The 212,105-nt window shown below is 42.7% G+C and overlaps 10 protein-coding genes and 1 long non-coding RNA gene across 29 annotated transcripts; 6 read left to right on the forward strand and 5 right to left on the reverse strand.

Annotated features, from left to right (window-relative positions):
• The first annotated feature begins 431 nt into the window (after nucleotides 1–431).
• Nucleotides 432–5,589, forward strand: tmem37 (transmembrane protein 37). The gene is made up of 2 exons (XM_090230176.1): nucleotides 432–1,937; nucleotides 2,109–5,589. The coding sequence occupies exon 2, from the start codon at nucleotides 2,176–2,178 to the stop codon at nucleotides 2,467–2,469; it is 294 nt and encodes a 97-aa protein (XP_090086302.1). The 5' UTR covers nucleotides 432–1,937; nucleotides 2,109–2,175; the 3' UTR covers nucleotides 2,470–5,589.
• On the reverse strand, nucleotides 3,112–11,382 carry sctr (secretin receptor). The gene is made up of 13 exons (XM_090230177.1): nucleotides 11,256–11,382; nucleotides 10,846–10,960; nucleotides 9,438–9,533; nucleotides 7,556–7,659; nucleotides 6,126–6,235; nucleotides 5,747–5,879; nucleotides 5,270–5,423; nucleotides 5,024–5,084; nucleotides 4,858–4,927; nucleotides 4,678–4,769; nucleotides 4,443–4,569; nucleotides 4,052–4,093; nucleotides 3,112–3,949 (listed from the first exon to the last, which is right to left on the reverse strand). The coding sequence occupies exons 1-13, from the start codon at nucleotides 11,319–11,321 to the stop codon at nucleotides 3,785–3,787; spliced, it is 1,335 nt and encodes a 444-aa protein (XP_090086303.1). The 5' UTR covers nucleotides 11,322–11,382; the 3' UTR covers nucleotides 3,112–3,784.
• Nucleotides 11,383–20,674: 9,292 nt separating this feature from the next.
• On the forward strand, nucleotides 20,675–41,501 carry LOC110520399 (M-phase phosphoprotein 8). Of its 3 annotated transcripts, XR_016494811.1 has the most exons (15): nucleotides 20,680–21,034; nucleotides 25,433–25,594; nucleotides 25,753–26,784; nucleotides 26,919–27,006; nucleotides 27,315–27,551; nucleotides 27,804–27,926; nucleotides 28,050–28,138; nucleotides 30,404–32,729; nucleotides 32,966–38,991; nucleotides 39,134–39,220; nucleotides 39,413–39,567; nucleotides 39,750–39,907; nucleotides 39,993–40,117; nucleotides 40,243–40,326; nucleotides 40,478–41,501. XR_016494811.1 is itself a non-coding variant. In XM_036974927.2 (14 exons), exons 1-14 carry the CDS (start codon nucleotides 20,945–20,947, stop codon nucleotides 40,517–40,519), a joined length of 2,613 nt encoding a protein of 870 aa, XP_036830822.1. In that variant the 5' UTR covers nucleotides 20,675–20,944; the 3' UTR covers nucleotides 40,520–41,501. The 3 variants fall into 3 exon arrangements, 1 of the variants encoding a protein (XP_036830822.1); XM_036974927.2 differs by lacking the exon at nucleotides 30,404–32,729 and having other exon boundaries at nucleotides 20,675–21,034; nucleotides 38,851–38,991; XR_016494812.1 differs by lacking the exons at nucleotides 39,134–39,220; nucleotides 39,413–39,567; nucleotides 39,750–39,907; ... (1 more) ...; nucleotides 40,243–40,326; nucleotides 40,478–41,501 and adding an exon at nucleotides 29,110–29,175 and having other exon boundaries at nucleotides 28,050–28,794; nucleotides 32,966–37,552.
• Nucleotides 41,502–45,721: 4,220 nt separating this feature from the next.
• On the forward strand, nucleotides 45,722–59,504 carry LOC118964311 (uncharacterized). Of its 2 annotated transcripts, none has more exons than XM_036974928.2 (3): nucleotides 45,722–45,851; nucleotides 55,931–58,034; nucleotides 58,274–59,504. In XM_036974928.2, exons 2-3 carry the CDS (start codon nucleotides 55,952–55,954, stop codon nucleotides 59,407–59,409), a joined length of 3,219 nt encoding a protein of 1,072 aa, XP_036830823.2. In that variant the 5' UTR covers nucleotides 45,722–45,851; nucleotides 55,931–55,951; the 3' UTR covers nucleotides 59,410–59,504. The 2 variants fall into 2 exon arrangements, with proteins under 2 accessions (XP_036830823.2, XP_036830824.2); XM_036974929.2 differs by having other exon boundaries at nucleotides 45,831–46,152.
• Nucleotides 59,505–64,986: 5,482 nt separating this feature from the next.
• Nucleotides 64,987–66,285, forward strand: LOC110520400 (uncharacterized). Its single transcript, XR_002472974.3, has 2 exons — nucleotides 64,987–65,390; nucleotides 65,523–66,285. It is a non-coding gene; the product is annotated as an uncharacterized LOC110520400 (long non-coding RNA).
• A 22,343-nt stretch (nucleotides 66,286–88,628) lies between these two features.
• LOC110520401 (zinc finger MYM-type protein 2) lies at nucleotides 88,629–133,111 on the forward strand. 2 transcript variants are annotated; one of them, XM_036974930.2, is made up of 23 exons: nucleotides 88,629–89,199; nucleotides 107,756–108,643; nucleotides 108,788–109,076; nucleotides 109,162–109,324; nucleotides 112,297–112,548; nucleotides 115,653–115,809; nucleotides 116,358–116,473; nucleotides 117,104–117,229; nucleotides 117,477–117,627; nucleotides 120,963–121,135; nucleotides 121,236–121,401; nucleotides 121,485–121,519; nucleotides 121,649–121,781; nucleotides 121,899–122,020; nucleotides 122,262–122,409; nucleotides 122,862–122,999; nucleotides 124,684–124,784; nucleotides 125,084–125,246; nucleotides 125,364–125,518; nucleotides 129,924–130,038; nucleotides 130,408–130,653; nucleotides 130,803–130,941; nucleotides 131,417–133,111. In XM_036974930.2, the coding sequence occupies exons 2-23, from the start codon at nucleotides 107,782–107,784 to the stop codon at nucleotides 131,622–131,624; spliced, it is 4,158 nt and encodes a 1,385-aa protein (XP_036830825.2). In that variant the 5' UTR covers nucleotides 88,629–89,199; nucleotides 107,756–107,781; the 3' UTR covers nucleotides 131,625–133,111. The 2 variants fall into 2 exon arrangements, with proteins under 2 accessions (XP_036830825.2, XP_090086304.1); XM_090230178.1 differs by having other exon boundaries at nucleotides 112,297–112,509.
• Nucleotides 133,112–143,001: 9,890 nt separating this feature from the next.
• On the reverse strand, nucleotides 143,002–148,301 carry gja3 (gap junction protein, alpha 3). The gene is made up of 3 exons (XM_021597696.3): nucleotides 147,635–148,301; nucleotides 146,444–146,505; nucleotides 143,002–145,042 (listed from the first exon to the last, which is right to left on the reverse strand). Exon 3 carries the CDS (start codon nucleotides 145,005–145,007, stop codon nucleotides 143,697–143,699), a length of 1,311 nt encoding a protein of 436 aa, XP_021453371.1. The 5' UTR covers nucleotides 145,008–145,042; nucleotides 146,444–146,505; nucleotides 147,635–148,301; the 3' UTR covers nucleotides 143,002–143,696.
• A 132-nt stretch (nucleotides 148,302–148,433) lies between these two features.
• Nucleotides 148,434–152,055, reverse strand: gjb8 (gap junction protein beta 8). The gene is made up of 2 exons (XM_021597699.3): nucleotides 151,905–152,055; nucleotides 148,434–150,935 (listed from the first exon to the last, which is right to left on the reverse strand). The coding sequence occupies exon 2, from the start codon at nucleotides 150,906–150,908 to the stop codon at nucleotides 150,090–150,092; it is 819 nt and encodes a 272-aa protein (XP_021453374.1). The 5' UTR covers nucleotides 150,909–150,935; nucleotides 151,905–152,055; the 3' UTR covers nucleotides 148,434–150,089.
• Nucleotides 148,434–184,117, reverse strand: cryl1 (crystallin, lambda 1). Of its 2 annotated transcripts, XM_021597697.3 has the most exons (9): nucleotides 183,751–184,117; nucleotides 182,344–182,451; nucleotides 178,278–178,404; nucleotides 170,774–170,935; nucleotides 169,694–169,888; nucleotides 165,686–165,794; nucleotides 157,961–158,067; nucleotides 151,905–153,619; nucleotides 148,434–150,935 (listed from the first exon to the last, which is right to left on the reverse strand). In XM_021597697.3, the coding sequence occupies exons 1-8, from the start codon at nucleotides 183,789–183,791 to the stop codon at nucleotides 153,521–153,523; spliced, it is 948 nt and encodes a 315-aa protein (XP_021453372.1). In that variant the 5' UTR covers nucleotides 183,792–184,117; the 3' UTR covers nucleotides 148,434–150,935; nucleotides 151,905–153,520. The 2 variants fall into 2 exon arrangements, with proteins under 2 accessions (XP_021453372.1, XP_036830842.1); XM_036974947.2 differs by lacking the exons at nucleotides 148,434–150,935; nucleotides 182,344–182,451; nucleotides 183,751–184,117 and adding an exon at nucleotides 178,708–181,853 and having other exon boundaries at nucleotides 153,120–153,619.
• Nucleotides 184,118–184,137: 20 nt separating this feature from the next.
• ift88 (intraflagellar transport 88 homolog) lies at nucleotides 184,138–208,078 on the forward strand. Of its 14 annotated transcripts, none has more exons than XM_036974931.2 (28): nucleotides 184,138–184,336; nucleotides 184,647–184,740; nucleotides 184,862–184,924; nucleotides 185,034–185,093; nucleotides 185,561–185,614; nucleotides 185,752–185,815; nucleotides 189,493–189,562; nucleotides 189,672–189,762; nucleotides 189,874–189,978; nucleotides 190,118–190,220; nucleotides 190,297–190,643; nucleotides 190,812–190,882; nucleotides 190,981–191,067; nucleotides 191,170–191,275; nucleotides 191,628–191,714; nucleotides 191,851–192,037; nucleotides 192,165–192,273; nucleotides 192,378–192,528; nucleotides 198,181–198,296; nucleotides 198,488–198,540; nucleotides 200,266–200,331; nucleotides 200,443–200,549; nucleotides 200,975–201,038; nucleotides 201,384–201,428; nucleotides 202,640–202,657; nucleotides 202,872–202,919; nucleotides 203,988–204,101; nucleotides 207,577–208,078. In XM_036974931.2, exons 2-28 carry the CDS (start codon nucleotides 184,660–184,662, stop codon nucleotides 207,696–207,698), a joined length of 2,589 nt encoding a protein of 862 aa, XP_036830826.2. In that variant the 5' UTR covers nucleotides 184,138–184,336; nucleotides 184,647–184,659; the 3' UTR covers nucleotides 207,699–208,078. The 14 variants fall into 14 exon arrangements, with proteins under 14 accessions (XP_036830826.2, XP_036830832.2, XP_036830834.2 ...); XM_036974937.2 differs by having other exon boundaries at nucleotides 191,170–191,269; XM_036974935.2 differs by having other exon boundaries at nucleotides 184,216–184,343.
• A 282-nt stretch (nucleotides 208,079–208,360) lies between these two features.
• eef1akmt1 (EEF1A lysine methyltransferase 1) lies at nucleotides 208,361–211,234 on the reverse strand. The gene is made up of 4 exons (XM_021597701.3): nucleotides 211,073–211,234; nucleotides 210,885–210,967; nucleotides 210,490–210,779; nucleotides 208,361–210,331 (listed from the first exon to the last, which is right to left on the reverse strand). Exons 1-4 carry the CDS (start codon nucleotides 211,217–211,219, stop codon nucleotides 210,201–210,203), a joined length of 651 nt encoding a protein of 216 aa, XP_021453376.2. The 5' UTR covers nucleotides 211,220–211,234; the 3' UTR covers nucleotides 208,361–210,200.
• Nucleotides 211,235–212,105: the final 871 nt, after the last annotated feature.

Here is a 212,105-nt window from a genome sequence, read left to right on the forward strand (position 1 = left end):
GCCCGACATCCACAGGTGGGGGTTGCACACTGAGCACATGTGACAGACGTGACGGTCCAGAGACGTCGTGGAGAACGTTCTGCTGCCTGCAACATCCTCCAGCATGACCGGTTTGGCGGTGGGTCAGTCATGGTGTGGGGTGACATTTTTTGGGGGGGCCGCACAGCCCTCCATGTGCTCGCCAGAGGTAGCCTGACTGCCATTAGGTACCGAGATGAGATCCTCTCACCCCTTGTGAGACCATATGCTGGTGCGGTTGGCCCTGGGTTAATCCTAATGCAAGACAATGCTAGACCTCTGGAGTGGCTGGAGTGTGTCAGCATTTCCTGCAAGAGGAAGGCATTGATGCTATGGACTGGCCCGCCCGTTCCCCAGACCTGAATCCAATTGAGCACATCTGGGACATCATATCTCGCTCCATCCACCAACGCCACGTTGCACCACAGACTGTCCAGGAGTTGGCGGATGCTTTAGTCCAGGTCTGGGAGGAGATCCCTCAGGAGACCATCCGCCACCTCATCAGGAGCATGCCCAGGCGTTGTAGGGAGGTCATACAGGCACGTGGAGGCGACACACACTACTGAGCCTCATTTTGACTTGTTTTAAGGACATTACATCAAAGTTGGATCAGCCTGTAGTGTGGTTTTCCACTTTAATTTTGAGTGTGACTCCAAATCCAGACCTCCATGGGTTGATACATTTGATTTCCATTGATCATTTTTGTGTGATTTTGTTGTCAGCACATTCAACTATGTAAAGAAAAAAGTATTTAATAAGAATATTTCATTCATTCAGATCTAGGATGTGTTATTTTAGTGTTCCCTTATATTTTAGTGTTCCCTTATTTTAGTGTTCCCTTATTTTTTTGAGCAGTGTATTAGTAATAGTGTGGGATTAGTAATCTCAACAATGGGTAGGCCTACATGTATATATTCGTAATAGTGTGGGATTGGGAATCTCAGCAATGGCCATACTTGCAGCGTTTAAATCTCTGTGCTGTCATGGAAGAAACATTCTTCCTTCCTGTCTGCTTCTCCTGGCGATAGCAGAGTATCCCGTAACCAGACTTCTAATAACTACGGGGGGGAGAGTCAATCAATTCTGTCTGAATAGCTAGAGGGTGGGGACGGTTGAGATTATTCTTAAAGGAGACTTGCATTGTTTTACGATTGATGGTTGTTAATCATACACAGGTATAAACTCTGAACACTGAACCTTTGATATTTGAAGTGAACACATCTTTTCCGCTGCCAGTTTTGCCTCTCGGTCAAGTGGAGTACAACACCATGACCGCTATTCAGATAAAGGTAAATAGTCATGTTTTTTTTAATTATAATGACTGTTGTTAGATTTGCTTGTAAATCATATAGTATACATGCTTCTAAATAAGTAGGATACATCTGTTTTTGCCAGATTGTCTATGGTATCATGTCCATTATGTTTATTTCTTCATTGATATTCAGTGTTCTGTCATTACCCATGTGGTTGCTTGTGTTAGTGCAGAAACAACAGACTCATTGAAACAACAGACTCAAAGACTTTCTCTCGTACATTAATTTTATGATCCCCTTTTATGATCACCTCATTCCAACTCTCACATAGCCCACATAATCCTCTCAGGACCTCCCTGCTCTGTTTTGATGTTCCCAAACCTTTACTCTTTGTGCGATGTGTGACAGACTTATTTGAGTGAATAATCAATTAAGGAAAACTCAGTAGACAAATATGTCAATGAAATATAGGCAAATAGGCTATCAAGGAGCTGACGCAAGTCACACTAATCCAATAGCCTGTTATTTGTTCCCTTTTATGCTTACAGTCTTAATTCACATGAATGAATGCACCCATTGTATTCTACACAGCTGGATCTGCTACTCAAGCCCAAGTTTCTCCTTAATCTACTGATTCAAACTCTGCTGGAGAGCAGCTTTACCAAGGTAACTGGGTTCGGGACTCCAGATAGATTTACTTACAGTGGAGTTTAAGGCATGTCCCTGTGGTCGCATATTGCCCTGTGTCTTTGTCTCTGTCCAAGTCACACAGGTCGGTACTGTACTCTGTACCTGCATTGTTCTAAACCCCAAATTCACTCAATCCCCTTTCTGTAGGTCTCAGTAGGAGCACCCCGACAGAGGTGTATCTGGGGTGGCGGTTGGCCTGGTCCTGTGTCGCTCTATGGTCTCCCTGGCTGTGGTGGGAGCCATCTTTGACCTGGAGTTGCTGGTCATATCGCAAGTGATTGAGGACCGGGACTCGGGCCGGCGGTGTGGCCTGGGGTCAGCTCTGGTGCTTGTGGCGGCGGCGCTGTCGGCAGGGGGAGTGGTGGTGTTGGTGTCTCTGCTCCAGCAGCAGGCCTCTCCTTTGGGCTTCACCCTTACCTTCTGGTGCAAGTTTACCGCAGTCTTCCTGCTCTTCCTCAACGGCATGGCAGCGCCACATCCATCACATGGCCCTGCAGGCACCACCTAGAAGCCACCTGGGGAAATGCTAGAGGTGAAAGAGCACAAGGAGTCCAGCAGTGTCCAGCTACAGCAGTACGGCAGAAGGCATTTTCATGTTCCAAACACGCAGACGTCACAGGAACAGTGATTTCCTGTTGGGATTAGGTTTAGGGTTACGCCCAGGGTTGAGGACTGTGGAGTATAGTGGACATCAGGACATCTCTTCCTCCATGGGTGTTACAGTGCCTGAGATGTAACAGGGTCTTTTGGAATGGATCGGCTGTGTGTATGATTCCTCAAGGCCTTGTGCATGTGCAGCTTGTTAATAGCACATACTGGGAACAGTAAACAACAACTGCTGCCTGTCTATATGCAGTCAAATCATCTTCATTGTTTTGTGGAAATACAGTTCTGGATTGTGTAGAATATATTTATTTTTTTACAACATATGTTATTCTTAGTTAGTAGTAACTAATGTGTAACTTCCTTTTAACCCCTTGGCCTCATAGCTACATGATGTACAGTGGGGCAAAAAAGTATTTAGTCAGCCACCAATTGTGCAAGTTTTCCCACTTAAAAAGAAGAGAGAGGCCTGTAATTTTCCTCATAGGTACACTTCAATTATGACAGACAAAATGAGAGAAAAAAAATCCAGAAAATCACATTGTAGGATTTTTTATGAATTTATTTGCAAATGATGGTGGAAAATAAGTATCTCACCCCGTGGTGATAATGACTTTTAAAATACATTTATTGTGAGAGTTGATGTCATCAAGTCGTACCATCATTGATCATGTGTGAAGCACATGCAATATAACTAACATAGCATGGTTAAATTAATTCTAGGAACTGTCACCAATACATTCACACAAATTCCTTTAAACTTTACAACAGCTCTTGTTTTCATGGTTAAACATACACATATCATATGTAACACTTGGAATATACATGTTAGAAAGCCAATAAATAAAATTAAGCATGTCCACATGGTCCTTTAGAATACCTGGTCATATTGACAATTGTACAGGTGCATTCCTGATAGTCATGCAGTGTGTGTGCCATGCGTGACTGCAGGTGAAGATGAGGAAAGGTCAGAATAGCAAACCCATGCACAGAAATGTTTCAGCGTTTTGACCCCACAACCAAAGGTCCAGTCCTGTCACTAAATGCCATGCCGGTCAAAGATCATATACACTCAACAGAAAAAAAATAAAAAGGAGGCCTCATCCTTCAAGAGTCAAACAGGAATGTCAGAATGTCACAGACAGACTGTGGAACACACATGGCACCTATCCATTGACAAAGCCTCGTAGGTACAGTATAGTGAGGAGTGACTGGATGTGCTACACCAGACTAGAATGGCGTGTGGAGGGTCCCCGGGTCAGGAAGGAGACCTGGGTATGGGCCCCTACACTCTGACTCATGGAGCCATGTTGGCACCTGGCCTCCCCAGGTAGATGCTGCTTCAGCCTCCATCGCCTCCACCTCCTCTGAACCTCATACTGAACCTGGGGATAGGGTGTCAAAGGTCAACAGCCAGGGTCAGCCAATCCCCTCTCTCTATCCTCAATAATCTACTACTGGACACTGAGCTGTGGTTGTCAACTTACCTCTCCATTCAGAAAACAATATAGAACTGCTACTACAAACCCCTAGAATAGGACAGAGCACAGACAAAGGGTTAGGTAAACTAAACTAAATTGGCGGAAAATAGCATAGCGGTTAAAGTGTTGAGCCAGTAACCGAAAGGTCACTGGTTCGCACACCCTAGCTGACAAGGTGAAAAATCTGTTGACGTAACCCTAATCTTCTCCAGGGGTGCCATACTACTATGACTGACCCTATCAAACAACACATTTCACTACACCTATCCGGTGTGTGACAATAAAACATGTTTTTTTACTCACTGTATACCAAAGAGTAGATACACTGAAAGTTTGTAGCAGGGATGTACTGTATGTACAGTACACCCACAGAGGTGGGATAAAGGTACTACAGTACCTGAGTGGAAGCAAAAGCCAGCTCGATAAAGTTCCATATTTCACTGACTTTATGTGGGAGGAATGCAAAGAGGACGTAGTGCAAACCAAAGAGAGATACCAGGAGAACGGTGGACTTAGCAAGCCTCCTGAAAATAAAAATGTACAAGTACATAAGATATCATCAACATGACAAAAGTGTTTTGTTCTGTAGGTATTAAATAGCTTTTGGTCAAAAATAATAATATGTAACTCACCTATACTGGTTCAACTCATTTCTATGCATTTCCTGTGTCCTCAACTTGGCCACCAGGATTCTTATGATACTCAGAAAAAACAGCAAGTTAACCTGCGTAAGAGACAGATTTTGAGTGAGGTGCTGACTCACAGAAAATCACAAATTAGTTTATGGGGTCAAAGGTTATGGCAGAACTCACAACGATGAAGAGGAGAACAGGAACTCTGAGAATCCACCAGATCCCCTCGTGTCCCCTCCTCTCCCAGCACCTTTAAAACCAGGGGGAGAGAGAATACACACACAATCTATATGTGAGGAGCATGTAAGCATTATCACATAGATACTTGAATACAGACATAACCTACCCTTCATTCTCCTGGGTATATTTTGCCAAACTCCAGGCTACTATAATGACCATTGGGGAACCTGTAGAGGCAAACAGTCAGACAATGGAATAGGAAAAGACAGAAAATAGATGATGTTAGAGCTCCCAGACAGTCCAATTGAGTGGACAGAAGTACATAGCCAAAATCAATGGTATAATATTTTACTTTAGCAAATTTGTCCTTCAGTCTTGTTAATTTAAGTTTGCTAAAGATAAACAGGCTTACCCCAGCCCAGGACGATGTACCACCTGAGGTGCCTCTTCTGGGAGAAGAGGGAGACACTGACCAGGCTGTACAGGTAGTGTCCCTCGGCCAGCAGCCAGCTGTAGTTGGCCATGATGCAGTAGTTGGAGAACGATGTTGCAATCTTACAGCTGACCTGTGGAGGGCGACAGAGGACCGAGACAGGCAGGAGGATAGGTCAACTCAACCGGAAGGAAGGGAAGGATGTGAGCCTTGTCTTCTTCTTCTAAGGGGTTTCTATATATAGATGAATGTTATATGATTAATGCATGTACGTAATAAAATTGAGTTTGCAAGCTTGATTTGAATTTTTTGTATTGATTGACTGGCTGATTGAACATAATTATGGTCTGATTGTCTGGTTTAGTAATTGGGTGATTGACTGGCTGGCAGTCAGTGATTAGGAGTCACTGGGTAATAAATGTTATGAAGGGATTAATAGTGATTGGTAGTAGGCACCGGATAGGAGTCACAGTGGAAGTGGTCATCAGAGGAGAAGAGCACAGCATCTCTGATGAAGATGAAGGTGGCTCGGAGGATGAAGGAGAGGAACAGTTGGATGTGGACATAGTTACGGGTGCAGTGGAGCCTCCTTGGGGGAACACCAAGGACACAGAGAGATAGAATAAAATACATATATTCATAATTTCCTCCATTGACCCTTGTACATGCAGTGGACACAGTGAAGACAGGAGATTAAGATAAACAGTTGACAAAGACAAGCATTTTAGACAAATGGAGAAGTGGTAAAAGTCATTCCTAATGTTAAGGGATGAGCAGAACAATTTATGATCTACTACAAGTATAAATCACTTGGACGGCCCCCAACTGTACCCACCTGAACAGACAGAGTGTGGCAGTGGCGATGGTAAGAGACGCAGTAGAGATAGCATAGCCCACCGAGTACATGACTTGCACATAGAGGAAGTAGCCATGGGACCTGGGTGCCTGGGGAAGCAGAAACAACACTGTTCATCCAAAAGGGCATATTATAAGCACTCTGAGTTTATGAATGTATGAGTTGGGACTTTTTCATTCAGAGAGAAAGATTGAAATAGAGAAAGAGAGTCACAGAGAGAGAGAAAGAGAGGGAAAGGGAAAGGGGGATACCTAGACAGAGTGTGTGTGAGAGAGAGAGAGAGAGAGAGAGAGAGAGAGAGAGAGAGAGAGAGAGAGAGAGAGAGAGAGAAAGAAAGAAAGAAAGATGTGTAAGGGTGGACTGTGTGTCCTGGCCTAACAGAAAAATAGAGAGCAGAGAGCGGGGGTTTGGACCATGTCGTTGCTATCTGTCTCTTAAATCACTGTAGTTAAGCACTGCTGTCCTCCCAGCAGGAAGACCACTCGGAACAGACTGGGAAGAGGAGTTTTGAGCAGAACCAGAACATTTCACACTGTGATTTACTCTTTTATTCCACCTGCAACCAGTCCAAATACAACACTGGGTCATAATCTGTTCCTAAATGACATCAAATAATAATAATAGGTTTACTTTACCCCAGGACACTGAAATGTTGTAAATCAAATCAAATCATAGGTTTTATTGTGCACCCATATCCACTGACTCTCGCCCAAAAAGACATGCACCACTGTAGAAGAACTGAGTGCCAACCTATCAAAATGCCAAGGGAGGAAAAACACGATATGAGGTCATTAAAGAGTATTGGAACTTAAGACACCTATGGATTCACATCATTCCTGAGGAGCATATCCCACAGAATTCTGCCTATATCACGCTATACCACAATAAACATAAAGTTCAAATGCAGAGACTCCGAGATCATTGAGCGCTTTTGAAGTGACAGGTTGGCGCGAAATCCGTAGCCCATCTCCTCTGTGCTGTATCAGCATAATATAATGGCCTTCTAGCAGTCATTAGGACAAAGATTCAGCAGGAAGCAGGCAGGTAGAGGTGCAAATGAGTGTTAGATTTATTTACACAGTGCTGGTATTTCAAAGATGACGGTGAAATGTACAAATAGGCTAGGCTATACAGAGTTCTGACTTCAAAATGGCAGCATTCTAAAGAAAAAGCCTCTCAACAGGCAAAACCTGTCTTATTAACCAATAAAGCACAGGTGGGGTCTACCAGGCTCAGATACAGCCTCCCCTTGAGTTACCCAACATTTAACTAACTAGAACATGCCCAACCTGTCACTCAATCATTTGAACTGCTATTTTTTATATAGAGACATAAAACTAAAACTGAACTGAGAGGCTAAGCTGCCTTTAGCCGCCTCGTGGAACCAGGTACGAATCACATCATCCTACCTCAAAAGGGAAGGTGAGGGTCTCAAAGGCATACTCGCAGGCTATCTCATGTGGAGGAAATGGCTCAGTCCAGCCGTGCTCTGTGCAGTTCCTGTATACTCTGCCTGTGAGAGGAGAGAAATTAATGAATGAATATAATTCATGGGTAATTATTTATTTTCTGTGAGTGTTTGTGTGCATCACGGTTGCGTCACGTTCGGTTTCTGTTTACCTGTTTTTTTGTGAAGGTTTCACTTCGATTAAAGATGTGGAATTACATGCACGCTGCGCCTTGGCTCATTTATGATAGGGAGTTTGAAGACAGTGAACGTGACAGAATTACCCACCACAAAAAGACCAAGCAGCGTGCGCCAACTTGGAAGACGAGCTGGACTGGGGAGGAGATTATGGCAGGGGACGAGATCCTGTCATGGAAGCAGGCGGAGGCAGCGAAGTTAGGTCAACAACGGAAGCCCGAGAGGCAACTCCAAACACTTTTTTGGAGGGGGCACACGGGGAGATTGGCGGAGTCAGGGTTTAGACCTGAGCCAACTCCCCGTGCTTACCGTGGGGAGCATGTGACCGGTCAGGCACCGTGTTATGTGGTGATGCGCACTGTGTCTCCAGTGCGCATTCACAGGCCGGTGCGCTCTGTGCCAGCGCCCCGCATTTTCCGGGCGAAAGTAAGCATCCAGCCAGGACGGGTAGTGCCAGCTCTACGCTCGAGACCTCCAGTGCCCCTCCACGGCCCAGTGTATCTGGTGCTTGCTCCACTCACCAGGCTTCCAGTGCATCTCCCCAGTCCGGTGAGACCTGTTCCGGTTCCACGTACCAGGCCTCCAGTATGTCTCCCCAGCCTGGTAAGCCCTGTGGCAGCTCCACGCACCAGGCTTCCAGTACGTCTCCTCAGTTCGGTGAGACCTGTTCCGGCTCCACGTACGAAGCCTCCAGTGATGATCCATGGCACGAAGCCTCCAGTGATGATCCATGACCCGGAGCCTGTAGTGATGATCCATGGCACGAAGCCTCCAGTGATGATCCATGGCCCGGAGCCTGCTGGGAAAATCCAGGGCACGGAGCCTCCAGCGACGGTGCCCAGTCAGGAGCCTCCAGCTACGGTCCGCAGTCCAGAATCTCCAGCGACGGTCTGCAGTCCGGAGTCTCCAGCGACGGTATGCAGTCCAGAGCCTCCAGCTACGGTCCGCAGTCCAGAATCTCCAGCTACGGTCTGCAGTCCGGAGTCTCCAGCGACGGTATGCAGTCCAGAGCCTCCAGCGGCGGTCTGCAGTCCAGAGCCTCCGGCGAAGATCCACGGTCCGGTTCCTCCGGCGACTATCCACGGTCCGGAGTCTCCGGCGACGATCCACGGAAGCGGAGGGATCAGCGTGCGGAGCGGGGGCTTCGTCCCGAACCGGAGCCGCCAACGAGGATAGATTCCCACCCGAACCCTCCCCTATAGAGTCAGGTTTTGCTGTCGGAGTCCGCACCTTTGGGGGGGGGGTACTGTCATGCCCTGACCTTAGAGAGCCTTTTTATGTCTCTATTTGGGTAGGTCAGGGTGTGATTTGGGTGGGCATTCTAGTTTGTCTGTTTCTTTGTTGGCCGGGTATGGTTCCCAATCAGAGGCAGCTGTCTATCGTTGTCTCTGATTGGGAATCATACTTAGGCAGCCTTTTTATCACCTGTGTTTGTGGGTAATTATTTATTTTCTGTGAGTGTTTGTGTGCATCACGGTTGCGTCACGTTCGGTTTCTGTTTACCTGTTTTTTTGTGAAGGTTTCACTTTGATTAAAGATGTGGAATTACATGCACGCTGCGCCTTTTGGCTCATTTATGACAGGGAGTTTGAAGACAGTGAACGTGACAGTGTCCTTGGAATGCTTAGTCATGTATGTGGGCATACCTGTGGTTCGGAGGAATCTGGGACATGGCTGTGACACAGTCTCTCCCACATCAGTATGAGGCCAGCAGTTCAGGTGGTCCCACAAACCTCTGCACTCTACAGGAGACATAATGGGTGTCATCCACAGGTATTCTAAAGGTTCTCTTCATTCATTCCACAAGGGAGGCTGAACAATTCCATTGCTCTCATAGTATACCACAAATCCTGACAAATTTGGCTGCCAACACAATATGTGTCTTGTTACTGTTATAGGAAGTCCCTTTCTAAAATCACCATCCATTTGCCAAATCACCTTGGCTTGTCTGGCAGCCCTTAGGCCCAGGTATCATATGTGCTGTGGAACAGTGGAAGAGATAGAAAAGGACAGGTGCTCGATCTGTCTCTCTCGGGACGGCAGGTAGCCTGGCGGGTGGGAGCGTTGGAACAGTAAACCGAAAGTTGCTGGATCGAATCTCCGAGCTGACAAGGTCGTTCTGCCCTGAGCAAGGAAGTTAACCCACTGTTCCCCGGATGCCGGCTGTCGATTAAGGCAGCCCTCTGCACCTCTCTGACTCAAAGGGGTTGGATTAAACACAGAAGACACATTTCAATTGAATGCATTCAGTTGTACAACTGACTAGGTATCGCTCTCTTAGTCTGTCTGTCCAATGTTTTATCCAATTGTTTTCTTCCTAAAGCCAATCTGAGGGCAAATCATACTCTTTCGCCAAATGGAATATCAGAAATGTCAATTGTGTGATAGTGCTAACCACTTCAATCAACCACTTGCATTGTATTTCTTACAGCCTTCTCTCCTTCTCACCAGCAGGAAACCATGGTAACATGAGGTATTCAGCATCCTAAATCCAATAACCCAATGTATTATGCTACTAGCCTTAAAATAAAGGGTAAAAGAACATTGCTTCGCCTCCCATATTAATGACCCCGGGGCTCCCAGCACAGATGTGTGTTTATCAGGGTGTAACAGTATAACTTTATACCGTCCCCTCGCCCATACCCGGGCGCGAACCAGGGACCCTCTGCACACATCAACAACAGTCACCCACGAAGCATCGTTACCCATCGCTCCACAAAAGGGGAACCACTACTTCAAAGTCTCAGAGCAAGTGACGTCACACCGTCACTAGCCGTTTCACATCCGTTACAAGGGCACTAAGACCACCAGATTCCACATATAGCAGAGGAGAGAAGTGTTTGGCTGATCTGGTCACCAGAGTGACCACTCTCCATCACTCTCCATCACTGCTCCCTCTTCATTGGATGTGATTTGTGGTGTACGGATGTGCTGTTATCTAAGCTGTTTTCCTGGCCCCTCTTTTAACTTTTCTTCCTCTGTGTAGATTACATTAATGGCAATGGCCCATAGCATGACTGATTACATTAATGGCCCATAGCATGACTGACTTGCCTGGTTGTTGAGAGTCAGCCTGGCTGATGTTGATCTTGAACAGATCCTTGAAGCAGCTCTCCTCATCTTGGAGTAAGATGTAGTCCGGGTCACATTCTGGAGGAATGGCCTTCACCTTCAAACATGATTTTAAACTGCATCGCATTCTGTGTTGCAGTATATTTCTTTAGATTTAGAAAGGGTATAGCCATATGCCTTTATCAAAATGTGCTGCATGTCATTCTCTCGCCCTAAACTAAACTTTAAAAAAATACAATTAATAATATTTTGCAGTTTCAGAGGAATTTATGTTGAGACAGCGACAATTATAGTTTAGGCTACTATAATTTTCAATTTCATGATCATGATATATACACGCATCCATTATCAAATAATTAGGAGGAATTGGAGCACATTTGAATATCACTCACATTGGAAGAGAAGTCGAGAAGAGCTGCTATAAGCACAATCCTACGCAATTGTCTGTTTATCCTCATTGCAGCTATGGTATTGCCAAGACAAATTGAGAAATAAAATAAACAAATATATTTATACGGTATCCGCTAGGAGAGACAATTCAGGTGCGCAATGTTAACCTGGACAAAAAATATCAATAGAAAATTCCAGGAATATTACTTGACCGAAGCAGAGAGTTATTCGGTGCCTAAATCCTGAAAACAGGTGACAGTGTCTTGTCCTGGTTATCTCAACCCTGATTTACACAAAACTGTAAACTTCAGATGCAGCGTAAAATAGATATTCCCTTTTCTGTAGACCCCGCCCACTGCTCAATGCGCGACGCTGTCACTGTCTGGTCACATCCATTTATGTTACAGGTTTTATCATACCTGGAAATTGCTTAGTTCTAAATATTTGAATTTCCAAATTGTATTATTCGTTTTATTCTACCAGAGTTGTAGTTTATATACATTCTAAAGAACTGTTTCTGTCTCTGGCATATTAATTTCATCTCATGTGAACATTCAAATAAATCCTGAAAGTAAATTCTCAGTTGACTCTCGCCTGTCCACCGCACTCGAACTCGCTCAAACACACCTTATAGTACCCATACGACACCTCTGAGTGGTGTTTACAAAACACAACAGTGAAGTGTACGGGTAGTAAAAGTGTCACCTGGTATCACATCTCTGCAGTGTTTGCTGTTTTACATGAATGATAAGCAGCACAAGGCTTGCCAGGGGGATAAACAAGCAGGTCAGTGTTATCTAGACTCACTGGGTCAATTAAGATCAAATCGATTTTTTTCTGGCCGAATACTGGGGATGGACAGAAGGAACATGGTGCTGGGTGTTTGGTAAAGCTGTGGACCGGTATCAATCAGATCCTTTCAGGGTCTGCCTCCACTCTTAAAGACAGGTTTAGGGTTGTTATATCTCTGGAGACAATTAACTGAAGGGCTTTGGTTTGATTTACAGATGTATGATCTTAATTTGAGCCAGTCTGCTTCAGCAAGAAAATAATCCTGCAGCAACAGGAAAAGTAAATTATTGTGTGGATTATAATTAATGGACATTTTTGTAGCAGTTGATACAGTTTTTGATAGGGCAAATCAAGTCTGACATTTGAAAGTGGAAAGCCTTTTAAAAACTAGGATACACTACAAGTTTACATTTCCTGTTATGCAAGAACATTCCCAGCAGCAAGAGTGATTAAACTAAGATTCTACATCTGTAAAAGCTGTTTGGTATGTGTGAGGTGCTGAACCCTGGATCTAAATATCAGAATACTGAAACTTTGTGTGGTTTAGATTTAGAGGAAGAAGAAACATGGGAATATGTGTTTTAAAAAACACAAAGTCACTTGCCCCTTTCTTCTACAGCCATATTGTGGACTTTTCCATTGTACAATATATAGATCATTTGCAGATCAGCTTTAAATCCATCTAGAGGGAGAGTACTGCTGGTATGAGGAAGTGGCAGCCTGGGTCTTCTGCACCTCCAAGTGGAGTATAGCCTGAGAGTTTGGCATTTGCTCGAAACCACTGATATTATATAGGGTCAGGTATTTTTCCCAACATTTAATGTTTAATTAACCTGATCCTATACCTGTGGTTAGGGTCAACAACTTTTAGCATAGTGTATGAGGAAGAATCAAAGCCTAATGACCAGTGTAAACAGAAGACAATTGCACTGTAACCATACCTGCCCAACCAAATGATAAATTACCTGTTGTTTAAAAAAAACATTTAAAATAAAATGTATTACAAAGAAACACAAGGAAGAGGTAACATTAACGTATTAGAACATGAAGGACAAACAATACACCATCAAGACACTATCAAACATGTATCAGTCTTTCCGCAACAGAGCCATCCTTATGTGTGAGGGTGCGTGTGCATGATAGTGATATAAAATATATGTCATAGTTTCCTTTTTCATGATCACAATCGCGTGAATCCCGAACCCTCCAAGATTCCCCCACAGTTCCCCAATAGCTATCCCTCAACCATTCGAGACCCCTCCCACAGCCCCCCCCCCCCCCCCCCCCCCCGAATTAAAAAAATATAAATACAATTAATTCCATTCCCCACCTCAAAGAACCCCTCAATGCACCAACAACCAAGATAATGAACTAAAGAGAAAAAAGGAAAAGGCAGAAGAAAGCAGCAACGAACCATGATAAAAAACATAAATATTAAACAAAGGACATCAAGGACAGCTGAAATCATAACGTCAATGCCAACTGTATATGTTTGTGTGCATGTCTGACACTATTACATGTATGTGTATGTTCTTGTATGTGTTTATTTGAATGAGAGTGTGTGTATATGCATGTGTACAAACACCTGCACGGCAACAGCCTCAGGCGAACTGGCATTAGTTGTAAAAACACTGCCACTTAGTGTCATTCAAATGTACTTTTATTATGTTTTATTTAGACTTTTTTTCCCTTTATCTTTTGACCATGATTCTCTCTCTCACACAGCAACTCCACTCCCACTTGTCTCCAATTCCCCATACCAACCCTCAGCTTCCCTCAGACCATCCCATCTATCTCTGCTGGCCACCCACTTCGTGTTTAAACGCAACACATATCTTTCAACTGTGCTATGATGTTTAACGTACAATTTCAATCTATCTAATCGAATAGAATCTACAGATTGCGTGTTGAAGATAAATACTTTTACTAAGAGTATATTATTATTAGTATATTAGTAATTGACTGACCCAGTCACTCCAGATCTCCTAACAGTACTATTTCTAGGGTCGATTTTAGATCAATGCTATGCATTTTCACCCATTCCTGAGCCTGAGACCAGAAACAGGCTACCTGAGGGCAATACCAAAATAAATGGTCTATTGATTCGGTATCCTCACAACAAAATCTGCAGAGCTTCGATGATTTTATGCCCCAAATATTTAACATTTTGTTGGTGGCAAGAATTCTATATAATAATTTTAACTGAAAAGCACAAAGTCTTGAATCTTGCGTTGTTTTATATATCAGCTCATACCATGGAATCGGTACATAAAAAATCTCTTCCCAACTATTTTGCAATCCGTATGGCACAGTTGTCAACATCCTGGTCCTCAAATGAAACTGGTATACTTTCTTATTTATGTTATTTTTATTCCTCCACCAGTTTTGATCCTTTATATTGGGCAGACAGACCAGTTCCCTACCTCCTCCCGCTGCCACCCACCTCCTCCAGTTTTGATCCTTTATATTGGGCAGACAGACCAGTTCCCTACCTCCTCCCGCTGCCACCCACCTCCTCCAGTTTTGATCCTTTATATTGGGCAGACAGACCAGTTCCCTACCTCCTCCCGCTGCCACCCACCTCCTCCAGTTTTGATCCTTTAAATTGGGCAGACAGACCAGTTCCCTACCTCCTCCCGCTGCCACCCACCTCCTCCAGTTTTGATCCTTTATATTGGGCAGACAGACCAGTTCCCTACCTCCTCCCGCTGCCACCCACCTCCTCCATTTTTGGGGCAATGCTGTAATCAATTGGTTGTACTCTTTGATTGAGCAGACCTTCCCGTACAATTCTGATAACTCCATGAAGGACATAACTCTACCATTACAATATCATTTAAGAACAAAATACCCTTTTTAAACATCTTTCCCATAAATACAGGTATTTTATCAACCAGCACATTTGAGTTCAGCCATAATATTTGTTCTCTCTTTTCAGGGGGATGAAATTGAAATTACATGTTGTTACTCACAATGCTCAGAGTCCATAGCCCACTGGCCATCCGATCATAACATCCTTTGATTGTGATCTGTGTGTTGGTTCAGTGTCCTGATGATAATCTTGAATGTTTGAGAACACGTAACAAACTTCCTGAGTGATTTCCTACAATTGGTATAATTCACTTTATTAAACAGGTTGTTGTTTTGCTTCTGACATTTCAGTCCAGCTGAGACCAGTTATGGGGTGACTTATAGGTGACCTGTGGATGACCTGCACCAGCCTGACTGGTGAGATGAATGATAGAGGGTGAGGAAGTTGTGTAAACCTGCTACTGACTGCTGGTACCATTGGTACTGGCAAATAATCTGCCATTAAAAAGGCCTATGGCTTTTAAAAAGTATGACCGTATATTCATAAAGAATAGAAATGTAAAGGGCAAATTTAGGTCTGGTAGGCCTAGTCTGTTGGCCAGTATAATTAGGTGCAGGTGTTATTGTCAGTGGCTCGTGAAGGCAGTGTGGACCCATAAACACATCATGGGATGTGTAATGCTGCGCTCACGTGCAATCGGAGTTATCGGAAGTTCAGTGGGAAATTTCACTTGAAAGACCCTCCAAGTTGGAATTACAAGTGGGAAACTCTGAGAAAATGTTGTTGCCCGAGTTGTCAAGTTGTGACGTTTCACCACTGACCTTTTACATTTTCAACCAAAAGATGACAACAAATCCGTTTTGGACAACTACAATATTGTTTGGCTAATGTAGCTTGTTTGAACATATATTGTACATTTTAAGCAAGTTAGCTAACTTTAGCTTATTTAGCTAGCTAAAATCTTATTGGTTGAAGAATTGGTCTGACCAAAAAGCACTTGAACAAAATTAAGTTGTATTTCCGACATCACTAGGAAATAGGAAGCTCAGATGAGCATGTGAATGCAGCATAAAAAAAGACCAAAGGAAAATCTCAATTGCATACTCTTTGCGTCCTCTCCTCGCACTTCATCTCCTTCTCAAAACTCATTGGATGAGAAAGCCAGAGGTCCCGCCCCTCTGACCTTCTCCTCCAATGAGTTTTGAGAACGGAAGGGGAATAGAGGATGTGAGGAGCATGCAATTGAGATCTTCCCCGTGTTGAAGTTGCAGGTTAGGAGAGCATTTTAGCTAACCCGAACCCTTTTTGGGACATCAAATCAAATCAAAGTTTATTTGTCACGTGCGCCAAATACAACAGGTAGGCCTTACAATGAAATGCTGGTGTGTTTGGACCATGATAGTTTGTTGGTGATGTGGACACCAAGGAACTTGAAGCTCTCAACCTGCTCCACTACAACCCTTCGATGAGAATGGGGGTGTGCTCGGTCCTCCTTTTCCTGTAGTCCACAATCATCTCCTTAGTCTTGGTTACGTTGAGGGATAGGTTGTTATTCTGGCACCACCCGGCCAGGTCTCTGACCTCCTCCCTATAGGCTGTCTCGTCGTTGTCGTTGTCTGCAAACTTAATGATGGTGTTGGAGTCGTGCCTGGCCATGCAGTCGTGGTTGAACACGGAGTACAGGAGGGAACTGAGCACGCACCCCTGGGGGGCTCCAGGGTTAAGGATCAGCGTGGCAGATGTGTTGCTCCCTACCCTCACCATAACCATAATTATCCTAACCTGCTACCTTAATTATCCAAACCTGCTGTGTAAGTTCTACTAAGCTGCAAGGAAAAGTTGTCTTAACCTTCCAGTTGTAGCTATATACCTAGGGGTTTTCTCATTTGGGAAAGATATTATTATGAGCCATCCTCCCCTCAGCAGCCTCCACTGCACAAAACCCATTGGAGGAAGAGAAGGTCAGAGGGGAGTGACCTCTGGCTTTCTCATCCAATGGGTTTTGGGAAGGAAGCGAGGTGTGAAGTATGCAATTGAGATTCTCCCCCAGTTCCAGGCAATGTGCACACATCCTACAAATGTTTAGGTGCAGGGTACATGAAACAAAAGATTGGTTATGCCACCTAGTGGATTCAATAGTGAATAACATTACTGTAATATCAAATCCAACTTTATTTGTCACATGCGCTGAATACAACAAGTGTAGACCTTACCGTGAAACGCATACTTACAAGCCCTTAACCAACAGTGCAGTTCAAGAAGAAGAAAATATTTACCAAGTAGACTAAAATAAAAAGTAATAATAAAAAGTGTAACACCATAAGAATAACATGACGGGGCTATATACAGCGGGCAACGGTACCGAGTCAGTGTGCGGGTGTAAAGGCTAGTTGAGGTAATCTGTACATGTAGGTGGGGGTGAAGTGACTATGCAGAGGTAACAAACAAACAGTGAGTAGCAGCAGTGTACAAAAGGGGGGTCAATGTAAATTGTCCGGTGACGATTTAATGAATTGTTCAGCATCCTTATGGCTTGGGGGTAGAAGATGTTGAGGAGCCTTTTGGTCCTAGACTTGGCGCTCCGGTACCGCTTGCCGTGTGGTAGCACGGGAGTCTCTGACAATTTTATGGGCTTTCCTCTGACACCGCCTATTATATACAGTGCCTTGCGAAAGTATTCGGCCCCCTTGAACTTTGCGACCTTTTGCCACATTTCAGGCTTCAAACATAAAGATATAAAACTGTATTTTTTTGTGAAGAATCAACAACAAGCGGGACACAATCATGAAGTGGAACGACATTTATTGGATATTTCAAACTTTTTTAACAAATCAAAAACTGAAAAATTGGCCGTGCAAAATTATTCAGCCCTCTTAAGTTAATACTTTGTAGCGCCACCTTTTGCTGCGATTACAGTTGTAAGTCGCTTGGGGTATGTCTCTCAGTTTTGCACATCGAGAGACTGACATTTTTTCCCATTCCTCCTTGCAAAACAGCTCGAGCTCAGTGAGGTTGGATGGAGAGCATTTGTGAACAGCAGTTTTCAGTTCTTTCCACAGATTCTCGATTGGATTCAGGTCTGGACTTTGACTTGGCCATTCTAACACCTGGATATGTTTATTTTTGAACCATTCCATTGTAGATTTTGCTTTATGTTTTGGATCATTGTCTTGTTGGAAGACAAATCTCCGTCCCAGTCTCAGGTCTTTTGCAGACTCCATCAGGATTTCTTCCAGAATGGTCCTGTATTTGGCTCCATCCATCTTCCCATCAATTTTAACCATCTTCCCTGTCCCTGCTGAAGAAAAGCAGGCCCAAACCATGATGCTGCCACCACCATGTTTGACAGTGGGGATGGTGTGTTCAGCTGTGTTGCTTTTACACCAAACATAACGTTTTGCATTGTTGCCAAAAAGTTCAATTTTGGTTTCATCTGACCAGAGCACCTTCTTCCACATGTTTGGTGTGTCTCCCAGGTGGCTTGTGGCAAACTTTAACCAACACTTTTTATGGATATCTTTAAGAAATGGCTTTCTTCTTGCCACTCTTCCATAAAGGCCAGATTTGTGCAATATACGACTGATTGTTGTCCTATGGACAGAGTCTCCCACCTCAGCTGTAGATCTCTGCAGTTCATCCAGTGTGATCATGGGCCTCTTGGCTGCATCTCTGATCAGTCTTCTCCTTGTATGAGCTGAAAGTTTAGAGGGACGGCCAGGTCTTGGTAGATTTGCAGTGGTCTGATACTCCTTCCATTTCAATATTATCGCTTGCACAGTGCTCCTTGGGATGTTTAAAGCTTGGGAAATCTTTTTGTATTCAAATCCGGCTTTAAACTTCTTCACAACAGTATCTCGGACCTGCCTGGTGTGTTCCTTGTTCTTCATGATGCTCTCTGCGCTTTTAACGGACCTCTGAGACTATCACAGTGCAGGTGCATTTATACGGAGACTTGATTACACACAGGTGGATTGTATTTATCATCATTAGTCATTTAGGTCAACATTGGCTCATTCAGAGATCCTCACTGAACATCTGGAGAGAGTTTGCTGCACTGAAAGTAAAGGGGCTGAATAATTTTGCACGCCCAATTTTTCAGTTTTTGATTTGTTAAAAAAGTTTGAAATATCCAATAAATGTCGTTCCACTTCATGATTGTGTCCCACTTGTTGTTGATTCTTCACAAAAAAATACAGTTTTATATCTTTATGTTTGAAGCCTGAAATGTGGCAAAAGGTCGCAAAGTTCAAGGGGCCGAATACTTTCGCAAGGCACTGTAGGTCCTGGATGGCAGGAAGCTTGGCTCCAGTGATGTACTGGGCCGTTTGCACTACCCTCTGTAGCGCCTTAAGGTCAGATGCCAAGCGGTTGCCATACCAGGCAGTGATGTAACAGGTCAGGATGCTATCGATGGTGCAGCTGTAGAACCTTTTGAGGATCTGGGGACCCATGCCAAATCTTTTCAGTCTCCTGAGGGGGAAAAGGTGTTGTTGTGCCCTCTTCACAACTATCTTGGTGTGTTTGGACCATGATAGTTCGTTGGTGATGTGGATACCAAGGAACTTGAACCTCTCGACCCGCTCCACTACAGCCCTGTCTATGTCAATGGGGCCCTGTTCGGCTAGCCTTTTCCTATAGTCCACGATAAGCTCCTTTGTCTTGCTCACATTGAGGGAGAGGTTGTTGTCCTGGCACCACACTGTCAGGTCTCTGACCCTTACCAGTTATCTTTTATTTATTTATTTATTTTATTTCACCTTTATTTAACCAGGTAGGCAAGTTGAGAACAAGTTCTCATTTACAATTTCGACCTGGCCAAGATAAAGCAAAGCAGTTCGACACATACAACGACACAGAGTTACACATGGAGTAAAACAAACATACAGTCAATAATACAGTATAAACAAGTCTATATACGATGTGAGCAAATTAAGTGAGATAAGGGAGGTAAAGGCAAAAAAAGGCCATGGTGGCAAAGTAAATACAATATAGCAAGTAAAACACTGGAATGGTAGATTTGCAGTGGAAGAATGTGCAAAGTAGAAATAAAAATAATGGGGTGCAAAGGAGCAAAATAAATCAAATAAATACAGTAGGGAAAGAGGTAGTTGTTTGAGCTAAATTATAGGTGGGCTATGTACAGGTGCAGTAATCCGTGAGCTGCTCTGACAGTTGGTGCTTAAAGCTAGTGAGGGAGATAAGTGTTTCCAGTTTCAGAGATTTTTGTAGTTCGTTCCAGTCATTGGCAGCAGTGAACTGGAAGGAGAGGCGACCAAAGAAATAATTGGTTTTGGGGGTGACCAGAGAGATATACCTGCAGTAAGCATTGCAAATCGCATGCTCCCTCAAAACTTGAGACATCTGTGGCATTGTGTTGTGACTAAACGGCACATTTTAGTGGCCTTTCATTGTCCCCAGCACAAGGTGCCCCTGTGTAATGATCATGCTGTTTAATAAGCTTCTTGAAATGCCACACCTGTCAGGTGGATGGATTATTTAGCAAAGGACAAATGCTCACTAACAGGAATGTAAACAATTCTGTGCAGAACATTTTAGAGAAGTAAGCTTTATTGTGTGTATGGGACATTTCTGGGATCTTTTATTTCAGCTCATGAAACATGGGACCAACACTTTACACATTGCGTTTATTTTTGTTTTTTGTTCAGTGTAAATACCACGTTAATGAGAAAATATACCTGGCCATTACAACACATCAAAGATGTTTCACCAAACTTAGTTACTGTTCAACTTTTTCTCCCGCTCTGCTAGCAGGGTTCTCGCCGCTCATTTCCCACAATACCCTGTACATTTCTCCTTATGCCATCAAGAATGAATGGGGGCGGGCCTTCTCCTGCTGACGCCACGTCTGGTGAAAATGCACTGTTAGTTTTCCCCGCCTACTCACCTAGTCTATCAGCTCCCCCTCTGTAATGTTAACCAGCTAGCTAGTAGCAGAAAGTCACTGTGGCTAGCGAAGTAAATGAAAAAATAGACATCTTGTACTGTAGCTAGCTCCGGTCTTGGCTGTAATACCGGCTAAGGCATAATAAGAAAAGTAACGAATAATTGTTTATAACTAACGATAAAATGGCGGAAAAGCCAGAGGCTGGAGACAGCGAAGACGAGGTTGAAGATGTGTACGAAGTGGAGAGGATTATTGACATGCGAACGGAGGAGGTAACGAAACTAGCTAGCTAATGTTACTGCTAGGCAGTTTTGGTTGTTAGCCATCTAGCTGAACGGTAGCTTTATCTAGCTACACAATGTGACAACAATGAGACGGTTTAAACACTGGGAACCGTGAAGAATTTATTTAAACTGTAACTAGACAACATAGCTAGCTAGAAATGCTAAAATGTCCATGCACAGTTAGCCAACCGAAAGGAAATTGAAATGGCTGCACAACTTTGCCCATACGACGCCCTCTCCTTGCGCTAGGCCAAGGTCGGACAGACTGATGTTATTCTTTCGCGTTTCTGGACTTCAGCCATCCCCACTTGCGCAGACTTGCCAAATACAACAAACCCTCTGTACTAAGCCTTGAACAACCAAGTCATAATTGTCTTTAATGAGCTAGCTACATGTGCTAGTGAATTTGCTATGCTAGTTGGTTAGGAAAGTGCTAACGTTAGCAAACTAGCTAATAGTCTAGACATGTTTTGTGTAAGTTAGCTAGCTAAATAACTGGACGTATTAGCTATTAAGCAAATCTTCCACAGTACCTAATATGATGGTACAGACCAGAGCTATTAAGATATTACTAGCTGTTACAGTTTGGCGGATAAACGTTGATACTTAGGTAACGTTAACAGTTAGTGTTAAGGGCATGCAGGACATTTTCGACCAGTCTCTAATTGGCAATACTTAAACAATTCCCGACTTGGAAACCACCGCTGTCTTCTACACTTCCATGGCTAGTTGCAGGTTTGAACGTTGGAATTTAGAAAATGCACCATGAAGTAATCCAACAATGTGTATACCGCCATCTTGTCTATTTCAAATCTTCTCTCATTGATGGAGAGAAGATTTGAAATGGACAAGATGGCAGTTTACATACACATTAGTTTGTTGACATGGAACAACTGACTTACCTGGTATGCTAATTAGAGAAAACAGTCAACCATTTTTCTTACACCAATCCCAATGCTTTTTTAATTTTTATGTACCAGGGTAAGTTCTCACTTTGGTGGGGGGGCAGAGTTTGGCAAAGGTCCCTGGCTACCACATTTCAGTCTGGTGACATCACTGTACTACACTATAGAGGAGAGCTGCTGAGTTGCCACACAACATGGGTCATGTGTCACAGGGATTAAGCAGTAGGCTCTTCTATTAAAGTGCAAGCAAGAATCTGTGTGTGTATAAGTAAAGGGAGAGAATGTGTTTGTGTAGGTCTGATCTGTGTGAGATGGAGCGAGTGTTAGGTGAAAGGGAGAAAAATAGGATTTTCTGAGGCATGTGATTGTGGCTCAACAGTGATTCAGAGTGAAACACCCAGCCCCACCAAACCTCCAGAGTTCCGGAAGAAGAGGGGAGGGAAATATTGGATGAGGAGGAGGGGTGTGTGTGGAGAAGTCACTTGCACAGCCAGTTCCTCTTATCTAAATTGCTTTTGAGCTGAGAGTATGAGGGCGGGAAAAAGGAAAACAAAGCCTCTGAGGGAGGCGGGTGGAGAGAAACCTGACTCGTTGTGCTTTGTTTACAATCACGACCCAGCCATTCACTGTGCTGCAGTCACACGCGTACCTCATTTGAACCAGAACACATTAGTCACATGTAGAGGTCGACCGATTATGATTTTTCAACGCCGATACCGATAATTGGAGGACAAAAAAAACATACCGATTAATCGGACGATTTTTAACATTTATTTGTAATACTGATAATTACAACAGTACTGAATGAACACTTATTTTAACTTAATATAATACATAAATAAAATCAATTTAGCCTCAAATAAATAATTAAGCATGTTCAATTTGGTTTAAATAATGCAAAAACAAAGTGTTGGAGAAGAAAGTAAAAGTGCAATATGTGCCATGTAAGAAAGCTAACGTTTCAGAACATGAGAACATATGAAAGCTGGTGGTTCCTTTTAACATGAGTCTTCAATATTACCAGGTAAGAAGTTTTAGGTTGTAGTTATTATAGGAATTATAGGACTATTTCTCTCTATACCATTTGTATTTCATATACCTTTGACTATTGGATGTTCTTATAGGCATTTTAGTATTGCCAGTGTAACAGTATAGCTTCCGTCCCTCTCCTCGCTCCTACCTGGACTCGAACCAGGAACACATTGACAACAGCCACCCTCAAAGCAGCATTACCCATGCAGAGCAAGGGGAACAACTACTCCAAGTCTCAGAGCGAGTGACGTTTGAAACGCTATTAGTGCGCGCTCAGCTAACTACCTAGCCATTTCACATCACATCGTTACACCAGCCTAATCTCGGGAGTTGATAGGCTTGAATTCATAAACAGCAGAGCTGTTGGCAAAATGCAAAAATGTGCTGTTTGAATGAATGCTTATGAACCTGCTGGTGCCCACCATCGCTCAGTCAGCCTGCTCTATCAAATCATAGACTTAATTATAACATAGTAACACAGAAATACGAGCCTTAGGTAATTAATATGGTCGAAACCGGGAAACTATCATCTCGAAAACAAAACATTTATTCTTTCAGTGAAATACGGAACCGTTCTGCATCTATCAGTCCATATATTCCTGTTACATTGCACAACTTTCAATGTTATGTTATAATTACGTAAAATTCAGGCAAATTAGTTCGCAATGAGGCGGCCCAAACTGTTGCATATACCCCGACTCTGCTTGCAATGAATGCAAGAGAAGTGACACAATTTCACTTGGTTAATATTGCCTGCTAACCTGGATTTCTTTTAGCTAAATATGCAGGTTTAAAAATATATACTTCTGTGTATTGATTTTAAGAAAGGCATTGATGTTTATGGTTAGGTACATGTTGGAGCAACGACAGTCCTTTTTTGCGAATGGGCACTGCATCGATTATATGCAACGCAGGACACGCTGGATAAACTAATATCATCAACCATGTGTAGTTATAACTAGTGATTATGATTAATTAAGTTTAGTGCTAGCTAGCAACGTACCGTGGCTTCATTCACTTAACAGGCGGGCTTCTCGTGAGGCAGGTGGTTAGAGCGTTGGACTAGTTAACCGTAAGGTTGCAAGATTGAATCCCTGAGCTGACAAGGTAAAAATCTGTCATTCTGCCCCTGAACAAGGCAGTTAACCCACCGTTCCTAGTCCGTCATTGAAAATAAGAATGTGTTCTTAACTGACTTGCCTAGTTAAATAAAGATTAAATAAAGGTGTAAAAAAAAATTGGCGTCCAAAATGACCAATTTCATATTTTTAGTAAACCTTGAAATCGGCCCTAATTAATCGGCCATTCCGATTAATCGGTCAACCTCTAGTCACATGATACAAACAAGCAAAATCTACTGTCAAAGTAACCAGGTTTTCAGCCAACCTTTTTATGTGAGTAAAGGACATGTTGGATAAAGAATCTCACGACAGGAGTGATGGAAATTTGTCAAACTTTCCAGATGTCGACAAAACAAAATACGCTAGACAAGTTGGGATCTTTTTGTGAGAAATGGCAGTGGAAGCACCTTTATGCACTAATATTAATATAATAACCATCATATTAAAATACATTTGGCATCACGTGATCTGTTGTGGTCCTCCCACTACGACTCAGGAAAGCATGCAGTTTATTAGGCTACAGATTAAATAAGTTACGATAAACTTCACAGGGTGGTGAAAGTGCACGATGATGAGCTTGATTCTTTCCAATAAATATCTAGGCTCTTATTCTGGTGACATGATGATCATGCTTGGCTGTCATTTGACAAATAGAAATTATCTCTTTTGTCCAAAATAATCTCATCACGTGGGTAGCCTACAAACACTGTATCTGGGAACTATCGGCTAGAGCCACATGCCAATAGAAGAGTGGGCACATTTGCTTTAAAACGCAACATGTTTGTGACAAAACAATCAGTAGAGTTGAAAATGAGATGGAAACCCATTTAACTTGGGAATTTAACCTCAAAAGTTGTTTATGTGCAATATGATATCACACACAGCCTTTTATCCGCAACAAGTACATTTGATGGAGATATCTCTGGTGGGAAAATGCGTATATTGTTTTCATGCAGATTTTAGAATATTCGCATGAAAATCTGTCGCTAATTGAATGGAAACCTAGCTAGTGTCAGAACGGTTATCCCCTGTGACTGGTTGTCTTTGGTGTCTCAGTGCCCTGGGTGGGAAGTGTGGTACTGGCTGTGTGCCACATTACCAGACACAGCCGCTTAACGGAATGTGTGTTTGTCTCAGATGGAGAGGTCTGATTAGGCATGTGTCAGACTTAATACAAACTCTGTCAGTTTTTTTTATACACCCAGGAGGTCTATGAGTAGGTGTAGGCCCAATACAGTCACTCAGTCAGTCTTCATATTCTGCAATGATGTGAAAGAACTGGACTGGTAATATTGCTCTCACCCACTTGTATTTGCCCTTGTCTTTAGGGGGAGGTCCTGTACCGCGTTCGCTGGAAGAACTACTCCTCTGACGATGACACGTGGGAGCCTGAGGCCCACCTGGAGGATTGCAGGGAGGTGCTCCTGGGCTACAAGAGGGCTCTGGCAGAGGCTAAGGTCACGAAAGACCAAGATGCTAAGAAATGCATGGTAAGTCCCATCCAGAATGATCATAGCCATTGTAAGAAAGGCGAGTCTAATTGCTGGAATGGAAAGTGCTTTATAGGACTGACTGTTACATTTAACTACCTTTCGAGTAACCAATATCACTTTCAATGGCTGATGTGAATGTCCCCTCTCCTTTGTAGAAGTTGCCCATGAAGAGTGATGTATTCGATGCTGACTCTGACAGCGACAGTGATATTGACAAGCCCACAGACCTGCATGTTAAGAAGAAGAAAAAGAAGAAGCCCAGAGAAGAGGATGAGGAGGAGGCACCTCCCCTGAAGGAGAAGAGGAAAAAGAAGAAAGACAAGCGCAAGGAGGACTTCAGGCCTCGTCCGGCACCGGAGTCTGATGAAGAGGAGCTTTCCCCTCCCCCAACCCCTGGCCGCGGAACCAAGATGTCCGACTCCAAAAAGAGATTTGTTGACTCCGATGAAGAGGAAGAAGCCCCTGTGCCCTCCAAGAAGCACAGAAAGGACAAGACCAAGGATGGAGGGAAGCACTGGAAAAAAGAGAATGGGGAGGAAGGGAAGAAGAAAAAGAAGAAAAAGAAGGATCGAAGGGGTGATCTGGAGTCCACTGAAGATGAGGCCACCGCCCCCCTGGAAGAGGAGCTTAGCGAGGGGCCATCTGAGTCCCAGACGGATGATACCACCACAACGGAAAAGTCTCGCGCTGATGACAAGCCCAAGAATAAGAAGGGTAAGTCAGAACTGAAGCTGCAGGGCATCAAGGACTTCCTTCAGGACAAGAAAGGCAAGAAACTGGAAACTTCGTCGCCAATGCTCTCCGCAAGCGGCCTCGCAAAACTGAAGAGCCTCACTTCCTCCAAGAGCCAGGGCCGGGATGAGCCCACACCAACCTCTGACTCCAGCGACACTCCTGCCCCTGCCCAAGTCCACAAGAAGGCCAAGGGCAAGAGCCACGAGACCACTCCTGCACCGCCTAAAATTCCCTCTTCCTCATCCTCGTCTTCCTCTTCCTCCTCTGGTGCAGGGGCAAGCACTAGCAAGACTGTGGAGGAGTCTAAAGTTGTAGTGGGTGGGGATAAGGAGCCAACCGCCTCCACTAACCTGTTTGAGAAGTTCCTGCTGAACTGCGAGGCCAAGGACCGTGTTCCCCGCAAACAGATGGTCCACCAGCCCACCACCACAGAGAACACTAAACCACCAAAGGTATGCCAAGAAGTTCTGCACTAAATGTACGGGGTTAGTAAATAAATGCTGGTGATATAGCCAGCGGCAGGGCCCTCAAAGTCTATCTTAAGCTGCCTCAAGTAAAATCTTAAATGTTTATGTTCAAATTTCAGCTCATAGGGAAAATTGAGAAAAGGACCAAGCCGACAAAGGAGTCACCTGCTCGGAAGCCAGAACCAGATAAGTCCAAACATACAGATGGTGAGAAGAATTGAAAGGGTCTGTTGTTAAGCTTTTTTTTTTTATTTTTTTTTTTTTATTGCGTATGAATGTACTGGACGCAGCCACTACATATTGACTCAACCAAGACATAAACAAAAATGTAACTGACATTTTAGTAATTTAGCAGACACTCTTATTTAGAGTAACTTACAGTAGTGAGTGCATACATTTTCATACTTTATCGTACTAGTCCCCCGTGGGAATCAAACTCAAACTACAAACTCAGCCACACAGGAACCTCTTTTATGCCACCTCTTTATTTTTATTTATTTTCCCTTATCTAACAGCATTTCGGCCCAGTCAGAGCCCCGGTGCTATGGAGACTGGTGACAGGGCGGAGGCAGAGGAGGAACCCGCCCAGAAGTCAAAGTTCGGTGGAGAGGACCGGAGGGAGGAGGCTCAACGTTGGGAGAGGAGGACCCAAGAGGATGACAGGAGGAGGAGGAGGAGAGAGGACAGCGAGCCACGGCTCTTCATCGCCTGTGACGACAATCAAGACCCTTTGGAGAGTGCTGACAAGTCTGGTACGCAGTTTGGTACACCACAGAACCAACAAACACACACACATACATGCAGACATACACACAAAAACACACACAGAAAAGTCAACACACACACACATCTGTTACAAAACCTACCATTATTGTTAACACCTATCCAATCCTTTCAGATCTACACAAGTGTTAAGGGGCAAATGGTTGTTTCTGGATAGACTCTCATAATGGCCATGTGAAATAATACTAAATGTACTATTGGATGTGGTTTGTGACTGACAGACAAAGGGCAAGCCTCTCTTAACCTTGGAATGGACCTCAACTTGGACTGGATGACACTGGAGGACTTTCAGAAACATTTGAACGGAGAGGATGAGATTCTCTCTGCTCCACCTCTATCTCCCAGTAAGTGCATACCCTCTTTCTCTCATGTTTTCCAGCAGTCTCTCAACATCGGCTGTACATGGACCTCTCTCTTCCACACATGGATGTAGACAACTACTGATGTGAAATCTGTGTGTCCCTCAGGTGAGCTGCGGGATGCAGTGAAAAGTGGGGATTACATGTCTGTGAAACTTGCACTCAATTCCAAAGAGGACTACAATCTGGACCAGGAGGTATGTTCTGTGTTCCAAAGAGAGTACCTCTCACCTGCATTCTTCCCCCTGCTTTGCTCCTGTCTTTGGGGATCCCCAGTTGTTCCACATATTTATTCAGTCCCAGTACAAGCACTAACTTGTTAGAGTAGCCTGTGTGTGTGGTTATACTTGTGAGTTCATTCAAATGAGGACCATGTTGCGACATACATCACAGTTCTCTCCTCATAAGCTTTAGCTTTGTTCTCTGGTTTTCCAACAAAAAACTTACGTTAACCAACTTGGGGCGGCAACAGATTAGCTTTTGATACATATGTTTAGCTAATGCATATAGGTCAGCACCAAGTACCATAATTCATTACACAATTAAAGCCACAATATGTTACTTTCATTCCAGAAATGACAGCAAGCGCAGTACAAAGGACTGGAAATTTAAGTTACAGATTGCTGCTTTAATTAAATGTATTGTGTAGAATGAATTTAGCCAGTCTGGTTCAAACATAGATACAACTGGATCAACTTAGCCACTCTGATCGAGTTATAAAACAGTTTAAATATTGGATATAACGTGAGAGCCAGTGATGGCATGCAGAGGTTGAATACCAGGACATTGAAAGAGAGAATCCGACTACAGTACCTGCTGACTGTATCCATTGAGGACCGCTAAGCAATCAAAGGTAAGCAGATTATGCCCTTTAACTACTGTTGTTTAATTTAGCCTAATGGAGCTACAGATTGTTTTGTAAAGATGTGTTAAGCTTGAATAGGAAAATGCAGTTTGTAAAATGTAATGTTTATTGCATTGCTTTAAAAACAAGTTTTGCCCATTATCATACCTAATAAACTGTTGTGCCAACTTTGTCTGGCAATGAATAAATCCAAGCATTATATTGTATTGAATGTTTGTTGTGCACAGTTGTCAGATATTTTTCATACGTTACCATGGAGACAGCTAGAATGGTCTCAGACAGGTATTATCTTTTCATTAACAGACACAGAACATGATGAGCAAGAGGTCAAAGTTCACAAGAAGCTATAAGATACAACATTTACCTCAGGTACAGTAATGCCTTCAGAATAGTATTCTTGCACCACCGCAGAGCATGTAAAACTGCTGCGGACATAGCAGTACTGACATTTCACTCATCTTCATTATCAACAATGAATAGCCGAAAAGCTAAAATAAAAAACCTTCCTTAGTCACTCATTACAATACCAGTAACACATTTCAGCTTTTGCCATACAGTTGTCTTTGTGTACAATAATAATTTTAAATATGAATTGAACAAAACCTTCATAGTTCAACAAACTACTGCCATAACAATATGTATTTACATAGGAAAATATTACTTGCCCAGTGACATTATTTTTGTTTCGGTTGTCCAATTTAGCGTTGTTTATTATTACAATTTATAAGGACTCAATAGTATTAGTGTGGACCAATCAGTGTTTAAGGGCCTGCTGAATATATATTATATTTCTCAAACGTTCTGCTGCAACTGTAACTGTTGGGCAAGTACCAGAATTCATTTGGACCAGAGTTTGTTTTGCATCTTTATAGACTGCCAAACACTCCAGGATCTTATTTGGGTCTATTTGTGAAAACACTTTTAAATCACCCACCAAACGCTCATCATTGCATGTAGGTCACAAAATACTGAATATAGTGAGGATTCAAAACAGTAATTGGCAAAATGAGGTTAGAAGCCTAGTTGCATGGCATTTTCTTTTCTGTACTTTCCTCGTCTCCATGCAGCATCTCATCCAACATCACATTATTTAATTCATCAGACATATTTACAATGTCAAAACGTTGTAGTTCGCTGATTTAATACAATAAAGCCATAAACTATTCCTTGAATGGGTCAAATGTGGTTTTTTTTTATTATTGAAGAATTCAGTCCACACGCAGTTTGGTGCTGTGTAACCATTGCATTGATTCTTGCTTGACTGTGATTGAAGTTGAGAGCATTGTTGAGGTGCTCTTAGGCGATCATTTGAATGACTCACAATGTGTACTGTACATGTTTTCAAGTAGCAGTACTATGAGGTTTTCACAATTTATAGATTTCTCTGCGTATGAAACAGGGCAGGGGACACCAGCTTTGTCTAGCATGATGGTATAGTTGACCTAATTTCTCTTTGCCACAAAAGTTAAACACTAACTCCCAACAGCTATGAAGCTGCTTGATTTACGTCCCACTTTTCATACATTTGAAACTAAATGCATCATGAGATTAACCTTTTATAAGTTAATGAATCTTACATTTACTTGTTCTTTTACAGGCATACACTGTTGAACAGAAGAGTTTAAGTGGCAAAGAGAAGAGTTTAAATGAGGAAGAGGATATTTTAAATGAGGAAAAGAAGACTTTATGTGATGAAGAGAAGAGATTAAGTGATGAAGAGAAGCCTTTATGTGCAGCAGGGAATCCTCGCAGCCTGGGGAATCCTCACCGCAAAAGGAATCCTCACCGCGAAAGGAATTCTCTTTGCAAAGATGAGATTCCTCTATGCGAAGAGAATCATTTACACAAGGAAGAGAAACATTCTCTACACAATAAAGAGAAGACTTCATGTGGTGGAGATAATACTTCATGCGATGTGGAGAAGACTTTATGTGACATGGAAAGAGCTTTATGTGACATAAAGAAGGGTGCTGAGGAAAGCAGTTTGAGTGGTGACGAGATTCACGAAAACAGTTCAGGTGATGAGGTAGAACGGCAAAGACTTGATTCAAATGTTCCAAGTGGGTCAGATCCTCTTCCATCTAATGCAGAAAGCTCATGCGAGGATGAATATGAGCAGTACCCTCCAAAAACGGCACAAGCTAAAAAAACTTGCCGCAAAATATTTGCGCCACGGAAAGGTACACGGTCAAGCTTACGTTCCAGCACAAAAATGACAGTCAGCGCATGTAGTACGATAGATGGTGATGATAAGGGAAAATTGGACAAAAAGTACTTCTGCCTTTATTGCAATGAACCGCACCATAACATTGCAAGACATTTAGAAAGGATGCACGCAGAAGAAGCAGCTGTTGGTCATGCTATCAGCTTCCCAAAACTCTCCAAAATCAGGTCTCTGTTGCTTGACCAACTCCGTAACAAAGGCAACGATCAACACAACTTAGAAATTCTTCAATGTGGAGATGAAGTTGTGACAAAGAAAATACCCTCTTACAGTGGTGCTTCTGTGCGTGACTACCTACCCTGCCAACACTGTGTAGCTTTTTTTAACAAAATAGATTTATGGAAGCATGAGAGCTCATGTAATGCCAGAAAAGGACAAGATGAAACGAGGGGTGGAAAAAGAGTGAGGATCCAGGCTGCGTCCTCTCAACTTGCTCCATTGCCTGTCTATTCTACTGGAGGATGTGAAGAAATAATACACAATATGAATCAAGATGACATCTCATGCCACATCAAAAATGATCCCCTCATATGTAAATATGGCAATGCACTATCTGCAAAGCATGGTCATGCCAAGTCACAGTTTACTTACATTGGTTCAAAAATGAGGGAATTGGCTAGATTTGTACTTAATGTAAATGAGATGGACTGTGATGTCCAATACTTGCATGAAGTATGTGTACCATCCAAATTCAAATTGGCCGTTCATGCTGCCAGGAAAATGAGTGGTCATGACCCTGCCTCCGACAGGTACAAGACCCCATCTCTTGCTTTAAAGATTGGCTATTCCTTGAAAAGAGCTACCGAAATAGCTTTTGGGGAGAGTCGTATGACAGAGAACCGTGAGGCAGAGGAACAAGCCAAAAGGTTCATTGAACTTCTTGAAAACGATTGGAATAACTGTTTTTCCGGTCTATCCCTCAGCGCTGTCCCTCAGTGTGATGAAGTTGATGTGTCTTCACTAACTGAGGATTTGATCAAACTTCAGAAGTTTCTCAAGGTTGCAGAGGACACAGCGAAGAAAGAATTGCTGGAGAACCCCACCAACACTGTCTGGAAAAAGCTCAATGAAACTCTTCTTGCAGAAATAGCTCTCTTCAACAGAAAAAGGACAGGCGAAGTTGCGAAAATGCTGTTGGAAACGTACACAAACAGGAAGAAATCTCCAGCTAGTGCAGACATTTTCAATAACCTCTCAAGGCTGGAGCAGGAGCTTGGAGACGACAAATTAACCAGGTTGGAAATAGAAGGCAAAAATGGTAGGAAAATGCCAGTCCTACTAACGGAGAGGATGATCTCATCTCTTGAGATCCTTATTGCAAACAGAGACAAAGTTGGTGTGTCAAAGGACAACCCTTATGTCTTTGCACGTAGCCTGGATGCAGCAAGCTACATCCGAGGGTTTGACTGTCTGAGGAAGTGTGCACATGAGTGTGATGCAAAGAATCCTGAAAGTCTGATCCATGCGACAGTGAGGAAAGAGGTTGCTATCCATTGCCAAATACTAAACTTGAATGAAAGTGAATTGGATCAGGTGGCAAAGTTATTGGGACATGACACCCAGGTCCATAAAGAGTACTACAGGCTCTCTGAAAATGCTGCACATCTAGCAGAAATCAGCAAACTGCTGCTTGCAATGGATCAGGTTCCAGTGGTAATTCCAGGGCCATCTGAGGAAAGGGTTGTTTCTCCTACATATGGTGAGTATTAGTTGCTTTACAGGGTATTTGGAGAAAATGTCCATTGTGTTTTAAGGGGTTAAATGATACATTCAGTGGAAAAATCTGTTTTTGTGTCATTTACATGTTCACGAGACCTACATTTTTGAGAAGCTGGCAACTTATTACTCTATAGTGTTTGCTCTGTTCCTCTTCACAATATATGATAATGGCACATGTTCATGAATCCTTTTCTTCTGTTTCTATTCATTTCATAGGGACATCTTCTGCAGGGACATATCCAGCTGGGACAGATACTGGTAGGATATATCCTACCGAGACATGTCCTACTGGGTCATCATATCCTACAGAGACATATTCAGCGAAGTCATATACTGTGGAGGCACAGCCTTCAAGGTCATATCATGCTGGGACATATCCTGAGAAGTCATATCCTTCAGGATTACAATCTGTGATGTCATATTCTGCGGGGACAGATTCTGCGAGAGCATATCCTACCGTGACACATCCTGCAGGGACCTATCCAGCAGGTTCATATGTTGCAGGGACATATACTGCAGAGACACATGATGCAAGATCATATCCTGCAAGTGCGTATACTTCGGGGACGAATCCTGTCAGGTCATATCCTGAAGGGACATATGCTGCAGGGAACCATTTTGTGGGTACACAACTTGCTAGGTCATATCCTGACGGAACATATCCTGCACAGACACTTCCTGCACAAACACTACCAGCGCATACAGTTATTACGCCAACACTTCATGCCCAGACACTTCCAACGCAGACGCTTCCTGTTGGGGCAGTTCCTGAGGGGACAGGTAAGGTGGGCACAGTGTGGAAACGGAGACCGTGGAGTGATGCTGCTAAGGCTGCGGTGAAGCGTCAGTTAGGACACTTTATCTCAATGATGGAGGTTCCAGGTAAACGGGACTGTGAAGTATGCCTCCACAATGAACCAGCTGTACGAGACAGGACATGGAGAGATATCAAAAACTATGTGCACAACACAGTAAAATCTATCAAAAGGAAGAAGGGTCTTACAAGAGTGGACCCCACTCAACAGACAAAGAAAGGAGCGGCAAAGAAAGAAAAAGAAACGGAGGCAAAGAGTGCTAAGGAAAGAGTTGGTGGAACAATGACCGTATCTGCACAGGAGAGACTAGAGGCAGGTCCTGTTGCAATACCAAGGAAACAGAGAATTTGGGGTGATGAGGCTCAGGCTGCGGTCAGGCGGCAGCTAGGAGACTTCACTAAACTGATGAAGATTCCAGGTAAAAAGGAATGTGATGCATGTATTGCAGCTGAACCAGTTCTACAAGGCAGGACATGGAAAGATGTAAAAAACTATGTGCATAACACATTAATGACAATGTGCAGGAGGCATATTTCAGGCAAACAAAACATGGATAGTGAAAAACCAATTCCTGTGACACAGAAACCAGGGATGCAACAGAGTCCAGTTGTGCATCAGAAACCAGGTGTGCCGTTGGGACATCCAGAAGATTGTCCTGTTTATCTGTCCTTATGATTGCCTTGAACTAGTTTGAACAGTTGAAGGTATGCAAGGATGGAGAAAGAGAGAAGATAGCTTTTGATTTAATCTGACTCTGATCTCACTTCGTGAAGTAAAGCAAGAATTAAGTATCTACTTCATTCTACGAACGTATCCGTAGCAACTACATAGTGATATATTATGCATGCAAACTTGTTTCTCAGATGTTGAAATTCTCAACTACAAAATTCCATTGTGACAATGCATTATGTGGTGCCAAAACTCAGTATTTTGCTATGGGCTACACATTTGCAACCTTGGGGAAAGGGGGCAAGGAAGGATGGAATCATACATTTTTGTTATTAAAAAAATTCCAATGGCCCTTTACAAAGGCTGTCAAACTGAATCTTCTGGGTCAGCAATGGCAACAAGGCCTCATGGACGTACATTTGGAATCCAAACGCACCACACGTTTCGATTGAACCATGTTGCATAAAAATGGCCACAATAACTGACTGAAATGCAGTATATGCTCCACATGGATAGATAACATGGACCAAGTACAGTGCATAGTGTTTAGTTTTTTTTAACAACTTCGTAGATTGTTGTGCAAATCTATACAGTTAAACTGTTGACTTTAGCTTTTTGATCACAATACTGGTATACTTTACTTTCACCAAATGGTTCTGGATCCAGATGTACAAAATGTTTTGTGTATATGTCTAGGTTAGGTTTTGAGTAAAAACAACTGACCAGCAAACCTGGGAATTTAGCAGGTTATTCCTGGTTGAAGTGCGGTGTGAATGGGTTTCAGGGGTCCATCTGTGCTAGCTGCACATTCTACATTGTCACCTCACTCAAACCTTCCTATTTTTTGGGGCGGCTAATATCATGATATGGTCAAACAGTAAAGTTCATTATCCTCATTCCTGTAATATTAGTGTCTGCCCACCTGCCCCTGTTTCGCTGGGGCCTGCTGATGTGATAAGTGTGAGCCATTCTCTCTGGTAGAAAAACACATGTTCTGGTTGTGCAACAATAAGGAAGTCTCAGCTTTCTGTAGGTATACTTTTCTAAACTCAATATTGAGCTCAGTAGCAACTATTTTACAAACAATATTTTATATGGCTTTCAGATACAGAGTGGGGAGTGAAATACGCATTGAATATTGTGAGGGCATATAGGTCTCATTGGAGTTTTCGGGACGTTACATTTACTGATCAATACATGGCTACTAGTAGTGGGTATCATGTTTAGAGTTAGCAATCTAGTGTGTTTTGAATTTCCACTTCCACAGATGTTGAATTAGCCCCAAATGTATGTTGTAGATGAAGGCAAATTCATCTTTATTGAAAAAGAAAAACATTCATATAACAATTTCCATATTGTCACCCCAAAATCCATGCCATTCGTGGGATTATGTTGCACATCAAAATATCTTGAATCATGCATTCCTGATTGGACATGTTAGATTAAACGACGTATTTCTTGAATAGCATCTCGGTGTAGTCTATTACAAAAAATAACTATGACTGACTTTATAAGATGAGTACAAACATTTTGTATTGCATGACGCTGCAATTTTTGTGGGTTGTGACTAAATCATGGGCTGGTGCAACCAACTGAAAAAGTTTGGCACAGTTCAGATGCCAAATGTATGGCGAGTCGAACTGAATAGAAATGAAAAGCAGGCTGTCATGGTTGAGAGCTTTTCTTGACTTACCAACAGTGCAGACTTTCTTGTTGGTTTTGGGTTGAATTCAGGCATAACAGTGACCTTATGTGTTGAAGAAACCACAAGGTTTATTGCACTAAAAGGGCCATGTCCGACGAGGCGCACTGCGTGGTTTCACACGGCACTCTATCCCTGCTCCTCCAAAGAGAAAGTTACATATTGTTTTGTTCGGTGCGGCGATGCGGAGTGGTGTTTGAACTAGGGCCTAGTGCCACCAGGGGAAAATGCTAGTCTGGAGCCACGGGTTTATGTACGAAATATGTGCCCAGCTAAGAGAGTATGGCTTGATGTTTGAGCCGCTTAAAATCCAATCATGTCAAGAAGAATGTTTAGATGAAGACTGCTCCATTGTAAATTGTTACTTATTATAAATACAAGGTATACTTACACAATTCATACTCGATTGCTTTTGAAGCATGGTTGAGTTTATTATCATGGATATTGTATTTATGTTATTAACGTTAGCGAACTAGCTATCTAGGAGTCCTAGCTACCGGTATGTATCAGTAGTTTGTTTTATATTCGTTTTTATGTGTGTGTGTGTGTGTGTATATATATATATAGATATATTTTTTTTCTCCCCAATTTCGATCTCATCAGTGACACGTTCAGATCCTATCAAAGGGCCCATTTATGGATGCATCCCGATTTTCCACCCTTCACCCAAAGTGACTGGGAGTGTAAACTCTTTGAAAGAAGTGTGGAATCCGCACTCAGCGTGAGTGATAGCTGATGGGGTTGGCAAGAACGGGTGCACTTTTATTAGCAATCCCTTTACATCGCAAGTTTGTGAAGGCTAGTTTATGGTTCCTAAACCAAAGCCTTGTTTATGGTCACTAGTAACTTTACAGTAATGGTCACTAAAGTTGGATGACTTCCCATCCAATTTGAGTCAGTTTTTGGTTCTCCTATCCACTCCTTTGGCCAAAGTTGACTATTGATAAGAAACTGAAATCTGCCTTAACAATTGGAAACAGATCCTTTGTTCTGCATGTGGAATTAGTTTCAGATTCACACACACAACCTAGGCTATTTCTCTTATACATGTGTTTTCTACTAAATATTATGGGAATTATTAGGCATTATCTGAACATGTACTTGTTTTATTGCTTCTTGTCAAACGATAAACATTTCAACTTTTTAAATTAATGTTGCTATTATTCACTACGGTCTTAACCATATTGATTCACAGTAGCTGTTTAAGTTCCTCAACACTAATTTAGGCTGACTAACTTGTATAGGGTTTGACGGCTGTTGCTTCTTTGTATTATTTGATCCGCTTGCCTACTAGATAATGTTACTATTGCAAGTAAACCTTTGTTGCTTCTAATTGGATCAAGGAGGAATAATGTAAATAAATTAGTTCATAGTTGTCAGTTCATGTTGTAACTGCATAAGGTCTGCCAGTGTTGGGTGTTAACTGAGAACAATTGTCGGGGGTTTAAACCACACCCCACTATTTACTGTCCAAAGACATGGACATTATTGCTTAAATAGTTTTTTTTCACCAACATGTATTTGTTATCAAGCTGCCTTTTGTTACCACCTGGTGCTTATTGTGTTTATTGTAAGATACTATATTTGCGCCATTAATAAATTGTTACTTGACGTAAACTTTCTAAGCCGCAAGACATGCTCTTTCAGTTCTGAGAATATTCATACAGCTTACTTGATGTCCATTAGTGTTCCAACAGGGATTTGGAATTGTAACGGTTATGGAAAACCGCTTTGAGATTTCATGATGTTGTAATACTAGGAATCTACACTACATGACAAAAGTATGTGGACACCTGCTTGTTAAACATCTCATTCTAAAATCATAGGCATTCATGTGGAGTACCCCCCCCCCCCCCCCCCCCCCCCCCCCCCCGCTGCTACAGCAGCCCTTTCCACTACATGTTGGAATATTGCTGCAGGGACTTGCTTCCATTCAGCCACAAGAGCATTAGTGAGGCCGGGCACTGATATTGGGCGATTATTCCAGACCATTATTACTCCAACAAACTTTATAATTGGCACTATGCATTTGGGCAGGTAGCATTCTCCTGGCATGCTCCAAACCCAGTCCGTTGGACTGCCAGATGGTGAAGCATGATTCATCACAGAGAACACATCTCCACTGCTCCAGAGTCCAATGGCGGCGAGCTTTACACAACAAGCCCACGCTTGGCATTGCACATGGTGTAGCTGTTCGACCATGGAAACCCATTTCATTAAGCTCTCGACAAACCGTTATTGCGCTGATGTTGCCTCTAGAAGCAGTTTGGAACTCTGTAGTGAGTGTTGCAACAGAGGACAGAATTTTTACGCACGTCAGCACTCGGCGGTCCAGTTCTGTGAGCTTATGTGGCCTATCACTTTGCAGCTGAGCCGTTGTTGCTCCTAGACGTTTCCAGTTCACAATAAAAAACACTTACAGTTGACTGGGTCAGCTCTAGCAGGGCAGAAATTCGACAAACTGACTTGTTTGAGGCATTATATGACTGCGATGTTGAAAGTCACTGAGCTCTTCAGGAAGGCCATTCTACTGTCAATGTTTGTGTATGGAGATTGCATGGCGGTGTGCTCGATTTTATACACGTCAGCAACGGATGTGGCAGAAATGGATGAATCCACTAATTTGAAGTGGTGTCCACATACTTTTGTAAATATAGTATATCGCCATTGCTCAGTGCTTTATGCTTTTACATACTTAAAAACCTTTTGGATGAAAAGACAACACCCTAGGTAAGTCGATAATAGTTCACTTTTTTGAAAGCTTAACTTTTTTTTTTTTTTTTTTTTTTTTTCTATAAACAATTAGCTGTACAGATACATTTGGATTCCTTCCCCTCTCCCCATAGTGTTTGCTACCAGAGGCTATGGAAAGCTCTGGTCCTCAGTAATGAAGGAGTTTGTGTTGCCTCCTGCAGGACTCCAGCGGTATGTCCCTGAGTATGTTGGCAGCAGCAGGGGGACAGGATGACATCCTGAGGCTCCTGATAAAGAAGGGGGTGAAGGTGAACGGACGGCAGAAGAACGGAACCACTGCCCTAATGCACGCTGCAGAGAAGGTAACACATGATGGACTGGTTTAAACCGCCTCATTACAAACAGTCTAGTCTACACACATGTATACACTACTCTTGTTTGTATGTAAATGTCTTTTGCAAGGTTTACTTACTTAACCCTCTCCTTTCTTTTTTTTCATTTCAGAACTTCCTGACCACAGTTGCTATCCTCCTGGAGGCAGGGTCATATGTCAATGCTCCGACACTGGGAGGAGAGACGGCCCTGATGAAGGTACGGCGGAGGAAGTAAAAAAACGGGGGCGATGAAGACAAATACTGTGTTTAATTAGAAATCAACATATCACCCCTGAAGCACAGAGATTAAGTTAATCAATGACTCCTATTTGTAAATATCCTAATTTCTGCTAAAGTCCTGTGTTAGACTTATCGCAATAGTTCCTTACCAGTAGCCTCTGTTCTTCAGGCTTGTAAGAGGGGGAATGCTGACGTGGTGCGCCTCCTACTGGAGTACGGGGCCGACTGTAACATCCTGTCCAAACACAAGAATACGGCCATGTACTTTGCCAAGGTTAGCAACAACCTGCTTGTGTACGACCTCATCAAGGACCACATCAACATGTGAGTGTTGCTGCCATGTCTCTCTCACTCTTGCTCTGTCAACTTATGAGTTAGTATGTATAAATAAAGGTACATATATATGTAAGAGTTAAGATGGTATACTGTAACCCCACATACTGTTAGCAGCAAAGTGATATCTTATTCTCCCTCACACACACACACACACACACACACACACACAGGTTATCAAGTGTGGCAGAGGACACTATCCGGGCATTCTTTGAGACTCGGCTGGCCCTGCTGGAGCCGGTGTTCCCTCTGGCCTGTCACAGACTGTGTGAGGGACCAGACTTCTCTCTGGAGTTCGGCTACAAACAATCGCCTCACACACCTGGAGAGGGTAGGATTCACCTACAAACAGTGCTAATCACCTGCACACACTGTTTTGGGGGGTTAGGTAAAACATTTAATCTCTCTCCTTCCAGGCTCCGGTATCCTGCTCTTCATCTTCCATGCTAACTTCCTGAGTGAGATCACAGCCAGGCTGTGTGGGCCCTGCAGTGTCCACGCCGTGGTGCTCAACGACAAGTTCCAGCTGCCCATCTTCCTGGTGAGTCTCATTCTAGATCACGAGTACTCCTGATCTGGAGAACGGTAGATTTTTTTGGTTCTACCTCATAGTTAGTTGATTGATTCATGTCACTAATCTTTTCCTCTTTCAATTACACCCCACAGGACAGTCACTTCATCTACTCATTCAGCCCAGTGCCAGGCATCAACAAACTGTTCATTCGCCTGGCAGAGTCACCTACAGCCAAGGTACACATACATATATACACACACACAGCAGAGTAACTCATGGCCACGGTGAGAGGGAGTCTAGGCCCAGTTACTGTAAAAGACTGACAAGTTGTTGATCAATTACATTTGACCAATACATTTGATTGATGGAATCTTTCTTTCTCCCCAGGTGAAGCTTCTCATCTGTGCATACCGTGTTCAGCTACAGTGATGCGTAGCACCTGCCAAGTTCAGAGTTTCCAAGCTGCCTGGACCCCAAGCACAGCATGGGAGATTCACACACATACCAAGATTCACCCACGTGCAATCACACAACATGAAGAACACTGACACACACACCAGTCTACCTTCATATAAAGTTGTTGGACATTAAGCATCCACCCAGAGTTTGAGAGACTGTTTCTCTGGCAGAGGATTAAAGGACAAGAACAGCATATCAACCCTGTCCATTGACCAATCATGTATATTTCTGTGTACGATTAATACTCTAACTGAAGTCTTTGAGTTCTGCTTTTGTGTATGCGTAGGGGGACAAAAACCTGATGTTTTGTTTGTGCTCTTGATGACATCATAGGCAAGGAGTTAATGTCAGATTATTTTGACCAAGTTAATGCTTTTCCTAATTATACCATTTTAGCAATGAAAATATGTTGCCTTTCTGGAGTTGTCTATATTTTATTGTCTGTACATACAGGTGTGGAATGTCAAGTTTGAAGGATGTTTGTTGATTTAGGCACATTTGCCACTGTTGGAGTGGGTTAAAGTATAGCATGATGCTTCAGATGTAATTTTACTAAAGGGCTAATGTGTCACTCCTTACGAGTGAAGAATCATGCTTCTTGGGATTGGAGGAAAACAGAAAAGATGAATAGTCTAGGACTACATGAGCATGATTTTAACTACTTTATCAAAATAGACATCCAGATCGCTTGTAAAGGTAGTTTTTGCGATGATGATAATGTAGAGCACATCCTGGCAATGATCTGCCTTGCTGACATACAACAGATATGGGATAAACATTTATTAATGATAATCTACCGTAATATGAACAGGAATTGCCATCCTTGTTTTATAAGATGTAGGAATTCATTTGATATGATTGATTCCTTCCGCCTTAATAGCCACATCGTTAAAATAATTTCCCCATTTGTGAACTGCTGTGAACTGGCAACTTAGTAAAACAGTGAAATTCACTGAAGGATACCCATGTCTAGTTTATTCTGAAGATCTGTCAAATGTAGGCACAGAGGCACAAGCGTATCCTATCAGTCCTTCCCGGAAGAGTTTTGAAATCTGCCACACAACCTTTGAATCAGGCATTGTTTTCTCAAAGGAGAAAAGAATGCAAACATTAAAAAAATTGCATCTACACAAAGTCTTGCACAACTAGCTAAGTTTATACATTTATTTTGGAATTCCACCTTTTGTGTTTGGAGGAGAGTCATTTCATATGCTTTGTGTTATCTGGGATCCTTTGGATGCCCCTACCCAATTTGAAGTTGAAATGTAAAATGGTAAGGGTTATGTTAAGTGGCGATTTTTAGCATGTAGTTTGGTGGGGAAAACAAAAAACATAGATGCAAAGCCACAAGACTAATCAATACATGAATTGCACTATAACGGTGACAAACGGTGCCCACAAACTGTTAAGCCCTACATAAAGCTGTTCCAACAGCAGAGCTTTCATTTCAGCACCATGGAGTGAATCCTTACCACCTCTACACCTGGCTATCAGTGGGGCCTTGTCTGGCAACAAAACGGTTCACTCAGACTCATTTACTGCCTTTTAAAAAACCATAGCTGATATGACTGACTTGTTTAAACAAATCTGGTTTCTTCTAACAATTGAGATGTACAAACTATAGCATAAGGGAATGACGAGGCACTAAATTTGATTAAGACATGTTAAATTTATGCAGCAGCATACGATACATTTTTGGACCCACCTTGGTGTGCTGTGCCCAGATCCTTCTTGTGGGCAAATTTTGTCATCCAAGTCTCGCATTCTCTGGCTTTATGGTGCTTTTCAAGACAACTGGGAACTCTGAAAAAAAACTAGGTTGAATCATGACGTCAGTGATCTTCAGGTCGGAGCTCTAGAAAGAGGCCAGAGTTTCCGACTTGGAATTCTGAGTTGGATGACTGTTCAATACGTATTTTCCCAGATGGAGCTTGTTTTCCAAGTTCCCAACTGTCTGGAACTCACTGAAGTCTGAGATTCCCAGTTCTGTGTTTCCAGTTGTTTTGAATGTGGCAGAAATCATGCTGGATTGACAACATGGCCAATGTATTCAACATTTTCTGACCTATGGTGTTGGATGTGAATGTTTAGCGTTTTAAGCTTGGAAAAGAGACCCTTAAACCCAGACTTGGACCCCACACCCACTCCACTGAATAGCAGGCTAGTGATAGCTTTGCAACGCTTGCAGTTAGCCACTGACTTCTTCCAAACCACTCATTGTTGAATTTGCGATTTACAACTTGTGTAATGTTTATGTCCAATGGCCGATGAGCACCAATACGTTTTTATCTATAATTGCTCTTCATATGACAAGGATTTGCCAGTAGATTGTTGTATTGATTCATGATGACTGCTTGTCTAGCTTGCTAGCTAAGATTTTGAAAGTATGATGTTGACATGATCAGCCCAATCAAAGCTACAGTAGATATAACGTGATTTGTCATTTTATCTGTGGCCAATAACCTTGAGCCTTCTTGGATTGGCACTTCTAATGTAAATCTATGGCAGCACCCAAGGGGCTTGATTTTCGAGCTCTCGTAGATTTTGCGGTGAGGTAATGTCCCCATGAGTGACAGAACACTGAGCCAATCACGTCGCAACTAGCGAACATTACCAACCCCTACGCTTCTTATTTTCTGCTGGCTGCCCTACCACGACAGAAAGCACTGAGCTTGGCTGAATAACCTGCATTTTGGAGCTGCCTTACTCAAGAAATTAGAAAAGAGACCATGTTGTATGCGGCTTTATTAACTCAATTATTTTAAAAATTACATTTGCAAACTGATATGTGACGCGTATTAATGCCAAAATAACATGCAAAGCAGGGAACTAGAATGTTAAGATATGTTTATTTTTGCTAAATAGGTGGGGCCCACATGACGGGTCGCCACTGATGATTTTTTACATTTATTTAACGAGACAAGTTAGTTAAGAACAAACTCTTATTTTCAATAACAGCCTAGGAACAGTGGGTTAACTACCTTGTTCAAGGGGCCGAACGGCAGATTTTTACCTTGTCAGCTCGGAGATTCGATCTTGCAACCTTGCGGTTACTAGTCCAACGCTCTAACCACTAGGCTACCTGCCTAGTTTAACCTTTCTTACAATCGCATTTTCGTCCACATTCCCTCTCGACAAACGTAGACATTTTCGAAAAAAGGTCTGAGGAAGGACGCAGGAGTTGAACAAATCTAATTGAGAAAACACCACGGTCTCTGGCCCACACTCCAGCACAGTAGGAGGCAGTAATGCACCATTGACGTTGGATGCCAACCCCTGGTAAATCCCATCTAAGACAACGTCTCTACTTTGGGGCGCATGCAGCGTTGCCAAGTTCGTGGTTTTCCTGCATTTGGGCTACTTTGACAACGATGTTGCTGTTGAAAAAGTATTGGCCGCGGGTGTTGGGCCTATTTATAAATTGTACCGCGGCTGCCATGGCATTTCTCTTTACAAATATACATGTCACAGACCGCTAACTGAGGCAGGCTGTTGCTGAGGGAGTGAGAGCGGTGGGGAAGGCCGGAGGGGGGTGGGGGTGTGTTGAGAGAACACAACAGTTCTTGGCTGAGTCACGTGAGCAAGAGGAGAGCTGCACGTATTCACGTTGTGACAACTTCTTACCAGTTGTTGGTAGGCTATTTAGATTGTCATTATGGAGACACCTATTTCCAACTATTTTTCCATAAAACATAGCAATACGCTAGAACTGAGACACATCAAGAAGTAATGGAAACAAAACACTGGAAAACGACTTTGGGCACATTATATAAATTCGGTGGTGGTTTAAAGTGCATTCTCTATGACTGCTTAAAGAAAACGGTATCAAGCAAAGTGCTTTATGCATGCTCAGTTCTTGGTTCTTGGGGGTTTCCCGAGTGAATTTGAAATGGAAGTTATGGAACTCCCTCGCGTGGTTCATTTTATGAGGAAAAGTCATTTGAAAAAAATATACATTTGCCTCTGTTAGCCATCAAGTAGACTATTAATGAATATGCCATTGTAGGCAACCATTAGATACAATAAATATGTTGAAATTAAGATATCACTGGAGTCATTACGAATCAAATTGTGCCACTTGTGTAGCCTACCTGGAGCTGGTGAACTTGTTGCCTTGTGTTATTATGAACAAATTAAATTGACGGTAACAGTAGTCAGATTAGGCTACGGGTAGACTACAACAAAACATTTTTTTTAAATAACCACTGACTGTTGATGACAAGCATTTTCAGTTCATATACATATTATTAATATTCAGTGATTTAAATTATGACCCCTGTTGCAGCAGGCTATTTGGGAAACAAGCATTTCTTATTGCAAAATTCATTAATAAACGTGTCTGTTAATTTGAACTAAGCAAGCTGCTAAATCGTTCACTTTATATCTTGCCTACATCTTGTCTAGGCTACTGTAAACTATCTGAATTTACATGTAGGCCTATCAGGGGCTATAGGCTACCTGTAGCTACCAGTCAATCTCGAAAATGGGCCATTTATAACGGTTTGTAGGCTTAACATCTGAGACATGGCAGCACAATTGCCAGAAAATAGACTAACATTCGTTTTTTATGTTCATCCAGGTGTTTCTTGCTCAGAGATTGAGATCCTCAGTCCAACTTTCATCATTCAAACTTTACATTTATAAACCTGGTTTGAGCCCTGAATGCTGATTGGCTCAAAGCCTTGGTATACCTATTACTGTTTTAATTACAGTGGTAACCAGTTTATAATAGCAATAAGGCCCCCCGGGGATATGTGGTATATGGCCAATATACCATGACTAACGGCTGAATCCAGGCACTCCACATTGCACCGTGAGTAAAAAACAGCCCTTAGCCGTGGTATATTGGCCATATACCATACCCCTTGTGCCTTATGCCATAATAAAGGAATTTGAATATGTGGCAAGAGAAAATATAATTGCCCCCTTTATAAACTCACCAGATAATTTTCTATTTATGGATGTCGATTTAACTCGTTTGACTGCTATTATTATAATTAAGCAATGTCATATAGCTTGCAATAATTATTATTTTGAAACCCGAATTTTGTTTCCAACGTCGTTACTATAATATTCCTTCTTAATTGTCTCGATAACGTTATGGGTAAAGTGTTTATTGTATAGATATGGCAACTCCCCTCTTGCTGTTTTGGAGCTAGTTTTATGCCTTTTATGTGGGTTTTGAGTGGTCATTGGCTTGAAAATGTATCTTGATCTGGCAACCCTGGGCGCATGCTATCCTCGATTTATCTCAGGGCACAACAGTGGCGCTAGCTATATCGTTTCAAGTTCTACTCCTCCGGTAAGAACGTCAGACGTTTATTCCAATTTTACGGTTAATTAGTCAACGTTACAACATGTGCTTAGGTGTTAGCTCCCTCGAGTCGCTGTATTATGAAGTCAACATTTGTTTATCTCCTTTTCTGGCCTGCGGTGGGAGGGTACTATATTACCAAATATTTGTACAACTAACCCTTATTGTTCTATCTGTGACATTCCCCTGCTCTCGCATTGTTTCGCTCGCTCTCTAATGTCGGACGTGAGGCAGTGCTGCTTGCTGACGGAATGGAGTGGTGGTGGGGGTGTTATTTTAGCCCCCTCAGGTTTGTATTAGTGTTGTAAAAAATACTTATACTGAGAATAAATATTCGTTTTTTTGGTCTGTCAGCTATTTTATTGACACAAACCACTGACTCAAACAGGTCAGGTGGTAGATATGTAGCTAACAGTATAGCCGAAGTGGGAACGCCAAGCAGATGCGTCACATTTATACATCCAGTAAAGATCTGTCTCATTGTTCTATCTGTGGTATAGCACCCCCCACTTCTCTTCAGAAAATGGGCGTGACTTCACATCGTTTTCAGATTTTAAGAAAATGGCGGAAAATGCAATGCTTAAACAAATTAACAAATTAATTATTTAAACTAATTATGACAAATGTCAAGAACATGTTGTGCAATGTAATGACTTTTCATATAGGTTACGTTACACGTTATGTTGGCTGGCAATTTGTTAGCTACACTATCCATCAGTATGTACCGGTGTTTAGCTCGTTACCTAACGTTAGTTGACTACTAATACATCGAATTTGCCAGGCAGTATATTAACAATAATCTAACTGCCCAACGTTTATTGACTTGATTATTCACGTCATTCTTAGCTAAGTGGTGTAGTCGAGGTGCGTTCTCAAAGGACATAGTTAATTCTAGCTATCTACTCCGATTTCAGAGCACTCTCGTCTGAGTGTGCCAGAGCGCAGAATGACTGATGCATTTACGAGGGCGAGTAAAATGGTCAGAGTGAGGTGTTCTCTCAATTGTGTCTGGAAATAGCTAGCAAGCTAGCCAACATTAGCTAGTTAGCATGGGTGCTTTTATTTTATTTCACCTTTATTTAACCAGGTCGGCCAGTTGAGAACAAGTTCTAATTTACAACTGCGACCTGGCCAAGTTAAAGCAAAGCAGTGCGACAAAATGACAACACAGAGTTACACATGGAATAAACAAACAGTAAATAACACAATAGAAAATCTGTATAGAGTGCGTGCAAATGATGTAAGGAGGTAAGGCAATAAATAGGCCATAGTGGCAAAATAATTACAATTTAGCAATTGGAGTGATAATGTGCGGATGAGGATATGCAAGTAGAAATACTGGTGTGCAAAAGAGCAGAAAAAAACAACAAATATGGGGATGAGGTAGGCAGTTGGTTTGGCTATTTACAGCTGCAGCGATCGGTAAACTGCTCTGACAGCTGATGCTTGAAGTTTAGTGAGGGAGATATAAGTCTCCAACTTCAGTGATTTTTGCAATTCGTTCCAGTCATTGGCAGCAGAGAACTGGAAGGAAAGGCGGCCAAAGTAGGTGTTGGCTTTGGGGATTACCAGTGAAATATATCTGCTGGAGCGCGTGCTACGAGTGGGTGCTGCTATGGTGACCAGTGAGCTGAGATAAGGCGGGGCTTTACCTAGCAGAGACTTGTAGATAACCTGTAGCCAGTGGGTTTGGCGACGAGTATGAAGCGAGGGCCAGCCAACGAGAGCGTAGAGGTCGCAATGGTGTGTAGTGTATGGGGCTTTGGTGACAAAACGGATGGCACTGTGATAGACTGCATCCAGTTTGTTGAGTAGAGTGTTGGAGGCTATTTTATAGATGACCATCACCGAAGTCGAGGATCGGTAGGATGGTCAGTTTTACGAGGGTATGTTTGGCAGGATGCTCTGTTGCGATACAGGAAGCCGATTCTAGAATAAATTTAGGATTGGAGATGCTTAATGTGAGTCTGGAAGGAGAGTTTACAGTCTAACCAGACACCCAGGTATTTGTAGTTGTCCACGTATTCTAAGTCAGAGCCGTCCAGAGTAGTGATGCTGGACGGGCGAGCAGGTGCGGGCAGTGATTGATTGAATAGCATGCATTTAGTTTTACTTGCAGTTGGACTCCACGGAAGGAGAGTTGTATGGCACTGAAGCTCGTCTGGAGGTTAGTTAACATTAACACAGTGTCCAAAGAGGTGCCAGAAGTAGACAGAATGGTGTCGCCTGCGTAGAGGTGGATCAGAGAATCACCAGCAGCTAGAGCAACATCAATTATATGTATACAGAAAAGAGAGTCGGCCTGAGAATTGAACCTTGTGGCACACCCATAGAGACTGCCAGAGGTCCGGACAACAGGCCCTCCGATTTGACACACTGAACTCTATCAGAGAAGTAGTTGGTAAACCAGGTTAGGCAATCATTTGAGAAACCAAGGCTGTCGAGTCTGCCAATAAGAATGTTGTGATTGACAGAGTCAAAAGCCTTGGCCAGGTCGATGAATACGGCTGCACAGTAATGTCTCTTATCGATGGCGGTTATGATGTCGTTTAGGACCTTGAGCGTGGCTGAGGTGCACCCGTGGCCAGCTCTGAAACCAGATTGCATAGCAGAGAAGGTACGGTGGGATTCGAAATGGTCGGTAATCTGTTTGTTAACTTGGCTTTCGAAGACCTTAGAAAGACAGGGTAGGATAGATATAGGTCTGTAGCAGTTTGGATCTAGAGTGTCACCCCCTTTGAAGAGGGGGATGACCGCAGCAGCTTTCCAATCTTTGGGAATCTCAGACGATACCAAAGAGAGGTTGGAAAGGCTAGTAATAGGGGTTGCAACAATTTCGGCAGATAATTTTAGAAAGAGAGAGTCCAGATTGTCTAGCCCGGCTGATTTGTAAGGGTCCAGATTATGCAGCTCTTTCAGAACATCAGCTATCTGGATTTGGGTGAAGGAGAACTGGTGAAGGCTTTGGCGGGTTACTGTGGAGGGTGCCGGGGTAGGGGTAGCCAGGTGGAAAGCATGGCCAGCCGTAGAGAAATGCTTATTGAAATTCTCAATTATAGTGGATTTATCAGTGGTAACAGTTTCCTAGCCTCAGTGCAGTGGGCAGCTGGGAGGAGGTGCTCTTATTCTCCATGGACTTTACAGTGTCCCAGAACTTTTTTGAGTTAGTACTACAGGATGCAAATTTCTGTTTGATAAAGCTAGCCTTAGCTTTTCTAACTGCCTGTGTATATTTGTTCCTAACTTCCCTGAAAAATTGCATATCACGGGGGCTATTCGATGCTAATGCAGAACGCCACAGGATGTTTTTGTACTGGTCAACGGCAGACAGGTCGGGAGTGAACCAAGGACTATATCTATTCCTAGTTCTAAAATTTTTGAGTGGGGCATGCTTATGGTGGTGAGGAAGGCACTTTTAAAGAATAGCCAGGCATCACCTACTGATCGGATGAGGTCAATGTCATTCCAGGATACCCCGGCCAGGTCGATTTGAAAGGCCTGCTCACAGAAGGGTTTTAGGGAGCGTTTGACAGTGATGAGGGGTGGTCGTTTGGTCGCAGACTCATTACGGATGCAGGCAATGAGGCAGTGATCGCTGAGATCTTGATTGAAAACAGCAGAGGTGTATTTGGAGGGCAAGTTAGTTAGGATGACATCTATGAGGGTGCCTGTGTTTACTGATTTGGGGTTGTACCTGCTAGGTTCATTGATCATTTGTGTGAGATTGAAGGCATCAAGCTTGGATTGTAGGATGGCCGGGGTGTTAAGCATGTCCCAGTTTAGGTCACCTAGTAGCACGAGCCCAGAAGATAGATGGGTGGCAATCAATTCACATATGGTATCGAGGGCACAGCTGGGGGCAGAGGGAGGTCTATAGCAAGAGGCAACAGTGAGAGACATGGCCTGGTTCCTCTCTAGGTTTCTTCCTAGGTTTTGGCCTTTCTAGGGAGTTTTTCCTAGCCACCGTGCTTCTACACCTGCATTGCTTGCTCTTTGGGGTTTTAGGCTGGGTTTCTGTACAGCACTTTGAGATATCAGCTGATGTACATACAAAGGGCTATATAAATACATTTGATTTGATTTGAGAGACTTGTTTCTGGAAAGGTGCATTTTTAGAAGTAGAAGCTCGAATTGTTTGGGTACAGACTTGGATAGTAATACAGAACTCTGCAGGCTATCTTTGCAGTAGATTGCAACACTGCCCCCTTTGGCAGGTCTATCTTGGCGGAAAATGTTATAGTTAGCGATGGAGATTTCAGGGTTTTTGGTGGTTTTCCTAAGCCAGGATTCAGACACTGCTAAGACATCTGGGTTGGCAGAGTTTGCTTAAGCAGTGAGTAAAACAAACTTAGGGAGTAGGCTTCTAATGTTAACGTGCATGAAACCAAGGCTTTTAACATTACAGAAGTCAACAAATGAGAGCACCTGGGGAGTGGGAGTGGAGCTAGGCACTGCAGGACCTGGATTAATCCCCACACCACCAGAGGAGAAGTAGGATAAGGGTACGGCTAAAGGCTATATGAACTGGCCGTCTAGCATGTTCGGAACAGAGAGTAAAAGGACCAGGTTTCTGGGCACGATAGCATAGATTCAAGGCATAGTGTACAGACAAAGGTAAGGTAGGATGTGAGCACATTGGAGGTAAACCTAGGCATTGAGTAATGTTGAGAGAGATATAGTCTCTAGAGATGTTTAAACCAGGTGATGTCATCGTATATGTAGGAGGTGGAACAACATGGTTGGTTAAGGCATATTGAGCAGGGCTAGAGGCTCTACAGTGAAATAAGACAGTAAACACTAACCAGGACAGTAATGGACGAGGCATATTGACATTAGAGAGAGGCATTCGTAGCCAAGTGAACATATGGGTCCAGTGAGTGGTTGGGCTGACTGGGGGACACAGCGATTCAGACAGTTAGCAGGCCGATGCTAACAGTTAGTTAGCCAGGGCTAAACAAGCTAGCAGTTAGCAGACCGGGCAGGCAAGCTAGCAGTTAGCAAACCGTGGCAGGCAAGCTAGCAGTTAGTAGACTGGGCAGGCAAGCTAGCAGTTAGCAGACCGGGTTAGCAAGCAAGCAGTTAGCAGGGGCTAGCAAGTTAGCCTTTGGGGGATTTCGCAATGGGGGTAAGGTTTTGCCTCTTCGTGCGGTGACGTCGATAGACCAGTCGTGGAATTAGTAGGGTTCCAAGTAGCTCTAGGTAGCTAGCAGGCCTAGCTGGTTAGCAGAATGGGCCTTCAGCGGGCGTCGCGCCTGAGGGGCCTGTTGGAGTCCTCGGGCAGATTATGTCGATATTCCAGTCGTAGAGGATCGGCGGGGTTCCAGGAGTAGGCTTCGGTGGTAGCACAGGAGCCCTGGCCGGGCTAGCTTCAGGTTAATTGGTGCTTGCCCCGGGATGGAAACGCTAGCCAGGAGTAGTCACCCGGGATTGCGGTTAGCTAGTAGCGAAGATGCAGATGAAAATGTTCAGTTTGCGGTAGGAATCCTGGGATATGGGGGGGATAAAATAAATAAATAAATAATAGGTCCGTTATGCTCTGGTTAGAGTCACGTTGTTCGAACTGGCGAGAGCTTTCTGAGCTAAAGGTTAGCTGATGACCGCTAGCAATGGTTTGCTGACTGATAGCTGGTAGTTAGCTGGCTAGCTTCAGTTGAGGGATTCCAGATCTGAAGAAAATATAAATACTTTTGGGAGAAAAAAAACAACAACAAAAAACAGGTGAGGCGGTTGCAGGAGAGTATTTAGAAGTTGAGGTTTAGTAAAATATTTTTTAAAGATATGCGAAGAAAAATATGTAAACGATATATACAAGGGACACGACAGGACAAAGACGTCTGACTGCTACGCCATCTTGGATCAAAGTAACGGAATTACATTTGCTTCCCTACAGGCCTGAGGGCACACACTTTCTAGTAGGCTTAGATGGAACATAGGGCAAATAGGAGTGGCAATATCATCTGCTATTATCGTCCAAGTCGGAGGATTTTCCATCCAAGTTGTCAGACCCCGTGGCTTGACATTGTTGATTGACAACAATCATTTTTTTCAATTATTTCACTCACTTTATGAAATTCAAAATTACAATGCTTGTCTTTCATTGTATGGTCAGTTATACTTGGGATGTGTAGTAGAGGTCGACCGAGGACAAAAAAAGCCGATAGCGATTAATTGGCCGATTTAAAAAAAAATATATATATATATATATATATATATATATATGAAAGAAAGCTAACGTTTAAGTTCCTTGCTCAGAACATGAGAACATATGAAAGCTGGTGGTTCCTTTTAACATGAGTCTTCAATATTCCCAGGTAAGACGTTTTAGGTTGTAGTTATTATAGAAATTATAGGACTATTTCTCTCTATACCATTTGTATTTCATGTACCTTTGGCTATTGGATGTTCTTATAGGCACTTTAGTATTGCCAGTGTAACAGTATAGCTTCCGTTCCTCTCCTCGCTCCTCCCTAGGTTCGAACCAGGAACACAACGGCAACAGCCACACTCGAAGCAGCTTTACCCATGCAGAGCAAGGGGAACAACCACTCCAAGTCTCAGAGCGAGTGACGTTTGAAACGCTATTAGCGCGCACCCTGCTAACTAGCTAGCCATTTCACATCGGTTACACAACCCTAATCTCGGGAGTTGATAGGCTTGAAGTCATAAACAGCGCAATGCTTGACGCACAACGAAGAGCTGCTGGCAAAACGCACAAAGGTGCTGTTTGAATGCTTATGAGCCTGCTGGTGCCTACCACCGCTAAGTCAGACTGCTCTATCAAATCATAGACTTAATTATAACATAATAACACACAGAAACGAGCCTTAGGTTATTAATATGGTAGAATCCGGAAACTATCATCTAGAAAACAAGACGTTTATTCTTTCAGTGAAATACGGAAATGTTCCGTATTTTATCTAAGGGGTGGCACCCATTAGTCTAAATATTCATGTTACATTGCACAACCTTCAATGTTATGTCATAATTAAAATTCTGGCAAATTAGGCGGCCCAAGCTGTTGCATATACCCTGAAGGGACACAATTTCACCTGGTTAATATTGCCAGCCTTGGCATTCTCTCAACCAGCTTCATGAGGTAGTCACCTGGAATGCATATTAAGGTGTGCCTTATTAGAAGTTAATTAATGGAATTTCTTTCCTTCTTAATGCATTTGAGACAATCAGTTGTGTTGTGACAAGGTAGGGGTGGTTTACAGAAGATGGCCCTATTTGATAAAAGACCAAGTCCATATGGCAAGAACAGCTCAAAAAAGCAAAGAGAAACGACATGAAGGTCAGTCAATCCGGAAAATTTCAAGAACTTTGAAAGTGTCTTAGAAATGTCTGAAAAACCATCAAGAGTTTTGGTTCCATCCTCCGTGTCTTTGTGAGACACCGAGTAGGTGAACGGATGATCTCTGCATGTGTGGTTCCCACTGTGAAGTATGGAGGAGGAGGTATGATGGTGCTTTGCTGTTTTGATGTCATCACTATTATTCTACAATGTAGAAAATAGTAAAAATAAAGAAAAACCCTTGAATAAGTAGGTGTGTCCAAACTTTTGACAACTTGTTTGGAGTCCACCTGTGGTAAATTCAATTAATTGGAAAAGATTTGCAAAGGCACACACCTGTATATAAAAGGTCCAACAGTTGACTGTGCATGTCAGAGCAGAAACCAAGCCATGAGGTCGAAGGAATTGTCCGTAGAGCGCCGAGACAGGATTGTGTCGAGGCACAGATCTGAGGAAGGGTACCAAAACATTTCTGCAGCATCGAAGTACCGCAAGAACACAGTGGCCTCCATCATCCTTAAATGGAAGACGTTTGGAACCACCAAGACTTCCTAGAGCAATCGGGGGAGACGGGCCTTGGTCAGGGAGGTGACCAAGAACCCGATGGTCACTCTGACATAGCTCCAGAGTTCCTCTTCCAGAAGGACACCCATCTCTGCAGCACTCCACCAATTAGGCCTTTATGGTAGAGTGGCCAGATGGAAGCCACTCCTCAGTAAAAAGCACATGACAGCCCACTTGGTGGCACCTAAAGGACTCTCAGACCTTGAGAAACAAGGTTTTCTGATCTGATGAAACTAAGATTGAACTCTGGCTTGAATAGGAAACCTGGCACCATCCCTATATTGAAGCATGGTGGTGGCAGCATCATGCTGTGGGGATGTTTTTCAGTGGCAGGGACTGGGTGACTAGACAGGATCGAGGGGAATTGGAACAGAGCAAAATACAGAGAGATCTTTGATGAAAACCTGCTCCAGAGCGCTCAGGACCTCATTGGGGCGAAGGTTCACCCTCCAACAGGATAACGACCCTAAGCACACAGCCAAGACAACACAGAAGTGGCTTTGGGTCAAGTCTCTGAATGTCCTTGAGTGGCCAGCCAGAGCCTGGACTTGAACCCGATCGAACATCTCTGGAGAGACCTGAAAATAGCTGTGCAGTGACGCTCCCCATTCAACCTGACAGAGCTTGAGAGGATCTGCAGAGAAGAATGGGGGAAACTCCCCAAATACAGGTGTGTCAAGCTTGTAGCGTCATACCCAAGGGTCTAAAAGGGTCTGAATACTTATGTAAATGTAATTTTGAAGTTTTTATTTTTAATATATTTGCAAAAACCTGTTTTTGCTTTGTCATTATGGGGTATTGTGTATAGATTGATGAGTGGAGAAAACAATTTAATCCGTTTTAGAGTAAGGCTGTAACGTAACAGTATGTGGAAAAAGTCAAGGTTTCTGAATACTTTCCGATGCACTGTATATGTAATCGTATACAAATGTAAGCAAGGTGTAAAATGATTGTTCTAGTCAAATATTATATCTGTTTGGGCTTATTGCAGTCAATTTGCAGTCTACAAATGATTTGTAATTATGATCTGGCACCCTGACTATCCGCCAGAAATTACATTATGGTAACATTTTCTGGCAACAGCTCTGATGGGCATTCCTGCAGTCTACATGCCAATTGCACACTCCCTCAAAACTTGAGACATCTGTGGCATTGTGTTGTGTGATGATAAAACTGCACATTTTAAAGTGGCCTTTTATTGTCCTCCAACACAAGATGCACCTGTGTAATGATCATGCTGTTTAATCAGCTTCTTGATCTGCTACACCTGTCTGGTGGATGGATTAGTTTGGCATAGGAGAAATGCTCACTAACAGGGATGTAAACAAATTTGTGTACAGAATTTGAGAGATATAAGATTTTTGTGCGTATGGAAAATTTCAGGGATTTTTTTATTTCAGCTCATGAAACATGGGACATGCATGTTGTGTACATATTTTGTTCAGTACATGACTAGGATTGTGCCTTTTGGCTTTTGGACAGTGAAAGAAAGTTGATATGAAAACCAATAGAACAGGAGAGAAATGCATGATTTCAAATGGCATATGAGGAAGTTTTTATGAAATCATTGCCTCCATGTTTCTATGGTCAGATTTTGCCTAGGCTACATTGAAGCAATGCCTCATAAGTAAAACGTTCAGGTTTCATCAGTTAAGTATATGTTTCCAAAATGCATACTGTCTCCAGCTCACATTGCAAAGTGGTTGGTGACATGCTGGTAGCCTACCGTTGCCTCTGCATGGCAAATGGGAATAATAAAAATAGTAGCTCTTTTTAATCGTGGCCATCAAAACTGTTTTTAAAATACTACCGTATTGTTGCGCTATTATAAAAGCACATATTTCACTCCAGCAACAATGAGCTGGTGAGCTGCAGCTCAAGCGCTGTCTGACAAGTGATATTCTGCAAAAAATAGATACACATGCCCCAATTTAATTCCACAATATTCAGCAAATTGACCAATAAGCATGACTGTCAAATGTATTTACGATTGTCATATTTGTCCATCAATTAATAAAAAGCATTATTTTGCAAAGGGATTTTTTTTTTCGGTCGGAAACCCATCAACCTGCTCGCCTAAACAGTGGTTGGCTATATTCCTATTTCTTCACATACGCACAGCTTGTACCTGAGATACTTCCATTCAACATTTTTACCATGTACTAGGCTTATGATGGGTTTCTCCTGACCTATGCTGTGTTTTGTGTAGGTGCAGATGGTAGCAGCCTAAATGATGGATGGGGAACACCAGGAAGAGAATCCTTTACACGAGAAAGGAAATCCTCTACACAATGAAGAGAAGACTTCAAGTGATGTGGAGAAGACTTTATATGACATGGAGAGAGCTTTATGTGACATAAAAAATAGTGCTGAAGAGAACAGTTCAAGTGATGATAACAGTTCAGGTGATGAGGTAGAAGAACAAAGACTGGATTCAAACCTCCCAAGTGGTTCAGATCCTCTTCCATCTAATGCAGAAAGCCCCTGCGATAATAGTGAATCTGAGCCGTCCCCCCAAAAAGCAGCACAAGCTAAAAAAACTTGCCTCAAGAAGTTTGCGCCACGGAAAGGCACAAGGTCAAGCCTACGTTCCAGCACAAAATTGACAGTCAGTGCATGTGATACGACAGATGATGGTAAAAGAAAATTGGACAAAAAGCACTTCTGCCTGTATTGCAGTGAACCACACCACAACATTGCAAGACATTTAGAAAGGATGCACGCAGAAGAAGCAGCTGTTGGTCATGCTATCAGCTTCCCAAAACTCTCCAAAATCAGGTCTCTGTTGCTTGACCAACTCCGTAACAAAGGCAACTATCAACACAACTTTGAAGTTCTTCAAAGTGGAGCTGGGGAAATTGTGAGAAAGTGTAGACCATCTAACGATGGCGTTTCTGTGCGTGACTGCCTGCCCTGCCAACACTGCTTAGCTTTTTTCTCCAAAATTGATTTATGGAAGCATGAGAGCTCATGTAATGCCAGAAAAGGACAAGATGAAACGAGGGGAGGAAAAAGAGTGAGGATCCAGGCTGCGTCCTCTCAACTTGTTCCATTGCCTGTCTATTCTACTGGAGGATATGAAGAAATAATACACAATATGAATCAAGATGACATCTCATGCCACATCAAAAATGATCCCCTCATATGTAAATATGGCAATGCACTATCTGCAAAGCATGGTCATGCCAAGTCACAGTTTACTTACATTGGTTCAAAAATGAGGGAATTGGCTAGATTTGTACTTGCTGTAAATGAGATGGACTGTGGTGTTCAATATCTGCATGAAGTATGTGTACCATCCAAATTCAAATTGGCCGTTCATGCTGCCAGGAAAATGAGTGGTCATGACCCTGCCTCCGACAGGTACAAGACCCCATCTCTTGCTTTAAAGATTGGCTATTCCTTGAAAAGAGCTACCGAAATAGCTTTTGGGGAGAGTCGTATGACAGAGAACCGTGAGGCAGAGGAACAAGCCAAAAGGTTCATTGAACTTCTTGAAAACGATTGGAATAACTGTTTTTCCGGTCTATCCCTCAGCGCTGTCCCTCAGTGTGATGAAGTTGATGTGTCTTCACTAACTGAGGATTTGATCAAACTTCAGAAGTTTCTCAAGGTTGCAGAGGACACAGCGAAGAAAGAATTGCTGGAGAACCCCACCAACACTGTCTGGAAAAAGCTCAATGAAACTCTTCTTGCAGAAATAGCTCTCTTCAACAGAAAAAGGACAGGCGAAGTTGCGAAAATGCTGTTGGAAACGTACACAAACAGGAAGAAATCTCCAGCTAGTGCAGACATTTTCAATAACCTCTCAAGGCTGGAGCAGGAGCTTGGAGACGACAAATTAACCAGGTTGGAAATAGAAGGCAAAAATGGTAGGAAAATGCCAGTCCTACTAACGGAGAGGATGATCTCATCTCTTGAGATCCTTATTGCAAACAGAGACAAAGTTGGTGTGTCAAAGGACAACCCTTATGTCTTTGCACGTAGCCTGGATGCAGCAAGCTACATCAGAGGGTTTGACTGTCTGAGGAAGTGTGCACATGAGTGTGATGCAAAGAATCCTGAAAGTCTGATCCATGCGACAGTGAGGAAAGAGGTTGCTATCCATTGCCAACTACTAAACTTGAATGAAAGTGAATTGGATCAGGTGGCAAAGTTATTGGGACATGACACCCAGGTCCATAAAGAGTACTACAGGCTCTCTGAAAATGCTGCACATCTAGCAGAAATCAGCAAACTGCTGCTTGCAATGGATCAGGTTTCAGTGGTAATTCCAGGGCCATCTGAGGAAAGGGTTGTTTCTCCTACATATGGTGAGTATTAGTTGCTTTACAGGGTATTTGGAGAAAATGTCCATTGTGTTTTAAGGGGTTAAATGATAAATTCAGTGGAAAAATCTGTTGTTTTTGTGCCATTTACATGTTCACGAGACCTACATTTTTGAGAAGCTGGCAACTTATTACTCTATAGTGTTTGCTCTGTTCCTCTTCACAATATATGATAATGGCACATGTTCATGAATCCTTTTCTTCTGTTTCTATTCATTTCATAGGGACATCTTCTGCAGGGACATACCCAGCTGGGACAGATACTGGAAGGACATATCCTACCGAGACATGTCCTACTGGGTCATCATATCCTACAGAGACGTATTCAGCGAAGTCATATACTGTGGAGGCACAGCCTTCAAGGTCATATCATGCTGGGACATATCCTGAGAAGTCATATCCTTCAGGATCACATTCTGCGAGGTCATATTCTGCAGGGAAAGATTCTGCGAGAGCATATCCTACCGTGACACATCCTGCAGGGACCGATCCAGCAGGTTCATATGTTGCAGGGACATATACTGCAGGCACTCACCATGCAAGATCATATCCTGCAAGTCCTTATGGCCTTTCATCTCCTGCAACATCATATGCTTCGGGGACTAATCCTGCAAGTTCATATCCTGCACAAACACTTCCAGCGCGTACAGTTATTACGCCAACACTTCATGCACAGACACTTCCTGTCAGGACAGTTCCTGCGAGGACAAGTCCTGTGAGGCCGTGGAGTGATGCGGCTAAGGCTGCGGTAAAGCGTCAGTTGGGACACTTTATCTCAATGATGAAGGTTCCAGGTAAACGGGACTGTGAAGTATGCCTCCACAATGAACCAGCTGTACGAGACAGGACATGGAGAGACATCAAAAACTATGTGCACAACACAGTAAAATCAATTAAAAGGAAGAAGGGCCTTACAGGAGTGGACCCCAGAAAATGGACAAAGAAAGAATCGGCAAAGATAGCTAAGGAAGAGGTTGGTGGAACAAGGACTGTACCTGCACAGGGTGAAGACGAGAGACTAGAGGCAGGTCCTGTTGCTGTGACAACACAAAGGAAGCAGAAGATATGGAGTGATGAGGCTCAGGCTGCGGTCAGGCGGCAGCTAGGAGACTTCACTAAACTGATGAAGATTCCAGGTAAAACGGAATGTGATGCATGTATTGCAGCTGAACCAGTTCTACAAGGCAGGACATGGAAAGATGTAAAAAACTATGTGCATAACACATTAATGACAATGTGCAGGAGGCATATTTCAGGCAAGCAAAACATGGACCATGAAAAACAAAGTCCAGGGATGCAACAGAAACCAAAGGTGCCGTTGGGACTTCCAGAAGATCTTCCTGTTTATCTGTACTTATGATTTCTTTGAACTAGTTTCAACACTTTTGATTTAATCTGACCATCTTTGCTCTCTCTGATCTGACATTGTAAAGCAATAATTATAATTATGTAGCATTTTTATAATGTCACAACCTACTTTTTTCTACCTACGTATCCGTTAGGCCTGGGAATTGCTAGGGACCTAACAATACGATTTTATCACAATACTTTGGTGCCAATACTATATATATATATATATATATATATATATATATGTGTATATATATTGCGATTCTCACGATTCTATAAGGACTACGATTCGATACTTTGATTTTATTGCGATTTGATGTTTCAAACATATTGCTCACCATGTCTGCTGCAGAGGGACAGGAGAGAGACATGAGAAAACGAGTTTTGTTCAGTCATGGAAGTAAGTGCTGAGAACATGTTGGCCCCCCATCTAAAAATAAGTTGGAGAACAAGGTAGAGAATAAAAAATACTGGACCTTTTGGCGCAGGTACAGCCAACTAGCGCTAGCTACAGTGCCTTGCGAAAGTATTCGGCCCCCTTGAACTTTGCGACCTTTTGCCACATTTCAGGCTTCAAACATAAAGATATAAAACTGTATTTTTTTGTGAAGAATCAACAACAAGTGGGACACAATCATGAAGTGGAACGACATTTATTGGATATTTCAAACTTTTTTAACAAATCAAAAACTGAAAAATTGGGCGTGCAAAATTATTCAGCCCCTTTACTTTCAGTGCAGCAAACTCTCTCCAGAAGTTCAGTGAGGATCTCTGAATGATCCAATGTTGACCTAAATGACTAATGATGATAAATACAACCCACCTGTGTGTAATCAAGTCTCCGTATAAATGCACCTGCACTGTGATAGTCTCAGAGGTCCGTTAAAAGCGTAGAGAGCATCATGAAGAACATGGAACACACCAGGCAGGTCCGAGATACTGTTGTGAAGAAGTTTAAAGCCGGATTTGGATACAAAAAGATTTCCCAAGCTTTAAACATCCCAAGGAGCACTGTGCAAGCGATAATATTGAAATGGAAGGAGTATCAGACCACTGCAAATCTACCAAGACCTGGCCGTCCCTCTAAACTTTCAGCTCATACAAGGAGAAGACTGATCAGAGATGCAGCCAAGAGGCCCATGATCACTCTGGATGAACCGCAGAGATCTACAGCTGAGGTGGGAGACTCTGTCCATAGGACAACAATCAGTCGTATATTGCACAAATCTGGCCTTTATGGAAGAGTGGCAAGAAGAAAGCCATTTCTTAAAGATATCCACAAAAAGTGTTGTTTAAAGTTTGCCACAAGCCACCTGGGAGACACACCAAACATGTGGAAGAAGGTGCTCTGGTCAGATGAAACCAAAATTGAACTTTTTGGCAACAATGCAAAACGTTATGTTTGGCGTAAAAGCAACACAGCTGAACACACCATCCCCACTGTCAAACATGGTGGTGGCAGCATCATGGTTTGGGCCTGCTTTTCTTCAGCAGGGACAGGGAAGATGGTTAAAATTGATGGGAAGATGGATGGAGCCAAATACAGGACCATTCTGGAAGAAAACCTGATGGAGTCTGCAAAAGAACTGAGACGGGGACGGAGATTTGTCTTCCAACAAGACAATGATCCAAAACATAAAGCAAAATCTACAATGGAATGGTTCAAAAATAAACATATCCAGGTGTTAGAATGGCCAAGTCAAAGTCCAGACCTGAATCCAATCGAGAATCTGTGGAAAGAACTGAAAACTGCTGTTCACAAATGCTCTCCATCCAACCTCATTGAGCTCGAGCTGTTTTGCAAGGAGGAATGGGAAAAAATGTCAAATGTGCAAAACTGATAGAGACATACCCCAAGCGACTTACAGCTGTAATCGCAGCAAAAGGTGGCGCTACAAAGTATTAACTTAAGGGGGCTGAATAATTTTGCACGCCCAATTTTTCAGTTTTTGATTTGTTAAAAAAGTTTGAAATATCCAATAAATGTTGTTCCACTTCATGATTGTGTCCCACTTGTTGTGGATTCTTCACAAAAAAAATAAAGTTTTATATCTTTATGTTTGAAGCCTGAAATGTGGCAAAAGGTCGCAAAGTTCAAGGGGGCCGAATACTTTCGCAAGGCACTGTAACTTTAACTTCCTAGCAAAATAAATTGAGAATCAATACTTGGAGTCATAGAAATGATCAAATATAATTGAAAATAATATTGCGTTACTCTAATCTATTGAGAGAAACAAATCTACTAGTGGGCCTATCTGTAGCATCTAGGCTACATAGTGAAATATTATGCATGAGCACTAAATATATGTTCAACATTAATAGATTACATGTACCAATTACAGTGAATAGTTTTTTGAACTTTGTAGATGAAAGTTGTGCAAACCTAGACCGTTAAACTGATAACTTTACCTTTTAGATCACACTAATGGTATACTTCACCAAATGGATCTGGATCCAGATGTACAAAATGTTTTGTGTATTCTTGCCTGTACCATTGTATGTGTAGCTAATGTATATGTGTAGGTTAGGTTTTGAGTTTAACAACTGACCAGCAAACTTGTGAATTTAGCGGGTTATTCCATTTGAAATTTGTGTGACTTTTAATGGATTATAAATACATGGCATCACAGGAAGTTGGTGGCACCTTAATTGGGGAGGTCGGGCTCGTCGTAATGGCTGAAGCGGAATCAGTGAAATGGTATCAAATACATCAAACATATGGTTTCCATGTGTTGGCCATTCCATTCACTCCGTCCGACTATTATTATGAGCCGTCTTCCCCTCAGCAGCCTCCACTGCATGGCCTACATGCATACACTATCTACATCCATGCATTTTGAAGCATGGTTGAATTTATTATCATGGATATTTTACTTATGTTATTAACGATAGCTAGTATTCCTAGCTACTGGTGTATCAGTAGTTGTTTTTATATATTTTTTAAAAACACTGTTTTTATCATTCCTTTCAATCATGCTAGTTTTTGTGTATATATGCATCTAGAGCTGACATTCATTTTCATTACTAAGCCAGATTCCCACAGCTCCATAACCCAGTGAGCCATCTCAGTCCTGGTGAGTTGCTTTAGTCAAAAGGTGATGTAGATTAGGCTTGCCAAGTGGGCAGAGTGCGCGCTTTAGGACCATTGGAAGGTTCTGAAAGGGACCTATTGCACCGGGCAAAGTCAGTGACACTTTCAGATCATAGCAAAGGGCCCACTTATGGCTGCATTTCCGATTTTCCACCCTTCTCCCAAAGTGACTGGGAGAATTTTTTTTTTAAAGAAGAAGATATATTTCACCTTTATTTAAGGCCAGTTGAGAACAATTTCTAATTTACAACTGCGACCTGGCCAAGATAAAGCGAGGCAGTGCGACAAAAACAACAACAGAGTTACACATGGGATAAACAAATGTACAGTCAATAACACAATAGAAAAACTATATACAGTGTGTGCAAATGTAGTAAGATTAGGGAGGTAAGGCAATAAATAGGCCATAGTGGCGAAATCATTTCAATTTAGCATTAACACTGGAGTGATTGATGTGCAGATGATGATGTGCAAGTAGAGATACTGGGGTGCAAAAGAGCAAACAAATAACAATATGGGGATGAGGTAGTTGGGTGGGCTATTTACAGATGGGCTGTGTACAGGTGCAGTGATCAGTAAGCTGCCCTGACAGCTGATGCTTATAGTTAGTGAGGGAGATATAAGTCTCCAGCTTCAGTGACTTTTGCAGTTCATTCCAGTCATTGGCAGTATTCAAGTAAACTCTTTGAAAGAAGTGTGGGTGAGTTATGGCTGATGGGTTTGGCTTCAAACCAATGTCTACTTCTCACTTACACGAAGTTTAAAAACATTAGGAACACCTTCCTAATATTGAGTTGCACCCACTTTTGCCCTCAGAACAGCCTCAATTCGTCAGGGCATGGACTCTACAAGGTGTCAATTGTTTCACAGGGATGCTAGCCCATGTTGACTCCAATGCTTCCCACAGTTGTGTCAAGTTGGCTGGATGTCCTTTGGGTGGTGGACAATTTGTGAAAAACCCAGCAGCCTTGCAGTTCTTGAAACACTTAAAACGGTGCGCCTGGCACCTACTACCATACTCTGTTCAAAGGCACAAATCCTTTGTCTTGCCCATTCACCCTCTGAATGGCACACATGCATAATCCATGTCTCCAATTGTCTCCAGGCTTAAAAATAATTTTAACTGGTCTCCCCTTCCTCTACACTGATTGAAGTGGATTTAACAAGTGACTTTGCATTTATTGATTAACAGCTTGAATACCAACATATAGCTTATCTATCTACAGTAGCCTAGATTTGTTTGCATACATTTCTTATGACAACCGATCTGGTGTTAGAATTTGTACAGATGCTACAAAAACGGTAGCACATCGTTTGCTGGTAGTTATTGTAAAGAAATGAGCACGTGAGAGCTGTCTCACAACGGCAGTTGGTTAGCTTGCTAAAGTTGGTTAGCTTGCTAGCTACTTCCAGACACAAATGAGCGAACTCACTGACCATTTAACTCGCCCTAGCAGAGCTAGTTATCTAGAGCGTTAGTGACTAACTGTGTTGCTAGCAACAATTTAATTCCGTTTTTTGCCCACCTTTACTGACAACTGTCAAATTCGACGGGTGTTGCGTGTTCGTAAGTTCATCAGTTATTCAACAGTTGTAACAAGTAACAATGAAAAAATCGTGGGTTATTGTGCGCTCTGGCACACTCAAGGGAGAGTGCTCTGAAATCGTAAATTACGAACACACCCTCAATCGATGCATACTATATTGTGGAGGCTATCGCCCCACAATCATTTATGGTCAATAGTAACTTTTACTATAATGTTGGTTGACTTCCCATACAATTTCAGGACGCTTTTGGTTCTCCAATCCACGTCCTTGACCAAAAGTTGCTATTGTAAATGTGATTTTGCCAATTGGAATTGGTTCCTTTGTTCTACGTGTGGAATTAGTTTCAGAGAATCACACAAAACCTATTCCTATTGTACCTGTCTTTCCTGCTAAATATGTAGATCATAAGGCTCTAGCGTTCCATGTAATTGTTTTATTGCTTGTCTAATATTAACATTTACACTTTTTATATTAATATTTATTCACTACTGTCTTAACCATATTGATTTCACAACAGCTGTTTAAGTTCAACATTAAGGCTGACTTGTATAGGGTCTGTTGTTACACACCCCACTATTTACTGTCTAAAGACATGGACATCATTAATAGTGTTTTCTTCTTCAATATGTATTTCTTATAAAGCTGCCTTTTGTTGCCCCCTGGTGCTCATTGTGTACTGTATATGTAAGATACTATATTTGCTTGGTTAATAAATTGTTACTTGATCTAAACTTTCAAATGTTATTTCAGTTCTGAGAATATTCATACAGCTTACTTGATGTTCCAACAGGGATTTAGAATTGTACCAATAACAATTATGGAAAACAACAGTTTTGAAATTTAAAGGGATACTTCAGGATTTTGGCAATTAGGCCCTTTATCTACTTCCCCAGAGTCAGATGAACTCGTGGATACGATTTTTATGTATCTGTGTCCAGTATGAAGGAAGTTAAGAGGTAGTTTTGTGAGCCAATGCTAACTAGCATTAGCACTATGACTGGAAGTCTATGGGTATCTAGTAGGATGCTAAGCAGATACCCATAGACTTCCAGACTTCCACAACACCCTAGGTAAGTTGAAAATAAGCTAAACCTTCAAAAAAGTGATCTGTCCCTTTAATACTTTGAACAATTATACAGATGCAGTACATTTGGATTGCTGCACTTGTTTGGGGGAAAGCTTTTCATCATAATCTCGGTCTCCCTCTCCTTCCTTTCTCTTTCCAGGCTCTGGTATCTTGCTCTTACTTTTCCTTGCTAACTTCCTGAGGTGAGATCACAGCCAGGCTGTGCAGGCACTACAGTGTTCATGCCATGGTGCTTAACGACATGTTCCAGCTGCCCATCTTCCTGGTGAGTGTCACTATCAGGAGTACTCCTGGCCTGGAGGTCTGGAGAACAGTTTATTTTTTTGTTTGTTCTACCTCATAGTTAGTTGATTGATTCATGTCACTGATCTTTTCCTCTTTCAATAACACCCCACAGGACAGTCACTTCATCTACTCATTCAGCCCAGTGCCAGGCATCAACAAACTGTTCATTTGCCTGGCAGAGTCACCTACACACACAGCCTAACTCATAGCCATGGGGAGAGGGGCTCTAGTCCAAGTTATTGTAAAAGACTGACAAGTTGTTAAAAGGGCTAAATAAATAACATTTTATTGATGGACTCCTCTCTCCCCAGGTGAAGCTTCTCGTCTGTGCATACCATGTTCAGCTACAGTGAGTTCAGAGTTCACAAGTTGTGTGGATCCCAAGCACAGAATGGGAGATAAAACACACAAACACTGAGTTTACATAACGTAAACTGACTAGGTGAATCCACGTGAAAGCTATGATCCCTCGAGACAATTGAGACATGGATTGTGTATGTGTGGCATTCAGAGGGTGAATGGGTAAGACACAAACATATAAGTGCTTTGAGCAGGGTCAATAACTGCAACGCTGCTGGGTTGTTCACACTCAACCGTTTCCAGTGTGTATCAAAAATGACCAGTAGCCTGGTGCATAACTGTGGGAAGCATTGGAGTCACCATGGGCCAGTATCCCTGTGAAACACTTTCGACACCTTGTGAAGTCCATGCCCTCGATGAATTGATTCTGTTCTGAAGGTAAAAGGGGTTGCAACTCAATATTAGGAAGGTGTTCCTAATGTTTTGTGCACTGTGTAGATGCATGCATAATCACAAAACATGAAGAACAGTTTGAGCCACACTCCAGGCTACCTTCAGATAAAGTTGTTGGACATTCAGCATCCACACAGAGTTTGAGACACTGTTTCTGTGGCAGAGGATTAAAGGACAAGGACAGAAACAACACATCTCAACCCTATCCAATCATGTCTATGTCTGTGTGTATGATTCATATGTGTGTGTGTAATGGGACAATAGCCTGATGTTTTGTTTGTGGAAGCTGGGTGCTCTTGATAGCATCACAGGCAGGGAGATGCCCTCAACTATTACAGATTACAAAGGGAAACCCAGCTGTGAGCTGCCTAGTAATGCAAGCCTACCAGATGAACTAAATGCCGTCTACGCTCGCTTCGAGGCAAGCAACACTGAACCATGTGTGAAAACACCAGCTATTCCGTACGACTGTGTGATCACTCTGTAGCCGATGTGAGTAAGACCTTGAAACAGGTTGCAGGGCCAGACCGATTACCAGGACGTGTACTCTGAGCATGCGCTGACCAACTGGCAAGTCACTGACATTTTCAACCTCTCCCTGACCCAGTCTGTAATACCTACATGTTTCAAGGAGACCACCATACTACCTGTGCCCTAGACCGACTAGGTAACTACTCTAAATTACTATCGCCCCGTAGTACTAACAACTGTAGCCATGAAATGCTTTGAAAGGCTGGTCATGGCTCACATCAACACCATCATCCCAGACACCCAGGACCCACTCCAATTCACACACTGCACCAACAGATCCACAGATGACACAGTCTATATCGCACTCCACACTGCCCATTCCCACTTGGACAAAAGGAACACCTACAGTTGAAGTCGGAAGTTTACATACACCTTAGCCAAATACATTTAAACTCCGTTTTTCACCATTTCTGACATTCAATCCTAGTAAAAATTCCCTGTCTTAGGTCAGTTAGGATCACCACTTTATTTTAAGAATGTGAAATGTCAGAATAAGAGTGGAGTGATTTATTTCAGCTTTTATTTCTTTCATTACATTCCCAGTGGGTCAGAAGTTTACATACACTCAATTAGTATTTGGTTTAACTTGGATCAAACGTTTCAGTTAGCCTTCCACAAGGTTCCCACAATAAGTTGGGTGAATTTTGGCCCATTCCTCCTGACAGAGCTGGTGTAACTGAGTCAGGTTTGTAGGCCTCCTTGCTCACACACACTTTTTCAGTTCTGCACACAAATTGTCTATAGGATTGAGTTCAGGGCTTTGTGATGGCCACTCCAATACCTTGACTTTGTTGTCCTTCAGCCATTTTGCCACAACTTTGGAAGTATGCTTGGGGTCATTGTCCATTTGGAAGACCCATTTGTGACCAAGCTTTAACTTCCTGACTGATGTCTTGAGATGTTGTTTCAATATATCCACATAATTTTCCTCATGATGCCATCTATTTCGTGAAGTGCACCAGTCCCTCCTGCAGCAAAGCACCCCTACAACATGATGCTGCCAACCCCGTGCTTCACTGTTGGGATGGTGTTCTTCGGCTTGTAAGCCTCCCCCTTTTTCCTCCTAACATAACGATGGTCATTATGGCCAAACAGTTCTATTTTTGTTTCATCAGACCAGGGGACATTTCTCCAAAATGTACGATCTTTGTCCCCATGTGCAGTTGCAAACTGTAGTCTGGCTTTTTTATGGTGGTTTTGGAGCAGTGGATTCTTCCTTGCTGAGCGGCCTTTCAGGTTATGTCAATATAGGACTCGTTTTACTGTGGCTATAGATACTTTTGTACCTGTGTACTCCAGCATCTTCACAAGGTCCTTTGCTGTTGTTCTGGGATTGATTTGCACTTTTTGCACCAAAGTACGTTCATCTCTAGGAGACAGAACGCGTCTCCTTCCTGAGCGGTGTTATGCGGAGCGACACAGGGGAACCCAAGAGCAGACTCAGATGAGGAAACAGGGATGAATGAACCAAAATATTTATTGTTACACAGAGAGATAAGGAGTGCAGATCCGGGGAGGGTCAGATGAGTTGCAGAAAAAACAGATGTGGAGACTGAAGTTGGAGTTAGCTGAGTAGAACAGGGTGAACAGGTCCTGAGGGGAATCCAAGGTAGTGGTGGTGAGTAATATCCAGCTCAAGGTAGTTGGGTGGTGAGATGTGGAACAGGAGACAGGAGCCAGAGACAGAGCGGTAACTGCAATGAGAGGATAAGTGGTAACCACTTTCAGGGGCAAGTCCTTAGATGAAAGCCATACCTTTTGGCCTGGAGTGTAGACTAGGGCTGAAGCAACCGACGGAGGGCACCGCTACTTCGACCTCTTGGGCAGGGAACAAGTGTTAGTGTTCAAATACTGGAGAGTTGAGACCAAATCACGGACGCTGGACAGAGTGGATTTCAGTTGTAACAAAAGACAGTTTTAATGAGTCAGAGATATCTTGTCCCGCAGTTTTACGTGCACGGACCTAGTTCACATAACTCGGCAAGGAGCCAGGTGAAAAAGAGGCCTATACAATGGTTACATACATTTTTATACATAGAATAAAGTAGGTGGAGTCTTGTCGTTTCGGTCTTCTTGACTGGTCGGAGGGTTGGAGGCGGGCCTTGCTCTAGCCAGAGTGGGCCCCATTGGTGCACAGCAAAAGTTCTTTGCTCTTGGGACCGGCCAGTTAGAGGGAGATGAGATGTGTGTTTATATAAGGAAGAGGGGGTCAGTCTTATGGCTGGGTGTATGTGTTCTTACGACGGAATGTCTTTGTTTATATGAGCTATGTGTATGAATATTTATATAACAAATCCCCCTCTTCACGTCTATTAGACGTGAAAACTATAGCAGAAAGGTGGCGGTTGCAATCGTGGGTATACATTAGGTGGTGCTCCTAACCTTGTCTGGTTTGCATGGTGGGTCTGTAGGTGTAGTGCTACGTTTGGGACGGGAGTGATTGGAGGGAGTGATATCAGGAAAGGAGTTAGGGACATGTGTAGGGGTTGGTGTATGTGATGTGGCAGGGTGAAATAGTTGTTCAATTAACCATGTGAAAGGGTTACTCCAAATATCAGTAGGAATATCACAAATAAGGGACCAGATATCCCCAGCCTCACCCAGAGAGGGAGAAATTTTCCTCTAACTGGGCGAGGTTCCTTTCTCAGGGGAGGCGGAGTTTGATGCCGCATCACCTGAGGAAGGAGTGTCTTCATTTGGAATCGAATTTAGGCCGCTCAAATCAGCTCTGACTTCAGTCAGTGTTCTAGAAGGAATTGGGGCTGGGGTGCAATGTGTAAGGCGGTGCCAAGGTGTGCCTGATTTACCTTTGACCAGGACTGAGTGTGAAGTAACCTCCTTCACTTCGTACGGTCCAGTCCACCTGGGTTCCAGCCACTTTCTCTTGTGGACTGTAACCCTCACCCCGTCACCAACCTTTACCTTCAGTAGTGGCGTGTCCCCCGGCAGCTCCCCCTCCTGGACCTTGTGAACCTGGGTAGAGAGTGCTGCAGAGAGAACCGTCAGTTTTTTCACATAATTAGACATTACAATTTGTTGTACATCAAGGGCGGGCATATGACCTCCCTCCCTTGGTGGACCATGCATGACTCTACCAGTCATTATCCCATGAGGCACATACTTTAGCTATCTTAGCTTTTGCTTTTGGTTTGACGTTCCACCAGATTTTGGGATTGGGGCCTGTACACAGATCCAAATCTGTGGGTTATGCCAAATCTTTCTTCCACCTGTCTCAGGTGTTTGTTAAATGTAAGCCATTTGTCAAATTTGATTTGTCTTGGGATGCCATACCTGGGTATTAGTTTGGTTTGTAGCCACTCAAAGACTGACCTAGCATCCTCCCCTTTTGTTAGTATTGCCTCTACCCATTTGGAGAACCTATCTACTATGACTAGGAGATAGAGTTTGCCTTTAGATAAATTTTCGGGGCCCATGTCGGTGTAGTCTATACTAATATCCTGAAAACATGCATTAGGTATTACGTATGAGCCCATTGGTGTTTGATATGGTTTCTTTGGGTTGTGTCTGTCACAACCATTGCATTCGTCACAAAATAAATCATCGTCATAAAATAAGTCAGTCATATTTTTTATGTGAGGGTGCCACCAGATGTGCGAGGCCTTTTTGGAGGGTCTTTAGTTTGCCTTCGTGTGTGGGGCCATGTGTTTCTCATAAAAGTTCTGGGTCCATCAGTGTGGACTGCTTCATGGACATGGGCTGAGTCTGTATAGATATTCAGTCTTTCCTTTTCCTCTGATGAGGACCTGCGTCAATCCGATGATTTCAGCTAATTTGGCCGATGCTGGTTGAGGGATGATGGCTGATTGAAGGGTGACATCACGAGGTGAGCTGTTTTTTCAATAGCTTTTGCTACTGCAGCAACGTATCTGGAGCATGTTGACTGTCCTACCTCAATGTGGTCAAGTTTGAAGAGTAGTACATCAAGACCCTTCTCTCCCCCTCTTGTTTCTGGAATAGGACGGATGAGGTGAATCCTTCCCTTTCAGAAACATCCAAATGGAACTTGTTCTTGTAGTCAGGTGCAGTCAGAGCTGCTGCCGCTGATAGATCTGTTTTCAGGAGTGCTATGGCCGTTGATGCTTCAGCCGTCCAGGCCAGGGGTGCATGGAGGTTCCTTGATCGTAGGATGACCGGTGCTGCCACCCCCTCTGGGCCACACCCAATGGTACAACACCTGATAGGTGGGGTCAGGTGCATCATGTCTTCGTCCCAGTCTGCAGTGTAGAGGCAGTCATCAGTTTCTGTTGCATTGAGTGTGCAATGGATCTCAGCTTGGGGAGTCTTACATGGGTGCAGAGTGTAGATTTGAGCTTTCAGTTGGTTGAACTTAAACTGGATGTGAGGGGTGGCAGGCCCTGTGGGTAGGCATTTTAGCCAGTACACTTCTTGGGCTTCAGACAGTGTGGTCATCGGCAGGAGTGGCATCCTCATCATTCTTACTGGGTGTTCAGGTGTTGAAGTGGGAGGGTTGGTTGTAATCTTGCTGCTCCTGCTGCATGTGTCTAGGAGAGGGTCCTCTTCCTCTTCCTGGTGCCCCTCCACATCCTCTTCCTCTTTCTCTCCATTGCTGTTGCTGCGGGGAGAGTGGTTTCGTGCAATATCTGGCATAGTGACTGGGAATTCCGCAGTTATACCACTGGTAGTTTCCCCCTCTGTATGGTCCAGTGTAGGGGCCTCGTTGAGCCCGTTGCCGTTGCAGGATATACCGCTGTGGGGGAGGGTAATGGGGTGGTGGGGCTGCCTGCTGTTGGATCATCTGAGAGACAGTCTGTGCCACGATCTGAGTGTTATCTGGCTGCTCCCCTTGGTCTTGAGTTTCTACTGCAATCATTTGTTTGGGCGTGATGGCTGCAGACATTTTATCTAAGTCGTCTGATAATGTGTATAATGCGTTATTTAGGTATATTCAATCCTTACTATGTGGTGTTTATTTCTATCGTTGTATGCTTAGCCTGTCCCTGGTCGAGACAAAGGGGGTTATCAGTATGTGACGCCCGCCACGTGTCTGTTTCTCCGGTATTTATTTGAATTTGTTCAGCGATTCGTTTAGGTATTTTCTAAAAATGATTCGGCGATTTCCTTTTGGAACAATATATCAGTGAATATATGCGGTTCTATAACAATTTTCAGAGTAATTCTAGCTCTTTAGGAAATATAGATAGAATTTCTAGACAACTAAGAGTTGTTCAGTGAATTATTTAAATACTTTCTGTAAACAATTCAGTAAATTCCTTTATGAACTTATATCAGTAAATTCGAGCGATTCTATAGCAATTGTGAGAATAATTCTATATCTTTAGGAAATATGGATAGAATAGAAAAACCCAAAAATCAGTGTGTAGCTTTTAGCGTCTGTCAAACAAAGTCTGTACTGAGCTCGGCGGCTTATTTAAATACTTTCTAGAAACAATTCAGTAAGTTCCTTTATGAACTTATATCAGTAAATTCCAGCGATTCTATAGCAATTGTCAGAATAATTTTAAACTTTAGGCAATATCAACAGGAATGAAAAAAAACGAAAATCAGTATTCCAGCCCGGCTGCTGTCAATCAAAATTGCACGGCCATTCATACTAAGGTGGCTTTGTCTACCAGCACGTGTGCCTAATAGCCCAGTTACGTATCCCAACCTACTTCGCGACAAACGTTTCTTTCAATTTAATTTCCCCCATCTCCAAATCATGGAATGTCAACTCTGGTTCATATTATGTTTATTGTTTGATGTGCAATAGCCACATCATTCCCGATCTCTGTCTTGTGGAAGGCCAAACTTACATATCCTATATCTATTCGACTACACCTCTAACATAACCAATTAAACAGTTTACAACTCATTCAATAGGATCTTTTACATGCAGATTCAGTCGATCTATTAATTAACTAAATCTCTAAACACAACCAATTAAACAGTTTAGAACTTATTCAATAGGAACTTTTACGTGCATACTACACTTCTAAACACAACCAATTAAACAGTAAGCACTTATTTAATAGGATCTTTTACATGCATACTACACTTCTAAACACAACCAATTAAACAGTAAGCACTTATTTAATAGGATATTTTACGTGCATACTTATTCGATCTCATAATAGGCCAATTGATAAAAAATAAAATACAAATAAAAAATAAAAACGAGCAAAACAAGATCTCCCCGATCAATGTCTTAGGTTCTTATGTAAAAATTTGGGCACCGATTCATACTCACGCCCAGTACTTTCTGATCAAAATTTGGTTTAGGCTATAATACAATATGCAGATTTCGATATAACGGGCTCTGCTCACCTGATATAGAGCGCTCCGATCAGATTTCCTGAGGCAAGATGAATGGCTGGGGAAGTCACTCTTCTGTCTGATTTTTTAGCCGTGATCAGTCTCGTCCTCTCACACTAACTTATAATAGATCGAATTCAAGAATAACCAAACTCTGCTACCAATTCTGTTAGTGTTCAAATACTGGAGAGTTGAGACCAAATCACGGACGCTGGACAGAGTGGATTTCAGTTGTAACAAAAGACAGTTTTAATGAGTCAGAGATATCTTGTCCCGCAGTTTTACGTGCACGGACCTAGTTCACATAACTCGGCAAGGAGCCAGGTGAAAAAGAGGCCTATACAATGGTTACATACATTTTTATACATAGAATAAAGTAGGTGGAGTCTTGTCGTTTCGGTCTTCTTGACTGGTCGTAGGGTTGGAGGCGGGCCGTGCTCTAGCCAGAGCGGGCCCCATTGGTGCACAGCAAAAGTTCTTTGCTCTTGGGACCGGCCAGTTAGAGGGAGATGAGATGTGTGTTTATATAAGGAAGAGGGGGTCAGTCTTATGGCTGGGTGTATGTGTTCTTACGACGGAATGTCTTTGTTTATATGAGCTATGTGTATGAATATTTATATAACACAAGCGAGGTTGGTAACCGAGAGCACACTCAAAGGGAGACATTCCTGATGAGGGTGTTGTGGGTATATTCCGCCCAGGGTAGCTGGGCACTCCAGGAGGAAGGAATAGCAGAAGTCACACAGTGTATTGCAGTTTCCAATTCCTGGTTGGCCCACTCGGTCTGGCCGTTGGTCTGGGGGTGATATCCAAACGAAAGGCTGACATTAATGCCCAGAGCTGTGAAGAAGGCTCTCCATACCTGGGATGTAAACTGGGGTCCTCTGTCAGAAACAATGTCACTAGGGATGCCATGCAGCCACCAAACATGGGATTCCAGCAGGTCTGCAGTCTCCCGGGAGGAAGGAAGCTTGGAGGGGAATGAAGTGAGCTTTGGAAAATCGGTCAATAATAATGGTGAGGATGACTGAGTTACCATTCGATGGGGGAAGCCCAGGGACGAAGTCCAAAGCTATGTGTGACCAGGGGCGACTGGGTATGGGAAGAAGACGAAGCAGACCAGATGTAGGTTTTGTTCTGAGCACAGACCGAGCAGGCTGAGATGAATTCCCGAGCGTCTTTCTACATGGTGGGCCACAAAATCGCTGACGCAGAAACGCGACAGTCCGGTTCATGCCAGGGTGACAGGTGAGGTGAGTAGAATGGCCCCATTGAAGAACATCAGAACGAACTGAATCTGGCACAAACAGAGCCTTACAAGGACCGTGTCGGAAGCATCCACCTCGAGGACAAACTGGAGTTCTGGGTCTGGCTGGGTATGGGTGGAGCAGAAGTGAAGTGAAGAAGAACATCAGAACGAACTGAATCTGGCACAAACAGAGCCTTACAAGGACCGTTTCTAGGATCAGGCTGGTTCAGAAGAGCCTGACAAACACGGGGCTCAATTTCCCAGGAAAGAGCAGCAACGATGCAGGAGGATGGCATAATGGTTTCTAGCTTGGAACTTGTGTTGTCTGCGGTGAACTGACGGGAGAGGGCATCAGGCTTGGTATTCTTAGATCCAGGGAGATAAGGGAGTGTAAAGTTGAATCTTCCAAAAAACAATGCTCACCTGGCCTGCCGAGAGTTCAGACGTTTGGGGGTCTGGATGTAGGCTAGATTTTTGTGATCTGTCCACGCAATGAAGGGAAGGACCGAATCCTGTAACCAGTGACGCCACTCCTCAAGAGCCAGCTTAACAGCCAAGAGTTCCCGGTTACCTATGTCAAAATTTCTCTCTGCAGGCGAGAACTTGCGGGACAAGAATGCACAAGGATGGAGCTTCTGATCCGAGGGAGAACGTTGAGACAGGACCGCACCTACCCCGGTGTCGGAAGCATCCACCTCGAGGACAAACTGGAGTTCTGGGTCTGGCTGGGTAAGGGTGGAGCAGAAGTGAAGTGAAGATTGAGTTCCCAGAACGCTGCCTCTGCCTCAGGGGACCAGTGGAATGGAGTGGAGGTGAGTGGTGAGAGGAGCTGCCAAACGACTGTAGTCACGGATGAATCTTCTTTTTTTTTTAACTGTCAAACCCCGGGAAACGCTGTAACTGCTTCATATATGCGGGCACAGGCCACTCTGTGACTGCCCTAACCTTGGCAGGGTCCGTTCGTAGCTGTCCTTGAGGAATAATGTAACCCAAGAAGGACACAGAGGAAACATGAAACTCACATTTCTCAGCCTTAACAAATAGGTTATTCTCCAATAGTCTTTGGAGAACGTGTTGCTTGTGAGCCTCAAGGTCCTTCGAAAAAATAAGAATGTCATCCACATAGACAAAACGCCCAATGACATCCCTCAGGACATCATTAACCAGACTCTGAAAAACAGCAGGGGCGTTAGTGAGACCAAAAGGCATAACCAAATACTTAATGTCCAAGTGGTGTGTTAAACGCTGTTTTCCACTCGTCCCCTTCTCTGATGCCGACAAGGTGGTAGTCATTCCGGAGGTCGAGTTTAGTAAACACTGTGGAACCATGGAGGGGGGCAAAAGCAGCACTGATACGTGGCAAGGGATGCTTGTTCCTGACAGTGATACTAATCAACCCACGGAAGTCTATGCATGGCCTCAGTGACCCATCCTTCTTCTTGACAAAGAAAAACCCAGCTGCCACCAGAGAGAAAGAATGCCTGATATGTCCGACAGCCAGGTAGTCCTGGGCGTATTCTTCCATGGCTTCTTGCTCGGGGCGAGAGAGGTTATACAACAAGCTACTAGGGAGAGGAGCTCCAGGCTGAAGCTCGATAGCACAGTCATACGGCCAATGAGGCGGCAGAGATGGGGTGTGGTGCTTACTGAATGCAGGAGCTAGAAAGTGATATGCTGGAGGAACAGAAGACAGGGTTTGAGACTGGGTTTGGAGTTAGCTGAGTAGAACAGGGTAAACAAGTCCTGAGGGGAATCCAAGGTAGTGGTGGAGACAGGAGCCAGAGACAGCGCAGTAACTGCAATGAGAGGATAAACGGTGTCAGGCAGAGAAACAGGCACAGCAGAGTAACAGGATCTTGTATAATCATAAATGGCTAGAATCATAAACTGCCTGAGCAGAAATTACGATCTGGCAGAGTGAGTATTTGTAGAGTTCTTGATTATGGAACGAATTGCAGCTGGTAGGGATCTGCTCTGACTCCAGCACACCTGTCTCCAACTACACAATCACACAGAGAGGGAGAGAGAGAGAGTGTACAGGGGAAGTAACTGCAGGTGAAGAAGACACCGGATGAACACCAGAGGGCGTAGCAGGAGCAGATGTGACAGGCGGTATTTTTAAAAAAAATTTTACCTTTATTTAACTAGGCAAGTCAGTTAAGAACAAATTCTTATTTTCAATGACGGCATAGGAACAGTGGGTTAACTGCCTATTCAGGGGCAGAACGACAGATTTGTACCTTGTCAGCTCGGGGGTTTGAACTTGCAACCTTCCAACGCTCTAACCACTAGGCTACGCTGCCGCCCTGGTATGCCGGCTACGTGGTTCTATATGGTGTTTATACTTGCGTACTATTGTTTGTACAGATGAACGTGGTACCTTCAGGCGTTTGGAAATTGTTCCCAAGGATGAACCAGACTTGTGAAGGTCTACAAATTTTTTTCTGAAGTCTTGGCTGATTTCTTTCGATTTTCCCATGATGTCAAGCAATGAGTCACTGAGTTTGAAGGTAGGCCTAAATCCACAGGTACACCTCCAATTGACTCAAATGATGTCAATTAGCCTTTCAGAAGCCTCTAAAGCCATGACATAATTTTCTGGAATTATCCAAGCTGTTTAAAGGCACAGTCAACTTAGTGTATGTAAACTTCTGACCCACTGGAGTTGTGATACAGTGAATTAATCTGTCTGTAAACAATTGTTGGGAAAATTACTTGTCATGCAAACTATAGTTTGTTAACAAGAAATTTGTGGAGTGGTTGAAAAACAAGTTTTAATGACTCCAACCTAAGTGTATGTAAACTTCCGTCTTCAACTGTACGTGAGAATGCTGTTCATTGATGACAGCTCAGCGTTCAACATCATAGTGCCCTCAAAGTTCATCACTAAGCTAATGACCCTGGGACTGAACAGCTCCCTCTACAACTGGATCCTGGACTTCCTGATGGGACGCCTCCAGGTGGGAGGCAACAAAACATCTGCCACGCTCATCCTCAACACGGGGTGCCCCTCAAGGGTACGTGCTTAGGCCCCTACTTTACTCTCTGTTCACCCACAACTGTGTGACCGTGCACTACTCCAACACCTTCATTAAGTTTGCCAATGACACGACAGTGGTAGGGCTGATCACCGACGACGATGAGAGCGCCTATAGGGAGGTCAGAGTGCCAGGACAACAACCTTTCCTTCAACATCAGCAAGACAAAGGAGCTGATCGTGAACTACAGGAAACAGAGGGCCGAGCACGCCTCCATTCACATTGACGGGGCTGTAGTGGAGCGGGTTGCGAGTTTCAAGTTCTTCTGTTTCCACATCACTAAGGCTCTATCGTTGTCCAAAAACACCAACACAGTTGTGAAGAGGGCACGACAATGGCTCTTCCTCCTCAGGAGGCTGAAAATATTTGGCATGGCTCTCAGATCCTCCAGAAGGTTCTACAGCTGCACCAGTGAGAGCATCTTGACTGGCTGCATCATCGCTTGGTATGGCAACTGCTTGACATTCTTCCGCAAAGCCAGGACCTCTATACCAGGCGGTGTCTGAGGAAGGCCCTAAAAATTGCCAAAGACTCCAGCCACCAAAGTCATAGACTGTTCTCTCTGCTACTGCATGGAAAGTAATACCAATGCATCAAGTCTGGAAGCAACAGGACCCTGAACAGCTCATACCCTAAAGCCATAATACTGCTAAATAGTTAGTCCGGGTAGCTATTTGGTTAACTATTTAACTATCTGCATTGACCTTTTTGCACTCAGTTTTTTGACTCATCACAGAACTGCTACTATTTACTATCTTTCTCTTTATTCCTAGTTATATATACAGTACCAGTCAAAAGTTTGGACACACCTACTCATTCAAGTGTTTGTCTTTATTTTGCCTATTTTCTACATTGTAGAATAATAGTGAAGACATCAAAAATATGACATAACGCATATGGAATCATGTAGTAACCAAAAAAGTGTTTAAAAAATCTAAATATATTTTATATTTGAGGTTCTTCGAAGTAGCCACCCTTTACGTTGATGACAGCTTTGCTCACTGTTGGCATTCTCTCAACCAACTTCATGTGGAATGCTTGAAAGAGTCTTGAAAGAGTTCCCACATAAGGAGTTCCCACTCGGGGGCTTCCGAGTGGCGCAGCGGTCTAAGGCACTGCATCTCAGTGCTTGAGGCATCACTGCAGACACCCTGGTTTGATTACAGACTGTATCACACCTGACCGTGATTGGGAGTCCCACAGGGCGGTGCACAATTGGCCCAGCATCGTCCGGGTTTGGCCTGTGTGTCACGATCGTCGTAAGAAGTGGACCAAAGCACAGCGTGGTGTGAATGCATGATTTAATGAAGACGGGAAAAAACACAAAATACACTAAAACAAACAAACAAACTAACCAGACGAACGTGACCGCTATAGAAACAGAGTGCTAACATGCAACATCACATAGACAATAACCCACGAACCACAATACAAAACAGGCTACCTAAATATGGTTCCCAATCAGAGACAAAGACAAACACCTGCCATTGATTGAGAACCGTATCAGGCCAAAACACAAAGAAATAGACAAACTAGACATACAACATAGAATTCCCACTCATATCACACCCTGACCAAACAAAACATAGAAACAAACAACGCAAATAATGGTCAGAGTGTGACACTGTGTAGGCCCTCATTGTAAATAAGATTTGTTCTTAATTGACTTGCCTAGATGAATAAAAAAATACAAAATACAAAAAATACAAAATATGTGGGGCACTTGTTTGCTGCTTTTTTTTCTTTTTTTTCTAAGGTCCAACTCATCCCAAACCATCTCAATTGGGTTGAGGTCAAATGATTGTGGAGGCCAGTTCATCTGATGGAGCACTCCATCACTCTCCTTCTTGGTCAAATAGCCCTTACACAGCCTGGTAGTCATTGTCCATTGGGTCATTTTCCTGTTAAAAACAAATGATGGTGCCATTAAGCACAAATCAGATGGGAATGGCATTTCGCTGCAGAATGCTGTGGTAGGCATGCTGGTTAAGTGTGCCTTATTCTAAATAAATCACTGACAGTGTCACCAGCAAAGCACCCCCACACCATCACACCTCCTCCATGCTTCATGATGGGAACCACACATGCAGAGATAATCTGTTCACCTACTCTGTGTCTCACAAGGACAATGCGGTTGAAACCAAAAATCTCAAATTTGGACTCATCAGACCAAAGGACAGATTTCCACCGGTCTAATGTCCATTGCTCGTGTTTCTTGGTCCAAGCAAGTCTCTCTTCTTCTTTTTGTTGTCCTTTAGTAGTGGTTTCTTTGCAGCAATTCGACCATGAAGGCCTGATTCATGTAGTCTCTTCTGAACAGTTGATGTTGAGATTGATGTTGAGATGTGTCTGTTACTTGAACGCTGTGAAGCATTTATTTGAGCTGCAATTTCTGAGGATGGTTACTCCAATGAACACAAGAAAGAAAGAAATTCCACAAATTAACAAGGCACACATGTTAATTGAAATGCATTCCAGGTGACTACCTCATGAAGCTGGTTGAGAGAATGCCAAGAGTGTGCAAAGTTGTCATCAAAACATAAGGGTGGCTACTTTGAAGAATCTCAAATATAAAATATATTTTGATTTCTTTAACACTTTTTTGGTTACTACATGATTCCATGTGTTATTTCATAGTGTTGATGTCTTCACTATTATTCTATAATGTAGAAAATAGTAAAAATATAGAAAAACACTGAAATTGACTGGTACTGTACATACAGTGCATTTGGAAAGTACCCCTTTACTTTTTCCACATTTTGTTACATTACAGCCTTATTCAAAATGGATTAAATACAGTGCCTTGCGAAAGTATTCGGCCCCCTTGAACATTGCGACCTTTTGCCACATTTCAGGCTTCAAACATAAAGATATAAAACTGTATTTTTTTGTGAAGAATCAACAACAAGTGGGACACAATCATGAAGTGGAACGACATTTATTGGATATTTCAAACTTTTTTAACAAATCAAAAACTGAAAAATTGGGCGTGCAAAATTATTCAGCCCCCTTAAGTTAATACTTTGTAGCGCCACCTTTTGCTGCGATTACAGCTGTAAGTCGCTTGGGGTATGTCTCTATCAGTTTTGCACATCGAGAGACTGACATTTTTTTCCCATTCCTCCTTGCAAAACAGCTCGAGCTCAGTGAGGTTTGAATGGAGAGCATTTGTGAACGGTAGTTTTCAGTTCTTTCCACAGATTCTCGATTGGATTCAGGTCTGAACTTTGACTTGGCCATTCTAACACCTGGATATGTTTATTTTTGAACCATTCCATTGTAGATTTTGCTTTATGTTTTGGATCATTGTCTTGTTGGAAGACAAATCTCCGTCCCAGTCTCAGGTCTTTTGCAGACTCCATCATTCTTCCAGAATGGTCCTGTATTTGGCTCCATCCATCTTTCCATCAATTTTAACCATCTTCCCTGTCCCTGCTGAAGAAAAGCAGGCCCAAACCATGATGCTGCCACCACCATGTTTGACAGTGGGATGGTGTGTTCAGCTGTGTTGCTTTTACACCAAACATAACGTTTTGCATTGTTGCCAAAAAGTTCAATTTTGGTTTCATCTGACCAGAGCACCTTCTTCCACATGTTTGGTGTGTCTCCCAGGTGGCTTGTGGCAAACTTTAAACAACACTTTTTATGGATATCTTTAAGAAATGGCTTTCTTCTTGCCACTCTTCCATAAAGGCCAGATTTGTGCAATATACGACTGATTGTTGTCCTATGGACAGAGTCTCCCACCTCAGCTGTAGATCTCTGCAGTTCATCCAGAGTGATCATGGGCCTCTTGGCTGCATCTCTGATCAGTCTTCTCCTTGTATGTAAACTGGGGATGATTAGATAACCGTGATGGTATGATGGATTGGAAATTTAGCCAGGACACCGGGGTTAATACCCCTACTGTTACGATAAGTGCCATGGGATCTTTAGTGACCACATAGAGTCAGGACACCCGTTTAACGTCCCATCCGAAAGACAGCACCCTACACAGGGCAATGTCCCCAATCACTGCCCTGGGGCATTGGGATATTTTTTTGAGACCAAAGGAAAGGGTGCCTCCTACTGGCCCTCCAACACCACTTACAGCCGTATTGGTCTCCCAACCAGGACCATCTTGGCTAGTCTCACAGTCCCTGCCGCTGAAAAACATCCCCACAGCGTGATGCTGCCACCACCATGCTTCACCGTAGGGGCGGTATTGACCAGGTAATGAGCGGTGCCTGGTTTCCTCCAGACGTGACACTTGGCATTCAGGCCAAAGAGTTCAATCTTGGTTTCAATAAACCAGAGATTCTTGTTTCTTGGTCTGAGAGTCCTTTTGGTACCTTTTGGCAAACTCCAAGTGGGCTGTCATGTGTCTTCCATCTCTACCATAAATGCCTGAGTGCTGCAGAGACAGTTGTCCTCCTGGAAGGTTCTCCCATTTCCACAGAGGAACTCTGGAACTCTGTCAAGAGTTACCATCGGGTTCTTGGTCTGACCAAGGCCCTTCTCCCCCGATTGCTCAGTTTGGCCAGGCAGCCAGCTCTAGAAAGAGTCTTGGTGATTCCAAATGTCTTCTATTTAAGAATGATGGAGGCCACTGTGTTCTTGGGGACCTTCAAAGCTGCAGAAATGTTTTGGTACCCTTCCCCAGATCTGTACCTCGACACAATCCTGTCTCGGAGCTCTACGGACAATTCCTTCGACCTCATGACTTTGTTTTTGCACGGTCAACCCTGGGACCTTATATAGGCAGGTATGTGCCTTTTGCAAATCATGTCCAATCAATTGAATTTACCACAGGTGGACTCCAATCAAGTTGTATATCAAATCAATTCAAAATTATTTATAGAACCCTTCTTACATCAGCTGATATCTCAAAGTGCTGTACAGAAACCCAGCCTAAAACCCCAAACAACAAGCAATGCAGGTGTAGAAGCACGGCGGCTAGGAAAAACTCCCTAGAAAGGCCAAAACCTAGGAAGAAACCTAGAGAGGAACCAGGCTATGAGGGGTGGCCAGTCCTCTTCTGGCTGTGCCGGGTGGAGATTATAACAGAACATGGCCAAGATGTTCATAAATGACCAGCATGATCAAATAATAATTATCACAGTAGTTGTCGAGGGTGCAGCAAGTCAGCACCTCAGGAGTAAATGTCAGTTGGCTTTTCATAGCCGATCATCAGATGTATAAACATCTCAAGGTTGATCAATGGAAACAGGATGCACCTGAGCTCAATTTCGAGTCTCATAACAAAGGGTCTGAATACTTATGTAAATATGGTATTTCTGTTTTCATTTTTGATAAATTTGCACAAATTTTGAAAAACCTGTTTTCACTTTGTCATTAAGGTGTATTGTGTGTGGATTCAGGAGGACTTTTCATTTTTCAAATCCCTTTCAGAATAAGCCTGTAACATAACAAAATGTGGAAAAGGTGAAGGGGTTTGAATACTACCCAAATGTTCTTTATCTACCTCAATTACCTCGTACCCCTGCACATCGACTCGGTACTGGTAGCCCTTGTGTGTATATATAGCCAAGTTATCGTTACTTATTTGTGTATTGTATTACTTTTGTTATTACATGTTTTACTTTTCTATTATTTCTCTATTTTCCACACCTGTTGTTTACGAAGCATGTGAAGAACAACATTAGATTGAGTTAGTGTCGGATTCTTTGGACCAAGCTAATGCTTTGCCCAATTATACAATTACAAAACATATATACCATTTAGAGTTTTTGCATTTTGCCTTTCTGGAGTTGTCTATATTTTATGTTCTGTACTCTGTACGTAGACATGTGAGGTGTCATACGTTTGAATAATGGTTGTTGTTTTAGACACATTTGCCACACCAGATTCTATAACCTAAACTACTTTAATTACATGAGAGCTTTCAAGAATGCATGACTTAACTACCTGGTCAAAATAGACATCCAGATCACTTGTTACGATGATGATAATGCAGAACACATCCTGGCAACAACATGCCATTGTTGACATACAACAGAAATGGGATAAACATTTATTAATGATAATATACTGTAATATGAAGGAATTGCCATCCTTGTTTTATAAGATGTGGGAATTAATTTGTGAGGATTCCTTCTGCCTTAGCCACATTATTGAATTCATTTCCCCATTTTTGTCAACTTCTGTTGAAATTGTGGCATTGAATTGAAACAGGGGGAAATTCACCAATGATACCTACCCATGTCTGTAGTTTATTCTGCAGATACAGTGCCTTGCGAAAGTATTCGGCCCCCTTGAACTTTGCGACCTTTTGCCACATTTCAGGCTTCAAACATAAAGATATAAAACTGTATTTTTTTGTGAAGAATCAACAACAAGTGGGACACAATCATGAAGTGGAACGACATTTATTGGATATTTCAAACTTTTTTAACAAATCAAAAACTGAAAAATTGGGCGTGCAAAATTATTCAGCCCCCTTAAGTTAATACTTTGTAGCGCCACCTTTTGCTGCGATTACAGCTGTAAGTCGCTTGGGGTATGTCTCTATCAGTTTTGCACATCGAGAGACTGACATTTTTTCCCATTCCTCCTTGCAAAACAGCTCGAGCTCAGTGAGGTTGGATGGAGAGCATTTGTGAACAGCAGTTTTCAGTTCTTTCTACAGATTCTCGATTGGATTCAGGTCTGGACTTTGACTTGGCCATTCTAACACCTGGATATGTTTATTTTTGAACCATTCCATTGTAGATTTTGCTTTATGTTTTGGATCATTGTCTTGTTGGAAGACAAATCTCCGTCCCAGTCTCAGGTCTTTTGCAGACTCCATCAGGTTTTCTTCCAGAATGGTCCTGTATTTGGCTCCATCCATCTTCCCATCAATTTTAACCATCTTCCCTGTCCCTGCTGAAGAAAAGCAGGCCCAAACCATGATGCTGCCACCACCATGTTTGACAGTGGGGATGGTGTGTTCAGCTGTGTTGCTTTTACGCCAAACATAACGTTTTGCATTGTCATCAATTTTGGTTTCATCTGACCAGAACACCTTCTTCCACATGTTTGGTGTGTCTCCCAGGTGGGAGAAAACAACACTTAAACAACACTTTTTATGGATATCTTTAAGAAATGGCTTTCTTCTTGCCACTCTTCCATAAAGGCCAGATTTGTGCAATATACGACTGATTGTTGTCCTATGGACAGAGTCTCCCACCTCAGCTGTAGATCTCTGCAGTTCATCTAGAGTGATCATGGGCCTCTTAGCTGCATCTCTGATCAGTCTTTCTCCTTGTATGAGCTGAAAGTTTAGAGGGACGGCCAGGTCTTGGTAGATTTGCAGTGGTCTGATACTCCTTCCATTTCAATATTATCGCTTGCACAGTGCTCCTTGGGATGTTTAAAGCTTGGGAAATATTTTTGTATCCAAATCCGGCTTTAAACATCTTCACAACAGTATCTCGGACCTGCCTGGTGTGTTCCTTGTTCTTCATGATGCTCTCTGCGCTTTTAACGGACCTCTGAGACTATCACAGTGCAGGTGCATTTATACGGAGACTTGATTACACACAGGTGGATTGTATTTATCATCATTAGTCATTTAGGTCAACATTGGATCATTCAGTGATCCTCACTGAACTTCTGGAGAGAGTTTGCTGCACTGAAAGTAAAAGGGCTGAATAATTTTGCACGCCCAATTTTTCAGTTTTTGATTTGTTAAAAAAGTTTGAAATATCCAATAGATGTCGTTCCACTTCATGATTGTGTGCCACTTGTTGTTGATTCTTCACAAAAAAATACAGTTTTATATCTTTATGTTTGAAGCCTGAAATGTGGCAAAAGGTCGCAAAGTTCAAGGGGGCCGAATACTTTCGCAAGGCACTGTATGTCCTTATGTAAGTTGATTACATTACTGGCCTGTCAACATTTTCCAGACATCGTCTGTCGATACATTCAGTTAAATTTAATTTCAAACAGTGCCTTTTTACAAGCATGTGCATATGACATTTATAACCCATGCATAATACTGAACACTGTAGGCCTAGTTCAAGAAAATACTCAGGTTTTATTTCTGTCTATGATATCTGCCGGTTCATTGAAAATTAGTTTCACTCTTCTGTGTGTGTGTGTGTGTGTGTGTGTGTGTGTGTGTGTGTGTGTGTGTGTGTGTTCCTCTCCTGACCCTGCTGCAGTCTGATACACCGGACACCTTGAGGCTATGTCTGTGCCTATGATAAATAAAGTGTACATATGTTTCCATATAAAATCATTTCATTTTTGTATTATTGTTAAATGATTAAATGCAATGGGGATTGAAGGTGTTTTGAAGAGATAAAAGGTATAGTCAAACTGTCAGACAAACAGGATAAGAATGTTTTCCTTTATATCCTGAATGTCAAGTCACCAATAGAAAGTCCCTAAACATGAGAAGACTAGTTTCGGTTTCCCTCACACAAAGGAAAGCTTATACCATTATTCACACAGTTGGTATATCTGGATGAAATCTCACCCAACGCCATACTGTATGGTAGGCATGAAAGCAGATAAGAGTAGTGCCATAGGAAGCCATGCACTTGTTGTATATTGGTGACTAGTTTATCAATGTACCCCTTAATAATGTTAAATCCATCCTGTCTAATCAAGTGTCATCTGAATGCTGAGCAGGGTACTATTCACTAAGGTGACACGTTCAATCAGATTGTTGCTGATAGAAACGTAATGTATAGAGTTGACACAGGATTCTATATCCTATTCTAATGACACAAAATCATCTTTCCTACACAATATATTTCTATCTGAATGTCTTGTACCGGTTCAATGTCCTGTACAGGCCCCTGGACGATCCTTTATATTAAAATCACTTCTTCGGGATAGGTGTCCCTTCCACGGGACGGTTGAGCTAACGTAGGCTAATGCGATATGCATGAGGTTGTAAGTAACAAGAGAATTTCCCAGGACATAGACATATCTGATACTGGCAGAAAGCTTCAATTCTTGTTAATCTAATTGCACTATCCAATTTACAGGTGCTATTACGGTGAAAGAATACCATGCTATTGTTTTCGAGAGTGCCCAATTTTGAACATGAAAAGTTATTAATAAACAAATTAGGCACATTTGGACAGTCTTGATACAACATTTTGAACAGAAATGCAATGTTTCATTAGATCAGTCTAAAAAACGTTGCACATACACTGCTGCCATCTAGTGGCCAAAATCTAAATTGCACCTGGGCTGGAATAATACATTATGGTCTTTCTCTTGCATTTCAAAGATGATGGTACAAAAAATACACAAGAACGGTTGTATTTTTTCTTTGTATTATATTTTACCAGATCTATTGTGTTATATCCTCCTTCATTCCTTTCACATTTCCACAAACTTCAAAATGTTTCATTTCAAATTGTACCAAGAATATGCATATCCTTGCTTCAGGCCCTGAGCTACAGCAGTTAGATTTGGGTATGTCATTTTTGGCTAAAATTGATAAGGAGGAGCGGATCCTTAAGTTAACATCATGTGCGGAGAGTCCCAATGGACATTGGGGAAGAACAAAATGGCTGGAGTGAATTGAGTGACAATTGTAAGACCCAGAGTGCACTGGTCCAATCTCTCCCCTTCTTGTGCACTTGTTCACTCCCCCTCATGGATAAAAAAGAAATGGACTAAGAATTATGGTGGAAACTCCCTCTGGCTCATTCTTACACCAATCCAATGCTTTTAAATCCATGAAGAGTAAAGAGAAGAGTAAAGAACTGAAATGCATTCGATATACACCATACACCCATGTAGAGTGTAACAGCCGTTGTCGGTGGAATAAAGTTAGGACCAAGGTGCAGCGTGGTAAGTGTTCATGATTTTTAATATAATCAAAACTGAACACAAAACAAAATAACAATTAGGAAGAACGAACAACCGAAACAGTCCTGTCTAGTGATGAACCACAAAACAGAAAATAAACACCCACGAAACACAGGTGGAAAAAGGCTACCTAAGTATGATTCTCAATCAGAGACAACTAACGACACCTGCCTCTGATTGAGAACCATACCAGGCCAAACTCAAAAACCAACATAGAAAAACAAACATAGACTGCCCTCCCCAACTCACGCCCTGACCATACTAAAACAAAGACAAAACAAGGACCTAAGGTCAGAACGTGACATAGCGAGTATTTTTTAATAGGTCTATCAAATCTCTATTGATAATGTATGTCTATTAATGGCATATTGACTATAGAGTGTCATAATTGTATAATAAGCACTCATTTAGGATGCGTTTGTGTGACCAACTGGGGTCAAATCAGGTCAGCGCTAAAAGGTTGGGTTTCCCTGCTGAGCTAAAGGCTAGGCATTACCAATGCTTATACAAGTTGTCAGGTCACAGGAAGGTTACCCATGCACATGTGATTCACAAACACACACACACACACACACACACACACATATATACTAGAAGCATCAACATTCCTGACTTCAAGAATAATGTATAGCCTAATATGTCAGTGCACACACACACGCACACACAATCACTGTAATAGCCTAAATTCACCGATAGGCGGAGTTAGACCAATAAAGGGATGTGGATCAAATATCACACAGTACAAGTCTAGGGACAGTTTTTTTTGTTCACGTTATTAATAAGGTTTATTCAGCACATGAGCAGATATCACCGTTATAGCATAATCAACATGAATGCAGTGTCCTTGAGTTGTCTTAATTCGGTAAGTTTGCAGATGTAGGTTAGTATTTTTTATTAGCCCATACTTGACTCAGGACCACATTTTAACTAAAGTAAACGCACCTGATTCAACATTTTTAGACGCCCTCTAGTCCTGTGTACTTTTTATGAAAGGTGCCCGTGCTCTCTCTCTCTCAGCATGTGAGGATGGTCCAACTGCGTTGCAAGACGGTTTTTATTTTAATTTTATTTAACCTTTATTCAACTAGGCAAGTCAGTTAAGACCAAATTCTTATTTACAATGATGGCCTAACAAAAGCCGTTCTGAATTTGTTGTAGAGAACATTGTTTTGTCTACCGTACAGCTCAGTGAGCACAGACACACTGACCAATGTGTTTTGAACAAATTCATAGGATTTTTTTTAGCAACCAGATGTTCAAGAGCATATGACTCGATTTTTCATATCTCCCCTTATGCTACAACATTTCAAGGGTGGTGTTTCACGTTATTTTCGACCGTTTAAACATGTATTTTATTAATAGGCCGTCATTGTAAATGAGAATTTGTTCTAAACTGACTTGCCTAATTAAATAAAGGTTAAATAAATGAAAAATGTTTTACATCGTATTCTCCTATTGGAAAAGTATGATGTAATGCATTGAACCACCGGTAGGTAGACGTGTGTTAGACCTGAACGCAACCGTGACCGGACTGAATGCTGATTGGATCTCACTAATGCGGTCAACGCGACCTCGATTGCCGTCCAAACGTAAACAAGCCAGGTGGCAAAGTAAAAATCGTAATCATTGCCACATTCATTATCCGGATGGTTTATGGTAACGTGCAGGTATTTGTATATGAGTTTCAGGTAGATTAATTATTCTAGACCAATTTAATTGTCAACCGCACCACTTCTGATTGAACATTGTGCGCTTGCGCGACGATGAGAAGCGAGAAGGATCCCGTTGGCAGTATCCTCCCACGCGCTGAAAAGAACGTCTTTACCAGAGACGGAAGAGAAATCGAGACATTTCATAGGTTCCTTTTTTCTGGTTCATATACAGTCAATTACCTAAGTAGACCAGACCCAGCTGCTATTGCATTGGTGCCTATAGGAGAGCCACCCCTTAAGTAGACCGGAACTGTGGCAATTTTTCTCAATTGTAAACGGCCTTTATGGGATATCTTCATTTATCCACCATCTTTGGTCTTTACATTGAGGCGCATGCGTTCCCCGATTTATGTCAAGGCACAAAAGTGGCGCTTTATCGTTTCAAGCTCTACTGGGGTAAGAATTTCAGATACTTTTTATTCAAATGTTACGGTTAGTTAGTCAAAGTTTCAGCAACTAGCTATATGTCCACGGGCTCCCTTGGGTCTCCTGCTATGCTATAAAGTCGGCATTTGTGACGATTTAGCGGTACATTTGTTACCCCGCTTGAGATTTCCTCCCCCTCTCTGCCGTGGCAGGGTACTAGTTATATTGCCTCCGCTCTCTCGTATTGTTTCGCTCGCTCTCTAATGGCGGACGTGAGGCAGTGCTGCTTACTGACGAAAGGGGGGCACATTTTTGCCCTTGCCTTGTTGAAAATGTTTAGTTACCCCCTCAGGTTTGTATCAGTGTTATAAAAAGGTCCATAAAGAGAGTACATATGTTTTTAGGTCTGTCAACTATTATATTGACACAAACAGGGCAGTTTCTAGATATGTAACAGTATAGCGCCCCCTTTCGGGTGGCAACTGAACGTGTATTTTCTGTGATTGCCCCGGATAGTCTCTGGGGCAACTTTCCAATTAAACCTTTACGTTACACAGGTATCACAAAAACAATACATTTGTTTTGGTTTTCAGACTGTGTTGTGAAAACAAGTCATGTCCACTGAATAGTAAGTAATATGTGTTAGCGTCTGAGCACGGTGGGTTTTTTCTTCTTCTAGCTAGCTATGTAACGTTAGCCTATCATCACATTGACATTTGAAGCAGGGTTGAGTGGTACTGTAGAAACGTGAATAATACTTTGCTTATGCGACTAAACATCACATGGATCGCGAATAACTTGTGATATTTTTTCTGTAATAATAATGGCGCAGTCTATTTGGCTCGACACCAAGTTCGGCGCTAATCCATTCCGTGGAAGGCCGGGGCAGCAGGGGTGGGAACGGAACTGAACCACGTTTTGTGGTCCTCAAGTTAGCCCACAGACCCCATCTCCCCCGCTCCTCTGTTCGTCAGAGCAGCTTATCGGGTATCAATTCATTATTTGTCATCGGTCTATTGTCCACCTAAAGTTTTGGAACATTTGCTCTAAGTTATCTGAATAAAAATGATAGCATGGCGGGTTGACATCGTTATCCGGTTGTCATGAGTGGAGCCGGAGGAGCTGTGGTCCTCGCGATTGAACAGAGGTTTTACTCGGCTTGTGTAGTCAAGGGCACGGCCTGATGGGGAGAGAGGGAGAGCTTTGGGCCAAATGTGGTAGGCTTTTTCATGTACTGAGTCACATCATTAGGGAGCATCAGCTATTAGTAGCCCCAAACATGGGTCTTGATGGCAATAAATTATATAAATGATTTGAGTTGCATTCGCAGTCTAGCAGCAGGAATAGAATAGTTTGTAATATGGCATATTCAGGTGTCTGGTAGCTGCTTCACTGTGCATCATGCATCAGTCATTAACAGTGGCTTGAGCTTATATAATATGACAAAATGATAAGAGTACCAGGGACCACCCGGGGTATGAAGATGGCATGGGCATGTGCTTGTCGTAATTACATCATACCTAAGTCACTCCCCATGATTTAATGGAAATTTTGCCGTTTTAGCTGTATGCTGTATGCTGTGTTGCCAGTTTGCAGATAATGTATGACACTGTGGCCTGTAAACAGTCTGTCTAATGCAGTGCTTCAGTGTTCAGTTCGAATCCCGAATGTCTCTAACCACACCTCTATTATGAGGGTAGAGGCATCATCTGATAAGTCTTGTTGGCAGAACGTTGCCTGTCCAAGCTCTTTGCAGGAAGTAGACACATGAATGAAGACCACATTCACAGTGCTGCACTGCAGTCTGGAGTCTATTTGCTCCTTGCTGTATCAGTATCAGTGACTTGGTTCTAGCACATATCAACATATGGGTTATTTTGCTATTTATTTTTGCCATTTTGATATGAATAATGCATGTTGTTACTTTTAATGTATAGAACCCACAACAACCATATGGATACTATTTAACACCTGTCCACCCCCCTTCAACCACTATTGCAAAAGTATTGAGCATAGCTGGCAGATTGGATTTTTAAGGATGTGGAGTAGAACCCCCACTGTCCTATATGGCGTTTGTAGAAGCCGTTTTTCAAAACATGAATAAACCAATTAGGGATCTTGAACACCACCCCACTTTATTTCCCTGTTGCATTTTCTGTCACATAAGTGTGAGAAGAAGAATTACAGCAGAGAGATTGGTCAGAACTTCTGATTTCATCAAGCACGCAAACAAACACATCTTGGAATTGAATTTATCAAATGGAAAGGTAACAACTTATTACAGCTCTTATTTCCTGAGTGGAATTAAATGGGATTTTTGTCAACGTGTCACATTAGATTCAGCTAGGCTACTTGATTTAGCCCCCAATTGGTAACTTTTTAAAAGGACCTGGTCCATATTATCAGGTATGCTATTAGCAATAAGCATGATAACCTGTAACCCAACTGAATCAGCATAATGGCTATAAATAAATAGGCTGAAGCATGGGATTGCCTATCTGCATTTACCCTGTTGGGCTAATCATTAGTAGAGTCCTGCATTGGGTCAGATACCCAAGGGTGAGCCACAAAAAATCAGCTGGCGGGTGGAATTAAAACATTCTTTCAACCCTTGGGTTGGTTAGCAGTTTAGAATAATGACATTTTAAATCAAGATAATACACTTGGTGATGCGAATTCTATTCTGTGCGAGGCAGATTAATCTGCGGATTAATTGTCGGAGTAAAGGACCTTGTGCATTTCAGGTCAAATAACAACCCAATGTTTATATCCCTGGACAAATTAGCTAGCAACAGCAATCTAGCTAGCTAAATTGCCATAAATGTTTAATGCTTTTTGACCTGTCCCCAAATTAATATAATTGGTTCAGAGTTTGTTTTGATATTTCAACCTGCGTGTCCTGATTGCTTCTGCTGTGGGTGAACAAAATCAACTTGCACGTGATGGCGCACACGCGCGTACGGTTTGGTCAGCAGGCTACCAGCCATGCACGCATTGAGATGTGGAGCCGGGAACTGTCCCCTATTTGTGTGGTGCTAAAACATTTATAATTTGTCCATTCGCAGAGCTTATGTTCCCTCTCCCCACATGGGAATACGACACATTGCCAAGTTCACTTTCCCTGGATTGCCTAGCTCACACAAAAATGGCTAACATAGGCCTAACCTGGAGAAATAAAAATAAAGGTTATGAATAGGTAATAGACTGCAACACCATCGTTGAAACATGCTGCGTGAGTAAAATCCTCCGTTTGGAAGGACATTAACAGGGTAGATAAATACACACCCTGCACAAAGTTTTTGATAATTCAGTTAATTATCAGTTGTTTATTACATTAGTTCAGGCTTTCGTTCATTAGACCAAACGCAGGCCATATAAAGTGTAAACCGCTACTGCTGGTAAAAGTTTGAGTGGCCTACTAAATAAATGTAGCCTATTTTTGAAGCCTATATTTGATTCTCGTAATCTCGAGAGGAATATTTATCTCGCATAGAACACACAAGCCGACTAGGCAAATAGATCAACTATCCTACTATGGGGTTGTATGATTTTTCGATTCATTACTCATTTTGTTTGCAGAGGAAAAGTAAATGTAGACTGTTCCAGCATCTTCAAAGTGCGCCACGGTATAAATATTTTATCATATTCTATATTTTCTTTGGGGTGGCGCAGTACCACAGCTAAATGACTGCAGCGAAAACACGGATGTTTACTAAACTCAAAAAAGAAAGGTCCCTTTTTCAGGACCCCGTCTTTCAAAGATAATTTGTAAAAATCCAAATAGCTTCACAGATCTTCATTATAAAGGGTTTAAACACTGTTTCCCATGCTTGTTCAATGAACCATAAACAATTAATAAACATGTACCTGTGGAATGGTCGTTAAGACACTAACAGCTTACAGAAGGTAGGAAATTAAGGTCACAGTTATGAAAACTTAGAACACTAAAGAAGCCTTTCTACTGACTCTGAAAAACACCAAAAGAAAGAAGCACAGGGTTTCCTGCTCAGCTGCGTGAACGTGCCTCAGGCATGCTGCAAGGAGGCATGAGAACTGCAGACGTGGCCAGGGCAATAAATTGTAATGTCCGTACTGTGAGACGCCTAAGACAGAGCTACAGGGAGACAGGATGGACAGCTGATCGTCCTCGCAGTGGCAGACAGGATCGGCACATCCGAGTATCACACCTGCGGGACAGGTACAGGATGGCAACAACAACTGCCCGAGTTACACCAGGAACGACTGTCCGCAATAGGCTGAGAGAGGCTGGACTGAGGGCTTGTAAGCCTGTTGTAAGGCAGGTCCTCACCAGACATCACCGGCAACAACGTCACCTATGGGCACAAACCCACCGTTGCTGGACCAGACAGGACTGGCAAAAAGTGCTCTTCACTGACGAGTCAAGGTTTTGTCTCACCAGGGGTGGGACAGGGATTCACGTTTATTGTCAAAGGAATGAGCGTTACACCGAGGCCTGGACTCTGGAACGGGATCGATTTGGAGGCTGAGGGTCCGTCATGGTCTTGGGCAGTGTGTCACAGCATCATCGGACTAAGCTTGTTGTCATTGAAGGCAATCTCTACGCTGTGCGTTACAGGGAAGACATCCTCCTCCCTCATGTGGTACCCTTCCTGCAGGCTCATCATGACATGACCCTCCAGCATGACAATGCCACCAGCCATACTGCTCGTTCTGTCCGTGATTTCCTGCAAGACAGGAATGTCAGTGGCCAGCGAAGAGCCCGAATCACAATCCCATTGAGCACGTCTGGGACCTGTTGGATCGGAGGGTGAGGGCTGGGGCCATTCCCCCCAGAAATGTCTGGGAACTTGCAGGTGTCTTGGTGGAAGAGTGGGGTAACATCTCACAGCAAGAATTGGCAAATCTGGTGCAGTCCATGAAGAGGAAATGCTCTGCAGTACTTAATGCAGCTGGTGGCCACACCAGATACTGACTGTTACTTTTTATTTTGATCCCCCCTTTGTTCAGGGACAAATTATTCAATTTCTGTTAGTCACTTCTCTGTGGAACTTGTTCAGTTTATGTCTCAGTTGTTGAATCTTGTTATGTTCATACAAATATTTATACATGTTAAGTTTGCTGAAAATAAATGCTGTTGACAGTGAGAGGACATTTTGTTTTTTTGCCGAGTTTATGTTGTCATAACAGAATGGCCATTCAGTTGTGTTCAGCTTTGGTCTTTGGGGGTGTCAATCGCAATCATAAAAGGCTGTATAACATTGACCATTCATGGCTTGACTTTTGACTTTTTTAGCCACTTGTTCCTCGGGTAAGTAGGACTGATGTTTTTACTTGTCCGAAAGCTCAAGTCACTTCTCCAACAAAAAAAATGGTCCGTAACACCATGGGCCAAAAATTTGACTGAAAATTGTGTGTCTGATGCAAGGAACCACTTCAGAAATAACCTTCATTATTATCACTGTTATTGACACAATGAAAGGCTACTGGTCTCTGATCCAATGTATTATTTCTCCTGCCGTTATGGCCTTGAGCAAGGTACTTAACCCCCCACAAAGTAAAATATTACACTGATAGGCTACTGGACAAAACACATGTGGTCCGTCAACCCTCCATCTGGAGAGCTACTGGGTGTGCAGGCTTTTGATCCATCCTTGCTCAAACACATCAGAGTCAGCTTATCAAGGTCCTGTTGAGCAGCTGATTTTTTTACAATGTGGTGTGTTCGAGCAGGGCTGGAGCAAAAGCCTGCAAACACAGTAGCTCTCCTGGACTCTCTAGGAGTGTTGACCACCCTGCAACATTACAATTACAACCAAATACTTTTAATGTTTTTATTAAATAATTCCCTCATTCAATGAACCAGGGATCAAATGAATAAGGTGGGCAAGGTAGCTAATTAAGATGTTTATCTATTTGTAAAGTGAAAATATTCCATGTTCAGGGGAGATCTTGACAGCATAGGAGTTACTTGTCAATCAGGCTATTCAAATAATAATAATAATAATAATTAATAATAATAAATAATAATACACTGCTCAAAAAAATAAAGGGAACACTTAAACCACACAATGTAACTCCAAGTCAATCACACTTCTGTGAAATCAAACTGTCCACTTAGGAAGCAACACTGATTGACAATACATTTCACATGCTGTTGTGCAAATGGAATAGACAACAGGTGGAAATTATAGGCATTTAGCAAGACACCCTAAATAAAGGAGTGGTTCTGCAGGTGGGACCACAGACCACTTCTCAGTTCCTATGTGTCCTGGCTGATGTTTTGGTCACTTTTAAATGCTGGCGGTGCTTTCACTCTAGTGGTAGCATGAGACGGAGTCTACAACCCACACAAGTGGCTCAGGTAGTGCAGCTCATCCAGGATGGCACATCAATGCGAGCTGTGGCAAGAAGGTTTGCTGTGTCTGTCAGCATAGTGTCCAGAGCATGGAGGCGCTACCAGGAGACAGGCCAGTACATCAGGAGACGTGGAGGAGGCCGTAGGAGGGCAACAACCCAGCAGCAGGACCGCTACCTCCGCCTTTGTGCAAGGAGGAGAAGGAGGAGCACTGCCAGAGCCCTGCAAAATGACCTCCAGCAGGCCACAAATGTGCATGTGCCTGCTCAAACGGTCAGAAACAGACTCCATGAGGGTGGTATGAGGGCCCGACGTCCACAGGTGGGGTTGTGCTTACAGCCCAACACCGTGCAGGACGTTTGGCATTTGCCAGAGAAAATTTGCCACTGGCGCCCTGTGCTCTTCACAGATGAAAGCAGGTTCACACTGAGCACATGTGACAGACGTGACAGTCTGGAGACGCCGTGGAGAACGTTCTGCTGCCTGCAACATCCTCCAGCATGACCGATTTGGCGGTGGGTCAGTCATGGTGCGGGGTGGCATTTCTTTGGGGGGCTGCACAGACCTCCATGTGCTTGCCAGAGGTAGCCTGACTGCCATTAGGTACCGAGATGGGATCCTCAAACCCCTTGTGAGACCATATGCTGGTGTGGTTGGCCCTGGGTTCCTCCTAATGCAAGACAATGCTAGACCTCATGTGGCTGGAGTGTGTCAGCAGTTCCTGCAAGAGGAAGGCATTGATGCTATGGACTGGCCCGCCCGTTCCCCAGACCTAAATCCAATTGAGCACATCTGGGACATCATGTCTCGCTCCATCCACCAATGCCACGTTGCACCACAGACTGTCCAGGAGTTGGCGGATGCTTTAGTCCAGGTCTGGGAGGAGATCCCTCAGGAGACCATCCGCCACCTCATCAGGAGCATGCCCAGGCGTTGTAGGGAGGTCATACAGGCACGTGGAGGCCACACACACTACTGAGCCTCATTTTTACTTGTTTTAAGGACATTACATCAAAGTTGAATCAGCCTGTAGTGTGGTTTTCCACTTTAATTTTGAGTGTGACTCCAAATCCAGACCTCCATGGGTTGATAAATTTGATTTCCATTAATCATTTTTGTGTGATTTTGTTGTCAGCACATTCAACTATGTAAAGAAAAAAGTATTTAATAAGAATATTTCATTCATTCAGATCTAGGATGTGTTATTTTAGTGTTCCCTTTATTTTTTTGAGCAGTGTATTTTTTTTAAACTTTGTCAGAAATACATGGCCAGTATTGAAGAGAGGAGAATCCTAGCCAATTTTGAGCACTTGCCAGACTGTTTTACAACCGGACTAGTTTCCAGTATTGGTTTCATCAACTGCATGTTGTCCATTTGCACATACAGGAGTGCGGTAGAAAGATATTTTAGGACATCAGACTAGAGGTCGACCGATTATCATTTTTCCCCGCCGATACCGATTATTGGTGGACAAAAAAAGCCGATACGATTAATCAGCCGACGTTTTTAAAAATGTATTTGTAATAATGACAATTACAACAATACGGAATGAACACTTATTTTAACTTAATATAATACATCAATAAAATCAATTTCACCTCAAATAAATAATGAAACATGTTCAATTTGGTTTAAATAATGCAAAAACAAAGTGTTGGAGAAGAAAGTAAAAGTGCAATATGTGCCATGTAAGAAAGCTAACGTTTCAGAACATGAGAACATATGAAAGCTGGTGGTTCCTTTTAACATGAGTCTTCAATATTTCCAGGTAAGAAGTTTTAGGTTGTAGTTATTATAGGACTATTTCTCTCTATACCATTTGTATTTCATATACCTTTGACTATTGGATGTTCTTATAGGCACTTTAGTATTGCCAGTGTAACAGTATAGCTTCCGTACCTCTCCTCGCTCCTACCTGGGCTCAAATCAGGAACACAACGGCAACAGCCAACCTCGAAGCAGCTTTACCCAGGCAGAGCAAGGGGAACAACTACTCCAAGTCTCAGAGAGAGTGACGTTTGAAACGCTATTAGCGTGCACCTCGCTAACTAGCTAGCCATTTCACATCACATCGTTACACCAGCCTAATCTCGGGAGTGGATAGGCTAAACAGCAGAGCTGCTGGCAAAATGCATGAAAGTGCCGTTTGAATGAATGCTTATGAGCCTACTGGTTCCTACCATCGCTCAGTCAGACTGCTCTATCAAATCATAGACTTAATTATAACATAATAACACACAGAAATGTGAGCCGTAGGTCATTAATATGGTTGAATCTGGAAACTCATCTCGAAAAACAAGACGTTTATTATTTCGGTGAAATACGGAACCGTTCCGGTGGCATCCATCAGTCTAAATATTCCTGTTACATTGCACAACCTTCAATGTTATGTCATAATTACATAAAATTCTGGTAAATTAGTTTGCAATGATCCAGGCTGCCCAAACTGTTGCATATACCCTGACTCTGCGTGCAATGAACGCAAGAGAAGTGACACAATTTCACCTGGTTAATATTGCCTGCTAACCTGGATTTCTTTTAGCTAAATATGCAGGTTTAAAAATATATACTTCTGTGTATTGATTTTAAGAACGGCATTGGTGTTTATGGTTAGGTACACGTTGGAGCAACGACAGTCCTTTTTCGCACTGCATCGATTATATGCAACGCAGGACACGCTAGATAAACTAGTAATATCATCAACCATGTGTAGTTATAACTAGTGATTATGATTGATTGATTGTTTTTTATAAGTTAAGTCTAATGCTAGCTAGCAACATACCTTGGCTTCTTACTGCATTCGCGTAACAGGCGGGCTCCTCGTGAGGCAGGTGGTTAGAGCGTTGGACTAGTTAACCGTAAGGTTGCAAGATTGAATCCCTGAGCTGACAAGGTAAAACTCTGTCGTTCTGCCCCTGAACAAGGCAGTTAACCCACCATTCCTAGGCCGTCACTGAAAATAAGAATGTGTTCTTAACTGACTTGCCTAGTTAAATAAAGATTAAATAAAGAAAAATCGGCAAAATCGGCGTCCAAAATTACTGATTTCCGATTGTTATGAAAACTTGAAATCGGCCCTAATTAATCGGCCATTCCGATTTAATTGGTCGACCTCTACATCAGACATGACAATGACCTTAAAGCCTGTTAATAGCTAAATAGTTAACAAGATAACCAGCCAAACTACACTATGTTTTGAATTTGCTGTCTAGTTAGTCGGTTGTATATCATTGTTTTTCCTGCTGCGCAATGTCTCTCTTTCTCTCGCAATTCAATTCAAGGGCTTTATTGGCATGGGAAACATATGTTAACATTGCCAAAGCAAGTGAAGTAGATAATAAACAAAAGTGAAATAAACAGTAAAAATTAACAGTAAACATTACACTCACAGACGTTCCAAAAGAATAAAGACATTTCAAATATCATATTATGTCTATATACAATGTTGTAACGATGTTCAAGGGGAAAATTATTATGGGTTGTATTTACAATGTTGTAATTTACAACATTTTACTGCAATTTACTGGTTGCTGTTTTCTTGTGGCAACAGGTCACACATATTGCTGCTGTGATGGCATACTGGTATTTTACCCAGTAAATATGGGAGTTTATCAAAATTTGTTTTGTTTTCAAATTCAAATTGTGTAATCTGAGGGAAATATGTGTCTCTAATATGGTCATGCATTTGGCAGGAGGTTAGGAAGTGCAGCTCAGTTTCCACCTCATTTTATGGGCAGTGTGCACATAGCCTGTCTTCTCTTGAGAGCCAGGTCTGCCTACGGCGGCCTTTCTCAATAGCAAGGCTATGCTCACCGAGTCTGTACATAGTCAAAGTTTTCCTTAAGTTTGGGTCAGTCACAATGGTCAGGTATTCTGCCACTGTGTACTCTGTTTAGGGGCCAAATAGCATTCTAGTTTGCTCTGTTTTTTTTGTTAATTCTTTCCAATGTGTCAAGTAATTCTCATTTTGTTTTCTCATGATTTGGTTGGGTCTAATTGTGTTGCTGTCCTGGGGCTCTGTGGGGTCTGTTTATGTTTGTGAACAGAGCCCCAGGACCAGCTTGCTTAGGGGACTCTTCTCCATGTTCATCTCTCTGCAGTGGATGGCTTTGTTATGGAATATTTGGAAATCGCTTCCTTTTAGGTGGTTGTAGAATTTAACGTCTCTTTTCTGGATTTTGATAAGTAGCGGGTATTGGCCTAATTTTGCTCTGCATGCATTATTTGGTGTTTGTTGTACACTGAGGATATATTTGCAGAATTCTGCATGCAGTCTCAATTTGGTGTTTGTCCCATTTCGTGAATTCTTGGTTGGTGAGCAGACCCCAGACCTCACAATCATAAAGGGCAATGGGTTCTATAACTGATTCAATAATTTTTAGCCAGATCCTAATTGGTATGTCAAATTTTATGTTCCTTTTGATGGCATAGAAGGCCCTTCTTCCCTTGTCTCTCAGCTCGTTCATAGCTTTGTGGAAGTTACTTGTGGCGCTGATGTTTAGGCTGAGGTATGTTTTTTTTTGTGGGCAATGGTGTCTAGATGGAATTTGTATTTATGGTCCTGGCAACTGGACCAAAAATATTTGACCACAAATACTCTCCTCTGGTAACTGCCCGCTGGCACACACCAAGTGTGTGTGATGCACACACCGCGACTCTTCTAAGATTTTCAGGACTTTTCTAAGATTTTCATTGACCAAAAATTTGCTCAAACTGGGCAAATAACTCGCTAGTAATTATTATCAACAAATGTGCCAACGTGGCTCACTTTGATCTCAAACACATCTCGCGACTGCATGATTGAAAGACTGTAGGCCTATAATAATTATACTCCGATGTGCTCTGCAGATATTGAGAGAACATTGAACAAAACATTGCATCAATTCTGATCCAATTATGATCGGAGTAGCCTATTTGTTTGATATTGTGATTTTTTTTTGCATTAATTTTTTTCTTGTTCATTCAGACAACTTAAGTCTGGTGTCCAACATTTGTTTTTACTTGCCCCAGGCAAGCGGCAAGCGTTAATATTAGAGGTAGACCGATTATGATTTTTCAACACCTATACCGATTATTGGAGGACCAAAAAAAGCCAATACTCAAATAAATAATGAAACATGTTCAATTTGCTTTAAATAATGCAAAACACACAGAAACACGAGCCTAGGTCATTAATATGGTTGAATCCGGAAACTATCATTTCGAAAAGAAAACGTTTATTATTTCAGTGAAATACTGAACCGTTAGGTATTTTATCTAACGGGTGGCATCCCTCAGTCTAAATATTGCTGTTACATTGAAGGTTATACAATGTTATGTCATAATTACGTAAAATTCTGGCAAATTAGTTTGCAACGAGCCAGGCTGCGCAAACTGTTGCATATACCCTGACTCTGCGTGCAATGAACGCAAGAGAAGTGACACAATTTCACCTGGTTAATATTGCCTGCTAACCTGTATTTCTTTTTGCTAAATATGCAGGTTTAAAAATATATACTTCTGTGTATTGATTTTAAGAAAGGCATTGGTGTTAATGGTTAGGTACAGTCAACAATGGTGCTTTTTTCGCAAATGCGCTGTTGTTAAATCACCCCCCTGCGTTGCATCGATTATATGCAACGCAGGACACGCTAGTAATATAATCAACCATGTGTAGTTAACTAGGGATTATGATTGATTGATTGATTGTTTTTTATAAGATAAGTTTAATGCTAGCCAGCAACTTACCTTGGCTTCTTACTGCATTCGCATAACAGGCAGGCTCCTCGTGGAGTGCAATGAGAGGCAGGTGGTTAGAGCGTTGGACTAGGTTGCAAGATTGAATCCCGGAGCTGACAAGGTAAAAATCTGTCGTTCTTTCCCTGAACAAGGCAGTTAACCCACTGTTCCTAGGCCGGCTTTGTAAATAAGAATGTGTTCTCAACTGACTTGCCTAGTTAAATAAAGGTGTAAAAAAATAAATACAAAATTGGCCAAATCGGTGTCCAAAAATACCGATTTCCGATTGTTATGAAAACTTGAAATCGGCCCTAATTAATCGGTCGACCTCTAGTTAATATCGAGCCCTGCCGTTGCAACTACAATCAGTTGCAGTCTACAATCATAATTTATTTAGTGGACTGGATTATGCACTGCGTATACAAAACATTAAGAAAGCATGCTTTTTCCATGACATAGACTGACCAGAGGAATCCAGGTGAACGCTATGATTCCTTATTGATGTCACTTGTTAAATCCACTTCAATCAGTGTAGATGAAGGGGAGGAGACGAGTTAAAGAATGATTTTTAAGCCATGAGACAATTGAGAGATGGATTATGTCTTGCCCATTCACCCTCTGAATGGCACAGATACAAAACATGTAAGTGTCTTTGAAGGGTGGCCAGGCACACCGTTTTTTTTTAATGTTTTTTTTCCCCCCCTTTTCCTCCCCAATTTCGTGGTATCCAATTGTTTTTAATAGCTACTATCTTGTCTCATCGCTACAACTCCCGTACGGGCTCGGGAGAGACGAAGGTTGAAAGTCATGCGTCCTCCGATACACAACCCAACCAAGCCGCACTGCTTCTTAACAGAGCGCCATCCAACACGAAAGCCAGCCGCACCAATGTGTCGGAGGAAACACCGTGCCACTGCGCCCGACCCGCCACAGGAGTCGCTGGTGCGCGATGAGACAAGGATTTCCCTTCCGGCCAAACCCTCCCTAACCTGGACGACGCTAGGCCAATTGTGCGTCGCCCCACGGACCTCCCGGTCGCGGCCGGTTACGACAGAACCTGGGCGCGAACCCAGGGTATTAAGCGCCCTTAATAACTGTGCCACCCGGGAGGCCCCCAGGCACATCGGTTTTTGTCAAGAACTGCAACAATTTCCCATGTGTATCAAGACTGGTCCACCACCCAAAGGACTTCCAGCCAACTTGAAACAACTGTGGGAAGCATTGGAGTCAACATGAGCTAGGATCCCAATGGAACGTTTGACACCCTGTGGAGTCCATTTTTTTATAGGTGGAATGAAAAACCAACCTTTTTTTAAAGGCCCCCTTCAGAGGAAGTTGCAGCCACTATTTCGACCTAATTCCTTTCCTAGTGCAGAAATGCTAATTTAGTTCCACCCTCGGAACACGGACAGACATATGGCTCCTTATAAATATTGATTAATCGGGCGTACACATCTCCACCTTGCAACATGTGCACAGCCCATGCGGTCTCTGACACAGCCCGCACTCCGTGATTTGTAAACAAACCCAACAGCCAGGCTCAGGGAAGCTTAGCTATGGAGCACAGCACTGTTAAACTGTAAATGGTAACGTTAGCTACGACATGGTGAATGACAATCCACTCTCCTCCTCCCTCGTCTGCAACGGAATTTAATGATCAAGGATGAATACAGAGTTTAGCAGTAATACTGGAGTTTTACCAGCAAAGCTAGAGGTTAGCTAACCTAGCTACTCCCTGGACTAAAAAAGCTAGCTAACTACCGGTAACTGTTAGCAACTGTGGATAATTGGTTACAAAGCAGCAGCGCCCCTTGCATTAAGGCGTTCGAAAAATATATATATAGTTTATTAGGTACACCCATCTAGTACCTGGTTGGAACCCCCTGAATTCTTTGGACATGGATTCTATAAGGTGTTGGAAATGTTCCACAGGGATGTTGGTCCATGCTGATGCGATGGCATGACAAAGTTGCGATGGCAGCATGCTGAGAACAGCCCGTTCCATCTCATCCCAAAGATGCTCTATTGGGTTTGGTCAGCAACAATGTGCAGATACGCTATGGCGTTCATTCATTGCTTAATTGGTACCCACACCAGTACACCACCACCAGCCTTTACCGTTGACAACAGGCAGGATGGGTCCATGGACTCATGCTGCTTACGCCAAATCCTGACTCTGCTGTCAGCATGATGCAACAGGAACCGGGATTCGTCGGCTCCGGCAATGTTTTTCCACTCGTCTATTGTCCAGTGTTGGTGAAGCCGCTTCTCCTTGTTTTTAGCTGATAGGAGTGGAACCCGGTATGGTCGTCTGCTGCAATAGCCCATACTTGACAAGGATCGACGAGTTGTGTGTTCCGTGATGCCGTTCTGCGCACCACTGTTATACTGTGCCATTATTTGGTATGTTTGTGGCCCGCCTGTTAGCTTGCATGATTTTAGTTGGTTATGTAAACATTATTAGAACAGGCATTGAATGATAAACAGAACAAAACATGGTACCATTCAGTGATATTTTTCAAAATCAATTTAATCCACATCCTCACTTGGTCAGTATTACAATATTGCTGCTTGCTCAGCCCCTGTCCTAGGTCTGCATCACACAGCCCGGGAGGACTCAGTCCTGTAAGACACATGATACACATATAGTCTGGTCCATACATTACCCGCTGTGCACATAAACACCTGGGTCAAGCCACCCATGATTGTCCAGTCTTGTTGTTGTCCTGACTCTACTTTACTTGACCTTGGTGGTGTATGGATTTTAGCAGGGTTGGGCAATCATGCACAATGACCTGATTTGCATTTTTTGGGAGAGAGAATCCTCTCTTCTGGGCGTGTGTGAGCTATGATGTTATTTTCAGTGGCAGGCCTGCACTCTGGACAAACTTCAGTGAGGCTGTTGACTCCTGAAACACAGACACAAAGGTGGAGTTAGTGAAAAGTCACAGTCTGTCAGTCATGGATCAATGTATAACCTAAGTTCTATGAGCTTGACAATGACATACTCAAGCATTCTCTGTGGAGAGGAAGGTGTCTGGCCATTTTAACTTTATTTAACTAGGCAAGTCAGTTAAGAACAAATTGTTATTTACAATGACGGCCTAAGAACAGTGGGTTAACTGCTTTGTTCAGGGCAGAACAACAGACTTTTACCATGTCAGCTCAGGGATTCGATTTAGCCACCTTTCGGTTACTGGCCCAACACTCTAACCACTAGGCTACTTGCCGCCCCATGGTTTCACTTCTGTGGCCATGCATAGCAGAGGGGGGTTGGGGATGGGTAGCCTAAGATAAAATGGCACATAGGCAGCAACAATATTAGTTCTTACATTTTGGTGGCTGTTGGAATGTTATTATTCTAAACACAGAAGTGCAACATTGCGGGATTAACTAATTTCACCAGTTATATACACTAGAGGTTGACCGATTATGATTTTTCAACGCCGATACCGATTATTGGAGGACCAGAAAAGCCGATACCGATTTAAAAAAAGTATATATATATATTTTTAAAAAGTTGTATTTGTAATAATGACAATTACAACAATACTGAATTAACACTTATTTTAACTTAATATAATACATCAATAAAATCAATTTAGCCTCAAGTAGATAATGAAACATGTTCAATTTGGTTTAAATAATGAAAAAACAAAGTGTTGGAGAAGAAAGTAAAAGTGCAATATGTGCCATGTAAGAAAGCTAACGTTTCAGAACATGAGAACATATGAAAGCTGGTGGTTCCTTTTAACGTGAGTCTTCAATATTCCAGGTAAGAAGTTTTAGGTTGTAGTTATTATAGGACTATTTCCCTCTATACCATTTGTATTTCATTAACCTTTGACTATTGGATGTTCTTATAGGCACTTTAATATTGCCAGTGTGACAGTATAGCTTCCGTCCCTCTCCTCGCTCCTCCCTGGGCTCGAACCAGCAACACAACGACAACAGCCACCACATCGAAGCAGCATTACCCATGCAGAGCAAGGGAAACAACCACCCCAAGGCTCAGAGCGAGTGAAGTTTGAAACACTATTAGCGCTCGCTAACTAGCCAGCCATTTCACTTCGGTCACACCAGCCTCATCTCGGGAGTCGATAAACAGCGCAATGCTTGACGCACAACGAAGAGCTGCTGGCAAGACGCACGAAAGCTCTGTTTGAATGAATGTTTACGCGCCTGCTTCTGCCTACCACCGCTCAGTCAGATACTTAGATACTTGTATGCTTGTATGCTCAGTCAGATTATATGCAACACAGGACACGCTAGATAATATCTAGTAATATCATCAACCATGTGTAGTTAACTAGTGAATATGATTGATTGTTTTTTATAAGATAAGTTTAATGCTAGCTAGCAACTTACCTTGGCTTACTGCATTTGCGTAACAGGCAGTCTCCTTGTGGAGTGCAACGAGAGAGAGGCAGGTCGTTATTGCGTTGGACTAGTTAACTGTAAGGTTGCAAGATTGTATCCCTCGAGCTGACAAGGTGAAAATCTGTCTTTCTGCCCCTGAATGAGGCAGTTAACCTACCTGTTCTTAACTGACTTGCCTAGTTAAATAAAGATAAAATAAAGGTGTAAAAAAAAAAAAAATGGTGCCCAAAAATACCGATTTCCGATTGTTATGAAAACTTGAAATCGGCCCTAATTAATCGGTCATTCCGATTAATCGGTCGACCTCTAATATACACCCAATCTCTCATATTCGATAGCAAGCTAATTAAAACATAATTATGTTTTGTCCTTACAACTTTACCTGAACTGTAGTTTGTATATTACTTTGCAGTATTTTGTGTCACATTGGCCAGCAAGCACACATTCCCTTTGATAGCTATGTTTATTACTCTGGAGACAACTTTCAGTTTTAGAGAGAGCTTCGTGTTTTGTAACATGAAAACGGTGTAGTCACGTTAGTACTGGTAGAGCAGTGATTTTCTCGGTGCCTTCAGAAAGTATTCACACCCCTTGAGTATTTCCACATTTTGTTGTGTTACAGCCGGAATATAAAATTAGATTTTTTTCCTTCTCACTGGCCTACATACAATACCCCATAATGTCAGTGGAATTATGTTTTTAGAAATGTTTACAAATTAATGAAAAATTAAAAGCTGAAATGTCAGTGCAATATTTTACTTTGTGGGGGGTCAATAAATATTCAACACCTTTGTTTTGGCAAGCCTAAAAAAATTCAGGAGTAAACATTTGCTAAAGTCACGTAATAAGTTGCATGGATTCACTCTGTGCAATAATAATGTTTAACAATTATATATATCTTTTTTTGTGTTTTACCCTCTTCTTCTCCCCAATTTTGAACTCGTCTCATTGCTGCATCTCCCCAACGGGTTTGGGAGGCGAAGGTTGAGTCATATGCCCCCTGAAACATGACCCGCCGAACAGGCGCTTCTTAACACCTGCCTGCTTAACCCGGAAGCCAGCCAATTGTGCTCCACCCTATGGGACTCCCGATCACAGCCAGTTGTGATACAGCCCAGGATCGAACCCGGGTCTGTAGTGACACTTCTAGCACTGCAATGTAGTGCCTTAGACTGCTGCCCCACTCTGGAGGCCCCCTTAACTTGATTTTTTAATGACTGCCTAATTTCTATATCCCACACATACAATTAAGGTCCCTCAGTCGAGCAATGAATTTCAAGCACAGATTCAACCACAAAGACCAGGGAGGTTTTCCAATGCCTCGCAAAGAAGGGAATCTATTGGTAGATGGGGAAAAAACAAACATTGAATATACCTTTGAGCATGGTGAAGTTATTAATTACACTTTGGATGGTGTATCAATACACCCAGTCACTACAAAGATGCAGGCGTCCTTCCTAACTCAGTTGCCGGAGAGGAAGAAAACCGCTCAGGGATTTCACATTGAGGCCAATGGTGATTTTTAAATAGTTACAGAGTTTAATGGCTGTGATAGGAGAAAACCGAGGATGGATCAACAACATTGTAGTTACTCCACAATACTAACCTAATTGACAGAGTGAAAAGAAGGAAGCCTGTACAGAATAAAAATCTATATTTTTAAAGTCACTAAAGTAAAACCGAGAAAAATGTCCTTTATGTCCTGACATACATAGCGTTATGTTTGGAGCAAATCCAACACAACCCATCACAGACTACCACTCTTGATATTTTCAGGCATGGTGGTGGCTGCATCGTGATATGGGTATGCTTGTCATCGGCAAGGACTAGGGAGAATAGAGCTAAGCACAGGCAAAATCCTAGAGGAAAACCTGGTCCCGTCTGCTTTCCACCAGACACTGGGAGACAAATTCACCTTTCAGCAGGACAATAACCGACAACACAAATATGCACACAAATATTACCCGGGTTTTACCTGAGCTCGTTAATGATTATTTTGTGATCAACCAGGTAGCCTAAACAGAGGTTGGCAGTGTTCCTATTTCTTCACATATATACAGCTTGTACCTGGGATACCTGCACTCAACATGTTTATCATGGACTAGGCTTATGGTAGCTTAGTCCTAATAACGTGTGCTGTGTTTGTGTAGGTGCAGGACAGGTGGTAGCAGCCTAAATGATGGATGGGGAATTGGAGCCCAAGCCTGGGGTAGTGGAGGGGAGCACAACCCAAGCCCCAGAAGAGGAACCCATGGACACAGACACCACTCGCTCCTCAGAGAAAACCACACCCCCCACTGGATCCCAGGCTCCCGTCACCACGGTAACAGAGGAACCCTCCAGGGTTCCGGAGAACAATGACAATGATGATGATGTGGTGCTGGTGGAAGAGGCCCCATCTCCCTCAGGGAAACAGCCCCCCACCCCCTCTGCTACTCCCCCTTCCCATGCTGGCACCCCCGCAGACTGCACTGAGCCCCGCCCCTCAGAAACCGAAACCACGGCAACGGTAAACATGACAACCGCCACAGCAGCAGCAGCCCCCTTAAAAAAAAACAGTCCACCTGCCACCTCATCTGCACCATCCACAGAGCCCATCGTCATTGACGATGAGGAGGATCCCGGGCACAGAGGCTCTTCTTTACTGGCCACAGCCGGAGGCCCCTCTTCGTACAGCGGCTGTATCCTGAGCAGCACGGAGCCGGACTCTGAGATAAAGATTGGCAACGTCACAACGCTGGGGCCCTCTGCCGTAGCCACGGCAGCTACAGCAGCCGAGCCAGTGGCAGAGCCTGAGAGGGACATGAATCTGATGATCACCAGTGTGACATCGCTGCAAGGCGGGGTGGGGGTTGGGGGTTCGGGTGTAGCGGAGAAGGGCTTGCAGATTAGCAGCACCTTCAGTCTGAACCCTGAGGCCCGGAGCTCCATCAGCACTACCAGGCTCCCGGCCACTTTCAACCCTGGCAGGGTCAGCAACACCTCCACCACTAGTCAGCCTGTACAGAACGGAGACACAGGAACCCACCAGAGGCCTGGTAGTAAACACAAAGGCATATGGTTTTAACACTATTGTGCTGAACCATTCTATGCTGGCTTACAGCTTCTTTTCACATTGCACCTGTTACGTTGTTTCTTCAGGTCTGCTAAACTTTGTTTGTTTGTGTTTTTTCTCTCCACAGATTCGTGGATATCCCAGTCGGCCTCGTTTCCACGGAACCAGAAACAGACAGGGGTGGACTCTCCGTCGCCAACCGCCTCTCTGCCCAAACCGCCCGGCCCCTCCCCCTCTGGCTCCCAGAACCCCCCTCGCACTGTCAAGGTGACCTGCGCCAATTGTAAGAAGCCTCTGAAGAAAGGCCAGACGGCCTACCAGCGGAAAGGATCCACTCACCTGTTCTGTTCCACCACCTGCCTCTCTGCCTTCTCACACAAACCCACCCCCAAGAAGAGCTGCACCATGTGCAAAAAGTAAGAAGAAGTGTCGCTGTGTGTGTTGATATATCAAATGTTCTACTTTATTTCTAGTGTGTGTATGTTAACGTGTGTCTTCAAGGGACATCACTACAATGAAGGGCACGATAGTGGCACAGGTGGACTCCAGTGAGTCGTTCCAGGAGTTCTGCAGTACAGGCTGTCTGGGAGCCTACGAGAACAAACAGAACCCACCCAAGTCCTCTCTCAAAACCAAGTGCACTGTGTGCGGAAAGCTCACTGAGGTCAGTGCAACACACTACACCAGGGATGGGCAACTTTGATGGGAGTGGGGGCCACAGAAAATCTGCGTACCCCCCCACCACATTGCGAGCAAAACATTTTAGCAGCCCCTCTCTTGACAGAGAGACTTTAGAGTTAATATGATATCTGAGTGAGACTGACTAACAAAATGAATGGGGTCCCCGGGCCGGGAATTTGACCATGATTACTTAGATTAGGGATGGTCAAATTTGATGGGGGCGGGGGTCACAAAAAACCTGAACTCATTATTAGGGGCCGCAGTGGCTCGCAGCAGGGTTTTCGTTGGCCGGTAACAGCTGGCTTTTGGCCGATGTAAAAAATATATATGTATAATTGGCACCAACCAATTGTCTGGGAGAAGAATAAAACATTTAGAAAACATATACTTAATTTTTAGAAATCTGAAATGTTATTATATATATTATAAGGTATGTCTTACCTTGCTTCAAAGTAGCCCAGCCAAAATCAGACCATATCCGAGGAGGCAATTATTTTATATGAACTTTCTTTCATTGTCCTGTAGCTGAAGGCACAATCCTAGTCATATTAGCAACCAATGCTAGTTGTTGCATATTAGATCTCCCCTCTTTAAAATGTTCTAACGGATTGCATGTGCAGTGCCCTTTTGACCCAGTGTGCCAGTGGCCATCGAAGGTGAGCATTTGCCCACTGAGTCGGTTACGGTGCCAAACTGCAGTCAGACATCTGTGGCATTGTGTTGTGTGACAAAACTGTACATTTTAGACTGGCCTTTTATTGTCCCCTGCACAAGGTGCACCTGTGTAATGAGCATTCTGTTTAATCAGCTTCTTGATATGCTACACCTGTCAGCTGGATGGATTATATTGGCAAATGAGAAATGCTCACTAACAGGGATGTAAACAAATTTGTACACCGCATTTAAGAAAAAATAAGCTTTTAAAATGCATGGAACATTTCTGGGATCTTTTATTTCAACTCATGAAACATGGGACCAACACTTCAAATCAAAACACATTTTATTTGTCAATGGCGCCAAATGCAACCTTACAGTTATATGCTTACTTACAAGCCCTAAACCAACAATGCAGTTTAAAAAAAAAAAGTGCTAAGAAAGTATTTACTAAAATAAACTGAAGTAAAAAAATTACTAAATAAAAAACAAGAAAAATAACTAATAATTAAGGAGCAACAATAAAATAACAGTAGTGAGGCTATATACAGGGGGTACCGGTACAGAGTCAATGTGCACAGGTTAGTTGAGGTAATTATGGTACTTTTTAGTGGTAAAGTGACTATGCATGGATAATAAACAGAGAGTAGCAGCAGCGTAAAAATGGGGCGGGACAATGCTAATAGTCCAGGTAGCCATTTGATTAGCTGTTCTTAGCTGTCTTATGGCTTGGGGGTAGAAGCTTTTAAGAAACAATTTTTAGGGCCTTCCTCTGACACCGCCTGGTATAGAGGTCCTGGATGGCAGGAAACTTGGCCCCAGTGATGTACTGGGCTGTATGCACTATCCCCTGTAGTGCCTTGCGGTCCGAGGCCGAGCAGTTGCCATACCAGGCGGTGATGCAACCAGTCAGGATGGTTCAGCTGTAGAACTTTTTGAGGATCTGAGGACCCATGCCAAATCTTTTCAGTCTCCTGAGGGGGAATAGGCATTGTTGTGCCCTCTTCACAACTGTCTTGGTGTGTTTGGACCATGATAGTTTGTTGGTGATGTGGACACCAAGGAACTTAAAGCTCTCAACCTACTCCACTACAGCCCCATTGATGAGAATGGGGACGTGCTTGGTCCTCCTTTTCCTGTAGTCCATGTTGAGTTTATATTTTCGTTCAGTGTATATGTAATTAAAAGTCGCATTAAAGTCTGGCACCTCCCTCCTGTCAGCAGAGGTCTGGACATTACAAACTGTAGCCAATACACACTAGACTTTGACATGTAGGCAAATTATTTATGTACATTTACATGCACTTTTTTGTTTTTCTAAACAGCTTGTGGTTTTCAAATCAATTGAATTGGCTATTTTGGTTAATGGCCTTGGTGCCGTAGCAGATGGCCTTGGTGCCGTAGCAGATGGCCTTGGTGCCTTAGCAGATGGCCTTGGTGCCCTAGTAGATGGCCTTGGTGCCCTAGCAGATGGCCTTGGTGCCCTAGCAGATGGTCTTGGTGCCGTAGCAGATGGCCTTGGTGCCCTGGCAGATGGCCTTGGTGCCCTGGCAGACGGCCTTGGTGCCCTAGCAGATGACATTGGTGCCCTAGCAGATGGCCTTGGTGCCCTAGCAGATGGCCTTGGTGCCCTAGCAGATGGCCTTGGTGCCATAGCAGATGGCCTTGGTGCCCTGGCAGATGCCTTGGTGCCCTAGCAGATGGCATTGGTGCCCTAGCAGATGACCTTTGTAGGCTAGCAGATTAGGCATCTCTTGAAGGCCAAATGGCCTTACCATTTGGCACACCCTTAAGAAAAACTACTGATTCACAACCAAATGTTGAAATTGCACCTTGTGTATTCTACTATTCTAACTCTCAACAGTAAGTTGAGACACTGACTGAATTCCTAAAAATAAAAAATACACATATTTTGTAGGGGTGGAAATTGATCCATAGGCCTAAAAAAGGGGGCCCATCAATGTCTTAGATCAAAAGAAGTGGGTAGGGGTCAATTTGGACAGAGTATATTCCACTCACTCTCACTCCAACATGGCTGCCGACGGCACAGTTTCTCATCCACTGTGTAGTCCAAGCCTTGAGCCTGGTGTCCATGGTTACTGCATGGAAAACAGTTGGCATCAAAATGGAGGGTGGTTCCCATCTGACCATGGAACAGTTTATAAACAACCACAACAACATCAGCCAGCCACCAGCTAGAATCTCACACCGATCTCACCATTGCCTGTGTATTCATTCAATATGATTGAATTTTCACACGTTATTATAAATCATTCTTTCTATTCCTTTTCCTCATATCAGATCCGCCATGAGGTGAGCTTCAAGACGGTCACCCATAAAATATGCAGCGATGCCTGTTTCAACCGTTACCGCATGGCCAACGGGCTCATCGTGAACTGCTGTGAGCAGTGTGGTGAATACCTGCCCAGCCGCGCCACTGCTAACCACTTTCTCATCATCGACGGCAAGCAGAAACGCTTCTGCTGCCAGAACTGTATGCAGGATTACAAACAGGTAACAGCCAATCAGAACTGTATGCAGGATTACAAACAGGTAACAGCCAGTCAGAACTGTATGCGGGATTACAAGCAGGTAACCATTAGAATGTACCAGGGATTAGAAGCACATAACAGACAGTCAGAAGTGTATCAGGGATTACAAGCAGGTAACATACAGTCAGAAGTGAAACAGGGATTGCAAGCAGGTAACACAGTCAGAACTGTATCAGGAATTACAAGCAGGTAACAGCCAGTCAGAACTGTATCAGGGATTACAAGCAGGTAATAGATAGAATATGTCAGGGACTACAAGAACATAACAGAGTCAGAACTTTAGAAATGCTGATGATTCAGATACTCAAATAGCCTAAAGATGGCCAGTTTTATTGCTTCTTTTATCAGGACAACAGTTTTCAGCTGTGCTAACATAATTGCAAAAGGGTTTTCTAATGATCAATTAGCCTTTTAAAATTATCAACTTGGATTAGCTAACACAACGTGCCAATGGAACACAAGAGTGATGGTTGGTGATAATGGGCCTCTGTATGCCTATGTAGATATTCCATAAAAAATCACAGTTTCCAGCTACAATAGTCATTTACAACATTAACAATGTCTACACTGTATTTCTAATCAATTTTGATGTTATTTTAATGGACAAAAAAAATAGCTTTTCTTTCAAAAATAAGGACATTTCTAAGTGACCCCAAACTTTTGAACAGTAGTGTATATACAGTGCCTTGCGAAAGTATTCGCCCCCTTGAACTTTGCGACCTTTTGCCACATTTCAGGCTTCAAACATAAAGATATAAAACTGTATTTTTTTGTGAAGAATCAACAACAAGTGGGACACAATCATGAAGTGGAACGACATTTATTGGATATTTCAAACTTTTTTAACAAATCAAAAACAGAAAAATTGGGCGTGCAAAATTATTCAGCCCCTTTACTTTCAGTGCAGCAAACTCTCTCCAGAAGTTCAGTGAGGATCTCTGAATGATCCAATGTTGACCTAAATGACTAATGATGATAAATACAATCCACCTGTGTAATCAAGTCTCCGTATAAATGCACCTGCACTGTGATAGTCTCAGAGGTCCGTTAAAAGCGCAGAGAGCATCATGAAGAACAAGGAACACACCAGGCAGGTCCGAGATACTGTTGTGAAGAAGTTTAAAGCCGGATTTGGATACAAAAATATTTCCCAAGCTTTAAACATCCCAAGGAGCACTGTGCAAGCGATAATATTGAAATGGAAGGAGTAACAGACCACTGCAAATCTACCAAGACCTGGCCGTCCCTCTAAACTTTCAGCTCATACAAGGAGAAGACTGATCAGAGATGCAGCAAAGAGGCCCATGATCACTCTGGATGAACTGCAGAGATCTACAGCTGAGGTGGGAGACTGTCCATAGGACAACAATCAGTCGTATATTGCACAAATCTGGCCTTTATGGAAGAGTGGCAAGAAGAAAGCCATTTCTTAAAGATATCCATAAAAAGTGTTGTTTAAAGTTTGCCACAAGCCACCTGGGAGACACACCAAACATGTGGAAGAAGGTGCTCTGGTCAGATGAAACCAAAATTGAACTTTTTGGCAACAATGCAAAACTTTATGTTTGGCGTAAAAGCAACACAGCTGAACACACCATCCCCACTGTCAAACATGGTGGTGGCAGCATCATGGTTTGGGCCTGCTTTTCTTCAGCAGGGACAGGGAAGATGGTTAAAATTGATGGGAAGATGGATGGAGCCAAATACAGGACCATTCTGGAAGAAAACCTGATGTAGTCTGCAAAAGACCTGAGACTGGGACGGAGATTTGTCTTCCAACAAGACAATGATCCAAAACATAAAGCAAAATCTACAATGGAATGGTTCAAAAATAAACATATGCAGGTGTTAGAATGGCCAAGTCAAAGTCCAGACCTGAATCCAATCGAGAATCTGTGGAAAGAACTGAAAACTGCTATTCACAAATGCTCTCCATCCAACCTCACTGAGCTCGAGCTGTTTTGCAAGGAGGAATGGGAAAAAATTTCAGTCTCTCGATGTACAAAACTGATAGAGACATACCCCAAGCGACTTACAGCTGTAATTGCAGCAAAAGGTGGCGCTACAAAGTATTAACTTAAGGGGGCTGAATAATTTTGCACGCCCAATTTTTCTGTTTTTGATTTGTTAAAAAAGTTTGAAATATCCAATAAATGTCGTTCCACTTCATGATTGTGTCCCACTTGTTGTTGATTCTTCACAAAAAAATACAGTTTTATATCTTTATGTTTGAAGCCTGAAATGTGGCAAAAGGTCGCAAAGTTCAAGGGGGACGAATACTTTCGCAAGGCACTGTATATATGTGTTATCCATCTACACACAATACCCCATACCCCACAAAAAGTTAATTGCTTTGCCACATTTTCTTGTAGTATTACTTTAGTGCATTGTTGCAAACAGGATGTATGTTTTGGAATATTTTTTATTCTGTACAGGCTTCCTTCATTCATTCTAGCAATTAGGTCAGTTTCGTGTCGTAACTACGATGTTGTTGGTCCATCCTCAGTTTTCTCCTATCACAGCCATTATACTCTAACTGTTTTAAAGTCACAATTGGCCTCATGGTGAATTCCCTGAGCGGTTTCCTTCCTATCCAGCAACTAAGTTAGGAAGGACACCTGCCACTTTTTAGTGACTGGGTGTATTGATGCATCATCCAAAGTGTAATGAATAACTTCACCATGCTCAAAGGAATATTCTATATTTGTGAATCTGTGTTTGAAATTCACTGCTCGACTGAGTGACCTTACAATTATCTGTATGTCAAAAATCATGTTTAACACTATTATTTGAGTCGATGCAATTTATTATGTGGCTTGTTAAGTTAATTATTACTTCTGAATGTATTTAGGCATGCCATAACAAAAGGGTTGAATACTTATTGACTCAAGACATTTCAGCTTTTCATTTTTTATTAATTTCTGAACATTTCCCCCAAAAATATTACACTTTGACATTATGGGGTATTGTATATAGGCCAGTGACCACAACATCTCCAATTTAATCCATTTAAAATTCAGGCTGGTGCACAACAAAAACTGGAAAAATTCAAGGGGTATGAATACTTTCTGAAGGCAATGTATTTGTATTCCCTTATTCCTCTAGCCCCACTCTAAGATGACAATGTGTACTGGCTGTAGTGCCATGGTCAGGTCTAGTGAAGTCACTCACTGCATCGGGGCCAGCGGCACCATGGAACCATACTGCTCCACAGCCTGCATGAACAAGACCAAGATCGCTAGCACCGCTACCACTGTCCTCGGTTAGTAGTTGTTTATACCTCACCATCAGTGCATCACTGTCCTCAATTTTCCCGTTTTACTTGGATTATAGTTGAACTTTCTGAATTTAACCCTGTCTCACACATTTACATTTTAGTCATTTAGCAAACACTCTTATCCAGAGCGATTTACAGGAGCATTTAGGGTTAAGTGCCTTGCTCAAAGGAACATTGACTGATTTTTCACCTAGTCTGCTCAGGGATTTGAACCAGCAACTTTTCAGTTGCTGGCCCAACGCTCTTAACCGCTAGGCTACCTGCCACATATTAGTGCACTGCCACTCTCACTCTCCAGTGAGCCCACATCTTACGTCATTCACACTGACTGTTGGTGTGGTTTCTTTGATGTGTGGAATGTGGTAAATTTGGTAGTTGAAGTTGTATCATTTTCTTCTGTGTACATATGCGTTGGCGTGTGGGTGCAGTACAGCAAGTACAATTATAAAGGTGCTGGTACTTACAGTACCTACATTTGATCATACCGTGTGTAGGAAGGTTATGTGTCAAGGGGTGTTTTTGTTCCTTTACAGACTCGGAGCCCACATGCCACTTCTGTAAGAAGACATCGTTACCTCAGTACCAGGCCACGCTGCTTGAGGGGAATGTCCTAAACTTCTGCAGCTCAACGTGTGTCACCAAGTTTCAGGTATGTACCAACTCCTTTCTTTCTTTTTTAAATATCACCTTGTTAACCAGGACAAAACATTTGAATAAGAATTATAAAAGCCTATTGACAGTTAGGTTTCACGTTAGAAAGAACATGTCTAGCCTCCCGAGTGGCGCAGTGGTCTAAGGCACTGCATTGCAGTACAAGCTATGCCACAGAGATCCTGGTTGGAGTCCATATTGGCCCAGCGCCGTCTGGGTTAGGGGAGGGTTTGGCCGGGAGGGATGTTCTTGTCCCATCGCGCACTAGCGACTACTGTTTTGGGCCGGGCGCAATGCACGCTGACACGTTCTCCAGTTGTAATGCTGTTTCCTCTGACACATTGGTGTGGATGGCTTCCGGGTTAAGCAGGCATTGTGTCAAGCGGGGTTGTGTTTTGGGGGATGCATGGCTCTCGAACTTCGCCTCTCCCAAGTCCGTACGGGAGTTGCAGCGATAGGACAAGACTACCAGTTGGATACCACGAAATTGGGGAGAAAAAGGAGTAAATAAAAATAAGAAAGAACATGTATTGTGCAGTGCAACTAAACAATTAAGAAGTCCCTCACTTTCTGTTTACCTTATCTAGTTTCCTGCAGCTTAAGGAAATGTTTCTTTCTCTCTCTTCAGAATGCAAACATTCAAACAGTAACCAATGGACAGACTCCCCTGTCTACAACGAACCACAACATCCAGCTCAAATGTAATTACTGTCGAGGAGCATTCAGCCTGAAGCCTGAAACCCTGGAGTGGGAGGTACATTCACTTTGTGGTCATGAACTTGGTTTATATAACACAATTATATTATATTTTTAGTTTTATTTTTTTAAACATTTTTCAGAAAATTGAGCATTAAAGTTAATTATACACCTTTTCTGTTGAAGTCTGTGAGTGTACATGCTCAACCTCTCCCTCTGTGTCCAGGATATATATCAAGTGGTCAAGCCTCAATTAAATATGCAGGAGCATTTAACATTGTGTGGGTATGTATTTTTCCCCCCAGGATAAAGTGTACCAGTTCTGCAGTAAGATATGTTGTGAGGACTACAAGAAGCTGCACTGCATCGTCACCTTCTGCGAGTACTGCCAGGAGGAGAAGACGCTCCACGAGACGGTCAAGTTTTCTGGGGTCAAGAGGCCCTTCTGCAGCGAAGGTCTGACAATGCCCTCACTCCCTAACCTGTGTCCTTGTCAGCTAGTCTGTTTTGATTGGGAGAGTGAGAGAACCCAGAGTGAATAATACTTGTCCTCATCCCATATTTCTCCATGTCCCTGACATGTTCTGCCACTAGCCTGGGCACTTTAGCCTAGTGCTGGGCAATAGGTCGAAGGAATTCAAATCATTCTCATTTATGTTTTTTTGGGTGATGTCCCAAATGCCTATATTACAAGAATCAAGTTTTGTTGTATTTTTCGTTTTATGTCCGCTCGTCTCCTTCTCTCCTTCTGTGCTGCACGCACCTTCCCATTTACACCAGAGATCTGTATATAATGATGAGATGCACATGCTTCTGTCCTAACAATGGCAGTCGTCCCAAAGGCGGGAAGGCAAGCGACAAGATTAGGTCCAAAATTAGACCATTTAAACGCATTGGGTTTATTTTGGAAAGATTTTAGCGAGAGTGAAACACCTCGCATTGCCTCTTCCTTCAGTTTACACAAACACACCAAGCCCTTCCTCCTGCCACTCACATCAACAAAGATGAGCGATCACTTCTTCCTCTCTGACAAACGGTTTCAACTCGCTATTTGTATTTGAGTTTTTGGTCCAACAGAATCGGTCATATGGAGACTGAAACACATTGAGACATTATTTTACTGTAATAGAGGAGAAGTTAACCTTTCTAATGATTCAAATTGAGCGCAGAGCAGACACTACTAAAACGGGAGTATCAATAAACATTGACTCTGGAAAAGGAATGCTAAGGTTGTCGCGCGTGGCATTGTGGTACCAAGTACTGCTAGCAGCATTTTAGCCGAAGACTGTTATACTAGCTGTCTAGTCTGTGTTTTACAAATTTGCAATAAGCATAAAACACAATCATACAGTGGGGCAAAAAAGTATTTAGTCAGCCACCAATTGTGCAAGTTCACCCACTTGAAAAGATGAGAGATGCTTGTAATTGTCATCATAGGTACACTTCAACTATGACAGACAAAATGAGAGAAAAAAAATCCAGAAAATCACATTGTAGGATTGTTAATGAATTTCTTTGCAAATTATGGTGGAAAATAAGTATTTGGTCACCTACAAACAAGCAAGATTTCTGGCTCTCACAGACCTGTAACTTCTTCTTTAAGAGGCTCCTCTGTCCTCCACTCGTTACCTGTATTAATGGCACCTGTTTGAACTTGTTATCAGTATAAAAGCCACCTGTCCACAACCTCAAACAGTAACACTCCAAACTCCACTAAGGCCAAGACCAAAGAGCTGTCAAAGGACACCAGAAACTAAATTGTAGACCTGCACCAGGCTGGGAAGACTGAATCTGCAATAGGTAAGCAGCTTGGTTTGAAGAAATCAACTGTGGGAGCAATTATTAGGAAATGGAAGACATACAAGACCACTGATAATCTCCCTTGATCTGGGGCTCCACGCAAGATCTCCCCCCGTGGGATCAAAATGATCACAAGAACGGTGAGCAAAAATCCCAGAACCACACAGGGGGACCTAGTGAATGACCTGCAGAGAGCTGGGACCAAAGTAACAAAGCCTACCATCAGTAACACACTACGCTGCCAGGGACTCAAATCCTGCAGTGCCAGACGTGTCCCCCTGCTTAAGCCAGTACATGTCCAGCCCCGTCTAAAGTTTGCTAGAGAGCATTTGGATGATCCAGAAGAAGATTGGGAGAATGTCATATGGTCAGATGAAACCAAAATATAACCTTTTGGTAAAAACTCAACTCGTTGTGTTTGGAGGACAAAGAATGCTGAGTTGCATCCAAAGAACACTATACCTACTGTGAAGCATGGGGGTGAAAACATCATGCTTTGGGGCTGTTTTTCTGCAAAGGGACCAGGACGACTGATCCGTGTAAAGGAAAGAATGAATGGGGCCATGTATCGTGAGATTTTGAGTGAAAACCTCCTTCCATCAGCAAAGGCATTGAAGATGAAACGTGGCTGGGTCTTTCAGCATGACAATGATCCCAAACACACCGCCCAGGCAACGAAGGAGTAGCTTCGTAAGAAGCATTTCAAGGTCCTGGAATGGCCTAGCCAGTCTCCAGGTCTCGACCCCATAGAAAATCTTTGGAGGGAGTTGAAAGTCTGTGTTGCCCAGCAACAGCCCCAAAACATCACTGCTCTAGAGGAGATCTGCATGGAGGAATGGGCCAAAATACCAACAACAGTGTGTGAAAACCTTGTGAAGACTTACAGAAAACGTTTGACCTCTGTCATTGCCAACAAAGGGTATATAACAAAGTATTGAGATAAACTTCTGTTATTGACCAAATACTTATTTTCCACCATAATTTGCAAATAAATTCATTAAATATCCTACAATGTGATTTTCTGGATTTTCTTTCTCTCATTTTGTCTGTCATAGTTGATATGATGAAAATTACAGGCCTCTCTCATCTTTTTAAGTGGGAGAGCATGCACAATTGGTGGCTGACTAAATACTTTTTTGCCCCACTGTATATAGAATTGTCACTCAATCTCATTCTGAGAAATAAGGCAGGCCACTAGATTTCAACATCTGAACAAAGTGGACATGCTTACAGTTGGAGACGAACAGAAGGGTGTGTTCATAACCATTCAACTGTACTACCCTGTTAGCTAGCAAACAGATCCATGTTGGCTAAACTTGAAATATAAAGATTAGATGGCTACTCACTAGCATGCGAGCTTGTGCTTGAGAGATAGTTTGAGATCTGGGTTAATTTTCTATAGCTTAATGCCTGCCAGAAGTGAATGTGCATTATGCATGGTTCTGGTTAAATTTGAAATAACAATTGTATTTTAATGGACAGACTTGAAAGCCAGATCAGTGATTATTGCAAAAAAGCAGGTTGATCTATTTTGATAAAATAATTACATTATTAGTACAAATCTGTCTTCTGCCCCTGAACAAGGCAGTTAACCCACTGTTCCTAGGCCGTCATTGAAAATAAGAATGTGTTCTTAACTGACTTGTCTAGTTAAATAAAGGTTCAATAAAAAATGAGTGGGTCTTATGGTTGTGGAAGACTTATATTCAGCCTAGATATAACTTCACAAGACCTGAATTCATTAGATTATTGCTGACTGTTTTTAATGCAGTGGATTTGACCTTTAATTGTTTAACAAAGCTTATTTAGAGAATATTTTTCTTTTAAATGTATATATATATCGTGAATTGCCCAGAAGTTAGATTTTTTTTTTAGGCCGTATTGCCCAGCCCTACTTTACCCAGACAACACCCGAGTGTATAAAGTGTGTTTGTCACTTGAGCATTGACATCGTATAACCTCTAAACGTTGTTGTCCCTATTGCCCCTCAGGTTGTAAGCTGCTTTTCAAGCAGGACTTTGCCAAGCGGCTGGGTCTGAAGTGTGTCACCTGTAACTACTGCACTCAGCTGTGTAAGAGAGGAGTGACCAGGCAGTTGGCTGGGGTGTCCAGGGACTTCTGCAGTGAAACCTGCGCCAAGAAGTTCCACGAGTGGTACTACAAGGTCAGAACGCGTACCTAAATCAGTCTCACTATGAAAAATCATATTTCTCAAAATTGTGCATCCAGGAGATGATTTATGTGTTTCCTGTTATGTCCACCAGGCGGCACGCTGTGACTGCTGTAAGGTACAAGGGAACCTGACTGAGTCGGTGCAGTGGAGAGCAGAGATGAAGCACTTCTGTGACCAGCAGTGTCTCCTCCGCTTTTACTGCCAGCAGAACGAACCAAACCTGGCAACGCAGAAGGGCCCAGAGAACACCAGACTTGGTACTAATTTGTGTGCATTTAGACTTTTTGAAAACAAGTGCATCTGTGTGGTTGACTTACTGAACCATGTTTTCTATTGACAGGATTTGGAATACAAACTGAGGCAACCAACATTGCGGTGAGGAAAAAGTACTTAATGTTACAACCCTATAATCGTTACAGCACAGCTGACTGTAAGGTAAGGAATATTATTGTCCTTCTTTAACAAGTATCATCTGTTATCCTTGTATCATCTGTTATCTCCTAGATGTTGAGTCAGCCGTACACCGGTGGAGGGATCCTAAAGGATGTGAAGAATAAAGCTGTACTCTGCAAGCCTCTCACTATGACCAAGGCCACCTACTGCAAACCACACATGCAGAGCAAGCTCCTACAGACAGGTAGACACCTCAATATTACTGTTTGGGAAATCGAAGGTCAAACTGTGCGGCACATTATGTCTCTCACAAAGTAGTATGTCCTTGGTTTGACCTTTTGACCTGTGTGTCTGTCTCCAGATGAGGATGACTGGGTGAAGAGGGAGTACATTCCCGTGCCCATCCCTGTACCTGTGTTCATCCCAGTCCCCATGAACCTCTACGCTCAGATCACACCCATTCCCATCACACTACCTGTCCCGGTAAGAAACACCCTGGGCTCCATGGAACCAATGGAATAGTCCCAAAAGTGCAAATCCGGAATAATTTTATGCAGAAGTGTGTCCGATGATTAGAACTCTTTTGCTGTTCACATCTTGTAAATATGAGGACAACCATGGATAAGGTGGAGTAGATATTTACTCTCGAATGAGTCTTTCCAGTATTTAACACAAAAACAGTCCCTAACCAGTCAGTGGTCCCTGTCTCTCCCTCCTACCCCAGGTTCCAGTGCCAGTGTTCCTGCCCACCACACTGCAGGGCACAGAGCAGATTGTCCAGACCATCAACAAGCTGAAGGCCAAAGTCCCCACTGACCCCCATGAGGCTGACCTCTCCATGGCTGAGATGATTGCAGAAGACCAGAAGCCAGGTACACACACACACAGAAAGAAAGCCAGGTACCGACTTAATATATTCCATTTAGCAAACTCTGCGACTTAGAATCATGCGTTAACACATTTTGCTTATGGGTGGTCCCAGGAATCAAATCAACTAACCTGGCGTTACAAGCACCATGCTCTACCAACCTAGCTACAAAGGACTTCACATCCACAGTTCCAAAAGTGCAAACTCAAAACTAAATCAAGCGTGACTCAAATACTTTTAAGCGTGTCCAATGATTAGAACTCTATTGCTGTTCACATCCTGAAACTCTGTGATTGGTATTTTGTTATATGAGGACATGAAACAAACCATGGCGCTTCTTTATCCATGGCTACCGGTATGCATCTTTGTCTAGCTGAATGGGATGCACTTCTCTGCCTCATCACTGCAAGCTGCCACAGATGAAATGTTGATTGATATGTTGTGTGACTGTTTCAGATGTGAATGTGAAGAGGGAGCGAGGAGAAGGAGAGGCCAGGTCCAGTAGCAGCAGCAGCTCCAGTAACAGCAGCTCTGAATCGGAGGCTGAGGAGAAGTATGAACCAGATCTGGACCTGGAGAACGACTTTCCTCAAGGTACGACTACTGAGCAGCATTTGACCACCCTGACACTGTGAGACACTTTCTAGTCCTGTCCTCTATTGTGGAAAATGATATTATTTGACTGCTCTCTGTCTCTCAGTACAGTGGAGAGGTGCTAAACAATATCACCATGTGACATGGGTGTTTTTTAAAATATTATAGCATATCAGACAAAGGGATTTATTTAGGTGTATTTATAATCAGAAGGCCAGGTGTAGAATTACATTAAAATACCTAGATAATACAATAATAATATAATAAAGAACCTTGCTAATACATGGATACAATAAATAATCTAGCTAATACAGGAATAAAATAATACATAAAGAACCTAGCTAATACAGGACTAGAATAAAGAACCTAGCTAATACAGGACTAGAATAAATAATCTAGCTAATACAGGAATACAATGAAGAACCTAGCTAATACAGGACTAGAATAAAGAACCTAGCTAATACAGGACTAGAATAAATAATCTAGCTAATACAGGAATACAATGAAGAACCTAGCTAATACAGGAATACAATACAGGACTACAATAATACAATAAATAATCTAGCTAATACAGGAATACAATAATAATACAATAAATAATCTAGCTAATACAGGACTAAAATAATACAATAAGGAACCTAGCTAATACAGGAATACAATAATACAATAAGGAACCTAGCTAATACAGGAATACAATGAAGAACCTAGCTAATACAGGAATACAATACAGGACTACAATAATACAATAAATAATCTAGCTAATACAGGAATACAATAATAATACAATAAATAATCTAGCTAATACAGGACTAAAATAATACAATAAGGAACCTAGCTAATACAGGAATACAATAAAGAACCTAGATAATACAGGAATACAATGAAGAACCTAGCTAATACAGGAATACAAGAATACAATAAATAACTAGCTAATACAGGACTACAATAATACAATAAGGAACCTAGCTAATACAGGAATACAATAATAATACAATAAATAATCTAGCTAATACAGGAATACAATAATAATACAATAAATAATCTAGCTAATACAGGACTACAATAATACAATAAGGAACCTAGCTAATACAGGAATACAATAAAGAACCTAGCTAATACAGGAATACAATAAAGAACCTAGCTGATACAGGAATACAATAATAATACAATAGAGAACCTAGCTAATACAGGAATCAAATAATACAATAGAGAAGCTAGCTAATACAGGAATACAATAATACAAAAAAGACCCTAGCTAATACAGGAAGACAATAATAATACAATAGAGAACCTAGCTAATACAGGAATACAATAAAAAAAAACTACGTAATATAGGAATACAATAATAATACAACTAAGAACCTGGCTAACTGAGCCCGTGACCAGCAGCTCTGGACTACGTGTTCATTAGAGAGAAGGTAGTTATGGAGCAACAGCTGTTTGATGATTTAATTCACCCACACCCCTTCTGGTAAAGGCCATTGCTAATTCACTCATTCACCTCCCTCTCCATCTGTCTGGCTTGCTTTGGCACAGCACAGTTCGGTCCAGATTGGTTCAGCTCAGTCCGGCTCACTTTAGCTCTGCCTACCTCTGTCAAACTCCAGTCTGGTGGGCTTTGAATTGGCTCATCCCTTACCTGTGTCTGTGTTTGTCCTGTCTGTCTGTCCTGTTTTAACCCCAGACCCTTTTCCTACACTCGAGAGCCTGGACGTGGATATGGGGTTCAACCTACCCCCTCTCCTGGCTGAGGAGAAGGATGAGGTACCCAGAGCCAGGAGACAGGTACACTACTCTAACCACCCTGACCCCTTTCATCTACCTAACCTTTCATTTCGCTCCAGTTGGAAGCAGAAGTGTGCCCAACGATTAGAACTCTATTGCTGTTCACAACCTGCCCAGGGACTGCAGTTGAAAATAAACTCTGTGATTGTTTTTTTTCACGAGAACATGAAATAATAAACCATGAATGATGTTCTTATGAAGATAAACATATAAAATGGTGGAGTGGATAAGATCTCCCACACGAAGGCTTCCACCGAGACATTACAAGTCTCATTCATAGGGCTGTGTGCTTATTTCAGGGACATAAGAGGCGAGCTGTAGAGGGAGACCCCTCTCCCCCTATGACAGAGAGGCGCTCGCTACCCCTGAGGTCTCACTACGGGGTCAACGCCTGGAAACGGTGGGTGCTGTCCTCGACTGACCAATCAGGTGACACTAAAGGGAAAGACAGGCTCAAGCAGGGTGAGTAAGCTCCGCCCACAGAAACTATTATCATACAGCACTTGGAACCACTGGACATTCTGTATGAAAGGTGCTATATAATTAAATTGGTAAGAGATTATAATTATTTGTCCTCAGAATCTCCACCGGCCTGGTCGAAGAGTAACCTGCTCTCTCTAAAAGCGTCAGAGCTCAGCCTGGCCTTGTCCCGATTCGTCCGCGAGGTACGGCGGCCCAACGGAGAGCGCTACGCCCCTGACAGCATCCTCTACCTCTGCCTGGGCATCCAGCAGGTCAGTCACCTCCCTGTTTAGTTTCCCCTCCTCGGTCACCTTCTGTAGCCTGGTTCCATTTCAGTTTTCAGCCCTTTGCTCCTTCCCCATCAAACAGTGTTCACAGATCTGACAGATACTACTCACAGATACTACTATACATTTTATTTATTTTTTCTTCTCCACCTTTATTTTACCAGGTAGGCAAGTTGAGAACAAGTTCTCATTTACAACTGCGACCTGGCCAAGATAAAGCAAAGCAGTTCGACACATATAACAACACAGTTACACATGGAGTAAAACAAACATACAGTCAATAATACAGTAGAAAAATAAGTCTATGTACAATGTGAGCAAATGATGTGAGATAATGGAGGTAAATGCAATAAATAGGCCATGGTGGCGAAGTAAATACAATATAGCAATTAAAACACTGGAATGGTAGATTTGACAGTAGATGAGTGTGCAAAGTAGAAATACTGGGGTGCAAAGGAGCAAAATAAATAAATACAGTAGGGGAAGAGGTAGTTGTTTGGGCTATTTATAGATGGGCTATGTACAGGTGCAGTGATCTGTGAGCTGCTCTGACAGCTGGTGCTTAAAGCTAGTGAGGGAGATAAGTGTTTCCAGTTTCAGAGATGTTTGTAGTTCGTTCCAGTCATTGGCAGCAGAGAACTGGAAGTAGAGGCGACCTAAGGACGAATTGGCTTTGGGGGTGACAAGTGAGATATACAGTGCCTTGTGAAAGTATTCGGCCCCCTTGAACTTTGCGACCTTTAGCCACATTTCAGGCTTCAAACATAAAGATATAAAACTGTATTTTTTTGTAAAGAATCAACAACAAGTGGGACACAATCATGAAGTGGAACGACATTTATTGGATATTTCAAACTTTTTTAACAACTCAAAAACTGAAAAATTGGGCGTGCAAAATTATTCAGCCCCCTTAAGTTAATACTTTGTAGCGCCACCTTTTGCTGCGATTACAGCTGTAAGTCACTTGGCGTATGTCTCTATCAGTTTTGCACATTGAGAGACTAAAATTTTTTCCCATTCCTCCTTGCAAAACAGCTTGAGCTCAGTGAGGTTGGATGGAGAGCATTTGTGAACAGCAGTTTTCAGTTCTTTCCACAGATTCTCGATTGGATTCAGGTCTGGACTTTGACTTGGCCATTCTAACACCTGGATATGTTTATTTTTGAACCATTCCATTGTAGATTTTGCTTTATGTTTTGGATCATTGTCTTGTTGGAAGACAAATCTCCGTCCCAGTCTCAGGTCTTTTGCAGACTCCATCAGGTTTTCTTCCAGAATGGTCCTGTATTTGGCTCCATCCATCTTCCCATCAATTTTAACCATCTTCCCTGTCCCTGCTGAAGAAAAGCAGGCCCAAACCATGATGCTGCCACCACCATGTTTGACAGTGGAGATGGTATGTTCAGGGTGATGAGCTGTGTTGCTTTTACGCCAAACATAACGTTTTGCATTTTGCATTGTTGCCAAAAAGTTCAATTTTGGTTTCATCTGACCAGAGCACCTTCTTCCACATGTTTGGTGTGTCTCCCAGGTGGCTTGTGGCAAACTTTAAACGACACTTTTTATGGATATCTTTAAGAAATGGCTTTCTTCTTGCCACTCTTCCATAAAGGCCAGATTTGTGCAATATACGACTGATTGTTGTCCTATGGACAGAGTCTCCCACCTCAGCTGTAGATCTCTGCAGTTCATCCAGAGTGATCATGGGCCTCTTGGCTGCATCTCTGATCAGTCTTCTCCTTGTATGAGCTGAAAGTTTAGAGGGACGGCCAGGTCTTGGTAGATTTGCAGTGGTCTGATACTCCTTCCATTTCAATATTATCGCTTGCACAGTGCTCCTTGGGGTGTTTAAAGCTTGGGAAATCTTTTTGTATCCAAATCCGGCTTTAAACTTCTTCACAACAGTATCTCGGACCTGCCTGGTGTGTTCCTTGTTCTTCATGATGCTCTCTGCGCTTTTAACGGACCTCTGAGACTATCACAGTGCAGGTGCATTTATACGGAGACTTGATTACACACAGGTGGATTGTACTTATCATCATTAGTCATTTAGGTCAGCATTGGATCATTCAGAGATCCTCACTGAACTTCTGGAGAGAGTTTGCTACACTGAAAGTAAAGGGGCTGAATAATTTTGCACGCCCAATTTTTCAGTTTTTGATTTGTTAAAAAAGTTTGAAATATCCAATAAATGTCGTTCCACTTCATGATTGTGTCCCACTTGTTGTTGATTCTTCACAAAAAAATACAGTTTTATATCTTTATGTTTGAAGCCTGAAATGTGGCAAAAGGTCGCAAAGTTCAAGGGGGCCGAATACTTTCGCAAGGCACTGTACCTGCTGGAATGCGTGCTACGGGTGGGTGCAGCTATGGTGACCAGCGAGCAGAGATAAGGCGGGACTTTAGCTAGCAGAGTCTTGTAGATGACCTGGAGCCAGTGGGTTTGGCGACGAGTATGAAGCTAGGGCCAGCCAACGAGAGCGTACAGGTTGCAGTGGTGGGTAGTATATGGGGCTTTGGTGACAAAACGGATGGCACTGTGATAGACTGCATCCAATTTGTTGAGTAGGGTGTTGAAGGCTATTTTGTACATGACATCGCCAAAGTCGAGGATCGGTAAGATGGTCAGTTTTACGAGGGTATGTTTGGCAGCATGAGTGAAGGATGCTTGATTGCGAAATAGGAAGCCAATTCTAGATTTAACTTTGGATTGGAGATGTTTTATGTGAGTCTGGAAGGAGAGTTTACAGTCTAACCAGAACCGTCCAGAGTAGTGATGCTAGACGGGCGGGCAGGTGCAGGCAACGATCGGTTGATGAGCATGCATTTAGTTTTACTTGTATTTAAGAGCAGTTGGAGGCCACGGAAGGAGAGTTGAATGGCATTGAAGCTCGTCTGGAGGGTTGTTAACACAGTGTCCAAAGAAGGGTCAGAAGTATACAGAATGGTGTCGTCTGCGTAGAGGTGGATCAGAGACTCACCAGCAGCAAGTGCGACATCATTGATATATACAGAGAAGAGAGTCGGCCCAAGAATTGAACCCTGTGGCACCCCCATAGAGACTGCCAGAGACCCGGACAACAGGCCCTCCAATTTGACACACTGAGCTCTGACTGATAAGTAGTTGGTGAACCAGGCGAGGCAATCATTTGAGAAACCAAGGCTGTTGAGTCTGCCGATGAGGATGTGGTGATTGACAGAGTCGAATGCCTTGGCCAGGTCAGTGAATATGGCTGCACAGTATTGTTTCTTATCGATGGCGGTTAAGATATCGTTTAGAACCTTGAGCGTGGCTGAGGTGCACCCATGACCAGCTCTGAAACCAGTTTGCATAGCAGAGAAGATACGGTGGGATTCGAAATGGTTGGTGATCTGTTTGTTAATTTGGCTTTTGAAGACCTTAGAAAGGCAGGGTAGGATAGATATAGGTCTGTAGCAGTTTGGGTCAAGAGTGATTCAGGATTCAGACACGGCTAAGACATCCGGGTTGGCAGAGTGTGCTAAAGCAGTGAATAAAACTAACTTAGGGAGGAGGCTTCTAATGTTAACATGCATGAAACCAAGGCTTTTACGGTTACAGAAGTCATCAAAAGAGAGCACCTGGGGAATAGGAGTGGAGCTAGGCACTGCAGAGCCTGGACTCTCCACTACATCGCCAGAGGAACAGAGGAGGAGTAGGATAAGGGTATGGCTAAAAGCCATGAGAATTGGATGTCTAGGACGTCCGGAACAAAGAGTAAAAGGAGTAGGTTTCTGATGGCGATAAAATAGATTCAAGTTATAGTGTACAGACAAAGGTATGGTTGGATGTGAATACAGTGGAGGTAAACCTAGGCATTGAGTAATGATGAAAGAGATATTGTCTCTTAATTCATATTCATTGACGGAATAGTTGCAAGGGATCAGAATGGCTCCAGGCCCCCCTATATCTCTCTCTCTCTTTCAGTCATGAAAGGAGAGGGCTGTTGTAGCCACCGGCAGCGCTAGGTGTTTGTGACGAGATGCAGGGTTGGGACTGGGAGTCAGTCTGACTGGCTGATGATGTCACAGTTTCATAGGGCTGCAGTTATGATTGATGGAAGAGGCCTTGGTTCTGAATGATGCATTTACAGTGTAACCATGGCGATGTGGCATGCGGGTTCTCATTCTCATCAGACAAGTGTTGCTTTATTTGGAAGAGACACCTCTATTTCTCACTACTCACCTTTCATATTTTTTAAGACGTGTCCAATGATTAGAACTTTTGCTGTTCACATCCTGAAACATGGTGTTGACTATTTATAATATGAGGACACCATCTATATTCTTCACAATCTCATAACCAGGTCTAAGTTTGGCTTTCCACAAGATTTTCCCCTAGTCCAGTTATTCTCTGTTTGTTTGTCTGTAGCATCTGCAGGCCAAAGGCAGGAAAGATGAACTGTTCAGTGACCCGTGTTTCGAGCCGTTTGGAGAGGAGCTCAACAAGGTCCTCAAAGACTGGCAGCCCAGTGTGATGCCAGATGGTAAATAAATACACTTACACTTTATCACTGCTCAATTCACGTCTATCAACTGAATTATCTTCAGCACACACTCCATCTATGCTCTTTACGGTAAGGTTTTAGACCTGGAACTTTTTGTTTTTAACTGCAACTCCGTAGTAGACCTACCCGCAGTGTCCAATGATTAGAACTATTTTTGCTGTTCACATTCTGAAACAATAGTGATTGCACTATATTTATGATATGAGGACACTGTAGACATGATCAGTCTAAAACCACATTCATTTGTAACAGCTTTTGTGTGGATCAGTGTTTGTGTTAATGTTATGTCCAGAGGGACTGTATTATGATCAGTGTTGTTAACAGTTATCGGTCTGTCTATACCCCCAGGCGCTCGGTGGGGCTGTGTGGAGGAGCAGTGCCTGTGGAGCTGTAAGCTGCTGGGGGAGCAGAGTCCTGCAGCATTGCTGCGCTCCCTGGTCTATCTCAACACCAAGTACTTTGGCCTGCGCACCGTGGAGCAACATCTGTGCCTTTCCTTTAGTAACGTCTACGGGCCAGACCACACAGACCCAGCCACACAGGAAACCACTGTCTGCATCCGAGTCCCCTCCATCTCCTCACAGGACCACCCCTGTGAGTCTGACCACTAAGACACACTTACACACACACACTGTTGTGGTCAAGTGCATCTTTTTATCAGCATTTCTTTAGATGTGCCTATTTTTGTGCCAGGGCTCCTGTCATGTTGTTAATCCTCCCTGTCTGTTTGTGTCTGTGAGTAGTACAAACAGGGTCCAGGAAGAAGAAACGTAAAGAGGACAGTGACCCGGCCTACGAGCCAGATGACGGCTCAGGAAGCTCCAGCCACTGTCCAGTCAAGAAGCACGAGGGCAGACTCTACGAGCTCTACCGTTCCAAGTGGTGTGTCCCTTTTCTCTTCTATGACCTCGACTTTCTCAAGTGGTCAATTTACCTTACTACATTGTGGTCATTTATGTGTTGAATGTCAGGGACCACTGCACAGAAAATATGCAGGTTAGTGTTTTTCGTCAGGAATCTTGTTCTGGAGGCAGGTCTGCAGAGTGGTCACTAACTGGTACAGCCACAAAGTCATAAAATCTGAATTTAAACCTAACCTTAACCACACTGCTAATCCTAACCTTAAATTAACTTAGACTTAAATTAAGACCAAAAAGCTCATTTTTGTTTATATGAATTTTTACAATATAGCAATTTTGACTTTGCAGCTGGCCCATCTAGTGGAAATCGCTCAGTTCTGCCTCTAGGACAAGCTTCATCCCAATCAACGTCATTCTGCAACAAATGTATTGGCCCAAATGTAGCTCCGTAGCTATAATTTCATTTGTGGTTAATGTGGTCATTCCTCTCTCTGCAGCCCGGGGTTGTTGAGGCAGCGTATGGATGTGTTCTATGTGCAGCCAGAGGCATCGGGCTGCAGCAGTGACAGTGACAGCTCCCTGTGGTTCTCCTCTACTCCTCTGGACCGCAGTGTCCTGGAGAGCATCCTCACACCTCTCCTCCTGGTCAAAGACATCTACAGAGAGCGCCATCTAGAAGAGGAGGAGGAGGGAGGTGGGAAATAGAGTCCACTCTTCTTCTCCATCTCAGAGAAGAGGAGGATTAGGGTCCTCTTTTCTTCCATCCAGTCCCATCCTCAACAACATTACAACTGGGTTGCTGCATTCTCTATCTTTTACACCATTACTCCACCATTACTCAGCGATCTCAGGCCAGCTGTGAGTGTACAGTGGATGTCAGGTGAGAAGGAACTACACATCGTAGAAATAGAATGTATAGAACGGGCGTACCCATTTAAGTTAATAATGGCTTAATCGGTGGGCTGGTGGTGTTAACCAGTCAAATTGTTAGGGTTAGAGGTTCCAAGTCCCGTTCTATTCATTCTATTTCTATGCTGCACATGCCCAGAGCTGATCGGAGGAAAGTGTTTCCCTGAAGGGCCAAGGAAGGGGACTCGGTCTGCAAGTAGCTAGGGGCGATATTGGGAGTGTGTCGTGTGAAAAGCAAATTCCCCATGAACTGCTGCTCTTCCTTCTGTAGGGGAAGTCCATTCACGTGATGTAGCATTACTTACTAAGCCCAGATTGGGCTGCTATGCTGTGTAAATATTTCTGAAAGTTAAGTAGGGGATGGGAAGAGACAGATAGACATCCACCAGAATCCATCCCACTGAATCCTCCTCAGCTTTGACCCCCAGAAGCCTTTTAAAGATAAGACATTTATTTATTGCGGTTGATTGATTGGTCTTGGTTCTATTGTATGTTTGTTCTTTGTACGCCGGGATGGGATGCGTGTTCCATTGTGATGCGTGTGCCATTTTTCTCTCCTCCGTTAAGAGCATTAATTAGTTGATTAATTAAACCTGCTGCAGCCTGGAGCTCTCCTGTGTCTCTGTCTTTCCCGTTTCTTTGTTCTGAGGGTGGAGGTAGGGGTAGCTGCAGGGGTATTGTCTGGGGCTTCAGAAGATCTGCAGGGTTTTGTCTAGAGGGGAGACAGCTTTTATCAAATTTACTTTTCGTAGCAGGTTTAAGGGAAATTACGCCGCCGGTTAGGAGAATCAACGTAGCAGGTTAGGAGAATTAGGTTAAGGTTATGAAAATGGTTAGGGTTAGCAAATTTGACAAAAGCTGTATCCCATCTACATGACCAAGTTTCCGGTACAAGTATGAAGGAGATGGTATACTGCCTAAAGACTACATATTTTGTCTGTTTTAATCCCAGTGTATTTTGTTTTGTCTCATTGAAGCTATTTGATGTTGATTATTTAGTTGTAAACGTAGCACTTGATAATGGGTGTTGTATTACTCCCAGCTAATGAGTTATATTCTGTTAACATGGCAACTGTTTGTGATGTAACTAGGGTGGACAGATCTCTTTCAGGATTAGCACATTATAGACATGCCTGGTGACGTTTTCCAAATTTACTCCATCTCCAGGCATCCAAATTACACTAGAAAGCTCTGCATCTCCTTAACTTATTTATGTTTTTTATTACTGTTACCCTTTTACATTTTATTTGTATTATTTTCTATCAATAAATTACAAGCGAATACCTCGTTTTTACGTTGACTTCTGAATAGGATTTTGTTTGATTTAGATTTTTCTTTGAATGGCACCTACCTTGCCTTCCATGTACTGTCTGTGGACTACGCTTCAAGGCTGGAGAATGTCTGGATGGAGCCTGTCAAGGAAAGGAGTCACAATTGGTTCTGTGACTAGCCGGCTGGCTCCAAAGCCTAATGTGAATGTGCCTGTGTGTACTGAACGTGTGTGTAACTTCATGCCAGGTTAATTCAGTGTGTGGGCTGATCTGCCAAATTGATAAAAATAAATAATTTAATTTCTTAGATGTTTTACATTGCTTATATATATATATCTTATGTGCACGGTTGTGAAGCTGTGTGATGTGTCCATGTGAGTGAGACCTCACTGGCTCTGTCTGTGGCGTTAACACGGGCCCTCACCTGTAGTGGGGGCAACTCGTTTCCTGGGTACCAAGGTGACAGGCAAACACAGGCTACTGACGAAGGCCCATTTCTGTTAGGTGGCAGACAGAAGTCATAAAGGGGTGTTGCATGTCGACAACTCTGGGGGTGCATCTCAATAGTCTAAAAGCAACACCTGAGGAGGAGCCAGTTAATGGAAGCCATGTTAGACTATTGAGACTTGCTCAGGAGAAGAGGCGGGGGGATCACATGACAGGAAACGATGATGTAAAGTTATGAAAAGTTTCAAGTTCAGTAAGGATTTTCCATGAAAAGCTTGGTGTTCCATTCCTATTTTCTCACTGGATTGAAATGTTAATGTCTTGCCATACAGTATCATCTTGAGGATGACATTCTAGTAAATTACCCATTGTTAGATGTAAAGTGATTGGGGTCGATTCAGAATTGTCCATAGATTTCTAAAACATGTTATTCTAATTCCTGTTCAGTGTTCATATTGTTTTGAAAAGTATTCTGAACAATGGTATTGAATATATGTTCCCAATGGGGGGCGCTATTGCCATGAGCGCACACATGTGCCATTGACCCATGCATAGAGGCCCGTATGGTGCCTAAACTCTTGATTTATTAACATCACAGCAAAAGGCTGTGTTAAAATAATACCCATCATTCCACACCTGAGCACTGCTATGCTGAGCCCCACGACAGGGTGTCTGAAAGATGCTGCAGTGTTTCCCCTGTGTGTGTGACTGATGTAAGACCTTAAAAGCCACCCCACTAGTATGTCATAGACCACTGTAACCCCACCAGAGTGTAGACCTAAGCATTATCAGTGTAAAATGTATCTAGATATCTTTTAAAAGGTCAAGCATAAAACTTAAGGTGTTTTAAAAAGACAGACAATTTCATCATGAGCATTTATGAAAAATGTATGATAAATCTCTCATTTCTTTCTTTTGTTTTGTCTTTTTTTGTCATTTTTTTGTTGTTGGGAAGTGTCAGCTTTTTTCTTTATTTTCTATCGGTTAGAGTTGGCCAGACTCCAATAACTTGTCCCATTGATCTAAAGCTGAAACGGCCCTGCGCTCTCACAGCCAGCCCTGAGAGAGCGGATCAGGTGTAAAAACATTTTTCACCCTAGTGTTTTTTTTTTTTGTTTGGGCTCAATCCCCGGTTCTTTCAGGGGGCACAAAGGAAGAGCTGCGCTCAGCAGGGTCATGTGGTGAACCCTGCGCCCCAGGCGACGGGCAGACTATAGGTGGTGATTAGGGCCTCTAATGTGTGATGAATTCTTTTCGAATCACATGATATGAACTAATGTCGCCATTTAATTATAAAACAACAGAGTGGAGGGGGGTGCAGAGCGTACACCTGCACCAGACCATGGGTGGGAGAGGGGGGGGGGGGGGGTGGATGACAACTGCATTTCTAACGTTTTGTGCTCCCAACACATGGCTCAGACCCCAGTGAAGAAATATTTTTAAAAGCCCAGGGAGAAAGATAAGTATTACATTTAAACACATGACATCTTGTTGAGCTTTTGGTTCTCATTGTCAATACTCAATGGTGTATCTGACAGTAGCTGATTTCTCAGCCTTCTTTGCTCCCTGTGTAAATTATGGAGGGTTTAGTTTGTCCTTCTCATTATCTTTGATGGACAGGACAGTGTCCACCTTCATCACAAAGCCCTGTAACCTTGAGAAGCTGGCATTAAAGTCTGGCTCTCAACAAAGGGTTGTTGGGGGTGGAATAAGTTACATTTAGAATGACCTATCTTTATTTGGGGGACATCTGGAAGCAGTGGGTGTAACCCTCTGACAAACACAAACACAGCTCTCTCGCTCTAACAGGGAGTTTTTCTAAAGCTATCTATCCGGATTTCGCTTATTGGATAGGATTAAATCCATAGTAATCGAATGAAGAGAACGGAAGTCCCCATTCACTGATTTGTCTGTTCTAATCATTATATTTATATGCATTTAATCCTATCCGATAGGCAAAATCCAGATAGATCATTTTTGAAAAACTGGGCCCTGGCTTTGCCTATAGGTGTCTCTGTTGAGACTAGCCTCCATCTTTTCAACCCAGTGTCCCCACATTCCTGTTGCTGGGATGTGCTGTCAGCTTTGGGTGTGTTCCTCTGCCCAGGCGTTGCTGACACCTGGCAGATCTTACAATGCCTAGATAAGTATTTAACATATAAACTAACCACATATGTTATAGCAATCTGTCAGTCGATGTCACAGTCAATGACGTGGCACGCAACCATTGGTTGATGCATGCAATGTCTGAGCAGGGGAACGTGACCCATACCTCACTTTCTCATGACAAGCTCCTCCTTCTCATGGACAGTCAAAACACAGGCTCCCTATTGGATGCACTGTTTGGCCACACTGTAGGAAAATCACAGGACATGAAGTACTCAATACCAGGGTTAGGGTCAATTCCATTTTCAATTCACTCTATTTCAATGTGGATACGATTCTTTAATCAAATTTCAATTAGCTTGCTGATTTGACAGAATAAAAAATGGAATGTACTATTCGGCCACAGCCGCCACACTGTTCCAAATGTTTCAATGTCTTTTCTGTAGGTTTAATTAACATCACTGTATATCACTCATTCTCACACATGCACACATGCATACCCACGCACCCCCTGTCACTGAATTGTGAGGCCTTGTATTAGAAGATGATGTCTGTGTGAAGGCTATACTAGGTCCAATAAAAACATTCAGGGCACTAGTGAAATAAACAACGGGTGTACTGACTGACTGGCTTACTGAGGTATTCGGACTCTGGGGCCAGTGTGAATTTGTTAGGTGATTAAAGGCTATAAATAACTGCTGTCTGTTTTAGGCCCTTGGCCCTGGCTGCAGGGCTGGACAACTGCAGTTGGGACCCCGGGGCAAATACCTCCAGGTCCCCCTTAAAATACAAATCTCATGATATTCTTCACATTTTGCCATGAGGATGAAAGAAAATGTTGCAGTTTTAAAGCTAATTTCCTGGAATTCTACACATTTTGCCGCTGCTTATGACATGTTCATCTGCTATCTGGGGGGCCCCCGACCTCCAGGGGGGCCCTGCATCCCTGTCCAGTAATCCGGCCCTGCCTGGCTGTATGCAGAGCAGCCTTCACACTGCATCCCCCTGCCAACCCACCATCAATCTACCAACAGTCCTTGCCACTGGGCCCTGTAACCCTGCACCTATCTCCTGTCTCTCTGCCTGTCTGGTCGGCCCTGATCTATGCACTCAATATTCCCCATCACTCTCCTCCTTCTACGGGACCTACTCACATTTCTTTTTCCATTGTCAATCTCCCTAAATTTCCCATCTGCTGCTAGCCACTGTTCTTCTCAACTCTCAAACATGTCCACAAGTACAAAACAGGTGTCCATGTAATTTGTACCCCTGAGTTCCAGGAACAGCGTGAAGGGTCATTCCTTCCTCATTCTCATGTGTCCGGTGCTCCTGATCCAAGCCCTTCTAGTACACTAGACCCCTCAGCCTGGTCATTGTTCTTTTAGGAAGATTACAAATCACACCCTGACTCCTGTGAGTGCCCAATATAGATATTTTTGACACTTATGGGGTTCCCACATGGATGTTTCTATTCTTATTCATAAGCTAGCTGGCTACCTTGACGTAGACCCTGAGAAAGTGTCTCAATTTCCCTGTTTTCTTAGGTTGCAGTTTACTATAATCCTGTTGATTGACTCAGATTTTATCCTGCTTGTTATATGCCACCTCTATGCCAAACTCATATTAACTTTCCTGGATGTTTAATGTTTGGAAATTGGCTCACTGGCATCTTGTACAGCAGGGTGTTGTAAATTGTTGCTGGGTCTGTGTGGCAGTGCTAAATGGGTTTGTGATAAACGTTTGTCTCCAACGTGTGAGACTGACACGCTGGTCTAACTTTAGTTATACGCGTGGATGTGTGTACGCAGGGTAGTCAGCACTGTGGGGAGGGATGTGTCACCCCTCCCTTCCAGCTCACTATCACATTCTCACATCCCCTCTTGGAATGTGAAGAGAGGGAGCGATAAGTTTAAGGGTTGTGTAGGTCAATGAACGTGTGTTCTTGTACAAAATCCACCCCAGCATCCCCAAGATATGATATGCACTATATATACAAAAGTCATTTTTTGTCCTGCTAGAATAGAGCTTCCCCGGTCAACTGTAAGTGCTGTTATTGTGAAGTGGAAACGTCTAGGAGCAACATCGGCTCAACCGTGAAGTGGTAGGCCACAGAACGGGACCGCAGAATGCTGAAGCCTGTAGCATGTAAAAATCACCTGTCCTCAGTTGCAACACTCGCTACCGAGTTCCAAACTGCCTCTGGAAGCAACGTCAGCACAAGAACAGTTAGTTGGGAGTTTCATGAAATGGGTTTCCATGGCCGAGCAGCCGCACACATGCCTATGATCACCATGCGCAATGCCAAGTGTTGGCTGGAGTGGTGTAAAGCTCACCACCATTGGACTCTGAAGCATTGGAAATGTGTTCTCTGGAGTGATGAATCACGCTTCACCATCTGGGAGTCCGACGGACGAATCTGGGATTGGCAGACGCCAGGAGAACGCTACCTGCCCGAATGCATAATGCCAACTGTAAAGTTTGGTGGATGAGGAATAACAGTCGGGCTGTTTTTCATGGTTCGGGCTAGGCTACAGCATACATTCTAGATGATTTTGTACTTCCAACTTTGTGGCAACAGTTTTGGGAAGTTCTTGTTTCAGAATGACAATGCCCCTGTGCACAAAGCGAGGTCCATACAGAAATGGTTTGTCAAGATCGGTGTGGAAGAACTTCACTGAACACCTTTGGGATGAATTGGAACGCCGACTGCGAGCCAGCCTAATCGCCCAACCTCACTAGTAAGTGAGGCTGTTATAGCACCAAAGTGGGGACCAACTCCATATTAATGCCCATGATTTCGGAATGAGATGTTTGACGAGCAGGTATCCACATACTTGTGGTCGTGTAGTGTACTCATGGAGGTACACGTGTGTGTGTGTGTGTGTGTGTGTGTGTGTGTGTGTGTGTGTGTGTGTGTGTGTGTGTGTGTGTGTGTGTGTGTGTGTGTGTGTGTGTGTGTGTGTGTGTGTGTGTGTGTGTGTGTGTGTGTGTGTGTGTGTGTGTGTGTGTGTTGCAAATGTATACTCAAGTACAGAAGGTCCACATACTGGCTCAATTTTATTGACCACCACATACTCCAGAAATATGGTACAAAAAGTTTATTTAATAACAGTTTTGTAAACGTTTGAGGTAAATTAACATTTACATCAACTTGTTCTTACAAAATGTCATACACAAGGCACTTCTCTTAAGACAGAATTGAAACAGGCTGCTGTTCTGAGCATACAGGAGATGGTTCCTACTCCCTGACTGGCCAGAGAAATCACGCTCTGCATGACACACATCAAGAGTTTGAAGAAAACTACTGTATGTTATCCTATTGGATGAGGGGCTTGCGGGCAACTCAAAACAATACACACATTGATGTGTGTAGAAGAGAGGAAGGGCCAGCTACCCAGCTGACATTCTCTCAACGTTAGTGTGACATTGTATGACAAGCTAACTACAGAGCCACATGAATGTTGTGAGAAGAAAACACAGTGAAAGCACTGAGTGAGCACACAGAAAATACTCACAGCCCACTTTTTTTCTATATTTGAAAACCCAAACTTTCTGCAATCATCTCAGACCATGAGTTAACTTATAGATGTATCCTCTATTCACATTTGATGTCATTTTTGAAATAATGTCTTTAACGCAAAGAGCCGCTGTGTTTAACGGTTAAGACATTTTCTTTTAAGGATTCTAAACATTGGCAGTCCGGTGTCTTTACTTCTCTCTCCTATAGATAGATATATGATTCATAGAACAGCATGTTTTGTCTTAATGTGCAAATCTTTGATCTTTTTACTAAAATGTAAACTTTAAGAACCAAAATGCAATAACACTGATTTGTTTGTGGTTTGGTACATTGAAATAGTTTCAATGAAAAGGTAACATACATTGGGGGGAAATGGATTGTTCCAATAAGAGTAAAACACTGTTATAAGCAAAACATTACATAGTCTCCTCTGGTAGTCTCACTACAGTTGTAATTATGGTTTTTAATTTGCATTGTTTGTTATTGTGTTTATTTCAGATCCTTCTCTAACTATAAACTATTAACATATGGTCATTTGAAGGTATAAGAAATATGTAGGAAATACATATATTTTGGTACAGGTGTTGTACCATACCAATCATGTTTCACAGGTAGCCTAAGTCATTTAAGAAAAGGCCTATTTTAAGTGAGTGTTCATGTCGTGCATTGACTTGCATAGTTTTTCAGTTATTCAAGATGGTTCAGGTAATCTACAGAGTGAAATATTACATTTATACTAACTAGACGGAAGACTGTGCATGCCATTGCTTACAACAGGTGTAGTAGAAATGGTTGAGGTTCTATCAAGATGTTAACTGAAACACAAAAAAATTAAATGGGAATTCACTTTTCATCCTGGCATTATGACACTTGCAACATCATTGCCTTTATGTGTTTTGTACCAAATAAATGTTTTGGTTGTCATAAACTGACTACAGTTAAGAAATTAGATTCCATTATAATTAAATTATGTAAAAAAAAAAGAACAACCCTTTTAAGAAAAAACAATAAAGTATCACGTGATGTATGAGAGTGAGTTACCCTCAACATGAAGATGCAATGATTAAAACGTGATATTGTGTGTGTGTATATATATATATATATATATATATATATATATACACACACACACAGTACCAGTCAAAAGTTTGGACACACCTACTCATTCAAGGGTTTTTCTTTATTTTTACTATTTTCTACATTGTAGAATAATAGTGAAGACATCAAAACTATGAAATAACACATATGAAATCATGTAACCAAAAAAGTGTTAAACAAATCAAAATATATTTTATATTTTTCAAAGTAGCCACCCTTTGCCTTGATGACAGCTTTGTACACTCTTGGCGTTCTCTCTGGAATGCTTTTCCAACCGTCTTGAAGCACTTGTTGGCTGCTTTTCCTTCACTCTGCAGTCCAACTCATCCCAAACCATCTCAATTTGGTTGAGAGCTGGTCATTGTGGAGGTCAGCTCATCTGATGCAGCACTCCATCAATCTCCTTCTTGGTCAATTAGACCTTACACAACCTGGAGGTGTGTTTGGGGTCATTGTCCTGTTGAAAAACAAATGATAGTCCCACTAAGCGCAAACCAGATGGCATGGCGTATCGCTTCAGAATGCTGTGGTAGACATGCTGCTTAAGTGTGCCTTGAATTCTAAATAAATCAATGACAGTGTCACCAGCAAAGCACCCCCACACCATCACACCTCATCCTCCTCCATGCTTCACAGGGGGAACCACAGATGCGGAGATCATCTCCTCCTGCGTCTCACAAAGACACGGCGGTTGGAACCAAAAATCTAAACTTTGGACTCATCAGACCAAAGGACAGATTTCCACTGGTCTAATGTCCATTGCTCATGTTTCTTGGCCCAAGCAAGTCTCTTATTATTATTGGTGTCCTTCAGTAGTGGTTTCTTTGCAGCAATTTGACCATGAAGGCCTGATTCACAAAGTCTCTGAACAGTTGATGTTGAGATGTGTCTGTTACTTGAACTCTGTGAAGCATTTATTTGGGCTGCAATCTGAGGTGCAGTTAATTGCCAATTTCTGAGGCTGGTAACACTATCCTTTGCAGCAGAGGTAACTCTGGGTCTTCCTTTCCTGTAGCGGTCCTCATGAGAGCCAGTTTCATTATAGCGCTAGATTGTTTTTGCGTCTGCACTTGAAGAAACATTCAAAGTTCTTGACATTTTACAGATTGACTGACTGTCGTTTCTCTTTGCTTATTTTAGCTGTTCTTGCCATAATAAGGACTTGGTATTTTACCAAATAGGGCTATATTCTGTATATCAACCCTACCTTGTCACAACACAACTGATTGGCTCAAACGCTTTAAGAAGGAAAGAAATTCCACAAATTAACTTTTTAACAAGGTTACCTGAAAATTGAAGCAGGTTGAGAGAATGCCAAGAGTGTGCAAAGCTGTCATCAAGGCGGCTACTTTGAAGAATCTCAAGAATCTCAAATATAAAATATATTTTGATTCGTTTAACACTTTTTTGGTTACTACATGATTCCATGTGTGTCATTTCATAGTTTTGATGTCATCACTGTTATTCTATAATGTAGAAAATAGTACAAATAAAGAAAAACCCTGGAATGAGTGGGTGTGTCCAAACTTTTGACTGGTACTGTATATATAAACAAATCTTTCCAGTCAAATCAAAAAGCTTTGTTACTTTTGATTGAACTAAACATCTGGAAAAACTATTTGGAAATCTTCAACATGTCCGTTTTTAGATGGTGTTGTTAATCTAGTTTCTTCACATTTGCAAGATGTGTGATACTTAAATATCCTGTAATTGGTTTATTTACCCTCTTCATTTAAAGCATTTGGGTTTATTTTGTTTTCAACCTCTTGATAATTGGATGTCAACTTTTCATTGTGCATATGTCCATATGCTTTCTAATTTCAGGCAAAAAAAATGTACATTAATTTGCTTAATTTCTGCATTTGAGAATGAAATGTAGGAGCAGGGTCTGGAACTATGGAACTTACAGTAATAACAGCTGTGGACTACAAGAATACATTCAACTCCTAGTTTTGACCCATCATTTTCTTATAGTTTTTGTGTAACTTATGTGTTCAGTAAGTGGATCCTGGGTAAAACTAAGACAAAGAAATGCACCTGTAGACCTGTTAGTGAATCAGTGAGTTGTAGTTTTGCATTTACAGATTCCACCATTACTCTTCAAACACATAATACAAAAAATTTATTTCCAAACACTGATAGCTAAGCTATTTCCTGAATATTCTAAAAGTAATTTAGACTGTGAAATTCAGGCAGTGTCATAAAGTACAAGATAAAAGTTATATAATGAACAAGCAAATGTTATTATCCCCATATCTGTGTCATTGCTGACATTGTACAGTATACTAAACCCTAAAGAAAGGATGAGAGCATACCTGCTAGATTTAGTTTGCATTTAGTTAGTTTGCATTGCAAGATTTAGTTTGTCTTGCAATGGACTTTCTATGATACGCCAAAACAATTGTTTAAAAAAAAGTATTTTAAAAGCCTAGTGCTATTAAAAATGTGATTTCCACACTATGAGGTTGGAATAATACAGTGAAGTTGTGAACATGATCATAATGCCCTTTAGTGTTGAGCTGTTTGAAAAGACTGCCTGAAGTTTCTGCCTGTTTTGGTGGGAGGGAGTTTTTACCTGCCTGATGATATAGTTAAGAGACCAATAAGATAGAGCGTTGCAAATCTCTCTGCCAATAACAGCTAGTGTTCAGTTTTCCCCTCCCCACTCAGACCCCTCCCAGACAGTCTTAAGAACATTCTTGCTTGGAGGATTTGCTCTTTGCTAAGAAGCTCTTTTTTCTTCTTCACCGTTTTAATCGAAAAAAAATCACAGGTTGTTATCCAGAAATAATGTGATATTGAGATAAAAACGGCTGCCTTGGATCTTTAAGAAAGGTTCAACTTGAATAACAGCAAAAGAGAAAATATACTAAACAAACAACTAGTCTCAAAACACCCTGTACTTGTTCCACATTACAGTTTTATTCGAAATTGGTTCTCAGCAATTTGCCAATCGAACTCAACGACTTGATGAATGTACAGTATCATTCCTAATTGGAATAAATAGGCTTTTATGTTCATCAAATAAACACAACAACAACAACCACTGTTGACAAGAGCACATTGACACATACTAGGCCATTGAAACCGAATTCAAACAAAAAAGTTACTTGGCCATTTTAAAGTGGAATGAGAACCCTAAAGTCCCCTGATGTATATTGAAGCCTTTGGCCTGTGAGACCATTTTAACGCACATTGCACAATCACACTGCACATTTTTTTGTATCATAATGCATATGCTACAACTCACCAATTGCACTGATATTAACTGCTGTTAATATATATATTTGGCAACAACTCCAGACCCTTGCCTCACATTGCCTCCAATTATTATTATTTATTTTTTTAAATCATTTTTTTTATAGAAAAATAATTGGGGTGGTTGGGAGGGCTTTGGAAGGTTGGAGGTGTATTTAGGGGGACTGACTATACTGCCAAGTCGTTGGGCCTGGCTCTGATGCTGCTGCTCTTGCTGGCCCTGCTGAGCCGGCGAGGGTCTGTGACCATGACGGGGGGCTCATGCATTTCCACTGTGGTGGTGACGTGGCCTTCCTCCTGATCAACATTCCCCCCACTCAAACTGCCCCCACTGGAGCTGGAGCTGGGGCTGGTGGTGGGGGGAGCAGCATTACAAGGCTGCTGCTTACTATCAGAGGAGGGGGCGGAGGAAGGGGAGGAGGAGGGGGATGTGGCCTTCATCTCCCGAGTCTGCTGCTCGGTGACCAGGTTGGCCCAGTTCTGCTGCGTGGTCAGCCTTTGGTTGTTGTTGCTGCTCATGTAGTAGGAGGACGAGGGCCCCTCCTGCAGGGGGTCCATCTTGAACTCTGCCGGGGAGGCCTCTACCTTGGGCCGCAGGAACGCACCACTCCCAGCTGTCACGTCCGTGTACGTCGGTGGGTAGCTGAGGTTGGGAAGGGCAGTTCTGGGGGCAGAAGTTATGGACTCCGGCCCCACACCATCAGAGCGGGGCAACAGCACATGATCAGGGGTGGCCATTCCCTGTTTAACTTTCTTCCACCCAAGGTGATAGATCTCTAACAAATTCAGCAAAAGAGACACGCAAGCCACCACAAGCATAAATATGATGAAAATGGTCTTTTCAGTGGGCCTAGATATGAAGCAGTCCACAGTGTTGGGGCAGGGCCACCGTGCACACTTGTATAGCGGCCTCAGCTGGAAGCCATAGAGTAAATACTGACCTAAAATGAACCCCACTTCAAAAAGGGTCTTGAATATTATGTTGAACACATAGGTGCGCAGCAGGGCACCCCTAATGCGGATCTTGCCATGCTCATCCCTGATAGGTGGCTTCTCTTTTTTACCACCTCCCCCTCCCCCTGCATCCCCTCCTTCATTGTAAAGGAGTTCCTTTTCCTCCTGGAGTCTGTTGGCCTTTCGCAGCTCCTCCTCCTTCTCTTTCCGCTTCTCCTCCATGCGGACGATGTGCAGTACGTGACCCAGGTAGATGAGGGTGGGCGTGGACACAAAGATGATCTGCAACACCCAGAAGCGGATGTGCGAGATGGGGAAAGCCTCATCATAGCAGACGTTCTCACACCCAGGCTGCTGTGTGTTGCAGGTGAAGTCAGACTGCTCGTCGCCCCACACGTCCTCGGCTGCCGCTCCCAGCACCAGAATCCTAAAGATGAAGAGGACAGTCAGCCAGACCTTGCCGATTACTGTTGAGTGTTCCTGTGCATTCTCCAACAGACGCCCCAGAAAGCTCCAGTCACCCATGCTTCAAGATTTATACCCTAGGGAGAAAGTACAGTCTGGAGTGAACAGAGGGAGGAGAGAAGGAATACGGGATGAAAAGACAGAGAGGGGGGAAAGAGATTGTCAGTTACCTGTTAAAGTGATACCATGTAACATAAAGCATGAATAATCCAGCATAAACTGCAGGGGGATAAAGGACAGAGAAACACTACAAACCTAGAGAGAGCAAGCAATGGTCGCGTCACCCACAAACATACAAAGGGTTAATCACACTTCACATCGGCACAACACATTAAGCGCTTATTAAAATGAATTCCATAAAATGGCCTTGAAGAAGTCATTGCGTTAACTGCTAAATCAATTATTTTAATCGAACAATCGGTCAAAGCAAGTGAACGGTATAGAAATGTTCTGTAATGCCACAGAATTTTGTGAAGCCCCCTATTTCTCTATTTAGCATTAACTATGAACCTGACATTTATGCTAACACTCTTTCACTCTCCTGTTCTCTCTCTAAAACTTTCTCTCGTCACTGTCACACATACACACACGCTCTCTCTTTCTCTGTCTCTCACCTGCTCGCTCCACTACCCAGCAGGCATTTGCTGAGATCAACATTATAATGGTCAAAAACAGCAGTGAGCAGAGGTTGGACTGCGGTGTGTTGGCCCTGACACACACGACTCCCACTGTTACAGATCCAACAGAGCCTTAGGTGTCAAGTCCAACGATATAACATACAATCTTCAACATCTAATAGGCCTTTATATCCTGTGATGTACAGAATTACATTTTCATTGAGAACAGGGACAGCTATAGGCCTCTTTTAACATGCTAATAATTCATTAGCTAAATCTAATACATCTGTAACACACTTGTAAAAAAAATGTGTGCTATTTTAATGGCAATTTAATGGTCAATTATATAAGAAATTGCAGCCAATAAATGCAAAGACACCAAATTCATAATTACATATATTGACTAAGCTATTAACTATTTAACAATGTATACTGTCATACTGCATAAGTTAAAACCAAACGGAATAATCAGATTACACTTTCCCCATGTGTGATCCTCAAAAACAAGCTATGAGAATGATTTTAACTAACCTCTGAATATACGTTTGAAACTAAGACATTGCACAACATTTGCCAGCCCTAGTCACAAAAAACACTGTTGAATACAGGAGAATGAAGACAAATACTCAGACTTTTTTTTGTAGGTATTTTCTTAAAACTGCATTGTTGGTTAAGGGCTTGTAAGTAAGCATTTCACTGTAAGGTCTACTACACCTGTTGTATTCCGCGCATGTGACAAATAAAATAGTATTTTATTTGTTATCTATGTATAGTGCTTGGTTAGCTTTGTGCACATGAACTTGCCAGTAGAGGCCTATCAATCTACTATTCACACCAAAAGCAAAACACAAGCAGAAACATAAAATGGTTGGAACTTACTCAAATGTTCTTGTATTGAGGGTAATAAATCCATCGACAAAGGTTCAGAATAAATATGACACCTGTAAAGAAAAAATATATAAATTAATGGATGAATATGTTAATTGGTTTATTTACATCAAAAGTTTATTCCCTTATCTTTAAGCAGACTGACACACGTGATAGGTATTTTTTTGGTTTACTGTTAGTTTTTAAAACTCTTATTGAAGTGAAAATGACCATGCCCTGATTCATAAATATTAATTGGCGTCATAAATTAAGATATTAATTCGATTGGAAAAACAAGGCATTTTGACACAGAATTGATATGCAAAGAAATGTTAATCTCAAGAGTTGAGAGATGTTTCAACCTATTTCTCTCTCCATATCAACATCCCACCGCATAGTTTGTATCCTGATGAAGATAATGTGGGATTATTTTTTTTCTTCACGGCAAATACATATGAAATATATATTAAACGTGTTAACATTATAAACATATTAAACGTGACATACCCCAAATGAATGCTTGTCTCATCAGAATTGTAAATGCTAATCAAGAGAAATACTTTGATCGAAAAGAAACGCGCACCTAAAGATTGGATAAATACATGACCGTATGAAACAGCAAAAAATACATATACAAAAATCGAAATGCTTTAAAAGTTATTTGTTTAATGTTTATTTATATTATAATTTGTATTATCATTATTACTGCTATTATAAGGACTACAGTATTAGAATAGCCTATCTGATAAGGTTGGAATGTTGTATGTTCTTTGTCTCAACATTTGTTTTGTTTAATCACGTGTATCAGTCCAGAAAATATCCCCTCATATTATACAAATCGAATAGGTTGAATATCAGATGATTTATGAAGGTTTTGAAGACCATTAAATAAGTCATAATAATTAACTCGATCAAGTTCAGGTAGCCAACAGTAACCTACAAAGTGTGCTGCCTCACAAATCGACAATACAGAGGGTGCCAGATAGGCTTTGTGTCCACTGGGTTTATTTTTTAGCTCCCATATACCTTTGTTATCGTATTGTTTGACCGATTATAATAGGTCACTACTGTAATTTCTAATAATTAAATACTCAACATTTAAATGTTCATTAAATAAAATGTCCATTGATACGAGTTACCAGTAACCAGCATCACATCAGTACGAGGGCCAGGAAAGATATTCGCACCTCATTTCAATCATACCTTAGACAGGAGATGCCCAATTTAAATATGGAAAGCAATATCCATCTGCCATTGGTGCCATATTTTGAGTGCGTCGGATAGCCTACAGACCTCCCAGGGAAGTTGGTACCCTCCCCTCTTCACCAAGTCCTGGCACCTCTGCCAGTTTACCAAACTCTTTTAAACGCAGCCAGGCCAAGTTATTCATTCACAAACTTCACACGTGGATTCGCCGCCAAATTTGAGCAAGAAAAGTTAGTTTTTCGAGACGAATTGAACTTGAAGATGGGTTTCCGCGAAGCGCAGCTCACTCCCATTCCCAGCCATCGCGACTGTCACATTGTGTGACCATGCATGAGTGAATTCAGTAAGTCATCACCCTGGACCGATGCACGCCACGCCCCTATAAAACATCAAGCTTCAAATAGGCTATGCAGTCTGGGGGTGCATGTTACCATCCGGGAAAAATCTGTTCTGCTTTCATAGTTTTACATCTGACCTTTGGTCTTTAGTGACGGAAGTTGGCAATTTCTGACAATAAGGTAGCCCATCTGTGAGAAATAGTTCATTTGGAATGCTGAAGAGAACATAGGCCTGACAGATACAATTGTGAGTTAGGAATGTATGATTCTACACCTCACTAGAATACAATTTACTTGTGATACATGGCTATCAAAAGTTACACTGCAAATCCAGTCACCCACCGCAAAACCCACGTAACCTCCCGCCCTCTCTTGGTTGTCCAGAGAAGCGCATCCCAGTGGCTGGAGGTTGATAACATTGGTATTACAACATATACTGTGAAAGCAATAAGTGAACAGACAGTATCATTTGTTTTTTAATTAAAAGTCAAGACTCAGGGTCAGAGTGCAGATCTAAAAAATACAAACATCAAAAACATGCAGGTTAGAAATCTGTACATTAATAGCTAGGCTCTAGCTGCTGTAAAGAAGCAAGTGGCAATGTTGAGGCTTTCAAAAATGTTCCCGAACGATTTGTACTACTGAATTTAGCATTTTCTCCAAACAGTCAATGTAAAAAAACATACAAAAAGCCCCCATACAACTGTAAAGATTGTGAGAGGAAGTAAGCCCACAAAGTGCTTTCACATATGTGTGTGATGCATCTCATTACTAAAACTGTCCTTACCTTTTCACAGGTAACAGTCAAATTGTCACTACAGTGATACAAGTTATGGTCCAACTTCTACATGCATTTTTGAACAAAGCACATTAGGCCAGTTTTGCCTGTAGATCAGCCCGCTAACTCACATTGAAAGAGGTGCAGTGATATGTTCAGTGCCTAAAATAAGGAACAAGCTGAAAGATGTTAGGCTCTGTAGCCACGTTTACAATCAGTCTTGACAACAATAGGCTATATGTCGGACTCAGTTGGCATAATGCTCAGAGGTTCCGTTTCCAGTACCCAGCTTAAGCCTACTCCTGGACCAAGAAGCATGGATATTCCCCATTGAGCATGCTTTTTAAGTACAGGAATAGGCTTCATTTGGGTCCAGGAAATCTGTCCAGAATGTTCAAGTGTATCAGCCATGCTACCTAAAAACATTGTGCTCGGTGTGGCTCAGTAGGTAGAGCGTGGCACTTCCAACGTCAGGCTTATGGGGGACCGGTACGAACAAATGTGAAAAGGTATGCATTCACTACTGTACGTTTCTATAAGAGCATAAGAGCATCTGCTAAATTACTTAAATGTAAATGCTCAATATACAGCATCTACATCATACTGTTTGACACCGCTAATAGACGAAGGCACTGTTTTAAAATTGCTTTGGTACTCAATACATTTCCTTCGCCGGTATGAGCCTCAAATAGAACTTGGAGCTATACTGCACACTTGTGAGTTTCTGCTTTGGTAAAGTGTCCCACAAAGCTGAAGTAGTAACATAAACCAATTCTGGTTGCGCTCCACAATAAAACAAACTCCTGCAAGCTCATTGTAAACCAGAAGGTGGCGATCTAGACCCATTTGTCACTGCTGTTCAACCTCCCAAACACACATGTAGCTCAAACACACAAGCACCAAGATAAATAAAATAAAAAAATACATTTAAAAAAAATGCTAAAACATTACCCCATAGATCAGTCATAGTGGAAGGCACAGAAATATATATATCCTCTACGACAGTGTTCCCCAACGCCAGTCCTCGAGTACCCCCAACAATACACATTGGACAAGCACATCTGATTAAACTTGTCAACTAATTAGCAATCGCTCAGTGAGTTGAATCAGGCATGTTCATCCAGGGCTACAACAAAAACATCTGCTGTTGGGGGTACTGGAGGACTGGAATTGGGAATCTGCTCTAGAAAAGCAGACTCAGGGTTAGGCCAGTCCTCTCAGCTGCTACAGGTATGTCCTCACATGTTCTCTTCTCATGGTAACAAAACACTGATAGGTTTCTACTCCCTAGTTCTCTGTAGTCTAAATGGGGAAGAACATGGACACTATGCTGGGCTCACACGGTCTTGGTGCTGGAGGAATCTGTAAGAGAGGACAGCAGCATCTCGTTCTTTTTATTCTGTAGTAGGGACTTGTTCGTGGTTATGTGATCGGGGTGAGCGTAGGCACGGCTCTTCTTGGACATCCTGGTGGAGCACCTCATCAGGGCCTTGACGATGAGGTAGGCCAGCTCGGTCACGTTGAGAACCATGCAGATGGCAGACGAAGCCACCATGAAGATGGTGAAGATGGTCTTCTCCGTGGGTCGTGAGATGAAGCAGTCCACCTTGTTTGGGCAGGGCCACTGCTCACACTTCACCAGACGAGGCATCGCAAAGCCATCGTAAACAAAGTAGAGGGCGTACATAAAGCCAGCCTCAAAAATCAGGCGGAAGAACAGGCTGCAGGTGTACGTCCACCACAGAGGCCCCGTGATGGGCAGACGACGACTCTTCAGGGCCTCTAGGTCCACCTGCCTGGTCTTGTCATCACCACCACTGTGCAAGGCCGTCGCGATGATGTGCTTCTTGTCCCCACGCTTCCTGTAAGTCACGTGCATGGCCACCAGCAGGGCCGGTGTGGACACGAAGATCAGCTGCAGGCACCAGAGACGGATGTGTGACACAGGGAAGAAGTGGTCGTAGCAGACGTTCTTACAGCCGGGCTGCTGGGTGTTGCAGGTGAAGTCAGACTGCTCGTCTCCCCACACGCTCTCTGCAGCCAGTACCAGGATGGTGATACGGAAGATGAATAGGACAGACAGCCAGATCTTCCCCAGGCTGGTGGAGTGTTTGTTCACCCCGCCCAGCTGGGCATACAGAGCCCCCCAACTCATCTCTACAGCAGCTTTGGCTTAGACCACCTGGAGAACACAATAATGGAAACGGTACAAATTAATGTCAGTTCTTAGTGAACTTGAAAAAGGTTTCATTTTCAGAAACCCAAACAGCACACTGAGAAGGAGACCAGTAGACCTACATTACTGTCGTTTCCTTTTGTCTCACAATTAGACATTTGAAAAACCTAACCAAACATTTCTGAACATGAAGTATTCAATTGAACACTAGGTGGTGTTTCTTTCCAATACAATTTAATCAAACTATAATAAGATTAAGTGTTTTCATTCAAGTAATTAATTTTACACAACACTGGCTATCAAGTGAGGCTATACTGATGGATAAAAGTGTAGTAAACAATAAATAATCAAACAGTACACAAGAAAGTTAAGACAAATCAATAAATTAGCATTTGTTTATTATACATTATAAAACTGGGTGGTTCGAGCCCTGAATGCTGATTGGCTGACAGCCGTGGTATATCAGAACATATAAAAACATTTTCTAATTACGTTGGCAACCCGTTTATAATCGCAATAAGGCACCTCGGTTTTTTTTGTTGGTATATCTCCAATTTACCACGGCAAAGGGCTGTATCCAGCCACTCTGCGTTGAGTCGTGTGTAGAAGTCATTGGACATATATTACACCTCGTACGTGGTTGCTTATACATACACTTACTAAACTTGGCTGCTGCTAGTTACTAAGACAGCATTATTAGTGATGAGTTTCCCTGCATTTTATTCAAAATGTAAACTGTCCATAACAATTTGCCAATTAATCATATATCGTTAGGTTTCCCTGTCGAGTTTCTAATCTGTTAATTGTAACATGTATATTGGGGGAAAAAATAAGCAACAATCATTTCTTTAATAAAATCCTAAACATCAGCAAAAAAAAAAAAACAATCACCAGTGGCTGTATCATTACATAAAGACGAATAAGACAGGTGAGTATGATCCACAAAATATCGGATTCACAAATCACAGCACTCACCTCCTCGGAATTTCAGCAAACGTCCATTAATTTTACTTTTCGGTGCACTTTAATGCCGTCGTTCAAAGAATCACCAAAGACGGAGAGAGCAACTCCAAACGAAGCCGAGGGGAATATTTAGTTGTTTGGAAGTAGGTCCGACTGTGAAGTCTGCGCTCTGATGAGATGTACCTGAGTTTTTACGATCTTCACTCGAGGACAATCTACCTGCTAGGGGGCGGGACGAAGAAAAAGAGCGCTCATCAACCCCATTGGCTCATCAGTTCAGGAGTGTGTAGTTTTACCTGATTTCACTGAAATACACTGATTTGATTATTTGAATCAAACACAATCACATCCTTTTCACATTGACTGTTTATAGACAATTCAGAGATACACTTGAATTCGGTCTTCATTTACTGTACGAGCTATAAAGCACGCAGTCATCATTAGCCCAATATTAGACTAAAAGAGCCTAACGTTACTCCGTAGTCCAAGGACTTTTCATGTTGTTTAAAGGGCGAATTGGCCCTGGAAGTTAACAGCTAAACACTCCATATACACGTGACTAGATTCTCAATTGCAGTATGGTGCTAGAAACATAAATCCCTTTACTTTCATATCACATCAAAATAATTTCACAAATGCAAAATACACACTTAGTGTACACTGTGTTAACCGGGTTTAGCATAGTTGCAGCACGTTTCAGTGACGTGTGTGGCGTCGGTCTTCCATTTACACACAGGTGTTCAGAGACGCATATAGCTATTAGCACAGTCCAGCGTCTCCCGTAAACAAGCGCTGTAACATGGAAATATGTCCGTGTGGGAACCCTAACCCTATTAAAAGGTGTGTATCAATGTAACTTTGTTTTATTATTATTTACGATATGAAATGTCCTTATGTTTCCAATACAGCAAGGGACTCGTGTTAATGTTCAGACTGAGCGTTGCGAATCTTAACAAAACTCCCCTCTACAGAAGATGCCTTCCTCCAATGACTCTTGTGTAATGTAACTGAACTGAGAGTCATGGTCAAGGCCTAAGTCGTCATGAGACAGTCAGTACATTCAAGTGATGATGGATACTTCCTCTGTGAAATCAAGATTATCACAAAGTAGGCATGACCTCATGCTGACTTAAGATCTATCTAGCGATGATGCTATTTTGGGAGACCATAGGAAAATACCAGATATAGTACATAATACTGTTTGTTGAAAAATTACAATATCTTAACATTCTTGAGAAATTCAACATTTTAATAAAGAAATCTCCCATAAGGTTTTGACATTAACTTTTCATATTCATAATTCAAGAAGCCAGTGTGGTATGACTAAACCAATAATTCCCTTGTCTGATCAACGTGTTGATTGCATAAAACATGTGGTGGCCAGATTTCTGAGATGGCATGGGAATCAATCCCTAGATTGCTTTATTGTGTGTGAGGGCTATAGTATCATCCCAGAATGGTTGATTGTGTGTGAGGACTCAGGGCTACAGTATTCAGTAACATCCCCAGTGTAGGCACTACTGAGAGATCAGATCATCCTCATCACCATGCTCTTTGGCTGAGTGATGGACAGCAGAGTCCCAGACCTCAGCCCACCCTGTTCATCAGTGGTGGTGATAGTCCTGGGGTCACTTCTTGAGCTTGGCCAGGCCCATGAGAAGCTGGTCCCTTCTCTCTCTCCTGGCAGACAGGTGCTGCTGGTCAGCTGGGATCAGCTCACACATCTCCTGGAGGGACACATCAGAGGAAGAAGGGAGGGAGAGGGAAATAAGATGAGTAGAGAGAATGCATTGTTTCTTCTCTGATTTGTACATTGATCAAAAATAAAATGCAACAATTTAAAAAGGTTTTACTGAGTTACAAGGAAATCAGTCAATTGAAATAAATTTATTAGGCCCTAATCTATGGATTTCACATGACTGGGAATACAGATATGCATCTATTGGTCACAGATACCTTTAAAAAAGGTAGGGGCGTGGATCAGAAAACCAGTCAGTATCTGGTGTGACCACCATTTGTCTCATGCAGCGCGACACATCTGATAAGGGTGGCGAACACGCAGATGAGCTTCCCTGAGACGGTTTCTGACAGTTTGTGCAGAAATTCTTCAGTGCAAACCCACAGTTTCATCAGCTGTCCGGGTGGTTGGTCTCAGACGATCCCGCAGGTGAAGAAGACAGATGTGGAAGTCCTGGGTTGGCGTGGTTACACATGGTCTGCGCTTGTGAGGCAGGTTGGAGGTACTGCCAAATTCTCTAAAGTGATGTTGGAGATGGCTTATGGTAGAGAAATAAACATTCAATTATCTGGCAACAGCTCTGCAGTCATCATGCCAATTGCACACTCCCTCAAAACTTGAGATGTCTGTGGCATTGTGTTGTGTGACAAAACTGCACATTTTAGATTGGCCTTTTATTGTCCCCAGGACAAGGTGCACCTGTGTAATGATCATGCTGTTTAATCAGTTTCTTGATATGCCACACCTATCAGGTGGTTGGATTATCTTATCAAATCGGAGGGCCTGTTGTCCGGACCTCTGGCAGTCTCTATGGGGGTGCCACAGGGTTCAATTCTCGGGCCGACTCTCTTCTCTGTATACATCAATGATGTCGCTCTTGCTGCTGGTGATTCTCTGATCCACCTCTACGCAGACGACACCATTCTGTATACCTCTGGCCCCTTCTTTGGACACTGTGTTAACTAACCTCCAGATGAGCTTCAATGCCATACAACTCTCCTTCCGTGGCCTCCAACTGCTCTTAAATGCCAGTAAAACTAAATGCATGCTCTTCAACCGATTGCTGCCCGCACCTGCCCGCCCATCCAGCATCACTACTCTGGACGGTTCTGACTTAGAATATGTGGACAACTACAAATACCTTGGTGTCTGGTTAGACTGTAAACTCTCCTTCCAGACTCACATTAAACTTCTCCAATTCAAAATTAAATCTAGAATCGGTATCCTATTTCGCAACAACGCATCCTTCACTCATGCTGCCAAACATACCCTCGTAAAACTGACCATCCTACCGATCCTCGACTTCGGCAATGTCATTTACAAAGTAGCCTCCAACACTCTACTCAACCAATTGGATGCAGTCTATCACAGTGCCATCCGTTTTGTCACCAAAGCCCCATATACTACCCACCACTGGGACCTGTACACCCTCGTTGGCTGGCCCTCGCTTCATACTCTTCGCCAAACCCACTGGCTCCAGGTCATCTACAAGTCTCTGCTAGGTAAATCACCGCCTTATCTCAGCTCACTGGTCACCATAGCAGCACCCACCCGTAGCACGCGCTTCAGCAGGTACAGTGCCTTGCGAAAGTATTTGGCCCCCTTGAACTTTGTGACCTTTTGCCACATTTCAGGCTTCAAACATAAAGATATAAAACTGTATTTTTTTTGTGAAGAATCAACAACAAGTGGGACACAATCATGAAGTGGAACGACATTTATTGGATATTTCAAACTTTTTTAACAAATCAAAAACTGAAAAATTGGGCGTGCAAAATTATTCAGCCCCTTTACTTTCAGTGCAGCAAACTCTCTCCAGAAGTTCAGTGAGGATCTCTGAATGATCCAATGTTGACCTAAATGACTAATGATGATAAATACAATCCACCTGTGTGTAATCAAGTCTCCGTATAAATGCACCTGCACTGTGATAGTCTCAGAGGTCCGTTAAAAGCGCAGAGAGCATCATGAAGAACAAGGAACACACCAGGCAGGTCCGAGATACTGTTGTGAAGAAGTTTAAAGCCGGATTTGGATACAACAAGATTTCCCAAGCTTTAAACATCCCAAGGAGCAATGTGCAAGCAATAATATTGAAATGGCAGGAGTATCAGACCACTGCAAATCTACCAAGACCTGGCCGTCCCTCTAAACTTTCAGCTCATACAAGGAGAAGACTGATCAGAGATGCAGCCAAGAGGCCCATGATCACTCTGGATGAACTGCAGAGATCTACAGCTGAGGTGGGAGACTCTGTCCATAGGACAACAATCAGTCGTATATTGCACAAATCTGGCCTTTATGGAAGAGTGGCAAGAAGAAAGCCATTTCTTAAAGATATCCATAAAAAGTGTTGTTTAAAGTTTGCCACAAGCCACCTGGGAGACACACCAAACATGTGGAAGAAGGTGCTCTGGTCAGATGAAACCAAAATTGAACTTTTTGGCAACAATGCAAAACGTTATGTTTGGCGTAAAAGCAACACAGCTCATCACCCTGAACACACCATCCACACTGTCAAACATGGTGGTGGCAGCATCATGGTTTGGGCCTGCTTTTCTTCAGCAGGGACAGGGAAGATGGTTAAAATTGATGGGAAGATGGATGGAGCCAAATACAGGACCATTCTGGAAGAAAACCTGATGGAGTTTGCAAAAGACCTGAGACTGGGACGGAGATTTGTCTTCCAACAAGAAAGACAATGATCCAAAACATAAAGCAAAATCTACAATGGAATGGTTCAAAAATAAACATATCCAGGTGTTAGAATGGCCAAGTCAAAGTCCAGACCTGAATCCAATCGAGAATCTGTGGAAAGAACTGAAAACTGCTGTTCACAAATGCTCTCCATCCAACCTCACTGAGCTCAAGCTGTTTTGCAAGGAGGAATGGGAAAAAAATTCAGTCTCTCGATGTGCAAAACTGATAGAGACATACCCCAAGCGACTTACAGCTGTAATCGCAGCAAAAGGTGGCGCTACAAAGTATTAACTTAACGGGGCTGAATAATTTTGCACACCCAATTTTTCAGTTTTTGATTTGTTAAAAAAGTTTGAAATATCCAATAAATGTTGTTCCACTTCATGATTGTGTCCCACTTGTTGTTGATTCTTCACAAAAAAATAGTTTTATATCTTTATGTTTGAAGCCTGAAATGTGGCAAAAGGTCGCAAAGTTCAAGGGGGCCGAATACTTTCGCAAGGCACTGTATATCTCACTGGTCACCCCCAAAGCCAATTCTTCCTTTGCCGCCTTTCCTTCCAGTTCTCTGCTGCCAATAACTGGAATGAACTGCAAAAATCCCTAAAGCTGGAGACTCTTACCTCCCTCACTAGCTTTAAGCACAAGCTGGCAGAGCAGCTCACAGATCACTGCATCTGTAAATTAGCCCATTCAATCTACCTCATCCCCATACTGTATTTATTTATTTATCTTGCTCCTTTGCACCCCAGTATCTCTACTTGCACATTCATCTTCTGCACATCCTACCATTCCAGTGTTTAATTGCTATATTGTAATTACATCACCATGGCCTATTTATTGCCTTACCTCTCTTATCCTACCTCATTTGCACATGCTGTATATAGATTTTTCTACTGTATTATTGATTGTATGTTTGTTTATTCCATGTGTAACTCTGTGTTGTTGTATGTGTCGACCTGCTTTGCTTTATCTTGGCCAGGTCGCAGTTGCAAATGAGAACTTGTTCTCAACTAGCCTACCTGGTTAAATAAAGGTGAAATAAAAATAAATAAATAAATCTTGGAAAAGGAGAAATGCTTACTAACTGGGGTGTAAAACATATTTGTGCACAACATTTGAGAGAAATAAGCTTTTCGTGCTTATGGAACGTTTCTGGGATCTTTTATTTCAGCTCATGAAAAATGGAACCAACACTTAAATGTTGCGTTTATATTTTTGTTCAGTATAGTTTTAACTGCTAGGATTTCATTTTGGTGTTATCCTAGTGAAATATGTCCTTGGTTACACTATGCATTTAAACATCGGTCCAATATAAAATATTTTATGCTTGTGAAATAGTTTACGCTTAGGGCCAGGGTGTTCTCACATGACGGCTTCCATTGGAGTGTGGAGAATGATGTTTGAACAGCCTGACTGCATATGATTGAGTAACGTCTAGTTAACAGGGTATGGTACTAGAAGGGGAAAACTTTTGAATGCTCGCCGGACTTACTGTTTCATTGCCCTCATTGACCTAACCCAGTTTTTCATACCTTCTTGTACTTGATGAGCAAAATCTGAAGACACCTAGTCCTAGAATATAGAGGCGTTGGTACAAACAGTACAACACATAAACACATAAGCTTACTTTGTTGATGCGCTCGGCTGCCTCCCCAGAGAATTCGGGAACAGGTCCAAAGTTGTTCAGAACCCTCTTCATGCCCTCTCTGTAGCGCTGGAGATAGTCCTCCAGACCTGGGGGAGGTATATACTGGTTCAGTATAGAGTAACAAAACAGATTTGTATCATCTCACCATGACCAAGAACGAAAGTGCTCAAAGTCATTTAGGCCTAGTTGTATTCTACACTGAACAAAAATATAAAAACACAACATGCAACAATTTCAAAGATGTTACTGAGTTACAGTTCATAAGGAAATCAGTCAATTTAAATCAATTCATGTTGTGTGACAAAACTGCACATTTTAGTGTGGCCTTATTGTCCCCAGCACATTGTCCCCAGCACAAGGTGTAATGATCATGCTGTTTAATCAGTTTCTTGATGTGCCACACCTGTCAGATGGATGGATTATCTTGGCAAAGGAGAAATGCACAGGGATGTGAACAAATGTGTGCACACAATGAGAGATAAGCTTTTTGAGAGTATGAAACATTTCTGGGATCTTTTATTTCAGGTCATGAAACATGGGACCAACACTTTACATGTTGCATTTATATTTTTGTTCAGTGTATTTGAATGAATTTAGTAAGTGGGTTTAAGCATTAAATCTAGTCAACTTCTTTCTTAGGTGTAAAAAGCTTGTTCATTTGTTTCTTACTTCCAAGTTGAACACTGAATGTGTACATGAACATTACAGGGACAGACTAAAGCTAACACTTCAGTGTGATAACTGGCAGCTACGTCCAACTAAGCTCTCTCACAGAGTTTTGTTTTTGGTGGGAGAGACCTCACCTGACAGGCTGTTTTCAAAGACTCTTTCTCTCCTCTACTTCCACTAGTGTAATGTACTTAAGTAAAACATAATTTAAAGTACTACTTAAGTAGTATCTGTACTTTATTAGTTATATTTTTAACAACTTTTACTTCACTACATTCCTAAAGAAAATATTGTACTTTTTACACCATACATTTTTAATGCTTAACAGAACAGGAAAACTGTGAAATTCATGCACTTATCAAGAGAACACGTGGTCATCCCTACTGCCTATGTTCTGACGGTCTCACTAAACACAATTGCATCTTTTGTAAATAATATCAGTGTTGGAGTGTGACCCTGGCAATCCATACATTTTAAAACAAGAACATGGTGCCGTCTGGTTTGCTTAATATAAGGAACTTGAAATTATTTATACTTTTCCTTTGATACTTAAGTATATTTTAGCAATTCAATTTACTTTTGATACGTAAGTATATTTAAAACGAAAACACATTTAGACTTTTACTCAAGTAATATTTTACTATTTTAATTGGTGACTTTTATTTCAGTAACTTTCTATTGAGGTATATCTATACATTTACTCAAGTATGACAATTGGTCCTTTTCCCACCACTGTCTGCTTCAATAGTCTGAACAAAATAAGTGTAAGGCTCCTTCTGTCTGATAACATGACTCAGCTTTCTGGGTGTAAGGGCTCTTCTGTGCCCTGTTTGTAAATTATAGTCAATCAGCCAGAGCAGAGCAGAGAGTGAACTGTTGAGTGTTTTACTATCTGATTGGACTAGACCAGAGGTTCCCAACCTTTTTGGGTTACTGTACCAACAGCTGAATTTTGCTCTGCCCAGAGTACCTCTGAAGTACCCCCTCATATGCATTTGACCTATTGTCTCATGAGTGTTCTCAAGTACTCCCAGGGGTCCTAGTACACCTGGTTCGGAACCACTGGACTAGAGGACCTACAGTGATAACAGGAGTGGACCTGTGTGTTTTACTATCTGATTGGACTGGTTGGACTAGGTGACCTACAGTGATAACAGGAGTGGACCTGTGTGTTTTACTATCTGATTGGACTGGTTGGACTAGGTGACCTACAGTGATAACAGGAGTGGACCTGTGTGTTTTACTATCTGATTGGACTGGTTGGACGAGGTGACCTACAGTGATAACAGGAGTGGACCTGCGCAACCTTTGGAGGACCTGAGCAACATAATGTAACACATGCCACTGTTGTTTTTTTATTGAATGTTTATTGCAAGCAAAGGGAGACATGAAAACACACAATTAACTTAGAAACGACATGCTTCACTGAAGTACCACTGTTAGAATGTGGCTAAAAAGGCCTCTGTTATTTTGCCACTTGGGAATATGACCATGGACTAACACCAGAGGACTGGTATAAAAATATTATTAAGAGATCAAAACAGGTAAAGTAGAATGTGTGAGTACTGTACAACATGTATTCTCCCCTGGTGACAGTGGTTTTAGATGACTGGTGTGAGGCAGTTCCTTCATTTGTGTTGATCAAAAGACAGCTTAGTTCTGTCAACGCGCTCTCTCACTCTTCTGTCAACACGCTCTCTCTCTTTCTGTCAACGCGTTCTCTCTCGCTCTTCTGTCAACGCGCTCACTCTCCCTCTTCTGTCAACGCGCTCTCTCTCTCTTCTGTCAACACGCTCTCTCTCTCTTCTGTCAACACGCTCTCCCTCTTCTGTCAACACGCTCTCCCTCTTCTGTCAACACGCTCTCCCTCTTCTGTCAACACGCTCTCCCTCTTCTGTCAACACGCTCTCCCTCTTCTGTCAACACGCTCTCTCTCGCTCTTCTGTCAACACGCTCTCTCTCGCTCTTCTGTCAACACGCTCTCTCTCGCTCTTCTGTCAACACGCTCTCTCTCGCTCTTCTGTCAACACGCTCTCTCTCGCTCTTCTGTCAACACGCTCTCTCTCGCTCTTCTGTCAACACGCTCTCTCTCGCTCTTCTGTCAACACGCTCTCTCTCGCTCTTCTGTCAACACGCTCTCTCTCTCTCCTGTCAAACGCGTTCTCTCTCTCTCCTGTCAAACGCGTTCTCTCTCTCTCCTGTCAAACGCGTTCTCTCTCTCTCTCCTGTCAAACGCGTTCTCTCTCTCTCTCCTGTCAAACGCGTTCTCTCTCTCCTGTCAAACGCGTTCTCTCTCTCCTGTCAAATGCGTTCTCTCTCTCCTGCCAACCGTGTTCTCTCCTGTCAAACGCGTTCTCTCTCTCTTCTGTCAAACGCGTTCTCTCTCTCTTCTGTCAAACGCGTTCTCTCTCTCTTCTGTCAAACGCGTTCTCTCTCTTCTGTCAAACGCGTTCTCTCTCTTCTGTCAAACGCGTTCTCTCTCTTCTGTCAAACGCGTTCTCTCTCTTTCTGTCAACGAGTTCTCACTCTTCTGTCAACGCGTTCTCTCTCTTTCTGTCAACGAGTTCTCACTCTTCTGTCAACGCGTTCTCTCTCCTGTCAAACGCGTTCTCTCTGTTCTGTCAACCGTGTTCTCGCTCTCTCCTGTCAACCGTGTTCTCTCTGTTCTGTCAAAGTGTTCTCTCTCTTCTGTCAAACGCGTTCTCTCTCTCTCCTGTCAAAGTGTTCTCTCTCTCTCCTGTCAACCGTGTTCTCTCTGTTCTGTCAAAGTGTTCTCTCTGTTTTGTCAAAGTGTTCTCTCTATCTCTCTCTGATCACGGTGGTGCTGCTAGAGCAGGGTCAACTTCTAGTGTTCACAATGCCCTTTCATATTCTCCATCTACTTGATGTTTCAGACTCTCAGAGAATCACTTGTGGGCGCACGCGCACACACACACACACACACACACGCAACCACCCTCTCTCTCTCTCTAAAACACACACCCACGTCATCCAATATATTTTTATTTATTTATTTTTATTTCACCTTTATTTAACCAGGTAGCCTAGTTGAGAACAAGTTCTCATTTACAACTGCGACCTGGCCAAGATAAATCAAAGTGCGACACAAACAACACAGAGCTACACATGGAATAAACAAACATACAGTCAATAACACAATAGAAAAAGTCTATATGCAGTGTGTGAAAATGAGGTAAGATAAGGGCGGTATAAGGCAATAAATAGGCCATAGTGGTGAAATAATTACAATATAGCAGTTAAACACGAGTGATAGATGTGCAGAAGATGAATGTACAAGTAGAGATACTGCAAAGGAGCAAAACATTTTTTTTAAAGAACAGTATGGGGATGAGGTAGTTGGTTGGGCTATTTACAGATGGGGTATGTACAGGTGCAATGATCTGTGAGCTGCTCTAAAGCTAGTGAGGGAGATATGAGTCTCCAGCTTTAGTGATTTTTGCAATTCGTTCCAGTCATTGGCAGCAGAGAACTGGAAGGAAAGGCAGCCAAAGAAGGAATTGGCTTTGGGGGTGACCAGTAAAGAATACCTGCTGGAGCGTGTGATACGGGTGGGTGCTGCTATGGTGACCAGTGAGCTGAGATAAGGCTGGGCTTTACCTAGCAAAGACTTAGATGACCTGGCGCCAGTGGGGTTTGGACGAGTATGAAGCAAGGGCCAGCCAACGAGAGCATACAGGTCGCAGTGGTGGGTAGTATATGGGGCTTTGGTGACAAAATTGATGGCACTGTGATAGACTGCATCCAATTTGTTGAGTAGAGTGTTGGAGGCTAGTTTGTAAATGACATCGTCAAAGTCAAGGATCGGCAGGATAGTCAGTTTTACGAGGGTGTGTTTGGCATCATGAGTGAAGGATGCTTTGTTTCGAAATAGGAAGCCGATTCTAGATTTTAGATTGGAGATGCTTAATGTGAGTCTGGAACGAGAGTTTACAGTCTCACCAGACACCTAGGTATTTGTAGTTGTCCACATATTCTAAGTCAGAATCGTCCAGAGTAACGATGCTGGACGGGCAGGCAGGTGTGGGCAGCGATCGGCATTTACTTTTACTTGCATTTAAGAGCAGTTGGAGGCCACGGAAGGAGAGTTGTATGGCATTGAAGCTTGTCTGGAGGTTTGTTAACAGTGTCCAAAGAAGGGGCCAGAAGTATACAGAATGGTGTCATCTGCGTAGAGGTGGATCAGAGAATCCCCAGCAGCAAGAGCAACATCATTGATGTATACAGAGAAAAGAGTCGGCCCGAGAATTGAACCCCATAGAGACTGCCAGAGGTCCGGACAACAGGCCCTCCGATTTGACACACTGAGCTCTGTCTGAGAAGTAGTTGGTGAACCAGGCAAGGCAGTCATTTGAGAAACCAAGGCTGTTGAGTCTGCCGTTAAGAATGTGGTGATTGACAAAGTCGAAAGCCTTTGGCCAGGTCGATGAATACAGCTGCACAGTATTGTCTATCAATGGCGAGTATGATATCGTTTAGGACCTTGAGCGTGGTTGAGGTGCACCCATGACCAGCTCGGAAACCAGATTGCATAGCGTGGATTTATCGATGGTGACAGTGTTTCCTAGCCTCAGAGCAGTGGGCAGCTGGGAGGAGGTGCACTTATTCTCCATGGACTTTACAGTGTCCCAGAACTTTTTGGAGTTTGTGCTACAGGATGCAAATTTCTGTTTGAAAAAGCTAGCCTTTGCTTTCCTAACTGCCTGTGTACATTGGTTCCTAACTTCCCTGAAAAGTTGCATATCGCAGGGGCTATTCGATGCTTATGCAGTACGCCACAGGATGTTTTTGTGCTGGTCCAGGGCAGTCAGGTCTGGAGTGACCTTATTTAAGATGGTGAGGAAAGCACTTTTAAAGAATAACCAGGCATCCTCTACTGACGGAATGAGGTCAATATCCTTCCAGGATACCCAGGCCAGGTCGATTATAAAGGCCTGCTTGCTGAAGTGTTTTAGGGAGCGTTTGACAGTGATGAGGGGTGGTCGTTTGACCGCAGACCCATTACGGATGCAGGCAATGATCGCTGAGATCCTGGTTGAAGACAGCAGAGGTGTATTTGGAGGGCAGGTTGGTTAGGATAATATCTTTGAGGGTGCCCGTGTTTACAGATTTGGGGTTGTAACTGGTAGGTTCATTGATAACTTGTGTGAGATTGAGGGCATCAAGCTTAGATTGTTGGACTGCCGGGGTGTTAAGCATGTCCCAGTTTAGGTCACCTAGTTTAGGTCACCTAACAGCACGAACTCTGAAGATAGATGGGGGACAATCAATTCACATATGGTGTCCAGCGCACAGCTGGGGGCAGAAGGTGGTCTATAGCAAGCGCCAACGGTGAGAGACTTGTTTCTGGAAAGGTGAATTTTTAAAAGTAGAAGCTCAAATTGTTTGGGCACAGACCTGGATAGTAAGACAGAACTCTGCAGGCTATCTCTACAGTAGATTGCAACTCCGCCCCCTTTGGCAGTTCTATCTTGTCGGAAAATGTTAGTAAGGGATGGAAATGTAAGGTTTTTTGTTGGCCTTCCTAAGCCAGGATTCAGACATGGCTAGGATATCTGGGTTGGCAGAGTGTGCTAAAGCAGTGAATAAAACAAACTTAGGGAGGAGGCTTCTAGTGTTAACGTGCATGAAACCAAGGCTTGGATTAACCACTACATCACCAGAGGAACAGTAGGATAAGGGTACGGCTAACGGCTATAAGAATTGGTCGTCTAGTACATTCGGAACAGAGAGTAAAAGGAGCAAGTTTTCTGGACGTGATAGAATAGATTCAAGGCATAATGTACAGACAAAAGGTACGGTAGGATGTGAATACAGTGGAGGTAAACCTAGGCATTGAGTGGCAATGAGAGAGGTATTGTCTCTAGAGACACCATGTAAACCAGGTGAGGTCACTGCATGTGTGGGAGGTGGAACAAATGGGTTAGCTAAGGCATATTGAGCAGGGCTGGAGGCTCTACAGTGTAATAAAACAATAATCACTAACCAAAACAGCAATGGGCAGGGCATATTGACATTAGGGAGAGGCATGCGTAGCCGAGTGATCGTAGGGTCTAGTGAGTAGCTAGGCGAGCTGGAGGCACAGCGATTCAGACAGTTAGCGGGCCAGGGCTAGCAGAAGGGCCTTAGAGGGACATCGCGACGGAGCGGTTACGTCGGCAGACCAGTCGTGATGGATCAGAAGGGCTCCGTGTAGTAAAAGGGTCCAGGCCAATTGGCAAAATAGGTATAGTAGCCCAAGAAATTGGCCGATGGACCTAGCATAGCCGGGAGATGGGCCTAGCATAGGCTAGCTCCAGGCTAATTGGTGCTTGCTTCGGGACAGAAACGTTAGCCAGGAGTAAACACTCAGATAGCAGCTGGCTAGCTGCGATGATCCAGGTGAAAAGGTTCAGCTTGCGGTAGGAATCTGGAGATATGGAGAAGAAGAAGTCCGATATGCTCTGGGTTGAATCGCACTGTACAGACTGGCAGTAGTTGTCCGGGATAAAGGTTAGCTGATGACCGCTAGCAGTGGCTAGCTAGTAGTTACTAGATAGTAGTTAGTTAGCTGGCTAGCTTCTGTTGAGGGTTCCGGTTCTAAAGTAAAGAAAATAGCAGATCCATACCACATTGGGTGAGGCGGGTTGTAGGAGAGTATGTTGAAGTTAAGAAAAATATTTTAAAAATCTATGCAAAGAAAACATATATAAAAAGATATACAAGGGACAAGACGAAGACAAAGACGCCTGACTGCTAAGCCATCTTGGATTGGTGGTGAAATTATATGGTATAAGGGTACTGAGACATGTGACGGTAGCTACAGTTCCCCCTCCTTTTATCAGCTGTTCAGGGTCTGGCAGAGCAACCTCTGAATCCTAATATCATGGTCTGGTCATAAACTCTGCCCTTCACACAACCATCTGACCATCGTACATTGTTAATTTGTCACAATCACACAGGACAAAGAGGACAGTACATAAATATTTATTATTTGGGGGCGTTCTCTCTTTGTGTAAGTCAAAAGGAGGAACTGACCTTCAGGTGCGTTGAGGTGCATGGTTTCCATGGGACCAATAAAAGCGTAACGCATTCCCAGCCCCTCTGACATCACCAGGTCAATGTCCTTGACTGAAATGACACCGTCCTGAAACGAGAGGAAGCAATGAACTCAGATTCAACAAAAGACTCAAGACCCCCCCCACCCTCCCCCCACTGAAGTGCTCTACCTGCCCACCAACGACTTGTCAGTCTGTCATGAGCGCTGAGGGAGCAGTAGACTAGAAGACCCTTCTTATTTCATCTCACCAGAGTAGAGCGGCATTAAGGCTACTCCCACCAGATTGGGTTTCTCCAATCATCCCATTCGGTGTCCCAGGATAATGGGAGGGTACAGAGGAGGCTGTGACGGCAGTGCCAGGCCTGGGACAGGGCCTGCTGTTCTCCACTCAGATTACTGCTCAACAGATACCTGTTGGCTAACCAGGGTGAAATCAAAGCTTGCACACAGATCTAGAGAGTAGAGGGGAACGGGGACAGGGTCGTCTTTGTTCGCTTCCTGCGGGCCAACAACGGGCCCGTTATCTTGGCATCGCGAGACGGCGTCCAGGCGGGGGTGGGGGGGTGCGGGGGGCAGCTGTGAAAAGGGGCGTTTCCTCTGCTGTAATCACCGGGAGCTACCGGCTGTCTTCTCAGCCACTCCGCTTTCCCACGCTGGCTTGGACTCAAAGGCCATGTTCTGTGTGTCTGTCTATGTAATATTAGCGACACTTCACTTGAACTCTCCATTATTAAGCCTACATAAGACCATAACACTCAGCTTTCTGAAAATTTTACAGCAATGACCAGGTAGACCCATCTACTTACAAGATAAAATTATAACATATTAAGAATTTTTCTTTGGGGAGGGCACCTCTAGATACTAGGTAGTTACCACCTAAGTAGAATTATTCTACGTAGGCTATGTGACTAGTACATTTCTATAGATGCCATATAATTTCCTATTAGTTACCAGGTAGCCCAACCCCTTGGTGTTAACAGTACAGTATAACAAGTTTCCAACTTCCTCTGTCTGATTGCTTATGACGAAATGAGAGGACAAACCATGCAGAATAGACCAGATTCCCAAACTGTGACATCACAGTAAGCCGCACTCAGTGAGCTTACATTGTCATGCATGAGGTGTGTGTATTTAGGTAAAGGCTGAGTTGATGCTGGCTTTACTCTGCGTTGCATCATGCTTAAGAACAGCCCTTTAGCCATGGTATATTGGCCATATACCACACCTCGTCAGGGCATACTGCTTAAGTATAGCACTATTCCTCCACAAAGGTTCCATTCAACTTCTTTAACTGCCAGTCATGTTCAGTCAATACTGGGATACTAAACATTACCCCCATATAAATCACTAGCTAGAGGACATGCTCTTAGGCCTAATGCAGAGTAGGTAATCTGGTGCACCTACATGGCAACCAGCCTTAACCAGAAGGAAGTACGACGTAAATATCTACACATAGATAGGATGTATAGGGCGTGGGGAATGGATGCAAGGTGAAGACGCTCAGTTCCCTGCACTGTTTCTCTGAACTAAAAACAACATCGGCATTCTCAGTAACAGACTTCATTGGATTTCCATTGGAGCGTGACCACACCGCTTTGTTGAGTGGACTGGCTGAGCTCACGAGAGCTGTGATGTTTCACTCTGAAGGCTCACTTAACCCATCTGGGTAACTCTTTAAAGAAACTTCAGTGTTACACACTAATGCACATCCAAACTGAATGGAGTATGTTGGCCTGTTCTGATGGTCTGTGTGCATTCAACTGGGATGTAAACCCTGTTGTTGTATGCTTCAGGTCAAGGAAGACCATGGAAGTAGAAGAATTGTCCTCTGGGGTAGGGGTCCATTGACTCTTAACGGTCACGAAGATCAATGCTAATTGGAGTCGCCAAATGAGTGACAGTGACCTGACAAAGTGACTTCAGCACTCCTTACCATGTGATTCCGATCTTTGCTTTTTGTAACATACATCTGCAATGATTTGTGCTTTCACTTCCCTTAAGAATGTGGAAATGATATTATTGGGAAACCTTAGCTCTCTTTCTGCTGATATGGATGACCAGGATAGGGAAGTGACACTGTCACCTCATGGAATATCTTACAATTCACTGTTCACATCATACAGTCCAGGGTTCACATCAATAAATACTTCACTTTACAAAGACGCTACTGTAATAACCCCGAGGAGATTACAGGAGGCCAACAGGAATGGAGAAAGTTGTTGAACCAGGTGATGGCTGAAGCATGCAGACATCGCTGCCCTCAAAGGCTTCATCTTCAATCTGTGCAACTCTCAACTCAACCACAGCCTTACCAAAACTAGGCACCCGTCACATCCTCACACACACACAACCACTCTGCTCTCTCGTTTTCTTATCATCTGTCCAGGCCAGCCAGTGGAAAAACAGTCATGGTGTCGGTGCCTGTGTTGACAGAGTAGAGATTAAGGCAAGCAGGGTGACTGACTGACTGACTGGTCACCTTGAAACGGTCTCTAGTTCTGTCCCGTCAATGGCCAGGCTTTTCACAAGGACACATCTTCCCCTTACTGTCCCCACACCCACCTATTAAGACAGTTTCCACAGCTTTCTCACTCTTGGCTCACTCTACCCACACAGTCCATTTGAGTGAAAATGAGAGGAGGTTGGTAGGCTATTGCATACCAAGACATAAACATAATCCATGACGCCTCGTTAACTGTACTGAGTGTAAAGGTTACATACAAACAGCTGTGGTTTTTGTAAAAAGGTATATTTTGGCTGATTCCTAGCCTGCTATTGTGGCAAAAGCAGCTCCTGCTGTAAGTGCTTCTCTTGTCCTGGATAGCTACTGTTTTTTTGACATAATAGCAGTATCCGAGCCGTGAGGGCTGGATGGGTCTGGGAGACCAGTTCAGACCGGTCCGGGAGCATCTGATACAGGTGTACTGTAACTGTACTGCAGAGACAAAGCGTACTGTGTCAGGCAGCTGAATGTGGGGAGTCTATTGTAAATCTACCCCCCAATCAGGGGATTGTAAATGCTCCATTATATTTGTGTGCTGACAAAGACAGAGGGACTGTGGTTGATCTTCTGTCTTGAGATAATAGAGCTCTCTGATTGACGTAAGCTCTAGATTGCTGCCATTAGCCCTTTTCTCTGTCAACACTGGGATGAGTGATGGGATTTCTTACACATTATCCTCCCTGCTGCCATGTGGCTGAGACAATTCATGTCTGAAGTGATGAACAGTGCAGCAGGGCAGAATACAGTGGTGTACCATTCAATGCATTAGCCTCAGTATCAGGGTGGTACAGTGATATGACCTGTTCAATAGTCTATCGGGGTGGGATTGTAAATAGAAAATCAAAGGGACATTGTTGGCTCTCCATACAGTAGGCCTGTTAAACCAGAGTGATTAAGTGATGGGAATTCATCTTATTCCTGGACTAAAAAGCACTTTCAATAGATATTCTCCATTGAGCTTGTTTTTAGTCCAGAACTAGGCTTAATCTCAGATCTGAAAACCAGCCCTACGAGTTCAGCTCTTTAAACAAGCACTAGGATATAAAACACATCGGGACGAATCTCGACTTGAGATGTGCACATGTAACTCAAACACATCTCCCAATGAAATCAATCAATCAATTAAGTTGAGTGCCTGTGTCTCCAGGAAGGATTCATCCCTTCACATCTTCCATCCGTGTGGTGGTATGTAGAGCTGGAGGTCCACTTAGCCCCATTGTTACAGTTTTAGATAGACAGCATGGAGACCTGAAGGCAGCTGACAGACACTTTCCCCTCCACTCCTATTTAAATACGACCATCAGCAGAACTACCGGTATTAAGGATCCAAAGTTCAAAGCTGCTAGGTCTGAGGGCCAGTGTCAACATCAGCCAAATCCACCTCCACTCATGATACATAATCCCTTGGTTCTAAACTACTGAAGAGACCAATACAGTGATAAGAGAGGAGGGTATGTTGCACAGTATTCAGTCTGCCTCCCACCTTGACCAGCCTCCAGGACTCGGCGATGATGGCGTACTGCACACGGTTTAGGGCGAAGCCGTCAATCTCTTTCTTCAGCCTGACGGGAGCCTGGCCTACGGCAGTCATCAGGGCGTGGGTAGTGTCCATCACCCCCGCCAACGTCTCTGGGTGTGGCACCAGCTCCACCAGACGCACGTAGTAGGGCGGGTTCACCTGTAGGGGGCGAAACTCGTCAGCTCAAAACAACAACAGAGAGAACATCTCCATATCAATAGACCATCTCGTAATTTCCTCTATTCCAGGGATCATCAACTAGATTCAGCTGCGGGCCGAAACATAATTATTACAAATAATTTGTAGACTGCAAATTGACTGCAAGATGCCCAAAAAGATTTGACTAAAACAATCATTTCAAACCTTGCTTACATTTGGGGGGGGGGGCAAATAAATCCAGATGATTAAAAATGTATAAAAAAATACGGTGGACAAAGACTAGTACAGTTCCCTCACATCAGTGCAGATGAGGGAGAGGAGACAAGGGGGAGGAAGCTAATGTGTTGGACCGCATTACTCTGTAAGCCATTAAACACACAGGGGCTATCGATGAGCAGGGATTATCTCACACATTGTCCTCTGTGAAGGCCTCTCTGATAGGAGGTAAAACCATTGGGGGATTAGGCTACACATGCACGTACGCTCACTTTCCCAGGTAAAGGTGAACTCGTCTCTCTCCGGCCATTGAAGGACTGCACGTGTTTGTGTTTCAGCGTCAAGGTGATGATAAGGGTGGAATTTCTGTGGTTAGCCAGCTGTTAGGAGACTGGGGGAAGACTAGACAAGGACTGGAGTGCAATAAAATGTAGTGTTGTAACAGAAGGGTTAGAACGTGAAGGTTACAAATGCCCCAACTGGAATGGATGGGTCATTCCCTTGTGCAAACATAAAAAGTTCTGGCTCGGACAGGGAGAAAGAGAGCTTGTGCAAATCTGAAATGGCATCCTGTTCCCTATGCTGTGCAGGGTTTTGGCCAAAAGTAGTGCCCTGTATAGGGTGCCATATTGGACACAGCCTTGGTGTTTGTGGTAGCGCAGTACTGACCGGGTGAGATATAATGCAGCGCTTTCGGTTCTGGACCTGGGAGAAGATGTTGCTAGGCAACAGGCAGGAGGTGGAGCTACTGAGGATCACCCCCTCTCCCACATGACTCTCCACCACCTGGAAGACACTCCGCTTGGCCTCGATCTCCTCAAAGACACACTCCTGTACACAGACACACACGTTTGTTAAGCAGAGAAAATGTGACAGGAAAGTTAATACATTTAACAGATGTAAGGTCATCGCAGTGGGAACAGGGACACTCAGTGCAAAATTATGAACAAATATTAGGACATACAGAAATACAATGTAAAGACTGATAAGAACAAACATGGTGTACTTTCAAATGAAACATTTTCTGCTGGGAAAATTGCATTGTTCTATTTCACACCATTTTTATTTGGGTAAATTAAAAGGGGAAAACAACTTCTTTCCCAGCTCTGTCGTTAACTACACTATGGCACATGATATGAGATTTCATGTCTTGAACACATAAGACATGTCATGGCATCTTCCTATAAGACTGCCTATTTGTTAAGACTGAAAGCGAATATTGTTTTCCCTTGAAAACCTTCAAACATGGGGTCGTGCCTTTAAATTATTTCCCCTTTAGTTTAACAGTAAGGGAAATGTCACAACTCCAATGATGGAAGGAAGGGTGGTTTAGGAAATACCTCCCTCAGTACTCTCATGATCCCCGGTCACGAGAAGGTTGTGTATTGCTGACTAGTGTTTCAATACAAACATTATAACCATAGAAACCACACTAAAACAAACACATTTGACATGATAATATCATTGCTTCTTATAAATGAATACAGAACACTGCTTTTGCTTTATTATGTTTAATTCATCACTCACCAATATGCACAGACAAGCGTATTGAAGGCCATGATGCTCCCTCCCCACGATGCTCTTTCACCTAACTAAACTAACCAGGTTAGATTAACTACATAATGGCTGCAGGTAATGTTCCCTCTAAACTCCCCCAGGACTGCCATGCAGAAAAATAAGCTAAGTTGCCAATAGGCAGAGGGGAGAAATGTATCTGAGTCTCTGTAAAAATGATATGAGACTAATAATGCATTTTATTTTGGAAAGTGGTTTCTTGTATACAACAACACAACCTTTTCCTTGTCTGAAGGACAAGTTCATAAACAGGTTCATGTCAAGCCAACATGGAATGTCGGCCTACACTGAACACCACACATGGCTGCTACTGTAGACTGAATGATAGAACAGCTATTTCCATTTTCAAAATGTAATGGGATGTATTTTCTCCATTGTTTTTTATGATAGGCCACTCTGGTAGGTCTACATGATGATCAAATAGGCACAGTAGCCTACTTGACCACTGTCTGAAACTAACTTAAAGCAGCTACAGCCTCAGTGTTCACAGTAAACGCATTCTGGAAGTTGCACAGAATTTATTTTCACAACATTCAAGTTTGTGCTCTGCAGACCTGAAATTTGCTCATTGCCGAAAAATATTTGAGAGGACATTGGATGCAGGGATGTGTTGTGGGTCAATAATGTAAGGTGGCGGTAAGGTGTGTCTGTCAGTCACCCTTGCAACAGTTACTGTATCTAACAGTAGAATAAATATCAACTTCATGACAAAGTTGCACGTCACCAGATTAAACTTGTGACGCTCGCTCACATAAAGAGACAAAAATCAACAATTACCAACTGAGGTGGGACACATTTTGCCTAAAAGGAGAAGATATTCTGGACATAAGTCATAAGTCTTATGTGGGAAAACAATTATAAAGCCTATTGATTCAGAATGAGTTTAGCATAAATGAAAAATAGTGACGCATGAGAGCACCAACTGTTTCCGGACGACAGTGTAATCTCATTCTCCATAGCCGATGTGAGTAAGACCTTTATACAGGTTAACATTCACAAGGCCGTGACGGATTAACAGGACGAGTACTCTTCACTGACATTTTCATCCTCTCCCTGACCTAGTCTGTAATACCTACATTTTTCAAGCAGACCCCCATAGTCCCTGTGCCCAAGAACGAAAAGGTAACCTGTCTAAATGCATGCTTTTCCACCGATAAATCCACGATAATTGAGAATTTCTACGGCTGGCCATGCTTTCTACCTGGCTACCCCAACTCCGGGCCAACAGCTCCACACCCCCCGCAGCTACTTGCCCAAGCCTCCCCAGCTTCTCGTTCACCCAAATCCAGAAAGCAGATGTTCTGAAAGAGCTGCAAAACCTGGAACCGTACAAATCAGCTGGGTTAGACAATCTGGACCCTCTCTTTCTAAAATTATCGGCCGCCATTGTTGCAACCCCTATTACCAGTCTGTTCAACCTCTCTTTCGTATCATCCGAGATCCCTAAAGATTGGAAAGCTGCTGCGGTCAGCCCCCTCTTCAAAGGGGGTGACACTCTAGACCCAAACTGTTATAGTCCTATATGCATCCTGCCCTGCCTTTCTAAAGTTTTCGAAAGCTAATAAACAGATCACTGACCATTTCGAATCCCACCGTACCTTCTCCGCTGTGCAATCCGTTTTCCGAGCTGGACACGGGTGCACCTCAGCCACGCTCAAGGTACTAAACGATATAATAACCGCCATTGATAAAAGACAGTACTGTGCAGTCGTCATCATCGACCTGGCCAAGGCTTTTGACTCTGTCAATCACCGTATTCTTATCGGCAGACTCAACAGCCTTGGTTTCTCAAATGACTGCCTCGCCTGGTTCACCAACTACTTCTCAGACATCAGAGAGATCAGTGTGTCAAATCGGAGGGCCTGTTGTCCGGACCTCTGGCAGTCTCTATGGGGGTGCCACAGGGTTCAATTCTCGGGTCTACTTTTTTTCTCTGTATATATCAACGATGTCGCTCTTGCTGCTGGTGATTCCCTGATCCACCTCTACGCAGACGACACCATTCTGTATACTTCTGGTCCTTCTTTGGACACTGTGTTAACTAACCTCCAAATGAGCTTCAATGCCATACAACACTCCTTCCGTGGCCTTCAACTGCTCTTAAACTCTAGTAAAACCAAATGAATGCTTTTCAACCGTTCGCAGCCCGCACCCGCCTACCATCACTACTCTGGACAGTTCTGACTTAGAATATGTGGACAACTACAAATACCTAGGTGTCTGGCTAGACTGTAAACTCTCCTTCCAGACTCATATTAAACATCTCCAATCCAAAATTTCGCAACAAAGCCTCCTTCACACATGCCGCCAAACATACCCTCTTAAAACTGACTATCCTAACAATCCGTGACTTCGGAGATGTCATTTACAAAATAGCTTCCAATACTCTACTCAGCAAACTGGATGCAGTCTATCACAGGACCATCCATTTGTCAGGAAAGTCCAATACCACCCACCACTGCGACCTGTATGCTCTAGTCGGCTGGCCCTCGCTACATATTGATCGCCAGACCCACTGGCTCCAGGTCATCTATAAGTCTTTGCTAGGTAAAGCTCCTCCTTATCTCAGCTCACTGATCACGATAACAACACCCATCCGTAGCACGCGCTCCAGCAGGTGTATCTCACTGTTCATCCCCAAAGCCAAAACCTCCTTTGGCCGCCTTTCCTTCCAGTTCTCTGCTGCCAATGACTGGAACGAATTGCAAAAATCGCTGAAGCTGGAGAATTATATTTCCCTCACTAACTTTAAACATAAGCTATCTGAGCAGCTAACCCGATCGCTGCAGCTGTACATAACCCATCTGTAAATAGCCCACTCAATCTATCTACCTCATCCCCATATTGTTTTTATTTACTTTTCTGCTCTTTTGCACACCAGTATTTATTCCTTCACATCATCTGCTCATCTATGACTCCAGTGTTAATTTGCTACTATGGCCTATTTATTGCCTTACCTCCTCACGCCATTTGCACACACTGTATATAGACTCTCTTTTTTCTTCTATTGTGTTGACTGTACACTTGTTTATTCCATGTGTAACTCTGTTGTTGTTTGTGTCACACTGCTTTGCTTTATCTTGGCCAGGTCGCAGATGTAAATGAGAACTTGTTCTCAACTAGCTTACCTGGTTAAATAAAAAATTGACATAAAAAAAAAGACTATCGCCCCGTAGCCTTGAAAGGCTGGTCATAGCTCACATCAACACCATCATCCCAGATACCCTGGACCCACTCCAACAGATCCACAGATGACGCAATTGATATTGCACTCCACACTGCCCTCTCCCACCTGAGCAAGAGGAACACCTACGTGAGAATGCTGTTCATTGACTATAGCTCAGCATTCAACACCATTGTGTCCTTCAAGCTCATCACTAAGCTCAGTACCCTGCGACTTAATACCTCCCTCTGGAATTGGATCCTGGACTTGTGCTGAGGGTAGGCAACACCACATCCGTGACGCTGACCCTCAACACAGGGGCCTCTCAGGGGTGCGTGCTTAGTCCCCTCCTGTACTCCTTGTTCAACCATGACTGCATGGCCAAGCACGGCTCCAATACCATCATTAAGTTTGCTGACAACACGACAGAGGTTGGCCTGATCACAGATGACAATGAGACTGTAGGGAGGGAGGTGTAGGGAGGTAGGGAGGTGGTCAGTGAACTGGCAGTGTGGTACCAGGGCAACAACCACTCCCTCAACAAGACAAAGGAGCTGGTTGTAGATTACAGGACATGGAGTCGAGCATGGCCCGATCCACATCGACGGGGCTGTAGAGGAGCAGGTCGAGAGCTTCTAGTTCCACTGTGTCCCCATCTCTAAGGAATTATCATGGTCCATACACACCAACACAGTTGTGAAGAAGGCACGACAACACCTCTTCCCCTCAGGAGACTGAAAAGATTCGGAATGGGCCCCTCTGATCCTCAAAAAGTTATACAGCTGCACCTTTAAGAGCATCTGCATCACCGCTTGGTATGGCAACTGCTTGGCATCCGACGGCAAGGCGTTACAGAGGGTAGTGTGTACGGTCAAGTGCATCACTGGGGTCAAGCTCCCTGCCATCCAGGACCTCTATACCAGGCAGTGTCAGAGGAAAGCCCTAAAAATAGTCGAAGACTCAAGTCATAGAGTGTTCTGTCTACCACCGAACAGCAAGCGGTACCGGTGTACCAAGTCTGGAATCAACAGAACCCTGAACAGCTTCTATCCCCAAGCCATAAAAACTGATAAATAGTTAGTCCGGGTAGCTATTGGTTAACTATTTAACTATCTGCATTGACCCTTTTTACACCAACTCTTTTGACTCATCACATAAGCTGCTGGTACTGTTTATTATCTGTTCTCTTGCCTAGTCACTTCCTCCCTACCTATATGTACATATCTACCTGAATGACTTCATACCCCTGCACATCAACTCAGTACTGGTACCCCGTGTATATAACCAAGTTATCATTACTCAGTGTGTATTTATTCCTCACTGTGTATTTATTTCTGGTCTTATTATTTTTCCATTTTTTTTCTCTCTGCATTAATGGGAAGGGCCCATAAGTAAGCATTTCATTGTTTAACTACACCTGTTCTTTACGAAGCATGTGACAAATACATTTGATTTGACAGTGTTTCCAAAAACAAAACAAAGAAACTAGGGAAACACTGAGTGAACTGCAGTCGGTAAGGAAACGTATCTGAACCAGGAAAAGATACTTTGAATATTTCCCAGCAGCATTTCCCTGTAACTCTCTAAAACACCTTATTTTGTTCTCCGCCACAGTATTACATGATGATTTGAATCGATACACTGTAATGATTAAACCTGTGTAATACCATCTACCTATATCCCAAGTGCCCACTGAGCAGGCCTAGCTTCCCCTCAAAGAGAGACAGTGTTGTCTATACTGGTGTGTCGGATGGAATGTGACTCCTGTATTTGGCTAAAAGACCACACTTCCTGGCTCGCGTGGTGTGTTTGTGAGCGTGTGTAAAGCGGGACTAAGACCATATGACTGATGAGATGGTTAACCACACTGTAAGGAATTCAACTGTCATGTGGCTTCTTCCATTGTCTCTCCCATACCACATCATCCTACACTTTCCATTACAGGAAAGCTCTGAAAGCCAACCTTTCTTGGAAGGGGATGGGCAAATCTGGTGAAGAGTTGGGCAAACCTCCTTGGTGTCTTAAGTGTCGCCTGTCTTTTGTTATAGACTATTGAGATGCACCCTCAGGGCCTCTGTCATTTTTTTTAATTAGGAAAAATAACACACTACCGTTCAAAAGTTTGGGGTCACTTAGAAATGTCCTTGTTTTCCATGAAAACATACATGAAATTACTTGCAAAATGAATAGGAAATACAGTCAAGATGTTAACAAGGTTATATATAATAATTTTAAATTGAAACAATAATTGTGTCCTTCAAACTTTGCTTTCGTCAAAGAATCCTCCATTTGCAGCAATTGCAGCCTTGCAGACCTTTGGCATTCTAGTTGTCAATTTGTTGAGGTAATCTGAAGAGATTTCACCCCATGCTTCCTGAAGCACCTCCCACAAGTTGGATTGATGGGCAGTTCTTATGTACCATACGGTCAAGCTTCTCCCACAACAGCTCAATAGTGTTGAGATCCGGTGACTGTGCTGGCCACTCCATTATAGACAGAATACCAGCTGACTGCTTCTTCCCTAAATAGTTATTGCATAGTTTGGAGCTGTGCTTTGGGCCATTATCCTGTTGTAGGAGGAAATTGGCTCCAATTAAGTGCCATTATCATGGTCCATACACACCAACACAGTTGTGAAGAAGGCACGACAACACCTCTTCCCCCTCAGGAGACTGAAAAGATTCGGAATGGGCCCCTCTGATCCTCAAAAAGTTCTACAGCTGCACCTTTAAGAGCATCTTGACTAGCTGCATCACCGCTTGGTATGGCAACTGCTTGGCATCCGACGGCAAGGCGTTACAGAGGGTAGTGTGTACGATCGAGTGCATCACTGGGGCCAAGCTCCCTGCCATCCAGGCAGGGAGTTTGGAGCTGTGCTTTGGGCCATTATCCTGTTGTAGGAGGAAATTGTCTCCAATTAAGCGCCATCCACAGGGTATGGCATGGCGTTACAAAATGGAGTGATAGCCTTCCTTCTTCAAGATCCCTTTTACCCTGTACAAATCTCCCACTTTACCACCACCAAAGCACCCCCAGACCATTACAATGCCTCCACCATGATTGACAGATCGTTTTTCTGCTAACAGATCCCTCTGTACGTATTAAATTATAGTTTTAATCCTGGCTCGGAGTTAATGTGAGTAAATGTGTAGCAGCTAATTGTATTGCTAATAGGCTATGTGTTTGTAGATCGACTGAGGTGAATGAAGCTACAGCAACAAATGTGATAATGGCTAGGGTCATTTTTGCTTGTTTTTGCTGTTCTCCAAATGGCATTTTAGAGTTTTTAGATTGAATAGAAATGCAGTAAATTAGATGTTACTTTCTTAAACCCCCCACCCCAAAAGAATCCCTGGCTACGGCCCTGTGCACCCTAGGTAAATGTTATTGCTATTTTTCTCATAGATGATACTCATTCCAGTCATTCTAAAGTACCTGGACGAAGAAGGCTCCCTCTAGTGCCTGGCAGAGGTCATTGTGGCTGCTCAGTAGGGCTAGCTGCTCTGAGGCACTTCGATCCCCCCTCAGCATGCACTCTTCCTGCAGATCTTCAAGCTGTTTCCTAGGCCAGCCGAGAGGGGGAGAAGGGGTTAACAAACATACACGCAAGCAAGTGTGCACACATACACACATAAATCCCAAAAGCTTTTTCAATAACCCATAACTACACAGAAAACTCAGTGACCTGTGGAATATGAAGTGCCACCTTAGTACATAATGAATATACTGTGAGACTGAATGTTGACAGCTTGGTTTTCCAGCCAATACCAAATGCAACGGTGCATTCCCTATGCTATGGTTTCTCGGGCTTTGAATAGTGATCAATGAACAGGCATCTGTTTTTCAAAGTGAATTAAATGAATACCTTTTTATGTAAATAATATATCTTCCCGGTAGCTCTATGGTGAGGCCTGTGGTATGAGGAACTAAATGTGTGTTGTTTCAGTGGTGTGTGAAAGCTTGTTGAAAGCAAGACACAGGTAACCTTCAAAATAAAGAAAACACTTGAATTAATGAGACACAAAATATATTGTTAGCAGGTGCTTACACACAGGTGTGGTTTCTGAGTTAATTAAACAATTAACATCCCATCATGCATAGGTTCATGTATAAAATGGCCAGTTGCCCATTATTTTGGCTACCATGACTAGAAGAAGAGATCTCAGTAGCTAGGTTTCCATCCAGTTGGCGAAAGATTTACATGTAAACTGCAGGACCACACAACATGTCATTGCATGACTCCAAGTTTACTTCGATATAATGGTTATTATATTAATATTTGCGCATAAAAGCGCTTCCACCAACATTTGTCACATAATATATTTTACTGAGACAAAAAGATCCCACCTTGTCTAGCATATTTTGTTTTGTGGACATTTGGAAAGTTTACCAACAAATGTTCTGTTTTAATTATGTCATTACATTTTTTATATCTGACATGTACTTTACATTGGATGGAAACCTGGTTAGTGACTTAGAAATAGAGGTCTCAAAGGAGCATATGGGGTTTAAGGGGGTGTGTGTCTCTCTGTGTCTCAGTCACCAAGTCTTAACCCAATTGAAGACTTATGGGAGATTCTGGAGTAGTGTCTGAGACCATTAACAAAACACCAAATCGTGGAATTTCTTGTTGAAGAATGGTGTTGCATCCCTCCAATAGAGTTCCAGACACTTGTAGAATCTATGCCAAGGCACATTGAAGCTGTTCTGGTGGCTTGTGGTGGCCCAAAACCCTATTAAGATATTTAAAGTAGAATTGACATCATTTTAACTTCTTTTCAGGTATGAAACAAACAGACAATCATAATATCAATCAAAAATATCAAATTCCCACTTTATGCTACAATAACAACTTTAAATTAGATTTTAAAAATAGGTTCTATTTGACTCAACATTCCATGACATACAGTAAGGCATTGTTGGCAGAATAGATGGATGCAGTTCAATGCATGATTCACATAATTTGCCAATAAACTTCTTGGTAGGCCAAAACTATTTTGCTATCAGGTTGTAAATTACAGCTGGCCTGGTACATTGTTTGCTGCCTCCATTTGAGATGCACTGTTTCAATATTTGGGACAAAAACTGACAAATGTAACTAAGGCTGGGAATGTCAATACAATCAAACTAGCAAGGACAATGATCACAAGTCAAGTGGCTAATAGGCTAGCGTATCTATTTATGTAGCAATCTAAAAACATTGAGCCTAGCGTTAACTAGATAGCTGTTAGGAGGATGTCATGTCATTGGAGGAGTGGGTGAGTGACTGTATTTCCCCCTCCTCGCAGCATATAGTTTTTCCGTGGCTACACAGATAGAACAATGAGAGATATTCCACCAGGTGTATAAATGTGAAGCATCCACTTGGCGTTTCCAATCACTACCAAATATGTTAGCGAGAGAAAGCCCAGTGGCCGGCAGTGGGAGAAGATGAAACGAGATGGATTTTGGCCGAAATTCTGCACATTTTCTCAGTGAAGAAACATTTGATCTCAATACAGTTTTCTGTAACCAAAACTAGAATCTGTTATGAACAGAGTCGACAAAGTTTTGTAGACTTTACCCTTTGCCAAATTAAATTGCATTGTTTAGAAGGAGTGCAAAGGTGAACTGAGTTATTGCACATGTACAATTCACAGAGTAGGGATTCCCTGGTGGAAATATGCAAATGTTTGCTAGAAATAGGATCTTGCTAGCTTGAGCTTGGCTCTGCCCACTTCCTTGCTAGTTCTGCCCACTATGACTAATTTGTTCCCATTGGAAACGACAGGTTGTGGTCTATCTTGGGTTAGTTATAAAAATCTTTGCTACACAGCTAGAGATGTAGGTGTCATTTGGTTAGCTAGCAAGAAATGTGAATTGCTTTGTTAGCTATCTCCAGATAACATGTAAACAGCCTAGCCAGCTCTGCTAGGCCGAGTAAAATGGTCAGAGTGAGGTGTTCTCTCATTTGTGTCTGGAAGTAGCTAGCTAATAAGCTAGCCAATTTTAGCATGTTAGCTTGGGTGCTTGGTTGGGATAAGCATGCATTGGCAGGCAAACTGTAGAAGGACGAGTAGGCCCCATCGTTTATAAGTGCAATTTTGACGGCCAACTAGCTGAAAAAGTTTTAGAGGGTTTATCTAATATTCCCTCGTTAGATTTGAGCTAATATCGCTCTAGTTAGCGTTAGTTGTTGATCTTGTTGTTTATGTGCATAACTGAGGGAGAGAGAGCCTACCTGTTCATGGTTGTTTGATCAATAGGACTGTTCCCAAATGTAAGAGGACTCCCGTGGTGTTTACATATTTGCAGAAATCCATTCAGGTGCATTTTGTGACTTTTGGTGAATGCTTTCTAATGATCTAAAGTCGCACTGTTGTTACTGCCTGTAAACACTCAGTCCAGTTCAAAGTGAATGATGGCTGCCCGATACGCAAATAAGTAGGATTTGAGTCACTTCAAACTGCAAATGTGAACAAGGCTTTAATAGTGGTGTTTCCTTCATTTTGGCAGTTACCTGTAAAAAATAAAAGATCAAGAATGCCCCCTACAGTCCAATAAGGTTGATTTATTTTAACCAATGTGCAGTTGAGCAAATCTCATTATACATTTCAAAACAGCATGGTATATAGAGACAGGTTTCCAAACACTCTCCTCTGGGACCACCAGATGTTTGACATATGTTTTGGGAAGTACTGGTATAGAGACTTGAAGCAAATAAGACATACAATGTCCCAGTTAGGCTATACGGTAGCAAATAGCTATTTATTCAACTAGCAGGTTGTTTGGGATATTTTTAGAGGCCAACCTCAAAGTGTTTGTATGATGCTGGATGTGAAACCCTTCTAAATGAATCATAACAGGAGATATCTGGACTAGGCTAGTAGTCCTCTCCCTACAAAATGGGGTGTTAACCCCAATGTCATGGCTAAATTCCCAACCTGGCCCCGTTCCATCATGGCCACTTAATCATGCCCCTCATTCCTAATTGGCATATATCACTCCTCACCTCTACACCTAATAGCTGATGTGCGGTGCGCATTCTGGCAGAAAAATGGTCGCCGTATTGGTGGTGGATGAAGTGTGTTTCCCCCTTACTATGTAAAGCGCTTTGAGTACCTCAGTTGGTAGAAATAATATTATCCAATCCACGATTCATTATTATTACAAATGTCACTAAGAACCTTTTCCCATCTTCCAGAGCCTTGAGCTCAAAATACACTGGGTTAAAGTTCAATTCTTTACATGTAATAGAAACACCACAGGGGAGAGGACCATGTTCACCTAAAGCGGTGCGTCACCTAATGTTCAACTAATCATAATTTGTCCATTTTTTCAACAATGTACACTCTATGGTTGTTGATGGGTTTGTAAAGTTAAAAGGATTCACTGATCATGCTGTTTTGGTGTGTCTTCGGTGTGAGTGCAAAAGAAGACTGAGGGGTATTTTGGTCATGCATATTATGTATGAGTCATGAGATATTTTTGGTAATGTTTTGCCTTGTTTTCCAGGACTCACCTGACCTCCTGGATGGCCCTGGCAGCATGGCCTGGCTGGTTGTCATAGATCTTCACTCTGTAGCCCCCACTTATAAACACCATGGCCCAGGAGCGCCCAATCAGCCCACTGAAATACACACAGAACAACAGAGCCAACATTTATCAATCAATCAATCTTTTCTGTCCCCAGAGGGAAATTTGGTTTGCCCCGGAATGGCTGCATGCGTTTTATGAGACATTAAATCCCTAATGACCAAATAGACCAGTTGTTAGAGCATGGCACTTGCAACACCAGGGTGGTGGGTTTGATTCCCTCTGGGGCCACCCATGTAAATTGCTTTGGATAAAAGCACCTGCTAAATTGTAAATGTATGACTAAATTATTATAACAACATGATATATATATATTGTAACGACCCTGGGTTTATAAGCGGAAATCGACTCTGCAGCACGAGCATGCTTTTGCGGCACAGTCGATAGCGCGCCGGACCTCGGGCTCGAAGGTTCGAGACCTGATCCCTGCTGTTTCATTACATTGGTGTCAGAAGTGATCGGACCTTGCATCCACAACAGTGCATGTGCTTGGCCGGTGAGCGCGTTCCTGTAAGACGTAGAGTCGCAAGCGAGCGCGAGGCCCCGCTCTTTGAAAGGAGGGAGTAGTGTAACGACCCTGGGTTTATAAGCGCGGAAATCGACTCTGCCGCACGAGCATGCTTTTGCTGCACAGTCGATTAGCGCGCCGGACCTCGGGCTCGAAGGTCGAGGGTTCGAGACCTGCTCCCTGCTGTTTCATTACAATATCATATAATAGGAGTGATCCTCGATTTGGCTTAAATTCCCCAAAAAAGGGTGGTAAGGTTCAACAATGACAGCAGACATTTTTTGTGCCCTCAACATCCTTCAGGATTGTCCAGAAACAGTGTCTAGAGGAGGCAAGAATAAGAAAGCAAAGGCAAATAAAAATGATGCCTGTTCTTGAAAGAAACCGTCGCCACCATCAAAATAGCCATATGATGACCATATACGTTTGGAAAAACTATGTGTACTTGATTCTACATTTACATCTAGACAAAAAATACATTTTAATTCAGATAACATCACATGATTTGCCTATAGCTACGAGCACAACATCCTGACCTGATATGACAAATTCAGTGAGTTACGTTATAGGCTAGAAAACACAGAGGCTATTCTCTCGTCTTGACACATGCACAACAAATATGAATACAATATATGTAACAACAAATGTTCAGTGTCATGAAAATTAACTAATTTCTTTACTTAGAGAAGTTTAGTTAATGATCAGCTGACCCTACTCAGCTCGAAGTTCACATGCATAAGCACAAAACGTTAGCTAGCTAACGTTAGTTGTTGGAGCAAGATTTTTTAGACAGAAAAGCTCGTGAAATGTGAGGCTTCTGCTCACCTGCCAATAACGGTAATGGTCTTCTCCTCAGAGGAACTCATTTTGCAGTTTTGATTAGCAGGAAGTTATTGCAACATTGAAAACAGTAACTGTTTTTCCAAGAATACTCTGCCTGCAAATCCTGCAACGCCCCTACTAGTCACATGATTGTACGGTGCTCCAAAATGTTACAAATAAAACGAGCGAAGAAAATGAATCATGAAAATGTACATTCACCGATTTGCATTATTTTATTAATCATGTGGTGATGGTCTTGTTTAGCTATAGCGTTACTTTTTACATTCTAAGCTGAGAACATTTTATTTGTTGTTGTTGTATGAAAAGGGTGTCGCAGCTTCCTCACGTACTGTATCCTAGCAACGGAATTGGGCGCCCTTATCCAATTGTATTGCGCAAACCCAAACCCTTCTATGACTGACGTACATTCAAACCAATCGAGGCTTCAAAACCAATTCAATACCGCCCATATAGCTTTGCATTGTGGGATCGGAACACACAAAAATGACTACTGTCCGAGCAATATATTATCAATATATTATCTAGTTAGAGAAGACCGCATCTGCTCCATTCCATAGAAGTGTTGGCCGTAAGTAGTCAGTATCCATTCGTAATTTTAATTTTTTGTAGCTAACGTTAGTGTTAATGAGCTAGCAGCTTGGCTAGTTACATTAGCTAATGTAATGCTATTTTTATTTTTTTTGCTAATGTAATGCTAATGAACTGCCCAACATGTAGCTAGCTAGGCTTTGTTTTGTGAGTCAATGACATTCGGATTCTTTGTAGCTAATGTCTCTCTGTCTATGCTCATGCGTACTATAGCAGTAGCAAGACACTCAAGGTGATGCAATTCATCAAATCTAAAACCTGTGTTGTTGTCCTCCTCCTGGGCCTAACAGAATCGCAGAGGAGATGGAACATGTACATCTTGCTGCTGAGGAAGATGACCTGTACTCTGGCTACAACGACTACAATCCAACATTTGATTCAGAGGTAGCTATAGCAAGCCTAGTGTTTTCTTTTGAATGAGAGTACTACCTCATCTTCACTTCTGTTTCATACTGAATTTGTGATTATTTATAGTATTGTTGAATTCATGTCTTGTGTTTAACAGGAGCTTGACAATGATGCTGGTTTTCAGCAAGCAGTCAGGACAAGCCATGGGAGAAGGCCCCCCGTAAGTGTTATAACAGTGTCTTGACAGTTAGTCAAGATATGGCATAATTAAAGCAATGTGCTAATGACAACTGAATCAAGTTATACATTCTTTGTGTTAATTTTCTAAGATGACTGCCAAGTTTCCTGGCACTGCCATTGGAGGACGGGCTTTGGGGACCTCTTTTGGAGTAAGTCTATGGATTGTGTAAGATTTGGTTTACTTGTTACATGTTGATTGTAAATCAATGTTTCAATGATGGGTAGGCTATAAAGTAGGGTTGAGAAGGAACTACTGTAATTGTTACTGTTGTTCTAAGTATGAGATGCAAACAAATTGTTCAGAGTGAAGAGAAGGCACATAGCCAATGATAATTCAGAAGATACAGCTTAGAGTATTGCATTTGAGCATGTTTGATATTTGACACTCAGGTAGAGAGCAGTTTTGGCTGTGAGAGCAGGCTTCTGAAGGTGAGAGAGCAGCCATGGCATACTTGGTAGCAAGTTATGTGAACATTTTCAAGAGAGGAGAATAGAACCCTTGTCTAAAAAATCTATATGATAATATAGTATTGACTGAATCAGTTGATGGTTTTATCTGTTCAAGACCTCATTGATGTTTTAAAAAATGTGTGAATTAAAATGCTGTGACTTGCAGTCTAGGATGCCCATGGCCTCATCTATGGGCAGACCCATGACTGGAGCTGTACAGGTGAGAGCATCAATACTGATCAGTTTCTCTAGTTGTCCTATTGGATTCTTACCCAGTACTATGTGGCGAAAGATTATGCTCAATAACATGGAAATCTGATGTATGTGCTGAACTGTGGGTGTCATTTGTTGTGACAGGATGGAGCAGCTAGGCCTATGACTGCAGTCAGAGCAGCAGGCTACTCTTCAGCCATGACCAGAGGTGAGCTTACTGGGGAGGGCAGGAGGGAGGGAGAGGGTTGTGGTGGTCTCATACACTCTCAATAGACTGAAGTATGCAGAGATTGTCAGGGATTTTTCTGCCATTGTAATCCTTGGGCGAGCTGCCTAAACATTTCTTTCAGTCTACTAAGTCCAAACATTGTAAATGTTTTTATACAGTTGAAGTCAGAAGTTTACATACACTTAGGTTGGAGTCATTAAAACTTGTTTTTCAACCACTCCGAAAATTTCTTGTTAACAAACTATATTTTTGGCAAGTCGGTTAGGACATCTACTGTGTGCATGACACAAGTAATTTTTCCAACAATTGTTTACAGACAGATTATTTAACTTATTGTATCACAATTCCAATTCCAGTGGGTCAGAGGTTTACATACACTTAAGTTGACTGTGCCTCTAAACAGCTTGGAAAATTCCAGAAAATGATGTCATGGCTTTAGAAGCTTCTGATAGGCTAATTGACATCATTTGAGTCAGTTGGAGGTGTACCTGTGGATTAATTTCAAGGCCTACCTTCAAATGCAGTGCCTCTTTGCTTGACATCATGGGAAAATCAAAAGAAATCAGTCAAGACCTCAGAAAAAAAATTGTAGACCTCCACAAGTCTGGTTCATCCTTGGGAGCAATTTCCACATGCCTGAAGGTACCATGTTCATCTGTACAAACAATAGTACGCAAGTATAAACACCATGGGACCACGCAGCTGTCAGACCGCTCAGGAAGGAGACGTGTTCTGTCTCTTAGAGATGAACGTACTTTGGTGCGAAAAGTGCAAATCAATCCCAGAACAGCAGCAAAGGACCTTGTGAAGATGCTGGAGGAAACTGGTACAAAAGTATCTACAGTGGGGCAAAAAAGTATTTAGTCAGCCACCAATTGTGCAAGTTCTCCCACTTAAAAAGATGAGAGGCCTGTAAATTTCATCATAGGTACACTTCAACTATGACAGACAAAATGAGAGAAAAAAAATCCAGGAAATCACATTGTAGGATTTTTAATGAATTTATTTGCAAATTATGGTGGAAAATAAGTATTTGGTCACCTACAAACAAGCAAGATTTCTGGCGCTCACAGACCTGTAACTTCTTCTTTAAGAGGCTCCTCTATCGTCAACTTGTTTCCTGTATTAATGGCACCTGTTTGAACTTGTTATCAGTATAAAAGACACCTGTCCACAACCTCAAACAGTCACACTCCAAACTCCACTATGGCCAAGACCAAAGAGCCGTCAAAAGGACACCAGAAACTAAATTGTAGACCTGCACCAGGCTGGGAAGACTGAATCTGCAATAGGTAAGCAGCTTGGTTTGAAGAAATCAACTGTGGGAGCAATTATTAGGAAATGGAAGACATACAAGACAACTGATCATCTCCCTCGATCTGGGGCTCCACGCAAGATCTCACCCCGTGGGGTCAAAATGATCACAAGAACGGTGAGCAAAAATCCCAGAACCCCACGGGGGGACCTAGTGAATGACCTGCAGAGAGCTGGGACCAAAGTAACAAAGCCTACCATCAGCAAGGGCATTGAAGATGAAACGTGGCTGGGTCTTTCAGCATGACAATGATCCCAAACACACCGCCCGGGCAATGAAGGAGTGGCTTCGTAAGAAGCAGTTCAATGTCCTGGAGTGGCCTAGCCAGTCTCCAGATCTCAACCCCATAGAAAATCTTTTGGAGGGAGTTGAAAGTCCGTGTTGCCCAGCAACAGCCCCAAAACATCACTGCTCTAGAGGAGATCTGCATGGAGGAATGGGCCAAAATACCAACAACAGTGTGTGAAAACCTTGTGAAGACTTACAGAAAATGTTTGACCTCTGTCATTGCCAACAAAGGGTATATAACAAAGTATTGAGATAACAAAAGTTTATTGACCAAATACTTATTTTCCACCATAATTTGCAAATAAATTCATTAAAAATCCAACAATGTGATTTTCTGGATTTTTTTTCTCATTTTGTCTGTCATAGTTGAAGTGTACCTATGATGAAAATTACAGGCCTCTCTCATCTTTTTAAGTGGGAGAACTTGCACAATTGGTGGCTTCCTAAATACTTTTTTGCCCCACTGTATATTCACAGTAAAACAAGTCCTATATCGACATAACCTGAAAGGCCGCTCAGGAAGAAGGAGGAAGCCACTGCTCCAAAACCGCCATAAAAAAGCTAGACTAAGGTTTTGCATCTGCACATGGGGACAAATATCGTACTTTTTTGGAGAAATGTCCTCTGGTCTGATGAAACAAAAATAGAACTGTTTGGCCATAATGACCATCGTTATGAAGCACGGGGGTGGGAGCCTCATGTTGTGGGGGTGCTTTGCTGCAGGAGGGACTTGTGCACTTCCTAAAATAGATGGCATCATGAGGGGGAAAATTATGTGGATATATTGAAGCAACATCTCAAAACATCAGTCAGGAAGTTAAAGCTTGGTTGCAATTGGGTCTTCCAAATGGACAATGACCACAAGTATACTTTCAAAGTTGTGGCAAAATGGCTTAAGGACAACAAAGTCAAGCTATTGGAGTGGCCATCACAAAGCCCTGACCTCAATCCTAGAGAAGATTTGTGGGCAGAACTGAAAAAGTGTGTGCGAGCAAGGAGGCCTACAAACCTGATTCGGTTACACCAGCTCTGTCAGGAGGAATGGCCCAAAATTCACCCAACTTATTGTGGGAAGCTTGTGGAAGACTACCCTAAACATTTGACCCAAGTTAAACAATATAAAGGCAATGCTACCAAATACTATTTGAGTGTATGTAAACTTCTGACCCACTGGGAATGTGATGAAAGAAGTAAAAGCTGAAATAAACCACTCTCTACTATTATTCTGATATTTCACATTCTTAAAATAAAGTGGTGATCCTAACTTTTTACTAGGATAAAATGTCAGGAATTGTGATACACCTTAGCCAAATGCATTTAAACTCAGTTTATGTAAACTTCCGACTTCAACTGTATATACAGTACCAGTCAAAAGTTTGGACACACCTACTCATTCAAAGGTTTTTCTTTATTTGTACTATTTTCTACATTGTAGAATAATAGTGAAGACAAACTATGAAATAACACATGGAATCATGTAGTAACCAAAAAAGTGTTAAACAAATCTAAATATATTTTAGATTCTTCAAAGTAGCCACGTTTGCCTTGACATCTTTGAGAACTAAGAATCGACAAAATAAAAGCTAGACAGTTGGGGAGAATTTAAAATTACAAAAACAATGAATTTAGCAGTATTAATTTTGTTGTTATGTTTAAGTAAAATAACACAGCATTATCCATGGCAAAATGCATAGATATCCTGCATAGATTTGCAGAAAACTAGATTTTAAACTGCAACATTTTGTCTCAGCTGCATAGCAGAATATGTAGAATCGCAGGAAATTAGCTTTAAAACTCCCAAAAAAATGCTCAGCTCCATGGAGAAATTTGTAGAACCGTAAGAAATTGTCTTGAAAATACTAAAATGTCTCTACAGCGCCAAGATGAGGGCCTCTAAAATGTAGCCTCGCTGACTGCCAGCCGTGCTCATTCCTATTGCCACCACCTAAGCCCCTTTTTTGATCCAGAAAAAAAGAGGCTTGTTAAAATGAGACAGCAAGTACAGAACTTTTCATTCGCAGGTTGTTACAAAAAATGTTTCTGATATTCCCAGGGTCTACATTTGACCCACTGGGTCAGTCCAAAGGACCGGCTCCTCCATTGGAGGGCAAAAGTGAAGATACGTAAGAGTTTGTTTCTGTTTCTGCTGCTTATCCTCATTTCAATATGCAATTCTCAGGTTTTCTCCTATGAATCTGTAGGATAATGAAGGTTAGGATGATTTGTTTTCAGGCCGGATGAGAAGGTGAAGATCCTGGAGAAGAAGGTGAACGACCTGATAGAAGAGAGCTGTCTGGCACATGGCCATGGAGACCTACAGTTGGTCAGTCTCCCCCTGCCTCTTATCTGTACTGAATAACTTACAGACATCGCACACTTAGGGATGTGTGATGCTTTACCTCTGACTGTGTGTTTTCTACCATTGTTATTACAGTCCCTTGATAGAGCCAAAGAGGCAGGGCGGAAGGAGAGAGCGCTGGTCAGACAGAGGGAGCAGTCAGGCAATGCAGACCACATCAACCTGGACCTCACATACTCTGTGAGAACAATAACAACTGTCAATAGAAATACTCCTCTGTCCACATCACTTGGACCTCACCTACTTGTGACAGACATTATCTTTTGAGGTCAATGTTGGTCAGATGTGATTTGAGTTTATATATTTTTTTCTTTTCCAGGTCTTGTTTAACTTGGCAACTCAGTACGCCAACAATGACATGTACGCGGAGGCTCTGAACACTTACCAGGTCATCGTAAAGAACAAGATGTTCAGTAATGCAGGTGGGTGGGAGAAGGATGTCATATTTTAGATTAGCCACTGACATGACAGTAAAACAATGTTTTACTTTCTTTCCAGGAAGATTAAAAGTGAACATGGCCAACATCCACTTCAAGCAGAAAAACTACCCCAAGGCCATCAAGTTGTACCGCATGGCCCTGGACCAGATCTCCAACTCCCACAAGGAGATGAGGATCAAGATCATGCAGAACATCGGTGTGGTCTTCATCCGCATGGGCCAGTACTCTGACGCCATCACCTCCTTTGAACACATCATGAGCGAGTGCCCCAATATTAAGACAGGCTTTAACCTGATCCTGTGTTACTACGCCATCGGAGACCGAGAGAGGATGAAGAAGGCCTTTCAGAAGCTCATCTGTGTTCCTCTGGGGATCGACGAGGAGGACAAGTACATCCCACCCAACGTGAGCACTTCTATTCTGTTCTCAAACTTAACATAGTCAGCACAGTGAAGTCCTTAGCAGAGCACTCCAGTGTGCACTCTTCAGAACATGGAACGTTTTAGGCTTTATTGTAGTAGCACTTACTGCATGTTATGCTTCACAAGTCATCCACATTAGTTTTGTTTTCAGGATGACACCCATGCCAACCTGGTTATTGAAGCCATCAAGAACGACAAACTTCACCAGATGGAGAGAGAACGGTAACTGTCTTAACTGTACATTATATAAAACATCAATGTTCAGCGTTTTCACATCTGTACATGTTTGTGCCCGCTGGAACCTGTTCTCTTGACTGCAGTAAAGCCCTGGCTGAGAAATTCATCATGACATCAGCCAAACTCATCGCCCCAGCCATCGAGGCGACGTTCGCCGCCGGATTTGACTGGTGTGTTTTTCCAAACCTGAACACCAGAGGGCGATACAGGGTAAATGTGGGCGGTAGTCCCCCAAGGCAAGTAATGGTAATACTGTGTGGTTGTTTCTGTAGGTGTGTGGACATGGTGAAGAGTTCCCAGTACGTAGAACTGGCCAACGACCTAGAAATCAACAAAGCCATCACCTACCTGAGACAGAGGGACTTCAACCAGGTTGGTGTGAGTGTGTCACCGAGTCTAAACAGTCTTCACCTGTACCACATGAGGGAAAATATGTATTTTTTCCTTTTCACTCCATTATGTATGTATGTGTGTACATCTCTGCTATATTGTCTGCCTATGTATCAGATTCTCCATTCAGGGGTTTACTTTCACCACAGCTTTTCTCTTCTTCACTCCCTTCATTTTGTTTGTTTTCCTTTTCTCCATCTGCATGGCTCTTAAGCTCGAGGTATGTGGTCTGCTCTTTCGTTTGTATGTGTAATGTCCTTGTCAGGTGTGTGTGTGTGTGTGTGTACTATTTGAGCGTGTCATGTTATAATGATGCTAAGTGATGGGGTTCCTTCAACAGGCTGTGGAGACTCTGAAGACGTTTGAGAAGAAAGACAGCAGAGTGAAGAGTGCTGCAGCCACTAACCTCTCCTTCCTCTACTTCCTGGTAAGACTCTCTCTTTCTGATTTAATGATATTATATAGTCATATTAGGGAGATCCTCCTTTGTTCAATCACATTAGCATACTTCCTTGAACTGTATGGCGTATCTCTCTTGGTGCAATGACCTGTGACCCCATCAGGAGAAAGACTATGACCAGGCTGACCGCTATGCCGACCTGGCCATGACAGCCGACCGCTACAACCCAGCGGCGCTCATCAACAAGGGCAACACAGTGTTTGTGAAGAAGGACTATGAGAAGGCTGCAGAGTTCTACAAGGAGGCTCTCCGGAACGACTCGTCCTGCACTGAGGCCCTATATAACTTAGGTAAACTTAACCGTCAGAGTTTAATTCAGCAAGATCATTGTTGGGAGTTCAGGGATCTGTCTACTCTGCTGTTATTAATCAGTAGTCTTCCTATTCTCACAGTATGTCCTTTTTCCTTTTTCCTTAGGTCTTACCTATAAGCGTCTGGGGCGTCTGGAGGAGTCTCTGGACTGTTTCCTGAAGCTCCACGCCATCCTGAGGAACAGCGCCCAGGTCATGTGGCAGCTAGCCAGCCTGTATCCTCACAGAATACTGAGTCATTAATCTTTGCCTAAAAACAATGTTCTTATAGGAGCACTTGTCTACAACTTAGAAAGTGTGATCCTTGACTGAAGCTCAGCTTTGAGATGTTGGAGGATCCTCACCAGGCCATAGAGTGGTTGATGCAACTGATCACTGTGACGCCCACAGACCCCCAGGTGTTGGCCAAACTGGGAGAGCTCTACGACAGTGAGGGAGACAAGTCTCAGGCGTTCCAGTACTACCAAGAGGTCAGTCATTCCCAACACACCACTGATCTATCTATCAAGAGAATCCTAGTGTCATTATGTTTCTGTCAGTTGTGTTAATGTATCTAACTGTATGGATTCAAGCACTAGTAGATGTGAGTAGTAGATGGTATTGAATCAAAGTTAGAGTGCAAATCAAATCTTATTTGTTATGTGCTTGATATGCAACAGATGTAGACTATTAGTGAAATGCTTACTTATGGGTCCATTTCCAACAATGCAGTTAAAAATAAGATGCATAAATAGTGACACAAGGAATAAATACACAGTGAATAACAAATAAAAATTTGTAAAAATAGCATGGCAATATACAGGTAGTACCAGTACCGAGTCAATGTGCAGGAGTACGAGGTAATTGAGGTAGCTATGTACTGTACATATAAACTACCGTTCAAAAGTTTTGGGATCACTTAGAAATGTCCTTGTTTTTGAATGAAATGCACACCTTTGTCCATTTTAAAATAACATCAAACTGATCAGAAATAGATAGAAGAAAACAAATGACTATTGTAGCTGGAAACGGCAGATTTTTTTTATTTAAATGGAATATCTACATAGGCCCATTATCAGCAACGCTATGTACTACTCCCTTCACAGAACAGCGCAAGCGTGTCTAGTTTGAGAAACCGACGCCTCACAAGTCCTCAACTGGCAGCTTCATTAACTAGTACCCGCAAAACACCAGTCTCAACGTCAACAGTGAAGAGGCTACTCCGGGATGCTGGCCTTCTAGGCATAGTTCCTCTGTCCAAAACAAATCACATTTTATTTGTCACATACACATTGTTAGCAGATGTTAATGCAAGTGTAGCGAAATGCTTGTGCTTCTAGTTCCGACAATGCAGTAATAACCAACGATCTAACCTAACAATTCCACAACTACTACCTTATACACACAAGTGTAAAGGGATAAAGAATATGTTCATAAAGATATATGAATGAGTGATGGTACAGAACGGCATAGCCAAGGTGCAGTAGATGGTATAGAGTACAGTATATACATATGAGATGAGTAATGTAGGGTATATAAACATAAAGTGGCATAGTTTAAAGTGGCTAGTGATACATGTATTACATAAAGATGGCAAGATGCAGTAGATTATATAGAGTACAGTATATACATATACATATGACATGAATAATGTAGGGTATGTAAACATTATATTAAGTGGCATTGTTTAAAGTGGCTAGTGATACATTTTTTACATCAATTTCCATTATTAAAGTGGCTGGAGTTGAGTCAGTATGTTGACAGCAGCCACTCAATGTTAGTGATGGCTGTTTAACAGTCTGATGGCGTGGAGAGATAGAAGCTGTTTTTCAGTCTCTCGGCCCCTGCTTTGATGCACCTGTACTGACCTCGCCTTCTGGATGATAGCGGGGTGAACAGGCAGTGGCTCGGGTGGTTGTTGTCCTTGATGATCTTTATGGCCTTCCACCATCAGGTGGTGTAGGTGTCCTGGAGGGCAGGTATTTTGCCCCCGGTGATGCGTTGTGCAGACCTCACTACCCTCTGGAGAGCCTTACAGTTGTGGGCGGAGCAGTTGCCTTACCAGGCGGTGATACAGCCCAGCAGGATGCTCTCGATTGTGCATCTGTAGAAGTTTGTGAGTGCTTTTGGTGACAAGCCGAATTTCTTCAGCCTCCTGAGGTTGAAGAGGCGGTGCTGCTCCTTCTTCACAACGCTATCTGTGTGGGTGGACCAATTCAGTTTGTCCGTGATGTGTACGCCGAGGAACTTAAAACTTACTACAATCTCCACTACTGTCCCGTCGATGTGGATAGGGGGGTGCTCCCTCTGCTGTTTCCTGAAGTCCACAATCATCTCCTTTGTTTTGTTGACGTTGAGTGTGAGGTTATTTTCCTGACACCACACTCCGAGGGCCCTCACCTCCTCCCTGTAGGCCGTCTCGTCGTTGTTGGTAATCAAGCCTACCACTGTAGTATCGTCCGCAAACTTGATGATTGAGTTGGAGGCGTGCATGGCCACGCAGTCGTGGGTGAACAGGGAGGACAGGAGAGGGCTCAGAACACACCCTTGTGGGGCCACAGTGTTGAGGATCAGCGGGGTGGAGATGTTGTTACCTACCCTCACCACCTGGGGGCTGTGTCTGTGTTCTTTTGCCCATCTTAATCTTTTATTTTTATTCGCCAGTCTGAGATGTGGCTTTTTCTTTGCAACTCTGCCTAGAAGGCCAGCATCCCGGAGTCGCCTCTTCACCGTTGACATTGAGACTGGTGTTTTGCGGGTACTATTTAATGAAGCAGCCAGTTGAGGACTTGTGAGGCGTCTGTTTCTCAAACTAGACACTCTTGCGCTGTTCTGTGAAGGGAGTAGTACCTGATACTGGGCCTCTGTACGCCTATGTAGATATTCCATTAAAAATCAGCCGTTTCCAGCTAAAATATTAACATTTAACAATTAACAATTCAAATATTAATATTATCAACATTAACAATGTTGTACTCTAATGTACTTGTCCTCTTGCTCAGTTGTGCACCGGGGCCTCCCACTCTTCTTTCTAGTCTGGTTAGAGCCAGTTTGCGCTGTTCTGTAAAGGGAGTTGTACACAGTGTGGTATGAGATCTTCAGTTTCTTGGCAATTTCTCGCATGGAATACCCATAATTTCTCAGAACAGGAATAGACTGACGACTTTCAGATGAAAGGTCTTTTTGTCTGGCCATTTTGAGCCTATAATCGAACCCACAAATGCTGATGCTCCAGGTACTCAACTAGTCTAAAGAAGGCCAGTTGTACTGCTTCTTTAGAGGGTTTTGACAATCTGCCATTTCCAGCTACAATAGTCATTTACAACATTAACAATGTCTATATTGTATTTCTGATCAATTTGATGTTATTTTAATGGACAAAATATTTTATTAATTAATTCATATTAATTATGTTAGCTGTGCTAACATAATTCCAAAAGGGTTTTCTAATGAACAATTAGCCATTTTAAAATTATAAACTTGGATTAGCTAACACAACGTGCCAATGGAACACAGGAGTGATGGTTGCTGATAATGGACCTCTGTACGCCTATGTAGATATTCCATTTAAAAATCATCTGTTTCCAGCTACAATAGTCATTTACAACATTAACAATGTCTACACTGTATTTCTGATCAGTTTGATGTTATTTTAATGGACAAAAAAAATATTTTCTTTCAAAAACAAGGACATTTCTAAGTGACCCCAAACTGTAGTGAAGGTAAGGGTGAAGGGACTTGGAAACATAATAGACTGTGTGTGTGTGTGTGTGTGTGTGTGTGTAATCAGCGCAATAGTTAGTGTAAATGCAGGTAGTCCGGGAAGCAATTTGATTAGCTATTTATCAGTCTTGTTTAAAAGTCTAATGGCTTGGGGGTTGACGCTGTTCAGGGTCCTGTTGGTTCCAGACTTGGTGTGTTGGTACCGCTAGCCATGCGGTAGCAGATAGAACAGTCTGTGGCTTGGGTGGCTGGAGTCTGACAATTTTTGGGGCCTTCATCTGACGGTATAGACGTCCTGGATGGCAGGCCAAACTGGGGCCAAACATAATAGTTTGTAGGTGAAACCGTTCGGACTCTACAGACGTTTTTGTGAGAAGACCGATGTCTCATGGTCTGACAAACACCGCTCTAGCTCTGCCACCTTTCACCGCAGATGCGGAAGTGCAATATTGGCGGATGCGGTAGATTGAGACGTATCCAATGCAACAACAAAAAACATACCTCTAGCTTAAACTGACAGATTTTGATGGATTTTCTTATGTTACTTAGATTGACGCACTGGTGCTTCAGTCGACTCAAGGGTGTTAATAAATTAAACTTGAAACGTGATAACTAGTCATATAATCTAGTATCCTTAACTAGCATTGAAAAAGTGAATTCATTCTTCTCTACCTAATAAAAGAATCTCTCTTCCCATCTTCTGAATCACGATTGTAACGTCAGTACAGTAGCCTATGCTCTGGATTGGGGAGGGGCAGGTAGCCTAAACGCGCGCACACACTGGCAAAGATTTTCATCTTGCAGGCAGACACTGGAATATGTTTGAGTGACAGAGTGCGAGTTTTGCATAGGCGCTTTGTTTTGTTTTTTGTGGGACTAGAAAAAATGCCTGGAATGTAAAATGTTATTAACCGGTTTCCATGCTTTTAAAATAAGATCTGTTTCGGAGCCATATGGATCACTTTTGTTCCAGATTTTGTTTCTGTTCCTTGAAAAAATAAAAATAATATTTTGCAGTTCTGTTCCCTGAACCGGTCCTTGGTATTGATGCTTTGCCTGCTTGATGGTTCTTCGGGGGGGGTGTAGCGGGATTTCTTGTAAGCCTCCGGATTAGTGTCCCACTCCTTGTGGATGTTGCCTGTAATCCATGGCTTCTGGTTGGGATATATACATACGTCACTGTGGGGACGATGTCATCGATGCACTTATTAATGAAGCCGGTGTGGTAAACTCCTCAATGCCATTGGATGAGTCCCAGAACATATTCCAGTCTGTGCTAGCAAAACAGTCCTGTAGTTTGGCATCCGCTTCATCGGACCACTTCCGAAATGAGCGTGTAACTGGTACTTCCTATTTGAGGTTTTGTTTGTAAGCAGAAATCAGGAGGACAGAGTTATGGTCAGATTAGCCAAATGGAGGGTGAGGGAGAGCATTGTATGTGTCTCTGTGTGTGGAATAAAGGTGATCTAGAGTGTTTATTATTATTTGTCCGTCCCCGTCCTCTAGTTGCACAGGTGACATGCTGGTAGAAATGAGGCAAAACGGATTTCACTTTTACCTACGTGAAAATCCCAGGCCGCTAGGAGCGCTGCCTCTGGATTAGCATTTTCTTGATGGCTTATCGCCCTATATAGCTCGTTGCATGCAGTCTTAGTGCCAGCATCGATTTGTTGTGGTAAGTAGACAGCTGTGAAAAATCCAGAAGAAAACTATTTTGTTACAGAGTATGGTCTACAGTTTATTATGAGGTATTCTAACTCAGGCGAGCAGAACCTCGAGACTTCCTTAACATTAGAGACCGGCACCACATGTTGTTAACAAAGAGACACACACCCCTGCCCCTGATTTTACGAGACACTGTGGTTCTGTCCTGCCGATTCATAGAAAAAACAGCTAGATTTATATTAACCATGTCCTCGTTAAGCCACGACTCAGTGAAACAGGATATTACAGTTCTTCAGGTCCCGTTGATAGGATAGTCTCGAATGGAGCTTGTCTAGTTTATTCTCCAGTGGTTGTACATTCGCCAATAGAACAGAGAGAAGAGGCGGTTTATTCACTCACCACCATAGTTTCATCAGGGTACCCTGACGTAACTCTATATCGTAGTCTTTTCCTCTTCCGAGGGTCGGGATTAGGGCCTGGTCCCGGGTGAGTAGTATGTCCTGTCCCGGTCGAGTCATTGAAGTAAAACACTTAATCCAAGTCGAGGTTAGTGATCGCTGTTCTGATGTCCAGAAGCTCTTTTTGGTCATTGGAAACTATGGCTGAATCATTATGTACCAAAAAAGAACATACAAAATAGCCTAATTGGGCAGGAGCTTGTAAAATGGACGCTATACATGCCAGCGCCATTGTGTCTCAAAAAGAAGTTGACTTTGTGCTAAATCTGAACATTCTCAATGTGGTCCCTTGTTCAGTCCTTCAGATATTTCCCCTCCAACATTGACGTTATTGAGTGGCTGGGGGCCTACTACATTGACACTCAGTTCTGTGAGAAGGCCATCCAGTACTTTGAGAGAGCCACACTAATCCAGTAAGTCTCTAGTCCTCATCTCACATTAATATCAATATGTATGAGTCTTGAGTTTTACATCATAATGTGTGTAACAAGTAATATCTTTTGTTCTTTGAGCCTCTATTCCGTCACTTCCACCCAATAGCCTAGGGACACGGCTATGTTGTATCATGCCCCTGCAGTATTGATAATTTGTCATGTGGTTTCAGGCCAACTCAGGTGAAATGGCAGCTTATGGTGGCCAGCTGCTACAGAAGAAGTGGTGAGTTTATCCACCTCACTTTTGGCTAATGATGACTGCATGATTTTTATTGTCCAAATGATTTGGTCCTCACCTTTTATAGTGTCGTGACATGACTTATATTACTCTAATGGCTGTTATGCATCGATTCAACTAACTATGTTTAATTGTTACTCAATTCAATTAATCATGTAACAATTTACTCATTAGGCTTTTGGGGCACCACGGAAGAAGTTGTTTAATGAGATACCATCTCCCAAAATTAAACTCTAGATGATATATAAGATATCTATCGATAACAGTAATTTATTAATCATTACCTCATATCAGTCTCATAATTCTGAACGTCGCATACTCCTTGCATCTGCACAAATCCCAGCTTTACTTATAATTCCATACCACACAAATTGATTTAATTGTTTATTTACTAACTAACTAAATGATAACACCGGACACACACACAGTATAGGTTATTGATTAGAAACTTAATGCGATGAAAACAGGTCCCTAGTGGACTAACGACAACATGACTGCTTGTTTATAAAAAGAGGAAAGAGAAGAAAGGGAGACAACTTGTAACTATGCTCATAGTAATCCTAAAACTTTGCCCCGAACCACCGCCCGTTTGGGTAAGCAATAATGAATGTATTTACGTGTTGAATGTCTTCCTTCATCGTGTATCTCTGTTGAACCCAGGCCTTTGTGAAAAGGGTTCCGTTGGGCCTTCTCCCGAGCTCAAGTGTAAGGCTCTGATTATCCACAAGAGGTCCTTCTTCTTAGTTGTCCCTGGCTACAATGCCTTGTCCTGTAGTCTTAGGCAGAACTAACAGGATCCTTCTCCCGTCCTGGAAGAGTGGTCCTCTGAAGACCGCTAATCTGCCATGTCAATGATCCCCAGTAGGGTGATGGGAGCAGTGTACTCGATTATGTTTTGAAGAGAGTAACAGGATGGTTCTACTTAAATTAACTTTCTTAGATACAGTTATTAGAATAGCTACTCAGCCGTAACATTGATTGTGAGAGAGGCTACTTTGTCGTCTTCACCACGTGTTGATTTTCAGGGTTGTAACCAATGGAAACCTAAGCTGCAGCTTGAGTCCTTCTGGTATGTTAATTCTTAACTCATCCTTTACACTCTCGCACAGAGGGACACACTCTCTGAGCTCCCTCGGGCGTGGCTACTTACTGGGCAAAGTATTATCAAAACTATGATCTCTTTAGAAAACTAAAATCACATTCCTATCTTACCAAAAATGTTATCTTCATCGGTGATATTTCCTACACAATGTCAAGGATGTAAACCAGACATACACAGTGTGAAAGCTCTTCAAGTCACAATATATTCATTATCACTTTTTTTATACAATTTTTTTATGCCATCACAAAATAGACATTAATTTCCCATATTCCATCTCTCATCATTCCCCACATCTGAATGTCCATGTTCACTTTTGGACGTTAGAATTTTTGGGCGGCAAAATGTCTCTGGAGCAAAGATCGATTCCAATCACCACTACTGAAGACCAAAAAGAGTAATCTGCTGCATACAATTTACTATTGGTGTGAGGTGTCATCAAACCCCCACACCAATCCCTCCTTCCCTCTGTGGGTGAGAGGGGTCTGGTGGAAGGCAGTTCCATTGTAAACCTGTTCTTTGGATCCTCACAGGAGAGTCATGACAAGAGATATTAATTATTCCATGTGCAATGACCTGAACATTTCTGCTCTTTGTTCCTTCATCCTCAGGAAACTACCAGAAAGCCCTGGAGACTTACAAAGACATCCATCGGAAATTCCCGGAAAACGTTGAATGTAATCCACCCGATCCCTTCTTGTCCTCTCAGCATTACTGCTCTAATGTAATGGTTTATTTAAAAAAATATATACTGATACTGACTCTTTGGGTGTTTTTTTTCCCCCCAGGCCTGCGTTTCCTGGTGAGGCTGTGCACAGACATGGGGATGAAAGAGGTCCAGGACTACGCCACCAAACTGAAGAAGGTGGAGAAGATGAAAGAGATCAGAGAACAGGTACTCTATTTACTCACTACTCTCTTGTTTAAGGCTACTGACAGTGACAACAGCACCGATCTGAGGCCACTGGAGGCGTTGGCTTCATTGTGTCTTTCCTATGGAAAACAGACAGAGAATACAGACTTCTCTGTGAATCAGAAACATCTGCTCCTAAATCAGTGCTGAGATGTTCTTGGATCAGAACCGTCTTTCTAAGGAGTGACTCTAATTCCTACTCTGTTGTTAACTGGCCCAGGCTTTGCTGACATCATCATTACAGATCAACTCCAGTGTCTCTGGCTGGTTTTGCTCCCTGCAAGTGTCTTAGTTTACACCATAGAAACCAACCTAGTTAGATAAATCACTTTGTCTGTGCGGTACTCTGTATTGTTGTTTTTGTGGATATTGGATTGTAACAGACATCATTTCTCTCTCCTCTCTAGCGGGTGAAGTCGGCAAGGGAGGGCAGCGCTCGAGGCACCCGGAGAGAGGGCAGCGCCAGCAGTGGTGAGTGATGACCCTGAACACCTCTACACCTAAACACACTCTGTCTCTGACTTCTTCTATTTAATGGTAATATAAATTAAGTTCACCATTATCATATCTTTACTCCTAACGGCTGTCCATGGGTGTGTCTCGACAGTGGGCACCCCAAACCTTGTCCGCACCCCGCCTAAGGCCATCGGTACGAGCCTGTAGAAGCTAGATAGCAACCTCCTAGCTCTGTACATCACCATTAGATCTCTGACCCCGAGTTCCTTTATTCTCATACTAACCCTTTCTAACTTTTGAAATTCAGTTAACCTATATAATCTCTCTGTCTTGCCCTGCTATCCATGTGTGTCTCGACAGTCTGCACTCCAGACCCTGTTCGCCACCCGCCAAAGAAGGACAGCGGTACGAGCCTTCTCTGTAGAATAGAGCTGGGTCCCGTTCCAATACTTTTATTCCACTAGTTGTTCCATTGCTACAAGATTCTGCCTTGGCCATTGGAAAACTATTATTGCATCATATTCGTTGTAGTCATCAGCACATTTAAGAGTTAGGTGTTTGCCTTCAAGTACAATTATTTGGATTATGTGGTAAGAGAAGACTGCAAACTATTCCTCCCAAAGAATATTTGTGTCCATGCCCAGGCAAATTATGTCGTTTCTTAGACTTGTTATGCTCTGTCAGCTAATGTTATAACAGTAATGGCTTAGTTATACAGTATCCAGACCAGTATTCATGCTGACATTTTTGGTGAAATAATTATGTACCATAGTACAGCTGCTTCAAACAACTCCCCTTATAGCCACAGCAATCATCCATCAGCATTCAATAGTGTAGTGTTTCCCAACCTTTTTTGAACCGTGGCATACCTTGATGGGTTATACAATTCTGATGCACACATACGCTGAGTGTACAAAACATTATGAACACCTGCTCTTTCCATGACATAGACTGATCAGGTGATCCCTTATTAATGTAAGTTGTTAAATCCACTTCAATCAGTGTAGATGAAGGGGAGGAGACAGGTTAAAGAAGGATTTGTAAGCCTTAAGACAATTGAGACATGGATTGTGTTTGTGTGGCATTCAGATGGTGAAGGGGTAAGACAAAAGATTGAAGTGCCTTTGAATGGCTTATGGTAGTAGGTGTCAGGCACACCAGTTTGTGTAAAGAACTGCAACGCTGCTGGGTTTTCAACCTCACCAGTTTCCCATATGTATCAAGAATGGTCCACCACCCAAATGACATCCAGCCAACTTGACACAACTGTGGGAAGCATACTGCAAATCATCTATTTTCGGTGACAAATGTTTTTTATAGATTTAAATAGGGTTTCTTTGAAATATTTTCATACTTTTCATAGATCCTTACTCATGGTGGTTAATTTGTATGTAGCCCTTTAATAACAGCATCCAGTGATTGTGGCCCCTCAAATTATACAAATGTAACAACATTCCACAGATCACGTTTATAAGCGAGTGCTCTGAAAATAATGAAGATTAGGAAACGTTTCACGACACTCCTGAGTTCCTAGGAACCACTGATTTACTGTACAAATGTCTGCACACACTTCGTCTTACAATTAATTTACTCTTTATTCTCTTATGGCACTTCAGAGGTGGTTATCAAAGCAGGTGAGCAGGGCAGTGTTATTATGTGTTTGAGGCAGATCACACAGACGTGTGCTTTTAACACAGACAACCCTTTACTCTCCTCTTGCCATTTTAAATGTATTTTTCTTTAACTATGCTGTTCTAACTTGATCCTCAACTATCCCTGTCCTCTCTGGTCACTCTCTTGTATTGCATGCTTTCCTTTTTCTCTTTCCACGTCTTTCTTCTGGATCAGTCTCTCACCCTGAGCCTAAACACAGTCCTCTGCTGGCCCAAGGGAGAGGTATGTACTGTACTACAGAATGGAACGCTGTCTATCAATCATATTTGTCACAGTAATTTGTCAATGAAGAAAAGGGTGACACTACGTTTGTTTGAGAGGTTTTACATTGTTAGAAAAAAGAAACGCCACCATTTCAATAAACTATTGTCAAATGACTAAACTCTACAGTCTAGCTTTACAATTCACTGTGTCCCAGAAATCTTCTGTTAGCAGTGAATGGCCAGGAATGACTCCTTCCTGCAATTCACACCCTCCAGAGAATGGTTGCACTAAACACATTGCAAAGAGTGAAAACCTCCCTTCTTGAATACACATCTAAGAGTTGTCCCTCTTTTGACCCTGTTGACTACAGACAAATGTTTACATAGTGGTTGTTATTTAAAAACTGGAGTTGTTACTTCAGCAGTCATCTACTTATGACTACTCTCACTGAGGATCCAGTATGGTTGAAAAGCATTTCACAGATACTTCCAAATCCATGCTTACACTCTTTGATCTAGAGTGTAAGCTGCCCTCTTCTTGTGCATGGAGGTCAGATCGGCCCAAAAGGCGAGAGCTGACTCTTTGACAGGGAAACGTATAGCTAGACACTCATGGTATGTGCAATAATCTTCGGTTTTGAGGCAAAAAAAGGGATTGCTTTTCCACTGGAAATCTCACTGCATTTTTTAGAGGAGTTGGCCCTGGGGAAGGCTGGGATTTGAGGAACAACATAATTGGGCCTCTTCCTGTTTTCATGGTTGGAATTTTTTTCCATGACTACCTTGTTGCCAGATGTGGAGTGTGGTTGTCTCTTGCCTGTTCCCCACTTTTCTGGACTGCTATGCGGACCTGACATCTGAGCCTAGAACTGTCACACACACATTCTGCCTATCTATTTCCTTCTCTCTCCTTCTTTCTCTCAAACACACACAGAGGAGTGTGTTTGGTATTAGCCAGCCTCTCGTTGTTACCCTCTGTTAGAGAGGGATAAACAATCACTGCTAAATGTGAACCATGCAGATACAGGGCAATGAAGGGGCTGGTCCCAACAGTAGGCAAGCAGGTTAATCCTGTGTCTGTTCTCAGACAGTGGACACAGCAGCCATGGCACCAGCGCCAAGGGGGAGAGGCTGAGCGCCAAGATGAGGGCACTGCCTGGCTCCAACGAACCCTACGAGGCCAGCAGCCAGCGAGACATAGGTGAGACACACACACACACATACTCCCTCCCTCCACTTTCAACAGTTTTAGACTTTCAGTGTAGGTTTTTTGTCTTCAATTGTACAACTCTATCTCAGGCCTCTGATCCGTCTTAACACCTTGTGGAGAAAATCATGTTTTATTACACTTTTATTTCATCAGGGGAGCCCATTGACACCAAGGTCTCATTTTCAATGGTGCCCTTAGGAAGAAAAATCTACACGAACATCCCATAATTTTTTAAAACAAATTCAACATTGGTCTCCTAAATTACCATAGCGGCACCAGGGAATCAAGACGCAGGGAGTTCTGCAGGTTATTCAAAAAACGAGGGCCATTAAAACTGAAGGCAGATTTACCTAATTCGGGGGGGAGACCCAAGGAACCTCGAGTTAACCAACCCTGTGAACGAGTTTAGTAACTCATGTTTTCATACTTCAACAGTGAAGTTAGGTAAGTCGGAAGCTTGTGTTGTTGAGCTTTGTAAACAAAACGGGAATAGTGAAGTGATCTACGGGACTTTAATGAGGACCAGCCAAACTTTTGATACAGGATGCAGTGAAGCGTATTAAAACTGTCAACTGTGATATAGCACGATGGTAGATGGCATACAAAGGTTTAAAGAGCAACTGACTTTAAAAAGCAATTCATTCCTTTGAAAATGGCCTATGTGGCATCAATAGGAGTCAAACAGTTATTCTAGTGTAAAAATGTACTATAACGTTGAATAGGATCAATTTGGTCATGAAGTCAGTCTGTCTAAAACGGAGTTTGGAACACTCATGCATCACAATGGTTAAATGAAGGTTGAGTTTTGATTTGACGATGTCAATTTACCCACCAATATGGGATAAACAGCTGCGGTGATTGCGCTCTAGCCAATAGTATAGACAATGAGACAGACTGGCCCAGCAGCTCCGACTTTGTTTACATAAGACGACAGCACATTGCACATGTTTTTTACTTAAGAAATACTGCACCAAACACCTTTTTTAGTTAGATGTAAAATTGTGCAACTAAAACATCCTTGGCAAAAACGTTAAAATTATAGATTTCTTGAGTTCTAAGATTCATTCTGGCTATTTTGAGGAAGTGAAATAGGCTTCTGTGTCTACAGTGTCTCATTGGGTGCAAACGTCATTAACCAAAAGCGGAATCAGCCAGGAAACACCTCCAAGACTGAAATCTCATTTTTTTAAATGAGCAACAGAAAAACACACGTGACAATCGGTGTATTCTGTCGTTCTTTAAGAGTAGTTGCTGCTGCAATCTGGTAAATGGTGTCACCATAGTCAAGAACTGGCAGGAAAGTTGACTGTACAATCTGCTTCTTGCTGTTTAGGCAGAGGCAAGATCTTTTTTTACATTTTTTTAAATAAGCCTTTGCTTTTTAACTAGCTCATCAGTATGCTTTTTAAATGTTAAATCCTTGTCAATCCAAATGCCTAGACATTTGTAGGCGGGAACCCGATCGATGGGATAACCATTCAACAAATATATATGTAGTCCATCTGAAAATGTTTTGCGAATATGAGAGAACAACATATATTTAGTCTTGCCCACATTAAGTACAAGTTTTTAACCAACCGGGGCTTTCTGTAAGGCAGCCAAGTCAGATTGCGTCTCTAACAACGCCTGGAGTACAGTTGGGCCAATGTCATACATAACAGTATCGTCTGCATACAGATGAATATTACACGTTTTAACAGATATCATTTTTATGATCTAAACAATTTTAACACATCTAAAACTGTGCTGTTTGCAGGTCTAAAACCAGACTGTTTTAGATTAGATTGTTTTCACCTTTATTTAACCAGGTAGGCCAGTTGAGCACAAGTTCTAATTTACAACTGCGACCTGGCCAAGATAAAGCAAAGCAGTGCGACACAAACGACAACACAGAGTTACACATGGAATAAACAAACATACAGTCAATAACACAATATACAGTGTGTACAAATGAGGTAAGATAAGGGAGGTTAGTGGCCACAGTGGTGAAATAATTACAATTTAGCAATCAAGCACTAGAGTGATAGATGTGCAGAAGATGAATGTGCAAGTAGAGATACTGGGGTTTAAAGGAGCAAAAAATAACAGTACGGGGATGGGGTAGTTGGATGGGCTATTTACAGATAGGCTATGTACAGGTGCAGTGATCTGTGAGCTGCTCTGACAGCTGGTGCTTAAAGTTAGTGATGGAGATATGAGTCTCCAGCTTCAGTGATTTTTGCAATTCGTTCCAGTCATTGGCAGCAGAGAACTGGAAGGAAAGGCGGCTTTGGGGGTAACCAGTGAAATATACCTTCTGGAGCCTGTGCTACGGGTGGGTGCTGCTATGGTGACCAGTGAGCTGAGATAAGGTGGGGCTTTACTAGCAATTAAGAATAGAGTGAAAAGTTTTTAAAAGCTGAGAGTTGGCCAGGGATTCTAAAACTTTGGAAAGGCAAAATCATTTGGAAATTGGATGGTAAATATCTGTCGGAAAGATCTCCTCCTTTCAAGATCTTAGGGATAACTGCAGAAACAATTGTAAAGTAAAAATAAATGTAAGTCAATGGTTCTGTAATAAGTGGGGCAGAGCGCTGCAGTAAAAAGGGATCAAGTGAATCAACACCTATTGATATTTTAAAAAAAATCCATCTTTAGCGAAGCACTTAGTAAATCAAGTGGTTGAAATTAAAATTAAGTATGTGATTAAGTCAGTGCATCATTCTCTCCAATCTGTTCTGAGGTGTCTAAAGGACTCCCTCTAGTGGAATGATGCATGACAGAGGCCCGGACTAAACAGACCATAGAAGCAGTATACCATCCACTGTCTATAGGCAGTGGACCATAGACCACCATCTCTACCTCTTCATCAGCACTAACACAGCTCAAATCAAATGTGCCGAATAAAATAGGTGTAGACCTTAGCGTGAAATGCTTACTTACATGCCCTTAACCAACAATTCAGTTTTACGAAAATAAGAGTCAATTATTTACTAAATAAACTAAAGTAACAATAACTAGGTTATATACAGGGGATACCGGTACCGAGTCAATGTGCGGGAGTACAGGTTAGTCAAGGTAATTTGTACATGTAGGTAAGAGTAAAAGTGACTATGCATAGATAATAAACAGCGAGTAGCAGCATTGTTAATGCATAGTCCGGGTAGCCATTTGATGAACTGTTCAGCTGTCTTAAGGCTTGGGGTTAGTAGCTGGAGCCTTTTGGACCTAGACTTGGCACTCTGGTATCTTCATGAAGTCACTCACCCTCCCTCTCTTTCCTAACATTACTCATCAGGGGATTGGTGTTGTGTTCCCCTTACAATATTTTGAGTGTGCTGCTACGACAGCATGTACTTTTCACTTACAGTGGTGTTCTAGTGTGGGTGTCAATGTGGAACACAGTATCTGCAGGGAGTGTAGTACACCTTAGTCCCATGTGTGCAATATAATAATGAATAGTAACCACATATGTCCCTGTGTGTAGATGCCTCCTACGTGGATCCACTGGGGGCTCTGATGGAGAGACCAAAGACTGCAGCTAAGAAGCGCAATGAAGAGGACGAGTTTGCTGATGAAGAGCTGGGAGATGACCTACTACCGGAGTAGCCAGCTGCAGTTCCCTGCTTTTCTCCTCCCCTCTTCCTTGAAGATTAAATGAGTCGGGTATTCCTAAAAAAAATGGAAACTGACTCGAGCCTCCCTTATACATTCAGACAAACCTATGGCGTAAACTGAGATGATTATTTTCCCATATGCGTGTCTGGATGCGTTTATCAACTTGAAACTTTGTGGAAATTCCATTGTCATTAACTCTATGCTACCTTCAGGATAGTAATATAGTTTTAACACAATTTAGAGGCTCTTCATTTAAATGAATACTTTAAAGGCTACAGATGTTTATATTTTTTTGCAATGTAATATTTATTGTAATTTGCTACAGACAAATTCTGTGTTCTGATTGAGGTAAAAAAGCACATGTATCTCTCTGATTTGTCTTGTGAACTATTTTCAATTGACTTGAAAATTAGAAAATGTTTTTTCACCATACATTTTACCCTTGTTAATTGTGGCTGTGTAGCACATGGGGATGTGTGAAACTTATTCCTCAGCCTGGTGTCCCCACTTGGCAAGACGCTTCAGGAGTGTGGTCACGTGTGCTAGCAAGGCAGAGGTCCCAAGTTCACACCAGGTATGGGCCCAATAATGAGGAAGTGGCAAAGCCGCGGGAAGTAAGGTTGCTTCAACACCCCCTGAAAAAAATTGAAAACTTACTCTTTCAAGGGTTTTTCTTTATTTGTACTATTTTCTACATTGTAGAATAATAGTGAAGACAAACTATGAAATAACACATGGAATCATGTAGTAACCAAAAAAAGTGTTAAATCAATATTTTTGATTCTTCAAATAGCCACCTTTTGCACACTTGGCATTCTCTCAACCAGCTTTACCTGGAATGCTTTTCCAACAGTCTTAAGAGTCCCCACATATGATGAGCACTTGTTGGTGGCTTTCCCTTCACTCTGCAGTCCGACTTACCCCCGAACCATCTCAATTTGGTTGAGGTCGGAGGCTTATGGTAGAGAAATTAACATCCAATTAACTGGCAACCGCTATGGACATTCCTGCTGTCAGCTTGCCAAGTGCACACTCCCTCAACTTGAGACATCTGTGGCACTGTTGTGACAACCACATTTTAGAGTGGTCTTTTATTGTCCCCCAGCACAAGGTGCACTTGTGTAATGATCATGCACTTTAATATGCCACACCTGTCAGGTGGATGGATTATCTTGGCAAAGGAGAAATACTCACTAACAGACATGTAAACAAATTAGTGCACATTTAAAATAAGCTTTTTGTGCATATGGAACATGGGACCAACACTTTAAATTTTGCGTTTATAGTTTTGTTCAGTATACAGTATTGTCTTCAGTACCATCAAGAAAACAAATTGGGCAAAAAATAATAATAAATCGCAGCACCCCCAAACTACTTCCCGCGGCTATGGGAAGTGGTACTGCTTAGCAAGCATCACTCTGCAGCTTGCACCCTAAGAGTGGCAGAATGTCACCTGCCAGTCAGTGGGACGCCCTGTCCTCAACAAAGCAGCTTGAGGTCCTTTACAGTGGTGTCGTGACTCGGATCTACAGTTGCACTCAGCTCACGCTGGGGTTGCTGTTGAGTGAGTTTGAGGGATCAATGTAGCACATGGGGATGTGAAACTTACTTCTCAGCCTGAGTTGTCCCCACTTGCACCAGCAAATAGCTAGATTTTCATGTGGCACCAACAGTTAAGCTGCTTCAGGAGGGTGGTCAGGTGTGCTAGCAAGGCAGAGGTCCTGAGTTTGTGCCAGATATGGTTCAAATCGGGAAGTGGTGCTTGCTAAGCAAGCAGCGTGAATTCCTTTACAGATGCATTATAACACAGATCTTCACTTGAAACAGAAGAGGGGTTTGCCTGAGCGCAGGTGGATGAATTGTCATAAACCTACTACTCATGCATAGAGCTATGTATCTGTGGCCATGGGGTCCACCCATGTTCCTCTGCTGGAGAAAGACTGGTTTCTGCTCTGCGCATCCTTGAGTTTGAAGAGAGCAGTCTCCGCTCCAATGACAAGAACAAACTATCCACGGGCAGCAAGGCAATAGAGAAGGGCTGTGTGATATGTATGAAAATGCATGGTTGGCTGTGTAAGCAGCAGTAGTTTTGAACCCAGGAGGATTTCAACACAGTAATATACTTAATTGACACTGCCGACTGCTGGTATTACATGATACTCTAAGCATGTTCCCAGGCCCTGCAAATGAAATATTGACAGATTTATTTTTGCTGTGTATATGAAATATTATTTACACTGAAGTCATATGAATACCATTATTCACTTCATAATTATGTTATGGGATAAGAAATCATTTTAAAAACAATCTCCAGAGTCTGATACCATTAGTCCCCAAAATGAAACCTTGTCTAAAAGGAAAGGCAACGGAAATTGCCCAACAAGATGGGCCTTCTTTGCGACTATCACAGACATTGGTCAAGTCAGAACTGAGGCATTGATGGACGTCAGACATCAAAAGTCAATAAGGCCATACATGAAGGGTTGTAGAGCCTCAGGACATGAGGTTTGAGGGGTAGTTAGTGAAACAGCGGAACTCGTTGGCCAGGTTTTTGTTGTGTTTGGGCAGGAAGCTGCATATCTTCAGACCCATCAACTTCTCTGCATGCTCCTCCATGATGGCTCCTGATGGAGTGGTAGATAAAACAAATGTTATTAGATTTTAAAAAGCTACAAAGAGCGGCATGTCATTCTGGTATGTGTAAGAATGCCCGTATTCAGTGTTGTGTGCGGTATGGAGAAGGGCACAAGCCCGAGGACAGACACAGCAATGTGAGGCTCACCTGTGCAGAGCAGCACCTTGCCCTTGGCCAAGTACTTCACAGTCTGGGCGACCTTATTGAGGCACTCCTCAGACAGGTAGGGGGGGTCAGCTAGGACAACGTCGAAACTCTGTGGGGCCACATCCTCTGGGAGAGCAAGGGGCTCGTTGTAGTCATAGAAGATGAACTCTTGGCCGTAGGTGGCAAAACGGCGGTCATACTCTAGAACCACAGCCGACACACCGTCAGAGCCCTCCACCACCCCCTGCTTCAGCTTCTGGTACACACTGGGTGCGCTCAGACAGGCTATCCTGGAACGTAACATCACAAGCTTTAGAAGGGCAGTCTGTAGTGAATTACACCCCAGCCATGGCAGACACCCGACTCTGTAGATGCATAGTACATATCCCTCTCACCTGCCACCTTTCCCAGCTTCCTGAATAACCTCTTCAACTAGCCGTGTTGCTGTCTCGTCGCTGTACCAGAATTGGCTCATACGCTGGTGGACAGATATCAAGCAATGTAAAAATAGAGGGAAGTGGAGGGAGAATAGCCAGTAAACCAGCTGATAAGTTTAGCAGCATTATCATCACGGTCAACATACCCAGTCCTCTTCCACCGCCCCCACCGAGTACTTGTCCACCGGTGCTGTGCTCTGCACAAGCCCGTCTCTCTCCTCGCTGTAAAACTCCTGCAGGGCAGCAAGGGTGGCCGCGGACAGCTGAGGGATATCGTCGTCGCTGTCACTCATGGCTTCAAACTTGCTGGAAGGTCGATGACAACCACCTACACGTAACACAAACTGGAAAGCTAGCTAGTGAACTGCTACCGTGGCTAGTTAGCGTCAGTGTGTTACGCGCTAACAAGTTACTACTGAAAACAGCAATGCTAGCTAGTTAGCCAGAACGTGCAAGACAGAAATATTTGCCTACTGTAAAATAGTTTAATACCTTTGCGTGGTGTGTTGCTGGTTTCTGAAAATAAATATTAACTGTCGCTACTGATTAATCGCTTACAACACGTGTCAAGAAATAATAACATACACTGCAGTTACGGTGTCCGAGGAAGGACATATGGTATTCTACATGCGCGATTTTGTCAGGCTGCGCACTATTGATATGCCGTTAGCGAACGATTCGTTCTTTTTACTGACTCGAGATTCGTGATTCAATTTTCGGAGTAACTCGTTCATTGTAATCGTTCGTTTGACCTGATAGTGCTAGCTGCAATGTGTCACACACCAAGGTATAATATAATCCTACAGTAGGATTAATACACGTTCCTCCGGATCAGCTGCTCCAGAGACGTGCTCCGACTATGCTCATAGAAAAATAGATAATGAGCATAGAGAATAAAAATACATGTTTAGAACTGATAATTGATCGCATGCTACAAGAATGACTGCAATTAATTGATTATTGAATGTTATGAGATGGACACAGCTCAACAAACTCCACCCCTAGAACGAATCGTTTGGTGGCTGTAGTTCACGAACGACTGCTCATCACCCTCATGGGAGTCAAGCAATGTATTCCGTTAAGAGTCGTTCACAATCTAGTCTGGTTGCGGCCACTAGACCTCGTTTGAAATGTATCAAATAATACGTGTATGCCTAGCAATCGACAAATGTAACGTTA

The sequence above is a fragment of the Oncorhynchus mykiss genome, chromosome 3 (assembly GCF_057628025.1).
Source record: "Oncorhynchus mykiss isolate SJ-2025 chromosome 3, ASM5762802v1, whole genome shotgun sequence".
Taxonomy (NCBI): domain Eukaryota; kingdom Metazoa; phylum Chordata; class Actinopteri; order Salmoniformes; family Salmonidae; genus Oncorhynchus; species Oncorhynchus mykiss.

Excerpts from the sequence above, each read along its gene's own strand:
- tmem37 (XM_090230176.1), top strand. The coding sequence starts at position 2,176 with ATGGTCTCCCTGGCTGTGGTGGGAGCCATCTTTGACCTGGAGTTGCTG.
- sctr (XM_090230177.1), bottom strand. The coding sequence starts at position 11,321 with ATGAGGATAAACAGACAATTGCGTAGGATTGTGCTTATAGCAGCTCTT. Across the intron at positions 6,236-7,555 it reads CCCTCACCTTCCCTTTTGAG|GCACCCAGGTCCCATGGCTA; the intron begins GTAGGATGATGT and ends CTGCTTCCCCAG. Across the intron at positions 4,770-4,857 it reads CTGTTCTCCTCTTCATCGTT|GTTAACTTGCTGTTTTTTCT; the intron begins GTGAGTTCTGCC and ends TCTCTTACGCAG.
- LOC110520399 (XM_036974927.2), top strand. The coding sequence starts at position 20,945 with ATGGCGGAAAAGCCAGAGGCTGGAGACAGCGAAGACGAGGTTGAAGAT. Across the intron at positions 39,221-39,412 it reads GAGAGACGGCCCTGATGAAG|GCTTGTAAGAGGGGGAATGC; the intron begins GTACGGCGGAGG and ends TCTGTTCTTCAG. Across the intron at positions 40,118-40,242 it reads TCCAGCTGCCCATCTTCCTG|GACAGTCACTTCATCTACTC; the intron begins GTGAGTCTCATT and ends TACACCCCACAG.
- LOC118964311 (XM_036974928.2), top strand. The coding sequence starts at position 55,952 with ATGATGGATGGGGAACACCAGGAAGAGAATCCTTTACACGAGAAAGGA. Across the intron at positions 58,035-58,273 it reads GGTTGTTTCTCCTACATATG|GGACATCTTCTGCAGGGACA; the intron begins GTGAGTATTAGT and ends TTCATTTCATAG.
- LOC110520401 (XM_036974930.2), top strand. The coding sequence starts at position 107,782 with ATGATGGATGGGGAATTGGAGCCCAAGCCTGGGGTAGTGGAGGGGAGC. Across the intron at positions 112,549-115,652 it reads GTATGCAGGATTACAAACAG|CCCCACTCTAAGATGACAAT; the intron begins GTAACAGCCAGT and ends TTATTCCTCTAG. Across the intron at positions 121,782-121,898 it reads GAGCAAGCTCCTACAGACAG|ATGAGGATGACTGGGTGAAG; the intron begins GTAGACACCTCA and ends GTCTGTCTCCAG.
- gja3 (XM_021597696.3), bottom strand. The coding sequence starts at position 145,007 with ATGGGTGACTGGAGCTTTCTGGGGCGTCTGTTGGAGAATGCACAGGAA.
- gjb8 (XM_021597699.3), bottom strand. The coding sequence starts at position 150,908 with ATGAGTTGGGGGGCTCTGTATGCCCAGCTGGGCGGGGTGAACAAACAC.
- cryl1 (XM_021597697.3), bottom strand. The coding sequence starts at position 183,791 with ATGAGTTCCTCTGAGGAGAAGACCATTACCGTTATTGGCAG. Across the intron at positions 182,452-183,750 it reads ACCATTACCGTTATTGGCAG|TGGGCTGATTGGGCGCTCCT; the intron begins GTGAGCAGAAGC and ends TGTGTATTTCAG. Across the intron at positions 170,936-178,277 it reads AGGGAGCCTTCTTCGTCCAG|GAGTGTGTCTTTGAGGAGAT; the intron begins GTACTTTAGAAT and ends GTCTGTGTACAG.
- ift88 (XM_036974931.2), top strand. The coding sequence starts at position 184,660 with ATGGAACATGTACATCTTGCTGCTGAGGAAGATGACCTGTACTCTGGC. Across the intron at positions 184,741-184,861 it reads ATCCAACATTTGATTCAGAG|GAGCTTGACAATGATGCTGG; the intron begins GTAGCTATAGCA and ends TGTGTTTAACAG. Across the intron at positions 198,297-198,487 it reads GAGAGAGCCACACTAATCCA|GCCAACTCAGGTGAAATGGC; the intron begins GTAAGTCTCTAG and ends ATGTGGTTTCAG.
- eef1akmt1 (XM_021597701.3), bottom strand. The coding sequence starts at position 211,219 with ATGAGTGACAGCGACGACGATATCCCTCAGCTGTCCGCGGCCACCCTT. Across the intron at positions 210,780-210,884 it reads GAAGCTGGGAAAGGTGGCAG|GATAGCCTGTCTGAGCGCAC; the intron begins GTGAGAGGGATA and ends GTTACGTTCCAG. Across the intron at positions 210,332-210,489 it reads CAAGGTGCTGCTCTGCACAG|GAGCCATCATGGAGGAGCAT; the intron begins GTGAGCCTCACA and ends CCACTCCATCAG.